Source organism: Chaetodon auriga, chromosome 19 (assembly GCF_051107435.1).
Source record: "Chaetodon auriga isolate fChaAug3 chromosome 19, fChaAug3.hap1, whole genome shotgun sequence".
In the NCBI taxonomy this organism is placed as follows: domain Eukaryota; kingdom Metazoa; phylum Chordata; class Actinopteri; order Chaetodontiformes; family Chaetodontidae; genus Chaetodon; species Chaetodon auriga.
In genome coordinates, this window is record NC_135092.1 from 17,503,794 (window position 1) to 17,792,151 (window position 288,358).

Sequence of the window (288,358 nt, forward strand, 5' to 3'; positions counted from 1 at the left end):
GGACAAGCTACAAGTCATCACAGGCATCATACCAACGAGGACATCTAGTGGTCAACATGAGGTAAAGCAACCTACTTCCTGTGGAGCCATGCCACATACAGGGTACAGTGTAGTTTAGTGTTGAGCTCATGAGGAAAACTCACATAATTGCTTTGCATGTTCAATGAACATGTCACTGGGTCCAACACTGGATGCGGGGTATATACATACATCCCCCTATAAAATTTGTAAAATTTACTGGAATCAGTCAATCAATAAACAGGGAATAGTTGCAGGAATGTTTTCAGTGCTTTAGACATTAACATAAATGTGTGCCAGCTGTTTTTTTTGGAGAAGTAACACTTGCATATCAATCTGTTTTAGTGTGACTGGAAGGCGGGAGCTCTGGTAATGCAGGAAGTGAGTCTGTCTCACTTCCATTTTAGATTTCTAGCAATTTTACGTCCTTTAAATGCTGCTCAAGCTACCACTCTCTCCCTAAATTCCACAAAAGGAAAGTTTGGCCTTGATCCCAGCTGACCAAACAAAATGTTTGGGTGTTCTACAAACTCTTTCTCTTTTGTTTTACTGCCAGCGGTTCACACTGCAACTCTCTACTCCACCTTGGCCAGGTTCCATTGTGTCTGTAAAGCTTTCCCTGGCTGCCTGTCTCACCACATCAGGCCAAGGTATTCACAGAATAACATCTCAGCATGTCTATAATCATCCTGGCTGGGGACCAGTCATAGTAACAATTTGACTGGCATACCATCGGTGTGTACCCAGATCGCTCTCCGGGATGAATCTGGATTAGTTAGCGTCAACACCTTCCATCCAGGACTTCAGCGCCACATGATCCCTCACCTCTCACCTTTCTACCTGGTCTCTCTGTCGGTCTACTGCTAAACAACTGAACCCATGATGCTTTAGTTTTACACTGTTGTCATTTTATGGTCACTGCCATCCTACTTGTGCCACATTTTCCTGTGAAGCATCCAAACAATAACAGGTCTCACCTGGATACTCTGCTGGGGAGTGATATCTGTTACAGTTTTTTAGGCCTTTATGCTGGTGATGGATGGCTGACAGTGAATAAAAACCATTATGGAAACATCAAAGCATGTGAGGAAATTGTTTTTTACCCTCTTGCTGAGAGTTTATCAAGGAGATCGACACCACTCTCATATTTGTCTGTTCACTGTAAAGCTATAACCAGGAGATGGTTAGCTTAGCTTAGCTTAGCATATGGGAGCTGGGGGAAACAGCTAGACTGGCTCTGTCAGTGGGAACCATTGGAGAGTCCAGAAAGTCCCAGTGCCCGGCCAAGTATGAGTCCAGCACTTAACCCCTGTAGATTCCTATAAAATCAAACTCCAAACTTTACATTTCAGCTTTTAAGCAAACAAGATATAACATCAGGTCAGCTGTTTGCCTTGTTCCCAATTTTCATGCTAAGCTATGCTAAGATAACCATTTCTCGGCCCCATATTTAATGGTCAGATATGAGAGTGGTATTCTCTCCTCTCATTTGTGGCAAGAAAGCAGATTTTTTGAGATAAAGTCCAGAGCAGGGTCCAACTCTGGCCATATGCCCACGCTTACAAAAATATATACTCAAGACCAAAATCTCTAACGTGTTTATTTTCTTGCTACTGTGGAACTGAGAAAGTTGCCAAAAGCATTTGTGAGTGAAGTTATTCTTTATACAAAGTCATCAACATAACCTACTGGCTCAAAAACGCTGTCGAGGACTGGAAGGATTTTCCAAGAGAAAGTGGAAACCGGGTCCGCAGAGCGGGAAAGCCATCCGACCCACTAAACCACATGTACACTTCAACACGTGCACGCACGCACACACGTACACACACACTCATAACACAGCCTGCAGAGATTGTTAATGTGAGGTCGAGGGGTCGGTAAACTGCATGTGGGTGGTGCAGGGCTCTAATGAAAGCCTCCCCTCAGAGGGGTGCATCTCTGCAGAGAGGGTCTCATCAAACCAGAGAAACGCTGTTTCATTTGCTCTGCTTTCACTGAAGAAACAGGTCTGGGGCTCTGCTGCCACGGCCGCTGATTTGAGGAGAGGGTCAGTGGGAGTTAATGTCTCAACTGATGAAAGAAATAATTGTGTGCCATTTTAATTTAGTATGTTTGTACACATGTGTCATTCGTGAGAACATACAGTGTGCGTTTTTATACAATCCCTCCAGATTTTCGAGAGTTTTCTGTTCAGATCAGAGGCTCAGTGTTCATGTGGCCGTACAGCCCACGTTCATTTACGTAGAAGCAGTAACCTCAAGGATAAACCCTCTTTTTTGACGACATCTGTGGTTTCTTCTCCTTTCCCTTTTTATAAACTCCATAATCTTTCCTTTGAGGTTTTGGTAACTTTGCCAAGCCAGTAGGTTTTTTTTTTCTTTTTTTTTTTTGCCTCTCATACAGTGTACTTTCTTTTGACTTCTTGTGTTTTAATTATACATTCTATAGCTTTTGGCTGTTCTTACAGAAAGTTTTTTTTTTTTCCCCAAATCTACTCCATCTGGATGAAATTAAGTACATTAAACACACAATGTTTCAGTACAGTTCTTTATGTAACAGGTCTGAGGGGAAACACAAGTACAGCTGAGGACTTCTAAAAGTATTTAACGTCTCTGTTAACAATTAACAAGGTTCTTATTTTAGGTGACATTAACATTTATTAAAAAGTTCTGGCAAGACACTGCTGAACAGGAAATACAGCAAACTCCAAGTCCAAATGACGGCAGAACCCAACCTTTTTAAGAAATTTGTCAAGTCATCACCCAAACTTTGTAAAAGTTTCTGATTACCGAAAATAAATCACAAAACTTCCCATTTATTTATACATGGTGTTATATCCTCCGTAAATTTTATCTCCCTGCATTATTGCCTGATGCCAGGTATTTAATTCTGGTGAAGAGTACTATATTAATTCCTCTATGGTTTAATGTGTCACCTTTGGTGCTTAAACAGCCTTGCTAGCTGCTCGGTGAAGCTGTGTTTAGGACCAGCATCGCTTCAAGCTAAATGCAAACATTAGCATGCTAACACACTCACCATGCTAGCATGCTGATGCTAAGCAGTATAATGTTCATCATCTTAGTTTAGCATGTTAGCAAGCTAACATTTGCTAATTGCTCAATATTGAGTGCTGCTGGGGCTGATGGGAATGTCATTGGGTTTTTCGGTCAAATTTTCAAATACTGACCTGATGGTGGCGCTAGAATAAAAGTTAAGGGATCACTGAAGTCATTAAGATCCATGTCTGCACAAAATGTCATGTCATGGCGGTCCATACAGTAGTTGTTGTTGAGATATTTCAGTCTGGACTGACTGCCAGGCCAGTGTTACCAAAGAGCCACAACACTCGCATGCCAGAACCAAATTTAAAAACAAAACAAACAAAACATGTAATACATAATATGGGTGAGATTACTATTGTTAGCGATGTTCCTGCCATCTCCTTCTTCTGTCTTTGCTTGGCTGCTTTTTGGGCAGCAGCAACGTTTGGGCATGAGTGGGCCCTTCATTCAAAATGATGAAATCTTCTGGTGATTGCCTCTGGTACCCCGATGGGCCGGCCTGTCAGTGCTCTGACTGATTTATCAAAGGGATCCTCAGTCGCTGCTGTCAGGTTCAGTGGTGGGTGGAGACTCGGCCTGTAATCGAGTATATCAGATCACATGTTATTAGAGGCTTGTACTGTATATGTTGATGGGCTCTGGTGTGGCTATGTGGTATCTTCCCTTCTACTTTGTCTCGTGTGCTCACTGCCAGATGATCAAGATATCTGCTAACACTCTCATGCTCCACGGCTCTCGTTCAGCTTTACAAAGTTTTTGTCTTCCAGCTGTTTTTGGGTTGTGCGTTAGTTTCAAAAGCATTCAAATCCAGTGAAGTTTGTTTAATCAGACATTAAGACGACTTTACAATGTTATAGGTCAGACAGAATAAAACTGATATTCTAACTCAATGAAAAATAAGATACTTTTAACTTATTTGTAACTTATTGTTAATTGGATCCCCATTAGTTAATAAAGCAGATTTGTTTTTAGAACTGGTCATTGTTTTATCTTATGAAAGTAGTAGCTTTTTTTTAAACCTCTTTTTTTTAGAGATTTTTGGGTAACACTTGAACCACCTCTAATTAGCATTTATTAGCATCTTATAAACAGTTAATTAACAGTTTGTACCAGAATGCCAGAGTGTAGTTTTACATAGATATGCTTGTCCATAACTGGCTTATAAACAGTTAATGAATGGATGATAACATATAAAACATCTTTATACATATATAATAATATTATAACGTGGCTGTGATATTTAACGACACATGATTTCACACATTAACAAATAATTCACCATTTTAACTGTATAAACACATGCACAAATAATTCACAGGCAGGTTTACAGATGTTTAGAAATGTCTGAAAAAACTCATACGCTCAGCTTCTGAAATCAAAGTCCACTTACTAGATTTATTCAAGGGCTTTCAGACAGTTCTCATGACCTTCATCAGAGTCCATCTCAGCTGTCGCGAGAGTGAAGAATTTAGAAACACTTCAATAAATATAGTGATGAATAACTGAATAAATAAATACATTTAATTCACATTTATATGACAAGTGATATATAAATGTATGTACGTGTGTATATATATGTATTTACAGTTACATTATAGTGTTATAAACTATATATTAATATTAATTGTAAATACTGCCCATAAATGCTTGCTACACATTGTAATGTTCTGCAACATTAAAACACTTTTCCAACAGAACGGTCGAACAGCTGCTGTGTTGTAATCGCCGTAGTCCAGCTGGATAGGAAAGAGTCAAAGAGCGAGCGAGAGCATACGTGTGTGCAAGTGTTTTACAGGAAGGGTTGACTTGTAATAATAGTAATTATAAAGCTGGGTTGCCCAATAAAACCACCTCGTCATGCCACACATCTCATTACAGCTTCCCGGTCAGTGACTCCACGGGAACTGATGGGTTATCAGTGTTCAAGATCCATGACAAAGATGGGGACAGCTGTCTTTAAGCACGTACATAACATCTGTGAACAAAGCCTAACTTTTGTGGTTATGGCTGAGGTTTAGAGATACAATAGAGTACACCAAGCACGGATTTATACTATTCTTACATGACTATAGAACTTGGTGTGACTATAAGACTGTGTAACTATAGCTAAATGCATCTTACAGCCGTGTCCTTATATAACATTGCTGTAATTCTCAGCCGTTCGTGTGCACGCTGCTGCCTCAGTGTCACTGTGGCCAAAACCTCACATAAAACATGCCTCAAGCGAAGTGTTCGCGTCTCACCCCACTGCCAGCCAGCACGATGTTGGTTCCCTCAGCATGGCATCTACATTTCTAATTTATGGTGTTTTTATCTTCTATCTAAGTCTGTTTTCATGTCCACATTTATGTCGGTTTCCTTATTTCTTGTGTTTGTTTCTTACTTACATTTGGTTGTAGATCCTGAAGGAAGTAAAAGCAAAAGTTTGACATTTTTTGAGGTAATCTTTTTTGTTATTCAGGTGAGAGTTCGTTATGATGCTATTATGAAGCTACAGGCAGCATCTGGTTAGCTTAACTGAGCACAAAGATGATAAACAGGGGCAAACTGATGAGTTATATCTTGTTTGTTTAACCTGGAGTCCCTGCTGGTTGCTTGAGTGCTCAGAGCCATGAAATAATCCAGAACATAATGCACCATAACATGATGAATTGTTGCTTTTCTGTGTTTTAAACAGCTGAGATACGACGTGTTAATTAGTGAGCATTAGAGGAGCTGGTAGGCAGATTTTGTAACCCTTGGGGTGAGCCAGGCTAGCAGTTTCCCCCTGTTACCAGTCTTTGTGCTAAGCTAAGCTAACTGGTTGCTGGCTATAGCTTTATATTTGATATTGGTGCCAATCAATCAACAAGTTCTGTGTCAGAAAGCAAATGAGAAATATTTCCAAAAAAGTCAAATTATTCCTTTAAACAGCTGAAAAGTCATGCAGAGCATCTTAGCTGTGCTCAGCTGGGATGCATCTGGTCCTCTTGGATGCCCATAAAAAGCTGTTTTTATGTCACAGTCATTCTCCAATTTTATATGTATAATCAAAAAAGTGTTTCACAGTCAGTTTAACTGATACGATTAGTGGAACTGGATCTGTTGGACTCCCTACATTACCAAAAATGCCTGTGGATTGAAGATTTACCTTAAGTGTCTGTGGGCTGACTCTGTCTTGGGTTGCTTTCTAGCAACAGCAGTCGTCTGGAAGAAAGTCTATCTCAGGCTAAGGTCAGTGAAGCAATCTTCTCTATTTCTGCTGGCCCCAGATCAGTGGTCCCATTGTCCTCCCTCAGAATGTGATCTTAATCTGACCTGAATAGAGTTTTGTTTCAGAGAGGACTTTCAACCAGCCAGACGTGAGACACACTACAGTAAGCTGCTTTTCCACTGTGAGGGCTGCAGGCAGAGGTTTCACAGCACTGAGCCTCACAGCTTCCGCAGGTCAACGGGTTTTACTGGTGTCTTTTATCTGTGCATTATATCACAGGGCATCTTATAATACTTTTTATTGGTCTTGCTGCCAGAGCTTTATCTTGTGTTTGTAATTTTCTTTTACTGAGATTCCTTTTCAGCTTTCAGTGGATGCTAACAGCTTGAGAAAAACATGTCTGTGCTAAAATGGAACCAGTCCATTGTCTCTTATTGGGAAAGAGAAGCAACTATTCTGTAATGATAGCTCTGACTTGGTGTGCTCAGTTATGCGAGCTCTATACTTGTACCACATTATTCTGTCTGTTGGATCAGGTGCCAGTGAACTGGTTTTAGGATTATTGTATCTTGCTAACCCTCTTATTTTGTCCCTGTTTTCTTCCTCTTTTAATCCTCGAAGATGCTTCCTCATTTTCACTGCTGTCTTTCTCACAGTCTTTTGCATGTCTGCATCCAACACACCCAGACATGCCATGAATGAAAGAGAAGCTGACAGATGAATGGACAGACCGGTTTCCAAGTACCAGCGTGATGCTGGCACTATGAGCAGAGCCCTTTGGCTCCAGGGATGTGTTCGGGTCCGGTTTGATGTTGAAGCCCGGTCCACTCCTCGCTGGTCAGCTGCTATGTAAAGAATGCTGGGTGTGCATCTCTATTGTCTGGTCAAAGGGTCTTCACTCATCTCATCTGGCTCTCATCCGTAACAGCATAGCCACTGCTGGGAGAGCAGTTGTTTCTTAAAGCGGTACACCATCTATTTTAAACATGAAAATCAGCTTACTGGTCCTGAGGAGTATTATCCAGCCTATAAAATGCCTTCTGTGGCTCTGGAGGCCACAGAAGGCAATAATCCTGGATGAGCCCTGATGATGTCATTAGGGTTATCATGGTTTGGGCGTGGAGACTTTCAATTTGAAAAAAGAAAGTGTTAAAAACTGAAGGCATAAAATTTGAAAGGTGTGGACGTTTACCCGTCAGAAAAAGCAGGATTCAGCGCCAGTTTATTATTTATTTTTCCACCAGTGTGGCTCAAAATTGCTGTGAGCTGGAATGAGCTAGAAACATGAAACTTGGCCCCAGAAGTGGAAATGATGCGCAAGTGCAAGTACAGGACTGAGATGAACATCGGTCAAAAAAACATGGCAAAGGGTGGGGTATCTCATGCATCATCATCATCACGGCCTGAAGATGCTCAGGCCCGCCCAAACAGGCCTGATCCTTGGGGGGAGCCACAATCACCAATAATATGTACCTAGAAAGCCAGCAGACACGAAAAGAAAATACACTGCTGGCAGGGGAATTCACTAATACGCCAATTCTTCATATCATCAAGATTTTCCTTTGTTTTAATCCACAGGAAGGACGGGCAGTCCAGCGGGCATCTTCAGGGTTACCAGCGCAGGGTCCTTAAACAAAGAACTAAAGTCAGCAAGAAAATTCTTTCCCTTCAGAGTTTCTGAGTGTGAAAGAGTCATCTTATCCTCAATACACTCTTTCAGCCTTCGTGTCTTTACGCTAACCATGAAGCTGGCCAAGGATGTACAATAACGTTTGGAAACTGTATGAGTAATGGAGTTTTCTGTGGTTTCATCCACAAACTGTTAGCTCAGTTTAGGGGCATGGTCCGGAAATACAACTGAATGCAGGTTCTCAGAGGTTCCCTCTGTGTGTGTGTGTGTGTGTGTGTGTGTGTGTGTGTGTGTGTGTGTGTGTGTGTGTGTGTGTGACAAAATGCAGGTCCTCATAATGTAAATCTTTAATTTTAGGATGAAGACTGGGGTTAACCTTATGGTAAGGTTATGTGATGAATATTATTGAATATAAAAGTCAGGTTGCACCAGTTCAGTGCTGGCTGTGTGTGTGTGAGCCGTGTTGTCTTCTATAGCAGGGGGTGTGATATTTTGCTTCAGGGGTGCCACTTCCTTTGATGCATGTTTGCAGTTTATGTTATACATACAGTGTGGACACACCAGACGCCGCCACATGCATTCCTTCGTCCCCTGTGGCAGCCTGAATATAGTCTTTTAATGGCAGGAAGAGCTCCACCCTTTTAAGTACAAAGTTCTAGATTTTCTGAATATGTTGGATGCTCTACTTGTTTCAGTTAAAGAGTCTTAATTTTATGCGAAGTGTGTCATGATTGCGCTGTTTCTGTAGGTAACATCCTTCTCCCCTGAAGCGCTACGATCTTGCTGTGCCAAAATATTTCCGCATGGCAACTTGTTACTTGCAACATCTTTCCAAGGAAAACACAAAAACCTGGAAACTGAGCTGTTCCCAGCACTGCAAAAGCTACATGATCAACATACCAAAAAGCAGTATTTCAGAGTTAGCTTTTAATCTAAAAATTCAGGGTGGCAGTGATGACTGTGGAAAGTAAAGGGTATTGAGTTTTGAAAGTGGAATTTAATTCTAACACAAGACTATTGTGAGATTAGTGAAAAGACTCTGGATTAACCTAATCTCATGTCCACAACTGATTGACACCTTGTGGACTCCTCGTGCACCCAAATTATCCTAAACAATATTATTGTGAGCTGTGAAATTGCCATAGGATAGCAGAGGGGATTTGGATAATTAGATGACAATCTAATCTACCTCTATTTTCATGTGTGTATTCATGAAAATAGAGGTGGAATAGGTTGTCATCTTTATTATCTAAATCATCTCTGCAGGCGTGAGAGATGGAGCGTGACCTCACTGAATGTGAGAGTAAATGCTATCTTTAGTTCGCATACATGGACTCTAAAGGACGAAACACGTGGAGCAGCTGTGACACTGACCTGCAGTCTTCTTGAAGTGGTTTAAAAGATGAATAATGATGAATGGACTGCATTTGTACAACGCTTTTATCAAAAGCACTTCTCAATTCACCTCTCAGGTGCACATTCATACACTCACACATGTACTTCTATCCTTGTGAGGACCCTCATTGACATAATACATTCCCTGGCCCCTGACCATAACCTTAATCATCACAAGTAAATACCTAACCCTAATCATTACCTAAACCTGATCTAACCTAACCCTTTAAAACAAGTCCTTTGAAGTACCTTCCAAAAATGTCCTCGCTCTGTTGGCTAAAAAGTAACCTTAACCCAAGTCTTCACCTCAGAATTTAATCATTTACATCAGGCGGACTTGTGTTTGTCCTCATAAGGAAGGCGAGTCACCACAATGTGAGTAACGCATACACAGAGCAGCGGCAGTGAGCTGCCTTCAAGGTACTGGCCTAACCACTGGAAGAAACTGGGATTCAGTGTCTTGCTCAAGGACACTTTGACATCTGAGACACAGGGGATCAAACGGCCGTTGCTGCAAGTATATTCAATAATATCAGTTTACATATAACGTGAATACATGTTTGGGATTGAAGAGGAGGCCTCTCTGTGGCAGCTCTATCATGACCCTGTCTTTTCCTTTACTGTCTATTAACACATTAATGACAGAAACATTTTCTTATCAAATTTCTTGAGAATACATACAATATGTACATATTTAAGGTCTTCAGCAGCATTGAGGTTGAGACATGTTTTGCCCCTTTTCGCTTTTCTTACCGTTCAATCAGGAGAGACAAGAGAATGAAGTAAAGATCATTGTTTATTATGACAGATAAATGTATTAATTAAGTTTTATCAGAAAGTCTTGGGCTTGGGCTTTGTAATTGAGGTGCATCGCCCTGAGCAGCAGCAAGATAAAGCAAGATAAATCCTTCCATGGCGTCCAGACACTGGTGGTGGTGGTGGTGTTGGTGGTGGTGGTGGTGGCGGTTGGTGATGACTCTGATGACTGATCCCATCACTTGATCTTCAGCTTCATCATTTCATCATCCTCACAACAGCTGCATGAAAGAACTACGGCGGAGAGAGAATCGTATTTAAAGAGACAGCAGCGAGGCGAGAATGATGAAAGTGTGTCGCTGTGTTTTGGATAGACGTGACCAGCTGATGATAGCTTAATTGACAGCCCCAGACAATGACAACACAGAATTATGAGCGAGCATGCCTGAGGGAGGTGAATGCAGGGTGTTAAGAGAAAATAAGCTACAGGCCTAAGCATGCAAAATAACAGCCTCTGCTGGAGCTTCATTTTCACGATAGGTACCTTAGGAGAGTTTGACATGATAACGCTTCTCACATGCACACTATTGTTTTTGCTGATATGATACTGCACACATGCTAACACATAGAGTATCAACAATCTGCCCAGGAATTGAAGTTGCTGTGCATATGACCAAGAGTGATGTTCATGTTTGCTACATATGAACAAGCATGTTCCCGTAGTGAGGAGTACCCTGTGCAGAACAGTGCAGGCATTTGATCCAGTGTGGACGCCATGTTTTTTCATCATGTATGTAGCAAGGACTTCATGCAGACTATCACTAATCATGCAGGGAAGGAGCCTCCGATACAAGAGGTGCTTTCGATGTTTATGTGTCGGAACGTAAACAGATGAGAAAGTCAACAGGCCAGGCTTAGGGTAGAGGAAGGAGTTAAAAGGCTCATCTTTCATCTCTAGTTAAATGAAGCCTTTTGATGGATGTTTTCTGTGAAACGAGTCTCAGTGATGCCTTAGTGAGTGCCCTTCATAAGGCAGAGCCCTGGCCCTACACAGGCTTGCTGTTCTAGTGGGAGGCAAACATGAGGAATTCTCAAAAGTCCATCTGTCTCTTTCTGACCTGTTTGGATTTCTACAGGAAGTTCAGCTAGCGAATATAGGTGTGACTGTACTATGATATTAATGAGTTTTGTAGAAAGGCCCCATTCAAAATAGGCCCTGAAAAAAAGAGGAAAAAAACAGGGCCCCACCGGGATTTCAGTTTAGCTCGCATCCTGCCTGCCTCTGAAAGAAGGAAGGGGTGAAATCAAATTTTATAAATTGCACACTTATCTTCTATTTCAGTTGCTGGATCCAGAGGCAGCGCAGGACAAATGTCCGAGTGCCAGTTTTTTTACGGCTGAAATAACATTTTCTCCCAGAACCGGAAGCAAAATCCAGGAATATAGAAGAAAAGCGCGCATGAACACAGAACAGAAGATATAGGAAATAGACATAGACAAATAGAAGTGCCCAGAGGCATTTTTACAGACTCCAGCTTTAGACAAGCCTGTCATTAAGGTTTGGTTTACTGGGACAAGTGTGGCGGTTTAAGCCAGGAGGCTTCATATGAGACAAGGCTGCATAAGACTTGAGTCCTTGTTGGGAAATGACAGTGGCCTCCGCCTGGTTGCACGCACCAAAAATACACAGCTGGGGATGGCTAAGCATTGGGTTTGGGAACGTATATATAAAGTTAATTATTGTATATGCTCAAAGAAAAATATAGTAGACTGTAGCTAGCTACTAATTTTCTTTCTGTCTCTTGACTATTAGACTTTCTGTAACAAGCCCTCTCCATGTTCGGGGGGATTATGTGATTGGATTTGTTTAGTCGCTTTGTGTTGTGGAAATATCAACGTTTTGTTCCCTCTCTGTGTTTAAGGTCACATATATTCTGTTCAGCTGAATGATTATTGTCTTTCCAGGAATCACTTTGTCATAAATAGTGTTCTGTCTTAAGTTGTACAAATCCAGAGCTTTTTCTAATATCTTAACCTAAAAATGACTGATTCTGCAGCATGCATGTGCACATGCAACCACCAGAGGTAGCATTGTTCCTCTAGGGGTCCATCACTCTCAAGCATTATATGAACATTTGCAGTCTGATCTGTGTTTTTAGTCATAGCAGAAAGACATGTACGCTTTGCAAAATCTATTTCAAAAGACAAACCTTTGCTGCAATATTTCCTTCTTTGATATCCTCGTTGTTAAAGTTTTCCTGAGTAAAACAGAAGAAGAAGAAAGGGAGATTCGTGTCCAAGTGTGGTTTCTAAGTTTGAAACTCCGGTTATGATGCTTTGGGTGTGTTGGTCAACAAAAGACACACATCTTATTCCTCCTACACTCCCACCTCTACCTCAGGGTTTGTGCATTTTATGTTGTGGTGCGGGCAGCCAGCAGCCACAGTCACCAAACTCCCTCTCAGAGCCTTCATTTACCTGCATCCAGGAAAAATGGGAGACAGAAAGAAAGGGTGTTGCGCTAAAAATGAAAAGACAGGAAAGGAGGAGTGCAACAGCATTGACAAAATTGGTATGAATGAAAGGAGGGAGCCATATAAAATGAAAGATAAGAAATTCATTTAATTAGAAAGGAAGCCAGTGAGAGATTAGAGGGGCAAGGATAACGATGCAAGGAGATAGCTACATAACATAGTCATATAAAAGTGACAAAGAGCACATGAGAGGCAGCACTGTGCCCTTCTTCTCCTCCTCTAGACCTTGGAGCAACTAACCATGAATCCAGCTTTTGTGATGTAACAGTGTATTGACCCTTGGAGGGGCCCCAGACCAAAAGAGGGTGTTTACTCGAACACGCAAGGAGCTCTAAGCGTTTCACAGCCTCCTGTTCTGCGAACGGGCCAGCGTTCGTTGACTGCCACTGGAAATGGCACTGGAATTGCCCGTCTCTTTGGCTCCCTCCCTCCCACAGAAATAACAGAGGAACATAGAGACTGTATTCAATGTAAGTATAAGTCACTCCAGCTACAGTCAGTCACATGTGCCAGAGCCGCAGATTAACATGGCTCCATGTACAGTGGGAGTCCAGTCCAAGACAAAGCAAGTCATGAGCTCTGAGGGATTGTTTGTTTGGAGGAGAATCATGCTGTCTGTCATTAGCATGGACACTGCTTTTCCATTAAGACCAATTCCCTCTTTACATGTTGGTAGTGTACAATCAGCACACAGAGGAGAGGATCACGATGGCAGCTGATGCCATGTCTTGAAATATCCCAGAAATTAGACAAGCCTCAGATCAGGAGGTTAAACATCCCCGTACAGACTGCGAAAACTGGGTGAAGAAACGTAGAATGAAAGGGAAGCGCTTTGACTTTCATCAAATGATATATCCTATTCTTTAGGGAAAAGAACTCTGTTGAACCAGTGTCAGATTATGCTTCTGCACGTAGATGCAGGATGGTGGGTCCATGAAATCCAACCCGTGAATCCATTAACCCTGACGGGGAAGTCAAGGAAGTCCCATTGAAATAAATCTCTTTTACAAGAGAGACCAGGTCAAGTTAGCAGGTGTACACGGTCACGACATATTAAAATGTGATATGATATACAAAAAACACCACATTAAATCAGGGGAACAGATTTTGAAACACGGTGGTTGATCTGTAAGGTGGCATAACAGGTAACAGTGGTATATCATATTTGGCTCTTTACTGCAGTGAATCCAGTTTCATTGTCACTGTACTAATTCATTCTTATCTTTAAATGTTTTATGATGTTGCTAGAGGAAGAGTAAGGGGATCAGTTTGGTCATGAGGGTACATCACCTGGGAACTATGAGTGTCTGTACCAAACGTAATGATCCATCCTATACTTGTCAAGACATTTCACTACAAGTCAAAGTGTCAGCTTGAAGAAGTGAAGATAAAACTGGAGTTATTCCAGCCAGGAGGCGTAGAGTTAACTTCATATGTTTGTTTGAATGTTTGGGAAGTCCTGGATTCTCATTTCCAGAAAGGTGACTCACAGAAAAACCTTCCTTCCAGAAAACTGGAATTACTTGAAGTGTCTGTCACTGAGGTAATTTATGCTCTATTCTTCTATGTCTCCATTTAACCTGACCATAACGTGACCGCAGTATACACAACTGTGACTATTACAATCCTCCTATAAGGCTGAAATAGCTTTTTATCTGATTGCAGTATGCTATAAAGGCCAACAGTGAGACCAAAAAAAAAAAGTTAACTAATGAATAAATATAAAGATCAGCATCTTGTTGCAGTGCTTAAAGGTCACCATACATCAAATTCAGATTAACCCTGCCTGTTATGAGGACCCACGCAAATCTTCTCATGTGTCATTCCCTGGATGAGAAAGTGGAAACCAGCGAAACTCACAATGTAGACAATGTGAGGCAAGATGGTGGAAATGTGCAATAAAAGCAGTTACAGTTACAGTGATGTTATGGAACAAGCTGCTTTTTACTGTCCAAGAGAGGCTGTTATTCATACTGTGTTGTAATTATTTCCTACATCGTTTGATGATGTACTACTCGTCTCTCCAAGCTTGCATCTGTTTTAATGCTGAGTTTTAAAATGACCATTTCCAGATTCTAACACTTATTGAGTCATAAAACCATTCAACAATGTTTTACAAGAAGGAAATTATGCAGATTTAAATTACTGACTGCAGGCATATACAAACAGTCTTTGTGTCTTTAATATCATAATGTTTTCAGCTGGAACAAAAACAATCTGCCTGCCGACATTACCTTTTTGGTTATCAGGGAGGGGGTGACGCAATATTTGGAATAGATGCTATTGGAACAGCAACACAAAAAAAGCTGCAAAACATCTTCAACAAATTAGAGCAATTACGGTGCTTTTAATCAACTAAAATATTTTATCAGTGTCCAATCCAACAGCCTTCAGTCCTGCACAGATGTCTGTTGTGGGCACATCATGCTGGGCTTCTCCTCCACACCCAGCATTTCTCCATTCGTTCTCACAGAGTCTCTACATGCTAAAGGTTGAATTCTGCTGTATCATTATCATTTATACGCACATTCCTCCGTGCATTCCACTGGCAACATGGAAATACTTCCCTGATTTTACAACAAAAGCACAAAAAACAGCTTAAAGGATAGAGGAATGATGGGTCTAAAAAGAAGAAAGAGAGACACGTTGAAACCGTTTAGTGTTGTCCAGGAATGTACTGGAGGTTCTCAGAAACAGCACTATAATAAGACCAAGAGTTAACAGCCAAGCTAGTGGCTTCGTGAGGCCTGAGCTGGGCACAGGGATGCTTTCAGCTAAAGGCTAACATCAACATGCAAACATCTCTCATAGTGACAACACTAACACGCTCACGTCCAGCGGGTAATATTTACAAGGTGTGTAATGAGTTCACCACAGCCATGAGGATACATCATCTTAACCATGAATGTCTGCAAAGCCTTGTGCCAATCTATCTGACTGAAGCCATTTCACTTCACTGAATCAGTGAAAAGCAATGTTGCCGCTGAGGCACCAAAGTCTTCAGGATTCATCATCAAGGGACTTTGGATATTTGAAGGAAAAGTCAGAAGATCACCAAAATCACCAAGATACAGTCTCTGGGAACAATAAAGGTGTCTGTGAGATTTCAGGGCAGTCCACTCTGCGGTTTTTGAGATATTCCAATCTGGACCAAAGTGGTGGAAAAAAAGAAAAATGTGACGTAATCACTGCCTCCGGGGACACGGAGGCCATGTAACAAAACAATCAGACCTTGGAGATGGGCGCAGAAAGCAGCTAAGGGCAAAGTGCAGCTCTCAGATTAGAAACTTTAGGAATTAAGGGGTGAGAGCAGCAATGGGTGCTTATTTGTCCAGAGGAAAATAAGCATACAGCCTGATGGAAACATTATATTCGCCTTGTCCTCCACCCATCACACAGTTTAGCCGGAGCATGGAAGATGTCTATCTTTCATACCTAAATACACTGCAGGTATACGCAGCGAACCTAAGTATTATCATTACTAGTATTTATTTTGGCTAGGGAGGTGTAACAACAACATAATCATCAGTCTGGCACGAGGAGAAGAGCGTGAAGGGTCCCTGTGTCGGTCCAGCCTGAGAGGAGGCAGAGCATTCATATAGGACCTGCTCTGCTTTATTAAAGTGCTATTAAATTAATGACTGAATGACGCTGACTTGAGCACACACATGATCCTCAAAAAATGTCCAGTGTCAAACTCAATTTTCTCCATACTGACACCTCACTTTGGGCTACCGCATTTACTTGGAACTCCCTCTTTGGTGCATCTCGTGCACCACCCACTCTTACACCATGTCGACCTCAGAGGGCACAAAATGGTAAATGAGCGGGCAAAGGCTGCCAAATGCCAAACATTTGACAGTCTGGAAATTACCAGCTTGTCGTAGAATTGCAGGCGAACATCTTTGCACAGTCATGAAAAATCATGATAGCTGACAAAGGTAGCTTTGTTCGACTTTTTCCCATGTTTTTCTGGCTTTTGATTCAATCACTGCTCTCCCCATAGCTTTGATTTTGATGGGAAAATACCTTGGGTTTTTTTTATATATGCTCCAAAGTTACAATTTAGGGTCATTAAGTTCAACTAGAGGCATGTTTATGGGATGGGGTGGCTTCCTTAATATTTTTTAAACATGGAGGGAGGATCTTGGTGTCAAGATGATGGAAGATGAATGGGGAAAAAGCACAGAGTAAGGTTTCTCTCACCAAGTTCTTCAAAGTGCCCAAAGGCCCTTCTAAAAGGATAGATTTATATATTCCCACCACTATGGGATGTGTGGTTTGGCTGGGCTCTGTACAGAAGTCAAAAACTTACAATATCCCAAAAAAAACCTCATCTGCCAACCAAGCTCTTTAATAGCAGTTAATAATAGTTAAAAGGTGGTTTGTAAAAAGGTCTTTTGAAACAGTTTTGACAAAAGATTCAACATTTCAAGCATGTTCAAAATATCAGATGAAACTACTGCAGCTGGTCAAGAAAGGTTTTTCTAAAGGTGACTGACAAATTTTTTATGACTGGATTGAAGAGGTCTGATGGAAAGAGCTTTTTACTGCTTTTAGTTTAATTGTACACTAACAGTCAATTCTGTCACCAGCACATTCCTCGTGTGATTCTTTCTGGGCCCGTCTCTATGAATAAAACATGTCCTTTTTTATTTACTCTATTTAAAACAAAGCAGTTCTATCCCTCTGCAATAAGATAACTAAATGTCCCTCAGAATGAAAAGCCTCTTCATACACTGATCCGGCCCTTCAACTAGAGGAATGAACCTGGCATGAGAAACACAGAATGACAAGCATTTTTCAGTCACTATTTCTGCTCTTTTACATCATATAAGCCTTCCTATTGCTTGCCAGAGGAAATGAAATGTTTATTATATAGCCCTGAGGGCTTTTGCAGAGAGAGTTTTGGTGGACTTAAAGAAAGGATAAGCTTTTCCTCTCTCCCCTCCAAACTTGGCTTCCTCTCGTGGCATATGAGAGGCAGGAGGTAGAGGTACGGTCACAGAAATAGTAAGAGGGAACCAGCATCAGGAATGAAAGAGCAGGAAAGAGGGGGCAAAGGAGTAAAGACTGGCAGCAAAGTCAGAGCTCCTGCATGGACCTTGGCCTGCATGATCCACTGGATGCAACCATGCTGAGTGCAAGGACAACTGCACAGAATCAGGCCTTGCGCTCACCTGGGAGAGCTCTGCAGCATGTAAAAGGCGCATGACCTTCCAGCTTGGATGCTTTGATTTGGATGGATGGATCCTAAATCTGTTCAATCTCTCGCTTATCCTACAGAGGTTTTGATAGATGGAGGCCAAGCTGATAGATTTGGAAGTAAATGCATTTAAAGGGAGTGGACGGTTTACCTAAGGGCTTGTTTAGCTACAGGAAAGCCAATTTATTTTTCTCAATAGCAGATTTGAAAAAAATTGTAGTCTTCTTATCTGTAAACTTATGAGATATGCTAGAGATGTCATTAATGGAAAGCCCTGTGCTTCAGGCTAAGAGAGGTACAGTAAGCCACATTTTGCTGTGTAAGGACTCCTGACTCCAAGTTAGGGTCTCTTTAATAAGAAGAAACATTCAGCTTGGCCATTCTAATGCTGATGGCTTGTGTCACCGTCCGGAAGAGGAAGTTATCTCACTGGTGTGGACAGGACGAAGGGTCGTATGGCCCCATGACTTGTGTCTATAGGAAAAAAAAAATCTCCAATTTCCTGCAGTGACTGCGGCCACAGCGAGTCGGATAATATCCCACTATCAGAACCACCTGAAAGTGATTCCCAGGCACAGCCAGTGCCCGGGAACACACACACAAAGTTTTTGTGTACATTGTGGTTGCACATAAAAACACACAACCAGTGCATATGCCAGTGTAGTGTGTACCCAAAGCAGCAGCATTTACCTGCAGCAAACCTGGTCTCCAGTCCTTTGGCTCAGTTCTAGCCAACATCCACTTAGACATTATCAAAAGCTCACCTTAAGCTCACTCTAGCTAATCACACAAATCATTATCATGTAAATATGAATGAGTTGTGTTCAGAAAAGATGCTAAGTATTGGGATAACGACAAACATAGTCTCTGCTGGAAGTTATTCAAAAAAATAATTAGCTGTGTAAGGAATGAAAAAAGGGTAGAGAGAGTAGTTCAACTCTGCTTTTCCCAAACATCAGGCCTATTGTTGTGAGAAAGTGGGTCTGAGTGATTGTTGGGAAGTTACAGAACTGAACCCTCCCTTTAAAATCCACAGCAGCACCTATAGAGGCTACATCAAAGACACAGAGCCTCCCTCCTCATGAAGGGGAAACAGTTCAGGTTGGAAAAAAGATGGCTTTAGCTGGTCATTGGTGGAATCTGGGATAGTTGTGTGTGTGTGTGTGTGTGTGTGTGTGTGTGTGTGTGTGTGTGTGTGTGGGAGAGGAAGGTGGGAGTGAGGGTAGAGAGGGGAGTACTGGAGCCGTAGAGAAATCTGAGTGAAAGACCATCTGTTTGGAGGGAGCTGGGGGTCCGAGGGAGTGACACTTCCTGACCACTTCTGAATTATGTCAGAATGATGAAGACAGAGGGGCTTCGGCGTAATTCAAAAAGTTGAGGGGAGTTCTTCCTCCAAGTGCCCCCCTAATGTTCAATACCAGTGTTCTCTAATTATCAAAAACATAGATGTTCTACATGTATTTTATGATTCCCTGGTGGTCTTTAACGCGCCCATAATGTGGGAAAAAAATATTTCTTGCAGGATCTACTTTTCCTTTCTTTCCATTTGGCTCGTGTCAGGAAGAGACAGAGAGACTGATGGGGGACGAGGGTGAGCCATCTCTAGGATGCAGAAACACTGGGCCTGGTGTAGGACCTGGTTCCACGGGGGGAGTGGATACAGCATCATAATGACCAAGCCAAATATTTGTCTAGTCCATATTCTGAGAGCATAATGAAGTCCTTTTACAGAGGGCATCACTGGAATCTGGACACTGATTTTATGCCAGAGAGAGCAGGTTTCAGTAGGCCCTGCTGTTTCCACTTAGGCTACCCAGGTCTCTGGTGGCCCAATCCAAATTCAATACAGTGCCTTGTGTCCGGAATAAGAATGAATTGTGGCTCTGTCTGACAGATGATAAGTGGTAAATCGGAAATTGCAGTTGGATTTAATCAGGAGATGAATTGCACAGTGAGGTGGGATTTCATTATGCTGTGAACTGAATAAAAACTTGCCTGGAATTCAAAATAAGGGTTTCTCCTACTGTACATGCTGTCAGGGTCCACTGTTTATGGAGGGAGGAGCTTGAAAGGTGGAATTTCACAGCACCCAATCCGCCCAGTTTCTCTCTCACATGCACATCTAAGACCCTGCATACCTGTGCACACACCTACAGTATGTCTATACAGTGCATCCTCTATGCTTATACTCACACAGGTGCGGACTAACTTCCTAGTGTATTGCACCTTTCTGATGGTGCCAAGTTGGTCCTGTGTCAATATTCTCTCTGACTGCCAAAAGATGTGTCAGGAATGAAAAGAAGTTAAAGCTGTACTGCCCAGGACCCTTCTGCTGCACTTTCACATAATGCAAGGTATCTCTTTCACCTGGCACCTGTGTGTATTCACAAAGTGTCTCCTAAAAGGACAGTGTGAGGAACTGTATGGAAATTATCATGATGTGGAGCTATGCCCACCTCCAGTGTTATTTATATTTTATTTGGACTTCACACAGTTGAGCATTTAGCTGCTGAAGTACCAGATATTTCCCTCATGAGTTGCTCGAGATCAAAAACAGAGTTAAAACAGAATGAATATTGGACTCAGCTCGCCAAGTGGCCACAGGACTCCAGATGAATTAGAATATTGCTCCATAACTTGTGGATGTGTAAATAACCAACTGTTTGCTAACAAGTTCCCCATATTAACTTAAAAGGTGATGATATGTCAATGTTGTGTTCACAACTTGTTTCTGCAGCCCCAAGAGCCCAAAAAATCCATTATTGTCGCCTTAAAGATGTTGCACTCTTTACATAAACCTGAAGAATTTTCACACCAAATTGCCTAGAAGAAGTGGAATTAGCAATGATAAAACTGAGACATAAATAACGTGTCCTGCTTCCTGCATATTCTTTATCATTGGAGCTGTCACTAGCCGTGTCTCCGTCAAGGTATTTTTATGCGCATTTTGAAATAAAGCTTGAAAAATTCAAAAAGAAATTCCTCAATTTTGTAATTTAGTTCTTGAGCTCGCTTTGGGTGTTTTAATGCACTAACTGGGAGATGGAAAGGCTTTTATTGTAAGTTTCAACATTCTTCTTCTTCTACTGTGTTTATTAAAGCCGTGCACACCGTAGCTTTTACCGCCACCTTCTGATGAAACTATGCTTCGCGTTTATTCATTCCAAACCAGCTTATGGAGACACAATAATCATTTGTTTTTATTTGTTTTTTCTTTTTTTGACCTTTCACTTAAAGTTCCTTTGACATTAGATGGAAACACGGCTTTTAGTCACTTTATATGACATGTTTACATTTTTTTGACACATTTCACTTCACTGTGCTTTCTGTTCAGGTGCAGAATAAAGTGAAGGTGGGAGCTACCGCCGAGTAGTAAAAAGATGATGTGTTCCCTGGAGAGATAAAACACAATCACTCCCTTAGTCTCCTAAATAATTTACTACCCTCCCTTCAGCAAGAAGAAAAAATACATAACCTCCTCACCTGATAATTTTTGTACAGTCCCTAAACAGAGAGTAAGGTGTGAAAGGCGTTCTGTTATGCTCACAGTGAGTGTGCATCATTTTAGCACCTTACAACAACATCGCAACCCTGAACACAAAAATACAGCAAGAAAACAGCAAACACTGCAGAAATCAATCTAAAAACAGCACGTAGTGGGGAAGCTCAACTCCATATTTCACACTTCAACAAGTGCACGTCTGTGAGGTGTTGACACTTTCAATCCAGGGAAGCCAGGTCTGAGAGCCTGCCCCCAAAAGAGCTTGTCTCCCCCAGCAGGTTATTCTGGTGTTATTATGAGAACTCAACATGCTCATTATGGTTGTGGCACTGCTTTCGGGGTGGCTGTCTGCTCCAGTGTGCCAGCAGTGGAAATGCTTGTGGTGAAGGAATGACAGGGAGAGAGTGAGAGATGAAGGAGATTGAAGGAAACAGGGAGAGATGGAGAGGATTTAGCAAACAAAAGTGAAGAAGATAAAAGAGTTTAGGTGGAATAGGGAGTGACAGATAAAAGGGGAAGGAAAAAGAGAAATAGAAATAGAAAAGAGAAAGACCGCAATGTGGAACTGAACGTGACAAAAAGCACGGCGGACAGGAGCTTGTTTGACCGCTTTCCACCCCCGAGTGCATCACCAAACCATCCCTGCACAGGAAGGAGACAGAAGCAGGAACACAAACAAGTGGACACAACCACCTGTAAAGGGAAAAACACAAGCCACAGACTCACTCCACATATACACACATGTGCGTCCACACACTCGCGTCCACACACATTCCTGGTATGAACAGTCCTCTTGTGTGCGCTGGAGCTGAGAGAGACAGCACTGTCTGGTTCACCGTCACCACCTCCATAAGCTCTGCCACTGCCCAGCGTGAAAACACACCTACACAGAGGTGACTCTCTTTACGGCCTATTTATTTGTTGGGTGACATGAGGCTATTTTACGTCCACATGCTCAAAAAACACCTCTGCTTACGGTACTTAGCATCTTGCCAGAGGTGTTTTGAATTGTCAAAATTACACAGACAGTATAATTTTTGTATTTTTCTGCAGAATTTCAGTCCTTTTTAGTGGCTTACTACTAAGCTTAGTACTACTACTACCAGCTACTACTACTACTATTGCCTTTTAACTTTTACTTAAGGTCACCTGGAAACAATTCTAAACATGCTACTTATGTAAAACAGCAGTGACACCCAGATAAATATAAACCATGAGAAACATGTGAACACCCAATCAAGCCCAGCACCCAATTTTCATCGCTTTTGGTCTACAAAACACAGTATTGGCTGTGTATGTGTATGTACAGTACACAGCTCACTGTAAACATTGATATCCAAACAGCTTGTGTTGCTGTTACTCTTGCATTGCATCAAAGAACAGTCTTGTGTCCTCACTAGGCCCAGGCTGCAATTTGGGCTCAAGGCGTGGCCCAGCACCCATAGGGCTGTGTCCGCCCTGCGTACCAGTAATGACCCCTTCCCTATGGGGAGCGTTTGATCTGGGCTGCCTGTGTGCTTCAGCAGGGCCTATTTCTGGAGCGTGGGGGGGATAAAGGGAGCTTTCAGACTTGGTGCCAATGACCATAATTAAGCAGCTTTAAGGGGTGGCAGTGAGCGCGCTAGCGAGCGCAGAGTTTGTAATTTGGAAGAAGGGGGCAGAGTCGCTCTGGCTCATTGGAAGTACATGGGAGGGTCGGGTGGCACCAAGTGCTGAAACACAAGGCAGAGTGTGTGAAGGGGATTGTAAAGAGGATGTTAATGACTTGCATCCATTAGCACCCACCCCTGAGGCTGGCTGACCATCGGCCTTAGCCTGAAATGAGGAGAGATCGCCATGGCTGACACACGCAGCCTGCCCCGCCCTAATAGAGTGTCATTCAAGGCGACCTTTTAGCGCTTCAGGCCTCTGGCCGGTCAGCTCAAAGAGCGAGCGCTAATGGACCAAAGTCACTAACACCCTTATTCTGTAGCCTCCTCAGCTGGTTGTTTGTTCACTCATGTTGCTGCAAGAACAAGCAGTTTGCAGTTCATGGGCTAATTTGAATCAGATTCAGAGAGTTTAAGGTGGAGTTTAGTCGATAAGATCCCCATATCTTAAAAATTATCCAATTATTCACTTCAAATTGATTTAATTACAATTAAAGCCCTACTTAGAATAGTATCTGAGAGACGGTGGGCTGAGGCCCAAGCAGGTGTGTTTTTCTCAGCAACGCCCAAGGCAGTTAGTTTAGCTGGTGTGGGAGTTGTTGCTCATTTGTCCGGTCAATTAAAGGATCTCTTCAACCAAATTACAAAACAAACAAACAAACAAACACAGATTTTCACCCGTCTACTAACGTCTAGTGTCTACTGTCACCTAGTAATGCTAATAATTTTGGTTTTACTCACCCAGATTTCTGTCTCTGAGATTTTTGGCTCCACCCCAATAAGATGGAGGTGGATTAAAAATTTCTGTGGTGCTCCCAGCACTGAAAAATGACATTTAAGAAATTTAACAGCTACGCCTCTCTGGAAAAACACCCTTCCCATGTCTCTGGAGAATCCAAAGACCTTGCTGTGAGTAATTTTCATCTGAAAAATTGCGAATATTTTTTATGGAAACTGTTTGCTCCCCCGTTTGTAACTCAACACTCATTTTTTTAAGAAAGACAAGATGTCTTATCCCCCTGTGAAGCTCACGCATTCATTAAACATCTCAAACAGATGTCAGGTGGTAATTACTGGCTCTTTTGGCTGTGTGGAGGTCTTTGGTGGGTCTTATCCTGCACCAGGCCGTGACCCCTCTTAAGGTAATGGGAGCTGATCCAGGTGCTGCTCTTGCTCCATTAACACTTCTCCAACACAAAAATGGATGTCAACGCTGATGTGGCATGCTGGGAAATGTTGCAAAATAATGATGAACTGAACTAAATTATGCCAAAATAAAACTGAGATCTTTCCAGAAAATGACTTCAAGCTCGCGTTGCAGTGGCTTTACTCATACCTTTTTCAAAACTCCCTTCTTATTTTCCAGCATTTTCACTCCAAGGTGAGACGATGGAGACACGTTTCATAAATTCTCCTTTGCTGCCAAGTTCTCACACATCATCTCTGGCTTGAGTGATCATCACTCAAGGCCATCATGGCTGATTAGGCCTGGACGCATTATCTAGGGATAATAAGGCGGATACACACAGGAGAGTCTCGGGAGTAGCGGGAGGCGTCCCTGTTCGACAGCTTCAGCCTGTGAAGCGCTGCCCACCGTGTGTCACCGTGGTTCATTCATATGGTTTACCGGTGCATGGGGCTTTGGGTAAGATCCATGTGGCCACCCCTCGGAGAAGGCGTGTAGTTGCTCGATGCAACCGCTGGGTTTGTAACTTGACACCTGGCCGTGCGGTGCATTTGCCATCGCTTTACCCACAGAAAGCCTATTTAAAAAGGAAAGGGATGAGTCCAACGCTCCTGACTCCGTAACCCCCCTCCAAGAGAACCCAGCTTTCTCTCCGGCTGCGCGTCCCTCAATCTGGATCGGCATAAATGAATGAAACACAGGGGAATATCGACAGACAATCGCACAGGAAAACTCTCTGTCAAACCAGCCTGCCAGAAGGAATTTATGTCGGGCTTGACAGGCAAATCAACATGAGTTTTTCCATCTGGAACTTCATCTCAAGCTTGTCAAATGTGTAAAACGGCGACCGGTGTCTTCTGCCCCCCTTGCAAAGGAGTCACGCTGTGATTAACGGTCAGGTTTTTGACTGCCAGGACAAATGAATACAAATGAATTTAGGCACCCGAAGGAGAGATTGCAGAACCTCTCATCTAGACACAAAGTGAGTACCATTTCTTTTCTTTCCTTTCATTGTGTCTGTGCGCTCTGATGAGAGGATGTTGGAAGGGGCTGAGGTGAGATGACTTACGGGGACTGAGTTACAATTTCAGGATCAGTTTGCCTCCATGTGCGGACCTGTGATGTGCCGGTTGGCTCGGGTCCAGCTCACCATGCAGGAGCGGTGTCCGCTGGGGACTGTTGAGGCTCTGGATGGGGTCTGTTTGGACCACGGTTGTCATATTTGTGACATTTGCCATAACTTCGCCAAAATGAGTCAATTTATCCAAACATTTGTTTACCCTAGTTCCTCTTCTCTTTTTATTTTCGCTGAACTGCACAAAAAAAGAATAATCTCTAGGCTCATTTGGAAGTAATTTATGTGGTCTAAACTTAATATCCCCTCGTGTTTGTATGTTTTTGTGCAAAGACAGATTTTTTTCATGTATTTCTCATAGAAATATAAAGTTAATATATAAAGTTAGTGTCTGAGTTTTGTGGCAAACATACAATGGGTGCATGCAGGAACTTTGCCTCATAGTGTTCACTAAACTGAGACACCTGATGGAGGAAGCAAAACAGGCAATTATTCAGACCTATAAAGTTTCATGGGAGGCTCATCAGCATCCATCGGAACGTTTGCTGGATTCTGTCGGAATGCTTTCCATGTTTTCCCTTTTACGCATTCAGTCCGGAGCCACATTTACGCAGCATAATTAAAATGAGATCTTTTCGAGGAGGGACTCAGCATTAAAGAAAATGCTGTTACAGTTAGTCAGCTGCATCAGCTTTTGCAATAATTCCCCCGACGACATGCACTTATCAACTTATTCAAGAAAACATCTGCCGCTGGCGTGAGTTTTAGTTCTCTGTGACATAAAATGCAGATGTTGCAGTGTGCTTGTGTTTACAGCACAGGTTTTCACAGAGAAACTCATTATTGTAAGAAATGGACAGAAATATCTGCTCTCGACTTTGCTTCAGTGTTAACATCCAACTGTTGAACATTTCATTTTGGAACGTTATGCTTCCATTCATTTACGCTTTCATTCATTTACGCACGCACGCGGCATTCTTACTGTAGATTGACATTTGGTTTTATTGCGCCGTGAACATCTGGTTTCGTTAATGGAACAGTGGCGAGATAGCGGGATGCAGTCATCAAGGGAGTAGGAAATTCTGGAGATGTGAGCCACAGAAATGGCCAAAAGTTATCAGCTTTATTTATTACACTTTCGTGTTTTACAGTAACAAAAGCCATTCGTGAAGAAATAGTGGGGGGAGGAAGAGCTTTGGAGGTTTCGTCACAAATTTAGCAACATTTACTGCTACTGCATTATTAATTTAAGATGGGCACGGATTGAGGCATAGAACAGATAGTCTACCTGCGAGGTGTTAGCCGCACGAAGCAACATTCACCACATGTCCACATGGTGTCGCCCTTTATGTCCCACTCCTGGCTTCACACATGCAATTATTGTTGGATAATTTATTGGTATATTTTGCGTTTTATACTGAAAAAAACAGCAACCATAGAGTTATGTTTTTCAATATAATATTTAGCCACACAGACACTTCTTCTTCAGTCACTCTTGCTCTAACTTGTGTAATTGGCTTCAGTTGACACTAAATCAGAGCAGAGAGGTGTATCACAATGAGTCACATACTGTTTTCTGCTCTTAGGCAGAACAATAGTTGGAACAAGACTGATGTCAGTCATTCTATAAGAAGACATTAGTCAGGAGGTAAACAGTCTGAAGTGAGCGATGACTTGACTGCAGAGAGCCCAGATTATGGACATACAAATATACCACAGGTCTTATGAGATGTCAGTCACCCTCTCTTCCTCATCAGCCTCTGTTAGTGTCGGGTCATCCATAGGAATTTTCCACTGTGTGTGTGTGTGTGTGTGTGTGTGTGTGTGTGTGCATGTCTCCTCAGGGGGCAGGATCGCCTTTGGGAAATCCTTTCAGGGAATCACTGAGTAGTCCAAAGTTGAGAAAAGAAACGGAAGCTCTACAGGCTTCTCAGTGTTTTTTTCTCAACCTTTGACTGCTTGCTGGCCTGCAGACGGGCGGCTGTTTGAGAGTGTGTGAAGAGGGGGTCATTAGTTTTTTGGGGGGGGTCAAGAGGTTAGAAACAGAGTTTGGCATGAGTTTAAACTTTAGGAAAAGAGACAGCAATGCCAGGAAGTGGAGAGAAAATTGGCTTTGAGGAAATATCATCTGTAGATTATTGCTGCAGATTGTACAATGTGGCACCAGATCTCTTTGTCAATTAGACTGAATTACTTTGGCACTTACTTTGCAAACATTGAAAACCAACATCCAGATCCTCAGACTCACTGTCCATCAATTTATCAGTCTCACCACTTTGTTGATCCCTGTGCATGTCCACAATATCTTTTTTACCATCAGCTTTTTGATAGCAAAGGAGATGAGCAGAAGTTCAATGAGCAGAGAAAGGTCACATCAGCAGCACAGAGCAGCCTTCTTCCCCTTTCTGTCTTTGAAATGTGAGTTCAGTGGCTCACAGCACAACATATATAGGTTAGGCTGGTTTAATGAATGAGTCTACAGGAGGTATTGTTCTTCTGGTCTGTATTTTGTCCACTCAGCTTAGCCGAGAATTCCCTCAGGGAGTCCTGTCATAGCTCACTGCAGCAGACTGAAAACCACACCAGACAGGGTCAGTGTGCAAATGTCAGCCCCACTGGTTTAAATGTCCACCGTGCACAAATCCGTCTGAATGCGAATGCTCCACCGAAGAAAAATCCCAACCTGTCACTAACGCCTCAAACGCACCGTAATGAAAATCTAAACGTGCTACTGAGAACTTCTAATATGAAAAGCTGAACAGTTTCCCAGGAAACATGGTCCAGTTTGCACAGATGTAAACAGCCTGAGGAACAGAATGACTGCAGTTTTTTTTCTGCAGTAAAAACTCTCAGCATTCATGACTCATTTTCAGAAAGCTGATCTCTCCTCAGCTGATAAGACACTGAATGAGACTGTAACCAGCTGGGAGTCTGGAGGATGCATTCACACACACACACACACACACACACACACACACACACACACACACAAACACACGCTAAGCATCCTGAATAACCACAACCAGCTGTGTGTGGGGTTGATTGTGATGACGCTTTATTAGCAACCAGGAACTGGGAGGGGGGCGGACATAGACGCCACAAACACACATGTAAGCACGCCGCTGAGATATGTACACACTCCCTGATTATAATCATTGCAGGGGAAGCGTGCGCTGGTGAGTGCAGGGGTTGTTTGCAGAAATATTTCTAAGGACAGACACTTCATTGCCTCTGATGGTGCAGGTAAATACTGCCTGTTTGTGCAACAGTTACCGTCGTTTCCCACATTTATGTATTTGGAGCCCGTTGGCCCACGCCCCCGTCTGCCTGCTCCACTCTAACCCTCCAGCCACAGCTGCTATACACATTTCCTCCTCCAATGTGTGTGTGTGACCATGTGTGTCTGGATGACCTCCAGCGGTAAACAGTGGCTCCCCTGCCTGTCACCAGATCTCGATCCCCCACTGAGCTCTCAGTCCACTTGCCAATCAGTCTCCTCAGCTCTGCTGCACACCTGGGTGTAGTGAGGGTGCTTGAAAAAAACTTTTTTTGTTTTGTTTTGTGTGTGTGTGTGTGTGTGTGTGTGTGTGTGTGTGTGTGTGTGTGTGTGTGGGTGTGCGCATGTTGGTTTTGGAAGGAGAGTTGATGGATAAGTCTACTATAGTATTTCTGTCTTACAAACCACAACTTGAAGCTGTGTGTGTGTGTGTGTGTGTGTGTGTGTGTGTGTGTGTGTGTGTGTGTGTTTTGGAGCTCGTCTTTGCTCTGAGTTGTAAGTGCTTTTGCAGAATCCCGTTCCCATTTGTTGTTCACATCGTATCAGTGGCTGAAATACAAAGCATGTGTTGTTTGAATCTGTGTTTTGGTGGGATGTGAAAACAATGATTACACATTATTATCCTATCATTTCATGTTTCCTGGTCTCAGTCTATTTCAAGATTTTGAGGTCCAGTGAGATGCGTGCCATAGATTTCCTTCCAGCAGCAGTTTTGTCTGTATTAAAATAAATCTTGAGATGTTCCTCTTGTTTGCCAAATGCAAGCAATTCCAATTACTGCTACCGTTTTCCATTATAAAGGCATGAAAGCGAATGGTTTTATTAATCATTTACGAATGCTTTATAGATCGGTTACAAGCAACTTTTCCACATCGAATGTGAAAAATCTCTTCAACTTGTTGGACTGTCAGACTGCCTGGACCAGTTTGTTGCACTTGGTGATTAAAACACTTAATTAATGATTCATTAACATCAATACCTGCGCAGTTGACGGGTTGAACCCTGTGAACTTTTACTAATGGATTACCCATGCTTATAACTGTATTATAGGATTTTAACAACCCAAAATTTGCTCCTATAATTGGCTTATTCGTAAATGATACCAGATTATTTTTGAAAGTTGAACATTGTATGATTGTGTGACTGTGTCTCCTTTCTAACGTCCTCTCTTCTCTTCCCTCAGGAGAGCCCTATTGCTCTGTACAGTTTTATATTGTACTTGTTACCTGGGACTTACACAAGTACACTCTGAAGGTAAGACATGACTTAATGTCATCAGCTCAGTCACTTCACTTTCTCACCTCCTTCCTCTTCACTTAAAGTTTACTAGTGGAAAAATCTACGAAAGTTATTGGAGCACTGGGGGGGATTTTGGAGTTATTCTTTTTCCTGTTTGGTCATTGACCAAAACACGTAAACACATTGCTGTGAGAATTGGGCCAGCCGTTGCCATGACGACGGGTGTTGAGTAAGCTGGGTGAGCGATCAGATCATAGATTCAAAGCTGAGCATTATAGAGAAAAAGTGCTCTCAATGTGAAAACACTGTGAGAGTGTGATACGAGTCGGTACAGAGAATTATCACCCGATCATCTGCTTCGTGGATTCAGCCCAGCAGCTGTTCAGATTCATTCTCACCGCTCTCATGGCATCGTTTTGGGCTGCGGCAAGCAGCTGTTTTTAGCTAAAAAACTCTAAAAACCCGCGGGACACTACCTGCTCGGGACCAGACCCTGACAGACACAGTTAGAGACTAGCTGTTAGAGAATTTAGCAGCTAAAGAACCAGATAATTCCCTCAGGAGTTAGTGGAGACCAAAAACAGAGCTAAAATACGGTATCCACCCGATTTGGGCCTCTTGTGATCATTTGAGCTACTTTTTGTCCCATTTGGCGGTTTCCTGTGATTAAAAATTATAGATCCAGTCGAGTGAATCTGCCCCCTCTCTACTCCGCTTATTATGATTGAGACTGACAGGGCGCAGAGTTCAATAGGTCCGACACGCAGTCACTGAAACCAAATGTCATGGCAGTTTATCACAACAAGGCTAAAACCTGTTTTTACAGTTCAAATTATCATTAGGTTACAAACTGCTCTGTAACGAAACCTTTTTTAAAGTTTACAGCGTTATCTGAACACTTGTGGATCATTTCTCAAAGCTCTAACCGTGATTTTGGGTGTAGCTGAATCTGCATGCAGGTATTTGCAACCAGGCCCTGTTAGTGTGCTATTTTAAAATATCCTCACACAGCCTGATCGTGTCAAACTTTAAAAAAAATAATCCCAATTTTCTGGATGTAAAGCTGGTTTCAGGCTCTGATTGAGCTACTGCATCAGTCAAATTTGGCAAAACTGCGAATGGCCAGCATCACTGTTGCAGAGTGGCTGAACTCACTGCTGTCTGTCTATAAGAGGAGAGCCATGTGAACCAGCAGCAGTGGCGGACTCAGAATCAGTCAGTACGGCTATAAGCCTGTCAGTAGTTTCCTTCGGAGTCTCTGCAGTCATATATTTCTCCCTGCATGAGACAGAAACTTCCGCTGCAGTCATCAAGGTCAAGGATGGTGAATAATGAGATTCTGTCAGCTGAAGTTGTTGCCTATCTTAACATGAATGGGAACTCCACAGATTTTACATATCAAAGATGTGAAAAAAGTTGTATAAAGCCTTTTGTGGCTTTGATGACTACAAGTTTTAAAATAAAAAAAGTCCAGGGATGTGGAGTTGGGAGGAAATAAGCTTACTAGACCTCTGTAGTCCACTCCTCATCTCTGCTTTAGGCTAGTAGCTCAAGCCTCTATAAGCTGCTGGCTGGTGGTTGAGCTGTTTAGTGGGTACTGTAGGAAGAACCAGGAAGAAGAATGCATGTAAAAAAAAAAAAAAAAGACGTTATCCCTGGCTCTGCTGCATCAATTTTGATCCCCTGTCTGACAATATTATAGGAGCGCAATGTTAAATTGGTGGAGTACTCGTTTAAAGATTTTTCCTGTGCCAGCTTCTGAAACAGTAGCTGTGCTTTCCATGCTACCACCTCTGCCAAGCACAGCGGGTATTATGGAGAATCAGAAGACGAGGCCAAGACTCAGTCAGATCACCCTGTAATGAAGCAGTGCATGCCATAGCATCAGTCTCAGGGCCCTGATCCACTTTTAGGACGGTAATTTGTATCTCCAGATCATTTTATTTGGGAAAATGGACAGTGTTAGGGGAAGCTTTAACGTGGTTCATAACAGCACCAGAAGAAAAATGTAACGTGCATGTCACACCTCTATCTGGCCTTGTTTCGGCCTTGTCTTTCTCTACACTGCCTTGTCCCTTATTTAAATCATCAATCACAAATCCTGATTCCAGCTCAGATATTGTGGGAATACATTCAATGTATTGCTGTGGGGATGATTTTTCCGCCCAGAGATATCATAAATGGCTCACTGTAGACCAGCATCGGCCAGCCAATGAGAGATCTTTGGAGTGTGCTCGAATGAATCAGTGACTTCATCCTCTACAAGGAATAACATTACAGATTGAAGAGCCTTGGACTTTCTCTCTGTCCTACTTGGGTGACTTGGCACAGAGCGAGGCTATGAACTCCAGCCATGTGTTAAACACAAGTCTGTCTCTTTGTGTGTGTGTTCACATCCATACAGTATGCTGTGTACGTAAAACCACATGTTTAATATGTGCCCCAGTTATTGTACAAGTGGTATTTAAATAAAGAAGTCTGGAGACAGGACTCTATGTACGATACATGTAATGCACCCTCTGCCTCATTGCCAAGTTCTGTTGTCTTTTACTGCAGAAGAGACCACACAGAGCGGAAAATTCCTTGTGTGGATGGGTATACATTATACCCCATGAAGGTCTCGTCTCGTCAGGCTATTTTATAAAGCCTGAATGCTTTGAGCCAAGGGAAAGTCTTACAACCGTATACAGAACATGGAAAGAATATCAAGAACTGGCTATATAGGAGAGGCACGTCTACATTTGCATTACCTTTAAAAAAATATTGTTTTAAACGTGATTGAGTAAGTTTTTGTTTGCCGTCGTACATGTTAAAACTCAGCAAAAGACTTTTCAGAAAGAGTTCTGAGCCGCTTCCTCCCTCAGGTCTAATTTCTTGATAACCACCAGGATTACTGTGGATCAAATTCCCTCTCAATTTTTTTTTTTAAACTTTCCATGCAATTATATATTTCCAAAGGCTGAGCCCCCTCCCCAGTCAGCGGTCTAATGAAGCAAGCCTTGTGTTATAGAAAGACAAGCATCTCATTGAAGTCCTTGATTTCTATGGCTTACCACTACAGCAACTGTTAGGACATCCCATCTGTCTTTCCCCTCATCTTTCCCACTTTCTGTCATCTCATCAACATTGCTTTCCCACTTTTCTGTCTTTTCACAAGCAGGGCTTCTGTACACATGTCCCCATTAGACAAGGCCCAGTGACCACAGGTCAGAGTGAGCCCGGAGACAATAAAGATGTTGAGGGGCCTGGGTCTGAGATCACAGGTCATACACAGAATGAGCGCCGGGACCCCTGAGACTGAAGCGCTGAACAGCGAGTCAAGTTGGCTGAATGGCTGGAAAGTGTATTCTGCCTGCGGGCAGGGAGATGCTGTACTCACTTGTGGTTACAGTGGTCATGTTCTAAATTTCCAAACTGACTCTATTGATGAGAGGAGAAAGGAAAAAGGTTGTCTGATGATGCCGATGTCCTTTTGGCTCATTAACCTCTTGTAGCCTTAAAACAAAGAGGCCATGCCTTGACATCGGTCAATACTTCGACATACAGTACAGCAAGCACTCGTGTACTAATTGGTGGAGAAGTTACATAATTTCACCAACAAATCTACATTTAGAACCTGAACTCTGTCCCTTGTGCCTCAAAATTCACAAACACATATTGTTAGCTTTATACAGTATCAGTCCCTCATTCCCTTGTTGTGGACTGTGTTGGCCAGATGGTTAATAGGGGAGGATTAGGTCCTTTAGCCTGATTGTGCGTTCCTGGTACTGGCAGCTTTGGCCTTGACTGAGCTGCCTTCACAATTACCTCCACCGACCGTCATGTTTCCATCAAAACCAATGACAGAGTCTTGTCTTGCTCCTTGCCTCACATGACCATGGGGGTGAAGGGGCTGGTTAGTGGCAGTGGACTTCTTACAAAGATTATGGTGATATGGTGAAGGAATTTGTATATTTTAGTGAATTTATACTATGTGATCAACATCACAAGATGGTTATTCTTGTTTGTATGTGCATCACTTTGCATGTTTCAAGCACAATTCAGAGTTGTCCATTAAAGGAATGGTCGTATTTCATTTATTTCCTGCTCCATATAAACCAAAAATTCATTTGAAGTTTACAAGACATTCATTTATGGCACTTTCTATAGCAAAATCCAATGCAACGACCAAAGACAGGAAGGCCAAATTAGGTAAAGATGATTCATGTGGAACCACAGTGCTTTGGTTTGGCTTTCAAACCTCAGATGATTTTTGTTAGCCTTTGGAGCCGTTAAAATATGGCCACATTAGACTTACATTTTGTGGTGAGCAGCTCCTTTAAGAATTTGCAGGCCTGTATGGCAGTAAACATGCTATATTCTCAGGCCATTTGTTGTGGGTACATGTGCTTAAAGCTGTTTTACGCTTCACAACAGTCATGTGGTCAAACCGATGCCTCAACTTGCCATGTTGGCGAGAAGCGTGAGGCTGCAAACCACTGACATTTGAAACAAAGGCTACCACAGCACCGCTGTGCAGCGTCTGCCCACTCAGAGAGCATGAACTGACCAACCAAGGTCGCTTCATACTCCCCTATCATCAGTTTTATATCTGTTGGGAACTATATTTAGCCATTTGTTTTGGCCTAACATTGCAGTAGACAGTACAGCCTACAGAAGCAGTTTGGTGACCTCAAACCCTGTAAGTTTATTGTTTTTTTTGTATTTCATTTTTGCCATCTCTTCCCCCTGTGGTGTTTTGAGCTCCATTACTTTGTGAGCTGCTGTTCTGTGTTGGCTGAAAGGAGGAGGAAGTTAATGGAAAATTGGCTCATAACCCAGTGTAGTCAATCCAACCGCCACTGGCAAAGACAGCTAAAATATTTTGCTGCGCCTCACTTTGTTTCAGGAAGAGCAAATTCTCACAATGAGTCCACAACGTCCTATTAATAATTTTAAGATGTTGGACAGTTTCGCTCTCATCCATATCTGCAAACCATTGTCGTGTGTGCAAGTGTTGCTCAAGTGGCCATGTTTCCAAGAGTTACTACATCAACAAATTCTGTCCATTTTCCCCTGTATTTCACCCTCAGTTAGGATTGATGATTTCCACAGAAGTGTGATGAGTGTTGTGTTTTGGAACAGCACAGTTTGGGCAAACACAGTAGCAAAAGTGTCTTATCATTCCAGATGCTTTTGCTCTCCTCTGTCCTTAAAATCGTCCTGCTGTTGTCCTGCTTGTTTTAATACTAAGCTTCAACTTGGCATTCATTTATTTGGGAATTTTTCTTTTTCATAGAGGCAAATATGAAAGGATGCACGTTTTTCCTGATGATATATTTATAGGCTCCTGATTATGTCAGGAAATGTTGTCATCTCTGTATAGTTTGTGTTTTTCATTAGTTTTTATTTCTTTTTTCAATTTTAGCTTTCAGTTTCTAGAGTGGGTTTGCCTGTTTCAACTTAGCTTTTTATGGTTGAAAAATGATTACTTTTAGTTGAGTTTTTATTAAATTTTTTTTTTTTTTTATTGTAATATGGGGAGTATTTGCCAGGGGAAAGATTTCAGAAAAGGTATAACAATACAAACACAACATTTTGTGAGCACACTTGACTCAGACATCCCAGCCTCAGTAAACAAATTCCTCCTCATGCTTGTAGTGTTGACAGCTTTTACCAACTGAAAGACATTTCCTGCATGTTTTTATTTTATTTGACCTTCTTCTATAAGTACTCAATATTCTTTCAGTTACTTTTCAGGGTTTTTATTTTCTCAGTTAACTACATTGTTTTTTAACATTAACAACAACAATTATTTGCACTTCTAACACAATTCTTCTTCTATCCAGATGTGGACATCCTCCAAAAGTTGGGGCTCAAGGGAGAGAAGCCGTCACGTTTGGTGCCAGCAGGGGTCATTCCATTCAGATCGGGGATCATCCTCAACCAGCGGGCGCACATCGAAACGCCACTGCGCTCAGTCATCCCAGCGGCCATCTGGCCCAACCTGGCACTGGTCCTGAGTGTGCGCTCACACCGTGTCAACAGTGCTTTCCTCTTCACCCTGCTCTCAGGCCGTGGGAAGCTCCTTCTCGGTCTGCAGCTTGCACCGGGCAATCTGGTCCTCCACACAGGTCCAAACACCTCGGTGGCATTGCCCTATGAGCCCCATGATGGTCAGTGGCACCAGCTGGCGGTGGGAATTAATGGACAGAGAGTGACTCTATATGCCTCCTGCGGAGAGCAGAGTGTTCATGCAGACTTTGGGTGGGACAGTGAGGAGGGACTGGCTCCAGAGCTCCAGGGCTCCTTCTTGCTGGGGCGGGCAAGCCAGCAGCAAGCCTCAGCACTCTTTGAGGGAGCCATCTGCCAGTTTGACCTGGTCCCTTCTGCACAGGCAGCTCACAATTACTGCAGGTACATTAAGAAACAGTGCAGGGAAGCTGACACATACAGGCCTAACCTTCCTCCCTTGTTGCCTATCCTACCACGAGAAACAAACATCACAGCTACGGCTGCTACCCCTAAACGCGGTGGCCCGGAAACAGCCAAGAAGACCACGCAGCTGAGCCTTGCCAGGAGTGTTGCCGCTGCTGCCTCGGCTGTCCGATATGTGGCCCCCACCCAAACGATAAAGCCCAGCCCTGGGACCATCCCTACACCCCTGCTGGGAACTGTGATGCCAGTCACGGTCCACCTTGGTTTGGTCTCCCCGCCTCCCAAGGCCAGGACTGAAACTGTCACAGCACCACTCAGGACAAGAGCACCGCCAACAAAACCACCAAACCCAAGACCCTCCACCTCTAAAGCTTCAAATCAGAAACCCTCTAAACCCACTCCTACAAAGCCCACTCCGCAGAACAGCTCCAAAAAGATGATTGCAGGTACAGACAACAAGAAGAAGCCTATTATTCCAGCCACTACCAACACCAAACCCACGAAGACAAAGCCTGACTCTGCCCTATCAGACAAAGGTGTAGTCCCAAAGAAACCACAACCCACCACAACCAAGAAAACATCTCCCAAGCCTAAAGTCATGCCATCCAAAGCCACTCCGTCCAAGCCCAAAACAAATTCTGTCAAAGCTGTCCCAGCTAAACCAGCAATATCCAAAGTCAACCCCTCAAAATCAACAATCTCCAAAACTACAACTGCTAAAACCTCCAAGCCAGTCTCCAAACAGCCCATCAAACCAACAAAGCAAGCCAAAACCACCAAGGCTACAGTCACCCCGCGACCAACCAGATCTTCATACAACACAGTAACACCACCAGCTACTGATGGCTTCCAGAGCTGGGAGGTGCCACCTACTCAGTTCTCCCTGCTGGCTGGACCTATAGGACAGAAAGGAGAACCAGGCCCAGCGGTAAGCACCTCTTGTCTGTGAGGTTGGTTAGTGAGTGTGTTTGTGTGCCACAAAAATGTATAACACATCCATAAAAATGCGCTCAATGGACTGTTGGGGAACTCCAAAGTATAGCAGTTATAAAACGGGTTGTTCCAGCCTAGAAGGCAAGATCCTGGTCACCTGCCAGGCTGTGGCATTTTGTACTAGCTGAAGGAAAGACAGAGACGAGAGAGAGTACCCACTCTTTGTGGGCGGTGAGTTCGATGGTTTGCATTAGAAAAGTGATGAAAGTGCACTCCAGCAGGGACATCTCAGTCTGTGCTCGTCTTTGTCACCAGTGAAAGACAGGGTTTGATTCTCCTGCTCTGGGGCTGGAAATAAGAGCCCACAGAGATATGTAGGTTAATGTGGCACTATCTTCTTTCCCACACATGTTAGAAATCCTACTTTTCCTCCCGCCTTTCCTCCTTCGCCCTCCAGGCTGGGTGTGACGTGTCAGGTCTGACGCCTTGCCGTCTCTGCACCAGATTCCTCTGTCGTGGAGTGCTGGTGGAGGTCTCATGGCCCTCTTTCAAAGCTAGGTCAAGGGTCAAAGCAGTCAGTAAACACCATCATTCAGCCTCCCAATGCAGGCGCAAAGGTAGACTTGGCCTTATAGTATATATAGAGGAGTGGGAACTCAGGCAGATGTTCAGTTACATCTTGACTAACCACATGAGATCAAATTTAGGTTATTTTACTCTGTGTAAACTGTGGCTTCCTCTTAACAGACATATTTGTTAAGAAATGATTTTGTAAAAACTACTTGCAGTGGTGGAATGTAACTAAGTAAATTTACTCAAGCACTGTACTTAATACAAGTTTGAGGTACTTGGACTTTACTTGAGTATTTCCATATTATGAAACTTTATACTTCATCTCCACCACACATTTGGGAGATACAAGGTTCTCATGAATGAGTATGAGTACTTTTACTTTTGATACTTCAAAAGTCCATTTAGTTGATAATAGTTATACTTGTATTTACCAGTTTGAATGCAGGACTTTTACTTGTAGTGCTCTACACTGCAGACTCCTCGGTAGCAGATATGGAGTTCAGGATTTTGTCCAAGTTGTTTGGAGTGGACAACTCAACTGTGTTTGGGAGTTTCATCCTGTTATGAGCTATGCATAACTGTCTGCACAGCTCCTGACCCACAAACATGGCCTGAGCATTCAGACCTCAGTGTCTCATCGGCACATTCTGGGTGTGTTTGCACTTAAATCTGTCCTTGTGATTGAGTCATTTTAGTGCAAAGTGTGAGCACGGCCTGTGCTTTTGATACGTGTGCCTCGCTTGTTCTTTGTCGTGGTCTGTAATTTGCCGCTGTGGATTGCAGAGTGCGGCATGTCAAGGGTTGGCTAATTTACATCTGTATTGATGTCAGCACCACGCTTGACTGTCATTGCAGCCGACCAAATTACTGCTATTTAGAAACTACCTGCAATCTCAATATGGAGTGCTGTAATCTCCTAAAGAGAAGAGGATGATGAAGGGACATTATGAGGTCATTTAGTGAAGGACTGTCTGACACGAGTGCTGGTATGATGCTGAGGCCAAGAAACGTCAGTCATGTTCTGCCAAATATATGCTAAATTACACCAATCTGAGAGCAGCAGTGCTTTCAAGTCAAAACTGTACCTGAAAATTCAACCATAGGAAGCTTTAGCTTGTCCTCCAGTTATGGCTCAGGGGGATTCAGAATCAGTCTAAATGCTCCAAGTGTTACATTACATGTCTGTAAAACATGTGTTTTGTCTGAATTTTGATTTAAATGCAGTCATTTTGATTTAAATGCAGCGACAGGATCACATATTTAGACTCACGTGGATTGTTTAGCCTGCGAATATATCAGGGATTAAACAGGTGCTTCCTGTCAAAGTGTGTGTGGCTGCATGCATGCATGTGAGCGTATGTCTCTGTGTTGCCATGCAGTGCCTTGGATCCCAGATGAACCCAGTCGTGCTTCCTTTTCAGCATGGTGTGGATTTCATAAACAGATATGCCATGTGCATACTGTCTCTCACTCCTCACAACACAGTCTTATACACACACACACACACACACACACACACACACACACACACACACACTGTCTGTCATATACATACACACATTTTATGCAAACACATTAACAAACATGAAAGTCAGCCAGTTAAAAGGCATTGCATTCATGGAGGTTTCAGCCACTAGCTTTGTCATTCATCGCTCTTGCTGCCTAAAGCATTAAGACTCTTCTGCTGAAAGACACAATGAAACCATGACCTGGACTTGTGTTTCCACCGTGCAGATTCTGCACTCTGCTGCCAGGAGAAACATCCAGTGCAGGCACAGATATGGCAACAGCTCCCGTCTGAAGCACCTCTGGCTCCTCAGTGCTGCTTTGAAAACGACTTCCTCTGAGATCTTTTCCATTGCAGACCTGACTGAGATTTATATGTTCTGAATTTGCATGTAACGCTGAAAGTAAGAGCAGGATTTAATTGGATTAGTTTTTAATTGGAGCTGTACTGGCTGTGAGTTTGACTTTAATTTAAACCTGGACTCTCTCATATCCAGGCATCTGTATTCAGTTAAATTGTACCTGGAAGCTCCCTGAGTCCTTAAACGTAGCCACAATTAGATGTTTTTTTAGCAGTTCAGTTTGAAGTTATGGCAAAAAAAAAAGATTATGGGGGAGTTTGCAAATTTGCACCGTGTGGTGCAGCAGTTTTGTTCTTTGAATCGTTTAATGAAAGTCAAACAAGTGAAATCAAGTAATAGTTTTTAAACTGTGAAACTACCGCTTTAGCAGATTCCAGCCCAACTCTGGATGAATAATTCAGATGCAGTTGTCAGGTGGTACAAATCATGCCCTAATTTCCTCACAGGCGCAGTCAGCAAGATGAAAGCTCATAACAGAAACCAGCCTTTGCCATCAGAGTGTGTTTGAAATGTGGTGATTGGGAAATGCTTACTGATGTGGGAATTTCTTGAGACTGCTACCTTCCTGGCTAGACAGCAGTCAACAAACACTGGAGAGAAAGAAGCACGTTAAAGATGGACAGGTGCAAAGAGGGAAAGACAGTAGGAATAAACAAACAAGTGTAAGGAAGGAGGGCCAGAGCAGGGGGTGGAAGTGTGAAGATGGACAGGGGTGTGTGTCGAGGCTGACAGGTCCTTAGGCCACCATAGAGCACACCACCTGTAACAACTGGGGGTGGTCTCCTCCATGGAGGTCATCCTGGAAGAGATGGTGGGGGGCCAATTATAATCTTCAGAGCGATATAAACCATCGCAGACAGACACGCTGCATGCAGGCGGCGGCTACCATCACAATAACCTTTAGACGTTGTTTTGAACTTGAAAGTGGTGCTTTGTCTCTTAAAGTTCATAGCCCTGTGAAAACTGAGATGAGGAAACGACCGACAAGGTACAACTTTCACACTTCAGTAACTGCACTTTATGGCAGATGCTGCTGCTCTTTTTACTAGATCTTCATATCGGAGTTATCTCAGGCATTGAATTTAACAGCATAGTAAAAGGACTGTAATGCATTTACGGTGAAGAAAACATTTTAAAAATGCTTTAACACAAGGATCCAGAGGCCTACAGGTAACTGTTGTCAGCCACAGAAACCGCAGGCGCTCTGTTTTTCCTCACTGCTCCTTTTCCTCTTTTTTGATTAAAAGTAAACGAATGAGCACAAGGCTGATAAAGCCACACAGGGGCATTGAGTGGTGCAGGAAATGACCTGTTATTTCTAGTGTTTCTACGGTTTCCTGCCACACAGGCTCAGAGCTTCCTGATGGATAAGGCTGAACTCTCATCACCTTGAGATGGAATTACTTCAGCGGGAAAAGGTGTCATTTTTCTAGCCTGCAGCCACTGTGCAGCCTGTCTGTGGAAACACATGTATGAGTATGATAGAAGAAGGCTGCTGATCTGTATGGTTTATGTCAGCATGCAACACTGACTGAATGCTCTCTCTCTCTCTCTCCAGGGACTGCCAGGACCTCCAGGGAAGTCAGGCCTGCCAGGCAAGAGGGGTCCTCGGGTAAGTCTCCTTGGTCGCTCTCAAACACCTCCAGCCACATAAGACATACTTCCGTTTGTAACCTTCAGAAATGATTTAATTATCTGGTTTTTGAGATTTATTCTTATGGAACCATTTCAATAAGCACGTCTTTATTCTGGTTTATTCTGGGCATCTCTCTGCGTTTGTGTTTGTTTGTGTTTTTGCTGCTGCCGCTGATGTGCATGTTGACTGAAAGCTCAAACACAAACAGTCAGTAAATAACCTTCTTGGCAGGAGGTGACTCAGAAAGACAGACAGACAAACAGACAAGGACAGAGAGGACCGTGTGTTCCAGCCTAGAAGGCAAGGTCCTGGACCATTTTCTGAAGTTACAATAATAACCTGCCAAGCCAGGCTCCCACATCACTTTAAATCCCTCCCAGCACCCAGCTGACACACACACACACACACGTACTCACACACAAAGTTTTCCTACGCAGGCAGGTTGACCATATTCAGCACGGGGCTGCGAGTGCTGACCTCCCACCCCTAAGCATAAACAGGAAAGCTCCTATAAAGACGGCCTTTCAAAAGGCTGCCTGTGCCACAGGATGCCTAATAAAAGCACTGTAAACAGACAGGGAACACATGGCTCCACTGGACTTTCTTCTCCTCACTGAGCTGTTGCAGCAGGCTTCACCCACACTTCATAGGAATCCCATTCTGGACTAATGAAAGGCCTCTTTCTCCAAGGCAGTTAAATAGATATAGTCTCATCCGTGGGTCTTCTTTGAGTAATTCTTCTTCTACTTCCTCTGTTTCTCTCTGATGTATAGATGCAGCGTGACTCTAGGTCAGTTGGCCAATCCACCACTTGGGTCCAAACTGAAATTATGTAATTTCTGCAGCTATTGGATGCGTTTCTCTGAACTTTTGTACATTCATGGGCCCCAGAAGATGAATCCTGGTAACTTTGGTATTGTTCTGTAATGCTCTAAACTAAATAACATGGTGAGATTATACCTGCTATATGTTAGTATGTTAGTGTCATAATTGTGCACATTTTAGCATGCTAGCATTAGCAGCTAAGCAAAGTGTCACAGAGCTAGCTTGCAAGCGTGGCTGTAGACTGTTAGTCTTGTTTTCATGTATCACTGTCACTGCCTCTGTCTCCTCAAAAATTTTAATTTATGGACAAACACCACAAACAAGCAACTCAGTCAGTCCACACAATAGAATGCATCTAAATGCATCAGTCAGTGATTGATGTTTTATGTCCATGCATGCAATATACTTATATGCTCTGTCTCTAGTGTCTTTTTTAGTGTGCTTTTTTAATTATTAGTTGCTGTTTGTGTCTCGGAGACTCTTAGGCTAAAGTCTCTGTGATCCCCTACCACTGTGGATGTATAAGGAAGTCTTTGTCTGGCTCTAATTAAAGCTATTTAAGCCCCGGCAGCACCTCCCATCCCGGCTCTAGTCGCAGTTCCACAGCTTCAGCCCCACTTAGGTGGATTTCTCATGGTTCAAATCAAACGTACCTGGAATAAAACTTTAATTGTGCTTAAAAAGTTTAAGCGCGGAGCTGCATGAACTTGGTAGAGCCAAGGATAATATGACTCTGAGTGGAACTATTTTTGTTTGACCAAGCAGCAGCTTCTCTCAAAATATGCACCGTATTTAACTTGAGGGACTTGCGAGTAATGAATCAAATTTCCCCACAACAGAAGAATAGTTGCAGAACTGTACTGCTGTGGAATTCCTCCACCTTAAGTTGGCTTTGGACACCCAGTTTCGACTCACACTTGTCCTGGTTAAAGCCCCCATGCCAGCCTCAAACCTCATTCATCAGCAGTATGTATCGACCGATCACCTCATACTGATTTACATCCTGGTGGCTTAGTCGTGGCCTTTGTCAACCACAGCAAACCAGCTGTTGAACTGCCTGTGGCATTGTCAGTGGAAGTGGTTGGTTTGCAAAGCACAAACTATGAAAACAAGCCTCGTCAATAAAAAAGCACTTGTAAAGAAAGACCTTTGGTTTTGATGCCGCTTTAACGGGGGTCACTCGCAAACACACCGCCAGTGTCTGACTCTGACCTCACAGTCATTTTGTTTAACGCACACACAAGCACACATCAGCGCTCACACAGAAGTTTAGACATGCTGCAGCACTAATCCCACGGCATGTCGCGCAGACATATGTGGCTGCGTTTATGACCTGCCTATATAAAGAGTGAGACAGATTATGGCGCTTTCCTGTAAACAAAAGCATTTATCAAGTTTAATTGCTGCTGCCATGTGCGTGTGCAAACACTGAGATGCATATACACATACTTACACACTCCCTAGCAGGCACTCATAAACACATGTTGTTTAAATTCTCCCCTCCTGGCCAGATAAGAGTGTGGTTTCAATTTGGGAAAAAAAAAGTTCACTCGTTGATCGCTGGAATAATTAACTCCGAATCTGAATTCACGCCGCAGGTTGCTTAAATTCTGCAGGGTCACAGGTGGAATGGCATGATTCGCTCATAAACATCATCTCTTTACGTGAAAGACGAAATTCCAGTCACAGGCTTTTGCTGCAGGGGGAGATGCTCGCAGCTTTTTGCATGCCTTTCCGTAACCTCGGATTACTGGAAGTCTGTATGATGACACACAGAGCACCATTGAGCCCGCCGAGCACCACCCATGAACCTTGACCTCTGATCCCACACATGGGAGTGTGAGACGCCGTCTCCGTGGCAACGGCTGTCAGCACAGAAGCCCTCACTAGGTGTCCGCGAATAGCCGGGGTGAGCTCTTTCGAGTCTGTCTGTAGGTGTACAATGACGACGGTGGTAGAAGGGTGCGAGAGGAAGCGTGCGGTGGATGCGTCGCGGGTGCACAGGCCCGTATCTCTCTGAAGGCTGGCTGCATGCATTCATCTGGAGCCTGCTGGGTCAAAAGGGTCTTTGTCTGCGTGGAGAAAAAAAAAATCTCTGTCGCCCATCTTTCCTCATGCTTCCCGTCCGAACCACCCCCCTGCCAAGAACTGAAACTCCCCCCGCCTTGCCTCACCTGCACGTAAAGCTAATTCAGATCCCAGATGCACATTTCATATAGAAACCTGGAAAGCTTTGACTATAAAGAACTTTCAAATGAATAAAAGTGTTGAGCTCTGCTTAGTGGGGCTGTTTTGGTAACACCAGGTGACAGATGAGCTTTTTAAGGGTCTGTATAATCCCCAGTGTAAGCTGTATATATGGATCTCTCCTCTGGAACATTACTGTAATAAGCTCCAGGACAGTAAAAATCACTGCTTCAATTCATTATTTCTGCAGTCTCCCTTTGGGCACTTTAATAAATTTTTCACTACCAGGTTTTAGATGTTTGGCATACAAGTAGCTCTAACTTTCCCTCATAATATTCAAGCTTGTTATGGCCATTATGAGCTATTACTGTTATTGTTGTAAATGACTAAATAATACTTTGCATTACTTACTATTTCCTTTTTTATACACTCTGGTCACTGCATGATGTATTCAGCTCTAAAAACTTTGGCTTTTGAAGCAAATAAATTTATATGGTTGGCTTTTTACCAGCGCAGCTTAATTCATTCGCCCTGTCTGCTTCTGTTACTATGAAGTTTTACTGTAACTTAAATGACACCGAGCTGCTCTTTTCGCTCTGCATGGCATGCTGTTACGAAATATTCCCCTGAATCTTCAGAGGCAGAGTTTCTACTGTGTGTGGATCTTTAATTAAGGAGACATCCAGTGGTTTCACAGGCTCTTGATCTAATGTTAGTTTATCAGACATTGCCCCTTTGGCTCTCATTTGGCACGGCATCATACAGGATCCCTTTTATCTTTAATACGGCGACTGTATATACATTTAAAACTGTCTTTTACAAGCTTGTGTTTAAAGTCAGACTGTGTTTACAGCACAGCCCATTAAATGGGCTTGTCTAACAATTTCTGTGTGGGAATGTAACCGTGGGAGTGATGTCATGCATCCAGATTTAAGATCCACAAGCACATATACAGTATTTCTTCACTTTTAGTGGCACATATGGTGCTGATATTGAACTTTCTAGATTCAAGGTCAGATATTTATATATCTCAGAGCGGGCAGCACGCATGTTACCGTAACATGAAACATTAGGAACTACCATTCCTTTAGATTTTGACCATTTTGTCTGAACTTAAAATGCACAGAGCTAGCAGCCTTATTACCACAGGAACCACAGTACCGCCCTGCATCGCTGTTCAGAGGTTGGTGGTTTTACATTTGATAGCCCTCAGCTTGTGAGTGCCCCACCCTGGTCTTCTCTAATTAGACACCTGTTGTGCGAGAAGGGGACACGACATGGAGGCAAGAGCACAGCGCCAAATGTTGGTGCCAGCCCGTGCCTACCAGTGTTCTGCCCAAACTGTGGTGAACCACAGAGTTAATTTTGAAGCATGTAATTCAAACATGTCTAGTTTGTTTAAGTTTATTTAGGGCACAACAGCGTTCCGTTAACGCTGTCTGGACACACGAACTCTCGAGGGAGACGCCAGCTGAACACAAACCGAAAATGAAAGGGGAGGAGAGTACGGGAGGCAAAAGAGGCAAGATCTTTAAAAGATGAGAGTCCTTCGAATGCATATATCTTAAAATTGTTTGGATTCTTTCACTTGAGAGATAACAACACCTTTACACACACACTTAGCAATGCCCTGTTCATTCATGAGAAGCTCTGTTTCTAGTGAATCAGACATGAAGGCCATCAAAGCGCCCTTTGACAGGAAGAGCAGTTACAGCAGAAGCCGTTTATGTTGTCATGTCTGCGCCCGACCAGTATGTCTGTTTTTGAACTTTGCTCAAAGGGCTTTTTGTTGAGCTGTATAACCCAGCCCAAACCCCAGATTACTTTTTCTTCTCTGTGGGATTACTGAGAGCTGCCTGTCTGGACGTCGCTAGATGTTGTTTTTTGATGCTGCAGACCAGATCGCTAACATAATGGCTTCCTGATTTGTTTTCACTCACCTCGGGGAAACTTGCTGACCCGACTCATAAAGCACTTTTTCCGCCCTCTCTGACTCGCTCGACCCTTGACCCGCTACAGGGGTAGGTTAGGGGCCCAAGGGTGCCACCACCACGTGGAGGGCAGGCGCGAGGTCAGAGATCCACAGGAAAAAGTCACTCAGAGGAAGAGGGAGCCAGACAGACGGATGGATGGATGGCGGAGACATAGCAACAACCCCTGTGCTTCTGTCTGACAGCTGCTGTTTAAACCAAAGAAAAATTGGTGGAGATGCATTCTCTGGCTTCCAAAGGTTTTCTGCTAAACCATCCCATGGGGGCTTCTGGACGGGGCGAGATGGTTCACATTACCAATATGCTGCTACTGTAGAACTCGCTTTGTTTGCTTTCAGACGCAGTTGTGTTCATTTCCTCGGCTACAGCCGACGCGGCCAGAAACACACACCAGCGGAGGAATTCAAACTGTTGTGATACGAGATGATCTGCATTACTCATTAGGATGCTTGGCAAATGTGTGTTTGTGTGCGTCTGGAGGGGGGTTGGCGGTGCTGTGGTGTGTGAGGCAACAGGGCGCAGGAAAACCACATCCATATGGTGAAGCAGCTCCACAGACCCCCATTTTCCATAAGCTTCTACCCCCAACACCAACCCCAAATACCTCACCACCCAACTCACACACACACACAGCTGATGTATCGGAAAATAGGCTGAAGTAGCATGAAGGCTGAGGTTCTCCAGACAGATTTTGCACCCCCCGCCATCCACCCCAACCACCCTCTCCAGTCTCATTCACAGTAGCAAAGCCCCAGTCTGCATCAGCTCCATCGAGATACGAAGACTGATTGAGATCTCGATCTCTGCTTGATTATGTTTTCCTCTCTCTGGCTTTTCCACAGGGTGCCCCTGGTCCCCATGGAAACCCTGGCCGACCTGGTCCACCCGGGCTCAAGGTATCTGACACACTCTTACACTAACTCGTGATCACAAGTGAGCCTTTCTCTTTTTTTTTGCCATGAGCCCAGCAGCCACATGGATATTTCCACATGAAACATTACGTGATTATGTACCTCTGCAACTCATTTAGTAAGAAGTTTCTGATCTTTTTTTGCCTCCAGCATGAATGATAATCCTATGAGGATGTGTTAGATTTTCAGTTTTTCTATATCAGCTGGAATCCATAAAGTGCAACAAGGGTAATGGAGCTTTATGGCTGAAGAATCAGGGCCACCTAAGTTCACGGCAGTGCAGCCACACCTGGCAGTTTGAGACACCGCAGCACTTAATACTGAGGAGCTGGATCACTTTAACATGTGTGCCGCAGAGGTGATTGTCAGGACTTCCAGCTATATTTAAAGGTTTTCTCAGATTCTTGGAGATCTGCTCGATTTAAGCTCCAAGTAATGTATGTATGTTTATGCATTTATGTGCTGTTTCTGTGTGAAATGAATTCAAGTCTATGTGCTACCACTGCAAATCTAGTGGAGGGATAATAAGTAAATGGACAGCAGGGGAGTTAGAGTGATTTATCAGAGCTCCAGGGAAAGACATTACGGGTCAGAAAGTGAGAAGTTCAAATAAATCTGTCTAATTTTAACTTGTGAACAGGAGATGACCCTGCCCAGGACAAATTCTCTGCATCCCTCCTCTGATTGTCTGGACTTGACATATGCCTTAGCAAACACCCATGACTGTGTGCTCAGAGTACATAGCGAGGAGCGCTACCTGTATTTAAAGTGCATTATAAAAATGCCTTGCAAAAATGGCAACTGCGCAACTGGAAGTGGTCACACACCCATCACCAGAGCCCTGACCTCCCCAGGTCACCCAGAAGGACTGTGTTTGTCCTTGTCTCCCTGATGTAATTTATATTAGTCCTGGTTGCATTCTTCACCTCTTCCCATCCTTATGTAACTAATTGTCATTCCCGTCTGTTATCTGCTTGTCTCTTAGTTTTATCTCTTGGAAAATACATGTATTTACTTTGTTGCTTGCATAAGAAGATTGATGCCACTCTCTAAACTGGCATAAAGGCTGTGTAGGCTGTTTCTTTATGCTAAGCTAAGCTAACGGTTTGCCAGCTGTATATTCACATTAGTCATACAGACAGGAGAGCGGTATCTTCTCATCTATCTGTCAGCAAGAAAGCAAGATTTTAACTGCTCCTTTAAAAGTAAGCTTTATAGGCTCCGTTAAGTGACTTTTGTTTTCGATTTTGTTAGTATTCTGCTAAAAGGTTGAACTGTTCCTTTAAGACACACATAACCATATGAAAGTCCCTGGTTCGGTTTTGGATGAAAACATTGTAGATATAGGCAGATATTTGAGACTCCGTCCGAGTGAATGAACACTTAAGTAAATTCTTAGCAGAGTAGAGCCGAGCTGGCTTCTTCTACCTGGCAGGTGTGTTGAGAGAGTGATTTCTGAAGTGTTTGAAGTGTCGGGGTTCGCTGCAATCTCTGCTCTTTCATCGTTAATAAATGAAACAAAGTTGTAAATAGCAGGGGTCCATGGGGAGAGAAGGAGTCAGCACTTAGGGTAATTTCCGATCCATAGCTTTGATGTGCTGAAGCCCCATTATTGTTACCTGCTGACAATGAAGCTTGATGTGTGTGTGTGTGTGTGTGTGACTCAAGGGGCACTGAGACCACATAACCCACTGTGGCTAAGAAAAGCATCTGTGCTGGTTTTTCTATGTGAATTTATGTGTTATTATCTAGTGCAGGCTTTATAGAGGCAAGCTTTTGTAACCTTAACCTTTTCCCCCGTCCAAATGAAAGGTGTTGGCCGGTGAAATTATTTTGTTAAAGGGATTATTGTTAGACACTTTAAAAGATTGAAATCACTGAAGTGCAGTTTGGTCATTTTCACCTATACAAAGTCCTCCTTTGTGCTTTTCTTTCTTATCAGGGGAGAAAAGGAGACCCTGGCATCTCACCTGGGCCAGCACCTAAAGGAGAGAAGGTATTGTGTCCCTCCTTTTCCTCTTTCATGCTACATTAATTTATAACAGCGCTCTGTTTGGCACATTTATGATTGCTATTTGTGCAACCGCTCATTGTTGCATTACCACCTTTGACGTTCTCCCTTTGCTTTTTAGGGAGACTCAGGGATTATTGGCCCGGTTGGACTGTCTGGCCAAGAGGGTCGGAAGGTAAGACACGAAGACATGACATGAAATAGAAAGTTTGTAAGTAACCATAAGAGCTCCCATCTACCAGCTGTTGTTGTTGTTGTGAGAGAACAGAGTGCTCACATCTGCAAACTTTGGATAGTGAGTCCCTTGAAACATTTGGGAAAGCCCGAGAAAGAAAGTTTGCATGAGTCATTGTCACCATTTCATAACCCTTGTGTTTTTGTAATGTGTCTGTTGTGAGTGTGTGTGCGTGCGTGTGTGCGTGCGTGTGTGTGTAAACCCACTCATCTTTCTCTTTTTGTGCTGCGCTCACCATTTCTTCCATCTGTGTTCGCTGGATCCAGCACAGAGGGGTCTTAATGTTGGCAGGAAGGATGTCATGAGGGCTGAAGGGGGAGGTTTTTGTCACCAGAGAAATGAGGATGGGGATCATGCACTCAAACTCAAAATCACCAGCGTCTTAGATGTGACTTATGTCCCGATGGAGTGATTCAGGAGTGTAGCGGAGAAAAAGTGGGACAGAGCCTCTAGTCGACAGGAGTGGAACAAGCACAAACCACGAGCAAGTTCAGAGAGCTGTGTGTGTGTTTATGTTCACAGTTATGTACATGCGTTCCAGCGTGCCTGCGTCACTTAGATACAATACAGCAGTGATTTGCAAACAGGGGTATCTGTACCCCAGGACACGGTAGATTGAGGTGTAGCTAGAAATAAACACTAAGACGTTTGTCTGCGCGTTTGCTAACTGGTTCATTAGCAGTCTAGCAGAGGAGTCAGCTACAGTAATGCTTTAATGGTTGAAATAGTAAGATAAAGTAATGGATAAAGAGTTTAAATAGTTGGGTAAAGCTAAAAGTCGCAGATCAATGGCTGAAATGTTCAGCATTAACAACATGAGACTATTGCTTTATATAAAAGTGTTAAATAACACCCAGTTGAAACGGACGTATTTGGAACAGACAGATGGTGTTGATGAAGGGGTATTTGAGTTCATCTGACAGGGCTTTGGGGGTACGTCAGCCAAAAACGGTCGGGAAGCGCTGCAGCGTAGGACACAATCACCACAACTGTCTCAGTGCACGGTGAGTCTTCACTGAAAATAATCTGTTTCACCTTTTCTTAAACAATCAGATGGAAACCCGTGTCTCATTGTGGCAGAGGAAGATCTCGTAACCTGCTTTCAGGTACATTATGTATCAAGCAGAATTTCAAACAAAGTGCCAGAATTAGCTGAGTAATTGGATGTAGAAGGACGGCTGTATGCATTTCAGCAGAGGTGTAAAGAGCCTCTGCACGTATTCACTGTCTTCCAGAGCCACAGCGCTCTGCAATAGAGCGTGGAGCTCTAGTTGGATGGCTGCCTCAAGCTTAACATATGGCTTTTGTTAGGAGTCTGTTTTTTTCTGTGTGTATCTCTGTGTCCAAGTTGTACGTCTCTGCCTCTCTCTTTCACAAACTCTCAGTCAGAATGGAAAATGTAAAGCTGGTGGAAAACATTCACGGAGCTCTTTCAAACCAAATGAGTTTTGGCATATCAGTAAATCAGACGCTGACGTCTGAATTAGGGCTGCAGGTGAGAGTGCACACGGCTGATTGATCTCTTATGACGCTGAGATTAGCCACAAATTATTGTTTAGGCGAGATCACAGGTAAGATCACCTGGCAGGGATGGAAAATGACAGGACATACCTTCACTCCCTACCTGCGTACAATCAGATGAGCTGTGCAGATGCTCAGTAAATGAAGCCCGAGGGTGCTTTCTAGCTGTTTAGAAGTGCATCAGAATGACATCACATCCTCACGTCTGGGAAGTTGTTGCCAGGGCAACTTCTCCAATACACACCGACATCGTGACAGCATGCCTCAGGTATTGGTCAATGAACCACAGACACGATGACTGTAGAGGAAACTCGTTAAATTAACTGCAAGGAGTCAGCTTCTTTTCCGTACACAAACACAGAGCGGCTAATTAACCCCTTTTCGTCCGACACTAAACAATGTACAATAGCTCCTCGCAGGTCTCAGCTGTGGCTCGCTCTGCTGATCCGACATGCCTACACATTACAGTGAATGACGGGGGAGTGAGTCAGTGTCCGAACTGTTCTGTGGTAGCGCAGACGGTCTAGAAACAGGCTCTTTGTTCTGTCGTGTTCCCTTTCGGTCAGCTCAGGTGGAAAGTCCCAGGCGTGTCCTGCCCTGATGCAGGTCTCTCCGCTGAGGCCTGCTGCAGGTCAATACAACAGTGAAAAGCAATGATGACTTTGGTTTAATTGCATCGCAGCAGTGGGCCACCCTGAAACACCCATGTGCTGTTTCTTCCTCTTCATACCTCGAGCTGTTTGACTCGCTCTGTCTCGCTTGCTTGGCTCGTCACACTGAAGCTGTGGTTTAGGAAAACGGGACAACGGCAGCTTTTCCTCTGTTCTCTTCTGTATTTTTCCCTTCTGCCTTCTCTGTCTCTCTCACACACACCCGAATACACACACATTCACGCTCTTTATCGGCCTTAGCTTGACGCTTCAACCGGGAATTTTGGAATTTGGCTGCTGGTTTTCCATGGAAAAACCTTAATGGACAAAGCAGGGGTGCTTTGAACGTGTGATGGGAGAGTGCGATTTTACACCGTCAGACAAGCCAAGCATGTTCCGCTCTGTACAACATTTGTTCTACCAAGCAGACTGTGAATGGCTTTTCAGTATGGCAGGCAGGGTCAGGGAGAGGGGACACACACAGGGCCAAACCTCAACTACAAGGCCACATTGGAAGCCACACGTCTTACCTTACTGCCTCTCTTCTATGTCTATTCCCACTGCTAGTTGATCTGCCTCTTCTCTTTGTCAGCCTTTTCTACATCTGTCTTTCACACTACGGCTGCTTTTTCTCCCTTAAAGCCAAGTTATGCAGCACGGTAGCATGGAAACGTCCAACTACTCATGTGTAGCTAATCTTATTATGTCGGTATGCTTTGGTAGATGTTTTCCTGCATGTTTTTATAATATTTTTATAATAATTTGACATTTAGGAAAACACACTTATTCTCTTTCTTGCTAAGAGTTTTGATGAGATCGATGAAGTACAGAGCTAGAGATTCAGTTAGCGTTGCTTAGCATAAAGAAGTTACTGGATTTTCACACCTACAGTTCATTTGCTCTGGTCCGAATCTTTGATGAGTTGCTGAATTTGTCATGTCATGCAGAGAAAAATCCAAGCAATCCAAAATTCAGCACTACAAACCGTGTCAGGAAGTTCACTTCACTCATTGCTCAGATGTGTCTGGGGCAGGTTAGGTGTGAACGCATCTTAAATGTGCTGGTGGGCATATTTTCCATGCTAGCTGTTTCCCTTTGCTTCTAGTCTTTATGCTAAGCTAAGAGAATTGCTTCCTGCCTCGAGCTCCATGCTTAACAAACAGACATGGCAATGGTATCGATCCTCTCGCCTAAATTTTGTAAAAAATTTCTGTTTGTATTGGGCAACCTTTGTTTGATGTTGACATACATACAGCCACATATGTGTTGTGTGCTATAGCTTTGTTTCTGACATTGAATATATGTTCCTGGCTTCCAAAAACATCATAACATCATTTTCTGGCTGTTTTGATCATGTTCTGGCTGTAGTTCCCTAGCAGCAGCTGCAGCTGCTCAGCATGGTACAATATCATGTCATCAGTATAGAGTGAAAGGTAACACTAGTAAATCAATCACATTGAAAACATATCTATCATAACCATGTCTATGACTTGTTTGAGACACATTTTGTTGAGCCCTTATTCATTAGAGGTGCTTGCATGTGCATGTGCTTTTCAAGACCAAACCAAAGTTCAGTATAACGTATAAGGACATACTGTAATTTCCCTACAGGGGCTGCACAGTGTATTAAACTTACTCATTTCCTTCATATATGCAAAACGGTTTATTGTATGACATTAATCTGTCTGAAGGCCCCCAAGACCTGTTCCAAACCAAACTCTCTCTGTTTAGCTCCTGCCCACTGTTCAAACTAACAAATCCACATGCTCACCATCATTGTAATTATGGTAGAATTCAAATCAACCATCATTTTCTTTGCATGTCTCACAAGAAGAACAACAAATCATTGTTCTGTCTTCCACCATGCTTGTAGTTTCACAGTGATACTGCATGCAAGCTGCTGAAGTTGCGGTTCAGACAGAGATGAGATGAGGGATGTTTTTCTGCCGGGTAGATTTCAAACAAATTGTCCGCTTAGGTTCATGCAGTTGTTTGTTACATCTGTCCCCGCCAGACATCCGTGAGGTGGGTTTACGTTCTGCTGTACATGCAGCACATGCACGGAGCCAGACGATTGCTTTGAGCAATCGTCTGGCTCCACGCTGTAAGGGGAATTTGGAGAGAGAGAGGTGGAAAGATGAAAGCAGAGATTAATGAGGTGAGTGGTACATTTCTGCTACCAGGGCACCGTCCAGAGGAGGCAGACCGTAGAAGACACATATTCATCATTTGTGGTGTACAACTGTTAACAGACATGAGGCCTGTGCTCATTTGAACACCCACAAAGTTGAGTCTGCAGAGGGTGGGTTGGTAACCAGTCAGAGGAATGACATGTCATCTGCTGACACAATGTGTCTTTTATTTTATTTCTGCCAAAATGCGCTTAAAGCACTCCTCAGCTTAGTGGGGTAGGATAGGGGGTAAAAGTACTTACAGGGTGCTACTGGGGAGCTGCTGTAAATGAAAAGCATTCTGGTGGGTTTATCTGATTGAACACACATGCTCATTAAGCGAGTGGCATTGTAAACACAGGCGGGCCAGTGGGAATGGTCGCTCTCATTAGCAAGCTCATAATGAGTGAGATAAGGATCTGAGATGGTCTAGCTGGGGTTGGGAGGCTATGGTTAATACCCAGGACCCCCAGCATGTGTGTGTGTGTGTGTGTGTCTGTGGCTCATGGACCTCACAGCACAGCTTGGGAACATAAGCCGCTACACATGTTTGTACTATAAGTAAGCCATGTAATAAGATGACGGTGTACATATATCCATGCATGTGAATGTATGTGTCTTTGCCTCCATGCACATACGTGGATAAACATACCGACTGAGACGCGAGTAGGCGAGTCAGACAAACACAAATTCATCAACAGTTATAATAACAGTTATAATACTTGATAGACAAGTGGAAATTTTCAGAAGGTCACACACAGGCGCCATGTGTCTGCAAGGGCGTCCATCCCTGTCCTCTCCACAACACTGCTTACCAATAGAGCTTTCACAAAAATATGGAAACACACACGTTTCTGCTTGTGTTGCTGTGTTACGGCAGCGGTCTGTCAGCACCTGGTGACATCTCTGTTTATTTGATGTGTGTTGTTGCTCATGTGTTTTTATCCCAGCTCCAAGCATCTCCTCCTAGTGGTCCTTCGGTGATGTGCAACAGAGAAGGTCTCAAAAACAAAAGCTTGGATATGTTTTAAATAGAGACAGAATAGGATAATGCTTATGGATGAGTTGTATGATATAAAAAGTCATCTAAACATCTATTTATTTTATTCTAACTATAATATAGCAAAACAAATGTGTTGTTTACTCAGTTGCGAGGTATAATGCTGACGCTGACACTGGCAGTGGAACGTGCTGGTATGAAGGTGTAAGCCAGTGAGAGTGATCATGTTACATAATGAGAAGCGGGATGCTGCGTCCTCTTCCCCTGCTGCTGTCAGATGACAGGACTAAAGGATGGTTTACAGGAACTCAGGGAGTCTTGGCTTAGTCCTCTGGATCTGTGGTTTAGGAAAACGGGACATCAGGAGTCTTGCTTTGCCCCTCTGTTTTTATTTTGTTTTTTCCACCCTCTCTCCTTTCCTTTCTCTACTGCTCTGTCACTCTATCAAACTGTGGTCTGGAAAGGCATGTCTTCCCACCTTTGATTTAGTTTTTCCCCACTCTTTGTTGGGGGTCTGTGTTACTTGAGTCAGCAGAACTGTAGAAAAGCACTGTCAGGCTGTCTTCAGTGTTGCAGTCTGCTCTGCAGGCAGAGGGAAGGGCCTGCTATCTGACTCAAACAGGAAGGCATTTATATCCTCAACATGCCATGATCCTGGCACAGCCTCCCCCAGCACCAGCTCTCCATGAACACAGCCAGTGGAAAGTCTGATCCCTTGACAGGAGGGCAGATGGATTCCTTGCATATGGCACTGAACTCGTCTGCAGGGGCTGTTAGCGTTAGCATGCATATTTTACTTTGGACAAAACGCCACCTGTCATTCCTACGCCGAGCGAGAAGCTCTCCTGCGCTTGTCGTGTTTTTCCTTGTCTGCGAACACTTTCAGAATGTGTGTGTTTTCTTTCTCCTCTGATTATTTTATGCTTCAAGTCATTTCTCATGTCTCGTGTTTGTCTCTTTAGGGACAGAAAGGTTTCCCCGGTCCACCTGGACTCCCCGGAGAGCCTGTAAGTATCTTTCTCCATTTCACTGATGTCACCTCCCAGGCTTCGGCTGTTCTTCACTCTGTTAATCCCACACTTGAAAAAAGTCCAACATTCCTGTATGTTGCATCTCATGCCAAAATGACATAATATTGTTCTATATTATTCAGTACATTTTAAAATTCCTCTCAGCTCCTGATGCACAACCCATGACCTGCACATTTCCGTTCATGAGTGTCTTAATCAGTTTTTGCTCTGATGTCAAGCACTCTCAAGGTACTTATTGATGACTAATTCCTCATATTCTCACGTCTCACCTCATTCTTTAAAATCTCAGTCATCATCCACGCAGTCTGTCCCTGTGTATGTGTGTGTGTGTTTGTGTGCACGCAACAAGCATGCCTGCAGGGTTGCCAGATTAGATTAGCCTGTTATGAAGCACTGGTGAGGACAGACATCTGGCCAAAGTGCTGTGCTGCAGCAATGCTCTCCAGGATATCAGAAAGCGATGCCAAAGAGAGAGAAAATAGAGAGAAGAGAAACAAGCCAAGTAGGCCAACAGTGACACGCTCACGGCTGTTACACTGCAGCTTTGGAGAAAGTCTTCTTTTGTCTGACTTTCGTTCCCTGTAGCTTGTCGTTCAATGTTCCCTCCTGCAGCATTTTACCGTGATGCTATCTTAATCTCAGACGTGTATTTCATTTCTCTTACTTCCACCTCAGTCTTTCTTTAAACTGGGGAAAATTAACTCTTTTTACTTGCTACTACAAGTGGGAGGAGTCTGCCTGTTTAGCCCAACAGCACTATTTTAAGTATTGGAGCATCCAGCCTCGTGTCCGGAGCTATTTTCAGTCGGCCCGGGTCATACTACTTACTGCTGGTATTAAGGAAAGGCCTTAGTCATGGAAAGCAGAGTGAAACGTTCTCCTCTTTGTCACACAGTTTTAGGTAAGTCCCCATTCTCGGGGTGACGTCACCAGCACAGGGAGTTCCCACACTACTCATCATGGAGGAGTACTTTTTCTCTCTCACCGTCATGTCCTTCCACTCTGTCCATCCTCGAACGCCCCCCTCTTTCCCACAGAGCTGCTGTTGCTGATGTTGATCACGGCTCCAGCTTTGAGTCTGAATCACCAGATCACCACTGACAGGATAATAAGCACAACTGTTTGGCACTATGGATGCTGTGGCTATTGAGAACAAAGGCCAGCTGGTGCTCATGAAAGTGTTGATGACTCTTTGTTACTGTAATGCACCGTGAGGCCGTGCTCAGAGCCCCTCCTCGCTGGTGGCCGGTTAAAGATCCAAACCTCACTCAGCCAAATTCTTGCCTGCGTTTAACTGGCTGCATTATGCACTATATTTATCCAAGAGAGGGAATGGCAAGCAGTACACACGGCTGCACGTCCGGAGTGTGTCAAAGGAAGTTATACATGAACACTTGGACACAACCTGCTTCTGTGTATGCGTGTTATGCCTACACACACACACACACACACACACACACACACACAAACAAACTCCTAATTAGCACCTATGGTCTTTACACAGACCACATCTGAAAAGAACTTTTAGCATTAACTATGACTCCTGGCATCCAACATCCTTGGTAGGAATTGGTGATATGCAGTGGTGGAATGTAACTAAGAAAATGTACGCAAGCACAATACTTTAGTACTAATTTGAGTCTCAGTATTTTCATTTCATGCCACTTTAAACTTACTCAACCAGAATAAAAGGCAAATATTTCATCCTTTGCTCAACTAAATTCAGCTATAGTTAACATTTATTTTACAAATTAAGGTTTTATATCCAAAAACCTATCATCTTATAGAATATGCTTCACTGTTAGAAATTAAAGTACCCGACAGTATAAAAAGTACTTGAAAGTAACTCCACCTTGACAAACTTCTTTAAACAAAACACTATAACATTCCCCAAGCCATTTAGTAATTTCACTTTTGATACTTTTGAGTTCATTTTGTTGATAGTATTGACGTACTTTTACTGAAGTAACATTTCCAATGAAGACCTTTTACTTGAGTATTTTTACAGTGTGGCATTGCTGTCTGTCTGCTACTGTGCAGCTACTGTGTGTTTGTATTACTGTAATTTTGACCCTTCCCTCTCTCTCTCTCTCTCTCTCTCTCTCTCTCTCTCTCTCTCTCTCTCTCTCTCTCTCCTCCCTGCAGGGAGTGCAAGGTCCAATCGGAAGCCCAGGTGCCAAAGGTTATCCTGGCAGGCAGGTGCAGTAAATCCTCTGCTGTGACTGGTACAGTTGTAGTCAGGGCCATAGTAAAGGCATGGGGCCAAGTGGAATTAGGTTATGTTGAACAGCTGACTTGGAGGAAAATATTTGGGTAAATACTGTATAGAGGAGTTGGAATTTTTTAAAAGTGGTCCAACATCACAAGCTACAGCCTCAGAAACTGGTGCCTCAGATGAATGGGTATATTTACTGCACAACTACTTGTACAGGAGTACTTGTTGTTAACTGTTGTCCATCACCTCCACAGCATGTGGACTAATAATTTGGGCAATCTGGTGGCATTTTAAAAGTGTTTGCAAGCCATGTGGATGTATTGCATCATCTTATTTTAATGACTGTCAGTTGAAGGCTGGCCTGCCACACATCATAATGACAAACACATTCACGGTGTATTTGGGTTACTGCAGGTGTATACAAGTAAAAGTGTTGAGCGGCTGACATAAAGTTCCTCTCTTTGTTTTTCAGGGTTTACCGGGGCCTATAGGACCATTAGGGCCTAAAGGCGTTCGGGTAAGTGATCTCATCTTCCTCCATTCAAGTGTGCTGCTCAAGTTTGTGTTTATCAGTCTGAAGTACTAACATTGCTGCTTTGACAGGACCAGTGAGTATGTTTACAGGCAAGCCGGTCAGCCTGACAGCTTTCTGACACTTTTTATTATGCAATATTTATAGAAGGAGCCTGCAAATCTAAGTTGAAGTGTGCGGAAAGTTGTTTAATGAAAGGCTGCAAACTATTGGTATTTTGTGCTGTAAACTTGCATGAGAGCAGGTACGCAGAAGCAACAACATCCAGGTGCATGCATGCACATAGGTGCACCAGCATCCACCTCTGCACACATGAACACATTCATACACACTCATTCAACCAGTGTGCGCCACTATTAATAGTGTTCTAAACTTAGGAGCCTTTACTTGTAATGTAAACATTGTAATACTGTATACAGGCACATACTGAAAGGCTGGCTGTTGATAAGCCTCCACATACAAACACACACCCTTTAAGTACACAAACAAAGAAACACACACTCATAGACACAAACAGTGATTTTTATGTTGCGTTCCAATAAAGGTTCTTTATCAGCTCCCTTTGGCTGCTCCAAAGCCTCCCCTGCCCCCACTGGCTGGAATTTCCTGTTTAAGCTCCGTATGAGGCCCTGCTGTCTTAAGGAGGCATTCTAGTCCTCTCTCTCTCTCACTGAGCCACCTTTCCAAATATTCTGCACTCTCTTTTGAAGCGTACTCCATATTGTGCACGCTCGGCTCGGACTTGCCTGAAACTAGCATTAACCATTCCTCCAGTGTTCAAACTGTTGTGGTGTTTGTGCTTGTTTTCCTCTGTGTGTGTCTCACCCTGTACCGACAGCTCAGTCTGATGTCCTGGCTATCTACAGAGATCCCTGGCGTGAGGGTATGTGCCCTTGGACTACATCGTGGAAGCCAGCACCATGCAGTCCATGGGCATATACACTTGCCTCATGGCTTGGTTCTTCATGGAATCCCACCCTATCCATGCTGGACCGTCGGCCCCTGAAACTCTGCCCTAGAACCAATCGGAGTTGCTCTTCCTCCTGCTGCTTTTACGGCGTCCAGACACTCACATCCCGTATTCCTCCTCTCTCCTCCTTCTTCCTTTCGTCCTCTCTCCTCCCCTCTCCTGTCCTGCAGGGTTTCATCGGAATCCCGGGCCTTTTTGGCCTTCCTGGGCCTGACGGCGAAAGAGTGAGTTCTTGTCAAATTAGTATTTTCTCTCAAGCACAGCCAATAATTGCAAAAATGCACGATGACCAACTGAACACAGCTAATCGCCCAATGGGATGACAACAGTGCATCTCCTGCCATTTCATTCAGCTGCCTTGTTGTTGTTATAATGCGGGAAACAGTCCCCAGCTGTCCGACATGCTGCTCTACAAGGCTGCGTGGGAGTTTTGATGACTCATATGATAAAAGCCCCATCTCTGAGTGTCTGAACTGCCTGAACTCATCAATTCCTCCTCCGTCTGTAGAGCCTCTAAAACATGAAGCAATTAGCCCACTTATGACATGCTTCAGAGGGTTGCGTCAGGGCATGTTGGAGGCCGTAATCAGGTTCTATCCAGGCAGCAAGCCAGCAAGATGGCTCACACCTTAGCTGAACACAATAAACGAGGTCTGCTTGTCTTCTCCCAGAAGAAACTGTTTTTATTTAACATCTGTATATATGAGATGGAGACCTACATCCCTCACAATAGGCTGGGGAAATGTTGGATAGGCTGCCATCAGCTGTTCCTCACATCTGTTGAAGCAGGAGTTGAGAGAAGCTGACTTTTAATTGTGTGTTCTGAGCTTTAATGGGTTATGCCTTTTACATAATGTCTGTCTCTCTCTTTCTTCTTTCTTTTTTCTGACTTCCTTGAACCCTTTCCTTTCCCCCTTCTGCTTGGGTTTCTATTCCACCTCTACTCTCTCTTGTGTTGATTTTCAGGGCATTCCCGGCGAACCAGGGAAGAGGGGCAAGATGGGTAGGCCGGTAAAGTTTTGTCTCAACATACTTTACAGATAATCTTTCCAAAGTGTGATGAATTTTGCTGGGAGTGTTTGACTGTGAATGTACACTATCGGCTGTTATTAATGGCTTTTGAATGATAAGAGTTTGGAAGATGTTGACAGATATCAACAACATTCAAATCGATATTTGACTTCATTATTTTGGTTCAAGTTCTTAATGCTGCATGCAGACAATTCCACTCACATGAGGCAATGATATAAATTAGCATTACAATGAATGTTTTGAATTCATTTTTCTATTTGGGTCGTGTTGAGAGCGTTTGGTGCAAAGACTCCAACACCTACACATGTGAAAATTTATAAGGTCTGCATTTACGTCATTGTTTGAGCCAGCTCACTGTTTCCATGGCTGTTGGAAGGGTTAACTGCAGCCTGAATGCTGTAGAGTCCCACCAGCCACACGTCGGGGTCTTGGACGCAACAAGAAAAAGGCTTTTGTTACAATAAAGGGCTTTGGTCCCCCCCACCCCCACCCCAGCATGGAGCCAAGCCATTTGGAGGAAGCCGTTGGTTCTGTTGTGTGTGTCAGATAGTGTTCAAAGTCAGTTTGACAGAGTGTTTCAGAAAGAGTGTGTAACCCTAAAACACACTGCTGAGATCATTCTGCAGCTGTTGCTTATTGGCTTTTCAGTAAATAAGGCATTTATAGACCAAAACGTCTGAACACACGCAAGCCAGTGTCCACTTAGTGTGAGGTTTTGTAGAATTTCAACTTATTCTGTAATTAGAGAAATGTTTAGGAAGTAGCTGTGGATGCATGCTCGCCTCAGATGCGACAGGCTTTTTTTGACACACGTGTGTGTTCTCTCTGCTTGAATAGATCTGCATCATAAGAGTCATGAGAAGATTCAGTCTTCGAGACACTTTTCTGCAACCAAGGCCTCGTTACTGCCATTTCACAGTTTTGGCACAGATCATGCAAAGCTAAAAGTATTCATATGGAAGTGCTGCCAATCACAGCTTGGTCTGCTCAAAGCACATTCTGGATGATTTTATGACAACAGCAGCACTGCTCGAGGCAGCAAAGAAAATAATGGCAATGCATCACAGCCTATGACATTGTTTATGCATATTCAGAAACAAACAGCTTTATCTTGAGGAGAGGAGCAGAGGAGTCCTGTAATTTTGATCATTTCAGATTCTGTAGAAGTTCATTTTAGCGGCTGCAGGCCCTTACAAGTGACCTGTAAATGAAACTGGGGTCGTCGCATGGAAAATGGAAAGCTAGGACACTTACAAGATGATCCCAGGGAGATCATACCGGAGGAGAAAGAACAGAAGAAGCACCTGAGCCAGACATTTTAATGGCCACAGCCACAGCGCTTACGCTCTGTCGAGGAAACACACACACGGACACACACTACCAAGGACCAATGAGGGAATAGATATATCTAAAACAGTGGAGCACATTAAAAGGTTTTCCGAAGTGCATCGCCAACAGCTCTGCATTTAACTGTAAAGCTTTTTTTTGCATTTAACTGTTTAGGGTTTGGCTTTTTGAGATTGTCTTCAGTCACAGTTCTTTCACATCCCCTCAGTATCTGCCAGTGAGCTCAGCTACTGTGTCTTACTATTTAATCTTGAAGCTGAGGAACAGGGGTCTCTGGCGTCTTGTAAAAGCAGAGATACACCAAAGGACCATGTGACTCTCCTCAAAAGCTTTTCTTAAGTGCTGTTCTTGGCAAAGCTGCATTTCCCACATTTGTCCTTAGTCTGTATGGCAGCGGTGACAGCTTGTATGATTCATCCTTTGGGTCACTGTCATGCTTCATAGATTCCTCTTGCACTTGTGCTTCCCCCTGTGTGCATGATTTCTTAGTACCATAAAGCAGTTCCATGCAGTCCTCCAACAGCCTGGTAGGAACAGAAAAGAGCTTTTTCATACAATTACAGCATTTAGTGCAGTTATGATCGCGTCATTGACCTGACGAGATGTGCCAGTAGACTGAAGGGTAGCTCAACATTTGCATACCATCAGTCTCAAGTTTGATTATTGTTTGAATCTGAAGTCTAAATGTCAAAATGATCCCAGGCGGGTCTATTTCAAGGGCAATTCAGAAGTCAAAATAAATATACATGTTGTGTATCTGAAACATCTCTACTGTTACAAAAATAACTGACTTTTTCTGGAGGTATCTACAGTAATTAGGATTTTGAAAACAATGTGTGGAGGCCACGATAGCAGAACGTGTCCATTATGAGTGTTTTTGAATGGTCAGGGTTTAAGACGCATTGGCAGTGGCTTTCTGTAGATATGGTTTCCTCTTTGCAGCACCACTGGCTGTTAGCATAGCTCAGATTAGCATCACATTTACTGCTAAATGGGCAGAGTAATTACTTGGCAGCTGTTTTCCCTTGTTGCATTTAGGAAGAGTACTCAGCCTAAGCAGAACAGTTGGCTGCTGACGCCCTACAGCTGATAGATTTCATGCGTGTAATGTGCCGATTATGCTCTTATTTTGTACATATTTCAGTAATAAGTGCTGTGCAGTTACAGTAGCAGCACTCTTGCATGTGTAATAGTCAGTGTTATTTGTGAAAACATGGTCTGCAAATTTGGTTAAAGACATAATAATTTACACGCCCTCCTCCAATGAAAAGCATTTTTTATCCTATTTTACAATGAATTTCTTTAATTCTGTAATTCAGGAAAGCATTTTTTAATGATTGTAGCAATTTTTGCACAATCAATGCAATTAACATTGCATTTAACTATGTTTGCTGTACAGTAAAACAGCTTTAACCAAATTATCTTTATCTTATCTTAGGTAAAATTGCTACCTGACATAGTTGTTGTTTCATTTTTAGATGCAGTGGGGCAGCAATTTTAATGAAAAAGCTCTCAAAAAACCAACAGTATGTTAGCTGTTGAGTACCAAACAACAGACAAAGTTAGCAGCTAGCTAATGTTGCTCCATATCTGCAACATTTGTGAATTAGCAACTATTAGCTAACAAGTTCAGCTTAGTGATAATAAATGTATTTTATTTTTATATTCAGAGCTTGTTTCTGCTGTTCTAACGTGGCCAAAAAAAAGCAGACAGGCCTGTTTAAATGTATTGGATGTCTGATTTTGATTGTCGCTGTTTGAGAAGAAGCAGAACATAAAAGCTGCTCTCTCTGTCCTCAGGGGTTTCCAGGGGACTTTGGGGAGAGAGGACCACCTGGACCAGATGGAGAGCCAGTATGTCACAAGCTCACAGTCACACACCTGAATACAGAACCGATCCACATCCTCAGGCACACAAACACACAGCCCTCCCACATACACCCACACAAACTGAGAGCAGTGGTTTCACACACACCCCCACCCCCCTGGTGTTTTAGTACTGACATTTTGGCAGTGCTGGTGGGTAAATCATCTGGCAGTCCAGCAGTTTGCCTGTTTTTCTGTTTTATTTGAAGTTAGGTTTTTTTTTTTTTTGCTCTGGACAAGGCTTTACTGACGTATTTAATTTCACCCCATGCCTTCCTCTGTTGCAGATAATTTTTCTTGGCACTTGTATTAAAAAACCTGCAACTCTAAAGGGGGGGAGCAGTACGCCGGCCTGTCTTTCAAATGCAACTTTTTCCATTCACCAATGTAAACCAGCCACCGACTCACACATAGTATTCTTTGGAGCCGATATCCAAGAATAGTAAATGATGTAATAGAGTGTCGTTCTGAGTAATTGTTCCCAATTAAGTAGCGACTGGTCAGCAAAGCCTGTTTGCATGTTTGTGTCCATATGGAAAGCATCAAATGATTTGATCTTGGCATATTCACTATTTCTGGATATTTCCTGTCATTCTGACAAATCTCACACTTCATCAATCAGAATGGAAAGCTCTGAAATAAAACATAAACACATCAGCAGGTTGCTCTTTAACAAACTCTGAAATACATAATTAACATACAGCACATTCATATTTGAAGAAACACTTTGCTCACACATCCCTGATTTTTCCAGTGGTTCAGTCTTGTAGATCAGACAACTAAACTGCTAGTAAATCCTCGCTTAGCCCTGCAGCTTTTCTTTCCCTGAATTATGCATCAGATGTTAGCATATATTTCATATAATTTGAACATTAGCTTTGTGAAATCCAAGGGAATATATTTCACATATTTCCACTGTCACTGTTTTATGTCCCTTCATTTTTTTATTAGGAAATGAAAAAGGAAGAAAATCTTTGTGTTATGTTAAATGCTAATCAGACTAGCCTTTGCTAGCTAGCTGAACTTAGCACAGTGATGCTTTCAGCTAACATCAACATGATAACATGCTCATAATGGCAATGCTAACAGATGTGTAGCAGGTATGATATTTACCAAGTTCGCTTTCTGAGATTGGCATGCTAGCATGCTAATATTTGTTAATTAGCACCAAACACAAAATACAGCTGAGGATGATGGGAAAGTCATTAATTTTGCAGGCATTTGGTTAATTAATGGATGAAATGATGAAACCATGGATGTTTGCAACAATTCATCTGGTAGATGTTGAGATATTCACAGGTTAAGTGAAAACTCCGACCTGCTGGTGGTGCTAAAGGAAGAGTCAGGGGATCAGCACAGTCATTAGGATTCATCCTCTGACGGTCACGAATGTCTGCACAAAGTTGTGTCTCTCTCATTCCTGGAGGGAGAATGAACCTGCAGATTTACAAAAAAAAAAAAAAAAAGCCACAGTGGGACGAAGGGCTCACATCCCCCTCCACCTTCACCTCAGACACACACACACACACACACACACACACACACACACACACACATACACACACATGCACACAGCCCCCTCTCATAAGCTGTGATGAACACTGGGCCACTCTTCTGAGCATGTTTGTTTAAAAAAGAGCCAATAACCCCAGAAACTTGCTCCTTCTCCCTCTCCCTTCATCTCACTTACTCTCTCTCCTCCTCTCTGACTAGGGTGAGATGGGAGCCCCCGGTCCAAACGGAGTTCTTGGACTTATTGTGAGTAGCAGTTTGTGTGTGTTTCCTGTGTGCTCTCGTCAGCTTAAACATCCTATTTTCCCAGACACTTATTCCATAAATAAAAAACTGTAAAGGACTGTATTTAAATGAAACAGAATATGCCTCCTTAATTGAAAAAATGCTTTCAATTAGCTCTCATCATTTACACTGCCAGCTGCTCTCGTGGGAAACTAACCACTCTCTGTAGGTTCTTCACCACTGTAAACATATTTAAAATAGAGAAAGTGGATAGTCTTTGGAATCCAAGACACAAAGTTATTTTGACTGTAAAGCCTGAATTATGCAGTTTGTACCTCCCACTTCCTCCCAGGACAAACATGACATGATGCACTGTTTGATCAATCAAGCAGACCTTAACAAAGCATGTTGTTTTCCTCTTGAATCTCTCTCTTATTAACTATTTTGGAACAGGAACTCCCCCCTCGCCCACCCATCACCTTGCCCTCCACGCCTGCCCGGCCCGACAGCCACATAATTGTGTCTGATTATAATGTCTCCCTGGTTTCTCTTGTCGTGTCCCGTCTTCACCCGTCGCTGCTGCTCCTCCCGGTCTATTCTAGGCCACCGGTGGTGGTAGTAGGCCTGTAATTGGAGGACTCTCTGATTACAGCTCTGGTCTGAGCTCTGTGTCCTCTGCATTCATCTGACCCAACAGTGCGCTGTACAGTACAGCACTGAGCTGCACTTCAAAGATATAAATATCCAAACACCCTTCTCAGGGGACAGCAGGCGTCAGCTTAGAGTGAGGGCAGGCCACTGCTGAAGAAGGGAAAGTGCTGGCATGTAGAGGCTTCCTGAATTTTTCTGTCTTTGTTTCTATCTTTCTTAACATCTTTCTCTCCAGACTTTTTTCAACAGTGTAAAAATTTTTTTTTTTTCAAAGGACATGTGCACACACCTTCTTCCTCTCATCCTACTTTGATAGGATGGAGGTTGAAAGGGTAGTTTTACTGCTCAGGAATTGAACCTGGGCGCCCCCTGTGGCGTGCATTGGTAATAAACCTGGAAATCTGAATTCAATTAAAAACATTATATAGTATAATATATTGCATTTCTTCATGCGTTTCTGCAGTTTGGACAGCTAAACAGGAAATATGTGGTTGATAGGGACGGTTAAGGGCCCTCTAGAGGCCTGATGCTCTGAAGTCATGGAACAGATACTGTTGTTTTTTAAGCATCAAAGCACTCAAGTTGAATCCTGACTAAAACTTCTTACAACACATTCGATTTTTTCCATCTGAAGAACCTTTTTAATCTCTCAACATCCAATTAAGTGATTTGTTGTGAGAGACATTTTTGCAGTGTGTAATTCAATAACATCCTCCGTCACACAGGCAGATACTACAGTATTCACAGAGAGACAAATATTTAGTACACTGAGCCAAGGCCACCCTGTCGGTCTTTACAAGCAGAAAGTTCAGAGCAACAGAGAGTGAAAATAAGATAAGTAGTAGCAGCCCGTGATGCATCTCTGTGGAGAGGACATGTTTTACGAACACGGCTGCAATATCGTCTCTCTCCCTCTCACACACTGACAAGTAAACAGATAATCCATGCAAGTCTTTAATCGCTCTCATTAATTGGTCCTTACTGAATGAAGTAAAACCCAGTTCTCCTTTGCCATTGTGACTGCAATCTTGCTCTGTCTTTCTTCTGCTCTGGAATGTAAATCCAGCTACTGGTTCCTTTTCCAATGACGGAGCCTAAGACTGTGTAAAAGTGGTCATAGCCACCGTGAAGTCAACCATTGTTTGTAGATTGACATCTTGAAGCCTCAATTCTGGCATTTTTCCCGTCGCCATCTTGTTTATTGGAACCAGAAGTCACAATATCTGGGTGAGAGGGTGTATCTGAGAGAACCCAATGACGCTATGCACAGCTATCACTAACACAGGTTACCAGAGGCCAGGTACCATTAGCATAGCAAATGTTAAATTGTCAGCTAACTTGGTTAGCAAGGTGCATCCGTAATTCATCTTAACTTAACTGTCTCGTCATCTTAATTGGGATGCCCAAAAGCTGATTCCTTAAAGTGTCTTTGAACACATAGAACAAGACACTCGTAGGTGACCAAAACCAAAACAAGTTCAGGGCTATTTAAATGTACAGAGTGTCCAACACCACAATGGATAGCATTGCTACTCCTGCAATCTGATTTACAGGTCGACATGGTAGCGACTTGTCAATCATAAAGTAGCCACATCGTAAAGCTGCTGTATCGTCCATTTGACTCTAAATCAGACAATAATTGAGTTGAAACTAGCGACTGAGACGCTAAACTAATTAGGAAAATGTGTGGTAAGTGTGGTAATTTTCTCATAGACTTCCACACAATCATACTTTTTTTGCAATCAGTGGAGTCGCCCCCTGCTGGACATTAGAAAGAAAACAAGTTTCAGGCACTTCTGGCTTCCCTTTTCAGACTGGGAGGCTACGTCCACCTCTTTAACGCAGATGTTCTGTCAAGCATTAATTTATTACTTTCACATCATTTGATTCAGGCTTCAGATGAAACACAGTTTTGGCAGCAGACTGCAAAGTCTATTCCCTTATCTCTAGAATTTGGCCATATATTATTCATCCATTCTTTTGTGCAATGTGATGGTGGATAATCTGGCAGCTGGACAATAAAGCTTATTGTTATGTTCAATGAATGCCAAAGTCAACCGAAGTGCACTTGTGTATGAGAGCTTGTTGAATGAAAGGCAGGGGTCTGAGCCATGTGTTTATCTGTACTTCATGCATATGATATCACTGAATATGGATGTGTTTCTTATTTGTCCCCTCTTCTGGCATCAGGGTGATATGGGACCTCCGGGGGAGATGGGCCTTCCAGGACCTAATGGATTGAAGGTAATCTCAGATGCACAGATGAAATCAGTTACCTTCACTATCTTATTTTGTATTTTCTTCTTTGGACTGCCATGGGTTGAGAGACATCTGAAGAAGCTTATGAAGGACAAATTTGCTGGTGATTCACCTGCTCGGTTACGTGCAAAATAGTGTTAAGTATGTTCCCATGAGGGTGGATAATAGGTGAGGTTGGGTTTTGGGGGTCCCTTTCTAACCCAACTGTTGGTGCTTGTTCCAGGGGGTGCCTGGAAACCCAGGAGAACCAGGACTGAAAGGTGATAAGGTGATCTGAATATTCCTGTTATTGGCCTGTGTTTGAGCAGCATGTGATGGATATGTTTTCCTTTGCATCTTACTGTAGTTGTCTCTGTCCAACCATTGGACATAGAGCATGTTTTCATAAGGTCCCACCTTCAGCCACACTCATACTCATATGAAGCATGATATTTGATAGGTTTCTCTAATTTCCACTAATATGAGTCCTTTCTATGTCATTTCTGTGAAATCCATTGAGTGACATGTTAAAGGAACCTTCACTACCCTGGGAAATGCATTTATTTGATTTCTTGCTGAGAGTTAGAAGAAAACTTTTGTATCTTTGTTCTGTATGAAGCTTGAGCCGGGAGTTAGCTTAGCTTAGCATAAAAGCTGAAAATGGGGGAAACAGCTAGCCTGCCTCTGTGTGAAGGTAATCAAACCCCTAAAGCTTCCCAATTAACACATTATATCTATTAAATAAGAATTAAAAACAAATATCTGTTCCCCTTTGTTTCCAGCTTTCAAGCTAAGCTAAGCTAACCAGCCGCTGGCTTGTGCTCTATATGTACCGTCATGACATGAGTGGTTTCAATCTTCTCATCGAACACTCTGCAAGAAACTAAATGAGAGTACTTCATAAAATCTAAAACTATTCCTTTATGAACAATGTCACAAAATGTTACTGCATTAAGATGTTGGTAACCAAATAGATGGAAACTGAAGTGAAATATTCAAACGATAGTTGGAAAGAATTTCAAAGAATTAGGACAATACCAGAAGATAGGAACAGAAGATTTGAAATAGATTCATATTTCCATTGCACTCTGGCAGCGGGGATTCACAGCTTTTGAGCCTGTACAGCCCGTTCAACCTTGACGAGGCTGATGAGAACTGCTTGACAGGCTCTGAAACTGAATCTCATGAAAAGATCAGGCCCATAGATATAATCACAGATTGAAGCCAAGGCCAGCAGTAAAATCTAAAATCATACCCAATTAGCTGTAGTCAGTTGATGTTTCTCCACCCAAGACCGGAAAAATGTACATTTACAGTTGAGCCTGCAGGAGGAAAAGCAGAAATCACCTCTCGATGGTGTGCCATTGTTGATTGATTGCGCCACAGAGTTAGAATAATTAATCATTTGTAATTATTAATCTGTCAAACACTGGCTTACTCTCTAAGACATGTGGGTGAAAAGAGTCGAGTAATTGTTATCAATGCCTTTCATAAGACAGATTGACACCACATGAAGAACTTGGCTAATGCAATGAACGAGGCTGATTGTGTGTGAATGTTCATAATGCACAGACCGCTAATTAGTACTGTCTGTCGAAAAAGCTTAATGTGACTGATGAAGGAGAATGTTACCGTTCCCCCCTAATGTTCTTCATTTGTCTTTCTTTCCGTCCGTACCTTCCATCTTCCTGCGTCAGGGTGAAATTGGGATTCCCGGAGAGCAAGGGGAGATCGGGTACAAAGGAGACAAGGTAGATCACTGCAGCACATATGTCACGGTATCAATGTTCTAACCCCCCATTCTCTCCTCAGCCTCAAACACACACATCCAGACTTACACAGTGTTCTTTACAGAACTGTGCCTTTGCAAAATGACTTTGCCAGATGTGTGCTGTCCAGCTTGTGGAAATTCTTATGTAAACCCTCCTCATTTGTCTGTGTGTGTGTAAGCAAAATCTAACCCTTTTTGCATCATAGAACAGAGGGGTCCCAAGAGATAACAGAAATACTGAGCAGAGTCATGCATGTCTAATGTCTGGTTCCCTAGAAAAGAGATCAGGGTTCTGTTTTTTTGCTTCTGAACAATGTCCGACTGTCTTCTTATTTTTGATGTGTTGCGTTTGTGTTGGACAGGGCATCCAGGGGGCTCCAGGATTACCAGGCATCCGTGGGAAACCAGGACCACAGGTTAGCTCTGGCTGTAATGATCAGAAATACATAAAAATGCTAAGATATGGACACTTTTCATCAATAGGATTGACATTTTGGGAAAGATTTCGATCAGATGGTCAACAGTGTTGACATATCTGTCCGTTTAATGTAAGGCTACAGCCAGCAACCAGTTAGCATAGCCTAGCATAAAAACTGGAATCGAGGTTAAACGGGGTAATGATCTTTTCATCTACGTCTCAACAAGAAACTGAATGAGCTTTTTTCCCAATTTTCACTGAGACATTTGTTCTCATTTGTCTTTGCTGCAGGGCAAGCTAGGAGAGAGAGGCCCTGATGGTGCACCTGGACCGCCAGGCCCTGAGGTTCGTAATCACATTACTGCATTTAATATGAGAGTCTGTATTTCAGACACACAATAGAAATCTTTTTTTTTTTAAATTAATCATGACAGGGTTTTCCTGGTGACATGGGACCACCGGGAGAGAACGGCCTGGAAGGACCAAAGGTGAGTAAACCATCATCTTGGCTGAGTAGTCTATCGAATGGCGTATGTTTAAAAACATGAAACAGAACACTTACCGTGGTGCAGCTGTGCTTTGAGCTACATGCTAATGTCAACATGCTAACATGCTCAGAAAGATAAAGCTAACAGGCTGATATTAATCAGATATAGTGTTTACCATGCTGACCTATTAGTGTGAGCATGCTAACATTTGCTAATTGGCACTAATAGCAAAGTATATCGTTTTGCAGGTATTTGGTCATAAACAAAAATACTGAAGAAATGACAAATTTTACATGATGATTTTGTTAAAGGGAAAAGTCAGACCATCATCAAAGTCTGACTGTCTGTACAAAATGTTATACCAATCCATCCAAGAGTTCAGATATTTCAGTCTGGACCAAAGTGGTAGACCAACTGACCCACAGACGTTCCCTTGAGCCACACCACTCGTGGCTAAAAACATATGTGTAAATACTACATTTACCTTTACACGTTAGCATTCATTTGATGACTGGTTTTCACCCATCCAGGGAAAACCAGGGGCCAGAGGTTTACCGGGTCCACGAGGGATGCCTGGCTTGGAGGTAAGACTGTCAGACACCGCCCACATCAGAACGACCCCAATGCGCCAAAAGGCATTAAAAGTTTTACGGCACAAGGCTTCTCTTTGCTGAGGGCGGCTTTATGTCCCCAAACATAATTCATGCTAAAATCAATATCATGTGTTTCCAGGGAGATGAGGGCCCAATCGGACCACCGGGCCCAACAGGACTCGAGGTGAGTTATTAGATTAACACCTGGTGTTGCCTGGCTGGTGGAAAGGAAGGAGAGAGAGCTGATAACAGACATGACTGTTCTGAGTGTAGTGTGAAAACGTAACAGTCATGTGTACACTTATGTAAGTTTGCATGTTTATTTAAACTGTTTCCCAAGAAGGACGATCAAACCATCTATCATGCGCATCGCTGTGGTTTGATTCCTTATCCTTTGTATGTCTGTGGTAAGCAAATCAAAGAGAGCGAGATGAAGGGATAGAAATATGACGAAGTCTGTGCAAACCCAGCTGCAGTGTGAAGCTAAATCTGTCTGCATTCTTTGCAGTTCAGTACAACAAAGAAATTCCCAGTCTTGTGGATTGCAGACCAATGAAATCCTTGCATGGTGTTTGCTTCCTGTTCTGCAGTGAAAGCCCACTAATGTAAATCTACATGAGCAGGCACTGGATGTGTGATCTAAGCTTACTTTGGTGAATACATCCTTTACTCTAAATCATGTGTAACTCCCTTTTTGTCTCAGCCGCCTACACAGAATGCAGTATAATTTAATTGCTCGGTTTTAATTATGCATCCCAAAGTTTGGTGCACCACAGTGGGAGTTAATCTGAAATTTATTTGAGATCATAAAGTAGGTCATGATTGTGGATTTTTCACGGTTTGCTTAGAAATAGGAGATATGTGAGATTGGAGTTTAATAGAGTTTGTTATGTCTGGGTTCTGGATGATAGTCATATCACAACAAACTGCTGCATGCAATCCATATTTTTGGCCACCAGGGGGGGATAACTGCCATCACCATGTTTACAGGTGACAAGATTTATTGCTGCTATGAAATGCGAGGTGATGTTAATGGGCCACTGCAGAAATATGAGATTTGTTGACTTTATTTCTGAAATGCTTTACTGAATTACAAAGAAAACTGACCATAACTCCTCTTATTTTTTTACTTATCCTGTTTTTTTTTCATTATCCCAGATGCTACTTGTTTTCTCTTCATCAGTTTATCTTTTTGTTCTTCTCTCCTCGCGGTCACCCTGTACTTTCTTTGACTCCAGCCCCCTCCACATCCCCCCCGCCCCGTCGTCCACCCCCTCACTTGTCTCATTCTCTATCCCCCTCTCTCCTCCATCTGAGGGGAAGTGGTGTATGACTCCTTCAGGAGCTGTGATTGATCTCTGGCCAGGTGCCACAGGTCCTCCTACTGCTCCACCTCATCCACCAGCTGTCTTTTAGCTTCCCTGCTCACCTCAGAATGACACCCTCTCTTTACCTCTTCCTTTTTTTTTATCATCTCCCGCACCTTCTCAGTTGCTCTTCATCCCCCTCTTTCTCTATTTCTTCCTTCCTTTGGTTAATGCGGTCAGCCGCAGACATAAATCTAAATCAGGTGATAAGAAGTCCTGCACAGCTCATATTAATTCTCATGTTACTACAAGAATCTGCTTTTACTGTGTGCTTCTGAGTGAAATACAGTGTTAGCCTGTGCTGTCTTATGAAAGCTGCCAACCTTTCTGGAGTAAAACTTTGGAATTGTTGAGTCATTCAGTCTTTAGGAGTTTGGCATCAACATTTGTGACCTGGAGTTATTGCTGGTAAAAGAGCACTTAGCCCCCCTCTTAACCCCGGGAATTACTGTCTCTGCAAGAGGAACATTACAGTCATTGAGCCAAAATGCACCGTCAGCATTACCTGTATGCGTCATTGCATACTTCGGCGGCATGTACCATGAGCTGCAACAGCTGTGGCCAACTTGCCAGCACCCTCTTCAAACTGTCATCTCACAGGAAGCAGGTCCTTTATATTCAACGAGAGTTTGTCATGAATGTTAATGATGTGTTAACTGGCAAGTGTATCTCTGTAATTCACTATTCATTATTCTGTTCTGTGTCCTTTTTCAGGGTAGAATGGGCAGAAAAGGATTTCCTGGGAAGGTTGGGCCAGAGGGACTTAAGGTGAATAAAGCCAGAACTCAAATGATTTCTTCTCTTTTCTCAGTATATATTAAAAAAGTGTATTTAATTATTATAAACAAATGACAAGTTATGGATTTGTCTCTACAGGGAGAGCCCGGTGTCGCAGGAAATGTTGGGCTGATGGGAGAAAGAGTAAGAAACCCTGACATGACCACCGCCATTTCTTCCAAATGTCTATCCATTCATCCATTAACACTGAGTGTGTGCATTTCAGGGCTTGCTGGGTTTCATCGGACCTGTGGGAGAGGCAGGACTGGCAGGAGAGAAGGTAAAACACCTCGTTTTTCCCTTTTGAATTCATTGTTAGATGTTACGTAGTCCTCCCAAGGTGACTTTTGAAGACTGAATGTTGTGTTCTCGTATGCTTAGGGGGATCGAGGGGAGATGGGCCTTCCCGGACCACCTGGAGAAAAGGGATCGACGGTAAGACGCAACGCACAAGGCAGAGTGGAGGGATTTGATAAATAATGACATTTGAGCGTGCTTAAATGTCAGCTTTCCGGGTGCGGTTAGAAAATCCAGAGAAATGGTCGTCTTGAACTAAACTGTGTGTGTTATTCCCATGGGAATATTCTGAAGTGTGGGATTAGGTCAGTACCACAAGAATATACCAGACGGGAAAGGAGGCACATTACCCCCCGTGGACGATTTAGGGCCATGTTTCCTAAGCAGCGGTTTGGCACCTGGCAGGAGGCCTTTAGCTGGAAAAAGTCTTAACATTGATTTAAACAAAGGAGGATATAGTTCCAGCGGATCACTTCCAATGATTTACCTCCCTGACGGTGTTTTATGGCGAAAGGAAGTGCTGACTTCTCATTCTGAAATGCTTCTGGGATTTGCTCAAAAGAATAAAGAACCCAAGAACAAGGACGATCCATTGTCAGACATCCATGCGGATTTTGTCTCCAGTCTGCAGGACACCCACGTGCCCCCAAAGGTCTTGCGTTTCATGGACTTTACTCTTCTGCTGTCACATAAGTGGCTGCTCTGTCATGTTTTGTCTTTATCTGATATGGACCGTCTAATGTATGTATGACCGGCTGGAGTGTGTAAGAATTTAGTCATCATTCTTGCTGAAACAGAGAGAAGTTTCCTGCTGGCTGACAGCCAGCTGGATTTCTCTCAGGACTTAACCACACACACACACACACACACACACACACACACACACACTTACACACTTATATGGGAGTTCTCTGTTGTCCCACTCTCTCAGCTGCAAAACAGAAACAGACCCTCTGGAAAAGACTGCATCATACAAATGAAGGCTGCTGACCACCGCTAACAGAGAGCTCTCACTCTGGGCATTTATGATTTATTCCCATGGACGCATGAGATCAGAGCTGCCTACTGTACTCTGGGTTTGCATACTGGATAGACTTTATTGCACTCAGCTGATCTGAGAGGTCTGACTGAAAATACTCCCCATTTCATAGTTATGCTTTTACAAATGGTCCAGTGAAAAAGTGAAGTCCAATAAAGGAGGAAGAAAAGCAGCCAAACGTCGTATGTTTTCAGATATAAAATCATCTCCTCAGGCTTTCTGTTTTCCTCTTTTCCCCACTGTCTCTTATTGTTGCAGTGGATGTGGTTTCCAGTGAGCAAAGCATTTCTGCAGATGTATGTTTGCACTTAACCTAGTGTGTATGTGTGTGTGTGTGTGTGTGTGTGTGTGTGTGTGTGTGTGTGTTTGTTGCCTCAAACAAATTCAAATTGAATGTATGCTGATGTCAGAATGTAAAGTGAGTTTGTGTCTTTGTATTGGAGTTAATGCGCATAATACCCCGTTTTGTGTCAGTTGTAGTCTGTGTACTGAGTGTGTGTTTGTGTCTGTGTGCATATGAAAGGGTCACCCAGGGACACCAGGTGAAACCGGGCCTACAGGACCACCAGGAAGACCAGTAAGTCACCATTCTTCTGCTCCTTTTGCATCTCCTCCCTTCCTTCCACTTGATAGCGTTTGCAGATGATCGTGTATTGTGTGGTTATTAACATCAGAGGCTCCATCTAGGTTTAGTCTGAGGCTTGGGGCAGCACGTATGGTTGTATCAGAGAACAGACAAACAATAATAGCTAAAAGGCAAACAGATGCACAAAGATGCCTTTAACAGTTTCTGTGTACAAAAAGTAGTTCTAGATGACAGTAGTGTGGATTGTTAATAACCCACAGGCTGCAGCAAAGGTTTCTCTGAGCGTGATGAGAGCTGGCAGCCTCCTGCTGAACCTGCATTACCCTCCTGTCAGTCAAAAACCCAACACCTATAACCAATTAGAAGCCGCCCCTGCCCCTCGTTTCCCCTTGCTGTGTCCTTGCCACAGCCAGACTGAGCGCTGGTTAAAGGCGGGGGCCACTGAGCCACCAAAACAAACATAAATACGGGGCTCTGGGGTGCAGCAGGACAGGATTCCAGAGTAGGCCCTTTAATTGGTGTGAGTGACAGATCTAACAACAAACCCCATAGTGTGTTCGCGAGGTCAGGCTGCCCCCCCTTCAGGGTCAACAACCAGGGGGCTCTGTGCTCTGTCAGTGTAAACCTTTGTTTTATCTCTCCTTCCCTTTTTCCTTCCCTCCCACCCCCCCTTTTCCTCTTCATCCCCCTTTCCTTTGTTCATCAGGGCCCTTCTGGAGCGACTGGGCCAGCCGGTACCAGAGGACCCAAAGGCTTACGGGTAAGTTTGCAGCTTCACACCTGTTCCCTGGGCCCTCTGCGGTCAGTGTATCACAGTTCTCAGCCCGGAGAACAGATCACAAACTTTGCAAAAGAGTGTGCAGTAGAGACATGCTGTGTGCTACCGCTGCTGTTGAGCCGCTGGAAAAACTTAAGAGGGTGAACATAATGAAGCGATATGGAACTGCCTCTGAACTGAGGTCATGTGTGTTTAATGGACTTGCATAACACAATCTCAGGTTCGGAGTCAAAGCGTGAGTCCGTTTCATCCTTCCCTGAAGTCAGCGCTCATTATAACTGCTGGAGGGGCTCCAGTGATGTAAAACAAAAAGCTCAGTTTTTAACTCCATATAAATGGAACAATGGCTGTTGGAAAGACCTGCCGTCAATCCAGCTACATGCTATGTGTCGAGGAAAATGTGACCTGGCTTTTGTGGCTATTCTGGAGGTCACTTTGCAGATAAATTTAGTAAACTGGGAAAGCATGATTTATGGGGGGGATTAGCAGTTTATCAGCTTTTTCCCCCCAAGTTTTTCAGTCGTTCTGGGTTAGCAGAAAGTTCAAGCATTCACAAAACCCACAATAGCGGCTTTCTGGCCTGTAACCTTTTTAGAATCAGCTATGGAAACGCGACTCAGAAATACAAGCCTCCAGTGTGCAAGTCTTTCACATTAGCATTTCACTGGAAACACTAAATACACTGTGCACGCTCTGCACATCTCCACATGCTACAGTTTCAGAGCTAATATGACAGATGACATGATAATTAAATGAGCCTGCAGAAATTATTGCAGATATTTCCAGTTGTCAATCAACTAGTAGCATTCATTATAGCTGCATTCCATTTAATTGATTCCCTAGACTTCGTATTTTCATTGGAGCAATCAGTGTTATTAGATACACCTGTGCTTTTCCTGTTAAATCACATTGGAAAGTATGCTGTGAGGAAAAAAAACTGACATTTAAAATACGACAAGAACGTTCAACAAAAACAAAATGAGCATTTACATGTGTCAAATTACATCTCTGCAATCTCAATAAAAGTGAAATCGGCTGGAATCTTACCCAGAAATTTAATACCACATAAATAATGTTCCTAAGATTTGACCTCTGGAGCAACATACAGCGAATAAATTCTTGTCCATCAAATGCACTCCAGCGGAACCAAGTGGCAGTGATGCAGAACACAGCAAATTGATGTTTTTGGGGTCAGTTTTGCTTGACGGTGTCGGACACGCCTCAGCTTCTGCTGGCCTTTCTGCGCTGCTCTCTCGTGGAGTTCAGACACCGTCGCCGACCTTTTTCAAAGGTTTTATCGCTATGGTCCACTGAGCCAGCTGGATGAAAGCATGGGATGAAATAGCCTTGAGCTTCTCTATCTGAGGCATCCATGGGAGACAGGCATCACTGTGGTCGGCCTGGAGACACTCTCATGTCTCAAGCTGTGTTTTCAATTAATACTAATGTCAGCAGCTTCCACTGCCAGCAAGTCTGCCTGCTGCTTCATGACTTACGTTGGGTAATCCAAGCTCAGAAACCTGAGTGTTGCAAGCCAGAAGGCATAGAGGTGGTTCTTCTCACAGACGTGCAACCACAGACGCTCGTGCACCGAGTCGTCTTACCCACTCCAGAAGAAATGCGACAGCTATCAGAATTTAAGATTTCACGCATCCTTTCTTCATCATTTAAGAGATGCTACAAATAAAAGCCAAAAAAAAAGATGTCTTATGACATCTCTTTCGATGAGAGACGTTTTGACTGTCATTCAAAAGGTGGCTTCAGCTCTGAACAGCATCTCAGTGCTAAATAAGACTGTAGACAACTCTTGCACAGACTTTAACACCATATGTCTTTTATATGTCAGCCACTTGGCTTGGGACACAAGGCCTCAATGTTGACAGCTCTGTAACATCTGGCCTCACTCTCAGAAACATTGGCACCAGACTGTTTTCGAACATGGAAATATCGTGGAACTAGAGACATAAAACTGCACCAAAACTGCATGCTGGCATCAGAGCAGCTTGGAAGCTAATACCGCTATCATCTCTCTGTTTTTCTGTCTTTTATTTGCATGTATTAAACCTATTTGAAGTTGTGGACTCTGATTTGTGGATGTCAGCCATGAGGAATCACCAGTGTGACTAATCATGCTTTGTGTCTAAAAACTCCTCAGGACGTCTGACCTACAAATCCTCAGCTAATGTTTTCCATATTGAAGAGCACATTAATCTCATCATCCTTCCCTCTTGGCCGGTGGTTCTTGTTGAGCTAGTTTAAATAGATTTTTTTCATTGTTTTCTGCCTTTCTTTGACACTTGTCAAATTAATCTAACGCTGACTAATTAATTACCTTTGAAGCATAATATCTGAGTGAACCCATTTTTCCAGCAGGCCTGATAAGGTGGAATATTTTCCCTACACATCGGCTAATCCAGCTATGTAAACGCAAGCAGTGGGTAGCAGGTACCCCAGACAGGAATGTTAATGAGCGCTGCTTATCCAGCTCTATGTATAATAGGCTTATAGCACTTCAGCTAACGGCGTTCTCCACAGACCAAACTCCCGCTGTGCTCAGTCATCAACCACTCACACTCCTGTGTGGCTGTGTCATGTTATATTTGCTTTCTGCTTTGAAATAATTAATAATCCTGAGAAAATCACTCCCCACCCCTTGTCATCTACAGTCACTTTTACCTAAACTGACCCATATAGTCAGATCATATCATCAACCACTGAGGACCTGCGCATGGCGGTGAGCCTGCATCTGCCACAGCATACATGAGAAGAGTTGTGCAGGGGTGCAGGTGCACAGCAGATGGACTGAATTGGTCAGCTGCCTGGCTCCCATTTATTATCACTGCTTACTGGACGAGCAGGCCTTTAAGCATTTTAGACTGATTTTGTTTGACAGCTGCACCCATGTAATCTAAACAGTCAGCATGCTCTGACAGTATGTGTGTGGTTTTAGTGTGAACAGTATGTATCTGCTGAGACTTTCTGCCCAAATTCTAGTGTTAAAATAAAACACAAATACAATCCTTTAGAGAGACCTGAAGCTATTTCTACACTTTTCCTCGATGCACAAATACACACATTCACCTTTACGCACAACCTGCTTCCTTATTCACCCTGAAAAGTGTTGTTTACAGGCACAGGTACGTTGCCTCTGACATGGGGGTATTATTGGCATCAGTGCACTACACAGTGATGTTTATTTACAGTATGTTGCTGGCTGTGCTACAGTGACCTCTGTTGGTGAAGTGACAGCTGTCTCGTGTTTCAGGGAGCGATAGGGCCTGACGGTCCAACAGGAGAGATGGGGTTAGAGGGCAAGGAGGTAAGAAATCTGCGTTGATTCAGTGTATTTACTGGGATTTCCTTGTTGATAAATTCACAAAGCCAAATGGTACAGACACAAGAGTAATGACCATAAATTAGTGTTCAGTTGTGTAGAAAATCTATTTACCTGCATAAAAATTGGATTCTTAAGAGGGAAAATAGATCTTGTGAACCAAAAATAGCAAGCTGCACATCCTCTCCATCCACTCAGCAGACAGGGAATATACAGTAAACTGTCATGACCCAACCCGCGGCTCTCTCTCATCCTCTCATCTCATTCCCTCTCTCCACAGGGTTCTGATGGTCCTCCAGGAAAAATAGGTTTCCCTGGACCACAGGTAAAGCACTGGACAACTTTTCGACTTTTCCACTCCTTCCTCACATTCATTTTTTGGTGCTTATGTTCCTCCAGAGAGGCGAGGCGTCAGAATGATTAAAAGACCTGCATGCAACCAGCAGTGTGGAGGCCCACAGTGTGATACAGCTTACTGCTTACCCATCTAATTTATCCTGTTTTACATATTCTTCTTTTTATTGTGTCCCTACAGGGGAAGATCGGAGAGCCAGGAGAAACTGGGCCTAAAGGTTTTCCTGTGAGTTCACTGTGCTCATACATAGAAATAGAACACATACACTGCCAAAGACACTGCAGATGGACCCAAAACAACAAGCTTTACAATACTGTATGTCAATACAGTATAGTCATGTTATTTTGTTCTAGGTGGGTTCTATCTGTGAGCTGATGTTTTGGTATGAACCTGTACTCTTAACTCACTTAACTTTCTGTCTCCAGGGTGTCCAAGGGCCCTCAGGACCTCCAGGGGACAAGGGAATAGCAGGCGAGCCGGTATGATCCTCCAGCCGTCTCTCCATCTTTTTAAACATGTCTCTCCCGTTTTCCTCATCATCTCTGCACCTTTACGCCTCCCGTGACATATCATGGTATCTTCGTCTTCCTCAGCTTCTTTCCTTGTCCTGCTTTCTATTTTCTCTGTTAAAAATAGAATCTTTTGCAGTATTCTTTCTTTAGCCCATCAAACTTTGCCTGTCCATTTTTCATTGCCATATTTAGTAGTTTTATTAGATTTTCTTTGGCAATAAACATCATCTTGGTCCTCTCCTCCCAGCCCCGAAAGCTCAAAAATATCATAGCCTTGAGGAAGTTTATGAGACGTATTTTGGTATTTATTGAAAATATATTCGTCTGTATTAAATATTTCCTCCAGAGGAGCCAGACAATTGTCTCATCCTTCACACATCTGCTCTGTAGTGGCGGGAGAGTGAACTGCGAGCATGCTGGGTGACTGACTGAAATAGGTTTTCGGGGGAAAAAAAACAGATTATTAATAGAAGAACTGAATTGCTGAACTCGCAGGGAAAATTCATGTGATTGTTGCCATGATGCATGAAATCTTTCCAAATCTTGTAAAAGATTTGCTGTCCTTCTTGTGGTTTTTATTTTATGCACACTAAAAGAGGCAGAACAGAGAAGGACGGATTACAAAATGCAGTAGTTTGCGTGCATGCTGGATTTAGCTCAGCGATATTATAGTGCTTCGGTTGGATCTGAACAAGCTATGATCGTTTCATAATAAAATAAAGATTCAATCACAGTAGGAGTTTCCCTGCAATCATCAATAAATATGAATCCCCTCTTGTACACATTGTTCAAAATCACCTTTTTCCCTCCCATTCAGTGTCCATCATCTCATCTCTTGTGGCGCACAGCTGCTTTCAGTAATAGACAATACATTTCTGAGCCCTGCTGTTAAGTTTATCTGCTACTAATGAATCATATTTTTTGTGCTTTTCAAATATCCCTTGTTGGTTTTTAGTACTTGTGTTGTTATCCACAGGGACCACCTGGGCCACCAGGGACTGTGGGACTGTTGGGAGAAATTGGCCAAAAGGTGAGAGTTCTCTCATGAGAACATGTAACAGAACACACCTCTGACATAACATTAATACTTAATGCCAACGAGTCCAAGGTCATTCATCATTTTCCTTTCTTCATCCCCCTTGTGTTTCTAAAGGGTCCTCCGGGGAAGGTGGGGGAACCGGGACTACCAGGCGAGCCAGGGGAGAAGGTGAGAAAATATATTGATGAAGTTTTTACTTTCACTTTAAAGTTTGAAAAAATGATTGATCACACTAGACTGATTAATCTAAACAAAAAAAAAATACACGAAAAAGAAAGAATATGTCCGTGCCCTGATGTGTTTGTATCTGTGTGTGTCAGGGAGCCATTGGACCTGTTGGGAACATCGGGGAGCAGGGACTAATAGGACAGCGGGTACGTTTATCAGCATTAAACCATCAAATAGTTTGCATCCAACAGATGGAGCTGTTCATTTCATTAACCTTTGTATGTTTGTGATAACAGGGAGAGCCAGGCCTAGAGGGAGAAGCTGGTCCAGCTGGTCCTGATGGAGCCAAGGTGACGTGTTTTTCCAATATGTCCTTGACGTTGTTGTTAATGGAATGTGGAGACGCCAAACTCCAACAACAGAGTCCTCTCCTGCACCAATCATCTTAATCTGCCCTCTTGTTGTGTTTTAGCTTTAAAGACACTTAATGGCATGTTTTTATGTGCATATTCTCAGGGTGAAAAGGGCGACATGGGTCAGGAGGGCGACAAAGGAGAAAAAGGTGAAACTGGGCAAAAGGGAAAGGAGGGCCCACCTGGAAGTCCTGGACTCAATGGCGTCAGAGTAAGCGGACTATCTTTCCGGTGCCACTTTCATTTTGCACACTGACTTTCACAGACTCTCAAATCCCAGCTTCAACGGTTTCTTAATTTTGTTTTCTCTCTGAAGGGTCCAGAGGGGAAACCTGGCAAAATTGGGGAAAGAGGCAAACAAGGGTTGAAGGTATTACCATCAAATCAGCTCTGATGATAATCCTTCAGAAAACAGAGGGATTCACATGCAGTGGCACAGAAACGCTGGGTGGTCTGCTGTTCTGTAACTTGTCGTTTATGTATGTTTAGGGGGCCAAAGGTCATCAAGGTCACCTTGGGGAGACTGGGACAGTGGGGAAGACTGGACCACCAGGTTTTGTTGGGCAGAAGGGGTCCAGAGGAACAATCGGACACGTGGTAAAGTGGAACAGTGATGATATAGATATTTATCATCCTTTGCTTAATAAGTTTGAATGTCATCTGAAGACACATTTGTTCTCTTTAGGGAGCTCCTGGTCGGATGGGTCAGCAGGGGGAACCTGGTCTTGCAGGTTATGAGGTAAGATTATTATAACTTTCTGCATGTGGATGGACGTTAAACTTTAAGCCTATTATGGTTTTTTTGAATTTGATGTATGACTTAATGATATAATGTCATTTCTTGTATCTGTCTTTGCAGGGCCATCAGGGATCACAGGGCCCGATGGGGTCTCCAGGACCAAAAGGTGAAAAGGTACACCTCGTTCACTTTATGTGTAACACTGAGCTCTTGTTCCTCCTCTTTATCTTCAGTATCTCAGTCTCAGCCCAGTACCAGTTTGGAAATGGCCACCTGAAAGTGGATCACTCACACCAAATGTTTTTCATGGAGACACGAAACAAACCTCCCAAAATGCACCTCTCTGTCTAAGCAGCTTGTACTGATCAACCCTGCTTTGATACCTCAGTGCCTTGATCAAAGGCGGCACATTGTTAATATGCCATGGCTTTTATTTGACACAAAGGCAGAGAGAACTGATTTTACACACATGGGATGGTTGTTGCTGCAGCATATTATAGTCAGTCATGCAAGTGCATCTAAAAGAGGGCTTTCCAAACTTTGTAACATTTTAGGAGATGTTTCAAACTAGATAGCGTGTACTGAAACATCCGGGATGCGTGTTTTATATAAATCATCTAACGTCACTATTTTCATCTGCAGGGTGAGCAGGGAGATGATGGGAAAGTAGAGGGTCCTCCTGGTCCTCCAGGTGACATAGTAAGTCACACCTGACTTACTTTTCTCCCTCCTTCTACTCTTTGTCCGCTATAAGGTTGCACAGATTGAATTATTTCAAGTTTACTCACATACTTCTTGTTTTATCAGGGTCCTCCGGGTGACAGAGGAGAGAGAGGGGAACCAGGAGATCCGGGTTACAAAGTATGTACCATCACTACAGGTGATTTTCTAATGATTTATTTGGGTATTTGGGTTCATGAGGTCAATATTCTGTAATTCTTTCTCAGGGTCAGGTTGGCGTGGATGGAGAGAGAGGCAGACCTGGAGCTCCTGGACAACCTGTGAGTGTCAAAACTTGTGACTTCCACACACAGTTCTGTCATTAAGTCTGCATAAACAACCAGCAGGCGCGCTCACACAGGTCGTCTTTATATGCTTCCATTAACATAATTTCAGGGACAGCCTGGACCTCGTGGGCAACAAGGACCCAAAGGGGCTAAAGGAGATCAAGTAAGGATGTCAAATCAAAAACATTTTGTCTGTTTGCTGTGTGTGGTTGAGGGTGGTTTTGCCTCTGCATTGCATGTTTGAAGAGCTATAGTTTATATACAATTGTCTGTATATATATGTTGTCTGTAGTGTGTAAGCTTTAGTCCAAACCCTCAATGTTCCTGTTGTTCAGTCATTCATGAGAGCTTTAGATCCAGTATGTTCTGAGCTTTACATGGTGTATGTAACTTAGGGGCTGCGACAACATCAATACCTTTCTGGAAATGAGAGAAAGTTAGCTAACATTGCAAAGATCAGCATGAAAGTACTGAAATATTGCAGTAGTACTGTATGGTCCTTTGGTACCTGGTTACTGTAGGCACTGATGAACAATGACCAGCAGATGTGGGACAGTAATAATCAATAATAATCACTTTTAAATCATTTTCTTTCTCTCAAGGGTCAGAAAGGCAAAAAGGGTCAGTCAGGACAAAAAGGAACCAGAGGACCGGAGGTAAGTCAACACCTGTTTGTTGACTCTCAGCCTCAGAAATTTGTATTCATGACTAGGACATTTAGAAAAGAGGCATAAATTCAAGTCATGAACAGATGAAGCTAGAAAGGAGTAAACTGACTAATTCGCTCAAGCAATGACAGATGAAAAGAAACCAGTAACATAGATTTCTGATAAGTCATCTCTTCTCCTCAGGGTGGAGGTGGTCCGCCTGGTCCCAGAGGTGTGGTGGGCCGAGAGGGGCAGGAGGGGGTGCCCGGTGTGGATGGAGTCCCGGGAAAGGATGGCAGCAAAGGCATGCCGGTGAGACAAACTAAAAAAACCTCTTGTTCATTAACCTTATTAATCCTATTTGCCCAAAGTGGAAAGGTCTCATCCTCTGGAGAACATGAATGTCCTGTAAATACCATGATCTGCACTAAAGTAGTGAACAGATTATGAAGGCTCCAGCACCAGGAGGCCAAGAGTTTGTTTACTGCATGTGTTAGGGGTGATTCTAATCAATCTTGCTTTCATGATATCAAGGGAGAGCATGGTGATGATGGGGAGGCTGGACTTCCTGGCAAAGCTGGCTCACGTGGTAAAGCTGGCGTTACCGGACTCCCAGGGGATCAGGGAAACATTGGACCAAAGGTAAGGGGGAAATGTAGAATGCATTCAGGTTAACAATGCATGAGTAACTGTAATGAAATGGTTGTGAGTGAGCGAGCTATAATGTTAGATATAAGGTGCTGAACGTTGGTGTGATCTACACTCAGTTATTTGATCATTTATTCATCCTTCCAGGGTGAGCAGGGTCTTCGAGGCCAGAATGGACCTCCAGGAAAAAGAGGCTTCAGAGGTGGAATGGGACTACCGGGGCCACAGGGAGACCAAGGACCTAAAGGACAACCTGTGAGTGTCAGCCACAGATCCTTACACTTATACATATCTAATACAGGCAATGACTTACCAAGGATTTGCCTGATGTTATTGGATAACTTTTTGGAGATTCTGTGTTTCTGATTATTGACTAAATTCTTGCTCAGGGTGATACTGGAGAACCAGGATTTCCAGGAATTCTTGGAGTTTTTGGACCAAGGGTATGTTCAGCACATAACAGCAACCTCTGCAATCACACACGTTTCAGACTCAGCCTTTATTTTGATCATAACTCTTCATCTTTTACAGTAGCACCTAATACAACAGCAAAGCACAGTTAAAGACCAATACAGCTATTTTACTGCAATATCCCCACACTGAGCCCCATAAATCACACATCTTTTTAAAGAGCGGGCTTTTTTGACCTTTGTTTAGAGTGACAGATGAAGAGGCAGACAGGAAACAGGGAGAGAGAGGAGTATGACAAGCAATAAAGATCATTGGCTGGAATCACACCAGTGACAGGTGTAACCATTCAGCCAGGCAGCATGCACTGCAACCATTCAGCTACCACTCCATAAATCACATGTTTAATCAAACAAATCATTTCCAAAAAGTTAGGATGCTGTGGAAAAGATAAATACAACAGAGTGAGGTCATTTTCTCATCCTTTTTCACATGTACTCAATTGAAAACAGTACTAAGACGAGATATTTAACGTGTGACCTCATCAGCTTCATTGATTTTGGTAAATTCACAAGAACAAGAAGTCGTTCACAAGCAAGGATGGAGCGAGGTTCAGCGCTTTGTGAACACATGATTGTATAAAGGATGTTACTACGTTGGCTCAGGAACACTTTGTAAAACTGTTGTTCATTTGCAAATGACTGCATTCTGTTTTTATTAAGATTTTATGCAGCGTTCCAGCTGTTTTGGAATCAGGGTTGTATCTGTTACTGAGGGACTTTTAAATGTTTAATGAGCCACTGAAATCTGTTTTGGTGTATCTTGAGAAGTGGCTTTGTTAGAATAAGCCCTTTTTGGATGAGCAGTTGTGTTGATTTCTAAACAGTTTACTTTATCACTGCCCCCTTAGCAATTAAACCTGGGGCGTCTTTCCAGGAAGTGGATTAGTCTGTAAATAGAGGACCTCTGCAAACATGGCTTGTTTGGGGATTCAGGTGTAGTCTGGACGTTGCAACACCTGGCCTTGGCAAGGTGGAGCTGGCCACAGTGGCAATAATTACGTGTTTCCTTGCACATGTGTATGTATTCTTCAAGTTCTTAGCAGATCCCATTTACAAACAGCACACTTTGAAGCAAGCCAACGGATTTTCTCCTCACTTCCTGCCCCATGACCTGTTTGTGTTGCTCCTTTGTGGAACAATCCCACAAGCACCGGTTTTAAGAGCGTGTTTGCTTGTATGTAATTTTGTATGGTTTTAAACAATAACAACAATTGGGAGTGTGAAGCAAAGTTTCCATCCTGCACCGTAAACACATTCCAAATGTGTCTGGTCGAGTGGCTGTAAAAAATCTGTTCTATTGTATTGGAATGACTACACAGAGCCCAAAGCCAACGTCTGTTAGGACAGCTGGAAACACTGTCTTCAATATGGAAACTGCTAGTGGATTCAAGATGGTCTGTGATGAGATGTAGATCCAGTTAGAGATACAGTAGGATCTGGTGTTAAAAGGCATTTTGCAAAACTGACATCAAGTATTACAGTTTTAAACAGGTGTGTGATGAGTGTGAATAAACATGTGTCACTGCTGTTTTCAGGGGCCTCCAGGAGACTTCGGGCCAAAGGGCATAAGGGGACCAAAGGGGCCACAGGGCACAATGGTAAGTAGACCAGCGATCTAGCTTACTCTGATGAACCGTGCTGAGCCTCTTGTTTCATTCTCTTTCTCCTGTTTCTCTCCGTCAGGGCAAAGGAGGAGTTGTTGGCCCTATGGGAATTATCGGTCCCAGTGGAAGCGCAGTATGTATTACACTGAGATTAAGCTTCAACATTTCTCCCTGCTGTCATTCTACAGACAACTGACTGTGTGCATGTCTTCACAGGGACCTAGAGGAGAGAAGGGCAATCGAGGAGAAACTGTAAGTTCTGACCACATCTGTTCTTTTCACACTACGTTTAAATGCCTCTGTAAGAGAAGTGGATGTGATGACGATGTCCACGCTGAAAATACGTCTCTTCTCTCTCTGAACAGGGATTGCAAGGCCCAAGGGTATGTTTGCAGAGCATGGTCCTTTTCTCTTCTTCTGTGATGAGCCATGAGTGTACTTTACTGTGGACACTTGATTGACAGCATATAAACTCATTCAGCATGTATGTTTTTCATTTTATTAGGGATCTCCTGGACCTCGTGGGCCCCCTGGACTACCAGTAAGTTTTCCACTTTTGAAGGTTTAACCAAAACATATAAAGGCTTTGTCAGTCAAACAGACACAATGTCAGATTTGGGTTGCATGAGTCATTGTTTAAACAACTTTTTTTCTTCTTAGGGTCGCCCGGGTGTCCCCCTGTCATTTGTAAGTCACGCTATATTTGATGATTTTTTTTACATCCAATAAGTGGTTCAAATATTCTATGTGTACAGTGACTCTGATTAATTAAGATTTTGTTTTTTTTCTGCAGAAAGAGGATGGTCTTTTGTTTATGGATTCACACACCCCACTCAGGACTGAGGTTTGTGGAATAATGGCATCGACGTTTCTCTCTTTTATGTCTTTTTGTCTGTTGCAAACACCACATTTTTTTGTCTTTCCTCCAGAATAAGCCAGTGATGGACCTGCCGATGTTGGACCAGGGTGCAGAGATCTTTAAGACCCTCCACTACCTCAGTAACCTGATCCAGAGCCTGAAGAACCCACTGGGCACTCGGGACAACCCCGCCCGCATCTGCAGGGACCTGCACAGCTGTGAACAGAAGTTAAACGATGGTGAGGGTGTGTGTGTGTGTTGGAGCCAGAAACATAAAGCAATTTCATCTTTAGATAGATAACAACCATATGTGTTTTATATTCTTAGGCACTTATTGGATTGACCCCAACCTGGGCTGCTCGTCAGATACAATAGAAGTCTCCTGCAACTTTACTGGAGGTGGACAGACTTGCCTAAAACCAATAACGGCATCCAAGGTATTTCAGACACAATAGCAGCCTCAGTGTCTTCAGCAAAGTCTTTAAGATTATGAGCTTTAAAGAACGGTACCAGACTTCCTACCAGACTTCTTAAACAGCACCTGTTTTGATTGTTTGAGCAGCCAACAATCATCGTCGGCCGTGTCCAGCTGAACTTCCTGCACCTGCTGAGCTCAGAGGCAGTGCAGCACATTGTCATCCACTGCCTGAACGTCTCGGTTTGGAGGTCAGCTGAGGATGAGCCTGCCGCCCAGCAGTCTGTGAGATTCAAGGCCTGGAGTGGGGAGGAGTTCGAGGCGGGAGGCGAGCTCGAGCCAGAAGTCCTAGAAGACTCCTGCTGGGTAACGACATGATGTCATCTGGCTTTGAGCCATTTAGTTGACATCATTCTTGACTTTAAAACTCACCGCCCTTCGTGTTGTGTTCATGCTGAAAAATATCTTGTGTATCTGGGTTTCAGATAAAAGATGGCCGCTGGCACCAGACCCATTTTGTGTTCCACTCCCTGGACCCCACCCTGCTCCCTGTGGTTGACATCTTCAACCTCCCTAGTACTTCTCCTGGCTCACATTACCACCTAGAAGTAGGCCCCGTTTGCTTCCTGTGAGGGTTGCGGTGTAAGTCGTCTGACCAGGGAGGGATGGATCATCACCCTTAGGTGACACCCTCTTGCAGGCGTGGAGATCGGAGCAGTCTCCTCCAATCCACGGCAAAACAATCCGAGTACAAGCCTCCCTCCATACAGATCCTGCCAAACTCCCAGTGGACTGCAGGCACAGAGGGAGGGAGCACGGGGAGCTGGGGGGGACACAGAAGAGCTGAGGAGGAGCAGGGGAGTTCTTGCACTAATAGCTTCTCCAGGCGGCAAAAGCTTCTTCACGCTCTTCAAGAAGGATCTCCATATGTACGCCTGCGTGGAGACAAGAAGGCTCTATGCCACACAATCTCTCTGGAACATTGCTAAGTGAAGGGAGACCAAGGCCAAGTTAATCAGTGGACTTAGAGTAACTTATTTTTTTAACTGTATACATTCTGTATACTGTGTGTACTTTTTTGGAAATACCAGGAATTCAATTTTGTTAGAAGAGAAGAGAAGAATTGAAGTAATTGGGATCAGTTAAATGTACATATATATATGTATGCTTATTATTAACTTTTATACATGTATATCTTATGTAAAGAAATAATCTTCAAGTGCAATAGAAAAAGAGAAGATAATTTGATATTTTAAACTTATATGGAAGGATTTTTCAGGGGTGCCATTTTATTTGCCTTTGGTGCTCATCTCCTTGTGATCTTGTGAATTAATCCAGAGGCAGGCTCGTTTGTTTGAACTGAGCAGGAATCACATCTATTTACTGGTACACGAATTTCAGTGTCCTCCCTGACGCGGGAAAACCAGTGGCACCCAGTCAGCTCTCAGTAATAACGTCTGAAGCCACACACTGATGCACACAAGCCGTCCACGTGGAGAGTCGGTGCATTGAATAGTCATTGCTATACTTGTTACTCTCACATTATTGAACCGGATGCCACTGATGATTAAGGGGAAGATCTGCGGTTGTGGAGATTAGAGGTCAGAGGAATAAAAGAGTATGGAGCTCTAGTTCTCAATAGTGTTTTATTAAGTTCTCTACAACTGTGGAGTGTCGAATCAGGCGTATCAGCTCCTTGCTTCCTTATGTATGATAAAAGATAGGAGGGTAATAGTTGTTATTTACTCAGCGCCACATGGGACCAGAAGTCTCTTCTTCTACTCCACGTACAGTAGACAGACTACAGGTACAGGCATTCTTTAGAGGAGAACTGAGCCACAGGAGGGAGGACAATGGGTCCAGGAATCAAGATAAAACCCCCCATCTTCTATCCCGTCCTCTCTCTAATGCATGGTGCTAAGTAAATTATCTAAGGTGCTAACCATAGTGCTGTAATTACACCACTTTGCTTAAATACTCTGATGTTTATAGTGCATGCTTGCTCAGAAGTCCATATAATATGTTGCCATAGCTTCCATAATGCACTATAATGGTAATATCCCATCTCATCCCAATTACATAGTCAAACTGTTCTTTACTCAAAACTGTTTTTGTTTAATGCTGCATTTTACAGAGATGCTTATTCTGATTGAAAATATTTTAGAGATAACTATAAAAACTAAAAACAGACTTCTCCTTTCATATCCAGTATAAATCACAGGGTTTGAAGTATTTTTGAAGAATAAACTTTTCTTTTTCTCTGTACAAATCCCCCACAGCTGTATGTAATATTTTTAGAAACACGACTAGTGGAGATAGTTTTAATTAAATAAAAGTTTCTTTGTTGTAGCTGGACACAAGTGTGTATAATTGTGCAAACCTTGCTGTATACAGTGGATCCCCTCTTGCTAATTTAATGTTATTTAATGTTGTTAACGTGGTTGCAGACTGAGCAAATTTCTGTTGGTTGAAGCAATACTACTCTTTCTGACAACTTTATATATCAGTTTGCCCAACTGGTCTTGGAGTTTATAGATTTTTTTATGTGTAAATTTGGGGCTCCAGAGAACAAATTTATTGCAATGTTAATTATCTTTTATTTTTTTAATTTTTGTTATTTTGCTTTATGTTGTTTTTCCTCTATGCTAACCAACCATGTACTGTACCAGGACTCTGTGCTATACTATAACTTGTGTTTTAAAGAATTATGCAAAGTATGTGAAAATTGTTTCTTCTTTTTGTAAATCTGTTGTAGACATTAAAACGAGCTAAGAATACCTCACAATTGTACACATGACTTGGAGCAAAGATTTTCTGTTGCCTTTATAAGTAAAGTCTGTTTGGAAATATCAGCCAAATACAGTAAGTCATCAAACTCTGAACGAGAGCATTTCTGGTGCCAACATCCTTTATCTGTCTACTGTTTATTCATTGTTCAATGTCCATTTGTTCAATAAATACTTTCAATTTGTGTGTGGATTAATACTTTACAGAAGTATTTAAAGACAGGTGAAGACAGATGCAAGGATCTCTTGATATTTACGAACCTATTAATTTTCTAAAGGTGCAATTAACAACTGCACCCCTGTGACATATTTTCACATTGTTGCTCACTCAGGATCTTAATGGTTAAAGGTCTGCAAATTGGGTGCAAGTGTTTCTACACATACAGCCAGTGCTTTTATAATGGTACCAGATGCAAAGAGTTGTAGTGATGGCCAATGGCTGTGCAACAAAACTATAGTATGTGTACTTTCATACAGATGCATTAATTTATCGTGGCTGGATTGTGTGGTTGCAGACAGGTGTAACTTTCCCTCAGGGTGACATTTAAAAAGCATCTCCAGTTGATTGATAGCCGTCACAACAGAAAGCTCATGTCCCAGTGTGCTTCATCAACAGTAGGCAAGTTAAAGGAGGATTAGCTTGTCAGGGGTTGAGGATGTGCTGAGCCCATAAACAGATTAACATGTCAGGGGGGGCTAGGGCAAAAATATGCTGCTGGACACCCACTGACTCTCCATCTACTTTTCTGTCTGCAGTGTACGTACCCTACCGCTTCCAAGTTTCCACTAAGTCCAGTGCAACCAGCACTTTTATGCTGGTATGATACTTATTAAAAATATGTACCATGTGAGCACAATATAAACAAAAAAATGTTACTTTAACTTTAACTAGACGGAGCCATGAAATGAACCAATAATGCAGGACCCTCCATTGAGGAAATTCTACTCTACTGGTGCATCTGAGGCTTTTGTGGCCCCATGCAGTCTGGGGTTGGTAATCCTGTTTTAATTGAGGCAGTTATAAATGAAAAGGAGTGGTGTGTTTCAGAGAAACTCATCATGATAGTCATCTGGTGTGCTTGCCTTGAACACCAGTGTGGCACGTGTGTGTGTATGTGTGTATATACAACAAACACGCACGTACAATATTTGCCATAGCGCACATCAGATTGATTGATGCAAAACTCACATGCTGTGAGGGAAGAGCAAATATAACAGCAGGGTTACATGTGATCATTGGCATCACACCACAAGTTCATGTCTTACAATAACAGAGGGCCCATCTAATGCCCTTGTGTGAAACTGTACTCTTGCTGGGCTGAAATTAAGAGCTACACCGCTTGATGTCGCTGTTGTTGTCTGGATAAATTTCATGCGGGGCTGAACCAGCTGTTTACACCAAGGAAGTTCTAGATGTCTCAGGCCTTTCCCGCACGGCTAAATGGGTGATAAAACACCCAGACAGTAGTCGTTACCGTAGACTGCATTTCAACTAAATGTTATAATTAGCTCCCCGCCACCACACCCAACACACATGCGAATTATGCTTAAGCAAACTCTTTGATGAATACATCACACACACCAACACACACAGGCACACAAATTAACATTGACACTTTTTCAGCTTCGGTCAGAAAATGGTCTATAGACTTGATTCAAATCTTATTTATTTACTTATATTTTCTAAAGAATACATGACATACACGTGGCACAAAATATCCCCGTATTCCAAGCAATATTGGTTTTAGTTTAGGTCGGCCTATTATTTACTATGTTCCTCTGTCTGATCGTGGTGTTCATTGCATGTCGAGTCATGAAGATAAGGGCCCACTTAATAAAAACACGTCACTTTCTCTTGAAAGTAGGTTGTCAGAGGCGGTAACATGACTACATGGTTGGATACGAAACAGAAAATTCTTCATTCACAGCGTCTTTATTTTTGAGCTTCTACGTACCTCCCCAAAGTGTTTGTTTTGGCCAATCGCTTTGTCGCAGTATCCACCCAGTTTCATGCTGCCTTTCGGCTGCTCGAATATTCTTAATTTGGAATTCGTAAACAATAAACTTCAATTTAAGCATTATCGTGAACAAATACTTAGAGAGAACTTACAATAATTATAGAATAAAGCCTGTGTTTTTGTAACTTTATTTCGTAATATCAAACTTTTCAAGGCATTCATTTTTGGGTTTCAGTCGTACATTAAAATATTTCCTACACACCCTGAAAGTATCACCAGTTTCCAACGTGCACAATGGTGACGTTTACCATATCATGATGGCGGTAGCCTGGACTATTTTGAATTCCGTCCCGCTTTTCGAAGTTTACAGTACGTGTAGTCTGTAAAATGTTTTATAGTAACGGAGAGAACACAAAATAACTCAACCGTTATCATGGACTCCGTCGTGGGGGACGATGTGACGCTCCCCGTTGACATCAACGGAAGGTAAACCGAGCAGCGATTGCTAGCAAGCTAACGCTAGCATGTACGTTATAGCTAACACGCTTAATCCGAAAGCAGTAACTAGTTAACGATGAATGGGCCCTGGCTATTAACTGGAACAACGAACAAGTATTCAAATTGTTCCTTGATATAACGTTAACGCTGTATAGAATTAGCTACGTTAGGTGTACCACCAATATTAAGCTGAAGTTTTAACAATCTTAGGTCTAATAAGAAATTAACTACGGTTAGCTGTTAGTCTTGTTTATGTTTCTAGTTGCAAGTTAGTAGGTCATCTGACATTTGGATGATCACATATCTCAAATTTATCTGCTAAATTTCAGATGTAACATTATGATTAAATAGCTAACTAGCTAGCTGTGATATCGGTTTCAACAGAGCTATTGATATGGAAGAAAACTAAGTTAACATTATTCTTGTTAGCTTGCAATAAGTTAGTAAGTTAGCAACATAGACAATGATTTTCTAGTTTAAGTTGTTATTGTGTTTGAAGTAACATATTTAACCATGTATATGCTGTTAACTAGCTAGCTGAATGGAAATCAGTAGTCTTACTAATGTCCGGAATGTAGCGTTTAACGTTTACCACACAATTAGTGTTTGTGTCAAAATCAGTAAAATCTCCACATAAAACAGAAGAACATTTTCACTCAACCCAAAATCGCAGACCAAATTAAGAAAACCAAAATGACTCATCCTTCAGCGATACACCAAAAGTGCAGCAAGTAAATTGGAAACACTGGTGCAGGAAGCCTGTCATGCTAACATTACCAGTAGTTATTACCGTTATAAATCATATTCAGCTCAGTGGATGTTGCTGCGATGAGTAGGTCGGCTTGTTGACCTGTCATTGAGAGAGTGACAGAAAGCGGAAATAATCGGAGCCAGTTTTCAGCGGGGTTCAGACTGAAGCAGCGACGTCTCCCTGCACTCTTTTTGTACAAAATGTGGAGTTAACGTGTCATATTTGCTTTTTTTCTCCTCCGTGTGCTCTCCATGACACGAGAGAAGAGTGTGACTGTGGTAGGTGAACTGTGCATTATTAGCTCTGCTCTCGCCGGGTAGCGTTTGCTGAATATAGCCAGTCAATAGCTCCTTCTGCTCCTCTTAAAAGCTAGTTTTAGCACCTCTGTGTTCAACTTTGTAGTGTCCAGCTTCGCCTCCTTTGAAATGCCCTAACCCTGCTGCCCTGCGTAAAGGCGGTCATCCAGGTGGTAAGCGTGCCTCAGTAACCCAAGACGTTAGCCGATATGTGCGGTGTGAATTACTTATTCGGTAATTTTGAAACCTGATTCACTTGACTCTTTTAATTTAATAAACATGGCTTTGCATACTGTTAGTCGCGTCAGGTAATGTTGTTTTTTCAGTGGTATTCTTGTGAGCTGAGCTACTTTCATGTGAGTCACTCGCAGCTGAACAAAATGAGAAAAGAGGAAGTCACTGTTTACAGGCTCTTACATTGTTTCCACTGGGTGCTGTTCAGGTTACTACAAGTGCAACACTGACAAAACTGTATCGGTAACACTGACATTGACCTGTTTTAATGCCATCTGTTCTTTATGAGAGAAGTGCATTTGGGGCAGTGTCTGTGTTTGTATTTATATGTTTATGCTCGGTGTTGTTACGTTATCAGGCTCTTGCCATAGGGTGCTTCCTCTCCGTTAACACAGGAAGGGGTTGCGTGGCATGTGAAATCTCAGTGATGCAGCAATGTCAACACATTTTTATTGACCTTCGGCGTTTTGTCAAGGATTACTGTGCTTCTGCTGCTCATATTCTTCATGTTCTATTTTTCACATTGTGTCATTGGCAGCATAGGGCCACTTTGACATTAAGGGCTATTTGATTTGCTGAGCGCTGTCAAAAAACGTGTAATTACATTCACTGTGATTCAGTGTCGTGAACGTCCAAGGTGGCTGAGCAGTTTCAGTTGGCATTGTGTCTTCTTTTCTCCACTGTGATGTACTGTGTTATGCTCCTTCATTTTGGTTTACTTTGCACCCTGGCACCATGGAAGCTATAAATTAGTGTATTTCTAACACAGACATTCATATACGTGGTTCCCAGAGTCTCAAACAGCCTGGAAAAGGAAAGGAAGTGGACAAAAGGGTTTAAGAGTCATGATTGCATGATCCATCTGATTTTCTATAGAAATACAAAATGTCAAATAGTGATGTTCAGGTCTTAAAAAGAATGTCATTTGCACAGACATCTTCACAATATTATTTTTATTTAATAGTTTTACATTTTGTATTCTTTTGACTCTAAGCTAAAGCACAATCGGTAGGGTTATATATGTTGTCAATATAATAACATATAACAGAAATCACACTGTGTTTGTAGATGTTTGCTGTGGAGTATACCAGAGAAGCAGCCAAGCAGCTGTGATTTCAGTGCCAGGGGAGGTATGGGAGGAAGTTATTCAATGCTCGATGTTATATTATTAGACACAAAGGTCGTGGTTGGAAACATGAGCTTGAACCCAAGTACTTCATGTTTTTGTTTATGCCAGTAGAGCATCCCTCTTAAAACCGGATTTGTCTGGAGAATTTGTCACACTAACCCTTCATAAAAGGCATTACTGCATACGCAAGTGATGCATTTGTGTTGTGGTGGTACAACCCGAGTTCCTATCGTGTCATTGTGATCCAGATGTGTGTTGCTGTTGTTTGGTGCATTGTGCCGTGTCTGTGAGTGCTGCCGCTGTCCCATCACTGTGTGATGCTTAGCCGATCAGAGTCACAGTAGTCTACTTGTCCACCAAAGAAAGCCTTCTCCGTCCACTGGAGTCTCTGTTTGCTCTCCTTCTGTCTGTCTGAACATGAGAGCTAGGCTGCCACTGGCACATGGTCTCACACACACACACACACACACACACACACACACACACACACACACACACATACACACACACACACACACACACACACACACACACAGAAGGGGTTTCTGCCAGAGTGGATGTAAATGAGGCAGCGAGTCATTCTTAAGCTATTTATGGAGCGTTCTTCGGGCTCAGTGGAACTGGCCAGCGTGAGTAATACATAAACACAGCGCATTTGTGTTGTTTGAAGACCATAATAATCAGAGTATGTGTACTATGAGCAAGGACAGAGAGCAGAGCTTGCTTTGGTTGCTGATTTTCCAAAATCTTTGTTGGATGTGTTAAAAATCTAACAGTGATCCCTTTGTCATATATTCAGAGTGGCTAATAAAATGATTCTGTCTCCAGCTGCAGACTGCCTGATTCCATAAATGCTGGAGAATACTCCACAGACAGCATGACAGGTACAGTAAGACCTTCTTTTGTTCTTTCTTTTTGTTTTTTCTTGCTCAGGTTGCATCTCCCCCTGTGTATTAATTAATACTGCTGTTGAATCGTTGCTGTGACCTCCCACAGTTGTTTCTTCAAAGCTGTGGTAAGGGATTAGCTGGATGATGTTAATTAGCTAATCCTTTTTCTAATTTATTGTCAAGCTCTTGTAGTGTGCCAACAATCTGCTCAGGGCTGGAACAATACATGCAAGCCAGTAAACAACTAATTTATAGATATAGGTCAGCATCTGTGGCTTCTCGTGTGGTCAGATATACACAGAGACATCCAGGCAAAACACATGAAACAGGCGATGAAAATGCTTGGAAATTAACCAGAATTATGACTTAATCATATAAATTGGATCAAACTGTATGCTTTCATTCCCATCCATGGCAGGAGGCATCCTTTCATCTCCAGCTGATGTCTCACAACCTTTTGCTTGTTCTTTGTTTCTGATCAGCTGTGCCCTCAGTAGTTTTGCCAGATATCCAGGAAATAAGGGAGCAATGAACGAAGGGTAATGAATACCATCTGTAAAGATCTAGATTCATGTTTATGCTGAAGACATTAGCATACGCTGAAGGCAACAGGGATAAAAGCAACAGCTCTTTGATTTCAAAATAAAATGTCCTTTAAAAAGACAGCCGATACAAGTGTGAGGGGTGATGGAGCTCTTCCCGCCAGGCTGTCAAACTGTGAATCTGGAGTTAGTGTTGTGAAATGTGTTGTTGACTACGAGTGTTACATGATCAGCTGTGGGCTGCTCTCAGCTGGTCTAAACAGGACAGCTCTCCAGAAGCTGCCTCACCTCTGATGCCTCTGCAGCACTAAACATTTCTGCTTTCTCTTTCTTTCCTCTTCTCTGACTCTCTAACATAAACACATTCCTGACAGCTGAGAGTTAGTCGTGTTAATGGGGAAGAGTCTCAATGCTATAGACACCACAGAGCAGTTGGGACTCAAATGAATTAAAGTGTATCACTCTGTTGTTTTACAGCGCCATCCTTCCCTGACAAGATGTCCCCAATCAAAGCTCTTACCATGAAGGACTATGAGAACGTGAGTGATTTGTATCAAGTGGCATCATGTTTTTTTAAATTGCAGCCGCGTTGTAGTGAAACAGTGTCTCTTGGATCATCCAAAGCCATTTTATATGATAATGACTCATACTGTGATTTGTTTAATGCTAATAATTGTAAATTCATTGAAACACTGAGCTCGTCAGTTTGAGGTTATGCAGTCAGATTTACTCCACCACAACAAACAGAGTATTATGATTTATTAAACCTGATTCTCAGTCTGAGTAAAACCAAGCCTCACTGACCATTTATGGAGATTTAGTAATGAAGTGTGTGTGTGGGAGTAGGATTGAGGTGGGCTGAAGCCTATATTTCAGAGTTAAAGTGGAATGCATGCTCAGATTTTTGGCTTGTGCCTGCCTGGCTGGCTGCATGAGCCGGGCTTTATAGAGGGGTTCAGACTTCTACCTCCTCCATTCGACAGTCTACCCAACCCCCATTACCAGATGTATGATGTCCCGAGCCTGCAGCACAATGATGCACAGTCCACTTCACACACATTCCCACTCAAACACTCACACAAGCATGAAGGCCTCCCTTCATTTTAACAATAACCATGCACATGGGCCTTTTCTGCCATGCAGACATGCTGTCCCGCTTTCCTCCACAGATAAAGTGCTTAAGCGTACAATATGTTACATTTGACTGTTAAAATGTCAAATACAACTAGATCTATGTTATGTATTTTGAATTGTGTACTTACATTATCACAAATATTTCTAAGCTCAGGATCACTGAAGCTGTGATGCATCAGAAGAACGTGAATAAAGCTTTAATACTTTACCTCTTTGTGAACAGTTTCGCGTCACGCCAGATAAGTTTTCAATGTTTAACAATAGACAACAACTCCCATGACCGCACACTAATTCGCAGCATTATCAAACGTCTTTCAGTGTTTTCATTGAACGACCCCAAGCAGCAGAAATTGCTAACCTTTCTTTCTACTCTAATCTAAGAAAAGTAAATCTGGAGTTCATTTTGGCTGACAGAGACAAAAACATTTTAATACAGATTTTTCAACAAAATGTTATTTCTTGTTCAGTCGTTTTTCTGTATAATAAAACGTTTTTTTTTTTTGCATCACCTGCAGCAAATCACAGCTCTGAAGAAAGAAAACTTTAACCTGAAGCTGCGCATTTACTTCATGGAGGAGCGCATGCAGCAGAAATGTGACGACTCCACTGAGGACATATTCAAAACGGTATTGTATTTACTTTAGTATGTAAGATGTGTATTGGCTTCAGGTAGGGCTGAACGATATGCAATGAAAAAAGAATCACTGCTGATGATGATAAAATCTGTACCAAGTAAGCATGTTGCCTTATGTCTGGAGAACATGATTTGTAGGCCGGGCATCTCTGCAGCACCACAGTCATTCATTTATGTACGATGAGTCTTGTGACACATTTTATGAAGAAACTGCACCGTCTACAATTTTGCACTTAGCCATGTTGCAGTTTCCACAATATCTCCATTAATTGTTCAGCCCTACCTCTAAGTCTTTGTCATGCTTTCATGTGGCCCCTCAGGGCCTTCATGTTTCATGTGACTCAGCGTCTCCTACTGGGATTAATTGAGATCACAACTTCAGCCCCAACAACAGCTGGATTTTGTTCAACCAAAATCCCCCATTTTACTGCTGCCTCCTCTTTTCATTGTGTTAGTGAGATGTAAGCACATTGGAATCCCCTGGTCTCATGAGGGCTACTTGTGTTTCCTTTTTTTTTTTTTAAATTTGAGAAGTGAAGTGTCATGTATAAATGTTATCTGTATGTACACACTCCAAGAGAAACAATGAGATTTATTAGTTTGGTTGTATTAACAATGCAGTTGTCAGGGAGAAGGATGTCTAAGAACGCCTGGAAGACTTTTCAGCTGTTTGTGCCAGTGTTTTTGTGATGACTCCAGATGTGCAGTTTGTGCTGTAATGGCCTGCGTGTTGTCGGTTTGTAGAACATTGAGCTGAAGGTGGAGTTGGAGTCTATGAAGAGAGAGCTGGCAGAGAAACAGGAGCTGCTCGTGTCTGCTTCGTGAGTATCGTTCCCTGTACAGTGCTTCTATGCTGACAAAAACAAGATCTCCATCAGCAGGAAGATGTCTTGGAGGCCCAGTGGCAGAAACATATATGAGCCCTAACCTAATCTCCCTGAATGTTTTCCAGGAAAGCGTTGGAGAGTCTGGCTGGTCGAGAGTCTGGAGAACCCCATCGTTTGAGAGAGCAAGCTCAGAGAGACATGGATGCACTTCGGGACGCATTCAACAAGAGGATAGCTGACTTAGAACAGGTGAGCCAAAAATGATTTCACCTGTTGAACATTAGAGTTGATGTTATGAAGTCACTTTTCAAATGCTTACTTGCCACAGGTAATATATTGCTTTACTGTGCTTATTAGAGTCATTAGATGTCACTGGAGTGAATGGTTTTATTAGCCAAATTGCACTTTTGTCCATTGTTAGTTTCACTTGCTTTTATTCCTCCTTCACTCACTCTTGGTGAGCATAATTTGCAGCCGAAAGATTTGTCCAAACTGTTGTGATGTAAGACCCTTGTTATCCAGTTTGCAGCACAGTAAAAAAACTACGCCGTGCTGAACAGACCTAATCAGCATTGGTAGTTGTCTCACTTGGTGTCTTTTCCTCATGTCAGTGTCTGCGAACGGCAGAGGAAGAGGTTGAGAAGATGGCAGCCATCGCTGAGCAGGAGAAGCTTAAGAATATTAACATGGAAAAGCAGCTCCAAGCCACAGTTCCATCGAGCACCTTCACCTCTGTCCCCAGCCCAGACCAAGACCTGCAGCAGGTCCTGCACGAGAAAGACAAGTAGGGACACGAGAGATAAGCACAGACATGTTAATATGTTTTTCTGTATTAAGGCCTAAGTGTTTCCATTGTTTTTTGTGCTCACACCAGTATCATTGAGCAGCTCAGGGTCACATTAAAGAACCAGGAAGCTGCGATCCATCAGAAGAAAAGTGTAGGCCAACAGACAGATGCACCATCAGTTGACGGTGTTAAACAGCTGTCTGATGTCATCGCCAAGAAAGATCAGGAACTTGAGGTATGATTTTCATATGCTGCTAAAGATATTTCTGTGGTCATTCAACAGTTACTAAATGTTTGAACTGATTTGTTTCCTTGTTTTGAGAGTGCGTACAGTACATCCAGAGGGGTTGCCGCTCTTTCCAAACAAAGAATAACTGAAATGTAGTTTCAGCACTACTTTCACAATATATGAAAAGACCTTTGAGTGACCTTTTGACTGTCTGTTTCAGGCACTGAGGGACGAGCTGCATAGAAAGAAGGACCAAACACCAGACCATCAGGTTGGTGCCATGAGAAGTTCCTCACTAAATCTTGTTGTGGTGTGCCATAAAATAATTACTGCACAGTGTTCCATCTACCCATCTTTTTGTTATCTCTTCTTGTTGTTTTTGTCTTCCCCACCGACCTTTTGTGTCATTCATTGCTACGTCATTCTTTCATATCCTATTTCTTGCATCAGTTTTGCCTCAAACCAAAACTGTGGATTAATGTGTCGAGTCATTCAAACCCAAACGCTCACAGACAAACAGATACACACAGACTATGGTGTTTGCTGCGAGCACAAAGCAACCGCTGTTAACTTCAGAGGACTGTCTGTGTTGTTCTGCTGAACCACAGAAAATGTTCTTTGGCATGTTTTATGACTTGCTTTTTTCCTGTGTTCCTCCTGGTGCTGTTTTATTTTTGTTCCCTGCTCCAGTGAGGAGACTGAGTCTTCTTGTTTGTTGTGGTAATCTTGGGGCATTAATGGATTGTCTCAATGTTGGTGTCACAGTAGGAAGCTTACAACATTAAAACTACTTGACGAAGGAGGGAGTTTGGAATAGTCACTACAGGTGCTCCTTGATCATCCCTTGTTTTGCCTGATGTTAGATTGATGTTTGTAACCTATGGAGTAATCTCTCTGTTTCCAATAATCCTTTAAATGACAGTAATTTGAGGATTTTCTTAGGAATACTCTCTAAACAAGCCAGATGGTTTTACATTCTGTGGTTTGGGGGCTGAATAGTGACACACAGTGTGTGTGTGACATCAAATGTGAACCTGTTAAATGAGATGATGTGATGTATTTTGATGATTGCTGGATGGTCGTTAAATGTTAAGTCTGCATCTAGTTTGTCACTTAGAAAGCTTTAGAAATGTCCGTCTTTTAGAGGCAATGCAGTGCCGTTTGAAAGTGGTCCTCACAACATTATGCAGCCTCTCGGTGAAAGTGCTCTGCTGTTGACATTCAGAGTCAAAAGCTGTTAGTTGGATGGTGTCCATGGTTACTTCATCAGGCACTGACGTCTGGACTCAGGTCATGGTGTTAACACTGGATTACCATGCTGTCTGGAGGCAATTCCTCTGAGTTATTTATATCCATTCCTCTTTATTGATAGAGAAAAAATGGTACAACCTGTCAGTGTTTTGTCAGATCTGGGTAAACAGTGTGCTACATGTGTTGCAAAGGATTTAAAAAATTGGGGACAATGTATCTACCAGGGATGCTTTGACAGGACTTGGCGTGGCCTCCCCAGCATAGAGGTGTAATGGAATGTGCCATAGTGGTGATTGCCAGAAAACACCTCCGCTAATCTTAAAGCGGATTTTTAGATGTCCTACCCAGGTAGAATGGACTCTACAGGTGTAAGTGGCTGCTGCCATTTTCACCAGTCCCATTAAGAAGCACTTCTATGGGGATGACATTTATACCTGATGCCCCTATCAGGACATCTGGGAGGAGGTTTTCTAGAGATGGTCTGGCACCAGCCATAACACAGATCACTGCAGCAGTCCTAGAGGATTTGATCTGATTGAATGTGTGGGGGAGAGTGAAATAGAGGCGGGAGCAGGGATTATCAAAGGCTTAGGGCTTATAGTGCTCTGCACTCAGCCATTCTCCTCTGTGCCACTCTCGCTGATGCAGTGAGAGAAAATGATAGATGGCTATTCCATGGTTGGCAATCTGGTGACTTTAAAGCCACGAGACAGTTTGTGTGTGCGAGAGGCTTTTTGGACTCATTTAAAGTGGACGAGTCTGGAATCTTAAGATCTAAGTTGCCATGAAGGACCCATGTCGTATATGTGGTGTTCGGGTGGTGGGAAGCCAATGTCGCTGGATCTTCAGCTCAGCAGCGAAGATGAAGCTACAAGTCATCTTGTCCCATGTGCTGGGCTGGGAGGTGACTCGTGATGGTCGTGGAGAGTTCCTCTGTGGGAAATGTGTGTTCCAGTTGGAGAAGGTGGTAGAATGTGATGTCAACATCAGCCAGCTGCAGGATGAACACAGCAGTCAGATCCAGAAGCTGCAGGCGGAGAAAGATCACCTGATCCAGTGCATCGTGCACGTCTACAAAAAAAACAACCCAAGCCTGGACAGGAGTGATGGAGAGAGCACCAGCTGGAAGACTCCACTCAGGTCCTGTGGCGTGGGCAGTCCTGATGATGAGGCTGTTTGTGAGCTGGCCTCTGAAGGACAGCAATTCAGGGAGAGTGGAAGTGGTTATGTGGAGAATCGCATGAAAAGGTGTGTGAGTCTGGATCAAATTGCTAGTAAAGGGGCATTGCCTGGGCGCTCAGGCCTCAGGAGCAGCAGGCTGGGATCAGCAGCAGGACTCGATTGCTCTATGAAGAGTTTTGGTCTCCGAGGCGCACGCCACCGTTCGCAGAGCATGTACCTGGACCTGGTCCACCGTAAGGGCATGCTGCCTAGATCTGGATTCAAAGGTCGCTCCACATCCCTGCAGTCCCTCAATAGAGACTTTTCCTCAGACACCCCTCCAGACCCTCCACCCAAACTTAAACTCAGAGAGCCCAAGGTGTTCGTTGCCAGACGTGGTGCCGCTGATGACCCAGGAGGAAAGGTTCAGGCCAAAGCACTGCTCCACAGCTCCTCGAGTCAGCCCTCTGTCATCTCTGACCTGATCCAGCTCCTGCGCTGCATCTCCAAGCAGAAGGTCTCTGCTCCTGCAGGGAGCCACATCCCTGTCCTGAAGACAACAAATACTGGCCCTCACAACCCCCAGGCCAAGCGCAGACACAGAGAGGCAGAATGGAAGTCTCTGCATGATCTAACAGAGGAATTTGATGATGAATACACTCCTGTGAGAGTGAAGGTAGTTCTTCTTAGTAATCCCAGCTGGGCAACACACTGAAGCAATGGTAACACGCTGTAACAGACAACAGTGTTGCTGTTTAACTTTGCTGTTATTAATACATTTTTTTCCCTTTCCTGTTTTGTGTGTTCTCTGGATTTGCTTAGAAGCAGAGTGAGGTTGGCCGACTCGAGTCCTGCAATAAGCTGCTGACTGAAGAGCTCACCCAGACAAAAAGCACCAATGAGAACCTGACTAAAACACTGGAGGATACTCAGAATCAAAACAAGGTACATGGAGATGACATTTTGCTCTGTTAAAGGTTTTTAATTAGTTTGAGAGTTTTTTTTGTGTAAGATCACTTCTTTATGTAAACAGAACCTGTTGGGGAAGTTGGAGGAGAAGGAGAATGAACTCGGCTCTGAGAAGAAAAACGCTCTGAAGCGAGACAAAACAATCCAAGGCCTCACTCAGGTCCTCAGAGAAAAGGAAAAGGAGGTAAGGTTCATATTTTATTTTCATCTTTTATTTATTGTGGGCATCATAACAGTTGTTGTTAACTGTGACAAGTCTTCACCTTTCTTTGCTCTCGCTATTCTGTATTATGCAATGCTCTAACACCAACCTTTCTGTCTGTGTGTTGAATAGATTGCAGAGCTTTGTCATGAGATTGAGGACAGGGATGACGCTTTGGCCAAGGCTAGAGAGGCAGCACATAAAGCCCAACTGCAGAAATACCAGGCATGTACTGCACATTTTATAGAAAGTCAAACATTTGAGAAACAGGAAAGTGAAGAGAGTATTTTTATCTCTAACTAGTTAACGAATACACATTGCAGCCACTGTAAAAGTAAACATAGTTTGCATATATCCTTCAGGGAGTGGAGGAGCACCAAAATGTATTAATGGAAAAGCAAACAGAGCTGGCCCAACTCCAGGGGGAACACCATGCCAAGGTGCTTGAAGCCCAAAAGCTACAGCGTGCCCTGGACAGGAAGGAGCAAGAGCTTGCTGACTTACAGCAGACAAAGGAACAGCTGGAGGTGGAACTGGAGGACCTGCAACAGCAGAAGAAGAAGGGAGACAAGGCCCAGAATGTAAGACTGCTGGAGGACGGTGGTTGTCTAATAAATGTTTTCAGATACAACTATATTATTGTCTCCAGAGCAAAGCCATCTGTCACCATTCAGTCATCAGCTTTTGTGCAACAATATTTTCATTTTCTCCCTCCAGGATCTGGCCAATCAGCTCAAAAAGCTGAGTGGTGAGATCGGGGACAGGGAGACTGCTCTGGAGCAGCAGTACCAGGAGCTGCTGGATCAGACCAAAAGAAAACTGCAGGCACATGAGGTGACCATCCAGCGGCTCACGTCCACTCTGGCTGATAAGGAGCAGCAGCTACAGGTGACGCAACAACATTGAACACGTACAGACAGAATGTAGAGATAAAACATTTTTGTGTGTATTAAATGTTTTTATCAAATCATCCATTGGCTATTTGTATAGAGCTGACTTTCTACCTTGTTTTCCATCAGGAGTACATAAACATGGTGAGAGACTTTGAGCAAAGCAAAAGCCCAGGAGGAAACGACAGTGTGCTTTCTAAGCTGCGGCAAAGGCTGAAAGAAAAGGAGAGGGCTCTGGAGGTGCGCATTCCTTCTGTGTGATCTCACCACAGTGGCTCTAATCTGAGTCTGACAGTCTTCTGTTTGCTCTCTCACAGCAAGCGCTGGATGAGAAGTTTGCTGCCATTGAGGAGAAAGACAATGAGATACACCAGCTGCAGCTGTCTCTGAGGGAGAAAGAAAGGGACCTTGATAGGCTCAATAACTTGCTCTCACACAACGAGGAAACCATCAATGTAAGCCACTATGACCATGTTTGATTGGGAATTAATATCAGAAAGAGGCCACAAATTTGAGAGATTGTGTTTCAATCTGATGCATCTGTGTGCTCGTTCCTGTTCTTCCAGAGTTTTGACAGTCTGATCAAGGAGAAAGATGTGGAGCTGCAGCATCTTGCAAACACACTAAAGAACCTACAGAGGGCCAAGCAAGATGTGGAGGATAACTTGAACAGATCACTGAGGGAGAAGGATTCCATCATCAGCCAGCTACAGCTCTCTTTGGAGGGCAAGACAAAGGATATGGAGGTTAGTTAACAAAGAGCGGCCCCTCCACACACCCTCTGCTGTATGTTCAACCATTTTTTAAAATCATTTTCACTCCAGAAGTTTCCATACGTTCAAGTACTTTATCCTTGGACATGTCTGACTTTTCTAACTCTGTCATTCTTGTTTGTAGGAAATGGCCGAATCAGTGCTGAGCCAGTCGCAGACTCATGCACGTGACCTTGCTGAACAGATGGGACAGAGGTTAAAGGTCACAGAGGCTATGTTGGCTGAGGCTGTGAAGGCAAGGGAAAGGCTGGTCGCTGACAATGAGAGTGCTGTGGAAGGACTGCTGGCTACAATCAGCAGCAAGGACCAGCTCCTCAAGGTCAATATTTAATTAAGAAAACATTTTCACTGGTTTCAGTGGGATTACCAGACGGAAACTTTGTCTTTGTAGTGACAAATAGAACATAGCAAAGACAACATAATAGCAGTAAAAATAAAGTAACATGCAGATGAGAGAACAGATCGATTAAAATGTATTTTAAAACATGAATTACAGCATTCATGTAGGGTATGCGCACTTGAAATGAACAAAAATGTGATTTGTGCAGCAAATTAAAATGACATTCTACAAAAATGAATTCACAAAACGATACAGACATAAAACATGCATTGTATTTACACTGACAGATCTACAAAAAGTCATTCATACGTACAGAATGTGTGCAAACACCACTAACTCTCATTACTTAAATCTGTTCTTTCGTTTCCCCCAGGAGTCTGCAGAGCACTACAACCGCATGCTGTCTGAGCGCACTCAAGAGATTCAGGAACTGAGGAAGCAGCTGTCTGATAGGCAGCAGCAGCTTGCCACTGCCGAGAAGCAAAGCTCCACAACAGCCCAGGAGGGTTATTTAGAGACCGCAGAGCTCCGAGCCCTGCTTGCTGAAAAAGACAGCATCATCAACGTAAGTTCCTCCGGGATACAACACAGTTGCTCAACCGTAAAATTTGCTTGGATTAGAAGCCTAACAAGGAGAGGAAATCAAATCTCCCAAGGGGGATAACAAGAATAATATGCCTCTCCTTCACTCTGGCTTCAAATGACTTGATAGCCTATTTGAAAATCTTTGATTTCTGGACAGATTTCATCGTTTATACACGGCTGTGCTGCTGTGTTTGTAATTTTGCAGAAGCTGCTGCAGTGTGGTCAGGAGAGGGACCAGTTTCTGGCAGAGATGAGGCAGAAGGAGGAGCCGGATCGCGTGTTGGAGCTCAGACAAACTATCCAGATCATGCAAGAGAAGCTGGACGAGAGGGAAGGTGAGACATTTTAGACCTTTAGACCCTCTCGCTGGATATTTATAAGTCAGAGTGAATGTCGGCCCTATGTTTGATTCTATTTTGTCTCGACTGAAGCTGAACTATCCAGGAGGAACAGCGAGGATAACGTGGAGAACATTCCTCTCTCCAAGAAGTCTGTCGTCATCCTGAAAAAGGAGCTAGCACAGAAAACTGAGGCACTGAACAAAGCACTGAAGAGGGAGAATGAACTGAAGGTCAGTCGGCTATAAGCATTGTAGTCAGCCCATAACCAGGACTCTTGCTAACAAGTGGCTTTTATTTTCTTTGTATTCAGATTTCTTTAGCAGAGCTACAGTCATTGCTTTCTGAGCTGGAGGGTCGCAACGAAGGTCAGGCTGCTAATATTGAGTCCCTGACTGCCACTCTGCAGACTAAGGATGAGATTATCAATGTAAGGATTCCTCCATTCACAGAGTCAAACTCTTGTGACGCAATGAAACACCCAGCAGCTTTGAATAAGGAGCTTTGCATTTGAACTCAGCGCCCTCGCCTCCACCGTTTCTCATGTTTTGTTTATGTCTCTGAGCAGGTTCTCCACCAGCGCCTCAGTCAGAGAGGGGACAGTCGGGTTGATCATACCCTGGATCACGTTATTGGCTCTGGCATAGAGAGATCACTGCCTGGGCTCCCCCAGAGAGAGAGAACCATGATTGGTGGAGACAGCCAGCAAGAAGTAAACTTTACCAACCTCTACCCAAATGAAACCAGAAAACAACCTATTTTACACTAAATGCCTTGGCATTAAGACCATTGTCCTTTCGTTTTCTGTCTCCCGTAAGGCTTTGCCCAACCTCATAGCCTTGCAACAGGAGCATGACGCTCTGAACAAAGCGCTGAGAGCCGAACAGCAGCTCTACTCCAGCCTGGTCAGGACCGTAAAGGAGCAGGACAGGTAGGGATAATGGGCACGGTAACAAAGAAATCCCTGCAATTAGTGAAAATGAAAAGATGATTTTGACGAGGTTAACATATATTAAGGCTAAACCTCATTCTGTTTATGTGCGTTTTTTGCAGTGCCCAGCGCCTCCATGCTCTGCAGCTGGAGCTGACAGCAGTGCAGCTCCTCAGGCAGCAGCTCGAGCACAGCATCAAAACTAATGAGGAGCTAAGGGACGACTTGGAGAGAGAGATACACAGAGCCAAACTCAGAGAAGGTGCAGTGCAAACACACTGGGTGGTAAATGACGATGGGAATGACTGAAAGAAAAGAGGAAAGGACGTGTTTATCACTCAAGTTCTTAGAAGAGTTAGGAAACTGTAGCTGGGGACTCACAGCTCCAAGCGAAAACACACACATACACAAGCACACCTGTTGTCTTTGTCTTGTGTTTCTCTCTCCTGCTGACAAGCTCACATCCCCTTTTTATCTGTCACTTTATGTAGCATGCACACCTGGCCCCTCCACTCCATCTTTGTGCACCTTTATGCTTGCTGTTCTTTCTATCATCACTTCCTCATCTGCATGTTTTGTCCATCACAGAGTTGCTACCTGTTTTCTTTGTCACTCTTTAAATGTTTCTCTGCCCTTTCTAAAAAAAAAAAACAACTGAATAAAGGCTGCTGTTGGCTGGTCTTCCCGTCTCACTCTTAACATGCTGTCTGCTTGTTGTTTGTTGATTTCATCACCTTTCTATCACCCCTCTGGTTTTTAATCCAACCCATCCAACCATCTGTCACATGAATTAGATTTCATTGCACAAGCATGTCATTATATAACAACTTAAAAGGTATTAAAAGAGGCATTAAACGTTGTTATACTGCAACACAATCATAAGGTGTCCTACTGCAGAGAAGCTAACCTGAAATGGCCAACAAAAAAAATGTCTAATAATAAATTTCTTATCTAACAACATCACATGGTTAATGTAATTTAGCACAGGTAATGCCTCAGATGTAGTTTGATTGGTGTGCCGCCTTGAGAGTCTCTTAAGCCAAACTACTTCAGTGCCTGTCCACATGCATGTCTGCTCACCTATACGTGCACGCTCATCCCCCCGCCCCTGTCTGAAGAGAGCCGGGTGTATAAATAGGTCAGCTGTAAGTAACAGGCTCACATTCACTCTGAATCCAAGATAGATGTTGCTACAGTAACTACCACTGATTCAATTTCCACATTTCATGCTCTCCTTATATAACATAATAAACATTCCATATATTATGTGCATGTCCAATGTACACAGATATTGTTGACATATGGTATTTGTCAGCAAGTATAACTTCTCGTATGAGAGGAGGACAGGAGTCAAGTTGCCAACTACATTAATAAACATTTGCGTCTGCTTACAACCTTGTTATAGAGTATAGAAACATTTAATTATCGCCTTATAACAGTTAATAAATGCTAAATCTGAGGGGTAAAGAAAAGTGTTGCCTTATACGTCTCTATATTTTCCATTGTGTATTTTTCTGTGGCTTCAAATCCCCAAACTGCTCTTTAAACACAGCTGCAGCTTTTTGCTAAATTCCACCACCAGCTTACCTGATGCAGCATTGAATTTCAGTTGCACTGAGCAAGATGCATGAAATGCATCACAAAAAAAAATTATTTTTTATCAGGAAAGAATATCAGCTGTATTTATAAGGCACAGGTGTACAGTAGAATTATGCGACTTTGGTATTTGCACCAGTTTTTACTTTCTGACAATAAATACTTTGCCATTTATGAAATTTAACACAGATACATACCATAAACTTTGATCTCCATTTTTCTCCATGTCTTCCTATGTAAAATATGCCCTTTTTGGCTCGCCTTTGCATATATACGTCACCAGTGATTTTATAGTTGTGAAAAACAGTTGCAGTATACAGCAGCTTAATCACCTCTTTCACATAAGTTCACACAAAGTCTTAACTATGTCACAGCTGGTGAAGCGATGTTAAATTAGAAACATTCTGACAGTAGAACATTTAACCTATGCAGAAATCTACCGTCTGTATGTCTGTTCAGGTATGGACCTGATTGATCCTAAAGAACTGGAGAGCATGAGACACCAGCTGGAAGATGCACAGCGCTGGAATGCCTCTCTGCAGGCTCGCTTAGGGGCCATACAGAACCGTGGGGGAGGGGTCGGTGGGGCCAATGATGCTGGTAAGTGGAGAAAATGTTCATTTAATATCTTTATCCAGGGTTCTGGTAAATGGTTGGTGTTTTGTTTACATTTGATTCACATGTTTTCAGGTGACACGTTGAGTTTCATCGGCGATCAGACTTCTTACATGAGCATCTGTGTGGGGGAGGGGCAGGATGACAGCTTGTCCCTACTCTCTGCACAGGAGCTCAGACAGAAGGTGAATAATGTGTTTGGATCAAAGTCTTGTCTTTCTTCTTATGTATATAAGAGTAGACTTCAATTAGTTGGCAAGACGTCATCAAAATATGTATAACAAGAAGGCAGTCATGCAAATGGATAAACGTGAGTAATTCTGGGCCTCAGGTGCTGGAGCTGCAGGATTGCGTCAGCAAACTGCAGACTTTGAACAACGAGCTGCAGAACCGGCTGTCAGCATTGGAGAAGTCAGACCATGATGCTTATGACCAGGGAGACAAAGACATGGCCAGCAGTAGCCCCTGGAAACAGGTTAGAGGCCGCAAGAGACAGCTGCAAAGTTGTGCTTGAAGTTGAGACGCCTAAGTTTATATCGTAAACCTTCCTGTCATTTATCAGTAAATGTTTGTACAGTTTGTCCACATTTAGCAAATACTTGATAAATCATGTCCGAGTCACTGTCTAACATCCGCCTTTAGTAGCTCCTTTCTAACCTGTGAACCTACATCTTAACCTCTGCTCTGTCTAGCCTGTTATTAATGTCTCTTTACTCTGTTAGCTACCGTACGTTTTACTTTTCTAACAAGTGTGTTTCTTGTCTGTAGTAGCAGATACCCTCTTTTTCTCCTTCACCTTTCCTAATCACTCCCTGTTTTTTTTTTTTTTATCTCTGTGTCCCATGAAATGGTCTCTCTTCGCCATGCCACATTAGACACGTCATACCATTCTGCTGTTGCTGTGCAGTGTTTTATGGATTCTGTTCCCGCATTAAGTTTTCTTTTACCGAGCCACGTGTGTCATACTCGCCTCCCATCCCATTACTCTAGCAGCTCGAAAAGATGCAGGAGATGCAGCCCGTGGCTCACAGTAAGAGGACGCATCAGTCTGACAAAGAGAGTCAGACAGACATCAAAATAGGACAGGTATGAAGGAGATGATTTATTAAGTTCATGTAAATGTAATATAAATACTATGAGGAATTCCTGTTTTTATGTATCTAAACTATCCCTTTTTAGATGGTGTCTGGAAAGCTGTTGGTTGATACGAGTGTGGACAGTGGCCTTGGCCAGAGTAGAGAGCATGCTCAGTCTGGCAACGACACCTTGGACACTGGAGAGAAAGATTCAAGAGAGAGGAACATGGATACAATGGCACTTAAATCCCTGCTGACCGATTGTGGGGCCACTTCAGTTTTGCATCTTAGGTGGGTCTTCAACCACATCCTACTACTTATTTTCACTCTAACTAACTAAAGAATCAGTAAAATAATCACATCTATTATTGCAGAGAGATGCTGCTCAGACTTGGATCAGAAAATGCGGAGCTTCGGGGTCTCCTGAAGGAACAGAAATCTGCTGAGTGTAAAGAGAAGGAGAGCACGGATGCCTCGGGGAACAGCAGTGATGGACAGGCTGAATGGAGAAAGAGTGTGGAAGCACTGAAGGCTGAGTCAGAAGGTCACGCTATGGGCATCAGTCCGTCAAAGGAGTTGTCAGATGAGGAGAACCCTGTCACCACTGAGCTAATTATCAGCACCACAGGGGAGATGGAGAGTCCACAGTCACACCCCAAGAGTGCAAAGCAGCATGTCTCAAGGCATGGGGTAAGTTTGGTGTAGGTTTACAAGTATAAAGAAGCACCACGTTGCCTTCTCCCTCAAGGCAGGTGTTAATATCTGTTCTGTTTGTTTCAATTGTAGGCTGGAGTCAGATCTCGCCTCCCGGTCCCCGTGAGGCTGAGAGTGGAGGCTAGCAGCAGCAAGCAGTCTGACCACCTGAGAACTGAAGCACTTCAGCACCCCCATTTGAATGATGTCTATGGGTCTGACCAGCAACTGCACGCAGACTCCGACTCCCTCACGTCACCCCAACACAGCACTTCCCCTTCTTCCACACTCAGAGACCCACACCGCAGCTGCAGTCCAGTCGGGTCGGACAAGGTCTCTGAAGCCACAACAGCGGTGGATCACACCCAGACCGATTCTGCTCTTTTCACTCAGCTGGAGCTTCTCCACCAGGAGTGTCAGGAGAAGGAGGCCCTGATCAACAAGCTAAGCGAGCAGCTAGCTGACTGGGAAGAGCTTCATGCTCAGCTCCAGGAGAAGGACCGCCTCAATCACCAGTACGTGGAAGCCTTGCAGGCAGCAGAATCCACCATCGCTTACCTGACCGCCTGCAGTCTGGACGGCCAGGGAGGATTTGGGTCGCATGCCAGTTCGTGCACAGGTCCCGGCTCTGTGGGTTCAGATGCTGCCCTCCACAGCAGATGCGCAGAGCTGCAAAAAGCCCTACAGGAGAAGGAGGAGCTGAACAACCAGCTTATAGAGCTTCTTAACATGGCAGAGAAAGCCATCACCTCCCTGGACAGCCAAGAAAAGAATCCAGAAAACAGTGATTTATGTTTGAAGATAGAGATGGCCTTGCAGCAGGTGGATGCATCTTCAAATAGACAGAGCCCAAGAGGTGGTTTTGGAAGCACTGGGGACTCGATGCAGGAGTTGCAACGACATGCAGACTCTTTGCAGGAGGCTCTGTGGGAGCAGAACAGGCTTAATGCTGAGCTGCAGGAAAAACTGAGAGCTGCAGATGCTGCTGCTCAACATGGCTACAACAGTAACAGTGCTGACCAGAATGATAAATGTTCAAAGCAGATAACGGCAGAGCCGCTCAAGGGAAATGAATCAAAGGAGCACCAAATGGAAACAGGAAGTTCTGATAATGTCACTTTACATCAGGAACTGACCAAAGTCCTACTGAACTGTCTCAATGCAGCAGAGTCTGCCGTCGCCTCTCTGGCAGCACACTGTACAAATACCAGCTCCTTGGCTTCTGGTAGATCATCACAAACCAGCTCTGACCTGCAGATGAATCTAGACAAACTTCAGAGGGCCCTGCAGGAGAGGAAGGAACTGGGAGAACCTGCCCAGCCAACCACCAAATCCAGTGGCAATCAGTCTGCTGCTTCATCTGGAACAAAGGGACAAGATCACCAAGAGCTCCATAACAATCTCTGCCGCCTCTACAAGGCCTTCAGTGATCACTATCAGAGAATCTCTGAGCTCCAGGCCTCCCTACAAGAGAAGGGCCATAGAGAGGAGGGCAAGGAGCACAGGATGGTGCAGGATGCCAAGGGATTACCGCCGAGTGTTCAGGTCCAACTGGAGACTCTCCATAAGGCACTGAGGGAGAAGAAGAAGGCATATAAAAGCCTGGAGGAGAAACTGGCCACTGCTCTTACCAACACACCCTCCCCTGAAACTGCACGAATGGGTAAGATTACACATGCTGACCTGTTTGCTACTAATTGATCCTCAAACACCATTATTGGGGAGAGACGACATGCTGTACACGTGAAATGATTTCTTCCTAACCCAACACATATTGCCTCCAATGCCAGCTCTGGAGCAGGATGACAAAGGCGTGCAGGTGGATTTGCAGGACCTGGGTTACGAAACCAGTGGCAAGAGTGAGAACGATAGGGAAGAGAGCAGTAGCACAGGTAGACAGCCGGACAGACAGTGCATGTCTGTCTGCTGAATGGACACTAATCTCAATGTGGATAGATCTTTCTATACTATGTCTGCATGAGGAGTGAACAAAGGCAATTGTAACACACTGTCTCTTACCTTGAGGAATGTTTTCTCTTTGGGTCTCATAACCTCACACTGTCTACTGGTTTTACTTTGGTTATCTCTCTGCACTATTCCCAAATTCGAATGGGCTGTCAATATACTGCATTGACGAATTCTTGCATGTTTCCACTCTGAAGTTTGGGAATGTCTTTCGAGCACTCATTAACCTTTCACTTTTATTTCTTGTCTTATTTCACAGTCCAGCTGTATCTCAAATGATTTGTTTCCTCTCATGGCACTATCAACCTTTGTTTTCCACAACTTGTAATGTTTTCCTCTTCCCTAGTTGATTGTGTGTGTGTCCCTTGTGTTGTCAGATCTAGAGGTCGGTGTGAAACCTAGCTGCAGTGCCTCTAGCCTGCCTTCCCTGCTGAAACATGAGCAGACCACATTCTCCTCTACCGAAAACCTGGACTCAACGTCCAGCACCCCGTACCCTAGTTCCCCAGCTCTCAGCTCAGCCAAGGTATTCAACTTACTTTCGCTAAACCACTCTGTTGAACAAGATGTAACTAGACACAGTGAGTCTGTCAAGCTTTGGATTTCTCCTCAGGTTGAGCAGCTCTGCATTTAATGAGTTTGGATGGTGGATCTCTTTTTATTTAAGCCTGTACTAAACCAAAAACACAGGGAGTGTAGGAAATGCATTAAATAGCGTTTGTCTACTTTAATGTACGCTGCAAACATTAGCATGTTTGGCTAACAAGCTTACCGCCGACAGTAGTAGCCAAGTGCTACTTCCAAGGCCAAGGAACACATTAGTTTACAGTTCAGGACTATCACATCCACTGTGTAGTATTTCACCACTGCCCTGGATGTCACTAATGTGTGAGAGTGTTGGCTAACGTTAGCAGCTCTGCACTTTGTTGCAATTTTCCATATCATACTTGTAATACAGGGACGAACCAGCTTTACTCTGCAATAATATTCCAGGAACAATGCTCTTTCTTTATTTCCCCCTCTACTTGCTAGAAAAATCAAAAATTCAGCTTATCAAATCTGTCAGCTTTACATTTCGGCCTGCAAAAATGGCGGTTGCTGGCAAACCCATTTCAGTTTTAGTTTCAAAACTTATTCAGTTTGCTGCTGTAAAAAACCCAAAATATCAGTAGACACTGATAATAGAATGTTATTAACCGTCTTCTGTCTGTTTTCAGGTCAGTTTGAAAAGCCTGCAGGTCTACGACGAGTACGGCGTTTCTGAGGACCCACTACAGCTCCAGGGACAAGTCAGAGAGCTGAAGGTCCAGCTGGAAAACCAGACCAAACTCATCCTCCAAATGCAAAGTCTTCTGCGGAGGAACTCTCTCTCCTGTGACCTAGTTGCCAACACTTCTGATCCCTCATCCGTCAGGGATCTAGAGAGGACACAGAGAGAGGACCACAGCCGAGATCCGAGCTTCAGAAGTGGACAGATAAGGGAGAAGAAGGAGGGGGAGAACCAGGCGATGAAGGATAAAACCAGCCGTCTGAATATGGAACTGGAAAGAGAGAGGTCGCTGAACAGAAGCATGAATGAACAGCTGCAGCAGGCCCGCAGCCGCTCTGCATCACCTGCGAGGTCAGCAGCCTTTATCACCGCATTATCAATATCATAACACTGAGTGAAAGCTGCACAGTCATTCTGAGAACCAAATCTTGACTCTAGCTGTTGACCCCCCCCCCCCCCGCTTGCCCTCATTCTGTCCTCTCCCCAGGCTGGACACCCTGGTGCAGTCACAGGCCAGGGAGCTGTCACAACTGAGGCAGCAGATCAAGGAGAGCCGCAGGCTGGGAGCCCTGCAGCGTCGGCAGCTGGAGGAGCTGAGGACCGCCTTCAAGGAGCTGCTGCAGGCCAGCGAAGTCGACTACTACATGGGGGAGGTGGTCAAAGAGCAGCTGGACAAGAGCCTGGGCATCCTGGACAGGCTGGAGGGACGGCTGGACAAAGGTAGCTGCTGCCTTGATTGTAATTGCACCTTTTGAGAAATGGTGTTAATCAGAACCACACTGCACAAACACAGTTGATCAATGGATATCATTTGATTCATGATGCAGGACTGTGCCAGAACACACAAAACTCCAGCCAACACGCATGCATAAAGCATGAAGTTTGGCTCTTTAATTTAACAATTAATCTCAATTTGTAACAGAGCTAAAGGCAGGTACCAGCTGTGTTTGAGTCATATGAACACAGAACTCACCTATTGTGCTTGAAGCCAAGAGAGAGAGAGAGAGAGAGGAACACAGACGAGCAGCCAGTCGTAACTGATTTCTACAGACAGGTCCTTGACAGCATCTTTTCCTCTCTCTGCTAGGAGACTGTCATCCAGATAATGAGGATGTGGCAGCTCTGGAACTGTCTCGCAGGTACGTCTCAAACTGTCACACTGCGTTTGCTTTTTTGTCGACGTCTTCACTCATTTGCTTGCATTCAGTTCATCGCCTGCTCATTCGTGGTGGAAAACGAGCATCTGTAATATTTAGAATTGTCCAATCCATCTTAATGTTGGGTTAGTTGTCCTGATACTTTAATGACGGTCAAAGGAATAGTTGGACAGTTTGGAAAATACGCCTGGTCGCTCTTTGGCGGAGAGTTTGATGAGAAGATTGATACCACTGTCATGTAAATATAAGACCGGAGCCAGCAGCCACAGCGGGAAACAGTCAGCCTGGCTCGGTCCAGTGGTATCAAAAAAAAACAAAAAACAAAAAACTGTACTTTGGTATTTCTGTCAATGCTGTGAATACTTCACTAGTTTTGTCTTTCTTTTGAGTAGCTCTGTATTTGTTTCAGGTCATATCGCACATGTTACCGTTTGAGATTTGAGAGTCGATAGCCGAGCTATTTTGATGTTTGTCTCGTGACCCCTTTAAAGACCCCCCCCCCACTTCCACCCAGCTAATTGCCTCATGACCCTGGGCGGTGCGTGTTTTGTTGGTTTTGAATAGCGTCCTGCTGTTGACCTAATTTTTTCTGTGACAACCAAAACATTAAGGTTACAGTGCCCCGAACTGGGTCACTGGTGTTTCTGAGGAATTAGAGGGGAACACACACACACACACACACACACACACACACACACACACACACACACACACTACATGTCAATATTCATCCTTGTATGTCCCTCACAGTTCAAATAATATCAACTGGAAAACTAATTAATTCTAATTATGTATTATTAAGCTTTACATAAAAAACCAAGATAACTATACACTATGTTGAGTTCGACCCTCTGGACAAAACCTGGAACACGTCTTAACACTTATCCAGCCATTGGCAGGACGTTAATGATCAGAGAACGTCCAGAGCAGTTTTCCTTTATGTTTGCTTTGGAATAATTGTAGCATTTAGGGAATAATCGCTGTTTTATTTAGATTCATTTACAGTAACGTTGACTTTGCCGTCGACCTGACCGGTGAATGTTCCACCAGCACTCTTGTATCATTAGATTAGAAATGAAAGCTGCTCACATTTACACACATTATTACTGATGTGGGCAGTCTCGGGGAGCCTCAGCGGGGGTCACAGTCACTGCTGTCCTGTGAGGAGAGCACGACAGATCCTCCTGACAGCCCGGCTAGAATCCAGCAGGAGATAGATAACCTGCGCGTGGAGCTAGAGGGCGAGAGAGAGCTGCTGCAGCAGCACGTCGGCCTTCTCGTCCGGCAAAACCTCAGCCTGGCTGAGTGCACCAGGGAGCAGCTGGACCTGTGAGTGGGTTTGGTCCAGACAGACAGTGTGACGTTTGCTGTGAACTCCCCTCTTATGTTTTCCAGCTGTGTGTTTCTGCTCTGGTTTGGAATGTGGTTTTTTTTTTTTTTGACATCTTTTTGGGTGCTCTTCCTCGCATCGCGCCCTTATCTTCCCTGATTTACGTTGTTTTGCTCTCCAACTCTCAGCGAGATGATGTGATGGATAAATCGAGCTGTTGGGTCCTCCGTGAGACCGAGTATTAACACCTCCTCTTCCTCCTCCTCCCAGGTTGGCTAAAGAGCTGCAGGAGAAGAACCGTGTCATCCAGAGCCTGCAGAGCCAGCTGAGAGGCCAAACTCCCAGCAGCCACCACAGCTCTCACTCTGATCTGCACCACTCAGACAGGACCTCCTCCTCCTGCTACAGCAGCCCGGGCACACACGGCGGCAGTCGAGCCCACAGTAAGCACAGAGGCATGCTCACAGATGCTGCAGATATCTTGATGTGATACTTAACAGTGGAATTTATTTGCAATTGGGTGTGAAAGCCAAGTCAAATTATAGTCTTAAGTGTCACAGACGCTGGGCCTTGCCAAGTATAGTGTGTCCTAGACTGCACTGGGATTAACTCCGTTTGCTCCATTAAAAATGCATATTTTTCCCTTTTCTTGCTTTGGTGGTGTATCATTGAGATTACCTGAGTCCTTGTCCGGGCCCCAGCCAGCCTGGACGCAGCCTGTAATGGCACTTATTTTCCACTCAGATCCTTTCTGTGGCAGCGAGGCGTCACGCGGGACAAAGCATGCCGGCCAAGGGCAGAGCAGGTGTCCGGTTTCAAGCCACCTCCACTTAAAGCTGCATTATTCAGTGGCTACTATCCGGTTCAGCCTTCAAATTGTGTTTCCTTTGGGAAAAGAGATAGTGAAGGCTATGACAGAGATAAGTGAAGCATGTGGATACATGAGAGGTCCTGCAGAGGGGTCCGCAGACCCTAACTCACATTTCCATTACTGCTACAACACTGTATGGTTGCTGACCCCTAACCTGGTTGGCTCCTCTGCGTTGCAGTGGGTCATCTTGTTGTGTTACTTCCTGTGTTAGACGATGACATTTTGGTTTACCAATTTCAAATGTAGAAGGTGGAGAATGCCCTAATTTAGGATTTGAATAATGAGTGATGAGGGCGAACAGACCGGTCTGATGTTTTTTACCTTAACCTATTAACCCGTTGTTGTCGCTTGTACATCTTTAGACCAACGACACCATCCTGATTGGACGGGAGCAGCTGTCCCTCCCACAGGAGGAGCTCAGGAGGAAGGTGTGTCTGGTGGCAGCAGACTGCAGGGCCTGCAGAGGGAGAACGGGTGGCTGCAGGAGCAGCTGAGGAGCAGCGAGGAGCTCAACGCCACCCTGCGCAGTGAACTGGACCTGCATTGCTCAATCATGGCCCAGACCAGCTCCCACCATCAGGAACAGGGTCACAACCAGGACGGATCAGGGCCTCAGACGGACGCAGGAAAAGGAGACGGAGACTTTGGCTCACAGAAGAACGCAGCTGAACAGCCTCGGGCGATGACTTCAGGTAAATACGTGTCTTTTGTGGCTCTGCAGGAGGTTTTCAAAGTCTTGGACAAAAACCCTGATGATGTCGTAGTGATGTCATCTTAAAGGGCCCCTTTAATTTTGCTTTGTGCGTGTGTGTGTGTCAGACCTGCTGGGGGAGCATCTTCAGGAGATTCGAGCTTTGCGGCAGCGGCTGGAGGAGAGCATCCGCACCAACGACCGTCTCAGGGAGCAGCTGGAGAAGAGACTAGCCGAGGTGGAGAAAGACCCAGGTACACCCCTGACAACATCCGCCTGCATCTCCTTCTCCCTGTCAGTGGGATTATTAGAGTATTTGTGCCATTATTTGTTGACTTGAAGAGTGTGTGTATTTGCCCACATTCAGCAGCCACCAACATCTTCGTCCATGGCAACGAGGAGCAGGGTCAGCTGGCCAATGAGGTGCGATTCCTCTGGGGACAAAACCAAATCCTGAAGGAGCAGCTCAACGTGGGGTCGAGAGGTAAAACATTTGTGTACAAGCTCACTTAAACCTCTAATCAGGAACACGTGCACGCTTTCTCAGCCAGTAGATCAATAGAGGCGGAGAGAATATTTTTCCAGATTCGCATGTGCCAAGTCTCTCACTGATGAGGCGCTCAGCACTGACTTGCAGATGTTTTGTTTTTTATTGCATCCAGACAAGCAGAAGGAGAACGAGAAGCTGCGGGAGACTCTGGCCAGGCGGACGGCCAAACTGGAGCAGAGCAGGAAGGAGAGTGAAGCTCTGAGGCAGGAGAACAGCCGCCTGCAGGAGAGGCTGGAGCACAGCAGCCAGGAGAACTCCCAGCTGCAGGATTCACTGCAGTACAGCAAGGAGGAGCTGCACAGGTACACACACACACACACACACACACGCTATCATCACTATTCCTGCTCATGCAACCTGAAACTACACTAGGCCACTAATTACCACACTAACGAGTCATTACTGTTACTATCATTTCATACTATTAGCACACATAGACACACGATAGTGATCATTTTGGGCTCGTCCGTGAACACACGTGCGTACCTACCTCCACGATGTGACCTCTTGCTCCGGGTCCCACTGACACAGCTGAGTGAGGCTGACACCTGATACCTGGACTCAGTTTGCTTTCAGATCACTTCTCCACTCCCTTCACTTATCTCTCCTCCTGAGTGTGTGTTGTTTTGTGTACTTATGTTCTAGATAAACAAGGCTCATTCTAATTGGTTTGTAGTTTCTTTTTTTGAAGAGCAGAATGATTTAATGCAGCTTTTTCACCCAGTTCTTACACTCAGTTGCTAGTTTTTGAAGTACAGTTGATTTAAGCTAATAAATGGTGGAGGTGTTGATTCACTTTGGAGGCTGCAGTTTGTGGTGCCGCCGAATTACGTTGCATCATTCCGGGATGTATTTTTAATGTTTAGAGTATCTGCATTAATGTAAATGGACCACAGACTGTTTAGAAAACTCCTCGGGTTAAGTGGAAAATGAAAAGGTTATAGGAAAGAAAAATTGGAGCAGAAGAGAGAGATCTTCAAAATGCAATGATGGTTAACACAGCTTGAGCTGCACCAGAACGTCCCAACAAATGAGACTTTTTATCCCACTGTCACCCTTTGATAGACATGAATCTTCACTTTTTTTTTGTTTGTTTTAAACCTGTCTTATCATTGAAATTTGATATGTATTTTGTGTGTGTGTGTGTGTGTGTGTGTGTGTGTGTGTGTGTGTGTGTGTGTTTCCAGGCTGCAGTGTGAGGTGAAGCTCCAGAGGCAGCAGCTGTCTGACTCCCAGCATCTTCTCCAGTCACTGCGGGTGGAGCTGCAAGTTTATGAAAAGATCAAGACCGAAGCCCAGAAACCAAACGGTGCTTTTTTTTTTTTTTTTTTTTCATTGTGTTACATAGTCTGAATAACAAGAGCGTGAGACGAGACTGTGTGAGTAAGCAGCAGCCATGAATCATCTCAGTTTTACAGTGTTTGAGTTATCATTTTTCCAGCCTGTTTCAGTCACTGTGGCCAAAGTCAGGCTTTCTTTTTATGTCTGTCTTGGACTTGGTCTTTGTTTTTTGGTTTTTTTTGGTTTTTTTAACCTTCCCGCTGTGTGTATAATATTGCTGTTGGGTTATTTGACAGAGTCACGGTGGTTTTATGATTCTGTAAAAGCATCACGCAGAGTAAAAAGCCCTGCACTCTTTGTTTGGGGTACAGACATTAAACACAGATCAGCATGACTGCATTTAATGTTTTGTATTGAGAGTCTGCAGAAAGCAAAGAGGAGGAAGGAAAACGAGACCAGCGTTCACCTTCTGCCTCCATTTTACTATTAAAGTATTTAGCTCAGGACACTCTGCTCTGCTCTGCTTCTGTTCTGAACCTCCATTCTGTAACACTAACGAGGCGTTTCCCTCTCAGCAGAATCCACCGAGGCAACCCAGGGGCCCCCCGCTGCCCCCCCCTCCAGCTCTGTGGACCTGTCCGAGCTGCTGTCGGAGATCAGACACCTGCGACTGCAGCTGGAGAGGAGCATCCAGACCAACACGGCGCTGCGACAGAGGCTGGAGGAGCAGCTGCTCAGAGGACCCAACCGCTCTGAAACCATCAACATCAACTACCTGCTGTCCTCACCGGGTAAACACAAGGCACATGCTAAGCACCTGGGACAGATACACAGCGGCACATAAGCACACACACAGGTGTGTCAGAGTCTGCCTGCTCATGTCTCTGTTGGTTCTGCATTTATCTTAGATGAAGGAGGCAGGTCACCGGGCCGCGAAGGCTGCGATCCTCTCCGTCACTCATTTCAGAGTCACAACGACTACACCAGCACCCAGCACGGTAAGAAGGCCTTATCAGAAGTGGCATGACGTTTTGTTATAGCAGCTAAATACAAGCCCTCATTCATGTTGGCGTCCAGTGCTGCGCAGTTGAAAAACTCCTGGACTTAAATCTTTTCAGAGGAGAAACGCCGCGCTCACTTGGAGGTGGATGGTAGCTCAGTCACCAGCAGCTCCAGCGACAGCGTCTCTGGCGCTCCTTCCCGCCTGGTGCCGGGCCACCGGATGTGGGCCAGCCGCAACGGCCGGCATATTTTGGGTCTGATTGAGGACTACAACGCCCTCCGTAAACAAATCTCGGAGGGCCGGAAGCTGTCGCGCAGCATGGACACACAACTGCAGGAGTGTCTGCACGCATTCAGACACCAGAGCTCCGACAACAAGGTACTGACCATAACCACGTTTCCACTGCAGACACCTCTGTGCCACCAGCCTACACAGCTTATCCAGTTTAAGATGCTTTTATTTGCAGTTTTGTGTTCGTTGATCGATAATATTGTGATCTTTGCAGGTGATGGAGCAGCAGCATCTGAAGAGTTTGTCCGGCAGCGTGAGCACCATGCAGCACGTGTTGGAGGAGGCCGGTCGACTGCTCAAACTGGTGTGGAGAGTCTCTTTGCCGGCTGGCGGCACAGCAGGGGACGGCGGCAACAACCAGCAGGTGGACGAGCACAAACACACACTCTGTCCACCTGATTCAATGACACGTCCACGCAAACCAAAACTTAATCTTTTTATCCTCCGTATCAGGATGAGCTGCTGAAAAATGAGATAGCCAGACTGAAGAGCAGGCTGTCACAGCAGGAGAGGATGCTGAGCGGAGCCGTGAAGCGCCTCCGAACGACCAATCAGCTCAAAGAGGGAATGGAGAGAGTCATCATCGATCAGCGTAAGATCGTCTTGTTTCACTCAGTTTATTCTGTGTAACGCAGCAGAGACGAGCAGTCTACAAGGATAATTCATTTTTAAGGTCGTTTGTCATTTATGAAGCCAAAGTGTTTATTATTGCCTGTTTTTAGCTCCTCTAATGGATTAGCTACTTTTTTTTGTTTTATATGATTGTAAATTTAATATATTTGTCTTTTTCACTGTTGGTCCGAATCCGAAAATTATTTTATTGACTAGATCGGAAAAATATTCATCACTTTTCAGCTCTTCTGTATACCTGTATGTAAATAAATGAAGATAACTGACTTCAGATTATTTTTCCTGTCTGTCTAGTGTGTCTAACCCACGGAGTCTTGAAGAAGGCCAGGGGGAATTTAGAGGTGAGTTAAAAGAAAAAAAGACATGTCCCAGCTCTGAAATGTCAAACTCAATGTTCTCGTCTGTAGTGGTAAATTGTCCTTCAGTGAATCTTCTTTTCCTTCTCATCCTCTGTGAACTATTGGTAGACAAATTACAGTGCCCTGTATAGCCTGAAAGGCCCGTCTGGAGGACCAGGCGAAGGTTAGTGCGCCTGAAGTTCAGGCTTCGAGTGATCTGATGCATGAGATCCTTCAGACTGTTCGTTTGGTTTGGTGCACGAAGACAATACCAAAACATTGGAACACAGGGCTGCCAGTTTATTGGGTTGTTTTAGCCAAATCTAGTCATTGAATAAATCCTACCAGTGTGTCTGTTTTGGACATTTTTGTGAGGGTTTAGCTAGCTGTACCTAATAAACTGGACATGTATCATATTGTGTTGGAGTGACTGTGTGGAAGAATCTGCTTTTATGATGCATGATAAGCCTTTAAAGGAATATTCAGGGAAATACGCTTATTGGCTTTCTTACAGAGAGTTACACTCTTACAGCAGACCGTTAGCTTAGCATACAGACTGGGAACAGCTAGCTGGCTCTGTCCACCAGTAAAAAGTCCACCTCTACAGACCACTAATTAACATGTGTTAACACATGTTTGTTAATTTGTACAAAAACCAAAGTGTGAAAAGATTTGATGTAATGGTGACACCACGACCCCGTAAAGGCTAACACTAAGCCTTCTACCTTTGGACAGAGCCAGGCTAGCTGTCTGCCTGCTGTACGTAGAGATGTGCGTGATCAGTTGACTGGACGATTAAACGTTGCAGAACTCGTTAGTTAAACCTCATATTACATTATGGGATAATGTGCAGTGTTCATTATGTTTCTGTTATCCTGTTATTGAAGAATGTGATTAAGGGTTTCAAGTGACTCTTACATGCAGTATTTTTTCAGACAGTGATTAACCTTATAGGTTAAATTGTGCTAACTTTTGACTTTCTGAGTGGTTTCTTACTTTTAGTCTGGTTGGTTATTCTAAGTTTAAATTTCCATTTAAACGTCAGGGAAACAAGCTGCTGTCACATCCCTTGTTTTCAGTCTCCTGGCTCTGTCTTCATATTGAACAGACAGATGTGAGTGGTCTCGACCTTCTCATCTAACTCTCTGTGAGGAAGCAAAGCAGCGTGATTTCCCAAAATGTTGAACTGTTCCTTTTTAAGCAGATGTCAGATGCATGCAGGCAGTTAAAGTATTTTTTTCCAGCACCACCTGGTTTTATCCTGCATGTCTGAGGCCAAAGATGTAAAGTGACTGTTACTGTTTGCAGGCTGATGTTACAGTTTGCTGTCACCTTGTGTTTTGTTTCAGGAGGTCCCAGTCAATGGCCAGTAGAGGACACTACAGACCCTCAGCAGACCGCAGGCAGACGCTCAGAATCTGCAGAGGATCACAACAGTGCTGCCTCTTTACACTGCAGCTAAACTAAATCTGCTGCTGTACTGCTTTTGGTAACGTAGCGACCTAATGTCGACAGGCCTTATCCCGCCTTTGTCCTGCTGTTAAACTGTCACCTTATTCTCCAGATATCAAAGCCTTTTTGTACTTATATTGCACATGACCAGCCTATAATTTGATTTTAGGTACTGAAGTTGTAAAAGTTTCTTGCCTTTGTAAATAGTAATTCCTGCAATTTAAATATTTTTTCCTTTAATCTTTTTATATGATGCATATAAGAACATGAGGATGTATTTTATTACTGGTATTTGTACCTGTTGTTTTCATCTGTTGGTTACTGTATAGGATGGTTCAGGGCTACAGTTTGTTCAAGGAATTATGTGCGAATGCAGTAAAGGAAAGTTCAACGATGAAACCTGACTGTGGTACAAAAGTCCCTTTATTAGCATATACATTTTTTAAAGTACAAATCTTGGCAGCCACTTCAAAACGTGCGCATGAATAAGAGGTAAGAAAATAGCAAAGTTCAGGTCAGGATTTAGTCAAAATGAAGCGAATTAGAAAAAGTATAGTGCTGCTTTCCTACTGCGTTTAGTCACTACACATGAGAAGATGATAGTTGAGAGGTCTAATTTCTTAAGTAGCACTTGAAATATGTCTGGTCATCATGAATCATCAAAGTGACCTATAAAACTAGGTCTTGGAAAGATAAACCACAGTCAGTGACTGATGTTTAGTAGCACCAAGATCTCTGCTCTCTTCAGGCAGCCTCTCATCGGCTTCAACGCTTTGGTTGTCGTCATGTCAGATTTAGTTAGAACAGCAGTTTTGGCAGAATGAAATGTTCAACAACCTATGGCTCCAGACATAGTTTTAGAATAAACACACTCACTCCAGGTCAGAGTTGAGCTAATTTAACTACTGCAATAACTGTACATAAAAACAAGGCGTATGACCAGAAGTCGTTTTTTCTGATTTCACTACTGGAGGTACAAAAACGGCGTTGGCTTTGTGAAACAACAGCATGTTTGGGATCCGTCTCTCTCTGGAAATGTACCTCTATCTCTGCACGAGTCTGACAAAGGCCTGAACGAGCTGGATGAACGGCTCCTGGCCTTCGTGGCTCGCCTTGGAGCCCGGCGTGGGCGGTTTGGACTGGGTGGAGGGGAGGATGCCGCTGGCCGGAGACGATGGCGAGCCCCTGCGGAAGTGGCGGGACAGGCTGGAGAGAAGAGTGCTCTGCAGGCGAAGAAAAGAGAAAAATAAGTTAGACTCTATCCTGTGAGTATATTATGAGGATGAGGATGACGTTATTTTGGATTTCTAACAAATGGCTTTGGCTACATTTCATGGGATGTTGACAAGAAAATTACAGAACATCATCCTTTAAAAGCATTCAGAGTCTGAACAAAGACGGGTTGGGAGGGAGGTGACGTCTCACCAGTTCAGAGCTCAGCTCCTGTTTGAGCCTCTGCTTGTCTCGAGGTAGGATGGAGGGATCTTTGAGACACCGAACAGCCTGAGAGATCAGCACGTAGAAACAGTTCTCCATGGTGAACATCAGCAAAGACCTGAAGAGAAGAAGAACAAGTTCATCTCAATTTAATGTGTTAAAGCAAAACATAAGTAAAATGGAAAGTTTGACATTTTGGGACACATGGTTTTCACTTTTAAAGATCGTTACCACTCCCACACCTGTATATATGAAGCTATAGCCAGTTAGCTTAGCTTAGCATAGAAATGGCTAGCCTGGCTCTCAAGGTAAAAACGAGGCGTAATGTGTTAACTGGTGGGTTCAGATGTGGTGGCCGTCAGATTCTGATTACAGTCTATGCTAAGCTAACTATCTGCTGGCTGTGGCTTCATATTTGGTGACAGAGTGATATTGATCTTCTGGTTTAACTCTTTACAAGAACGTAAATAAGTTTATTTACTCACTTCAGAGCTTGGATCTCCTCCGATGAGGCCACTGAGGCAATGTTCAAGGAAACTGGCTCCTTCTTCTTCTCCATCTGTGGATATAAAGCACAAAAACGATCAGGGCTCCGTTGTCGGCTGGCTGTAGCTCGTGCTAATCGATATGACGAACATCTACCTCGCTCAACATGCTCAGGGCCACGTTTATGGTGGCCAGCAGGGTTCCAAACGAAGGGGCCACATCGGGGTCAAACGCCGGCGTTGTGAAGCTGAGCACAAACAGGGTTCGATACTCGGCCAAATCCATACTCTGACGGACAGGCGGAGACACAAATCAGCATTTTATCCTGCGTCACCTTTGCATGAATATTCGCTGGAATATTCAGCATCAGAACTAATAAGTAGCTTAATTTTGGAGACGAAGCTGCTTGTTAGAGCAGAGTTAGCAGGCTGACCTGGTCCAGGAGTATCTGGCAGCAGTCTGGAGTGAAGTGCTGCAGAGTTGCCAGGGTTTTGCTGAGGATCTTCAGAAGGCTGCACTGCACAGCCAGCAGGGCCTTCTGCTCGGCTTCCTCTCTCTCCCCTCCACCTGCTGCCTCTTTAGACGGGGTCTGGGGGGGCCGCTGTGTCCTCGGAAGAGGTCCGGGGGGCAACGCCTCACCGTTTTTAGCCTAAAGAAATCGAAAACGAACATCTTAAAACCTTTTACTGGATCCTTGTGGCAGCCAAGTTTTCTTGGCTGACACACACACATTAGACGTGAGGATGGTTATAATGTAATGATGTAATTATCAGATGATATGAAACGTCCGTGTGACCTGGAGGTAGTGATGAAGCATCTTCTTGCTGTGGAGCAGATACGTGCAGGTCTGGCACAGATAACACAGGTTTACCTGCAGAGGAGACGGAGAGAGGAGTGCTGAATGCTGAGGTGTGGCTGCAGCGGTGGAGCTGCGGTGATGAGGACACTGGTCCTGGACTTACCTGGACGTCTCGGAGCAGTTTGGGCAGGTGAAACTGCCACTCCTTACAGAAGCTGGAGAGCTGCAGCAGGAAGCCGACCGTGTGATCCGCCTCGTCCAAACACGCCAGGCTCTGCACTGTTCGCACTGCGTTCAGACACTGAGCAGCAGAGAACAAACAAACAGGAAGTCCGGTATTTGAACTGATCGACTAATTTGATAGATAAATGAGATTTAGGAGCATTTTTCACTATTATTTGACATTTTACGAAGAAATTGATCAAGCAAATAACGTGCAGACTAACTGAAGATGACAGTAATCTTCGCTCCTGCCCAAACACAATTAAAGGCAGACTGCTCACAGAAGTGTTCGTGTCTGAGGCTGCAGGTTCAGAGTCCATCACATTTCATTTCATGATCACTTCTCTGTTAATGCAATAAGACGACTTTCATGCCATCGCTGTCATACCTGTAGTATACGTTCTTGATGCACTCCGACAAAGTCCAGGGCCTCGTTGATAAAGTTGTAACGCAGAGTCTTGAGCAGACTCTCCATTAAAGACATGCAGAGGCGGTACACCCCCGGCCAGCAGGCGGAGTCCTGGGACTTTCGGGAGAAACTCTGCTCGGAGACACGGACGTGCTGTGTTATTATGTCATGCTGATGCACAGATTTGTCTGTGACGTTAAGCAACGCTACGTAAGTACGGGCTAAAATGTTCATTCTGATTACCTGTGATGCTCCATTTGAAGACCCCTCATAGACACTGAGAAGAGGGAGGCAGATTGTCTGGATGACTCCTGCTCCAGCAACAGCTGCTGCCCCCTGGAGGACAAATGAAGACATCATCAACATTTAACATCTTAAACCGATGCAAAGGATTTCTTTACAAACATTTAAGGATGAGGCTGGTGGTATTTTTATCCTGCTAGCAAGAATTGTCTGCGTATCCAAAGGCTGATACAGCTCTGACCTCAGACCTCCACCGCTGTCCAGCTGAAATAAGTCCCCAACAAACTGAACTATCTGCAGACTGTGGAGGGATGTCAGAAATATTTCTATTGTTCTGTAAGTATCTGTTCTGTAAGCATGGAAAAACACCAGCCGTATCCTTTAAATGTCACAGCAGAAAAGTGTGTTTTTGTGTTTACCTGAGGCGTGCGGGCCAGCGTGAGCAGCAGGTGAAGCGCAGCCTCGGTGAAGTAGAGGTTGTGTTTGGATCGGAGGCTGAACTCGACGGCGCTGAGCACCGAGGGCAGGACTGGAACCTTCCTCATCACCGAGACCCAGTGCTCACCATCCTCATCGGTGCGGCACAGCTCCTTCGCTAAGTGCAGCGCCAGCACACATACCTCATGAAAAGAAAGCAGATTAAAATGAGCTATATTTCCCTCACAGACCAGAATCAGAGGGAACAGAGAGCAAATACTGTGTAAGTCCAGTGGACTCCTGTAGCTGCTGGATGTTTAAATAAGCAATTATTTGCCAACAAGTTCTCCAAAAAGATTAATTGTGTTCACAACTTGTTTCTGAAAGTATTGATAAAAGATAAATTAATTGATATCCAAAGCTTTTCTGCCTCAACAACAACAACAAAGCCGTCTGTCCATCAGTCCAGTCCGGCTCACCCCGTCTCTCTGGTCCTTCTGCGGGCCGCGAGGAGAGTCCGTCTCCATGCTTTCCTCGTCCTCCGCCGCCTCCCCCGTCTGGCTCATGTGTCGAGTATTGTCAATGAGCGCCAGTGCTTCGTCTTTCACCGTCTCACACACAGACAGCAACAGCTGGGGCAGCTGGGAAATATCTGCACCTAGTTGACAAAGAAATTAAATCAATGCTGATTGAACTCCAGACTGCAGCATCATTAGATTCAGACGCACACACGCCTCTCACCGTTCAGTCCCTGAATCTGCAGCACGGAGATGAGGGCGGAGAAGATTTTGGCTTTGGTCCTCTCCATCAGCTGCTGGTCAGCTTGCAGGACACTCTCCAGGATCAGGGAGAGGGGAGACAGGATGTCAGGAGCTGTCGCCACCACACTGGAGACACAAAGAGAGCAGCGACAGAGTTTTTAAAAAGAGTTCAGAGAGGTGTGCACTGCTGACTTCAACATTAAGGAAACTTTCTGTTAAACATGTGACTTCACACCTTCTCCACTGTTTGAGGAGGATGAGGAGCAGAGTGGCCATCATGGATCCAAGACGAAGACAAGACACAGACATGGGTGTAGTCAGCTGAAAGAGACGAAGAGTGAGTAAGAAAAACAGCAGTAAAAGAGAGAAATACAAAAACAGGAAAGTCTGTTCGGTCATGACGACTTACAGCAGCTTTGGTCCCGTCCAAGACGTCCATGAAAAGCTTCAGTTTGGTCGAGTCTTCTGTTAGCTGCATCACATCGGACTGAAAACAGAAAATATAACAATCATCACGTTTCTGTGTGGTCCACCTGCATGTGAGGCTCTGAGCAGAAACACAGTGAACGTCTCAGGCCACTCAATCAAAAACACATCGTTTGCCACAGCGCTACAAGTCTCTTCCAGGAAAGATTATCTGAACTGACTGTCCTGATCGAGTAGACCCCAGCAGTCCTTACATCAACACCTACAACACTATAACCATGATTGTGTTCGTGCTAACGTACGTGGCTAGTGGACAGAATGAGCAGCATCCGCCAGGCAGAGATCAGCATCTGGGTCTCGGGGAAGTAACACATGCCTTCCTCCTCCATCTCCGCCACGTGGCACACAAGAGACTTGACGTACTGGGACCAGTACTCGTATCGTCGTGCATTGGAAAACTTCTGGAGCCCGTCCTTCAGAGACTGCTCCAAGGAACCACTGGAGCAACACAGACGTAGTCAACATCAGTTATGTGAGACTGGAGCTGTCGTCCGTAAATCGGCGACAAATATGAGACCATTTATTATATATAAGAGATATTGAGAGATTACCTGACGACGTAGTAGATCTCCAGGCCGATGATCTTCATGACGAGAGCACACGTCTCCAGAACACAAGGCTGAGGGTAAAATATAACGCTGAGTTGACATACTTGACATCCATTTGATCATAAAATCATTACAGCAGTGGAAAAAAAAATGTTTTAAGTACCTCTGTGGTGTCTGAAGGTGGGGTGAGGGTTCCAAAGAGAGGCGTCGTCAAATTCTCCCAAAACCTTTCTCTGTGTAAAAAAAAAAAAAAAGCATTCATCATCCTCTGCTCAGACTTTCTAAACATCCAGCTGAACTTATGTTTCCAGGTAAAAGTTAGGGGAGTGTGACATGCTTACTTTTTCCGTAAGACGGAGATGGCGCTGTCTCGGCGATCCTGCCAGAGGGCGAGCAGGAAGGCCAGGGCCGCTCGGTGGAGCAGCGGGGGACACCAGTATTTGCCCTGCTGTTTGGAGTCGATCAGGTCCAACACCACGTGAAGACAGCTCCACTCACCAAGCAGAAACTCCTACAGGTCCAAAATAAAAGCACACACAGATGTTTTCAGTCCAGATGCAGCACTGCTGAAAGTAAAACAAATGCACTTCTTTTTAATCACTGCAGTCACACCTTTGACCCCTCGCTGCCATCTTTGACTTCCAGGTTGAGGAAAAGCTCGATGAGGCCGGGCTGCGTTTCCACTGCGACGGTGAGGAACTCGAGGATCATGACCTTGATCCTCATGTCTTCTGTCTTGCTCTGCAGCCGAGTGAGGAACGCATCCCGGATGGCCGCTGCGTCGTTACCAAGGCAAGCGTAAACTGACATGGGAGCCACCTGCAGACCAAACATCAGCCCAGCATCAACACTGACTGTTGTACAAATTCACATAAAACATACTGTATGTTTAGAACGAAGCCCTTACTGTGGCGAGCCTCTTCAGCAGCTGGATGGCCAGGCGAGGCAGCGCTGGGTCGTGTTTGTGGTAAATATACTTGGCCAAGACAACTATGAGATTATTGCCATGGCCACCGTGCTGAGTCAGCGCCTGCTCCAGAGGGGACACGACGTCAGACGGCGGCTTCAGACGGATGACGTTGTTGGTGACAGAGAAGGCCAGTTTGACTGTCTGGATGAGGATCTGACCGGGACCCTCAGAGCCACAGCTGGACCGCGTCAGAGAGGGGAGAAACACAATCAGTGTGACAAGAACACGGAAGGTTTTCAGAGCATCATATGAAAACATAACAGGGTAAACTGGGGATCAACACGTCAGTTCACCTGCTGGGCTGTGCAGCCAGGACCACGTCGATGGTGTCCACGCCAACCCCCATGATATTGACGACCGCCTGTCCGGCCTCGGTGTTTGCCAGGCTGTAGATACACAGAGACTGCAGGGTGGGGGTGCTGCGCCAAGGAAGAAAAGAGCAAATCAACTTTACAAATACAATGACAGGCAAATCTGTCAAACTATTTATCAGGGCAGCAACCGACAATAATTTTCATTACTGATTCATCATCAAAATATCAGAAAAATGTTGGAAAAAGTCGACACATTCAAATATCTTGTTGTGTCCAACCAAGAGTTCAAAGGCCAAAGACGCTGTACTCACTTTGCTGTCATAGATAATTAATCACTGTTGACCAACTCATTGATTAATGAGCAAATTGTTCCAGCTCAAGAATAAAAAATGAACATTTTAATACACGTGTATGTAAGTCTGGAGCTGTTTTGTATGAAAAAGTCAAGGATGAACCTTCAAGCTCAATTTTAACACTGATTAACACCTTACCTGCCCTGATCCTCTCCCTCTGGGCTCAGATTGAGGATGGCGTGGATCAACTCCAAAATCAGACATCCTGCAGCAACAAAGAGAGCGTTTGTTCAGTTTTTACTTCCATTTCCAGTCTGGAGGAAAGAAACTTGCCACCGCTGTCGTGTCAGACATGAGCCCTTTACCTATCCTCTCCCTGACTCCATAGGTGTTGTAGCGCCACTTGTGGTAGGTGGGCAGCATCTCCTTTAACACCAGCAGCACACAGGGGATCAGGCCTTTGTTCTGAGTGCTGCCAAGCTGACCCTGAAATGAACCATCAGAGAGAGAAGAGGTGAATTAAAGCAGAACATCACATTCATAGATCAATTTTATAGAAAACATCATCGTTCAGCTGCTGCTACACGACGTCTCATCTGGTAAAAACCGTTGTTACCTTAACCAGGGTTGTAATGAGACGGAGGAAGGCGATGGTCACGGCGTACTCCCCCCTCGGCTGCTCAATCTGGACCAGCAGGTTGCCATAGTTACCTGCTTTCATCCCTTCAGCACTAGAAAAATAAGTAGCTTTGTTCAATACTTTATATTTCCCCAAAGAATAAAGTGAAATTTGTCCAATTAAACATTAGGCAGCACAGAGTTTGAGCTTTTTCCTTTACCTCACACACTGAGCCATGCTGGTCAAAGGGTTGGAGGCAAAGGGGAGGAAACCAGTGTGGTGCAGACTGGACCACACCTGAAGGTTAAAAAAAGATAGAGGAGGTGTGTGAGAAGGGACTTTAAATCCTTAATGTGACTTCCTGTTCACAGTGGAAGTACCCACCTTCCCGGGCATCCTTGCAGCCAGAACGGAGAGGCAGTTCACACAGGAGGCGATCACGTCCACGGGAGGGTTGATGACTGATGTCAACCTAACAGACGGTGAACACACAAACAGCAAGTCAAAAGACCGGTCAAATGACAAAAATACTTTGTTGATAGGTTTCTCAGTAAAGCGAGTTCACCTCTGCAGCAGCATGTAGATGCGTGAAGTCAGAGGCAACAGACAATCCGACACAGTCCAGTCTGTGCTTATGATCTTATGGACCAGATCCAGGATGGGCTTCACACGTGCACAGTGGGCGATAACATCTGGCACAAGGAAAGGCACAGACACACGGACAAGTTCATCAAGCTGACATCATTCAATCAGCTGACATAATGGAAAAAACAAGAGGTATAGAGACAAACTGTGGGTTTTGGTCTTTTTGTTGACAATAACAAAAATCAGAATATCAACAGCTTTATCTAAAAGATTTCCCAGCTGGTGAGAACATATGAACACCCAGTTGTGTACCTGCAGTTGAAACCACGTGAAGCAGCATCTCCACCTCACAAGTGAAGAGAGTCCAGGAGCTGTAGGAGTAATCCCAGCGGACCACGTAGGCCTGCTCGCCTCCAATCATCACCTGGCCCAGCACTCCCTGTGGCATCCACAGGTTAGTCTGCCCTGTGCCTGACGGGTGAGGTGAAAATGTCAGAGTTGAGGCATGTCATGAAAAACCTTACATCAAATATGCATCCAAAATTCAACAGATCCTCTGAAGTTTCCAGTATTTAAATCTGAGAGTAACAACCAAACTGACCGAGAGGGTAGAGGAGTTTTGGTGTTTGTCTCCTCCACAGCGTCTCATCGTCCTTGGAGATGATATCATTGGGCTTATGTTTGTAAACTTGTGTATAGAAGGACATTTTATCCAAAAAGTTGTACACCTGTCACATAAGAAAATACAGCGTTAAACAAGGTATATGAGGGAAGGCTGAGTGCGTACATCTCTGTGCATGTGTCAGCTCTACCTTTTTAACAGTCGACTTGTTTGACAGCAGAGCGGTCAGAAGCTGTAACAGTGGTCCGATCTTATGAGGGAACATCCCGACTGCACTGTCCAGGATCATTCCCAGTCCCATGTTTGGCTTCTGGATTAAAAATTCAACAAAAGAGGAGAGATTGTCAACAGCTGTCCCAATTTTATCCTGAAGAACCTCCTCGTCTTTGTTTTTTTCTCACCATTTCCCAAAACACTTCAGCCAGATTGGGAGCAGAGAGGACCTCACAGGCAGCATCGATCAGGTGGGAGCACTGTGTCGCCACGCCGCCAGTCTGTCACATGCGTCACGAGGCCAGTTATCAACACAGGTTACAAATAATGAATCCAAGTACAAAACCTTTAACATGCTCACACGTGTAAAATCTGACTTTATACCTGTAGGCTTTCCTCTTCAAAGGAGGTTATCACGAATGAGAGGAGGCCGTAGATACACATCTTTACAGTTCCTGCTGTGCACTGGAGAGAAGGAAGGAAAACTGAATGCAGTCACAGTCACTGCATCATCAGGAGAAAAGTTCTCGATGTAAAGAATGTGATGGTGAAAGTTGTTATTTTCAGTGGTCGGCTTAGCAAAGCTGTAGACTTCAGTATCTTCACTTCAGTGTCTGGTTATATAAACCACAGCTTGAGGGGCACGATTATAAAACTGATTTAGCTCACATTCTGGCTATAAAACTAATCCAGAGTACAACATGTTTTGCTATTGCCAGCTGGTTTTCATTCGAGCTGTCTCATTAGAGACTGATTTAGGTCTGAGGCCCCATGTGATTACATTTAACTACCTGGTAGAGAAAACCAGAAGCACTCTGAACCCTGAGGACAGGATTTGAGACCCATGGCTCTACAGCCTTTGATTAAAGTGTGGGTTTAGACCTTGTGAAAGGACTTTCTTAACTTGCAGGATATCACTCAAGCAGTTTTTGGTAATGGGAGCAGGCAGAGAGGTAAGGTCGTTCAAAACTGTGAAACTGCTTTAGTCACTACAACAAGACAATAACCATTAAAGTTACACCATTACAAATAGTTTTCCACCTTCTTAAGTGTGTATCTATGTTCTCTTACATTATTCCCTGAGACTCCGAGGCCTTTCACCATGGTTGAAATGTACTTGAACACCCCCAGCTGCAGGGCGGTGTTGCCTATCCTCCTGATCACGGGGCTGGTCTCGTCTGGTCGCAGGGTGTGTCTCAGCAGCACCCAGGCCAGCAGCACCGGCCCGTGATGAGGGATGTCACCAAAAGTCAGCAGCAGCTGATCCATCTCCTGGAACAAACAGAGGAAACACGGAGGTTCAGATGTCTGTATGGTTTGTTCTTGGTGCCTAGGGATCTGTTGAGGTCATGTAGAAACATTAAGCAGTCTGGTACATCCAACTCTCTCTTAAAACGTAGATGTGTTTTCCCAGAAAAGCTGGGCCCAACTTTGAGCCTCATTGAGTTCACTGTTCTGTCGCATCAGGCTGTTCATACAGTGTATGGTTGAGTATTGATGTCTGCTGCATGTAAAGACAAACCTTGATGACATCTGGAGCACCGGAGAACTGATGCTGTTCTGTACAGTCTTCCAGGGCACACTTATGGAGGAAGTCTATGTCCATTCCCTCAACCAGGATGAGAGAGCTGAAATATCTACAGGACAGAGAAACACAGACGATACAAACTTTAAAGATACAAGCAATGAAATATTATCTATCCTGTGCTGAGGCATCAGCTCATTCACCTCCCAGGACTCCTTGTTGAAGCAGGAACAAAGTAGAAATATAAGGATAGAGATTCCAGTGTTTCACATTGTGGCTCATGAAGCAAACCTGCCCGCTCATAGATTTCTGAATATATAGTTATGAACTAATAAATTAAGACATCTAGATGTTGCTGGTATGCACTGAAATGTCTGCTCTTATCATGGGCTGGATGGTGTCAAATGTGTTTGATCGCAATTTTAGCAGCTGAGCGTTTGGCTGTGATTCACCAATAGTACACCTTTAGTCTTTAATCAAAGTCAAATACCACAAACAGACATCTTATTTACACTTCCTGGAGAACAGCTCACTTTAAACGTACTGTACGAATGGCCCACACTCACAAACACACACACACACTCACACACACACACTATGTGCTGCTCTTACCCGATGCGGTCAACCAGTGCGTCCATGCTCTTGTCTACTAGGTGTCTGTTGGTCTGCCGCAAACCGAAGCCTTCTTCTTTGAACATTTTGGTGAAGTTCAGCAGGTCAGACGGGCTCATCTCAAAGTAGGCGTAATACAGAAAGATGATCTCCAGCAACAGAGACTGTTCCCTCAGACACTGCAGGAACCACAGTGACACCTGCCTCTCAGTCTTAAAAAACAAACAAAAAAAGATGTCAGATGTCACTTTCAGTTATGACCTTTGAATAAAATAGAAAAGAATGTGAATAATGTGTGATATTTGCATTTATCTAGGTTATAATATACAGCATTGACCAATTATGAACCAAATCATCACCATGAGGTTTCCGTGAGTTTCCCATGTTGGTGCTTCTGCTTTGAAGAGCTTCTCAAACTGTGACTGGTAGTTGCTCACCAGGTCCTTCTCCAGTTTATTGACACAGTTAGCGTACTCAGCCTGGACAAAAACAGACCCACCCAGAGTGGTGTTACAGAAACAACAGCAAATAAACTTTTTTCAGTGAGACATATGAAAATAAGATATGTTCTTTAAATTTTCTGATCTGAAATCCAGCTGCTTCTCACCCTGTAGGGATGTCGCTCATCCTGAAAGTATGTCAGCAAGAGCAGGACACATCTGAGCAGGCACGTGCGCTCATCGTAGTAATAGTCGGCTATCTGTGAAGACACACACAGTCATACTTATTGCATTAAATATGGAAATGTAACAGTGCTGCTAATCAAGTGTAATTGTACAGCAAATGTAAGCAGATGCAGATCTCTGTACTGACCTTCAGCAGCAGTGCCTGGCTTTGTCGCTCATCCTTGAGAACAACCTGCATGGAAGACTCTGTTAGCCACCATGTGAATATCTTACATAATAACATCTTCTTACAGTCTTTGAGTTCTTGTTCCTCATGAAAAATGGTGACCTTAATTTGAGTAATTGCAGCACTGAATGCTAAATACAATCATCGAAACCTAAAAACTGGGTGAAATATTTATTAATATTGTAATTTTTCTTTAAAAATATGCATGAGTACTGCAACATTCAGACACAAATAACAACTAAAGAAATCTCTGTGGACACCTTTAATGAGTCCCGGGTTCCTCTGTAGTCCTCCTGTAGGTAGCACTGTAAAAGCTGCACACTCTGCTGCTCATCAAGACCCTGTAACATTATTAAAGGATTACAAACTTATCAAATTCTCATGAAATTAACCAACAAATGAAGACAGTGAACCCACATCTTTTACGCAAAACAGACATTTTTAACTCTTACCAACAGTTTACTGATCCTCAAACCAAAATCCTTCAATGGTTGTGCAACATCTTTGTCTTCCTTCACTTTCCCAGCAGAGGATGAGCTGGAACAAGCGATGCTGACAATTAGCCTTTCTGCTGTAATGAATAATTTGTATTCATATTTGATGTAAGAATCGAACTGTGACATACCTGGGTGGCTTGTAGTAAGTGAGTCCTTGATGCAGTCTGTCCCAGTGTCTGTCAAGCTCGGCCTCTATCTGAGCCTGTGTCCGTCAAATGTTTCATAATAGGAGGAGAGAAAATCAGCTGTGTCATTGGGGCGATCTAAATGCAAATATGCTGTGCCTTCACGACAATCCTATCTTAACTTCTGACTGAACCTCCACACAGTTGTGGTAACGGTACACTCTTGCAAGTAATAGTACATAAAAACACGTGGCAGGAAGACATACCGGCTCTCGCAACGCAGATCTTCCTAGCAGTATGGTCCATAACTCTCGACAGCTCCTAAGAGAATAATGGGTGTATTTGAGAGAAGCAATAATTGACATTAATGTGCAATACATGGGAACGAGCAGTCAGTTCATCTGAATTTAAGAGCACAACTTCATGTTTCATGTTGCTTTTCCATACAATTTATACAGTGGTGGCTGTTCTATAAACAGTTTCCCAATTTTAAGAAAATGTAATAAATCATTTTACCAATGTGTACCAATATTGTGTCAAATAATTGCGTATACTGTGATAAAAGATAAAAATCCCCCACCCCTGAGCCAGTCCCACGTACCAGCTGTGACACACTTCTTGTAAATGTTGATACAGACAGTTGGTACAGTGTAGGTGTTACATCTCCAAAGCTAATGGAAAAATGTGATGAATACATACAAACACATGCGTTGAAGCCCTGAATAAGCCTGTTTTTGTATTGCTGTGCACGTTTTAACCCATACAACGTAAAGCTCTTGGACGCATTAAATTTCCTCCTTTAATCTTCCTGAATATGAAACCCGTCGGTTCATATTAATTGACTGTAAAATGCAGTTTGATTTATTAACGTGTCGAAGGCTTGGGGACTTTTAGTGGCGGCTGTGGGTCCATTTTCAAACTGTACAAATGCGAAGGGAAATGTTTTCCATTTAAATAATACAACGTTAAACTAACGGACAACGTCAAATCAGATCCTTTTGGTGCCCAAACACTATAGTTAGCCTCTTCTCCTTGGTCACAACTAACCAGCATCTGTTAATGCAGATGACCGATAACGTGGGCATTTCATCTAGAGACATAAGCGTCGGTTTCCAGTCTAGTTAAACAATCAGAGTTATGTTTTAAGACTTAACATGCTGTTGTTGACTCTTGTTGACAGTCATGCGGCTGACACACCGCGTTGCTGAAAAGCCATTCAAATGTTCAACCGCTAGCACTTGCTAAGCTAAATTAGCGTGGTGCTAACACCTCAAAAGACACAGTCAAATAAAAGTGTTACTGCTGATAGGACTTAATAAACAGCCAAGTTGCGTAGAAACGTTTACCAACTGATAAATACTTCAAAGTATTTAAAAAAGGTAGACGATAACTAAAGTTTGCGGCTGTCTGCTTACCTTAGACTCATCTCCGATTCCGCCATCTTCGTTCCTGGCATGTGATTGGCTGTTGTGCCGTGTCGTCATTACCGTCATAGACACTTTCTTCTTCGTCGTCGACGCCTCTTGTTTCAGAAGACGACTGCCATCTTCAGGAAGGAAATAATTACCGCCAAAACTTTCAATAAATACTTCTTCCAGAACCGCATTCTAAGGAAACATGGAGACATCACTTTTTGCATTTCCTTCTACAACTACAATCCAATATGAGTATGTTTCTGTTTTTATGCTAATGTGTGTGATTAATGTTTTATACTGAACTTGCTATGATGCAAATAAAATTATAACTATTAGTTTTAAAGTTAAGGCTTTCTGAATGATAAAGTAACCTAGCAACTAATGTAATATTTCAAAATACATTAAAAAGAAAGAAGACCACGCCTTTAAGAGATATTTTTTACGGTTGTACCACGTGACCCGGCTGTCAAATATGGCCCCCTCCTGCTGCGTGTGAGAGAAGGGACAGCTGACAAAGGAAAGAAACCTGTCAAAAAGAACGGCACCTGTTCGTATCTCAACGCGCCTTCGTCCAGATAACACTGCGCTGATGTGGTACGTACGCTTGTCTCAGTCAACCTGCATTTGATTTCCATTCCGCCAGCAGTTTCGTGCTCTGTGCCGTTATGCTAACTCGCTAGTCAGCTGTATTTTGCCGTTAGCTTGATGCTGTCCGAGGTTGCTGCATCCTTGGCTTGCAGAGGGACGCGTTTCTCACTTCAGTGAGGTTTAGCTGCCCCCGCTCGACTTTATTAGCACGGACGTAACAAATAACTGGAGTTTTGTTTTTTTTGTTTTTTTTTTTTCAATCTTTTCACCATATCCGTCAGATGTGATGGCCATGTGTTAACAGCCTCCCCAGCTGATTCAGCCCATTAGAAAGTCAGTGCAACGTCCACCCCCCACAGGAACAAAAGGTTCCAGCTGATGTAGAAAGAGCTTTCATTTCTCCTGGGGTCGCGTTCACGTGCTTGGAGAGCTGTGTGGATTTCCCAGTCACTCGGTCAATGTTCATTGTGGCCATAGTTCATGACGGGCAGCAGATTAAAAAGCATGAGCAAGGTTCACCGTTAATATGAGCTAACATGGCTCATGGTCTCAGTGCATCCACTTTCTCAACTACTGGATTCAGCAATGCTTATAAATATTTTGATTATTCTATTTTCTATTGATCTTCCTCACTGATTTAATTTTTCATTTTTTTTGTCGCAGACATCCTTAGCAAATGGAAAATGCCTGCCAAATGATGAAGTGCGCCAGAGAGAGGAAGTGACAGAAGAAGGCCTTCATTGTTGCAGACCATCTGTTCAGATCAACCCTCCTCCCTCCCTGCGAGCCTCCACCCTGCAGTCATGCAGATCAATCCAGTGTTTGTGGAGTCCTCTGTCGTTTTGGCTGTGGTGCTCTGTGTCCACATGGCGGTGTGGAACCAGCACTCGTGGTGCAGCATAGCCCTCTTCATCCAGGCCTTCTATGTACAGCACAAATGGGACCGCCTCCTCAGGACGGGGGGAGCCGTGTTCCAGTTCCGTCCTGCATCGAACAGCGGCATCGTCCCGGCCTCCATGGTGATGCCTTTGCTGGGCCTGGCACTGAGAGAAAAGTGCTCCGCCTCAGGGAATGTCTACTTTGAGCGCTTCTCCATGGTGATCACCATCACAGGCATGATGCTGGCGCTGTTTCTCTCCCTGATTGCGCTGGGCATCACGAGACCCGTACCCACCAACACGTGCGTGATCGCAGGCATGGCCGGCAGTGCGATTCTCTACACGACCAAACAGACGCTGACGGTGTCCGAGGTCATCGAGGTCTTAGAGGTGCTGTTGATCTTCGTTTATCTCAGCCTGATTGTGCTTTACCTGCTGCCACGCTGCTTCACACCCGGAGAGGCGCTCCTCATCGTCGGTGGAATCAGTTTCATCGTCAACCAGCTCATCAAGCGCTCCCTGAACCTGGCAGAGGTCAAAGGTGATCCAGTGAACTATTTCCTGCCAGTCGTAGTGGTGGGCTCACTGTTGCTGGGTGTTTTCTTCACCCTGCTCTTCTGCTTCATGGAGTCCGAGACCTGGGTGTCATCGCTTTTCTTTCACATGATGACAGCCGTTCTGGCCCTGGGGATCCTCATGCCGTGGCTCTCCCTGTTCATTGGCCGACACCCCATCATGTGGCTGCTGGACTTTGTCACGTTAAATGACAGGAGACTCTGTCTGCTGGGGTACTGGGTGTTTCTGGCTGTGGTGGCCACTTGTGTTGTGTTACACCAGAACTACCAGCGCCACTCAGGGTCCAAGAAGCACCAGGCCTCCACTGTTGTCAGGAAGTACTTCCATCTGATTGTAGTGGCCACATACGTTCCAGGGCTGATATACGACAGGCAGCTGCTCCACGTGGCGTCTGTGGGTTGCTTGGCGGTTTTCTTGTTCCTGGAGTATGTGCGTTACTTCCGGATCAAGCCGCTGGGTCAGCTGCTCAGGCAGGTGCTCACCTTGTTCCTGGATGAGCGGGACTCCGGGCCTCTTATCTTGACCCACATCTACCTGCTGCTGGGAATGTCTCTGCCCATATGGCTCTTCCCTGGGCCCTGCGCCCCCAAGGGGATACTCCCTGGTGCAGGCGGCTTGGTGCCATATGCAGGTGTGCTGGCCGTGGGGGTCGGAGACACTGTGGCGTCCGTGTTCGGTAGCACCATGGGAGAGATCCGCTGGCCCGGCACGAAGAAAACCATGGAGGGGACGGCAACATCTGTGTTCGCCCAGATCATCGCTGTGGCCATGTTTCTCATCTTTGATGGGAGTATCAATCTGAACTCCACCTACTCATGGATTGTTGGCTCCGTCACTCTGGTGGCCATGCTGGAAGCCTACACCTCCCAAATAGACAACCTCTTCCTCCCACTCTACCTCTTCATCCTGCTGTTGCTTTGACTGGACAGATGGCACAAACAAAAACAGATCCCTCCCGCCGTCCTTAGCTCTTTCTGGGGGAAAGAAACTACAGTAAATCTGGGGGGGAAAGTGTAAAAAATATGACAGTAGTAGTAATAAAAGTCCCTGTAGTGGGAGTCGTCTTCACTAGCACAAGAAAGGAATAGCTCAAAGCTTACAGCGTAATCAAGCTGGGTAATTGTTATGGCAGCAGACATGATGTTAGCATGACGTTAAGAGTCTGTCGCCTTCAGATCACAAGTCATTTCAGTATCAGTTACTTTCAGGAACGAGACGATCACTTGCAAAAGAGTTATGAAATATTCTTTGTCTGTAGTGACAGCGACGGTGTACGGTTTCCCCCGCTGACCACGAGGTACTCGACTGCTGACACCAACAACTCCTGAATTATGCAACGGGAGACAGTCTAGCAAAGGGGAAAAATGTCCTTAAAACACTTACAGAGTTCTGGACATTACTGACGCTGCTAAATGGCACATTTTGATCCTGTCCTGTCCCAAACGGATACATGCCTTTGTATTGCCTTTGAAGAACATTATTTAAAGTTAGCTTATTGATATGTCTTTTTCTTAATCAACGTTTTTGTTATTAGATTATTTTGCCTCCCCGATGGCAATATGAAGTACTTACTGCTGAAAATATTTGCCTTAAGAAGTATATTTTCTATCACTCATTACCTACAATTGTAGACACTGTAGATAAAAGCATGGCAGCCCCTCTCAACTCTTCAAAAGGGCTGATTTATACTTCAGTAAGGCAAAAACTCACTATGCTCCTGCATGACACTAATGTGAAATTCAGTACTGTAACACGTACACAGGTATCCTACACTTAATTCTTTTTTTTTGGTAAATTGACTTAATATTTTTGAGGTTTGATGGGACCCCTTAAAAGTAACCTTAATGTATACATTTCCTTGTGATACTGAGCCTACAAACCCTGCAAAGTTTTGGAGTCTGTAGATAAGCTTTGGGCCAAAACGATGAACATAGGCCCTTTATTTTCAGCAACTTTTTTTGCCAATAGTTTGTTCATATTTTTTGAATATCTGCTTTATAGAAATGTCCTGAACCATCATCTAGTTTGACCTCATCGTTCTTGGATGAGGATGTTACCCTTTCTGACCTGAGACTTGTTTTCAGCATGAACTGATTAACAACCTTTGGTTTTATGTTCACCTGTAAAAATTCTTTGGTGTTTTTTATGTTGTAACAGTTTATTAGCATGATCCTGACAGTATGTTGTTTTTGCCATCATCCTGACATTGAAAAATGTAAAACTGCATGTTGAGTGCATCAGAGAAGATGGAGAACATTGATATGCCTCATATTTTAGTCCATGCGTTTAATCTTCACTTGATGATTGAGAACAGGACTTGTGTGACTGACTCACAGTTAAGAAGCAGTTGGGACTCTGTGTGAAACATGAATAAAAACAGAATGCAAAGTGTTCCTGAGCTCATGTAATAACGTCCTTTATCCAATCATGTGTTCACAAAGTGGTGAACCTCGCTCCATCCTCACTTGTGATTGACTGAGCCTTTCCAGGATGCCCCTTTCAGACCCAATCATGATACTATCACCTGTTACCAGTGAATCTGTTTACCTGTGGAATGTTCCAAACGGGTGTTTTTGGAGCATCCCACATCTTTCCCAGCGTTTTGATGCACCTCTCCCAACTTATTTGAAACACGCTGCTACATTAAATTCAGAATAAGCAGATATTTACAAAAATCAATGAAGCTGATGAGGTCAAACATTAAAGAATTTAACATTAAACATACTGTTTTATTTACGTTTTGCACAGCGTCCCCACTTCTTTGGAGATGGACTTATACAGCATGAACGTTGACACAGGAGGTCTGGATGTTGTGGTAAATAATCATTCATACATAAATTCTGATTGTTTTTCATGTAAGTTCTGTCTTAAAATGAACATACTTGAAAATAGAAATCTTACTGTGGTCTATAAAAATAGGAATCTGCCATCTGGTTTTGACACAGAGGTGAAAAAATGACCTTGAACAATAATTATGTTGGCTGGTAATGATGTCGAGGAGGAGTTGCTGAATAAAGGTATATCTAAATATCACTTGCGTTGTGTGTGTAAAGTTCATCAGAAAGTTTAAAAATATTTCATCAAATCAATTTTCCAGTCTATTAAAAATTCTCTCTTAAAAACATTCATCAAAAATGTCAGTTCATCTCCACTAATCCAGTACCGACTTGGCTGAAATAAGTTTGCATCAGGCTACGTACCGGTCTAGATGTGGCTCAAACGATGTCATATAGGATACAAAACAAGCCGTGAGATTGGTTAAAACAGTCCATACATGTTGGTCCTTCATCAGGAAAGAAAGGATTGTGTATCTGTCTGCAAACTGCAGCAACAAAAGCCAAAAAACCTCTTTCATTTGGTGTAGAGGGGCGGGAAAGGGAGCTCTTCAGTGGGTTGCAACCTTGAAGGACCAAAGAGGTGGAAAGTGGGACTATTTGAGTCATTTTTAAAAGGAGACATAACACAATCTTTCAAATGAAGAGTTGAATGGATACAATTCAACAAAGGCTGCTGCAGCTGTGCTTGGTCAGCTATGACCAGGAGCTTATGGGGCTAATGTTAGCTAACATTAGCTAACCTTTATTACTCTATAACAGACATGGCTAAACTCTCACCAGTTGTCAGGGCTCCAGCGGGTGTCCTGGGACTCCATGATGTGGAAGGTGTAGACGTGGCGAGAGTCTTCGGAGGTGTTTTCAGCGCTGCGATGCACCACCTCCCCGTGGATCAGGACTACACCACCTAAACACACAGCGGTCGATGGATGTACTCGAAATGTGCAACTGACCATCTCTCACTGCTTTGTTTGGTGCCACACAGCACTCAGGCTGTTCTCGTTAACAATTAATCGTTCAGTATATAAAATGTCAGCAGCTGGTTAGCTTAGCTTAACACACTAATTCCTCAATCACCTCATCAACCCCCATTGAAATTAATGAACAAGAGAATTACCTTTTTTAACAGGCGCAAGGACAAACTTCTCATCGTCGTGGGCCTGCTCTTGACCGATGAAGTCTGTCAGGGGGAAGGTGCCCGGTGGGGTGCGCACCATACGCCGAGAAATACCACCTGGGAAAAGGTGTGGAATATAGAATAACATGAATACAATAAAAAAAAAACAACCTGACCTACTAAATCATACAGCAAACAGTGCATGGTTAGTTATACTGCGAGCTTACTGTTGTGCGACCCCGGGATAAACCAGAGGCAGCCATTGTTAACAGTGGCATCTTCCAGAGCGATCCACAGCCCCATAACTCTGCCCAGGGGCTCCGTGTACAGGAACGTGGCGTCTTGATGCGCCGTCACTAAGAAACACACAAAAACCTGCTGCAAGGACTATTTCACAGACACAATGTTTATTGCTCGAGTTTTTAAATCAATACTGTCTTTTTTTACCTTCCCCACCGATCCCCGGTTGCTGAAGGAGAGATAAAGAAAAATGATATCCTGAGCTACTCATCATCTGACACGACGAGGCATCTCACAGACAGACTGTAATGCTTTACCTTAAAAATGAACATGCTTTGCAGTATCACAGGATGCACGAGGCCCAGCTTCTTCGCTATGCCCTGAGAGAACGACCCTTAGCGTGAGTGCTGGTTATTCTGTGACTCAGTACATCGTTCTCTGGTATCGCTCAACAGCCCACTCACCTGAATTCTGGGTGAATGTGTAACCTTTTTGTATAATGGTTCATAGGCATGCAGGGCTAAAAGAGGGAAAACTGGGGTTAGTTATGGCCGTTTGGAAAGCCCGTTGTGCATGATGAAAAATGTGATAAAAAAAATCTCACCATGCCCAACTTTATTTAGTGAACGCTGCTTTGGTACGATGAATTCTCCTGCAGGACATGAAATGCTTCACTCGTCTGATTTGGCTTTTTCATCATATAAACAAACAGGCTACAGAGAATTTCTTTACCTTTGTCGTCAAAAACTCCTTTCTCAAAGAAAAAGCGGATCTTATCTCCACTGGTGATGAAATAGTCTGCATTTCCCTGCAGGTCAAAAGATCAACATCAGTCAGCTGATCCAACAGGAAATGCTGCATTACTGGTGTTCAAAAGTTTGGAGTCGCCTGCCCAAAAAGCTTGATTCAGTACAGAACTACTCCATATTTTGCTCTTTCATGCTTTTAGGTTGTAGAAAATCAGTTACATGCATGAAAGGTTAGCAAAAGAAAGTAACCTTTTGTACATGGAGGTCACATGATGTACAACAGTTGAACCACGCTGACACTTAAAAGGTCAGAATGAGACAAATAAACCTCTGAGCAACAGTTAAATAAGACTTTAAGAAATCACAAGTCTCAGGTGAAAGAAAATGGAAACTTAGCATCAAAATCTGTGCAGATTTAACCTTCACTATCGGAGTTGAGTCACAGAATATCAGCCAACTGAGAAATCACAGTTTAAAGCCTGTTCAATCCAACCACTGAGCAGCCTGCAGAGAGCCCACAGAAAATCTGGTTTCCAAAATATTTAAAGCCCAGTTGCACCACTGTGGTTCAACAATGATTTATGGTCACTTACACTTACAAAATCAAAGAGTTTTTGAGGGAGAAATGGTTGCAGCAGCATTCACTCCTGTTTTTCAACACTGTGGGAATATTGACTAAAGTTTTAACCACTTAATTATAATTATTTCAATGTAAATACTACACTTAGTGTCTTGACTAATGTTTTTTTAATATATGCTGAAAAGCCATTGTTGAAGGAGGGAAGAAACACATCGATATAACAGGTGATTCCAAACTTTGAACCTTAATGTACACCCACTGACACTGACCGGACTGTTGACACAAGAGTTTGCTATTAGCCTGAGGGGAGGGGCGCTCAGGGTGGAGGCAAACACTGAATCAGCAGAGGGGTAATGGACCTACAGACTATGTGAGCATGATGGCTTCCTGTAGTTCACGCACATCAGTATGAACCTTACCTGCATCTTTATGGTGACATGATGGAAGCATGTGGAAAAAATATCGTGGGAGAAAACTGAGTCAGTGTCACTGTTCAGACTCATCGCACAGCGCACTGCGCATTAGGTCACCTGTGTTTTCAGCTGCTCGTCGTGGTAGGTGGAGAAGGTGGTGCGGCAGTGCTGCGGGACGTCCATCTGGTCCACGATCTCGGCCATCCTTTGCCTCAGCTCGTCGCACTCCTGGGAGGTCAGCAGCCCGTCCAGAACCACATATCCGTCCTCCAGGTACTATGGAGAGGCAGGAGAGAGTGCTGAGGAGATCACTGAGGAGTCCGGACGAGGCCTCAGGAGTTTCCTCTCATGTATATTTCCACTTTTTCACACAATGTGCAAGTCTTTGAAGCATTTACACTCTCAATGAATAATAAACTCAGTGTAAATCATATACCATCAATTAAGGGCTGAGACAAGCTGATTTTTCATGACTGGCTCAACTTTCATGTGCAATTCATCTGGTGGAAGAATCTTTTTTCCTTGTATTTAAGTCCAGTCTGAGGTAAAATGTGCACTAATAGTATGAAAAGTCTGACACAAAGCAGAAAATTATGCTGCAGACCAGGAGACACAACAGGCTGAAACACAGCTAACCTCTTTACCACCTACACATGAATCATATTTAACATGCTTCATTGAAAATTTGACAAAGGTTAGAAATAAAAGAATAATCAAACATGAGTAAATGCCTTTAATTGGTTGAGTATATAATTCAAAACTTACCAAGAAACAGACATTTTATTGTAATGTTACATATTTGTTCATTGAATTCATAGAAATTGTTACATTGTGATTTGTATCGTTATCTCGACGTGAAATGATGTAAATCAAAATGTGAGACACTGATCGTAACGCACAGCTCTACACTACACACAGTCCAATATTTAGCAGTATTTTATGAACGCTGCTTTATTTTCTAGTGTTATGAAACACTTTGTGACGTGTGTTCTTGAAAGGTAGGCCTAAATCTAATAAATAAATAAATAATAATCATCATAAACTGAAAGGAATGAACAAACGGGGCGCATTTACTCTTAAAGGATGGCTCTGGTGCTTTTCATACGCATTTGTTCGTGCAGACCCCCTTTGACAGCCCACTTGTGGCAGCAGGGTGTTACGTAATGAGCCTGAAATATGCTTTAAACTACATGGAGACAAATCCTGCAGGAATGTGACACAAAACACGAAAAAAAAGTCTCTAAACAGCTACAGACATCTTTGAATTTAGTGCAGTTAAGGTTTTATTCTAGCAACAAGCGCAGGGTATTAGCTCTTTGCTTTTATTTTAACATAAACGTGAAGCTCACCTTCTGCACGTCCTGATCTGACATAAAATCCATAGTTGTTTGCTCGGAGGAGTGCAGCTCGTGGGACATGTACGATGTGTACGATGTGTGTCATCCGGGTCATCTCGAGCCCGCAGGCGCTGATTTCCGACCACGTGACCTGTCTTTATCAATTAAAGTGTAACTTCGTCGTCCCTGTAATAGGATTTTGGAATTTAACTCTTTCGTTGCGGCACGCAGATCCAGGTGTCGATGCTGTAGTAGCCCAGGATGACCTCTAGATGTCGCTCGTGTCGTCGCTTTAACGTGGGGAAAAAAAACGAGCTACAGCACCACCTTGTGGCGACTTTGGTTTCGGATTTTTTTTTAAGACTCCATTAATTTCACAGCTTTAGTGACTAAAAGATTAAGATTTTAAAAGCAAGAACAGAAATATCCATTAAAATACCCATCAGAGCATAAAATAAACACTACAGCAGTAAAATGCTATTTAGAAATCATCAGTAATGACTACAATATCACTCATAGGGTGCATTTTTCTGCATTACGAGTACTTTTACTTTTGACACTATAAATACAATTTACTAATTATACTCACATACGTTTACTATGTGACATTTTCAATATAGACTTTTATTGGTAATGGAGTACCTCCATATGGCAACATTGGTACTTCATTGAAATACAGAATACCTCTTCCAGCACTGCCTAGATGTACTTAGTGCTGTTTAGGGATAATTATGTTGTTACCAGAGTAAAAAAAGGAATAATAGTATAAAAATAATAAAAAAGTAATTTTATTATTAAATAGAAAGAAGTATAATCTTAAAATGAGGTATGGATGAACCGTTTCCCTGCTGATCAGATCATTAACGCAGATGATTAACAGGACCATTAACATTACAGTTAATTCAACAACCTGACAGTGAGAACAGTCACTGTTCATTGAGCTGGTGCTGAAACGCCCCGAGGACACAGACAAACTGTGATGAGGGGTCACAGGAGTAATTGTGTGCACCCTCAGAATAAGTTGTCCTCCTCTCAGCTGATGAGGGAGCACGCTGAGCGGGTGAAAAGGAGAAACTGAGGAGGAGCAGCGTCATCAATATCCCCTGTGAGAGAGAAATAACGCTCAATAACATTTCTACAGCAGATATTCTGACGGATCGCAGCATTCAGAGCTCAGGTGTAGTTAAAAACATCAGGACATGATTCAATGTCAGAGGCTCACTGGGACCCCTGATAGTACCAAGGGGGTCCATCAGCCGACTTAAAAGACATTTCTCGGCAAAGCGTTCAGGACTTTCTCCTGAAAGAAGACCCATCACGCACCAGATGAGGAATTAACAGTCTCTGCCACAGGATTTAGTGTTAAGTGTTTATTATCATGTGTCAGAATGGTACAAAAGTAGGGTCTGAACATTAGGAAATCAAAGATCAGTTGTCCATTGTTACAGACGTCCCGCTTAAAAAGTCAATGTTCAGTCCACTTGGCAACAATTCACTAATAAAGGCCTTGTGACGTGTGATACAGACGGCGCTGACTGAAACAAGTCCGTCCATCCAGCTTACAGTTCATGTTCGACGATGATTGTAGTTGGGGGGGGCGGCTTTCCGTATGGCTATAATGCACACAAGTTCAGCATCGACCAACTCATGCTGCAAGAAGTGATGGATGTGAACCCCCGAAAAGAACCAAAAACCAGCAGGTTTCAGATATCCCTGATCTACAGGCATCAGAATACAGAGATGAAGTACTCTTATACAGTAAATACAATCATGTATTTAAAGTAAAGTTGTATACATAGGTAGATATTAGATGTCGGTGCAATCATGGCAGTTTTTTTTTCTTCCAATAATGCAGGTTGAAATGGTACGTGACCGTCTGAAAACGTACACACCTCAGAAATATTACAATGATGTGCACTGTTAGACTCAATGCCCACACTGGAGGGTGAGCTCACCTCCGTTTACAGTTTGATAGATTGTTAAGAGTTGTTTCTGTTCAGTCGTGAGGAGGGGGGGGCGGGGGTGGGGGGGCAGGAGCTGTGTCCAAAGAAAGTAAACTCAGTCTGCTGTAAAAGCCCCCGTGCTGCCCTCACACAAAGCACGCTGATTAAGGCATACGTAAAGTAAAAACATAAGACCATTTTTGATAGTTTGTACTCGTTCAGGAGAGAAAACGCAAAAATTCAACGGAAAATCATTTTTGCATTTGCACAGAAAAAGCTTTTAAATGTTTCGATTGAGGTTATTTAAGTGACGATGGGACGTTTCTAGCGTGATGCTAATTAAAGTGCTAGCATAAGAGATTTCACGTACGCAAGGGGAATTTTATTAGTCATGAAAACTTCATCCTGTGCGCCGCAAATGGCTGACTGACCTCATCTCAGTCATTCGCTGACGCTGGCATGCAGGAAAGGGAGTGAGGCGGCGGGTTCAATGTGCTCATCTCGTGAGTCAACGGGAAGTGACTTTCAAGGCCGCAGTCAGGGCTCTGGAGGTCAGAAGAAAAAAAACGGCTGAGGCGATTCCTGGCCAAAATATTTGGCTGACTGCAGATGTGTCACGCTGCTGACGTAGCCTGACCGTGATAAAGCAGAAATGGGAGGCCAGATGGCAAAATTAGCAAATCCAAGGAGTGAATGACTTCCCAGTGACGCCCTGAGAGGTTTCTATGGCACTCTTCATCCTCAAGAGTAAAACAGACCAGAACTCACTTGCGTCCCGAGTTATTGTTAATAAATTGATAATGGGGGTGGGGCCATGTTGGCCTCTGTGTGACAGAAAAAAGTTTGAGAACCACTGGATGAATCCAACCACTGACCACCAGGTTGAAGCCAAACCGCACTTGACACAATAACTGACAGGATTTGTCTGAGCGTCCTAATCTGACACTGTGTGGTGCACTGCAGGAGGGAGATTTTTAGTGTCAGCAGCACTGACAGCTGCACTGCACCACCGCCATGAGCCGTGCGACCATATCAGATTTACTTTGGAGTGAAGTCATCCTATGGTTTGTCCCTTTATCTACAGCCTGCTGCTGCACTACAGGACATACATTTTGGCATTTTAATGTGCTCGTACTTCATTTGCTCGCCTATTTGCATTTAGTGTTTGACATCCAACAGGTCACTTTCTGCAGAAAGCAGTGAAAAACATGTTTTTGCTCCTAGTTGGCACCACAAAAATCAAACCAGAGCTAACGCACACCACTTAGAACAATCTTTGTTTACAAATGTTACATAAGCTGAGATTGATTAGCGCCGTTCTCGTCTTTTTCTTTTTGCTGTCACCTTCGCTTCCAACTTTAAAACCGGTTGTGAGTCAACACATTCATGTCTGAGGCTCTTCTTTCGGAGCAGGACTGCGTATGGAGCACTTTACTAATGACCCCTAGAAGGGCATCTGGATTCTCCAAGGCCCCAGTAAAACAAAATCCACAGTGAACAAAGGTGCAATTGTATTATTACAGTGAAACTTCCCTTAAATCTCTTAAAAAGCTGAAATCAAAAAGTAACAGCTGGTAACAATAAGACCACATACCATATGACTGATATGTATGAAACAAAAGACGCTAAACATTTCAACTTAAAACACACGAAAAAAACAAGTCGTGAACACGATGTTTGTGATCATTAACGGGGCATACAGCTTGTAAAAGATAAGGCCATATTAGCAACGAGATGCCTGGCTGGAGTAAACATAGCAGGGTTACTCCAAATGATGCTATTAAATCCAAGGTCTTAACAAGAAAAGTGTTTCAAGCAGACAAAGCACGTTGCACTAATTTGGACCATGGATGTGGAAATCACATATTCGGCATACTCTCTGCGAATGAATGTTTCCCTTGTGTAGGTCGGTCAAAAGCAGCTTCCTTCACTCTGCAATTTCCTGTTTGTCCTCGTTTCGGATAAACAAAGTGCTGACAAATGTCCGGTTTTTCCCTCGAGTAAACTGCGCATGATAAATAGAAGGGCGAGCACACAAACAACTGTGCACTCGAATCACCAACACGAACGCTCTGCTTGTGGTGACTGGCTGTACCTGGCAGCCGGTTAAGACTCTCCTGTCACATCTGCAGAGCTCATCCACTTGGAGGTGCCACACAATCGCCTCATAATTCAAAGTCATACTGAGCATAAAAAAGTACCTTGATTCTTGATTTATTGGTCGTCTAATTGCTGCATGATTCACACTGTGCAAGCTTGCATATGTTTTGATTCAGTAAAGACAAAGAAATCAGCTGGGGGGGGGGGGGGGGGGGGGGGGGGGGGGGCGAATGTCTGTGACCCTGCAGCTTTAACACAGGGACAGCAAACACAGGGTGTACAATCCAGTCAGTGAAGCAACATATGTTAGCCTTCAATTGAACAAAGGTCACTTAAGATCTTTGACTAAGGGTATACGTTCCCTAAGAAGCTTAAAATAAATCATTAAACAAGCAACGATTCAGCGGCTGTGCGGCATTCAGTCAAGCATTACTTGCATGTTGAATCACAATACAGCCTGTTTCACACGTGCCACCGTGACACCGCTGTGTCGTAGCATTAGAAAGTATCAAATGATGCCAAAATAAATTATTGACCTTGTTTCTACAGGCCAATCACAGTCAATCTCATGTACAACCCTGATTCCAAAAAAAGCTGGGACGCTGTGTAAAACATAACACAAACAGAATTCAGCCATTTGCAAACAAACTGTGTTTACTGACAACAGTTTTACGAAGTGTTCCTGAGCCCATGCAGTAACATCCTTCATAGGATCATGTGTTCACAAAGTGGTGAACCTCGCTCCATCCTCGCTTGTGAACGACTAAGTCTTCCCAGGATGCCCCTTTCATACCCAATCATGATACTATCACCTGTTACCAGTGAACGTTTACCTGTGGAATGATCCAAACAGGTATTTTTTCAGTCTTTTGTTGCTCCTGTCCCAACTTATTTGAAATGTGTTGCTGTATCAAATTCAGAATAAGCAGATATTTACAAAAATCAATGAAGCTGATGAGGTCAAACATTAAATATACTGTCTTTGTCTTGTTTTCAGTGGAGTGCATGTCAAAAAGCATTAAATCAAATCATCACTTTCTGATTTATTTATGTTTCACACAGCGTCCACCTTCTCTGGAATCAGGACTGTGCCTTAATAAGACACACCAGTAATGTGCGCGATGTTCAGTCATGCAAAATAAGGTAAATCCTGTTTCACTTATCTAAATAAGACATGATGTTCAGTGAAGCGAAACAAAGAAGAATGTCGCATCCCTCCACCACAGCTCCCCGACAGCCAAGCAAACCAACGACTGTGGGGTATTTAGACACTGTACTGTAGAGTTTGTTCCCATTTGCTTCTGCTGAATATTTGACAGCTTCTCTTTGATGCTGTTTCGTCAGTCCTCCGAGTTAAGGCCTATGCTGTGAGATCAGCTGTGGGATGATCTGTTGATCTTCATCACAGAGTCTTTTTGTTCACGTAAAAAGATGCCTCCAAGCACGTTGAGCGTACAGAGCGCCTGGAGAAAACAGCGGGACCAAACCTTCATGCCTCAACAAATTGGCTGTCAGTGGCACGATAATTTATTTACTAACATCTGCCAGTATTCTGAGCCGCACCGCAACCGCAACCGCAACCACAAACGCAACTGCAAAAAATGTCAGGAATAAAATTTTGAGTCTCAAGGCCAAAGGACGGCCAGGCAAACGCTGCTTTGAGCATGTTGAATTTGTGCAGGTATCACATGATCAGCAAAGAAGTGATCATGAGCACATTTAGCTCACTGCAAGGCTGAGTCGTGCAAAGTTTTTCCTGTTTTTTTTTGGTTCTCTGTAATAAACAGGTTTGCTTTAGCAAGGTCCTACTGTGGCATGCATATTCAACATCACCTGCTTGCATCCCTGCAGCTTTATATTCAGGATGACAGTACAGAAAATCCACATTACTGCAGAACCTTTCATCACTCAGCTTGTCCATAAAAGTTTTCCTTGGCGACCATGAAACTAGTGATTTCCAAAAAGACATTCTTGGTGGTCTTGAAATTTGCACAACATCTGTGCTTTTGCAGGTCCTGCCAGGGAAGCCACAAGCACCAACCAAACAAGACACGACCTTTCCGAGGCCGCGTGGCCAACGCTGCTTCAAACTCCTCAAGGTTGGCCTGCCTTCATAAACAAAACCACGGCTCATTTACTCCTCCAATCATCCTTCTCTGCTCTGCAGCTCTCTGCTGAGGTTTGGCTCAAGCTTGCTCCTTATCGGCCCTCCAAAGCTGCTCTTTGACCTCTGAAGGCAGCGTGTTGAACAGGTCCTCCTCCACCACCAGTCCGCTCCTCTTCAGCAGCCGACACTCACTGAGCTCCACTGGGAGACACTCAAGACGGTTCCCTCTCAGCTCCAGCTGGGTCAAGCCGGTGAGTTCTCCGAAGCGTGACGGCAGCGTCTGCAGGCAGTTGTTACCCAGATTCAGCGTACGCAGCTTCTTGCACTTGAACAGCTCTGGGGGCAAAGTCTCGATCTGCAGTGGAGAGGATAAGATGAAGAATAATGAGGGGTGTAAGTTAACAGTGATGAGAACAGCTGAGCTGTTCAGTTTTTAATCCATATGCCTTGAGCCCTTTGCTCACATCTGCCTCACTGCAGTGACTAGAGAAAAGTTCGGCTCTAGTTCCCGTTTATTTCAGATATTATCAAACTTTAAAAAAGCATAACACAACTCAGACCTCAGTGCAGGAAACACATAAAAAAAACAAGATTAAAGGGAAATCAAAATTTGCCGTCAGACCACGTACAAATTTCATAGACTGGAAAATTCCATGAACGCAGGAAAAATGGCTTCACAGGTGTCAAGAAATCCTTTAAAACCAACAACTAGTCATGTGCTCTTATACCCTTTGTGTGGTTATGTTCCATTAACCAGGTTTGTCTAAACACAACATCTGAATCTACCTACACGGACACAGTTACACAGCTCATTTGAATTAATAATATGTGACACTGTTAAGAGGATTTAGATAAGAGTGGCCTTAAAAACACAAGAGACACCAGAAGGGTCCCATCTAACGGAGCTATTTTTGGCTGCACGCAAACCTGCTGGAACCTATTTCAGAGCACAAGCAAACACAGTAAAACAGCAGTAAGAGTAGCCTTTACTGAAAACACATGATCCTGTACACATCTGAGTGAAAAATAGCTTTTCAGGAGAATGCCGTTTTTCTAATTTCTCGCATGGCGAACAAAATGAAAGTCATACATCGCAAATCGAATAAACAACATTTCACCCAAAGCCTAATGGACTAACCCAGCCGTGACTAAAACAGCAGGATTTAGCACAGCATTAACCCTTTGCGACTGAAACAAACAACATCCTAACTGAAGCCCTCCAGATGAAGTGAGCTGGATCGAAGAATCATAATGTGAACAATTGTGTTGTAACACCATAAATGTGACTAAACTTCGAAATCCCTCATTATCTCTACTTAGTGGCCCGACAGAAGGAGAAAACTCAATTGGCAGTGAAGAGTTTATTGATAATACTGCCAAAGCCACAGTCGTGCAGTTATCTTTAAAGCCATAACTCCCAACCTGTCTATGAGCATCTCAGCATTTATAAGTGCTGACCTTTGTAAACTTTATCTGGCCTTTGAGCTTATCTTATTCACACGTGATAAAGAAAACTAGAGGGGTGGAGACGGACCACCTTTTTTAGAACATGGGAAATGAGACAAGTTTTCACTAAAATCAAAACATGGTTTGGACAAATTTAAGGGAAATTTTGCCTCTCACCCTGTTTGCGGTCACAGCGAAGTACTGCAGGTTCTGGAGGAAGCCTACATCAGCGTGGATGCTGGTCAGATTGTTGTGACTCAGGTCTAAGAAGCGCAGCTTGCGACAGAAGAAAAGCTGGCTGGGGATTTTCTCTATCTTGTTCCTGTTCAGATACAGCCTCTCCAGGTTGGTGAGCGTTCCGATCTGAATGGGGATGTAGGCGATCTGGTTGTACCACAGCTTCAGGCACACGAGCCGGTGCAGGTGCTGGAAGCTGATGATCTCCTCTATTGTCTTCAGGTTGTTGTCCTTCAGGTCAATCTCCTGCAGGTTGTGCAAACTAAAGATGGAGTGTGGAATGCGCTCAAGATCGCAGCGAACGAGCTCAAGCTCGGTCAGGTTGACCATTTTCTTCAGGCTGTTGAGCACCATCAGCTTGGTGCCTTCGTTATTGATGGAGAGCTTCTGGAGGTGCACGCCCACGTCCGTCACCACCTGCGGCAGCTTGGTCAGGTTGCTTTTCAGACGCAGCACTTTGAGCCTTTTGAGCTCCCGAAGCCCATCGATGACGATGTACCGATTGTTCTCAGCGCTCAGGTTCCCGGTGAGGTGCAGCTCACTGAGGTTCTTCAGGCTGTAGATCCACAGTGGGATCTCCTTGATGTCCGTGAACTTGATGTGAAGAGACTTCAGGTTCTCTCTCAGGAAAGCAAGAGCTGGAGCCTCGATTTTAGCTGGTGTGTGATAGAGCCACATCTCCCTCAGGTTGGAGAGCTGGGCGATGATTGGCGGGATAGTGACATCGGGGATAAGCTCCAGCTTGAGCACCTCCAGCTCGATCAGATCAAACACTGTGTCCGGGATCCCGCTGAGCATGAACAGATGCAGCTCCAGCTTCTCCTGGGAGTTCTTGGTGATGCGCTGCCTCAGCTTCTCCAACGTCCACTCATTGTTCAGGTTCAGCTGCCTCAGCTTGTTCTCGCTCACCTCTGACAGAAACACAGCAAAGCGCTTGGAGTAGAGAGGGTCATACTGATCTATCATGTGGAGCATGAAGGCAAAGTCGTTCTTCAGGTCGGGGATGTCGCTGTAGCTGCTCTCCTCGCGGATTGATTCAAAGGAGTATCGTTTGAGGGAGCGGCTGAGCATCCAACAGAGAGTGTACATGCAGATAAGACCATAAACCACCACCAAGCTGATGTAGAAACAGGCCAGAATCTTGAAAAGAGTTGCTAATGGATGAGCACAATAGAACATGCTGTACCCTGTTAGTTTCTGAATGTTCACTGAACACACCACACTGAACCTGATGTACTGCACATAATAGGCTGTGTAGCTAATTATTAGTATAAATTTGATTACTTTGATGATGGTCTGACGTATGTAAAGACGGTACACTATATCGCCCTCCTCTACGTGAATCCTGAACTTCTTCACCTTCTCAAAGAGAGCCTTGGCCTGCTCCCCTTCCTTCTTATCTAAAACCCCGGTTTCAGAGCGATCTACGATTCCTTGCTCAATCCTGGACTTTGTTCGTTGGAGCATGGGCACGCTCGCCTCAACATCCTCGCTCACAAACGAGGCCTTCTTATCCATCGAGCCGTTCATCTTTCCCAGAGGCTTGGGGTCGCTCTCCTCCACCACAGTCTCAGACAAAGCTCTTGTTGTCCACGGGGAGTCAAAGCACTTGAGGAGGATGGAGACAAAGTGCTCCAGCTTAGAGCTTGTGCGGGGGAACTTGAACCAGAAGTTGCTGCAGGCCAGGAAGATAAGGGTGTGGAGTAGCACCAGATACGGGAAATATTTGGCAAACCAGTGCAGTTTGTTCTCGTAGCAAACAGCGTCGACATAGTTATACTGATGGCGGTCGAGGTCGTACTGAATGCCTTTGGGTTCCGGTGCATAGGCGGCACTCACATTCGGGATGGGCATGGTCTCGCACGACTTGTTGACCACCCACTTGCAAGGCAGGCAGATCATCTTGTCCTGCGTGACCTGCAGCGTACCACCGAACACCGCAATCATCAGCATGACGATTGAGATGTAGTCGGTGAAAACGTCCCACCATGGCTTCAGGATACGGTACGCTGGCTGGGTGTCAGCAAAGTACCGGAGCTCTGTGATGGGAATCATGATGGTTTATCTGAAAAGAGAGAGAAAACCGGGAATTAGTTGTTGACGTGAAGTTCAAAACATAACAGACTGGATTTTAGAAACTTTTATGTGTTAGACGAAATCTTAGCAGCACATTACTCAACAGTGTAACTGAGTAATTTTCAAGCAAAGATGCCAAAATTTCTCTGATTCTGGCTCTTCAAATGTAATTTGTTTTTCTATTTCTTTTTCTCCTTAGTGATAGTAAACTGGATATCTTTGGGTTTGGATTGCCGGCCTGGACAAAACAAGCAAATTAAAGATTTATGCAGGTACTTTAGTTTCTTTTAATGATCAGGCTTGAAAATTTACTGTATTAAGCTATTAATCAATTATCAAAATTTATTTTCCTATACTTTTTTAAGTATCTTATGGGCATTTCTGCTTTATTCAGTTGATAGTGACGGCTGAAGAGAGACAGGAAAGACATGGGAGAGAGAAAGACATGCAGCAAAGGGCCCAGGCTGGAAGTGAACCTGGGCTGTGGCATTCAGCCGTCATACATGGTTTGCGCTCTAACAGGTGATGATGGATAAATTGACACCCAAAACCCTCGTATATCACCAGCCTCTTTATGTACAGAGCAATGTTGCACGACTACACCACTTCATGTCAAAGCAGAGAGGCAGACCCCTTTCTGGTATTTTTCCATCTCATCCAGTGGAGTTAGCGGAAGCCTAGTTTAACTTAGCTGTGACAGAATCACAAGCAGACCTTTCGAGCTCAGGCAAGTCAATAAATCCTATACAAATCCACTTCAGTTACCACACGTACAGCCCAGTCAGCATGTTTAAGGCCAAGTGTGGAGGCTACCAGACTGGGAGCACACAAAGAGTCACAGTCATTATATTTGCTGGATATTTACTGTGCATCAGGGATATCCTGAGCATCCTGGCAGAGCGAGCCAGAGGGAAAAGGACCACAGATCCTGACACAGCACATATACTCACACAAGTCATTGTTTCTTCATCTCAAAATAAACCCACAAACATGAACCACTGCATTTTTTCTGATGAGCTTTGTCAAACGTGTTGTTTTCACTTCTTAAAGCACACAGAACGAACGAGTGGGAGCACAGAGGCAAAGTCAAGATCAACAACTTGAACTTTGACTTGAAAAGAGTCTCTGCAAAATGGAAGCGATACAGAGCGAGATCAGGCTGCTGACCACATAACGACTAAAGCCCCAAACCAAAAAGCGTCTCCCAGGCGTCCATTTATGCTTGGGTGCATCTGCCAAATCACGACTAGGCAACTTCCTCACACAGTAAATGTGAGTAATGCAATAAATACAGCAATCCAAGCAGTTTTTCTCATATTCAAGTCATTTCAAAACGTTATCATAGACTCAGCTGTTAGATGGAATAAATTCAATCATTATCACTTCTGCTTCTTATTTCAACACAGAGATGGGAGGAGTTGATTAAAAAAAAGGATCCCTGCCCCTCTGACTTACAGGAAAAGGATGAAAGAGGATAGCTGGTCAAGTGGGCACAAAAAAAGCCTTGTTTGATCCAGTTCAAACCAGAATGGCAGTACAGTCGCTGTGGGCCTGCTGCTTTACGCCTGCCAAAACATCTCTAAATGTGATATTTCCCTTGGCATTAAAAGCAATACGATTTCCACTCCGCCTTATGGCAACAGATCAATCACACATCCAAACCCAGAGCAGCACATTAAATGTTTGGGCTGACAGTGAAGAATTATGGGTGTTCCCTAATTCAAACTGTAGATAAAGACCCACATGACGGCACTGATAAGACCAAGTAAACTGTAATAACAAAGATTTGTGTGGTATCTTTAAACAAAAAGCTTCAAGCGTTTGGAGAGGTTCACTCCAGATCCAGTAAGCTCACAGCGTGACATAATCACGGTCACTGACATCTTTAGTTTAAAAGAACATCCACGATTTGTTTCACATCATCCTCCCACAGGAAAATAAACAATAGCCTGTGAGCACCTTATCTTGTCTATGCATCATCCAGTCCGACTTCCCAAAACAAGCCTCCAGAATTTATTCTAAGGTCTTCTCCTTTGAGTAACTGAAGCTATCTGACCCCTCTCACCTGCCACAATAAACAGGACCAGAGGAATATGATGCTCTAATCAAAACTAGATGAAAAAAGGTCAAGATGATATGGAGACTCTGCTCTGCTCAGCTTCCTGTTTGCAGCCTCGCCCCGGTCCATTTCTCCTGAGTTTGTTCCCTGAACAGAGCTGCTTTTGTGTCGCAGCCTGTGTCAGTGAGCCTCTGACACATGGGCTGAGGGAGCTGCAGGTGTACCTGGCTGCTGTGAGAGCATTACACATTACAGAGCCAGCTATAATTTCCCTCAAGGACACCAATGTCTCTCGACTGAAGCTACAGTCAAACAGAACAATAGAGAAAAAAATGCCAGCTGATACGTCTCTTTGCAGTTTAAACTGAATCTCCCTCTGAATGTCACAGTGATTAATCACTCACAACTGACAGCCAATGCTGACAAACTGAATCTAAAAATGATAAAATAAATCAACCACAGGCTAACTGCACCCCCAGGCTGCGAATGTGACAACCAGCTGAGACCTTCCTGTGCCGAGTCTGCGATTTTTCTTCATGTGCTTTGGGCCTTATGACACGCAGGTGAGGTAGATTTAAAACTCACGTTTAGCCAAGCTAGCATCATGGCTCTTGGGATGACAATGTGGCTCCACCACTTTAATACAGACTGACAAACCACCTGTGAAACAAATTACATTCCCACCAGCTCCTGTCGGACTTTGGCAAATGTTAGCATGCTAACACACTAAACTAACACCCACTAAACATCAAGAATGTTGGGATTCTCATGTTGAACATGTTAGCATTTAGCTTAAGCTGCCAGCATGCCTTCTCAGAACCTCTTGTTGGATAGGTGATAGCATCGGAAACCCCTCCACCCAACACCTTGCTGACGTCGGGATTGGGGTCTCTGCAACTATATGAAACCAACAATCCAACATGCACAGCTACTTCCCACACTGAGGAGCTGTGCGGTGAGACAGGTGAGTCACCATTTGAACGTCTACGGTATTTCTAGCTCTCTTTACTCATGCTTACATTATTAATCCCAACCTAGCGCAACACTATGAACGCCTTCCAGGAGAGATTGTGCGAAGTTATCCCCATATTTAAATTGTACTGCGTCTCCACAACACTTGGCTTTTCAGTCCGGCTTTGAGTGAGGCTGATTGGAGCAAGTATAAACACTTTTGATTTAAGACAAGTTTGGACAACATGTCGTACCATCTGCTTCTTCTCAAGTATTACCCAACCCTAAGTCTGTGTTTGTTAGACTGGCAACCTGTCCAGGGTGTACATCACCTCTCGCCAAATCCATGTGTGAAGGAATTTTCTATCACAGGCCTTCGGTACAGTTAAGAGCCCAAAGGTCTCAAGGTTGGACAACCAGACACCTCAGACAGACACGTTAACATAATATTTAGGGACCATTCTAGCAGATAGGTAACCTCTCCCACTGTTCTTACTACGGAGGTAGCCAAGGTCTTTTAGATAAACTGTACAGACAAAGACCAGATCAATTCAAGGAGGATTGCTCAAGTTCACAATTTAATAGGGAATTAGGTCAAAGTGTCCTCAGTTACAGGGTCGGAGGTCAGGGCATACGTAAGTGCGGTAGGAGCTATTGTTTGGTTTTGACTATCCAACAGAGTACCACAAATGTAGAAGGTAGATATAGAAAATCTGTAATACGGAATAGTTCAAGGAGTAGAACGGAAAAACATGTGACATTGGGGGTATTAATACACCCCATCAGAAGGGACATCTTCAGGATTTGGTGTGGCACTACCTTGGTTCACTTGTGGACGCTGTGTTGCTCATCAACTTCTCCTTGATGCATCAAGCCTGCAATAAATACTTCTGCATAAGACATCTGAAGTCTCCTGGGAACTCCCTCCTTCAGCTCACAAGAATTTCCTCCACACCATGCTGGGATATGCTCCAGACCCCTTGCTGAAGAGGATAAGTGGTTTAGAAAATAGATGGATGGAAAGACAGACGAATGCCAACATTACCATCGCTAATAGTTGGCATGAACTTTTATTACATTCCATTAGATTAATATGTGCATTTTGTGTTTGGTATATCTCTAAATATTCTCCCTGAAATAACTTCCCATCTAAGGGCATGAAAACACCCACAGGACCTTCAAAGTCCTACAGAGAGCCTCACACCTTTACCGACTTCTCTGTCCTAATGCAACACTGCAACCCATGATACAGCATGGATGGGTAATCAATATGGGACGGTACATTTGAGGGTTCTTTCACCAGTTTTAGTTGTCAGAACCATTAAATCCAGATCCCAGTGTTGTGGTTGTTGCTTAACCCATACTGGACTGGATGTAAGGGAAAATTCAACCAGTGTCAGACCAGTTTCAGACCATCTCCCAGTGACAGCGAGGGTACACAACAGAGATAACACACTTGATTAACACAAAATTAATCTCCAACTATTTCGCCGCTTCATCACCAATCGTGAAGATTTACCATTTTTATATCATCGTAAATTGAATGTCTTTGCATTTGGACTGTTAGCTGGACAAGTCATTTGAAGACTTCACATTGGGTTTTAAGAACCAATAATTGGCATTTTCACTAGTTTCTGACATTCTGGATCCTGACGTTGACGAAGAAACTATTTTGGGTCAATACCTTGATGAGGTCATTACTGGCCTCTGTATAGATCTGGTGAATGAAAGCATCCCAAAAACTCTGTTATGGATTTTGGTCTCTGCATAAATAACGTTTGCACTAGTGGTCGACCAATATGGGTTTTTCCATGGAAGATGTCAATATTTAGAGGGGAGGGCGGCCAATACATAATGCCTATATCGTGTTTTATGCATCTGATAAATACAATTTAATAATAACATATGGTGAACACAGCTGCTGAACTTCACTTAACATTTATTTACCACTAATATATTATTGACTTGAACACATAAAATATTTGAAAATAAAAACTGTGGATTGTCCATCATCTCCGCCAAGTGAGTGCAGGCATCAGCCAATGGCAATTATATTAAAATGCCACACATGTGACGATTGTCGCGACTTCCCACAAATACGATGTATTAGATGAACGTGCAGCATCATTCAGATTTTTTTTCACCTGCCTGTTGCTGTGTTTAGCTAAATCCTGACTAGGTGTATTTTATAAAGTCTGTACTGTAGGTAGGAAGGGTTCAGGATCACATTCTCAGCAGCTGATAAGGAGATATCAGACAGCCACAGATTCTTCCAAAGCATGAGATTTCTTCCTGTTCCTCCAAACAGTTTCACAAACAGAGTATCACAGCTTCTGTTCTCAACCCATCTGCCCAACCCTGGCAATGGCAGACTTGCGACATCAAAACATGGAGCAGACAGGGCAGTGATTTCAGTCTTAACCAGGTCTAACTGGTTCTGGCTCACAAAAAGCAACTTTCCTTTTCATAAAGTCACTAGTGCGGTCACACTCACACACAGACACATGCTCACAATGCACATTCAAGACAAGGCCCATTCAAAGCCACTTTGTTAAAGCATGTTGATCATGTAATTTGAATAACGTGACTTGCTGTTTAGGCAATATTGGAGGGCCAGATTTGCCCCTTATCAGACAGGACAACAATAATGCCATAAAAGATCTTCCACAGACATAATAAACGTATCACACCAACCATATAAGCTCTCGTGTGTATGTTACAGCGACACTGGATGTTCAGAATTATTGCAATGTTCATGTCATAATGAAGGCAACGTGAGGGAAGATTAATTCACTATAAACTCAAAAACACAGCAATTCACAATGGAAATACTACATATAAAACAACAGAGCTGTTGTTTTTCGGGACTTACAGATTGAGCCATAAATCATAGTTTAGAATTAAAATTCATTGTTTTCCTCTGTGTTTTATCGGAAATATCATAATACCGGAGTAGCGTTACCCCGCTGGCCTTCAACTGTGGACGGAGCGTCACTGATGTGATCGATGATATTTCATTAGCAGCTCATCTGAGATTAATAATGTACTCTGATAAAATATCTTGTAACCGAACCCGGAGAGCGACCTTTCATTCGGCGGGCTGCTCCTCGACAAAAGTCAGCCGAGTGGCGACGGGCAGACGATGTCTCATGCCGATGCCCGGTGAGGAAACTGCGGCAGTGAAATGCCTCTGACCCGCGCAGCTAGCTCGTCACACACGTAAGAAAAAGACCCACCTGTTTTATTAAAGATGGTGTCTCTCGCCACCTCCGCACACGGGTGACACATTTCTCAAACGTTTCTCGGCAGCTGCGGCTGGTCGGACACCGGGCCGGGGCCCCGCACGACGGCCACGGACGGAAAAAACACTCGAATGCACGAGCCGAGCGGATTCGTCGGCTTTCGCGACGCCACTGCACGAGACTGGCGGAAGCACCGACACTCAGCGGCTATCAAGATAAAAGCACGACATGATAAACTGTCACACAAAACAATAATAAGAAATCTATTAAAAATGATCTAAAATGGATATCTGGAAGGGACCCTCACCTGTTGTGTTTCTATGATGTAAATTTAGGAGGGATATGGGGCACAGATTTTTGTATAATTGCTTAATTATTATGGGCAAACAATATATTCATAAATTGGTTTAATCAGTGATATTAGACCTGTCTGTGTTGGCGATATCATGGAGTGACTCCAGCCAAAGAGTCAGGGAAAGGACTTAATTCCAGATATCACTGTGGGTTGTATTTTCAATCTCTCTGTGTGTACCTAGTTTTGGAAAGAGGACTTTTTTTGGCCGGTCCAGGGGCTGTTTGAAGGTTAAGACTTGGTTAGGTTAGAATTAGGTTTAGGTTCGAGGTAAGCATTTAGTTGCGATGGTTAAGGTGAGGGTGAAGGACCAAGGAATGTATTATGTCAATGAGGGTCCTCACAAGGACACAAGTACAACTATGTTTGTGTGACCATGTATTAAATCTCTGTATATCTATCTAGATATCTGATCCAATATCTATATACACACATAGATATATAACATCAAGTAAGAACTATTAGTAGTAAAGAAATATTGTAACATAAAAATTAACTCAAGTACTCATAACAGTCAATATGATTAGTCAACATTATTATTAGCCTGAGCACAAGAGACATCACTGTCCTTGTGGCCAACTACTTGACATTAAACACATTAAATTTGCTATATTGACATAACCATAATTAAAGACAGATCTGAAATCCCTGTATATATTATGGAGATAGCTGAGACTGTGTAGTGAAATATTGCCAAACTTTAACTCCCCAGCTATGCACAAAACATTTCAAATCATTGTCTTCCTCATGACAAAAAGCAAATGTGCTCGACTTAACTTCTAATCTCATACACACTTCTGAACTGATGCATTTTATAGGCCTCTGATCAAACTTTCAGAGAGGGCTGTTCCCACTGAATAATAAATGCTGGCTTAAAATAAGGCCTTATGAATAAGGAATGAACACTTCCTGTAAAAATTAATTGTGCAGAATATCAGATAGCATATAGTGTGATATTAATCCAGCAGCATATGGGGATCATGTTTATTTTGTCCTGGTTTATCATGAGTGATACATGTAAGCCTTATGCTGGCATCCCCTTCTTGATCAGGTTGTATCGATTAGTTTACAATCAGTAACAACAAAGCAATACACAAAAGTGCATGTGGACTCACCACAGAAGCAATGCCAGCACTGGGAGGGCTCCCAGTTTCAGACTGACAGCAGTTTCTGCTAAACAAGTTCCCACCACCTCTCTGAGCAGGATTAAGCAACACACCCTTCAGTCACCACCAGTTCACTACATTTATCATTTGTGCTGATTGTCCCCCTCAACCCACACTTTGTACTCCTCCCATCTGGTTGCTGTTACACATCACTGGCATAGAAGAAAGTGGAGTTCATCAGGAGTTTTGTCCCTCTGCCATAACAGAACTTAATAGAGCATCCAGACTGCAATGTGCCTGAGTTTGTGTGTTTGTGCATGTAAAGTTTGAGAATGCTGGTAGTCGGTGGCATTTTATTAGTCCAGCTTGATGTATTCTGTCCACTTTGATGTATTCGTGTATTATTGAGGCTGTACAGAAGGTGGAGACTATTCTCCTTGAAAAAGGACAGATAAATCTAAATCTAATCTTGTCATCCAGCTCAGCTGTTCACTTGTGCAGCTGCTTTGGCCATAACCAGTTGGGACAACTACAATAATAGTATTATTATAAATGCACAATCTACGCTTCTCCTCTTCCTTCTAAAAAACTGGTAAACAATGAGGTGATGATAACATTACAATAATAATATACTGCAGGATGCTGGTCGCACTGGCCATTCCAGACAGAGTTTTGAGATTGTAAGGAAAATCTGAATCTGAGAGGCGATATCGGTGTCTTATGTCACCCTCTGGTGGTTGTGTTTTGTCTTTGAATATAACACTACATCATCTTTATTGGTGAAAATAAACTCCAAGAATTATTACATTATTCTTTTCTTAAGACTGCATTCACATGCACACCAGGGGCAGGCAGAAATATTACAATGGCCAATGAGGATGAACAAGGCTGTCACTCATGACTGCACAGTTACATATTAAAATAAACAGCACTTCTTAAAATAGCTTTGCAGAATTCATGCTTTAACATCCATTGATCCAATCCAGAGGCAGCAGTCCCCTTGAATTGACCAATCACAGGGCCCTACCTGTTTATCCTCATTGTACACACACACACACACACACACGCACACACACACACACACACACACACACACACACACACACACACACACACACACACACACACACACACACACACACTGATTTTCATGCGTTGTGTCATGTTTGGCTTCGATTCATTTAGTACCTCTGGTGGAGCTCGTGTTATTATCTTTTACCTTGTCTCTGTGTGAGTTTTACTTTTACATACGTATTCTCAGTAAAATAAACTGAAAGCCTTAAAATTAAAAGTACCTGCCTAGTTACATTCTTTTGTTTGTTTGAAATTATACTAGTTTTGTACAAATAATTTGCCATTACCCCGCCTGTAGTGTCCTGCCAATGCTGATCCTGTTGTATTTGTACAATTTGTCAATAAAGATTATTTTTGAAACGACCCATCGATGTGATGTCATCATGCCGCGACAAACCACACGCTGATGAAATCGTTAGCAATGTTTACGTCCTTAAATACATAAACGTCACCCGTCATGTTAGTTTTACGTCAAAGTTTTGTTACTTTACGTTCACCGGATTCCTCGAGGACGATGCTGACTGTCCGCCGGTTGTTTCGGTGTTTTTATCACAGTCGTTCAACACTGTCAGGACGCCGCACGGCGGTTTCTTGTCCTCCAGGACCACCGACGACCACAGCCAAGACGGGGCTTCTCTCCTCACAGGACCGGCGCACTGTTCATGCGTTGTTACCTGCCGACAGGTGTGAAGCTAATCTTTGCAGTTGCAGAGGATTTTCAACTTCACCGAGTATCAGAAGTGACGCTGTAGGAAAGATCCAGTCAACACATTACCAGCTCGTTTACACGTGCAAGGTACCAGCAGCAGCTAGCAGTGCTGGGACATTGCTTTGCTTCATTCAATGAACATTTTTGGTGTGTTTGCCTTTTTTTGTGTTGTGACCTGTGTCCGAGTCCTAAGGTGTTGTGCCTGACATGTAGGCTCTATCATTTGTGCAGGTTTGCTCTACCAGGTCCATGCAGAAGATATCGAAGCAGGCTTATCACAAAGGTGTTGTGATAGTGACATGTCCAGGATGTAAGAATCACCACATCATCGCTGATAACCTCAGCTGGTTCTCTGACCTGGAAGGCAAGAGGTTGGTGGTGCTTTTGACCTCTGAACCGGAACCAGAATGTGTCGTCGATTGATAACAGCATCCAACCTGGAAAGGGTTGGGAAGGGTTGTCCAACCTGTACAACTGAGAAGGGTGTGGTTGCACTGATGCTGGTCCTGCGCATGTTCACTGATAATTAATATTTAATGGATCCATCCATCCAACAGTATTTGGGTGGCATGTGATTAGAGGCAGACCTAAGGATGTTTTTTTATGCTGATACTGATATCAGTATTTGAGTTAAAAAAGAGAAATTAAAAAGAGAGAAATCTTGGGCATTCAGGAGACACAGTTGTTGGAGCAGCACACATGTACCATCACACTACAGTTAACATGCAGTACACACTGTTGACATGGCAGCAACATCTCTTTTAAAAGAAGTCATCCTGAATAACTGATGAAATGAACAAACTACATATCTGCAACCCTTTAAACATGTTTTAAGAGCACAGGCTTTTCAGAGTGCACTGCAGAAACAGTGTGTGCAGTATGTTTCTGAGTGATTCGTGTCTTGTGCTTCTTTACACTTCAGAAACATCGAGGAAATCCTCGCTGCCAAAGGAGAGACTGTGAAGAGGGTTGAAGGAAGCGCAGCTTTGGAGATAGTGGTGGACGAATCGAGGAAAGACGAGTCACAACGTGGTGAAGACACAGAGAAATCAGACAATGACCCAGAAAAACAATGATGCTGTGTTTATACTGTGTATATGTATATTGTAAGATGTTTATATTTGATTTCATAATAAAAACAAATTAATTGCTGATGTAATTGTTGTCACGGATTCTGAGCAAGGAATAGGGAAATGAGCGAGACTGGCAGCAGGGGCACGAACTATAAGCTCAGATGCAGATGAGATAGTAAAAGGCATGTAAATACTGAATGGGACTCTGCCCCAAGCTATCCTGTGTTTACAGTTTCGATTGAGAGCGGTAGTTCTCGCGAGATCCGGTCGCACGTTGTTGTTGCGACGGATAGCCAAGCTAGCGCTCAGCCAAGCTATCTAGATTCCTGCAGTCTTTTCCACTTCTTGGACTGCAATGGATGCCCTCGGAGCTCTAGACGAGGCAGAGAAGCCACGGCATCGTCCTTTCCTAATAGGGGTCAGCGGAGGAACCGCTAGTGGCAAGGTCAGTCCTTTTTTGGCAAGAGGATCTCCTGATAAAGGAAATTAGCATCCCGAATAGCTTAGCTTAGTTTGCTAGCAGCGCCAGAGTTAGCATTAAGCGAACTGTCAAACCTGCTGGCCCCGCCGTCGCTCAGTTACTGTTTTCCTTAAATTAATTAACACGCTGGAACAGTCATTGTATTTTTGCTCCCTGTTAAGTTTTAGTGCCACCACTTCTTTTGGACCTTTTAGCACCGAAGGGCTTCATACAGCTAACTAGCCGCTGTAATAAATTTGTCAATTTCCCTCGCAATGCCAGACCCAGAGTCAGCTGAGAAACACTACATTGAGAAGGTCACTGATAGTACACCTCATTTCACACTTAAGGTCTTTTGTCCCTTGCTATTCTTCAGGGCAACACCATAGACTTGCTATTTTGACTAAATGAAAGCATTACGACATGTCATAAATAGCGATAGTTGCATAATCTAAGTTTTCTGCCACAGTCAACAGTTTGCGCCAAGATAATGGAGCTCCTGGGCCAGAACAAGGTGGACCACCGCCAGAGGAAGGTGGCTATTATAAGCCAGGACAGCTTCTACAAGGTCCTGACTCCAGACCAAAAGGCCAAAGCGCTGAAGGGCCAGTACAACTTTGATCACCCAGGTAGGACCAGGGTACAGACTGCTCTTTTCTCCGTCCAGAGTCCTCCCTGCAGCGGGTCAAAAGGCACACCAACAAAACATTATTGGACTGTTGTTGGACCAGACAATCTTTTACTTTCCCAGTTTTTACCCCTCATTAGTGTTAACCCATAACCGTGATCCTTACTAATACTGGATGTTTGCAAATGATATATCTGATAATTATAAAGGTCAATATTTTTCGTTTGTGAATCCACAATCTGCAAATGAATAGTTTTAAGTACAGTCTGTGGTATGTAGTCAAGCTGTCGCATATTTTTAGCAAGTAACCTGCAATTATGGTTGTCAAGTTGCAGTGACAAAGATGTCTGACAACAACAGGGAACGGACTGCTCTCAGTGTTACTCTCACTGCACACATGCTGCAAAGATTTGTTAACACTGGGGCTTCTGGGGCAGTTTGCAGGATGCTGGGATATGTGATAATACTTTTTCCAAATTACGTAATTATGAGCACTTTCTGTTTGTCTTGCAGAGGCATTCGACAATGATTTAATGTACAAAACCATCAAGGACATCGTAGAGGGACGGGTGGTTGAAGTGCCAACGTACGACTTTGTCACTCATTCCAGGTAGGAAGGAAGCGTTTCACCTCTTTTTTTCAGCTTTTCACAGAGTTACTACTTCTCATCACCAGTGCCTCTGCATGAAAAACTTTGTGCTTTTTTCCAGGTTGGAAGACAGGATCACAGTTTACCCAGCAGACGTGGTCCTCTTCGAGGGGATCCTGGTCTTCTACCCCCAGAAAGTTCGGGATATGTTTCACATGAAGCTCTTCGTGGACACGGATTCGGACGTCAGACTGTCTCGCAGAGGTATCGATGTTTCCCTCGTGCACTGTAATCCAGATGTTTCTGCAGTATATCAATGTTTTGACCTGATTTTCTCTGTAGTTCTGCGAGACATGAAGAGAGGGAGAGACCTGGAGCAGATTCTCACTCAGTACACGACATTTGTCAAGCCTGCTTTTGAGGAGTTTTGTTTGCCTGTAAGTATGCTGGTTATCACTGACTGAGTCTTATTGTCTTATTCTGTCTGACCCTTTTCTTATTTCTAAAGACATTTCTTTCTCTCTCAGACGAAGAAGTACGTAGATGTCATCATTCCAAGGGGAGTTGACAATATGGGTAAGTGTTTCTTTTTTAAATAAATGTTTTTCTGCTAGTTTCTCCAGAGTGAATGCTTTACAAATCATCCCTCTCTCTCCAGTGGCCATCAACCTCATCGTTCAGCACATCCAGGACATACTGAACGGTGACATCTGCAAATGGCAGCGCGGGTCCATTAACGGGCGGACCTTAAAACGGGCCATCTCTGAGCAGAGTGACCTGCAGAACGGAGCCGCTAACCCTTCAGGAAAGAGGGTCCTGCTGGAGCCCAGCTGTCGGCCTCACTGAGACTGTGAAGGGGTGCATCTGGACTGTATAATATGAGCTTTGAGTTGGGATTGCTGCTACTGATTTGTGCTGGATGGGTCAGCAACGGTGATGCCAATCTCACCCTCTTCAGCATTTAAAAAAAAAAGATTATCCACAATCCCACAGTGCAAGCGTTCAGTGCTGCAGCCTCCCTGTCATTTTATAGAAATTCCTGGTGAACTACCAATACGCTCACAAATTACGCTTTTCATGTGTAACAGTCTTCCATGTTATGGTTGGATTTTTCAGTGTTGACTGTGGTAAGGTGACCTGTTACTGATGTGGAAGGCAATGCAGTTGAGAGTAGGAAGCGTTATTTAAATGTTTATTTTCAGTCAAGCTTTTGCACTTTGACCTTGTATTTATACCTGCTTCTTTGTTGCTTTAATGGAGATTACTATATGTAAATTATATTAATACTCATCCGTTGTCTTGTTGCTTTCCTTGTTTGTTTTAAGTTATTTAAATCAAATTTGGCGACGTGGCTGTGTGCTTTGGTTTTGTCACGCCTAGATTGAGTGCTTCCTTTTTAATTATTTACAGCTGACTACATGCCTTAAATTTTTTTAACTTCATTTTCCACTGACCACACTGTACATCAATAAATGGAAATTCTGTGATAAAGTTTTAAAGTCTTGTTTGAATTTTGTCGCTGAAAATGAAGCTTCTGACCAACGCAGCGTGTATAGAAACAGAGCTGTTTGTTTTATTGGAGTTTGATAGCACAGTGTGATGTGTTGGTTTTGACCATTATCCCAAAAAGGAATCAAAATGATTTACTACAGCACATTTTGGAATGACAAACACACAAGTCACCGAGGACTTCAGTCGCACGCAAACACTCGTTCACACACCGACATGACTGGGATGTGATTGTGACTGCCTGATGGTTCTCTACACCTGAACACGGCACACAATGATTCAGTATGACATACATAGATCACAGCATCTTTAGTAATTTATCTTTTTGTGTTTTTGCTTTGCTTTTTTTAGTGCACACACGTATGGCACTTTGGGAGAAGCTAAGCTCTTCTCATAAGCATAAACATCCTTTTTAAGAACAAAAGGAGCACTGTATATAATACATTTCATAACCATACATGATTCTTACACAAAATGTTTCAAAACAAACTCAGTCTCTTAACAGTCATCCTCTCTTCAAGTTCTGATCCCCTCAAGCCCCCCACCCCACCCCCAGCAGTTTCTCGGGTCTGCGGCCTGCGTGTTGACGTCACAGTTGAGGGAAGGCAGCGCTCGAGCTTCTGCTGCTTGAGGGGAACTCGTGAGTCCAGCGGGGAGGGTTGCAGAAGATGACCAACAAATGGCACATACATAAAGGAAGAGGAAGGAGCGACTTGGAGAGTAATGGACCATTCAGCTTAATCTCACGCACACGCAACAGCTCCACTCTAAAACAGAGAGCCCAGGGAGCAGACTTTGGTTATTTCCGTAGCGTCTCCCTGTCCGCTCCGTGTGACTCTTCGCTCCTCCTTGGCACCGGGCTTCCTCCCCTCTCCCCCCGTCTAAACGCCAGAGCCACAGTAATCCCAATTATAATCTCCCAGAGCAGAGGAGCTCTTTGTAAACCTCGGCCACGCTTCAGATGTCTGTAGTTTGTTCTGCATTCCCCACGATGAAGTCTCCCATTAGCTCCAGCGGATAGCTTCCATTCGTCTTTCTCTCAGTCTGTAGTAAAGTGGAGTTAGTGTCATGAAGCACAGTTGGAGGTCAGTCTCGGAAGGCCCACGGGCCCTAGGTCTTCTCCTCGCGGTCCGTCTTGCGCCTGGTGATGTTCCTGGGCTTGATCTTCAGCGACAGCTCCCACAGGGCCTCCTCTGCCAGGTGGTCGCTGAAGTCGTTGAAGAATGAGACGATGTCCTCGTTGCGCTTCAGCTCGTAATGCCTGCGATGAGGAGAGGTCCAGGTTTGATGAATGCAGCAATTCATTAGCGAGAAAACAAACAGCAGGCGTGTAGATGACAGCGACGTTTTATGATATTAAAATTTAATGAAAACCAAAGTAGACATGCATTGTGTTTCCTGGCACTGGCAAACAAATGATGACATTTATTACGGTGACTGATGTTTACAAAGCTCTCTCATAATATATCAAGATTACGTGCATCTTTTCATCACGCTTTAATTTCATCCCAGTGGACTTACACTTGCTGGAAGCGCCGCATGCTGTCCAGGATGTTGAACTGCTGCCAGCGTTTGGAGAAGTTCACCTTCCCGTCAATGAGGTCAGGGTTCCCCAGGTGGACGAAGGTCAAGTCCTGCAGAATGAGACCCCTGGAAGAAGGCGAGGTCGTGTCAAGCTGTGGCTCTCGCATCCAAAGAATGATTTCGGACACGCATAGAAACATTCATTCACACTTACAGGTACGGGATGCACGGAGGCTCCACTTCAGCCAGAGCAGCTCTGTATGCTCTGAAGGAGGAGGAGCTGTCAATCAATGTGCAATATTCCTCCAATCCCTGAGAGGAGAATGAGGAGGAAGAGAGAGAAAAAAATGAACGTAATCATGATACTTCTCTATGATCAATAACAGCAGATGTGTCGATTCAGTGACGGAGATCACGGTCCTCTCACCTCTGAGGTCTGTTTCTGCCACTCCAGTCTCCTGATGGGGGCAGAGTCCAGGGCGGACAGTATTGCCAGGTAGGAGTTGAAATTATTCAACTTTCGTAAGTGCTGTAATAAGAAATTTGTAGAAACGTTGCAGCGTTAACGAGGAAATGACACAACAATTAGGATGCTGAAGTCTGAGGTTCTGACTCACCTTCATTATCTTGATGAACTTGAGAAGCAGCTTCTCTCTGTCTTGGGCTTTCTCCTGCTGGATTATCAGAGAGCGGACCCTGCAGGAGAAAGAGGAACAAACAGTGCGCTGTCAGCATTTATGAAGGCAAGATGGCGTATGAGGGAAGGCAGGAACGCCGCTGACAGACAGCGAGATGTGAAGTGTGTGCTCGTACCAATAGCTCATGTTGTTAAAGTGCTCTGTGAACTGAGTCAGGTTCGGACTCTTCTCCTCATTCTGCTCCTTGGCCCAAAGCAGCACCTCTGGGATCTGAAGGAAAGCACGAAGAGGAAATGTTGAGGCTGACTGACGGCGGAGCTCAGTGTCAAAACATAATCGATGCCGACAAATACCATGACACAAAGAAGCCGCTTGTACCTCAATTTTATAGAAGAGCTCAGCATCGAGGAGCGTGAGCTGATCGGCGATCTCGTGACTGCGGAAGTCGTGGAGAGTTCCAGGCCTGGCAGGACACACAAACTGTCAGTCTTCAGCAGCATTGCATATTAGGCACTGACCATAAGAATGAGTCACGTTTCACTACACGAATCATCAACACATCCCATCCCAGACAAAGCTGAGCCTTGACCCCCCACAGTACCTTGCAGAGACCCCTCTGGCAGTGAGCGGCTTGAGGGAGTTAGTGTAGCGCAGCAGCTTCTTCTGCTCCACCTTATCCAGGATGTTCTTGCGGAGCACGCGGGCGAGGCTGAGCTCGCCATTGCACACCAGCGTGAACACCAGGTCCATCAGCTGTTTCAAGATGTCCTCCGTCAGCTCCACCAAGCTGGAGGACAGAGGAAGGGAAGCAGGAAATTAGCAAATTTGTGATGGGGTAAACAGAAGGAGGAAGAAATAATTTAATTGCTTGTTGATGCAACGTTAATTAAAGGGAGACTTGGAACAAAGAGGGAACTCTCCGGATGCTTTTACAGACATAGGCACATAATTCTGGTCATAGCCGTCAGCTGAACAATAAAGTAAAGCTCTTAGGATGATTGAGTTCAAATAAACATTATACAAGGCTGCAATTCGTTGTTAGTGAGGTGATACGACTGAAGAATTACTTTAATCCATGTTCCAGCATCAAATCAATCAGGCATGAGTCTGCATGATGCAGCCTGCCGACAGGTGTCGATACCCAGCATCTCAGTCCCATTTAAATCACTAGCAGTTCACTGAAACACCCTCCCTGTCCACAAGTCACAGCTGCTTGGAAGCAGGTTTCTCTGAGGAGGTGCAGCATGTGGTCTGAAAAGGTCTTTAGGGCGAGAACACGGAGTCCTACTTACCACAGCTCATCCACCACACGGACCAGCACAAAGAACGTGTTCTTGCTGACTCGCTTCTTGAAGGTGTCCGGACTGTGGCAGAAACTAGTGTATGTGCTTTGTGGTCAAGGGCAATGAAAACAATACTGTACGAGAATTACAAAATACAACATCGTGCTGAACAAAGAGTTTACAAGCTCTTGCACTTTATGATGAGACAGGATGTGTAAGGTTTGTGGTTTTAAAAAACTGTGCATCCCTCCAGGATAAAAAGCAGTCATTGTTTGGCTCTTAGCCCACACAGTGTTCCAGTCTGCCGACATTATAACAACAAATTGAAAGTTTAGGATATAAAATAAACTCACATTTAGGAAAAACTGTTATGGCACAAAAACTGTGGTTTCCTTTAAGCAAGCTCGTTCTCTCCCAGCCTCACTGCATGCAAACATACATCTTTACATGGCAAAGAGTCTGCAGCCATGCTAGCTGCTCTGTGAGGATGGACCTGAGCTGTGCTTTGTGCTAACATGCTCAATGTTGTTATTATGGGCATGTTAGCTTGCTGATGTTTAGCAGGTATACTCTTTATCATGTTCACCATCTTGGTTTAGCATACTGCCATGCTAACAGTTGCTGGATCATTTTTATTCTAAAGGTTTTGACCTCATGATGAAGCTCGATGAAAAGTCACCACAATTCATCCTGATGGGAATGTCTGTACCAAATGTCATGGTCATCCATCTAGTAATTGACAAACTAACACAGACATTTCTGGAGGCCTGCCGCTAGCATGGTTTAAAACAGTGACAAAACATTACACACAGAAGAGAGATACTGCAGAGACAGCTTTCTAGATCACAGCAGGGACAATCTTAGAGGGAGGAGTTCATGATACTTGCTCTCTTGAGGTGCCATTCAGCATGGCACACAATCACAGACTCACCCAATAGTTTATTTTCAGTCATAATTAAGACTTCAGAATCCATCAGCAGAGGATTACAGCTGTTCTGGTGGCCTTCACATATGAATGCTTGTAATTGACAGAGCTGAGTGAGAGCAAACAAGATAAAGAAGTCTTTCCTTGGTAAATAAGGATTTTAAAAAAGAAATAACTAAACAAGAAAAACAGCCTTCAGCGAACAAAACGGGTAAGCTCAGTGACACTTTGAGCGATTTGAAAAGGATATCTGTAGTGTAGCTTCTTAATGAGGTCCTCGGGGGTTATAAAAGTCCTATATGTTGTCAGAAAGGCTTCACAGTACAAAACAAGATCTGTCGGGCAAAAACAGAGGAAAAAAGCAGCATATTTCAGTTGAAGTGCAGCCAAGGTTCCCAATTAACTAACTAAAGCTGAAGGCACACCATCAAACTGAAAGCTACATACCCAGACTGACACATCGCAAATAACTGAGGCAGAGAGAGAGACTGAGGCTATCTAAAACGCTCCTCAGATGACGAGATTAGAAAGTAATAACATATCACTCAAACTAAAGAAGCACACTTTACAAATACAAATACAGCCATTCTTTATACACAGTATCACTGCAGGTCTGTCAAGCTTGCAAAACAAGGCTGTTCCAGTGACCCCGAAGCCCAGTAACACACTGTGCTGCATGTCTCAAACACATGGGGGGAGCACCAGCCTCGACGTGTTCTGTACTGTACCTTTGCGGTCTGTTTCTGTAGCGTGGACTAATAGAATATCTCCTGATCCAGCACGGACGTCAGGCCCATCATCATTCTGGGGAAATTAAGGAGAGCGAGCGAGGTGCAAAGAATTAAGAGAAAATGAACGACAGACAGGAGGGTGGAGAGAGGTGGATGAGATGGAGAGCGAGAGAGGAAAAGAGTGGTTAGACTTGATGTGGAGTGATGCAGGCTAGCCCAAAATGTAGCTTGCACCTTCCCTTCTTCTGCCTGTTTTTTTTTTTTTTTTTTTTTTTTTGCTTCCGCCCCCTCTGAAAGGCCCCCACCTCCCCCTGTCCTGCACCAGCTCCTCTGATGACGAAGAAAAAGTCAGACTTGTGTATGATAAAGGCACCACCACTGCAATATCTCTTCTGTAACAGCTCTGGATGGCATCACAGGCTGTAAATCTTTCCTCCCTCCACTTCTGATTCTCCCTATCTCCTTCTGTAAATCAGTGCTGTCACATTGCCCCTAACCTTGCAGAGTGGCGAGCAGCATTTTCACACATCTGTCCATCAGACTGCACCACACAGGACAAAGAAGGAGGAGGCGGAGGAGGAGGGCGGTTTCTCAATCTCAGCTCTGCAGTTTCAGAGCGTTAACTCCAGAGGGCAGCACGGCTATCAGTGGTGAATCTCAGGATCTGATTTCACATCTGAGTGACTCACAGTGACCTTTAGCCTGCGCTGGACTAACATGATAAAATGTGCTTTGTATGCTGGTGCAGCACAGTTCTGTCACAGCACATTTCGAAAAACAGAGCACAGCAGCAGCGATGGCGGCTGTCTTACTTCTTGTTTTAGTGTTATCCTGCTCATGATCTCCTTGTGGTCTATGAGGGAGAGCTCGTCCACGTCTTCCTCGTCGCTCCCAGCCGACTCTGTCGACTTCTGCCTCCTGCAACAAACGCACAAAGAAGTGCCATCAGCACAGAAACACTCACTGCTGTCTGAGGCACCATCTTTGAGTTTTGGACTGGTTGCAAAACAAATTATTTGAATTCATCATCTTGAGCTCTTGAAAAAAACATTATATAGACAATAAATGATAAAATAACTGAGAAAATAACAGAAAAGTTACAGTTAGTTGCAGTATAAGTTATATGTTACCACTGGATGTTAACACTGTGACCCGTACCTTTCCTTGTCCAAACCCTCTTTGCTATTGGAGGATGGCATCTGAGGGGTGGGGTCTTGAAGTACATCGTCAGCTGTGATCGTTTCCTAATCAATGGAGGGAAAAGCAATAATCAGCATCTGTACTGTAGGTTACATGGAACATCACTGGTGAATGGTTCCATGCAGTGACAGAGAGACGGCTGCTGATGAGGTCGCAGGAACCACCGGGGCATGCTACACTTTAGGTGGAGAGGAGGATGGATGCTATGTACAGTGTATATATCACTATGTGTACAGAGGATGTTATTCCTATTAGTGTGGACTTTGATCAGGTTTAAAGGTGATGGTGAAATGCAGCTTTTCCTCAGTAACCCAACAGATGAGAGCCAAAACAGAAGGACACCATACACACTGAAACTGCACCGAATGTAAAACTACAATCACACATCCATAGGTCGTCTCTTCCGCTCTCGATCTCACTTACAGTTACACACACCACAACCCAAACATGCCTAAAATACACCCACGAAACGCACTCGCTGGCCCAAGGGAATACAAACACAAGCGCACACAAACACACGCTGTCACACATGCACAAGTGCACATAAGCTGTTACGGGGAATGTTATTGGAAAATTGAAAACTGGTGAACCATTGAGAATCCCTTTTGGAGCAGCCACGTGTCAGGTGTTAGATTGGAACAAGGTTAAATGCTTGTTACAGCAGAAGCGCAGCCAGAGAGACAGCAATAACCTCGCCAGGCAGACACAACAACATACAGATGGACATCTTTCTCCACAGACACCAACCACAGCATGGAAGTCACTTGCAGGCAAACCCGAGAACCTGAAGTCATGCTCAGTCAGGTTTGGCTGCATTCACATTCCATTTCTGCGTCATCAGTTCACGAGGTGAATCAATAAGAGCAGCTCTGCGCAACAGATGAGTGAAGCGAGTGATACCTGCCAGTCAAACCTTGCTTCAAACCCCTCGCCGCATTTCAAATTGATTCATATCCTGAAGCGAGACACGTTGATGGAATTGACCTTTCACCCATGGCGGTCAGCTACTTACTCTGAGGGAGAGAGGCAGCTCCCCATTGGCCTGGCTGGATGAGTACAAGTTGACGTACTCCCCCTCCCCGCCCTCGTCATTCGCGCTCTCGCTCTACGGGAAGAGAGGAGGGACACAAACCCAGGCGTAAGGGCGCGGAGAGGGGCACAGTGCTAACAGACGTCAAGTGTGATGTGTGGCTAAGGAGGAGAGATAGCGGCTAGCTGAGGTTTGGTCCAGTGAGCAGTGTGTTTCCCAGCTCAGTGTTCTCAAGACCACCAGGTGGCACTGGAGTGCATCATTTGTAAAGGTAATAGTATTTACTTGCAAAAAGAACATGCAGTGCAACGTGCTCTACTGGGATTCTTTTAAGACCAATAATCAGACAGCAGACAGTTTGTGGGCAGTGATAATGACACCAAGATGCCACTAAGTGAATGAGTCACTATATTATCATCTGAGCAACAATAGTGAACTCCGAACTGTTGTAATCTAACACCAATCCACCAGGAGAAGAGGTCCCGTGTCACATTTTATCATCTGCCGTCGAGGGCTGGTTCATGTGCCCTGCTTGTGCTTCCAACATCTATCCTTTGTAAGCTCACCGCTGAGGTGTGGAGAGAGTCAGTGAGAGAAGACTCAGAAGGAAGACAGACAGCCACAGAGCCCACTGAGCCAGCCAGGGAACCGTTGGGCCCGCCCCCGCTGCCATCCAGAATGGTGGCATTGGTCAAGGCAACCTGGTCCAAGCTCTGCGATTGGTGGAAAGAAGGAAAGCAGGAAAGAAAAAAAAAGAATAAAATAAAAAGACAGGACTAAAGGATCAGAGAGGTGAAGACAGAGCAGGTAGAAAGAGAAGCTGAGCAGAGGAGGGGAATAAGTGTTCACCTCATTCTCCAACACCTCCGTTAAGCCTGGACTATGTGAGTGATGTGCCTGAACATGAAATGTACACACACACACACACACACACACGCACACCCAATAAATGCGAACTGGAACCAGTGGCAACAAAAACATCTCCAGTGAGTGTGATGGCAAGACGGAAATGTGTAACAAGGACAGAGATAAGCTAGCATCAGCTCTGAATACGTATGTGTGTATGTGTAAGACAAAAGATGTGTGTGTGTGTGTGTGTGTGTGTGTGTGTGTGGCCAGCTGAGAGGATGCCTGTCTGGAGGGGAGGTAGTGGTAACCTGTTTCGACACGTTACACATATCAGCCCTGTTTCAGCATACCAGCATGGAGCGGCACATACACAGATCGCTGATAAACACGGCACACACTTGGCTGACACATACACACCAATGCATGCATGCGTTCATGCACAGACACGTCGGCTGGGCTGGAAATGAAACCCCCCCGCCCTCATTCACCCATTTTCTTAGCAGCGGTCTTAAAAACGTGCTGATAAAGTTGGGACATCCTGTCTATGCTAACAGCAGCAACACACGGGAGGAGAGATACTTCCACGCAAAAATGAACTGCTGAATATTCCTCTTTCCACTCATCATATGCAATGCAGCTTCCTGGCATGCCTTCCCCCCAAAACATCATAGCCCAATGAGCTGAGGAATGCAAACATTCCACAGAAACAGACAAACGGGAGGTGTGGATGCGTGTGTGCATTTTGTAGGGGGGCGAGGAGGCTACAGCATGGCGAAAGGAGAAACGGAGACAAGACAGATAGGAGAAAGTGGAGAGTGGACAAGAGACGCTGGAGGACGAAAAAGACGAGGAGGAGAGGAGGGAAGAGGAGCAGAAACAGGAGGAATGTGTTTTCCATCAGGTCCATCTGGTGCTGCATTCCACTGGAGATATCCTGAGGGAGATCCACAATGTCTCTTTGGGGTGCCTCGCACACCATGGGGTCATCATGGGTCAACCCCTCCCAAAACACTGACAAACCACTGTAACACATAGCCAAGTCCGCTATGTGGTCAGGCCCCAAGTAAGTGGAATATAGCACTGATTAACCAGTTCCAGTTACTCCAACAAAGGGATATTTTGTGATTTCTGATCTCCAACCAAAGGCCTGACAGACCTGTGATATTTGGATGAGCCGCTGCAGCCGCACAATTCACAACCTCTTTTCAGTTAACCCTGGGGCAAACTGAAAAGAGGGGGTCAAATAATTACCTGTCATCTGGAGGAATGCTTCAGCGCGACACACAAGCTTGGCTGCACTGAACCACAACAAATAACTGCACACACTCAAAGCACACATTAATAACACCGTATCTAATGCCTCAGCAAAAGGAAGAAAAACACACGACAAAGCAACAAATTCACACTGTCAAAACAAAGGCACACATGGGTGGGTGGATGAACAAAACCAAGGACCACACAGCAACCAAACCACGACCCCTGAGGGATGGCCCCATGACAAACCTCAGAGGGCCAGGGGCAGAAAAACAGACTGTATCACATATGGAGCACACACAGGTCAAGCTGCTCCTGGACCAGTCCAGGACCACACAGCACCCACACGGGCGTGGAGGAATGGAGGTGGAGGAATGGGGTTTAAGCAGGGGCGGGCAGGGGAACTCACCGTGGGCGTGGTCAAGGACGCTTGGCCAATCAGGTAGGAGTTAGAAACGGACATGCTGAGGCCCAGCCCAGAGCCCGCCTCCTCCATGGCCGCTACAGACGGCTGGAGGTGGCAGGAGAGAGAGGAGGAAGAGGAGGAAGAGGGGGAGGAAGAGTGGGAGGCCTGAGATAGAAACAAAGAAGAAGAAAGAAAGGTAGAAAAGATAGAAAAGAAAGGGGGTGAGAGGAATAGGGGTTAAGAAAAGGCAAGGAGGGAAAACAGGGCGTTAAGGGAGGAAAAAAGAAGAAAAAAGGGGACAGTTGATTACACTAGTAAGCAAGACTGAATTAGAGCAGATTTAATCAAAGTTCAGCAGCAGAGTGGTGAAGTCAAAGTGGTGAAAGCTGAGGAGGATTCTGGTCGTTCAGCTTACAGGCAGCGGACAAATACTGAGCAGAACCACTGCTGTTTTAGTGTTACTGAATATGAGTTCTTCCTAGAAAGCCCTAATTGCTAGAGGGTCATGTGATGCAAACAGGTTACATTTACATCTACCGTTACAGCGCAATAAACTCTCCTTTAACGTGCTGAACCTTACAGAAACCAGGCCAACACGTTCTAAACCGGGCCAATATTATCCGCTCTGTTTTTTTCACCCGTGTCCTTATCCACACAGCAGCTGAACTGACTTTTTTTTTTTTTTGCAAAGCCATGTAAAGTCGCCAAAGCGTGTAAGCCTGGAACATGGGTTTATGGAGGAGGCAAACAGGCTTATTCCACTGGGCCACGAGCTCATCAAGTCCAAAACATGAGGCCAGATTAGGCCTTGCGGCGGGAGCGGAGATGAGTGCAGCTCGACTGTGTGCTCAGACAAAAGAATGATAAAAATAAAAGCCGGGCACAGGACTCCAAATACACAGTTGTGGTGGCAGAGAGAGGACAATGGACAAAGCGAAAGAAGAAAGACTCTCGGAGGTGGCCCGGGTAGACTGCCACTCAGCCACAAAGTCTATTTTCTTCACTGGGCTGTGATACTGTACATCCAGTTATACCCTGGAGAGAAGCGTCATCTGTTTATTGTCCGCAAACGTACCGTCCTCGTTACTTCAAAGCTTTAGGCCAACTGCAGATCAATTTGTCACTTTCAAATATGTGCAGCATGCATAAGTAAGGAGGAATAGACGAGTGTTTTTTGTGTCTTATGATCAACCACTGAACGTGCAATGCTTTGCTGGTTTTGGAGCTCTCCAGAGGTGATCATTAAAGGGAATTCTAGCACATTTCAGCCTGGCAAAGAAACTTTCTTATAAACTTTCAAATGTAAGTATTTCTCCATAAAATTAGATATTCATAATGACATAAATGACAATCATAAGGTAGAATTTATGAACACCTTAACACTCAAAAACTCAGGTAATCTGCTTCGTTAGGGTTGTGTGGGTATGGTCTGAACATATTTGATTGAAACTGACCAATTAACCAATCAACTGTCCTCAGATTCCAATCTGCGTGCTGCTAAATTGTGATTGTAGAGACATCACATTTTTGTAACTGAGCCCCTGCCACTTAAAACCAGTGAGAATTAAGAAATGCACACAAATCTAATGGAAAATAACAATAACCCAAACTGTTCTTGTCTGACTCTGTAATAAAGGTTTCAAAGTCACATGGCTCATCACGGTGTGCCCTCCCCCGCTATGACCTGTCCTATCGTGTCTCTTCCTCTCTCTCCTCACTGAATCTCTGTCAGACAGTTGTCTCAATTAACCCAGACACCGACCCAGATTAAGATAAGCAGACTGGATCTGATAAAGGCCGGTCTTATCTCCCACTAACAACCAAACACCTCGTCTGCCCACAGAAATCTGCTGTGGTTACTAAAACGGCAAAGGGGGGGGGGTAGAAAGAATAAGGAGGAGGGACTGAAGAGGTGAGAGAGATAACAAGATAGGAGGAGGCTTGAGAGAAAATTGATGAGGATTACCACAGGAATGTACTTTAGCCCCAGAATGCAATCTGCATTCCTTCCCAGCCAGCATGAAGCATGAAGACATTGGGCCGAGCTCTGATGCAGAGAGTTTTTTACATTGTTCCCATGTGCCAGCAGCCCTGTCCTCACAACACTCTCCGTCACATGATTCTAGGTATAGTCTCACAAATCAATAGTGCAATCAATGAAGGCTCCACAGCCTCAACGTTTTGGTCTAAATTTGAGGATGATCAACTGAACAATTTCAGGAATGTAAATTACAGCTTTGCTGACACCGTTCAAATGAGTTTACCCAACTGTTTCTTGCAAAAGACACTTATTTGCTTCTACCCTGGAAGGAGGAGAAATTGTACACTATCAAAGATCTTCAGAAGGGCATGCAGAGAGGGTTCGTACCAGTTGCCTTTGTTTCGGGGGCAGCGCTGGAGGCTGCAGCGGCTCGTGGACTGAATCGGTGCTGCTGAAGGAGTCGTTGAAGCCGCACACCTCCTGGAAGCGCTTATTACGCTGCTCATAGATGCTCTCGCTCTGTGGCATCTGGTAGAACACGGAGGGCTGCGGCTCAGAGTAGTCTTCCACAAACTGCATGTACTGGAGGACTGGAGGAGGGAGACGGATTAGATCATGAAGCATTTATCGTTTTTTTTGCTTTGAGTTATGACTTTAAACTCCACTCAAGTCAAGAATGGATTTTTTCAACAGTCAATTTCATCCTCTCAACGTTCATATTTTGGATCATGTATTGCTCCCACAATGTCCTACATTTCCCATGATGCATTAAGCATCTGTCATTAGACCCTTCCTGTGCTGTACAAACATCTTTACCATGACATCATCAGTTATTGTCTCAGAAGAGTTTGTTTGCATATGATGTCACGTCACTCTTTTGTTGCAGTGCAAACTACAGATGGAGGGCAGGAAGTGATTAACAGCTTGATCTCCTGTTAAATCGGCGTTCACAGGCTGTGTAGCATTCACTTGTACACCATGCCCAATCTGTGACATGCCTCTTTAAACCGACTTCAAGACAGTTGTCCACTCAAGTGTTTCAGCTAACAGGAAGTGGTGACTGTATGGAATGACATAATACAGTAGCTTGAGAGGAAGTGATGTAGCAGGTGTGTCAGGAAATGACCAAATGTTGCCCTCTGTGCCCCTGGAGCCGGACCCATTGTAGCACATCCTGGTATTCACTTCCTGCCTCTATTCACAGCGGAATATTTCCTTGACATAAGCTATGCTTCAATGAACTGATGACAAGTGCAGCCAATGTCCCACTGTCCCTTCCTAAATCGACCTCATCCCTTCCTTTATTCTTGCCTGCATTACACTGTTTGTCCCTCCCTTTGTTTCCGTGCCCTCTGCTCAGTCACCTCATTTAAATGTCTTTCTTCTTCCTTTCCTTCATCGCTCTCTCATTATGTCCCCCATCCCCTCCTTTACCCTCACTTACTGTGTCTGCTTTTCTTTTCTGGCAGTGGCGGTGGGCTGGCGGGGACGTCTGCATTCTCGCTGGCTATGTACTGGGCTGCGAAGACGCCCCCATTTGTCTGGGGCATGGGTGAGATAGGTGTGAAAAGGGGGAATGGAGGTGTCGGGTGCCGCTCCTCTTCTGACAAGTTGTCATACTGGGAGGGGTAGCGCTCGTACAGCACCCTGGATCCTGCGTCTGGGAAGGGCGATGTCTGGGTGCTGCGTCGCTTCTTCTGTGGCAGGGCGGGGGGCGCGCTGATGCGGGAGGACTGTAAGGGATTGGTTTGATTGGGCTGTGGGGTCCAGTATTCTGGCGACTGCTGGGGTGGAGGAGCGCTGAAGCGGGGATGTGAGGGATGCTGTCCGGGGACTGGGGAAGAGGACTCGCTGTGAGACTCAGGCAGGGGGCTCAAGCACCCTCCTACCGGTATTGGGGGCAGGTTATCCCCAGCTGACAAATCCTGGTGGAGGAAGTCATAATCCGGGTCGTATGTCTCTGTGTTGTCTGAAAAGATAAAGAAAAGGTACAAATTACATCTTGATTCACCATACACTCAGACTGTCGCACAAACTTCATGACAGGTGAGATGAAACATTTTAATGAATCAGTGCACATTAGCAAAGGTTTGTCAAGGGTTGGTTCTGATAGTTGGTTCCATTTTAGACTCCCTGTCCTGTTTATCTCTCCTCCCTGCTTTTTATTAACAAAGAGCCGTACTGAAAATATTTAGGTAACACAAGCAGGCTTCTCATTTATATCCATCACAGAATACCACATTTAAAATCACACCAGCAGCAGACTACATTAGCTGCAGCTAACTAGCGCTAATTCTGTTATGGTTACAGTAAACGGAAACTTTTGGCTGTTGTCTGGTCAGTGTGTTCTTTCCCAGCCGGTGTCTGTGTGTGGTTTGAGAGTGAAGAGAAACATCACTCTGTAATGCTACTCTATGACCGCAAATGGTCTGTGTTTTTGTAGTTCAACGAGTTCAGCAGAGTGACGACTCCTCTTGAGAGAAATCATCGGCTGATGATGTCAAATGCAAGAGATTCTCTTAATTTAATGCCCAATATTCTAAACTTAAATGGTTATGCATTTGGGATCTTTAATATTTCTAAAAGTAAGTAGGGTACACCTGTAATTAGGCTACTAATAAAGGAGTAGTTTGTCTGGCTTCTCAGTTAACAAAAGCTGATTACAGATCTATTCTGAATCCTTGATATTAGCCATTTACATCTTTAATTAATAGTGGATGATGAAAGCTCAGATTTATTAAGATAAGAGGATTCTGTTCTAGATTCCATTCTGATGAAATGATATCAAACCTAAACCCTCCGTTTGACTTTATAGTCTTACCAAGCGTCTCGCAGCTGGTGTTACGAGAACACTGACCGCTGTCCTGCTCCATAGAGGAGAGCTGCTCGTCAGACTTGCTAAGTTTCCCCATGCTGCTGCACGGAGACAGACGTGGAGAGTCGCCCCCATAGGACTGGCTCCCCCCAGAGAAACGTCTCTGAAGGAACTCCTGTTCGTAGTCCTGCTGCTGAACAGACAAAGAAAGACCATTAGCACTCCGTTTTCTTAATGGTTAGCTTTGCATTATGTTAAAATGGTCTTAAACTGAGACTGAACTATACTGGACCACAATCCCTCACCTGTCTGTGGACGCTGCAGGGCAGGCTGGAGCCGCGGCTCATTGGGGCAACCACTGCAACCCGTGTCGGTGAAGGGGCCGACTGACGCTTCTTAGGGGGAAGAGCTGGTGGAGGGCTATTGACAGAAAAAGACGAACAGCAGGATGAAATAACAGGGATGTCGAATGCTTTCGTCCCAGAGGCAAAGTCAGTATGGACAATCAGGCAAGCACGCAAAACACAGCTTTCTCTGCCATGTATGCACACACAGATCTGTGTATGAATACATGAACACACACATCCCTCCCGTGGAATGGTGAGATGACATTAAGGGTGTTTCATGTTAGCCTCTCTCAGCTATGACATGAAGCTGTCCTGCTTGTCAATCCTAAATTCTCTTAGTGAGTTAATACCAGGTCAAAATGGGGATGAAGAGCGGAACATGAGGCATCACGGTATGGAGGACCAGCGTAAAAGACAATGCATAAGTCAGTCACACACTCATGCACTGGACGGTCTTCTGATTGGATGATGAATTCTTCAGGGGAGGCCCAAGACGAAACAAATTTTGGGATAATGCAACCATGCAAGTCAAAAAAAACTTTCATCCAATCCAGAAGCTTAAAGGGGTCTGGGGTGGGATGTTATAATGGAGACAGATGATCCTATGGGCTAACATACTTCTCCTTCTGAGAGGGTCTCCTTTGGCCGGCGTCAGCACTCAACTGTGCTCTGTTCTCAGAATCCAAAGGGAAACCAAAGATGAAACAAATTGAGAGAGACAGCAGAAAGGGTGAGAGAGGAAGAGACAGAGAAACAAACAAACCAAAGTGCACTATATTTAAATGCTCAAGCGTGAAAGTGATGAAAGATTGTGAGGAGTTTGGAATGTTGAGCATCTGGATCAACGGTTTTGCAGCTAGATCGCATGGGAGAGGACTATTGAACTACATCAGAAAATACACTATGCACCAAAATGCTTTGGATTTGCTAACTCAGAAAGGTTTAAATCAGTGAGAATGAGAGAAATACACAGAAATCCCCCGTACGTAGCCACATCCTAAAAGCCTTCTTTATTCCTCATTTGATATGTGTGAAACGTTTCACAAATGTTTAAAAATAAGTTAGACAAACAATACAGAACGGTCACTTCTGCTTTTGTGTCAACAGTGCAAAAGGTCACGTTTCTGTGGTCCTTTCATCACCAAGCCTCATCTATGCTTCGCTTTGGATGGAGACAAAAACGGGGGAAAAAAGAAATCTTGAACTGAAAAGAATCTCACATTCAGTCTCGCGAAGATCTTAAGCCTTTAAGACTCTTGGATGACAACAAAAAAGCTACATGAAGTACCAGCAGCACAGTTTGGCTGAAATGGAAGTGTCAGCGAGAACTGCTGGCTGAGAAATTCCTGCAGAATTGTTATTTCAACCTTTCATTAACTAACACCTGAATTTCAGAGCTGGAGCTGCGAAAAAAGCCTCTCTATGTAGAGAGGATACTGAATATCACAGCTGCAGTTGTAGTGTGTGTCGTCCTCACCTGAGCTCTGCCATTTTGGCTTCAGGAAGGGGGGGTTTGGGAGGGGCTACGTCCTCATCTGGTATGTCAGAGGCAGCCTCTGCAGGGGTAGCTGGCGGAGTCGTCTTATTCGAGACCTCCTGCTCCCGATCTATCAAGGGCATCTCCGATGACACGCTGCTGCACAGATAAAAGCTGTCTCAGTGAATGAACTGCTTGTAGTGTCTAAATGAGCGTGTTTGTATTCCGGAAAGCACACTCACCTCTCTGCTGTGGTAGTAGCAGGTGGGGCTGGTTTGTTGGGGGTGGTGGGTGACGGCTGCTCCTGTTTCTCGATGGTCAGCTTCACCAATTCCTGTTCGTAGAAAGAGAACACAGGCGGCTTCAGTGGAACCACAGGAGGACGGAGAAAACACTAACCACAGCATTCCCTCTGTCACCACAGGGTTACCTTGACTCCATCCAACACCGCTTTGATGACACTGGTGACAGACGCCACATTTTCCTTGTCTTCCAAGTCGATGCCATCCAGCATCACCTGGTCCGCCCAGCGAATAAGGTTGGCCAGACTCTGATACACACGGTTATGGCAGGAAGACAGCGCCGAACTGTTGAAAGGGTGTGAGAATAGGGTTGGCAGGCATGAGGAATACACGGGGAGAAAAAGAAAAGTGCCATATGGAACAGATAAAGGAGATGATACAGAAAGCAGAGGTGCAGAAAAGAGAATGATTCAAGACGACAGAGGGGTGTGAAAAGAAGCAATGGGACAGCACATTAGACTGGAGGTGACAAGAATCACACAGAATCAAGAACACATGATACACCTCCTTCTATCTATTAAACTCCACATTTCTGGAGGAATTTGTTGAGGAAGTGCAGGTATGCCCGATTACAAGCTTGGAGGCTGGAATAAGCTCGCTAGTGCAGACTGAAGAATGTGTGACCACACAGGGAAAGCGGGTGTTGTTTCTGCCTGTAGTGAACGGTGCATTCAGACCCAACACTAAGGTGTGGCACAGGCCTGTACCAACACGCTGCAGCTCAATCACACTGCTGGAATATCCCTCCACTGTGTATGCACAGCTTAGCCTTACAGTGAGTAGGAGACGGCTGTAGCTACGGGGGTTAAAAGAAGGATTTGAGGGATGGTGAAGCAATTGGAATTGGGTGGAGAGGTTTGACCCAGAAAGACTACGCAGTCTAAGGGCTATAGGTTCATATGACTGACCAGTCAATATTAGTAAACTTTGCAGACCTGAGATTGATATGCTAACCTTTTAGCACACAAGCACTTTAATCAACTTAGCAGTGTGTGCCAAGAGAGTGGGTAGGAGTTACACCCACTACTGACCTAATTATTTGACCAATATTGATTTAAATAACTGCTGAGAATCTAAAACTGTTGTACACTATGGATGTTTAGCACATGGCAAAACTAACTAATCCAAGCATTATTACCTGAGAGGGTAAAACTCTTCTTCCAATGCTTGTCACACAGTAGTAACTTGATGTACAGCAGCTTATTTGAAGAAAAATAAAACTGTAAACTTGTGCTGTGATCTATTGGAGTTTCACTCCATCAGACGGAGGTCAAATCCCCAGAGGTAGCTGCTTCTCAATGTTGCCGCAGCAATCCATCAATCGCCTCTAAACACAGGGCTGTGAGATACAAAATCTGTCACCTCTGACCTCCATGGCTTCGTCTGCGCTGACGAATGAGGAAAGGCACTAAGACAGAGAAGTTCTAACATGTCTTGACAGTCCAAACAGCAGCTGCAGGTTTCTTCCACAGAAAGGGTTTACGCTATCCAGCGGAAGTTGAGCAAACAGACTCATTCTATTGGGTAAGATATCTAGAAGGTGAAATGAATGTTTCATTAAACATTACAGGTAACATTTCCGATAATGGGACACATAAAAAAGGGGTGATACATGAATGTAATTTTAAAGGCTTCAGGCGTCAAGTGCAGGAAGCCTTGAGGTGCGGGATGTTGTTTCTCACAACATATCATCAAGCTTCACAAGCTGCTCGGCGAGTGGTAGTCAAAATCATGCTAGTTCGAACATGTCCAGCATGCATACCAGCTACGTTATGAGTTACGTCAAGAGGTAAGAATGGTGAGAAAGAATCAACGAATGGTACATAGTGAACTATTACATCAACTGCGGGAGAAAGACGAGCAAAGGCAGCAATCAGAGAGCACGAATTTAATGACTATTTTCAAAGGTTTTGGAAAGCAAAAGCAAAACGGTTCAGTCTATGCAGAAGACATATATATGCATCAATAAAGAAGAATAAATCTCTAATTTGTGCTGTAAATCATGAATTCTCTAAAACAAACCTGAATTTTCTTTCTAGCCTTTTATAGAAATGTGTCTCTCACCTGTGCTGTATCCGGGCCTCCACCTGAACCAGAGGCAGGATGGCTTCAAGCACTTTGCTGGCCGAGCCTGGAAGCATCTCCAGCACCTTCTTCTCCACGACCATTTTGTCCACGATTGTTTTGAAGTAGCGCAGGGCGCTGACCACCTCCTTCTCGTGCTCTTCCAGCCGACTGACCTTCTAGAAAAACAAAGCAAAACCACAGAGCAGCATCTTAGAATCACACTACGAAACTACTTTTCACTGTGACAAACATTTCACGAGCTTTTTAAACACCATGAACGCTGTGAAATATTTCTCACTAAATAACCCAGTTAGTATTTGGACCATCATAACACTTTGGACTCTCTGCTGTGGTTGTATTATTCCCATGATTTGCTTGCAGTTCAAAGCACCATCTATCAAGTGATATGGCTTGGAGCCATCTTGGTAGTACAGCAACGGTCTCTCTCAACGTCTCTAGTCTTTCAGAAAAAGGCTGCTGGGGAATATACTCATTACACCAAAAGCCTTAAGAGGGAGCGGAGGAGTTCATTCAGGAAGCGGCCCAGTTCCATTCATGTCTTTATAGGTTTAGACACCTGCTGTAGTGCAGCCAGCCACCACAGCGACTGGGAGGCTGTGGGAACCAGCAGGGAAACTCGCACACACACAGACACAATGGAGCATAGGGAGCACAAAACATGAGACAGGAAAGCAATCGTCTCACAAATAGGCAAACAAACACACAGAATAGGTGGGAGAGAGGTGGATTTCCCACAATACACACATATGTTACTGGCACATGACCGCACACACACCTTGTTAGCAGGTTTCTCAGTACTCTTCGCTGCTGGCTCGGGCTGCAGTTGCTTGCCCTTCTTAGATGGAGTCCTCTTGATCTTGGGAGAGTGGAACTTGTCCATCAGCTTCATGGTGAAAGAGGACAGATGGGACCGTTGCGAGTCTACGGATGGAGGCAAAACAGAGAAAGTTGAGTGGTCAGTCGAGAAGGGGAGAGATTCTCAGGGGGGAAATAGAAATTAGATAAAACCAGATGGCACAAGCACACTGAAGTGTTGAAGTCACTAACACACAATGCTACTCATCTGACACGATGCTCAACACCGGCAAGAGGAGCAAGTCTGGTATTTTTAAGGCAAGGAGAACATTAGAGATTTATTTGTATTTTTATTTTTAAGCATTTGTAACATCCGCATTTCAATTGCTATTTTTGCTCCCAGCGATAAATCTGCAGGACAGGCACAGTCACAGAGCCTCCTCCAGCAGTCCATTATGTGCCCAGATGTGTGAGTGCACACACATGTCAGTGCACAAAGCGAGACAAGGACAGAGCAGAAGAGTGTGTTATAATAAAATACTCTGGTTAGTGCTGAGATGAAAATTGCTTTATGGTACATAATTGAGAGAGGCTTCATAATAGCAGAGTAATTTAGCAGAATCCCTCTTGTTCACTGCAGAGTGTGCTGATTGTATCTGGGGAGAGTCCCCTACACCGTTAATCCCGGGACAACTGCCTGCTCACTTGCCTTCCACCCCCTCCCCCCTTATCTCCACACCAAAATGAATCAGGAGGTACTGTAAATACTAATAACAGTGTTGGGAGTTGTCAGGAAGCGTGGGTGTTATCAGCGACAAAATTACACCTCTATCTGGTCTAATCTCCCCTCGGCTCGATGACAGCGGGATCAGACATTCCACGGTCATCAGCGTAAAAACACTGAATGCTGAATAGCAATCACCGGCAGGAACACGGCACAAACTAGACGTCCAGCCGGACGGCGCTTTCATCTGCACCATCGATCCACATGCCACGCGCAGATCCACCCTACTGTTCTTTCTCTCCATCCCTAATCCTCATCATCCCTCACTCGGAGCAAAAGCCAAAGTTTGCTGAGGCAGCCAAGGACGACTGTGTGTCTCATTAAAAATGTTGATGAGAACGCTTCCAGTGGAGTTTCCTGCCGACACAAACGCATGTGATGAAGCCTGCGTGACCCCTCAGGCGCTTGTTTTGCAGCATTTTCTAAAAACCTTATCTCAGAGTTGTGCAAAACTAAACTGCTCTGTAGGTTACTGACTGCGCGTGGCTGATTCAAGCTGAACGCTGTGTTACTGGAAATGTATCTCATGACTGTTGTGTCACCTCTAATCTGCATTTGACCCAGTTCCTCACATCCAAACAGGTCAAATCACTCACATGTACACGACAGGGCAATTTGCTTTGCTAAAAATGCAACAAAACTCTCATGTTTTAAGACTAAATTTCATTAGTAGCCCAGCCTCATCATGGCAGTGTTATAAACTGCCTGTTTCTTCTGCTTCACACAATCAGTGTAGTAAACAGTTGGGCAACTCTGGAAAAAACTGACATTGTAATCTTTTTTCCTGTGATTTGTATTACAATATCATAAAATATGGGAAATTACACCACACACATGCAATGTCTTCTCACATCAACCCTGCCTCTAGTATCCAGGAGACATAATTTGTGACCGTAGCTGTGTCATGTGCATGTTTACAGGCAGGTGATATGTAGGCTCTGCATGCACAGCCATGCTCCGGTGAAGGGGAGGACTGCCAGGCAGGACTGAGGGAGAGAGCAGGAAGACAAAGAGTTCATCAGAGTCAGACTAGTGGCTCGACACAGTGAAGACTCTGCGACAACCTGCTCATCTACACAGCTGTCTGGATCAATACTGTAGCTTAGCCACAGGGGATGCTGTGCTGCTTCAGTGCACCTAAATAGAGTGTGAATAGCACAGCTAGGTCTGACAGTGTGAGAGGATATCTTTTTGTACCCTGAGGCTATACATACCTGTGTTAGCCAGTTTTGCCGCAAGCCAGGGTGCTATCGTGGCAAGTTTTCACTTCTAGGCAATGTGTGGAGAGGACTGTATGCTTTTGATTGCACAGCAGCCTCCATATGAGTTTTAGCCTCACATCAATTCCTATCTGTTTGACCTTGTTTCCCCCATATTCCTTGCACAAGTGCCTCTGGCTATCATCAAAATATGCTGGAAGCTCTCACTCAATCCCAGCTTGAACAGGCCCAGAAGGACTATGCGTGAGTTTACAGCTGCAACCCCGAGTCCCAGAGCTGAGAAGCAGTGACATCAGCACAATGAGTCACTGCTATGATCGATACAGCTGGTCCCTCAGACACCACTGCAGCCCCCGTGGCTCAGCTGTTTACCGTGCACGCAGGGCTGGTTCCCCGTCTCCTCTGCTCCCTGTTCAGTTCTCCGCCACCTTCTCCCCTCCCTCTCTCTTCACTTCTGAGAACAGAGAGCCACCCCCACCCCCTCTAGAGTTCGCTGGAAGTCTGGCTCAGCATGGAAATGACATCACCAGAAGAAGAAATGAACAGGGTGAAAAAGAGAGAGGGACAGAGAATACAGTGAAGCACTCTGTTATAGTCATGTATGCCTCTCAGCGTCCACCCTCCTTCAGAGACGGGCCGGCCATCCCCCCCGCTCTCCCCAGCTGCCCGCCTGCTGCCGTCCAGAGTTATGAGGTGGTGATGTCATTGGTTGTAATGTCTCTTACACTGAATCTGACTAGTCATGGACTCAGTTTACGGCTGAAAGAAACCTCAGAGTGAAAACATTTTTTTCCCTTTATTTTTTTCAGCAGCCCATGTCACGACACGCCTTTATGCTGGTGTGCCTCCTAAACTCTGTGCGCTCTAGTGCACCTGCGAATTACGTTCATGCACATTTTTTAAGTGTTTGTAGCCAATATTTGGATTTTTACTGCCTTTTTGCTGACTTTTAGTGATGTAGTGAACGGAGATAACACTTTTTTACTTGTTGATTCCTGCTAGTGCTTCCTAATTTTCGCCACTGCTCCCTTTAAAATGCAGTGCACTGCAGCAGCAGAGGCAGCCTGATGAACAGCAAAGTGTGGTTACACTTCCTTAAAGGGTGAGGCTTGTCTCCACTGTTGTAAACTGCAACAGTCCCGCAGAGATCATCTGAACACACACACAACTCCCCTGTGCCTCACTATGCTGCACTGCAACCTCACACTCGCTCCCAGAGTACAGTGCGATGAGCTTACTGTTCTGCTATATCATAACTATGTTCATGTTTGTTTTTCTTTCTGGTTTTGCTGATTTTTTCATGACACTATGAGGGATGTATGAAAAAGACAACGAATCAGAGAATCACTAAAATCACATTGTTAAGCATAAATAGTAAAGGATTTAGCAAGTAAATATCTTTCTGAGGCATTTAAATTTAAATTGCTTAAACACTTTGCTGCTTTGAAAGGCCTTGGGGACATTTAAAACAAACACTCCAGTCTGAACGACTCTTGAACAAAGCCTGGGAGAGTTCTCACACAACTCTGTGGTATAGAAGAGTCCCCGGGAGCTCTCTACTTGCTGGATTGTTTCGAAGCTTAATTACACAATAAGCAAATACAAACACAGACACACACCATGGGTGCAAATTTATGAGTGCTTTTGGCAAAAAAACACTGTTAAATGTATGCAATACACCTTAAATTGATTTTGTGTGTATATTTCATTGTGCTCACACATTTTCTCATTTGCTGAGTAAATGTTGAGCCCTCTTAGACATCCATATTTCACTTTTTTGCGAAATTATATATAGATACCGGCCATCCAGATACATCTAGTATCAGTCAAAGGGTTTCTTCTACCACAACACAGATACACCAGCTCACAAGCCTCATTACAGTTCTACATCAGTATGTCTACATCTAAAAACAACTATCAGCTCATTACGTTCTAAACATGAAAAAGGATTTCCGTGCATATCTGTTCTTTAGCTCGGCTGCCAAACAAAATGAAAACAGCCAAAATCCTACTGTTACATGTGGGATTTGCTTTAAATGATTTGTTTCAGGATATCCTTAAACAATAAAATGAAGAACACATTTAGATTAATACAGCAGGTACTCTGTCCAACCAGACTTCTGGACAGAGGACATGCAGTAAAACATTCAGCAGGAAATCCCAGGATCACAGTTGTTGGTCGTGATCCCTGCAACACAACTGATGGCCGGTGACATATGAGCTTGTCCAGATCTGACTGAGGAACTGACAGGCTGACAGATTGATCTGGTTCTTGTTCAGTACAGGTGTGATCTATACAGGACAGCTGGCCGGCCCCTCACTGGCCTCCCACTCCCCCACTCTAGGAATAGGATGAAAACGAGGATACAGGGGAAGCTGTGCCTAAGGTTTCACACACAGCTGTCACCTCCTGCTGAACTCCCCTCAGTGGGAACTGCTCAATGAAAGTGTGTGAGCCCTGCATATATGGACTTCTTGAGCCTGCTAAAAGACTGAAGCAAGAGTCAGAAAGGTCATCGCGCCAGCTGTTGAAAAGTGAGCAAGGCAAGGGGAAAAACTCATCTGAAGGTGTGTGTACAGCTTCAGATGAGTTTATGGCTGAAAGAATCTTCTCAATAAAGCAGGAAAGGACAGTTAACATTAATGGAAATGATGTGTGGAGAATAACATTTTGTAATCTCCTCCTGCTCTCTACTGGCTGATTGGAAAATTAAATCTATGTCCACACACACACACACACACACACTACTGGATTTACATTTAGCACTTTCATAATAATCATTGATTTTAACTTGCGTTTCTTTATTGTATCTTATTACAGCACTCTGCTCTAAATGGCTATACAAGTAAAAGTAACCAAGAGTCTTCAGCCATGCTAGCAGCTCCGTGTAAGTAGGCAAAGCTAAATGCTAACAAAAGCATGTTTTAATTTTTATGTATTTGGTCATAAACCAAAGTACTGGACAATTTAAAAATTTGATCTGATGACAATGCAAGCTTATACAACTCGTTCTGAGGGACACATGAAAATCTGCACAAAATGTTCCATCTAGTGGATAAAATATTTGACTGGAAAAGTGAAAAGTTTTGACTTGCTGGTAATGTGGAATGAGAAGTCACAGAGCGATGAAAGTTACGAGGGCGCCATGGATATCCGTACCAAATTTCACCGCAATCCATCCAATGGTTGATACATTTCAGTCTGGACCAACATATAGACATGCCAACATTGCCATTGCTAAAGCTACACCGCTAGCTTGACTATAAAATGAATTTGACCCTCTTAACTCAGACATAGCAGATGTGGAAAAGAAGCTACTGTTCTAAATGGCTGCAGATTAATTCCAACTCAGGTATAAGCATCTGCTATCACTGATGTTACATATTATTTACTGTCGTGTACACAGAACGCATTCCTCTTGAAACACTTGAGACATGAGACACCCCACCCCGAGATAAACATGTACAAATACATAGTGCATTGTTTATATGCAACTTCGCCTGCAACGAGGCCTTATTTGTCTATAAAAATGATGACACAGCGAGTGACTTACTGTCTACTAGACTGTAAAACAAAAAACACGTCACATCTCCACAGGCAAGACCTGCTGTGTGGAATGTGAGGCCGAGGCACGTGAGATGAACAGCTGGGAGAAAAATGGGAGAGGAAAGAGAGGAAAATTCAACAGGAAATAGTTAAGTGCTTAGTGAATTATTTATTCTCTCCATTGTAGTGGTTGGCTTCCTGCCGGTTGTGTTCAATTTTCAATAGGAATCCTTTTTATGTCCTCTGTTACCAACAAGCAACAATATAGGTGTGTGTGTATTGCAAGTCTAGCTACAGCCTGAGGATGGCAGGGAAGGGAGGAAGCCCACATATGGAATGTGGCCCTGGTTAATGGCTGATTTCAGAAGTAATGGACGAAGAAGTCCAGTGGTGGGTTTTACAGTTTTCCAGCTGTGCAGTTTGAGTATGCTGTTCAACAAGGAGCCCCAGGAAGACTGAGAGCATCCAGTCCACTTAACCGAGTAAGTAAATGACATACAGTGGATGCTAAGTGCTCAGTCCACTTCCCATCTATTGTATATCATTTTACAAATGAGCAAATGAGACACAGAAGAGATGGCTTCCATGTGGACAATCAGATTATCAATGCAAACTGAGACAACCAAATACTGGGTTTCTTCAGCCACTCACTTCCTAATGACTTCTGAAATCCTAAAAAAAAACACCAAAGAGGGACATCACGTCAGCTTGGCATCTGAACCAATGGATCAGGGATTACAATAAACTATAAGCCATTTCTAACTAATAAATGAGCCACTTTCAATACAATTATGATCAAAATGAACACTTCACTGGTATAATAAAAAATAGCTGACTCTAAAATGATTTACATAATAACATGCAATTACTTTTCAAAAGTAGAAACTCATTTGTTTTTCAAACAGTGAAGTTTGTAGATTATTGTAGAATTTTACTATCATTTCACTTCTCATCTGGAGGAAAATGCTGCATGCCTTTTGTTTGTGAGACAGAGATCAACATCGGCCAATATTTTAGGCTATTAATAACTTACACAAACATGCCCCTCAGTATGTCAATGACTAGTAAAGCAGACCCACTATCCATGGGTCAATGGCCACAAGCAAATATCAATGTGGTGATGGAGGCGCTCTGCATGCTGGGTTGCATGGGAACAGACAGCATGGACAACCATGGCTAACAGAGCGTGGCCACACAACACAAGGCGATCTATAACGCAGATCCATAATACAAAAGAGCAAACCGGATCCATAACTGCTTAGAAAGATCGTGTTTGGTCACCCACGTTCAGCTTGAAAGCAACAGTAAACAGAAGCAGTCTCTTGCATGTGTTGGTGCCATCTGCTCTCAAATCAGACAGACAAACCACAGAGGTGACACAATAGACTGAGCCGCCGATGATTGAGAATACATCTATACTGGGAAACTCCTGCTCAGTGAACGAGACGTCATTATGCCTATGAGTCATGAGATACCACTCTGAGATAAGAAGAATATCAAAAAGTACCCTCATCCACTTTCTTACTGGTTTGTCATTTTTGATGGGTTATTTTAGCCTGGAAAGCTTAGAAAAGGGGAAGATATATGTAGATAAACGTAGACATGCAAATGTGATCTGATTCCCGACTGATTAAACAGTCTGGTACAAATCTCCTCATTCAACGCTGTGACGCATCTACAAAGTGAACTGAAACTAGAATTATCGGTGGGGATGAAAATATGTTGCATTAAACCATAATAAGCAACAAGCAGCATGTAGAGGCACATAACAACAAAATCCAGCCTAATCTCTTGGTGACACACCTTGAATTCTTGAGTCTGTTTATTTGTATGAGCTTGTGTTCTTATTACTCAGGATGAATGGCTGAAGTCGGACAACATGACATCGCATCCAAATATTTCCATCCCATCTAGAGTGGAGTATAATGAGACAAATCCATCATCCATTTACACCAAAACGTTTTATTCATGCTAGGAATACCAACTACACTGCCCTGCATTTCTGCTCTGATGCATGCTTGACACATTTTGTTTCTATAGAAGTCAGCATTGCATTGGGTGCAGTAGGTGGGTCACCAACATCTGAGGTCATGCATGTTTTTTGGCTTCAGCTTTAAGGCAATGAAGTGCTCATTTTCACGGCCTTGTGAAACACATCCATCATCTCAATCTTCTGTCACGTTCAGCAACACAACTGTGGCTTGTTTTGCAACAGCATTCACACGCAAAGTCATACGGTTATGCTTCTGTAGCACAATGACAGAAAAATAGGGCTTGATGCAGAGCAGAGGGGAAACAAACATAATGTTTTATAGTCGTAACATAGCTCAAAATAAACTACTATACTTGTACTCAAGGCTACTGAGGTTAGAACAGACTATTCACGGTTCCATAATTACACAGCTTGCAGATGAGATGTGGTGGATGATGTGTAGACACTGGGGGTAGTGGGTCAGCATGAGGCTTTGAAGTATTTGTTGTTGACTCTCAGAGTTAAGTTGTCTAAATGACAGGAGTTTCACTGACATTTTAACTTTTCCAGCAGGAGGAACGATGTCTCTTGACAAGGAAAAGTGCTGGTATGCTGCTACTGACTGCTGAGTTTATGAAAAGAGTGCTTTTCAATTCTGGAAAATTCTTGCATATATATGTGATTAATCAACCACGAGCTAATGTTGCTGTGTGGATATATAAATGTTATTTGCAAAGTGAGCACACTGAAATAGTAGACAGCTTAACAACTGATGCATGGGCAACAGAATTAAACAGTATATCCTGACAGGGACTTCCTGCAATACCACACAGGGGAAGCTGAGGTTGCTGTGGTTCTGTTCGAGGCTCACGAAGAGAAGATCTGTCTTTACAATAGGGACTTTGAAATATTATCACACTATTAATCCAAAGCTAGCCGTGAGAAATTTCTTGAAGGCTCTCTAATGTGTCAAATGTAGTCTGGAAGGTGGTGTTCTGGAAGAGGGTGGGACCATTAGGCCTGTGTATTGTGAGGTGGCATAAACATTGAGAAGTCTCTAGCCTCAATGCCTCCTCTGTTTAATTGTGAAGCCAACAAAACTCCTTTCAAAGCTCTCTCTGATCAGAGTTAACAACATCTTTTCTCCCGTTTGTATATCCCTGTGCCCCTCTGTGCCTTTCTTACCGCTGCTACTGCTGCCCCAGCTGGTGGTTCACTCTTACTGGTACCAATGCTGGTAGTTAGCCCACGTATTTCCTCTTTTCTAGTTAGTGTGATGACGGTGAAGACCGCATTGTTTGTCCACATTTGTGGGTTTGAGGAAGAAAAAATAAGCTTATCCAAATACATGGTAGGGACTGCTGGTGGCTGGGTTGCCATGTTAACCCCCACCCCCAGGCGACTTTTATTACTATTACTCATTCATTCCTCTGCATCGCTGCTTTTGATGGCCACCCTTTCACAGCTTCCCTTTTATGTTAGCATGTGTGTAGTTGAAAGTAAATTAACTGTGATATATTAATGATCCCGCATGTGGGAATGTTAGTGTTACAATGAACACATACGTTGACTGTGGGCTGACCTCAGTCATCCTCATTCTCTGGTAGTAACTCTTTTCATCATGGGTTAAGGTCTCACAGTGGGCCCTGGACGAGCTAATGGAACTAGTTAATGGGAGCAGTTGGCACAGCAGTTCAGTGGGGTTGCACTGAAAGCTATGGAGGGAGCCCTGAGGCCTAGGTCACTCAATTGTCCTATGTACAACAGACACACACATGTACACAATGTACATCCACATCCCCAGACAGAAACAAATGAGCACACAAAGAGTCCCTCTAAACTATTCAACCACAAGCAAAAGGTTGCAGAGGGCATGCCACAGGGTCTGGTTTTCAACAGAATCTGCGATAAATAAAACATGGTCTACAGAACATGAGCAGGACAGCGTTGGATGAACCAGTTGTAAAATTAAAAAAATAAATAAAAATACAAAGCAGCAGACATTATTTGGCACAGTGACAAAAGGCTTGAGTAAATAAACTGAAGTAGGAAAGGTGTGTTTCGCTGCAGGAAGGAAAGACAAACTGTGGAATTACTCGATATCAAATAATGCTCACATCTTCTACATGTTCAAATGGGCTCATTTACTTTACCTACTTCAAAATTAATTTACCTGAACAATAAGTATCCTTGTTGTTGGGATGATAATAAAATGGAAACTGTTACAATTACCCAGTCCCAACTTTTCAGAAGTGATAATTCATTGCTTTTCTGTGTGTTATAAACTGCATATCTTTAAGTGTTTGTTGGACAAAAATGTATAATTTGATGACATCATTGAGGAATTTTTCACTATTTCCAGACATTGTTTAGACCAAGCGACCAAATCAAGCAACTGAAAAAATAATTGGCAGATTAATCAATGATGAAAATAACTGGTGGTTGTAGCCCTAATTCTGATATTGATTGCATGTCATGTTACTGAGGCACACATGTAATCCAGGGTGGTGACAGCTCATGATTCCACTGATGTGACATGAGCAATGGGTGAGGCGACAGACAGTGACACAGTTGCGCCATTTCACTGGAGGGCAGGGCAAGCACATGTGAGGTAGAGGGCTGAAAGCGGGAAATCACACAGCACACACACGCGTACATACACGTACACACCATCCTGGGTACCCCTCCTGTTCCTTCCCCCCTGACGCCGAAGCCACTGGCACGATTTCCTGTCCCTTGTTTCCCTCATTGAGAGCCGCTCCCTCTTTTCTGAACAAACTTCACAGTCCAGAGCAGCCTTGACTCCGAACCTCTGCTTCTACAGCTCCCCTCTATTACGATTAGCCTCATCTAAACAGGCAAGGCCTAATGGCACAGTGCACACATACCGAGACAAAGACAAACAAGCTCACTGCGACACACAACCGCCCGACAGAAACATGCTCAAAGCAGTTTGATCCTTCAAGTGACCTTCTGGTTACAGCGGTTGACTGCATTTTCTAGCATTCCATTTAAAGCTTGCTTTCTGAATCCAGTGTTTCGGCAGAATGAGAGCAGACTGGCTGGCAGGCAGCAGGTTCACCTTGGGTGAAACCAATAGACTAAAGAACCACAAAGTGCTATAAATACTCATCTTGTCAGTATCTGTAACATCAAGCAGCACCAGAACAGAGACACTGCGACAGCTAAAAACCCTGTGATCTACTGAGATGAATTCAGAGTTCTCAGTGAACGGCAGCTGTTTGGCAAGACAGCAAGAGGCAAACAGGCACTATAAAGCACTCGAGATAGGAGACTGATCCTACACATAGACAAACCGCCACAAGAGAACCAATCACTTCACGGCCTGAGTGCAAGACAGAGGCAGATACAGAGAGACAGAGAAGCATAAGCAACAGCGTTCTTGTGAGTAAATGGCCTCAAGCAGCGAGGAGTGGTACCACTCTCCCTGTGTTGGAGCGCTGCACAAAGCTGATCTTGTCTGTGGAGCGGGCTACTTGTCATCCTCTTGACACTTAGAGCACACACTGCACTGGACAAAACTGACAGACAGATGCCAAATAACACAACTTGTCACGCAGTTCAAATGCACTGCGGTGAACCAAACTCTTCGCATTCAGATTGTTTCACAGCTCCTTAAAAATAGGCTTAGATGACAGATGTGTCCGCCACAAAGAGCAAGGCTCGCCCTCGCACAGTCGCTTATAATTAGACAGCGGTTGTTTAAACTATGTCAGCGATGAATAATCCAACACTCACTAAAATAACTTTACTGTTTCTTTTTCAATTCTTTTAATTATCATGCACGCAAACAAAACAATGAACGTGCTTCACTCCCTCTGTGCTGCTGTAGAAAGTACATGCCTGTCATTTCACATGAATACGCCCAAGAGCTTTCCATTCTCCCGTTTTGGGATTTAAAATGTGCATCGTAAATTTCTTTCATTGAAAACTTGTGTTCGTGTGCTCCTCTTTAAAAAGCTCTGCATTTATAGTATTCATGCAAAACACTGATCTTTCTCTTCTGAGATGAGTCTATTGTGGTGTTGTGTATCTTTTTGAAAAGGGTCACATAAAAATGTTTTCAGATAGCAAGTTTGTGGTTTGACATTTTTTTGACGTGAAGCAGCGTGTCGGGGCAGGACATGAAATGTGGAGGTGAGACAAAGACCACAAGAGGTCCATTACTGAGGATCAGGTTTTAATAGTCAGTCTTTAAAACAAACCAACTTAAATGTAAAATAAAGCGTAAATGTCGAAAAATATAGATGTCTGATTTGTTTACCAGTTTTATTAAATCATCAAATTAAATTAATGGCATCTGATGTATTTTTGCTGTCTCAACAATGATATCTAAAAAGGCCACATCCATTACATTATGCAGCAGTCCTACTGTGAAAAACGAATGAAAAAAGTGGCGTCTGCATGACTGCATATCATCTCCCAGTGACTTTATTGATCGGCTGATGTTCTGTCCTCTGGCCTTCCTGTGCATGCAGGCACAGCAGACATACACAACACGAGGTGGACCCAGCAGAATCAGCTTTTTAATCACAGCTGCACAAAGTAAAATCAAACACGTGCATTTCAATTTACGCTAAAAGCAATCCAAAAAAAAAAAAAAAAAGTAGAGAAAACAGCGGGCACTTTAAAACACATCTGGTGCCATAAAATCATCCATTCAGTGTATTCAAGTTGCCTTACATCTATGTTTTAAAGGAGACAAAGTCAGATTGTGCATGATGTGGCTGAAAGCAACAATGCGTCTCTGCTCGCAGTGTAACTGAATGTAGTTGATCTTTGACCTGTCTAAAAAGAAAAGCATGCTGATGATGAGATAATTGCAACATCCTATCCACATCTTTGCTCCAGCTCCAGCTGTAAGTTGCTGCCGGGGATCAATTTCAACAGGAGTTTATCTCTTATGGATTTAGTGCAGCTAAAAAGCTCATTCTCACACGGTGGAAGCTGGAGTTCCTCCACTTAAAAAGTGGCTAGCAGAAGTGACCAATACTCTGGTTTAAAAAAAAAAAAAAAATCAGATATACTTTGGAAGATAAATAGGACAGCTTTGCTGAAACTTGGTATCCCTTCCTCAAATAACTGGAAAGAGATCAAACTGTTCTTGTTAGTCTTGGCACAGTCATGAAGTGCCTGATTTTTAGCAGCTCTAATGAAGGTTTGAGGGGAGGAGCAGGTTTTCCTTTATTACTATGGTTCTTGTTTTTGTTTTGTCTCGCTTGTTTCGGTGTATTTTTCCTTTTCTACATTTGTTTCACTTATGTTGCGATGCTTATTACAATGACTTTGCTTGGACAAACTAGATGTCCCATATGTGTTGCCTCACAACTGTAACAATAAAACTATTGAGACAATAATGAAACACAAGGATCTGTTTATGAATGAAAGGTTTGTGGTTCTGGTCAAAGCTCACATTTGTTACTATTAGTTGAAGACTTAAGAGCAAAATTCTTTCATTCTACTAGCACAGAAGATACGCTATGAAGAGCATGTCCAACCGTGTGCTGAATGAAACCTTGAGAGATATGTTTTCTGTTTCACCTCCTCAGACCACAGTTCACTGATTGCAGGAGCAAACTTAATTGACTCTCGCAAAGCCTTTTACAATTTCCTTAGAAGCTCATAAATCCGCAGGGTTGCATGTTTTATTGCCATTTCAAAAACATATTCTCGCATTCAGGTTGCATGAGGAAGAACATCCAAGAGGAAGTGGGTCAGTGAAGGCAGACAAACATGAAGTCCACTCTGCCTACGGGGCTACAGGCTCGATCACCGTCACAGACAGAATAAACATTGGGCATGTCTGCATTGAAGTATGTCATACGGTTTACGTATGGCAAAAAGATATCAAACTAAAGATTTATGTACCCGGACTAACACCCACATTTACACACAAAGACACACCCACATCTTCCTTGACAACAACGCTGACTTTTTTGCAAGCCATGTCAACTTCTCTGTCCATTCCTGATTTAGACTGGCATCGGAAACTGGCAGCAACTGTGGGACATCCCCTTCATTGTGTGCCAGCTCCCTGACCCAGCCATGCCACCCTGGGGTCTGCATGATTTGACACACTCAACACAGCAAACACACTGGCACGTCTTGACATGAAGCCCTTTCTCAGGATCTCCACACTTTCCCTCAGCCATTGAGATCGTTGCTCTCAGTCGCACCAAGGCCACACACTATTTTTGACTCTCTCCCTGCTGCTCACTTTGACTGCGTAGAAACTCGCAGGCATAGAGGCATTTCTTTTCTTCATTCATAATGGTGGCTGTCACTCCTTCTGTAAAGCATACATGGTAGTCAGCAAGTGCAGTAAACAGTTTCATAATGCACTAGGTTTCTTTGCTCAAATCAACATGCGGCAACGCACACTACCAATATTCCGTCTTCTTTTGGACAAAACACGTTGCCAATAACTGGTTCTGGTTTAAAATTGACATACATATATCAATATCTTAGAGATCTGTAAGAAATCTTTGGAAAATATAAATCTCAGCAAGCAGAAACATGAACTCAATTGGATTCTCACTGCAAAACAAGAACTGAGAGAAGAGCCCATAGGGCACATTTGAAGTTTCAGTCCTGTTTCTCAGTTCTGCTTGTTTGAGTTCGAGCATCGTATCAAGAATACTTTACACGTGTACTTCCAACTGCATTCAATTGAAGCAATGACTTGCAGGATGCAAACACAGAAACACCCTAAGCGTAGGGATCTATGATTTCCACGATACAGAAAACAAAGGAATTTGATGTTGAAAACAGAATATACCGTAAAACATAGAATATCTCGAAAATTGCCACGATCAGTTTGATCAGATTCCCTGATATACATTAAATGTTGAATATTTTCCTATTGAATTGTTGAAATTTTATTCATTCACATGATTAGACACCATTTCTAAGGAAAAAATGTGCTGAAAACACACGGTATCAGCTGCCTGGATTCTGCCTTTATGAGGTTGGGAAGTGAAATCATCTTCTTGATGATCCTTACTGTGGTTCTTGAATGCAGTCAAGCCAACTGTGGTATGAGACTATTTACAGTAGTTCAAAACATCAGGAGCAACTCGGCTGTGACTGAACTGAGACCTCCTCGTCTGTACTACATTGCAGTCTGTTTGAAACAAATCGCTCAATCTGCCAGTCCCCAGTGAGGTCCATCACAGCCACAGAGACTGCACAGGTTGGGGTAGACAGACATGACACACACACCCATACAAATACTCCAGTCTTACAGCCCGCTGGGCTGAAATGCACAGATTTATTAGGCAGAGTGTACCACAGACTGCGTGTTTTCAAAACAAGGTATTATGGCACTCGGCACTGTGCAATTACACAATGATGGACTCAACTACCTTAATTATGGAGCCTCAATGTGCTACCAGCTCGCCAGGGTGGATCTGTCCACACAGCTTAACGGGAGAAGCACAAACTCTCTACAAACATTAATAAATCAAACAGTGTAAGCCCCAACATGCCCCATGGTGAAGCAAGGCAGGCAGGTTGGATGTGAAGATTACAGACCCACAGAGTAACCAATACTAATTTTTTGTATTGTGTAACTGGATTAAGATGACAGCAGTCTGACAGATCTTCACCCGATGAGCCCTGATTAGAGAAGCTATGGCTTCTGTCTACACACTGTGGAGGTGATAAGGCAGAGGCAGCATGTGATGGAAGGCTGTGGCCCTGCAGAGCAGCCTCTTTGGGCTGGGTCCACCCAAGACTTCAGCGGGGCAAATGAGCACCTTCTATAAAGCCACACGACACAAAAAGCACACAGAGGAATGTCCCCTGCATTTCATTCTGCCAGAGAGCCGTTTTTACATTAAAGCTCCAAAACTGGCGACAGCTCGCAACAGCAGCTTTAAACAAAGAAGTGCACGTCCCCCCCAAAAAACCTTATGCAAGTATGCATTTGTTTCACAAAAAAAAACTGTTGAATAAATGCATAGTTTGCCTGAAACGTCTGTGACCGGCTACTGTAGCCGTGCAAGTCAAAGTGAACCCTGTGCTTTAGAATATTTTTTCAGCAGCAGTCTGTATTCTGGCATGTTCATTTACATCTCAAATAATGCCTGCTCTTCTTGTTTAGGCTCTATGCTAAGAACATCAACAAGCTCTATCAAGTGTCTTCATTGCTATTATCATTAAAACACCCAAAATTAAATGCAAAAGATTTAACCACTTTGGAGGAAATCACTATCCTGTTTCCCCAGAGCTCCAATCCTGTTTATTCTACAGCAATATACGAATGACACCATCAATGAGGCAACAGCAAGTGTAGCATTGAGCTCATGTTCCACCATGCATGCATCAGTAGAAGAACTGCACATATTTGTGTGTCTTTACCTGTGTCCTCATCTAGATCCCCCTGTAGAGAAGAATCTGTGTCCTCTGAGGAGGCCTGGCTCCTCCAGCTTATATTGCCCATCCAAGAGGCCTGAGTCCACACAGCTACTGGTCCAGGAGTGATATGGATCGTTATAGGTTTTGTACACTGAAAACTTGCTGGTCAAGCCTGCATTTTCACAGCTATCACTCAATTGCACAGCTGAGAGTTAGTCACCAACTATCTGGTCCGCGTGATCATTCTTTCTTGAGTCAGTCACACTACATGGCAATTCAGAGGAAAGATCCACAAATAGCACTGAGGGAAGGCAAGAGGAATTGAAAAGTGATGTGCTTTTGCCGAGTCGACTGTTTATTAAATCATCTGTCTTGTAAATATGGCTAAAATCACATAATCCTGCACAGAGCGTCTGAGTGAAGCTGTCTAAGCTGCCATCAGTGGTCCTGGAGAGGGTCCAACCCACGGTTATCTGGTGGGGATGTTCTGAACAGATATACAGACCTGCGCAGGCCACCTGCGGGAATAAATGACCCGCTCTCTGGCAGAAGAGTAACCAAGGGAGGCATCATCTCAAAAGACAAGCCTTTGAGAAAGAAGTCTCAAGAGCGCAGATGGAAGTGGAGAGATGAATACGACTTGTAAATCAAAGTCGTACTGAATTACACATCAATCTCATCAAAACGATCTTGACGGTCGTCTTTAGCTCCTTGGAAGATGTTGAAGATGTTGAAGATGCTGAATGCAGAAGGGCCTTGAAAATATTCATGTTACAAAGACCTGATTGCCTTCACAGTCCTCCCATTGCTCATCGATAGCCTCGGTCCAGTCATTACCCAACATGTGATCCAATCATTTCTCTCCCTGATTCCCTCTCTGTGCAAGGACTCGATTTCCATCAATGCTCTACCTTTCTCCTCCCTCTTTCTCTCCCTAAGCTCTATTCCCTCCTCTTTTTGCTTTCCCATACACAGCGCACACAAAAAAACTAATTACAACACAGCTGAACCTATATGGGAACAGCAAGCCTCTCATTCTGCGGGAGAGGGAGGGTGAAATGCTTTCCATCAAACCTCAAAATTGCAGCATGTCAAACCAAGACCCATAGCTTGCCCTGTGCAACACTTGGATCACTCATCAGCAATGAGCGTAAACCTAATCATCCGGGGAACCCTTTTGTAATCCTGACTTCTTCAGCTCTTGCTCAGAGTTTTGGTGACTAAGGCATGTGGGGCTTGCTATTTCTGTACACCAGACAAGAAGATATTTCAGTCTGAAGTGATGCAGTAACCACTTAGCAAACTCAAAGCCATCAAAATGACTTACACTTCAGTGTTAACTTTAGGAATGCCCGAGAGTCAACTCTCTGCATTACAGCTAAACCCTGTCAAAGGCAAATACACAAATACGCACTCCCACACTATGCAAGGGGGCAGGGAGCCTAAAATAAGGAAGTGATAGATCAGCTCTGCTGTGACTGGCTACTACCATTGACTGTCCAGTGAGACAGAAGTCTACAGGCTAATAATAAAACACTGCTACTCCCACAACTTTGTTACCAACACTGACATGCCAAAAGTGTTGTGTCACAATCCTAGTCTCTGTGGGGAAACTGAAGGCACATGAATATTTCAACAAAAAAAAGGAAAAACACATACAAAGAAGTCCAAATTAAGGTTTCTTTGCTTTAGTCAGAGGGGTGTATGTACATGCATTTCTTGCTGTAAGGTCTGATACAAAAATAACATTCAAAGATGTACTTCTTTGATGGAAATGTAAGTTATCAGCAATACAAGTTTCCTACTGTACCAAGTGACAAATATGTGCTCTAGATCCAGCCATAAGCACAAATACGTCTTTTTATAGTTATTCCATTACTGCCTTTTTTAACGCTGCATGGAAAAAGGCAGCACCTATGAGCTGTAAAGCATCTACTTAAAAAAGTGCACATATTTTGGCAACAATTACAATTATTAAAATATATTTGTTATAAGTTGTAGTCAAGCCATTACATTTCAGAAACTTGTGTGAATGAAGATTTCATACACAGGGTGACACCCTTGTCTCAGCCAAAAAAAATGTTAAGTCACACCAGATGTGCATCTCCAGTGTATTTTTTTACAAGAACGTTTGCCTGAAAAGTCGATATAGGGTTTATTCTGCAATGTGAAGCTAAAGGTGTTCAGCTTGCTTAGAGTCAGTCTAAATTATCCAAAGAATCTGACCATCTCAACAATTGATGTCTGTTGCATTCAATGTGGCAACATATTTCAAATAAGTTGGGAGAGGTGCATCAAAACGCTGGGAAAGTTTTGGAACACTCCAAAATCACCTGTTTGGAACATTCCACAGGTAAACAGGTTCATTGGCAACAGTATCATGATTGGGTATGAAAGGGGCATCCTGGAAAGGCTAAGTTCATTTGTAAGTGATCGCATTCTATCTTTATTTACATTTTATACAGCATCCCAACTTTTTAAGAATCTGGGTTGTATAACTGCAACAGTGGATTCATTCCAGGGCATCTAAGTAGGCCATTAAAAGCATTACAATAGAGAAATACACATGCTAAACATTCAATGAGCAGTTTTAGTAATTTCAGTAAGCTTTCACAAACCTGCTGAAGTACAAAGCCTGTCAACACAGTCAACTGAATGGCTCAGTGGGAGAGGCACATTACAGCACAGTAAACAGCTAAACTAAGTCTCTGCACTAAAATTTGGTATATCAGAGATAATAAGCAGTAGGTGTTTTTATTTTCTATACAAAATAAGCGTGCTCAACCCTTTCAATATCACTCATCATTAGCTGGTTTTGCACTGATGAGAAAAAAAACTATTTTCTGGGTACATTTAAACAAGTCCAACACAGTGCACGAAGTGCCAACTCACAAATAAAAACAACACTCCCACATTTTCAGTCTTCTCCATCCAGTTCATTTTCTCTGATTCTGGCACTGGGATGAGTTTGGCTGTCTGCTGCTGTTGGCTTATGGGCAATGCCATCACAGACACTGAATCTGTTTATGGATTACAGTCTGGGCTGCCTGAGTGATGAAGTCATGTGGGTGCGTATACAGAGAATGGGGTTCAGTGTTGAAACTGACACAAGAACCACCCACGTGATTCCCTCGGAGGTGACATCCTCGCTAAGCTCTGCACATCTGGGTGCGGGGGCGAATCTGAACAGGTAACAGCCCCCCTCAAGAGAAGACAAGTCAGTGACAGCAGGACACAGTATCCACGGTGATTGGGGAGTCTGTCGATGCAGCGAGTGACTCCGGAAGAAATGCTGGCTATAAGTCTCCAGCTGGAGCTCGGTGTCTATGTGTGCACTGATTGTCCTACTTGTCCTACGCGCTATGATAACCATTGTACATCTTGGCAGAAACACATCACTATTTAAACCTTCACCTGTGACTATATCCATGTGCAGGAATCCCTACTTACAGGCCTGAACTTTATTTCTCCAAATCTTTTCCCTTTTAAATTGCTCCTCGAGGCACCAGTGAATTAATCTCCTTCTGTCAAAGTCTAAAACGGTCCCTTTTCTGTAGAGTCTCCACAGCCTAAGCCCACACAGACAACAGGCTTCTTTTAACACCGGCTATTCCTCCAATCCTTACCCACATTCTCTCTCGCTCTCTCTGAGGAGAAGGCTTAACAGGCTGACACTGACAACTACGTCTGCTGCACAGCTTTTCACTCCTACCCTGAGTCCCCAGCTTTGCCCCCTCATTCCATTTTACCAGCATCCAGCATAGCGCGTCCCCTGGGTTCACATTTGGGATGGATGGGTACATGTGGAAGAGGGCAAAGACAGCGAGGCCAACAAGTGATCCGGTAAACACCACCAGGAAGCGGATCCACATGAGACAATGGATGCAAGAGAGGAGTGATGGATTGAGTGTTCGCAGCGACTATTATCCACACACACTGGAGCATTTATTTACTTTTAACTTATTGAACCAGAATAAAAAAATACACTGCCTCTCAGTTTTCACTTAGCTGTGACCATATGTAGTCATCTGTCTGCAAGACACGAAAGGAATCGGAAACTTTTACGCCTATGAAGAATGACTGAGCTGGTGGTGGATGACACTCCCTCCCCGCCTGTTACTGGGAGCTGTGCGTGTGTGTGCTGGTGTGTGTGTGTCCATTTACTGCAGGCATCACCGGACTGGACTGTATGTGGAGCGAAGCAGGGAGACAGCTGCTGGAGTGGGATGCAACTGTGGCTGGCGGGTATAAAGTTTCCTTCCAAAAGGCATATCCGAGACCACCCTGTTTCCCCCTCATACCCGCTCTGCTGTGCTTTATCCGCATTTGGAGCTGCACACAAAACGAACGGCAAATAGACGCAACGAGGGTCGAAGCGAGGAAAAATGCCACGTGCACAACGTTGAAATCAACACAACACAAACACACACGGTCGTCTTGGGCGTGAACGCGTTACAACTCCAGTGTACCAGGCAACAACGTAGCTAGCATTAGCTCTTGAAAAGCTAGCCTTTAGCTGCTGCTAGCTACCGTTACAAACCCATCTTAAATGCGAGTTAACGGCCAACTGTGAAGCAGAAAAATAATTTCAAACGCCACATGCTCATTTATTCAATGAGTTTTTTTAAATGTTTCTTCCCGGGTGAAAAGTACAGATTTGTTCTTGAATGTTAGCGATGCTCTCAAACAATTAAACCGTGGTATATTTACGAGCTGAGCTTAGGGTGAATGGTGAAACGCCGGTGAAGTACCATATAAGCTACAGACTGATCGCACATTTAAACGGTATACGGTTCTTTAAGCTAGCCGGACCCACGACATCTATCCTTTTGAACTGCCGAAGTAGTAACACGTTATTCATTTACTGCTCAGTTAACAGTTATCCAGCTATCTCTACCGTTAGTCAGCATGAAGGCTGAAAAAGCACAGAAAAGCCATTTAGTCCAGCGAGTAACATTAGCTAAACCAAGCTAGCTCACACGGCGACGCTTTATTTTAACTGGATAGCCGAGAAAAGAAGAATCCGTAAGGCCCAATTAAACCACCATTTACACTGGACATATTCGTCCAACGTTCTTTGGAGACCCCTTTATTATTGCTCCATAGACCCCACATTTGATATACCAGTGCCCCGTGTGAGGAATACCGTTATACAGTATCCCGAGGTGGAGCAGTGTGGTTGAGTCTAGCCGGGCAGGACTTACCTTGCTTGCTCTCTATTTTTCCCGACATTTTCGTAGCCAGCAGCTGTGATCCCACTCGCAGTTCAACAAAACGTTAGCTACAGTCGAGCCTCGCCGTCTGTCTCCTCCGATTATTCCCTCATTTTCGATAAACTGTTGTGTCCATGAGATGATTCCACCGGGGTTAATAGAATATATTTATAGGCTACACACATTGGTACGGTCAGAAACTGTCTCAGTCCGTCTCCGGGTAATTTTCACTGGATACACACACGCGCGCACACTCACACACACCGCACACACGTTAATGTGTTGAACCTCGGCTCGGGCTGAGACCTCATCCAGGGTAACAGCGCCCCCTCGCGTGAGGAATTAGCTACGGCAATCTGTCAACAAGGGGATGGGCGTGTTTCAATTTCAATTGTGACAAACCAGTGTTTGCCTGTTTCCAGGGCTGGACGCGAGTGTGGTGCGTTTGTGGGGAGCATGAATGATTCACGCAGAGCTACCAAGTGTTGCACAGGGAGTCATAAACTAAACCCTCCGTCTTTTGCATGCATACAACGACACTGTGCAAATTCACCAATTATTAAAATTGAGTGGTTTGTGCAGAATGTAGCTCCGACATTGGCAGTGGCGAAAGATGTACTTACCTAAATAAAAGAAGTAGAAATACCTCCAAAATATACTTAAAGTACAGAAAATAAAAGCACTAATTGTATAGAATGGCCCGTTTCAAAGTCATGTATTTTACATTATTTGATTATAGCTATTGGTGCATTAATGTGTGTCCCAGTTAAATGTTGCAGCTGGTAAAGGTAATTTTAAATACTTCATATACTGCTGGGTAACTCTGTAAATTATTTGTACTTAGTTACTTATCACCACCGCACATAGACATCTGCAAAGATGTAAAATCTTTGTATCTATCTATGCGAATATGAACTTGAAAGAATGACTTGAAAAGGCCAGCTGAGCATGTCTGAAGCCAAACAACCATCAGAAGCCAAAAGAGATAAGTGACATTAAAAATACAGATTAAAGTGATGCTCAGCAACACTGGTTTGTCAACTTTCAACAATAAGCTTCACAATAAATTTAAAAGATGTCATTCTCCAGGCTACATTCGCTATGAATGCGATGTTAATTAGGATACACTGGTTATATTAATGTGTCTCTGCTTCCCCAATTTCCTCATGAAACAAAATATGTCTCCCCGTGGCAGATTCTACGAAGCAATGTATTCCTCTCATTGTTTAAGAACAGCCTCATTTTAAAGCTTTTTGCTTGTCATCTGTGTCTTGGTTGTCATTTGTTATTTCTCTAAAAGCCTTGTGCAGTTTGTTCCTGGTAATTTAAGAGTATTTTTTTCATCCATACAGTTTTTTCTTGACCCAGATCCAGGCCCTTCATAGCTCTCCAGTGCCTTCCACATGTTACCACCAAGGCTGGTCTTCTTTTGTGCATGTCTGCTGGGTAAGGTTAAGGAATGTCCTCATACGACAGCACAGACTCTCAGACATTTCAGATTTCAATCTTCAGTGTGTGCACAGCATCTCCCTCAGGAAGTTATTTAGCTGACGTGGTCAGCCAACCAGATCTTGGATTGTATCTCATTTTGTGATCAGTTTAGATAGTAGCTGACTGTCTGAGGTCATTAAATATATGTTATGAACTCTGTGAAATAAAACAAAGTTTTCATACAGACATAAATGTTTTGTTTGTTTAAAGTGTTCTTATTGTTATGAAGCTAGCAGAGGTGGTCTTTGTCCCAGGTGAGGTGGTCCACCTCTGTTTTAAAACACTGTTAGAAATCTTGATGTTTGTCTTCGGCGTCCTCACTGGCCATATCGGCGAGGGCATCAGCTCCAACTGTTACATGTAAAAGCAGAAGTCAGTGTATTTATGTTCCTCTATATGTTCCGCACTTCACTTTAACAAATGAACCAAAAAAATACATTTACAGTCTGTTGGTGTCTGTACAATGAGCTCAGGTGTGTAGCCATCACATTTTGTAACTTGCAATTAAGAAGTTAGTTGAAAATATTCATATTTTAATGAAATATAATCCTGTCCAGTGACAAAATGGTTAATTTCTAAGTTTAATTTGACTTTGACTTGTAGTTGAAAAGTGTGTCTGGCCATATGCAGCTTGAATGGAAGCACAGAGCCCCCTGTTGGGCAGACTAAGACCATGACTTGATGCACAGCAGCTTTCTTTCTTTCTTTCTTTCTTTTATTTTTTTTTTTTAGTTTTTCTCCCATCATTCCTGTACTACAATGTGTTCTTATGGCAGGAAAACAAATGGAGTAAGGCAGAAGAGAGCGGAGCGGATGACTTCAAATTTAACTCTGATTTCAGTAAACTGCTGACTATGGCTTTTGCCTATTTAGTACTGCACATTATCCATTAAGGAGCAAGCTTCAAGATTATGTCTCTGGCACATCAAGACGAACCAAGTGCACCCTGTCATCTTTTTTATGAATAATTGATCTGACTGTCTACATCCTCTGAGTGATCTGGGTCAGCCTGTATGCTTGCAATGCACTCGTGGAAGCAGAGGCACGTATTAAAATACTGACATAGGGGGTTCGTTACATATTGTTAGAGGCTTTGTGCAGCTTACCTCATCATCAACTGCATTTAATCAGCTTTCAAACTGGGGCCTCGAGAGTCAAGGGTTCGTATTTACACTGGCTGTCATTATGCCTGCTCCCTTGTGCTCTTGCTTGCACAGCAGAAACCACACCCATATAACAAGTGCGAAGTGCTTTCTGTATGACTGTGTGTACTAGTGGGAATGTGTGGGTGTGTGTGGAGGAGGGGAAGGAGTGGAATACCTTCCCTGAGGCTATGATAAAGTCACAAAGGGAAGACAATGAACTCCTCAGCAGTGGCAGACTTGTCAGGGCAGGATAGGCCTGCGGTGCAATCAGAGCGGGCCTGTTCTGCATGTCTTAGCTTTTCCTTGACAGGCTGCATTCAGTGTGTCAGTGGTGTAATTTGAATCAGGAGCTGTCTAACTCAAAGGTCGTTTACACAGTTTGACTTTAAAATATTGGCTTCACAAGCCAGTGCTGGCCTCGCTGTCATGAAGACAAACGCTTGTTAGCTCTTATGAGGATGTGGGATGGAGGGATGAGAGGTTTTGTGCTGGTGGATATCTGCCACGTGTGACAGCAGGCAGGTGACTGACATCCACCAGTTTTCAGGTCATGTTTCATTTTGTCATTCAGGTCACACAGGTATCATGACCATGCACTGTGGCTCTTTGCTGCTATCTGTTGGCCGCGGAGCACATTGCAAACCAGACACTGCCATTACACTTTCCGCCACAAGGTGGTGCTCATGAACTACTGATCGTTCCTGCACGCTGCAGCTCAGCTATAGGCACCCCGTGGTGGTTTATTTGTGGAAATGTATGTGCAGGTAGGTAGTGCTGATGGAATGTAATTTGAGAGGGATTAGCTTAACGTAACCGAATCTGGCTTTACAAGGATGAAATTGCTGTTTTCTTGATGAGAGTCACTGAAATGATAAAGTGGAGCTGAAAGCAGAATTTAGATGAGACTGACATGACCTACGAGGAAAGTCAATAATAAATGCGTGAGTTAAATCCTTATATGGTTAATAAGATGTCATATACTTTATACCGACTTCACACTGCTGCCTAAGTGATAACTATTCTAAACTGGGGCACATTATCGAAACAGGCATCAATCAATCAACACGCTTAAATATTCAGGGTCGAAATGTGTAATGAATGTGGGAAGGTTCATACTGGTTCACACTGGGAAGCCTCACACTGGGCTTAGAGTCTGATCAGGTCTGCTGCGGGCTGGAGACGGTTCACGGCAGACAGGGCAAAGAAAGGAGAAGCGAGACGGTTTTGTTAGCCGTGAGTTGTCAGTGGGAGCTGGGAGAAGAACGGCGTTTGATCTCGGCGGCGGTGGGCGTGTGATGCAGAGCTCAAACACAGTTTAAGGCTCTGTTAACCTTGGCCAGCGGTCAGGCCCCTCCGTCTGTCTCACATCTGAGAGTTGGGGAAAGAGGGAGGGGATCAGTGAGGCTTAAATGACTGAATACATTTAACTGAGAAGGAGGGGGAAAGCACCTCCACAGCAATCGGGGTCCTCTGTCTTTGGCCCTTTTGTTAACATACAGTGCAGTGATTTTTCAAGTGAGCTTTTCATGGTGGAATTAAAATGGATGGTTAGAGCTATCAATACGGGGGTTAGACACAAGTCAGTGGAGATTGAGGACAGAGAGGCGTTGGATGAAGAGGACAAGATGTCTAGGTCATAACCTACTCAATACTGCATGAGATAAGAGCACTCTGTCAGTGCCACAAACAAACACATGGAGATACACGTTGACAAGGTCGGGAAAATTAGATGGAGGGTCGTTGACAGGAGCTATGGAAGAACAAACAGGGCTGCACGCTCTTTCCAGTGCACACATAAAACGAAAAGTACATATTAACACAAATCGTAAAACACACAAGTTTTCCCACAGTAAACTTTATATAGGACAGGACACACACACACACACACACACGTACTGTAACTGTGTGCGCACATTTGTGGATGCATACACACTCTAACACGGAGGAATTATTTATGTGCTGAGACAGGCATTGTTGCGCTGCTCTTTGGAGCGCTACAGGGCGGCGGCCCAGGCTTTTGGAAAGCACAGCTGCTTGCCTTTCAAGAACGCTCCGTCCTATCACCATGACAGTGAAGGTCTCACTCTCTCACCACCCCCCTCTCTTCTACTGTCTCCCTCCTCTCCATTTCTCTCGGTGCTTTCAAACGGCAGGTCCGGGCCGGCCTTCGTGGTGGGAGCCTCCGCTCCACTGTGCCGGTCCTCCCGGTGCTCCTGACTGACATTTAACTCCGAGGCCAGGGTAAAGAGGGCCAAAGAGCATGAAATGAGACCGGCCGCAGGGGTGCACAGTGAGACTTGACCACTCCCTATTTCACACCTCCAGCTCCATTAGCTGCTGAGTCCCTGGGGTCTGCAGGTGCCCTCAGCTGGAGAGGTGAGCTGGTGTAAAAGCACAAAGCGCAGGAGTGTATAGGCCAACCGTGTGATGTAGTGACACAGACAACAATTACACTTCCTTAGATTGTCATCGTCGCAGTGAGCTTCCTTTCCACCTCCTTCTTCCCACTTTGGAGGCCTAAATGTCAGCGTTCGTCCTTTCCTTTATTGTGCTCAGCAGGTCTGAGGCATTTAAAGGGTGTTTGAGGATATTACTTCACTGACACTAATCATTCTTTTCTATCGCACACATCTTGTCTAATATCACTCCTGTGTTTACCCTCCTTTAGGTACCTCCCTGCACTGGATTTCATGCTTAAGATTTAGTGTTTTAGTGACATTTAAACTGCATCACGCACCTTTTTTTGTGGGTCTCTGTAAAATCTGCCCTCTGCCTCCTCGCACAACTCATCGCACTATTTTAGTGTGTAATCGTGGCCAGCGGCTCTGGTAGGTGTTATGAGTGGATGTGGCAGTTGACCAGGATGCGTCACTGTCTATTCACACTAGTCCAGCCCAGTTTTGACAGGAGCATGTTATTATGAACTAGGTGTGGAGTGAGACAGTCTGGTCCGTGGGTGTTACACTTAAGTTCATGCCAGCTCCTGGGTGAGGGGGGGTCACTGTACGGCTGGCCTGAAAAGTCCTGCAACATGGCTCGGCTGCCCAGCTATCCAACGTACAATCCACACAAGGGCCATTTAACAGGATCAGTGATTAAGGCTGTGAGTAATTGAATTAGGATTGTGCGGCCCGGAGCTAAAGCTGCCTAACAGAGACTTGGACGGAATAAGATGAGGAAGTTTGTGGGTAAAGTAAAAGAGGTGAGACGAGCCCACACGTTATTTAACCCGTAACTAATGATTACAGATTTGAGTCATTAATCGAACAGTCACACAGCATAAAGTGATGGAAACTTTTAATGAAGTCAAAAGTCACATTTACAGTTCTTTGGAGTACTGAATTTGCCTGTGTATATGCTCATTCATAAATAAATTCCACAATAAACACTGAAAGCAGGACCTTTTCTTTGCATTGTTTCATTATTTCCAACTGGCTGCATTTATATTGGAAAAATGACAGAATTACACTCAGTTGGTCAGTAAGCATGTCCACCTTTGAGACCCTCAACAGTCCAACACTCACACAGGTTACATCTTTAAAATCTCTTCTTAAAGCTGAAAAATGAATGAATATTTAATATGTTTGCTGGATTTTATCCCCCCCCCCCACCATGTCACAGTTTAAAGTTTATCTTATTCCCCTGTGTTTTAATGTTGTTTGCATTGTTTTGTTCCTTATTACAGTTTTCTTCTGTAAAGCACTTTGTAACCTTGTTGAGAAAAATGCCATGCAAATAAAATATATAAATAAAATAACATAAATTCACTTGAATATTGAGCATCATGTCGGTGAAGGATCCACTCGCAGCAGGAAGCACATAAATTCTCCATAGTGATGAGACAGCTCCATGAGTATTAAACACAGTTCAATATTAAATGTTTGGGGAAAAAAAAAACATTTTTGCTTTCTCTTTGTTAAATTTTCAAAAGTGGCAGCAGTGTTCAAAAAGGTTTGTATCACTGTTCGTACAAAACAGCAAAGTGCATGAATTTCTTTAACATTTACTGCCAAAGCTGTATGAAGTTTGGTACATGGAGAAAATTGTGTAAATAGTGTGGAAGTGGCACACATTTTAAGTCGGGTCTAATCGCTCGCGCTGCCTCGAAAAAATACACTGTGACAGGCCATTATTAATGTAGAACTGCCCTACTTACCTACACACACACACAAACACACACGTGCTTGCAGTGGATCACACACCGGCAACATTTCACCAAATTACTTTGACACAAATTTTGTTTTTCAGGACAAAAAAGAAAAAAAAAATGGTGCTGTCTGCTCTCACTTATTTCTTTCCAGGCTAATAATAAGTGGAAGGGGTGGATCCTGCACTAGCACACACTCTGCAGAAGGCAGGGAAAGCCATGGACATGCTGCCCGTCTACCACAGAGCTAACACAGATTGACAGATAAACACACACACTTCCATTGGTTCCTGTGGGAAATTTAGAGTCTCTAATCCACCTGATTGTATGTGGCTGTGGGAAGAAGCCCGGGTGTCTAGAAGAAACCCATATGTACAGATGGAGAACAAACAGAGTGCGCTTGTGGCTGCGCATCAAACCTGAGACCTTGTAGCAGAGAGGTGAAAGTGTCCTGCTCTGCCATTGATTCCTGGGGGTTAAATCACCTTTTCACTTAGCCTCTTGTAACCTCTGGCTGGAGCACATCAATCTGAGTTTTAATCTATAATTTATATGCCTATTTCTATGCCAGTCACCCATTAAGGACACACGGACGTAAGATTTATTTTTAATTAGAAAGGCTGGATGAAGAGTATGGCTAGTTTTTACATAGGACATCCAAATGTTTCCAGCATCACACCAAAGGAACAACTTAAATATTTTCTCAAGAAACAGTTCCTACAGTGTTTTCATTGTGTGTCCATTAATCCTTCTCCATGCTTGTAACTTGTAGAGATGCATCTTTCTGTACAATGTATTCACTGTTTGTGAATTGTACAATTACTATTTTCTATGTCTATATGTCCAGCACTATTCTATGTCTGTGTATTTTTTATGTAAGTACAGCATATATTTATATCACCTATGTATTTATTTTATTATATACATACTGAGCATGTTGGCACAGTCATCAGTCATTCCCAGTCATCAAACTGGCCTCTGTCGGTCTCAGAGGTGTTCAGTCTTCATCCAGCCTGCTGAGCCCAGTAGCACTGCCTGCAATGTAAGCACCAACACTCCCCTTATGCTCCGAGCTCTTGGTCTGGGCAGTCTCCAGTCAGTCGGCCTCTAGCTGGACTTTTCAGTGATAAAACTCTGATAAACTCACTGTATGCAGCAAGCTAGTGAACATAGTGGAGCAGTTAGCTGCTACTAAAGAGCCAGATTTTTAACTCAAGAGTTGGTGGAGGCCAAACCAGAGCTAAAAGGACAGCGAGTATTCAACATAAATACACTGAGTGGACAGAAACATGATCTCAAATGAATGCTAATGTTGCTCTGTGTGTGTGCATTTGTAAATAAGCCACATTTTGCTAACATGTTAGCCATACAAGCTTTAAAAATTGATGTGAATGTGTCAGCGTTGTGCTTGCAGCCTGCTCTGCCGCCACTAAGTGGTGATGATGATATTAATACTGCTTTAAGAAAGTATTTAAACTTCAAACACAGTGTTAAGATTAGAGTGTTTTTTAAATTCAAATTTCATGGATAAACCCCCTGAAATTAGTCTTCAACAGAGTCCTTGAAAATAGATAAAAAGGAGTTTCTTCCTGTAAAATTGTGAATGCTGTCATGAAATAAAGGTGCATCAAAAGCCTCTTATATAACGTTTAGACACATTCGCTACACGAACACGCTGTACAGTAATTCTGTGAGGTACGAATGTGTGTGGCGAAGCAAAAGGAGGACGTGGACGTGGGGGCAAAAAGAAAGAACACCCTACTCATTATCTCTCACAGTCAGTCAGAAAACACTAAACAGCGAAGCAAAGAGAAAAAAGGCGACTATAACAGACAAGAAGCAGAGAAGTAGCAGTTCTGGCAGAGCTGTGTTGACAACTTTCCAGGAGCTGATTTTGCGAAGGAAGCTACATCTGTTGAGCTCCAACGACAGCCATTGGGGCGTTCGGGCTGCTTTAGCTCTGATGTGCTGCAATCAACTTCTTTATGTACACGGAGTAACCTAGTTTGCTCTGCACACCGCGAAGATAGCAACCTGGAACCCCGGAGACCCTCAGCTCAGGCATTGTGACGGATACTGGTGCCTGTTTAATTGGCAAAAAACAAATCCTGCATTGAAACATCTCGCTCTCCCGCAGTAAAGCGCACAAGCGGCTGATGTACACACCAAATCACACAGACACACTCCCGTTTCCCTCTCCCTTCTCTCTCTCTCTCTCTCTCTCTCCCACTCACTCTCAGTCTCTCTGAAGTATAAATCAGTAGCTGGAGTGTTGCTTTTTAAAGAAGCCAGGTACCACGCGAAGGCGGAAAACACTGAGACAGGCCTTCAAAAGCAGAAATGTTTGGACAGCTTGTGAGAGCAAAAACGCTTGCTCCAGGGAACGGGTCACTGCACTGTTCTGGTATGTTTATGACACGAATAAGGGGACATGTAGGAAAGGCTGGATATGCATGTGGAGTGCAGGTGTGTCATGTATAATGTATTATATGTGTAGAGAGGTCACTACAGTGTGACGCTGTCTGTCACACACTGTCCCCTATGGCTCATCCGTCACAGACCGGCTTCTGTTAAACTCTTTGTACATTTCCTCACACTCCCGCTCTAGTCCTGTGTGATACGGACACTATAAGCCCAAGGAGTAGAAAGGTTTTAAAGGTTATAAATTTTGCATGTCCCTGCGTTCCCCAGTCTGTGCATTGAGGGAGAGCTGAGTTGCCCTGAATGAGATCCACAGCTCACCTGCCTTCACAGTATTGTTCACCTTGGTTGTTCAATGTCATCATTAAACAAACAGCAGAGAGACAGTTCACCCGCTCGTCACCTGCTCTGGGCTGAAACCCACATATGCTCGCAGGTGAGTTTGCCTGTAGGCTGTAAAAGCAGAGAAAAGGTTGAGGCAGGAAGTGCATTGTTAGTCCTGCCCTCTTCATCCTCAGCTGATTAAGTTCCCACTTGGCATCTGGTCTGAGGTCAAAGCGAGCTGGCACCCACGCAGCAGCTCCAGGTGAAAAGGCAAACAGGAAACACAACCACACGGTCTGCATTAAAGGGGAACTTAACACCGGTTTGAAATGTTGTTTACTAGTTACCAGCCAGTGGAAACAGTTGTATAATATGTTATGCGGCTCTGGAGGGGCCTTTTCAGGTCTCAAAAAATAACTCTGGCAATGTCATCAGGGCCAGACTGCAAATTTTTTAACAAAAAACCTGTGTTGCCACCTGGGGTGTAGTAAGGATCCAGTATTTTTGGAGCTTGACCCACAGTCTGAATAAAAGTCAGGGTATTGTGACTCGACCTGCTTCAATTTTGACCAACTTATAAAAATACAATACTGAACACTAAATCCCTGTCCAAAATCCTGTAGTCTTTGAATATACATGTCAATTCTAAAAGCTACTGTAACGCATATTTACATGTATAAATATCCAAACACGTTTTAATATCACATAATGTTGCATAAGCAGATACACATGGTAAGAAAACACAAGTTTACAGCTACAATGTAAATGCATAATAATCTGTAAATGAAGGAATAATCCTCATGTAATTTCAACATGCTGACAATATCTGGAAGTGCAAGACATATCTGTCACAAAACATTTCAATGTCCATTCAACTTTAACTTCGGTGAAATTAGCACAGCCTCGACATTTTCGTCTAACACGGACGAGGGTGAAGCTGCTGGTTTCTTCAACTTGTGAGTAAGCTTTTCATGTGCAGGCCAGCGTTTGTTGGAAAGAGGCATTCATTTCAGAAAGCTCTTAGCGCATGGCCGCTGATGGATGTCACCAAAATGGCAGGATTACAGAGGAAAGTTGTGGTGCGATCTGGATGCAGATCACCTCCAGTGAGAGCCAAAATAGCCGTATGAGTGATAAATAGATGGAAATAGCCCACAGTGTCCAGTTCACAGGCCGGCTGCCCCACTCTTTGATCTCCGGTCCTAATGAGCTTTCAGAACAGAGCCAGAGATGAGAAGACGGGCTTTTTCAAAAGGACCCTTGATTCTGGGGGAAACCTGGGGTAAGAACTGCTATAAGCAGGCCTAAGATGTTGCCTCAACTAACATTAGTATTCCCTTAAGTATTCCCAGCTGCATTAGTAAAACCTGCCCACCCAACTCTCCAGAGCAAGGTCACTTTCATCATTATAAGCTAAGTTATAGCCTACAGAGGCCTTATAGGGATTGGAACCATACATTTGTTTATGATACAAAATGCTTTTCTACGGTAAACAGATTAATAATGTCAATAATTCCCTTTGTAGAGATGGCAGCTCTCCGCCCACCCATGGGTGAATCTAGTAGTTGAATTTGTTGCGAAGGATTAAGTACTAAACCACCGGTGGGCTGAGACATTGCCAGGGGAAAAATATTTGTTAAACTGCAAAGTGCTTGTGTACAGCACATTCAGTTAAAAGCAAAATCCCTCTGTGAGAATATGCAGCTGGATATGCAATCAAAAAGAATATTTAATGTCTTCCCCCTCGTTCAAATTCAGCATGCGGTGCACTCTGGAATGCTCATGCTCTCCTTTTCGCTGGTGACAGGCACACATTAGCTCTCCACATATTAGCCTCACATCACTGACATACGACGGATAGCTGCACATCATTACGGACCACATAGCGGACGTTGCCGCGATGAAGCAGCTCCAAAACAATGCTAAAAGCTGTAATGGGGCTAATCACAGGCAGGTTACTTATGGACAAATAACTGAATAAAAGTTGATGATTGAAGTCCCCAGTTAGAGGCGAGGCAGGCTCCTTTTTATTGATGATGAAAAACTTGAGGGATCCAGTCATCTTTCTACGTGGGGCTCATTGGAAGTGCTTAATGATACCCAAGCCCTCTAAGAAGTAGCAGGACATCAAAGAGCGGTTGACAGACATGCAGATTCTGAGTTGCATGTTAAAAGGCCATTCCTCTTTAAAATGAAAATAAAACTGAAATGCAGCCACACACACACACACACACACACACACACACACACACACACACACGTATCACCCCCCCACGAAAAGATCCCATCATCCTCCTCATCTCTCACTGGTGAAATACTACATCCACCTGAAGACATACACGTTGCTACATCCATCTTTCTTCAAACCTTTTCATTTCATTTTTTTTCCCCCCATACTCTTCAAACGGCTTGCGCGCAGGCATAGCCAGGCATGTTTTTGCATCATTAGAGCTAGTGGGTGTATTTGAAGACAGACTAATGACAGCTCAGCTTTCCGGCTCAAGCGGGAGCCATTGCTCATTTACCAGAACAGATACATAGATAGATGGGGGGGTTGTAATGATGTAGCCTTATCAAATATTCTCCAACACAAGCCAAATGACATGACATCAGACTTGAGCCATTTAAATTACAGTCACGGATTCAGTATGTGACAACTGTTAGGCATGTTAATGCCTATTTTTCAGAACAGTAAATCAATTGGACATCACCGTGTACATGCTGCTGTCTCACAGGATGAATGGTTGGAATGATCAAGAGCGGCAATGAAATAGAATGAGGAGTGTTGTATGCTGTGATGTGATAAATTTACTGGCGTTCGTGATGCACAATGGACGGCCTCAGAGATACGCCGTCCTCCCAAGGCTTGAGATTCTGGCATGGTCCTTTGCGATCCATCTTTCTCTCCATTTATCTCTCCCCAATCTGCCTCCCTATCTGCCTCTGTTCTCCATCCAAATTCTGATACAGTTCGCACACCAACGCAAACTTGCTAACACACTCCATGAGCGCATCGATGTGGACCCGCACATGGCCCTCTGCCAGCAATCAGCTCTTCTTCTTCCTCTGCTTTACCTGCTTCTCACTGCGTCACCGAATCTTCCCCCCTGCAGCCGCCCCCTGCCCTCAGGTCACATCCTATTTAGTTGTCCAGTCAAAGCAGCCATATAATGTGTTGCTTTGTTAAGCGTTTGGGAGTCGACGCCGCAGTGTCTGCGCTGACCCGGCCTGTTATAGAGTATTAACAACCAGATGCAGTGGCCCTGTTTCTCTGGGCCGGCTCCAGTTGAAATCACAACTTGTTGACACTTCATAAGGTCCCCCTAAACCCTGCGACTGCGGCAGCCCAGGGCGATACAGATTACACTGTAATATGGATCGATCCCTGCTCCCTCTCCCTCCCACCTCTCATCTTCACACGTACTGGATGTGTGTGTGGGTGTGCGTATGTGTGTGCGCACATATACTGTGTGCTGCAGAATTTGTGTACAATTTGTGAGCGGCCCCCAGCTGCCCCCACATCCACCAAACACACGGCTTGTTTCCACACCCTCCCCAACCTTCTTTTTTACTTTGCCCCCCCCCAACACACACACTTTTTTTATGCTGGGTCTTTCTGCGAGATTAATTCGTCTCTTCCCATCTTTGGGCTGTCAGCTCAGGGTATGGAGTCATTTTTTAAAGGCCGCCGTTCCCGAGGACGGGAGACTGATTGAGTTGTGGCCTTTTTCTGAGTGGGTAAAGAACAGGATTAATGTGTAACTCCTGAAACGAACACATTGGAAAAAAGCTAAAAAAAAAAAAAAAAAAAAAGTGAGAAAATGTGCTAAATAATGAAAGTTTATGAACAAGAGTATTATGGACTATATTAGACTTTCTTTATGAAAGTCACGTGACCTGATCATGTGAACGCAAGTGCCTGAAAAGAGCTGTTTAACGACCTTTTAAATCAAAATTAGAGCACAAAACAATACCTGTGCGGCTGATTGGTCACTAAACCCCTGAACACTGATAATCCAATCATAGCTTAGAAACTAGCAAGCTGTGGATATCGCTACATGCCAAGTGGTGCGCATTTGTGGTATGGTGTATTTTTTTTTTTTAGCCTTTCCATTTCCGTTCATTGAGAGATAAATATATTGTAGTTTGTACAAGATTTACAAGAGACATGATGATCACAAATATGATGCACCAATCTATCACAACCAAACGAGCTGACTAATTAATAATAATAATAATAATAATAATAATGACAACAATATAATGTAGCCAGGAATATTAATAATAGCAATAATGATAACAATAAACAATAGTATGGAAAATAAAAATGAAGAGAGGCATTAAATTGATTAAAAGTAGGGAGAAAGAAATATAAATAAATAAAATACAGAAAGCAGATTACTGAGCCCAAAGTTATTGACACAGAGTTAAAGACAGATTTCCAGAAAGCAATCAGTCATCGGCAAAACCAGAACATATGAGGCAGTGACATGTAAAGTCCACATCTGGCTTAATCTTTGCCAGTCTGACTGTGGTCCAATATACGTGTTGTATATATTAGAACTGAATGAGACTGTGACAGACGCATGTGGAACAGGAATGAATCCTGCTTGAGGCTTCTTCTCACTCCTCATCCTTAAACCTGATGTCTCAGTCAACCTCCCAGTCTTTCCTGTTAGTGATAGCGGATGAGGGAGAGAGTCTCGCAGTAGAGTTATAAAGTGCACACACAGCATCTTCGTTGTTGACATTAATTTCTAGAATGGTGCCGAAGTGCATTTGAGGACAGAGTCATGGAAACTATGAGGACATTTTTAGGAAATATCTAAAAAGATCAAAGACGGTTAAACTTTAAAGACAACTGGGAGAAGGAAGCCGAAGTCCAACCTACGCACAGGTCTTTAAATGATGTAATTCCCCCTTTAACCCAGATCTTAAAGACGTTATCGTTCAATAATGAGGTAAATGCCGAGCTTTTTATTGCAGGTAGAGGACAATGGACACGACTGAAGTCCAGAACAGCTTTGGACACATGGATGGTCCCGAGGATTCAGTTGTATCAGCTTGCAGAGCCTACTGGAAGTCCCATAATATTTCATCTGTGTGCACTGAACAACTACAAATCATGGCCTCACCCTCCTTTAAACAGGAGATCCCCATGTTATTTTCCAGAGGAGCGAAGAAGCGGAGCTGCTCATTCAGAAAGCCAACAACGCAGCGGCTGCTCTGCTTTCTGGAGGAAAGTAAATCTGCATTCACCGAGGGGTTCCTGAGAGCCAATGTTCTCAACAAAGGGAGTGAATCAGAGGTTGGGCCTGCACTTTCTCATGAACTCCTCCCAACAGTCCCTCACCGCTCCCTCTGCTCCCCTCCTCTATCCTTCCCGTGGCCACTCGGAGCTGAATAGCTGATTAAGCACACATTGATTAGCGCTGGCTCATTAGCATCCTGTTTGCGTTGACCCCCCACTCCACCATTTCCAACCAGCAGCAGCAGCAGCAGCACACACACACACACACACACACACACACACACACACACACACACACACACACACACACACACACACACACACTGAGGCAAACACAACGACTCTGTGCCTCTTTCACTGAGCCCCGTTGCTGCTCTGACTCAAATGGATTAACAAGCACAATATTTCTGCCAGGGACAGGAAATCACTGAACACTTGTCAGGAGGCCTGCGATCGATAGAATTCACATCATTGACCCCCTCTCACCGCATACGCCCCCTAACCCACCCCTGCCGCCCATGTCCGCGACCTTTCCACGCAGCCTGCGGCAGCTCTTCCTCGGCTGCGAGCCTGCGCCAGCATCCTATCACTGATTTTATATTTGCATTTCTTTACATATCTAATCAGGCGGATGTCAAGCTCCAGCAGAACCTCCTCGCGCACACACACACACGAACACCTGCACACATTCAGGCACACACACACAGACAGACGTCAAAAAATGATCTCACTCTCTCTCTGAAGTTAAACTCTAGTTGTTAGCGCGTCTTTTCTCCTTCAGTCTTCTCATTCCCTGCAGAGTTTAAGGCATCGCTGCCAGCCCTAGCTGAAGCACCATAGGGTGTCTCCAAGGTTAACTTAATACATTACAAGCCGTAAAGCACAGAGCACTGAGGCTGCTTATGTCTGTACTTTTTGTGCGCGAGCGGTGATTATGCATAACATATGCACGTTTGCATATTTTTTGTTTACACAAAAAGAAAATCCTAAAAAACTGTTGTTGGTGAAAAGCGGCTTATTCCCAAAGGCACACATATTCAGTTCACTGGATGATGTAAGATGAAAATATCTCTACTGGAACAGAATCAATATATACTAAAATATGTGTGTTCCGGTAGCCATCCAATTATGACACAGTTTTGTTAAAATAAAGGACAGAGAAAATAAACGTGTTGCTGATTTCTCCATCTGCCATCTGTTGCTGGAAGATTCACACAGAGTGAGGGAGGAGGGGAGGGCTGCTTTGACTATAGAGCTCAATGCATTTTGCACCTGTTTTTGATTGTGCAAATCTCAATTGGATTCTGAGTGAATAGCCACATTTCATTTGGGTTTTCAGTACTCATGAAAGACAACTATGAATATGAGCTAGTGTGCTGGGAGTCCAGGAGCATTTTGTAAAAGAAAGGGAACATTAGAGACTTACCTCAGGCTATACAAATTATACTAAAAGACACAAAACAGGAACAATAAAGCAACATGATTCCAGTGTTCTAGCTACTAAAAGGTGGTGCATTTTTTTTCTTACCGGCTTAAGAGAATACACTCTGCACTGTGTAAGCTCTCGCCCTTTCATGGAGGTTTCTTTTCTGGCTGCTGTGAGCTTTCTGGAGTGTGACAAATAACCCAGCAGGCCTGGAGCCCACAGCTCAGTAAGCATTCCAACAATGCCATATTACTGCATTAATATTTAAGGTCTAATGTTTCCCTAACTGGCGTTCAGACAGCTGGCTAAGAGCCTCTCTCTAAAAGCATGTCAACCCCAGCGCTCAGTGGAATGTCATATATGTTGTTGGTGTGTTAAACGTTGTGTAAGAAAAGCAAGAATTTCTCGATTGTGGGGAATTTTTAATGACTTTTAAAGTATTTCCTTTCTAAATGCCATGGCTTATACGTATGAGGCTACTCAAAGATTGAACTGACATGCACAGAAATGAAAGGTTACTTTAAACTGGATTAAATGTTGTTGCTAAATGTTCATTTGTTTTGAATTAATGTACCATTTATCAAGAATAAGGCTTGAAAAATTTACTTATAAACAATATAACGCACCTTTGTGCACCACTATTTCGATGCGCTCGACTCCAAAAAAGTCAAAATTTGCTCTACATTAGGATGGAAACCTACTTAGATACACATTTGAGTCCAGTGAGAAACATGCTGTATTGACTTGAATACAATACTTCAAATATGGATGTTGCTGCAAAGAAGCTACAAATTGTATCTTCAACCCAGCAGCACAGACGATCTCTATAATCAGCGAATTTTCGAGGTGGACACCCAAGATTAGTACCATCAGTTCAGTATCTGACCAAATGTGGAATACAGTCACCATCTGCCCTTCTGTTCCTGAGTTATGCTGCTAAATAATGGGCAGAGAAGTGCTTCTGCAGAACATTATGATGTCATAGTGAAGCTGACCTTTGACCTTTTGAATATGAAATGCCAAATTTTGAAGAAAAATTTGAAGAAAGCGTAACGCCTCTGGTCACAGCTGTTTAAATTCAATGTGCCATTACCATGCAGCTGGCATGCAAAGCTAACATATCTAATTTTAATATCTGGGCAGATATAGAGTAGGTTTAGGTGTGATTACAGGTGGTAACTGGCAGCAAAGATGGACTTCAGGTGCAGCTTGCCTCCTGTGTGAGAACTCAAATATGGAACTTATAATATTTTTAGTTACATTAGCAGTGAAAAATAGTCCAGACAGCAAAATTACAGGTTGTTTCTTCCCATTTTACTTGCTCTGGTTTTCTTCCACAGTTCAAAGACATGGACTCCCAAAAATATGTATGACCACGACCGGAAGTGACTGTGTGTTTTTGGTGAGCCTGTAATACTGTGACAATCTGTTCAGGGGTGTTTCCCTGCCGTCCACACAGTGTAATCTGAAATAGGAAGAACCAGAGGAAGACAATGAACACATGACTAACCGCTTACAGCATCAGCATTTTTCATCTCAGTGACAAAAACGTTTCAATGCATGTTGTACATTTGATGATCACAAGCACTCAAGGTCGCAAGAAGAAAAAAAAACACCTAGTACTCAGCTTCCGCCTCACCTTGACTCACCAACAGCCTTTTGACCGTGACTCTGATGTCACCTTCCCATTCAAGTCATTAGCGCTCTGAGTGCTGCATGTGTGTTAGCACGTTTATTACCAGACTGATTATGAAAACATTTATGATTTGAGAAAAAAAATTCTTCAGAGACATGCATCAGTCACAGAAACACATCATCCTCCAGCATACATTACAGACCTTATGGCAACATGTTTTTCTGCTGTTTACAACCTCGCCAGTTTTTTTTTTTTTTCCCTTCTGGCTTCTGTCTCTCAATCTGTGGATTTATACCTGCTTTTCTCTGCCCTTATACCCCCACAGGTGACAAAAGAGCAATTACGTCGCTGGTGCCAGGATTACTTTACAGCAAAGGTTGCGGCCATCGACAAGTATGTGTGGGAGTAGTCTAATATTATGTAGGATTACACAAACGGTCGAGCAGGAGAGCTTAAGCGTTTCAGTAAGAGACAGAGCCAGTGCGACACGAATGGGAGCGGAAGCTGGTGGGATCTCTCAAACCTGGAGGCTAATTTTGTGCGATGGGGAGGAGGAATGTTGGGGGAAGAGCTGCTGGTGCACTGTAAGTGAACCCAAAGCTGCATATTAGCAGGGGGCAGTCTCTGACGTATGTGTGTGTATGCGAACGCCTGTGTATATTTTTGTGTGCATACATGTGTGTACAGGAACGTTTGCCATAGCTGCGATGGAAGGAACAGATGGGCGGGGGAAGTGGACTCCTGTGCCTGAGGACTACTGTGGCGCTTAGGATCAGAGTGCCGCCTACGTTCCACCCTGGGCCCCAGTTACCCACTACAGCACATGGAGCCCGTCCAGCACCAGCCCATCATGGACCAGCCCCCCGCGCCATCTGTCTCCTAGGACAGACAACCCCCCTCCTTCCTCCTCCTTCTCAGCGCTGTGTCCTCGCCAGCCCCGCTCCGCCGCCACGCCACCCCCATCCACAAAACCAAGAAAACAGGCCCAACAGTTACACGGGCATTACGTGTTGCTTTTTGGAGCTCTGGGAAGACAGAAGGAATTTGGAGAGATGACTCAAAGAGGAGACGCAGAGCCAAGTGCATTTAAACCCATACATCAAGAAGGATGGAGCGCTGATTTATTTATGACAAGCCTACTTCTACACAATTTGCTTTGGATAATTTGGTCTTAGAGCATCTTTGGAACAGTTTGCAGGTGGCACAGAAGGGGAGAAAGACAGAATTTGAACAAGTTAACATAATCTGAGGCAAGCCACTTTTCATGCTCAATAACCACAGGTTATTACAAAATCAAGTTACATATTATGAATAGTTTCATTTCAGATTTTTTCCCAGTGCACCTGGCTGTTACATTGCCTCTTGGTGTCACCTCAGCACCATCTGTTAATATGAAATGCACCTCATGAATTTATTCAGCGTCATTTGATACAAGCCAAATCCTAAATTTGCATCTAAACTTGGTCCGCCAGCGTGACCTCGACTTGGAACCTTTTCGTTGGTTGGTTAGTTGTCATGTAGAAATATTTTACTGATGTATAATATATGAATATAATGTCGAAGCAAAGCCATTTGTGTGGAGGCAGGAGCTTTGAAACAATCAGAAATGACAGAAAGGAAAGAGCCTGCAAATCAACTAAATACAGCCTTTCTGGTAAAACACTGGAGCTACTCTTCACAGGAGGTTATGAAGTAAATCCAATCAAGCACCACATCTATCTCCACTTTTTCCATCTTTTGCTTCATCGTCCTCGTTTGTGTCCTTTGTGTCTTTGGTAACAGAACGTTCAGACAGTGTGACCTAATTTGACTTGACTTGAGCAAACCCAGAGGAAAAACAAAGAAAATATATATTTAGCTTCTCCAGTTTGTGTTTTTTTTTCTTAGAAATTTTGCTTTGAAGCATGAACAACTGTTCCCCTCGCGCGCTAATTCTTCACTCATTTTATGCTCATGATAAGGTGCAGATGAGCGTTTGCTGATGACAAATAAGAACCAGGATGGACGAGCGAAAAAGGGGACAGTTAAGCGTCTGCTTTAGCTGCACCGATGCGGCCAGATAAAACCTTTGGCCTGTCTTAATCACCTGTCAGCTCTGTCAGTTGCCCCCAGCCCTCTAACCGAGGGGGAGTGTCTGATGTCCTTTAATGCCCTGCCTCTCTGGTGTCTGTGGAGATAATGAGACAATACTGTACTGAAGCTATGACACCATGCTGGGTGGGAAGGTTGGTTGGGGTGCAGTAAGGACCGATAATGAGGGACAAACTCTTGCAGGCATGGGGGTAGCGGCGGTGGGTGGACGGTGTTTGGAGGCTACCGCAGCAGGAGGTTCAACATGAGCCGGGAGGGAGGTGGAGGAAAGGGAGACGTAGAGAACGAGGGGAACAAAGACCGGCAACAAAATGTCGCGGACAAGTAAAAGAAAAAGGCAGCTCACAACAGATTAATGAAGACACAGAACAGCTGGACAACTGGTACACTGTAAATGTGCGTGCGTGCGTGTGTGTGTGTGTGTGTGTGTGTGTGTGTGTGTGTGTGTGTGTGCATCTCAGGCTTACTCTTACAGCAAAGGACAGACAGTGCAAAAGAAACCTCAAACTCTGCACCTCACTAACAACTCTATAGTCTGCTAATTTATTTGAAGGGAGTGAACCCAGCTCATTAAGTGGAAGGAGAAACATTGACATAAACACTCTTCAGGCTCTTCACCCTCCTCCTGTAATGACAAGACTATTATGATGGTAAGGGGGTGTTAATTTAGCCCAAGACAAACAAAGCTTCTCTAACTACCCCCTCTGTGTTATATTAATATAGCTGTGAACACTCTCCCTTAGGAGTCACCGACTGAGCTCTGCGCTTCCCCCCGCCGCCTGTACCGAATCTCCCACACACTGCCTTCATTTGTGCTTCTGATACTTTCTCTACTTGTCTAATTTCTTGAGCTTTTCCCTTTTTTCCACTTCAGTCCTCATTTCCCATGCATTTTTTAATTTTTGCTGTTTTCCTTTCTTCCTCTCTGATTTGTCTCAGGTGAGGAGAAAGCATCTCGTCTTCCTTTTTTAACATACAGAACGGCCAGATTTTCACTTTTTTGACATTCAAAAAGGCCCCTTGTAGCTGTATGTGTGCTGCAACAAACACATGCACAGGCACACCGGGCAGCAGGGTTACATTAATTCCTTGGCCCTCGGGAGGATAGTGTATTGATTGGGCCTCGGTGTGGTTTGTCACAGGTGATCACAGTGACTGGGACACTGCTCAAGCGTTATCCACCTCTGCCCTGGAGGAAAGTACCGTAAGGACTTGAACAGCACAAACTGACTGGCACTAATGGAGAGCACCACTTTTATTATATGAGTCACTTGTGTGCACTGTCAAGCGGAGCGAGAAAATGACTGACACACAGAGAAACAGCATATCAACAGAGTGGATTGTGGACAGTGAGTAGTTGTGTCAGTTGGGACAGATAACAGGTGAAATCTGTGCTTTTAAGTGCAAGACCTTGGCTTGGCGTGAAAGTGAAAGTCTGTGCTCAAAGCCTTTTGTCTGCACAGTAGTGGAGGGTTTGCTTTCCCTCAGTGCTCACCGACATTGTGCGACCCAGTCCCTGCCTTCCTGACATCCTTAACCTCTAGTCACGAGACCTTCAGGTATGAATCCTACAGGACTAACACCCACAACACTCCCCGCTTTTTTTTCCATCAATCACACTCACAAAATAAATCCATTCCATGTCCATTCTCGCCTCTCTCAAACCATGTCCTTGTTCACATATCAACCCTCAAGATGCCTGTTTCACTCCCTCAACAGGGGCATATTGTACTGGTGGTTTTGCATGTTTCCACCCTCTTACTTAAAATCCTCTATAATCTCTTTTAACTTTTTTTCAAAGCATAATACATTTCCTACCTGATTTGAGACTTGAACTATTTCAGCTGGTGTGTTCAGGGACACTACAATATGAAAGATTTCAGAGTCAAAGTAACTCCTGTAAAATGACCAAAATTTGCATGTATGCAGGGCCGACGCAACCATTGAGGCCAGTGAGGTCACGTCCTCCATATTTCTCCAGGGAATTTTGAGTTTTCAGCATCCTATGGGGAATACATTTTATAATTTTGCAATATCCCACGGTGGGTGTTTTATAGCCTATATCTCTAGACAAGGCAATTAAATGTAGTGTTCGTGTTTTGTATTTAATGGTCTAAAACTGTGATTCCAAAGTAGAGGTAGCCTATTTTCACCACAGGCCATGCTTCATTTGCCAGGCGTTACGTGAAAAGATTGTAGAGTAGCTCACATAATTTGATAAAATAGAAATTAGGACTTGATTAAAAATGTATTCACCTGAACAGTTTGCTGTGATTGAAAGTATGTGAAAAGCCTGAGCTAAAAGCTATGGATAAATGGCTGAAATATTTGCTAAATGTATTAAATAACAGTTCAAATACTTAGCTAAAACTAAATTGTTGAAATAGTTAACTGAAGGTAAGAATACGAGTGCAGATAATTAGCTAAAATTAATAGATGAATAGATAGCTTAAAATATGGGATAACATTTCAAATTGTAAGCTAAAAACAATGGATAAATGGTTGAAATAGCTAAAAGTAATGGATAAAGAGTTGAAATAGTTGGCAAAAAGTGGTAGAAAAGTACAGCTATGAAGAGCATTTTAAGTTTTATGGGTAAAAGTAGTGGATTAAACTGTTTAAATGGTTAGCTAAAAGCAGGCTAACTGATGAAACAGCTATAAGAAATGGATAACATTTCAAATTGCTAGCTAAAAGTAATGAATTCATGGTTTAAATAATTTGCTAAAAGTAATAGGCAAACAGTTAAAATGGTTGGATAAAAGTAGGCTAACTGATGAAATAGCTATAAAAATGGATTACATGTCAGACTGCTAGCTAAAAATAATGGATAAACGTAAATAGTTAGCTAAAAGTAAGCTAACTGATAAAATAGCTAAAAGAAATGGATGAATGGTTGAAACATCCAGCTTCTGCAAGTCTAAATGTTAGTCATGGAAATACAAACTCCACAAAATCACCTCAACATTGATAACTCATTTGTATGAAAACATTATTGTAACATTATTGATATAAGCCTTAGTGTTAATAAAATCCGGTTTAAATGAATTCAAATGAACACATGCATGGTGTTGATGACTTGAGATTTTTGGTACATCTGACAAAAAAGTTCGCGAAGCATTAATTTCTTGCCATCTGAAGCAAAATGAGAGCAAGAAAAAAGTGAAAACATCACGGCTGGTATACCAGAGGTCTTAAATATATTTACATGCATTACTTGAAGGAGAGGGGAAAAGAGTCTCTCCTCTGGATTAACACCTAAAAATAACCAAAGATGCTCATCAGTTGCTAGAATAGGATGAGACTGCAGATTCTTTGCCCAGTGGTCACAATTAACGCTGAACCCTCAATATTGCCAGGCGTCCTCCAGAGATCTATTAGAATTACCATAAGCAAATTGGTCAACAACTAGACATATTCCACATAAGGGTGTTAGCAAAGTATGATCCCAGTCTCTCTGCTGACTGACACTATTCCCTCTCGACCTTTGGCACAGTCAGCTGATCGAACACGGCACCTTAGAGCTGGAGTAAGCATTGTATAAGGGCGGGAAAAACCCCCCCCCGCCGTCTGCATTACATCAAACATTCATAACCTGACCTGGCATGAGAGCGGAAACTCTTAAAAACCCTTGAAACTGTACTAGAGGGTACACATTAATGTAAGGTGGGCGGAAAAGGTAACAGCTTTAAAATATTAACCTCTTTATAACAGTTTGATGGCTTAATCGCCAATCAATACCATTGTGCAGCGGCAGTGGCTGGTTGGGAACAGGATGGTGGTGATGAAAAATGCATGAGGCTGGGGCTGAGGCGGGGGGCCAGAAAATTAAACCCTGGCCGCCACATTTGCTGAGTTGCAGCGGTGGAGCTGGGATAAGTTTGAGTAGGGAGGTTTGTGTGTGTGTGTGTGTGTGTGTATGTGCATGTAAGGGAGTGGTATCCCTGTGGTGTGTTTTGCACCTGAGTGAAACAAATAAAAACACTCAGGCGACGGAGAATGTGACAAACAAACCACACACAACCGCGCCGGTGTTCCTCTGATCGCTATTGTTTTTCCCCTGCAAAGTTTAAAGTGAGGCCATTTTAGGCTTAACTCCTGTTATATTTCAGCCATCTAGCCCATAAAGACATAACAATTCTCCACAGAAAAAATACCCAACCATCACTGGGGAAGGGTGATAAAACTAGGATGGGAGATGCTGTGACTCCTCTGCTCCGTCGATGAGCTGAAACTTGGTCACTGCACTGTAGGGCTCCTGCTGGCAAACAAATGTTAGCGATGACCCTAAAATCCAGTCTATTTTTAGTGTACCCTTAATTCCTATCTTGTTGGGACCAGAAGGCCTCAGCTTCCCCTGGGTTATGAAAGATTAAAGACCCCTTCTGTACAAATTAAACCGACAAAATCATATTTACACTGAAAAACAGCTTGTACCTCGTGTGATGTCTTGTTTTTACAGGAATATATAAAACAAGAATGCTAATTTATTAATTTTAGAGGTTTGTACTCTAAATGGCATACTGTCCCACCCAGGATGGTTCAAACTCATTACATGACTCCCACTTATTCTATGGTATGGTTCATGCTTGTGTTGTGAGAGTGCACCTTTAATGAAAGTCATTATCTTTTATTAAAACTAAATGAACTCCTTCTGAAAAGTGACTCCAGTGTCTCTTTGACCCATAACGCGCAGCCTGCCCAGATGAAAGGAGTGGTCAGACCTTATCATTCCTCTCCAGCAGAAAGGCTCCAGTCAGTCCAGCCTTGTAACCCATGAGATGTTTCACTATTAACCGTCTTGCAGAGCAGACATAGCCGCTACACCCACATGCTTCTCGCCTCTCTGTCGGGTGCTGTGCCCCGCCACGAGGCTGTGATCTCACCTGTCAGAGTGAATTTAGCGGCAGGTGAGCTCAGCCGGTGGCTACCTGCAGACTACAGCCTTGTTTTACGCTCCAGTTGGCTGTCTCCTGCTGAACATGATGCTGGAGAAAAATGGACAATGACCCTTCCGCACCCGCCCGCCAGTTCCAAGTCAGCGCAGGAGAAAGTCTGTGCCGGAGGGGGGTCACGGGTGGAGAGAGACTGAGGAAAGAGTAGAGAGGGAAAAGAGGAGGCGCATGTTACGCTTTAGCTGCATCTCGTGGAAGTGTTTTTATAAACTAGCACAACAGTGGGTGGCATGTTGTAATCTGACAGTGATGTAATTGTCCCTGCTGGTAATGTGTGTGACACAGAGCATGCGAAATCTCTCAAAATTAATTCACTATCAACACTTTCAGAATAGGAGACTATTCATGGGCGAGAAAGGGAGGAGCTGCCGAAGCTCTGTGTGGCCTTGAACGGTCCATCAGCCGAGCTTTTTTCCTCTCATCCCGCCTGAAGTAAACTGGGCCCTGCCCTCGACACAAAAAATAGCTTTGCCATTGATCAGAATGCATCCTGGCAAAGAGGCATAACCGAAATAGCGTCGCCATTGATCTTGAACGGAAGCCTAATCAATCTTTATTAGTTCTGAGCAAAGGGCTTGAAACAGCAACAGAAATGCAGCCACACCAGCATCGGATGGGGAGGCTTCCAGAAAGCGCTCTCGTCACATTCGTACTGTACACGCTCGCAGCTCAGACAGAGGGCCCGTGTAACCTCTTCACACACACGTTGAGCCTGCGAGAGCACAGTCAGACAAGCAGACAGAAGCATGCAGGGAAGTGTTTCAGTCAGCAGGAACCGGCTGTGTTGAACAGCGGCACCTGGCTTAAAGGATAACACTTCCCCTGATCCTCTGTAGCTACAGGGCCAGACCAGCTGAATACACCATCTCATAACCACGGATGGGGGTTAGCTACGGCAACAGCAGCCGGCATCATTTCTCTGAAAGTGGATGGCACAAAAAAAAACATCAATACTTTCCATGATATAAACTGCCCTCATCGAGGGATTGGGGACCCATCTGCATCTGATTACAAGCTGTAAATCTGTCCAGCCTTTTTTTTTTTACTGTCTGCACATATAGCTCAGCATGTTTATCGATCTTAGTGGACACTGCGATACCTTGTGCAAACACCCATAAAAAATGCCGCCACGACTGTTCGTCACTGATGTGAGAAGTTTATATGAGGAACTTCTTTGCACTTGAAACCCATCACTGGGAGGAGAAGATAATTATTGAAAAAAAAAAAGAAGATATATTTGTCAAGTGACTGTTGAGATGCAAAGCACGGAGGAATTCCAAAAAATCATGTCTCCTTCATTATACATACAGGGAAACAATTATCTAAAAAAGCTCAAAACAGAAAAACAAAGCAGTCTGGGAGAATGCATGACACCCTGAGGGCGAGGAGAAGAGCTGGGAAGTGACAAAGAGGCGGAGAGAGACATGAAGGGGGAGGAGGGCGCTGCATTTAGGCTGATTCCCATCTAATGTATGGGAAGTTTTGGCGGCAGAAATAAAAGAGAGAGAGGGAGAGAAGGAGGGAAGGAGAGAAAGTGAGAGGGGGAGTTTAAGGGGGTAAACAGAAACGTCTTTGATCCTGGCAGACAGATGTTGAAGAGAAGCTGTCTTTTCTGTGTAAAGCCCCACCTGAGCTGGCAGGTAGCCGTGCCCAGATGGCTCTTTGTTCCAAACCCAGCACTAATGAGCAGATAGAGAGACAGAAAGGGAGGGGAGGGACTCTGGCAGGGGCAACGAGGAGGGGCGAGAGATTTGATGGTAGCATGATGGGATGTGTTTTTCAGCTGGCACGGATACAGGAGTGTTAGTACTGATGTACTGATTACATCTCATTTACAAGCCTCCGGCGTCCTGACTGGACAGCAGGAACCGAACACCTGTGACTCGGAGATGATCTCATCGATAGCCAATCGCTCGGATGTGCAGCAGCGCGCTGCAGTTTTGCATATTCATTACTCAATCCCATGCATCGATAGATCAATGGAGAGGCACGTTTCCATATGCATACAAACCACGGTGGTGTACGACGCATCAATCACCCTGCAGAATAATCAAATACCACAATCCTCCCCCGGGTCAGCGAATACTGTGGATGCGGGGCAAGACGACAACGACAGCGCAGGTGTTATCTACTTACATCCACTTTGATGTGCAGCTGTGCGCTTGTGTGTGTGTGTGTGTGTGTGTGTGTGTGTGTGTGTGTGTGTGTGTGTGAACATGTGCAGGTAGAAATAAAGGTAAGAATCTGTGCAGTTGTTTCAGCTAGCAGATTAAAATGTTTGCTCGAATTCACATAAGAGATTCTTCAGGGACTTTCAGTGACCAAGCAAGGTTCACATGAACAATACTAACAAATGAGTTCCTCTGATGGACTTTAAAGTTGTGTGTGTGATGGCTGCTTTGTAAGACTAGATTTTCTTGTTGTGATGATCTCAATGAGACTTCTACTGACTAACTTAAATCTCAGAAAAGACTTTAACACCAGGTGTGAGTGTATCTCCTGCAGGGCTGTGCACAGGCCTGATGTTCCCCCCGACACAAAGCATGCTTCACGCTGCATGCAAGAGAAAAGAAAGCTATCTCAAATTTAGTGACAAACTTTTTTCATTTCACACTCACTTTGGCCTCCATTTAAACATGATGAGCGTAGAGATCAAAATGTTTTTTTCCAAGACAGATCTGGACAAAGCGGCAGCATAAATACGTCACACAAATCAAAACAGAATCAACATATAAAGCAGGAAAACGAGTGAGCAAAAGAGGAGTAAGGGGATTACACCTAAAAAAAAAAACACTTTCCACATTTTGCTCCTTAAGATGTCGATAACTTCGAGTTTAAGATAATTTAAATTTGTTTGTAGTTCAGCCCAAGCAGATGGAGCTGCCCACATAAAAGCCCTTTCACCAAGCTCTGCATGTAGCCTTGGTAAAGACACGAGCAGGGAGCCCTGAGAGCGCAGGCTGTAGTTTGACATTGATGCTGTCAGTAAATACGAGGACAGATATAATAAAACCTGTTAAGGGACGGCCTTATAAATTAGGGAGTACCCAGAGATGTATGCACATAGAAAGAAAACGTAATCAGTCAAACAAGTGTGTCAAATCCAAACCAAAACAAATGAACCAGAGTACCCACTCTGCAATGGGACCATGTCCAGACGTGCTCCACACAGTATGTCAGAATTCATGTCGGGATCCTGCTGTGAAAAGGTGCAGTGCCCTGCTGCTCCCACTCTCACAACCTCCTCTGGGAGTTGTCTCAACACGTCTGGGGGTCATTGATCACGTTCAAATATGCTTGATATGCTCATTTTGTGCGCAACGGTCCGAGATGTTGTCCAGAAAAGACTAAGGCCTTTATGACAGGACAAAAAGTCTGTCAGTGTGTGATGTTGGATGTTTACTGTCTTAAGAGAAGCTGACTTGTCTGTCTTTGGACAGGCTGGAGCAAAATGTGAAAGTGGGTCAAACCGAGTATCTTCTAATGTACGTCAGGTGCAAATGATGGATTATAAAATGTAGCTGTGCTTTTTACATTTTACTCCACTACTCAAATACTGGCAGCTTTAGTTACTAATTACCTTACAGATTAAACTGAATGATTAAGCACTGCTTTATGGATTTACAAAGTTCACCTACTTCTTAGCGTAAGCTATTAGCTATTAGCTGGAAAATGCATTGTCACAAAGCTGAAAGCAGGCTGTTCTTCCCATGAAAAGTTAACTTTTTAGAGATACATGGTTCCCACAGGACAGCGGCACTACAAACATATGATGATCTTACAGATGTGATGTGATGCACTGCTGTAAATTAAACTACCCAAAAGTATATCAAGTATTTAAAAAGAGCTCAACATTAAACATCTACAGCAAAACATCAGATACAGTAAAACACTGTCAGGGAGCATTTTGCTGCACAATTAGTACTTTTTTTTGATACTTTACATACATTTTGCTGATATACTTTTACTTAAGTTGTGAATTCAGGACTTTTACTTGCAGTGGAATATTTTCACAGTGTGGTATTAGTACATTTACTTAAGTAAGAGATCTTTACAGTGCACCAAAACCCTCCAAACTGCAAGCGTGGATCCACTCCCTGAAAACTTCCTAAAAGTGTTGAAATATGCAAAACTGCAGCTGTGAACTACCCTGATAGAAATGCTATTCTGACAGCCCCAGAGAGCTCCCTCTTCCCCTCTTCACCTGCGTGTGGTAGGTATCAAAATGTTCCTCCCTGCTGCTCACTATCAGCTCTGCATGATCAGAAAAATCTCCTGAGACATTTCAAATTTTATTTCTTTATTTATCCTGAAGACCTTCTACATTTTATCTTAAATATAAGCACACTGAAATGTCTCTTTAAAGCAGTCACCTGTGATCGAAGTGAATTAGAACTGTTGAGTCACGTCATACTGAGCCACATTGCATCAGCACTCTAATCAAACTGACTTATTGGATGCTTAAAATGTTTTTTTTAGGTGCATCGAGTTGTTGATGGCGCAGTGAGGCGTACGCAGAAAGGGCCACGACAAAGAGTCAGACAAGGAGTCAGACAGAGAGACTCCTAATCAATAGCTCCTTAATGGTCATCTTTATAGCCGGACAGTTGTCCCACCAGCCTGGCGCTCCCTGCTCTCGTCTCCTGCACTCGGGGTACGGCGGTAGTCAGCCTGCCTCTCTGAAGGACGTCCGAAGAGTTTCAAAGGCGATAACAAATCAAACTGTTCCCTGAATCTAATATCAAACAGGCCTGGTGTCAGCATTTATTAGAGAAATCAGATTCTCCCCCTCCTCCATCTCTCTCCTCCCCCCCCTCACTCTCCCACTTGCAGTATTCCAACACACAGCGGCCCTTTGAAGTCGAAAGAATGCAGGATCGCAAATTACCCAGGAGACGCAGCTGATAGTCTTTGAAGCCCTCCTTTGATAGTGTTGTTTTTTTGTGCTCCCCCTGCATCTCTCTCCCTCCATCTCTCACTTGCTTTTTCCCTTCTTTCCACACACAATGCAGCTTGCAAACACTAATCTGCACAATGGTGAGATCACACACACACACACACACACACACACACATTCACACACACACACAACAACGCTTACATTCAGTCAGAGCAGTAACAGTGACCTGCTGGACGTTTTAAAGGGAAACTGAAGGGGATACAGGAATCCTGATCCCTAAATCTCCCCTGTGTGGATTTAGTTATTTATTTCATTTCAGGATAAAAGCGTTGGACTACTCGCCTTAGGTTTCCTTTTTGTTTAAACAGAGAAGACGAGGAGAGTTTTTTGATCCACCTGCCAGCATGAGGATGCTGTAACTCAAATTCTGGGCCTGTAGCGTAGTTAGCTCCCCAAAGAATGACAGATGGAAAGTCCATGGGCATGATGTAATTTTCCCTCAGCAATAGTCTATTCACATCCTCCTTCAGCATCCTTCAGCGCACATATTGTATAAGTTGTCACGGAGCATTTCTGTTTACTCTGGTCTCTCCTCACTACATCTTAGGGGAATAAATGTAAAGGCACTCAGAAGCTATTTCTTTATATCAGACAGCCTGACAGCTAATGCAAGGACGTATCTGCTTAGGAAAACTGACAACAAACTCCCACTTGCTAAATGCCTGTTATTCGGTTTAGGGCTGACAGAGAGAAAGCAACATTTTTGATTTTCCACAGACAAGCAGGAGAGAACCCTATGTGTAAGCTGGAAAACCGAGGAGAAAATTTTGTTCAACAGATAACCAATAAAATCAGCTGTCTGTTGTCTGAGAGAGGACCGGAGGTGGGAGGCATCGGTGTGAGGTTTCATCTGTTTGTTTGAGCTTCATGCAGTACTTTATCTGTCCACTTTCAAGTGTTTTTCTGCTGTCTTTATTAAAATATGTTATCTACAAAACATCTGCTTGTCTGACCAAATACAGCTTTTAGGTAAAAAATGATGTGGGTTAAGTAGTGCTGCACATGCCACTGTCACTTTCTGCAAAAGCCCATTATAGATTCTAAAACCAGTTAAAGGACCAGTTTGATATTTTGGGAAATTGGCTGTATTTAGTGAGAGTTGGAGTCGGAACAACATCTTGGAAAGTCAGTGAAAATACTGGTGCAGGACTTTCCAACTCTGACATCATACACCCAAAAACATTGCAGACAAAATAAAAAACTTGGTCTATGATAAGGAACTTTTTATTAATTCACGTATTGCATATGAATTTTGTGCTCACGTGTAATTTGTGACATGGTATGAGACTGTAACAGGTAAATTTACAGACACAAGTATCTATAAAGTATCTGAAAACGAGAAGAGAATACAACTTCCAATCAAGAAAAACTAGAAATAGAAATACCAAGGAGGAGAGAAGAAGTAAAAAAAAAAAACATGGTTATACAATAGCATATATTTGCACTGCTTTCATAGAGTGTTATCATACCTCATTTACATAATACTGTACTCCTTCAAGAGAAATGGCTTCAGACAGTTTTTACAAATCAGAATTGAGGAGTGACTGAAGCAGAAAAGCTGTTCCATATGACCGGACCCCTGCACCTAATTGAAAACTGTCAAGTTCTGTAGAACTGACTCTATAGAAGATGAGCACATCTGGTGTGATAACAGTGGATCTGAGACAGCCTGAAAGGAAGGAAGGAAGGAAGGAAGGAAGGAAGGAAGGAAAGGAGAATTGTTAATAAACTGAAATAGTACCTTTAAATTAACTTATTCATGAACTGTCTAGAGGACTTAAAGTGGTTTGGATCGAGGGACACAGGGGAACCAGTTGCCCTCTGACCTCTGAGGGCAACTGGTGTTAACGTTGCTGCCTTGGCAATGCAAGTCGATGAATTTGGGGGGGCTGTAATGTGATCATCGAAGGGAGGGGCGTCTTAAATAAAATTGCTCGGCCTCTAACGTACAGCAGGCATCATGTTACAGGGAGAGCACCTCCAACAATGACAAACCGAATACGCATCAACAGCTAAAAGATAAAATGCAACAGACAAACGAGAGCACGGGCAGACGTCGACACGTGTTTCACAAAGCCAGCCGATATGTTGATAGTACAAATGAAGCCGCGCACAAGTTGCTGCGTTCATGTTCAAAACAGGCCATTATTTCTGATGTTATTGACAGATTCCCTCTCATGAGTAACAGTGGGATTAGCTCTGCTGTCTATCAGTCACATGCTGTAATCCAGTCAATACTTCCAAGGACACTTTGACCATGTATGTTCTGATCTCTGGCTGACGAGACTGTCATGACTCACTAACACACAACACTGACTCATTATGCAAATGAGCGCCGGACTGAGGACACTTTTAAAGTTAACGCGAAGAACTTTTTTTTTCTTCCTTTGGTAAATGACAAATTTCTTTCAAGTTTTCTCCCTTTTCATGTCACAAGATCTGAAAGTTTGGTAATAGTTCTGAGCACATATAAAACTGATACCGCACTCCTCCTGTTCCTCACTTTTAATCACCAGGGGATTCAACGCATCGTCTCCACACTCCAAGCACAGATAATTTCCTAAAAGGTGATGCAACCATTCTGAATTCAAGTGTAATGACAGTCCATTGTAGTTGGGATGTAAAACTCCTTTCATAAATCTTAAATGGCCTCTGCTTCATTAAAGACATGTTACTCAAGAGCTCCTTAGTGTGCATTTGTGCTTGACAGGTTCGCCTCGGCTTCGCTTTTGAATGATGTTCAGGAAAATGATCGCCTTCCTCCGAGCATGACGAACACTTGAAGGGCAATGTGTCGTATGGCGATGATGGCGACGCACAAACACGCAAGTGCACCCACACAAAGTGTCTGGCGCTGGTTTGAAAGCACATATGCACAGACCCTCCCTGATGCAGAGCGCGAGCTGCATCGCTCTGGTGGTTTGGGAGCCTCACGTCCACTTAGATAATTAACAGTGATCAAGGGTCGTCCTGCCTGTCACAGTTGCCTCATGTTACTGCCTGTTCAAAAGGACTCAAACTCACTGGCCTGAGCTGAAAGGAAAGCTACACACACGCTCGTGTTCACATCCAATCCCCAGTGAAAATGTGAGTATAGGTTTTTGAGGTGGGGGCTGGAATATGACTTATTTAATATTAACAAGGGAAGATCAAGCGCCTTCCACCCACATCCATGGAAGGCTTTGAAAAGGGACCCAAATTATGAAACATGCCTGAACTGTGCCATTCATTACAGCATTACTTAAACCCTGTTTGAGATGAAGAGATTTCTACATTTATTTGTTTGGTTTTTATTAACAGATTCAAACACATGCACCAAAAAAAAACAACCCCACCAAGACCCTCACCAGCTGCTTATTTTGGAGAGTTACTCTCTACCACAGTGGAAGTGGGACGCATCAACACCACAGCGGCTTTTAGCACCTCTCCGCTGATTCTCCAAGGAGACAAAAACAAACTGGAGAAAGAAAGTGAGGAAGGAAAGAGGTTCGAGGGGGCAAAGAAGGGTCTGTCTGCCACCGTTCTGCCAGCCCCATCAGATGAGCTCAAATATCTAATCAACACCAACCGTCAATGTTCCTCTGGATGGATGAAAAACAGGACGCTATTCAACACTAATACGTATTTGTTGTTGGTAAAATGGAAGCTATCGCTATATTGACACGTACGATTCCAGTGAATAATTTCCAGTGAGAAACATGCTGTCTTCACTTAGAGAGGACTGATGGAGAGCTTCATCACACGGTGCAACGACGATCACCTGAAGCTCAGTATCAGCACAACCAATCAGCTTGTGGTGGACGACAATGCTTCAAATATGGATGTTGCTGCAAAGAAGCTATAAACTGAAAAACGTGGATGCTTCACACACATCTTCAACCCGACAGCACGGATGATCTCTACAATCAGCACAGTTTCAGGATGGACACCCAAGATTAGTGTCAGCAATTCAGTATCTGACCAAATGTGAAATATGGTCGATCTGCCTTTCTGCTCCTGAGCTATGGAGTTAATAATGGCCAGAAAAGTGTTTCTGTAGAGCATTATGACATCATAGTGAAGCTGACCTTTGACCTTTAGGATATAAAATGTCATTGTTTTGTCCTATGAGACATTTGTGTGAAACTGTGTCTGAATTCTTGAGTTATGGCCTAAAATGTGTTGCGTGAGGTCACAGTGACCTTTGACCTTTGATCACCAAAATCTCATCAGTCCATCATTGAGTCCGAGTCAACGTTCGTCCCTCAAGGCGCTCTTGAGACATCACATTCATGAGAACGAGACGGACAGATGTACGGCCTGAAAACATAACGCCTCTGTTCACAGCTGTCGTCAGCGCGGACATGAAGAACAGGATGAGGTGGACTAAATATAACAAAAACTAACCAGGACGTTTGACACAGGACTGCAACTATATAAAAATAATTAACTCTAGTTCACAGCAGCAAAAGGACCCTTTGGTGTGCATGTAAACCTGACTGGGAATCAGTGCTTCCTCTGGTCTTGCTGGATTGGTTCAGAGGCCCCAGACCACATTCATCATGGCTGAACGCTATGTGCCTGAAGCCACTGAGCCGCTGGGACACCCTGTCTTTCTGACAGTTTGTAGAGGGATGGGGTATTTTGTATGGACAGGCTGTAATGCCACACGTGTGTTGGGGCACTTGATGGTGTCGGCGGGCTCTTTTCTGCTTCGCTAAAGGGTTGTTTAAATGAAGCCACACGTGTGCCTGGTGGCACCCTGAACGCCTCGTACCCTTCACACAGCCGATGAAAAGCCACTGTGGCGTTAGTTTTTTTTAAATGTACATTTTATGGAGAAATGTTTTAGAGCTGAAAGAATTAGTCAATTAATCAATTAGGCCATCAGCAGAAAATTAATCAGAAACAAGATTTGCTGCTTTTCTTTATCGTGGGTGATAACAAGCTGAATATCTTCAGTTTGGACTATTTCACCTTGGGATTTTTAGGAACAATTGATGAAATCAGCCTAAAATTTTTATTTACTTCGGATCGTCAAAGACGAGATTTTGATCTCATGAGATATTGAAAGGTCAAGTAAAGAATGAAATGACAAAATATGTAGATTAGTGAACAGCAGTAATCCAATCATCCACAAAGACTGACACGCCATTCATTAATTCAGCCGCTCGTCCCTGTTGTCAGTCACTCACTGTTCTAAGGGAAACAAAAGCGTTCTCCCCTGGCTGGACTAAAAACGCTCGCTCCCCTCCACAAAGCCGGTTAAAACAATGCCACAAGCACGGCTGCGTGTCTCTCAAGGCTTCAGCGGTTCAGTAATGCACACTGTAAGCTCACAGAAAACAGCAGAGCGCACACACAGGGGTGCGGCGTCTTTTCATCTCCACATTATCGGTGCGAGACTGCTAATGAGAGCTGTTGTGTGTGCCTGTAACCCCATCAGTTTCATCCTATTGAGCCCAGCGAGCTCGCAGCCAGTTCGCCGCTACTATGGGACTTGCGCGTGTGTGGGTGTGAGTGTGCAATTAGGGTTGAAGAAGAGGGACGGAGGGGTTAAACTGAACACCACGGAGAACCACGGCATCTGGGGGAACGGATGAGGGGAGGCTGCTCTCGCTGCACAGCGATGCGGAGAAACAGAGGCTGGATTCTTTCTCTTTGCGCCTTTCTTTGGCATTTCATCACCCTTTCAGTGTTTTAGGCCGGGGAGGGAGGGAGGGGAGGACCCTCTGTGGGGACGAAAGGAATCTAATCTCAAGATTGAGGGGGTGGAATTAATATACATTAGAAATGGGGAATAGAGAAGGAAAACAAAGAAAGTTAATTGTCTGGTGACCTTGTTTGCCTTTAGTTCACTTGTGTGGAGGAAGTGTTTAAAGACGGACTCGGGGTGGTTACTTTACTCCGAAACTTCTGTGTTACTGTGTCGGCGTGCGTCTAAAAAACACTGTTGTTCTACATTAGTTTTAATGTGGCCTCTTGTAGACACGCCCAAAGCTCCTGAAAGCAGCAGGATGTTTGAGATCTACTTTAGTTCATTGATCATCCAGGTGAAAAAAAAAAAGTCAGACTTAAATTACACTTCTTAAGTACACTTTGTGCTATTCTTGTTTATTTTACTTAAGCGTACTCAAGCGGTCCTTGAGTACCACTTGAGTAATACTTGAGTTTACTTGAAGTTTAAGTCATTGCTCAATTGGCACAACTTGTTACAAACTTTCAGGAAACTTTCAGTGAAAATCAGGATTCATGAGCGTTCAAAACACACTTGCAGTACAATTGTACTATATCACCAATGTGTTGGAAATATGAAAATAAGTATACTTTTCATAAGTACACTTTATTACTATTAAAAGTATTTGTAATTTAGTGCACTTTATAAAAGTACTTTGAAATGCCACTTTGAGTATTGCAGAATTAGTCAATTCATTTTTAATACATTTAAGCAGAATTTAATGACATCTAGTTAAAAGTACACTTTTTAAAAGTATGTGTCAAACATACTTTAATTTAAGCACAAAAAGTGAAAGTGTACTTGTAATGACTTTTCTATACTTACACTATATTTCTAACACATTAAAGTACACTATTTTGTGACCCGGGTAGCTATTTTATTACCCGATAAACAACAGGATCAATACTGGTGCTTCCTCTATGTGATGCCATCCTCTCACTTGGGTTCGTACATCGTTTTCTGAGCTGTGAGAGTCGGCTTTACTTCTGTGGTTTGCACACTCGGTTTGAACTGCAGAGCGCCCTGGAAATATTTTCAACTTGTTGTGTTTTCTTGTATTAATGTTTCCGCTGCTCTCTAGATTCCCCTGAAAAAGCGACGCCTCCTTTGGTGCATTTCTGAACTGCTGAATAAATATTCAGTCAACAAAAGGTTCTGCTGAATGGAGCCACGCTGCCAGCAGGACAGTGAGACGTTATGCATTATGACTGTTGTTCTTGTCAACAGTGTGCATAACTAACGCTTATCATCTGGAGAAATTACAACAAACTGAACACTGACAGAAAGAGCAGTGGTGGGGTTTGGAGAAGGGGTAAACATTAAGTTATTACAGGTCCGCGTGGGAAATTGTCTCGCAGTGCTGCAATCTAAAACCTTATCCATATTAGATAAGGCTCCATTTTTCAATAACTCATCTTTTAAAGCTACAAACGTGATTATCATATGTTACAAAACTTAGCAGATTAGATGAATGGATTCTGCATCCAAAGGTGGATTCACAGAACAATTTCACAAAGCTGATGTCAAATATTGGTTTCCTTTTTTCCAAATCCAGCCTAATGTGGAATAATACTTAAATTTACACATTAATGTTTATTTGTCACAGAGAGTAATACTCAGCCTGTGAACGGCTTAATGTCCTCTGTGGCTCTGGAGACGCTTCGTCAAGTCTGAGGAAAAAACCCTGATTATGTCATCGAGCCGGGGCTTACGGCACGTTCGCGTCATATGGGATGGATGGTACAGAAGGGGAAGATTCTCATGTTCACGACGTCGGAGCGTTCATCAAGACAACTGTACAACCCCGCTTCACTTTAAAGTTTGGATACTGTGTAAAATGTAAATTAAAAACAAAATGCAATCATTTGCATTTGAGTTTACAGACAACAATTTCACCAAGTGTTCCTGAGCCCATGTAGTAATATCCTTTACCCAATCACGTGTTCACAAAGTGGTGAATGACTGACGCTAGCCAGGCTGCCTTTTCGTTAGCTTAGAATGAACCCTACCGAGGGAGCGAGTCCTCTTCCATGGAGTCCACCTCCATGTTTCTACAGCAGCCCAGAATGAACAAACCAAACACTGGCTTTCATGTTTTTACATTACCTGAAGGGCACCGTAGGTTCTCCTACATGCTTGGAAAGGGAGGATTGTAACCTGCAGCTTCACCTCTAGATGTCACTAAATCCCAAACACTGGTCCTTTAAGTGTCCCTTTAACTGCACGGCGACAGATGGGATCTGAAATTGGTTATCAACAGTGTAGTACCTCCTGTTGTTTGTTGTGTTTGTTTGCCTGTTCATGTGTTTTAAGTGATCCAGAGAAAGTGGTGTAGGAGGTATTCAGATCCTTTACTGATGTAAAAGTACTAATTTTACTACAGATACTATGGTACTAATTTTACTGCTGTAGATGTTTAAGCTTGAGCTAATTTAACTACGTTATATATTATTGGTTAGTTTCATCTACAGTGATGCATCATATTCTGTAAGGTCGTCATATGTTTGCAGTGTGGTTGTCCTGTAAGAACCATTTATCTCTAAAAATTCAACTTTTCATGAGCTCAGAAAACACCAGCCCAGTTTTCAGCTCCGTGATGATGCATTTTGCAGCAGGAAGGGTATGAACATTTTTTAAGCTGAAAAGCAATGAGTAACTAAAGCTGTCAGACAAAGAGTGGAGTACAGAGTCAGCTAATACTCTGTTTACACATACAAGAAAAAACTTCTTTGGATCGATTAACAAGCAGACTGAAGCTTTGCGATGAGTACAATCTCATCATCTGAATTACCTCACTTTAGTTTGTAGGCTCTCAAACTGAGGCAAAGTGTGTGACATCAATTTAAAGAGATAAGTCACTTAGTATTGGTGACTGCCTGCTCATGCAGCTGCACCGAGGGATGCATGCTAAAAATCCTCCACCAAAGACAAAAAATACCGCTTTAAGTTAAGATATGACACAGCCGATTAAAACTCTTTGCAGCTGAGTTTGACAAGTTGAAGAGAGATATCTATATACGGTACAACATCGCCTCTCACAAGACTGCTGGACTGTGCATCCTGTTCTGAGCCGAGCAGGGGAATTGCAAACCAGAGACGATATCAAGCCCGCTGAAGACGATGCAGAAACAGTCATTCATATTTCATAAGCGGAGCCCTATGCATACCCCCCCCCCCCCCAACCCCCCCACCTTTAACGTTTGCTTATTAAATTCGCAGCTGTCAAAGCATACCTCAAAGCCTTAGCGCGCACACACAAGCATGCACACAAACACATGCAATTATTCTCAAAATCCTGGGTGTGCAGTAACACGCTCACACAAGGTGCAGGAGGCACACACACACACACACACACACACACACACACACACACAGTCTCTGTTTCTATTTCCTCCCTGCGACAGGTACCCTGACTTTCAACTCATTACTTTAGACAAGGTTTTTAATGGAGGCTTGAGCCAGGCGCACAAAGGCACAGAAATGAATGAAATGGGGACAGAGAGAAGGAAAGGAGTGAGGCGAGAGTAAACTTTTCTTCTTAGTTCACACCACACTTGACCATAGAGCTGATTCTTGTGAGGAGGTGAAGGGACGGACCTTTAAACCACAACAAGATGGCTGAGGAGAGCCTGGAGGCTGCAGACTGCACGCAGCCTAACTCAGATCCTTCCTCTCCAGTCTGGTTTTTCCACTTCATGTAAATCAAGCTTTGGTGGAGCGACCGGTGCTTCAGTAACATTCGCCACCAGGGAGTCATTGAGCAGCATCGACGCCTGGGGTGTCATAACGACAATATTGCACCGGCAAAGCTCTAAATGACAGTGAGCTCACAGGCACGGTGGTAGTGGCCGAGATGCACTGATCAATGAGCAATCGATAAGACCCTGCCAGGTAATCAAAAACCACGGTGATTAACAGCATCCAATCAATTGCTATTAACCCCTGCATGTAGCACTTAAGCAGACAATCAGCGTCAATGTGTGTGATGAACGCCAGAAATTATTGGAGGTTCTTTAACATCCCTCTGTCTCTGTAAATGTCACCAGGCAGAAAGCTTAGGTCAGTGATTCACTGTATTTAACCAGCCTCACTAATGTTGGCGCCACACAAAACTTTGTCAAGTATTAAAAAAAAAACAAAACTGGATTTTTGCTTGAAAAAGTCACCTCGTTGAGCTTGTTTTTGCACATATTTCCAAAGAGATGATTGAACAGAGTTCCACAGATTGACAAGCATAAAGGAAGCAGCCGATTTTGAGTTTGTGTTGAGTTGCTGTTTCTTCCTTCACACCCTCACACTCCCAAACAGGCTTGCGAGCACACACCCACACACGGACACACACAGCCGCTCGATCACTCACACTCGCGGGTGTGACACAGCTACATACAACACACTAACCCTGTGTTTCACATGTAATCCAACAGAATTAATATGTTCAAAATGAAATCAACAGCACCTTTCTCAAAGTACAGCTGAGATATTCTTCTCAGATAAGAGATTTTTAGGTATCTCTGAACCGTTTCCTGCAATCAAAGTCATCAACGGCTTTCGTCTGGTTCGGTGTCGAAAAGCAAAAATCACTCTGACAGCTGTTGTTAGCAGGCAAAGTGATGGATGAGAGTGTTCAGACGCAAGCAATTTGTAAAAATCTGACTTTCAGTCCAACTAATGAGGAATGAAAACACTTAATAGAGCTGGTCTCTGGGTGCATTACATGTTTTGCACCAGAAGAGGGAGCTGCTAGTGGGGAAGCTGGGGCCAAGCAGCATCCAAACTCCTTAAAAAATAGGTCAGAGAAGTCTTCTTCTCCCTCACACCTGCACTCTTCCTCTTCACTTCCCAGTAACACAGTAACACCCTTTGCTTTCTCTTTTCCCTCTTTATCCTCTTCACCCCCCACCGCTCCATCACACTGGCCTCACCCAGCACTTTGGATCTGCCCGAAATAACAGCTACATGTACTGTGCAGAAGAATGGGTTAATTTTCTGCATCTGGAAAAATAAATCATTTAAAAAAACATCAGTTTAGATAAAAAAATTGAGGTGAATCCTTCTGCACTTTTGTCCTCACATGATTAACTCTCATTAGCAGAAACTGCATTGCTTCAGTCTTGTAATATAGGTCAAAAGGAAATATAAGAAACTCCTATTAAGGACAATTTGAGAGTCTTGGTTAGCCAATACAAACCATACGTGATGAGATGCAAAATGAATTATATTTGCCAAACCTAATGCACAGAATGGTTGGGTTGGGGGGTTAGGAGGGGTGGGCTCAGTGTAGTAACAATAGACTGACGGTGAATGAAGCCCCTTCTTCTTCTCTTACTCACTCTCCATCTTCCCCTTCCTCCACCTTCTTCTTCCTCTTGTCTCCTCCGCCGGCCTTTATTGCACGGCTCAGCACAACTCCCCAACTTCAGCCATCACAGAACTCTGACAAATATTCCACACCACGAAGCACTCTGACTCGCTGCTTACTTTGCTGCTACGCTAACCTTGAGCTTGTGAAGGATGCATAAGGCAGGATGGATGCGTGTGTGTCTCCCCGTGTGTAAGTGTGTGTGTGTGCGTGCTTCATCAAATGAAGATCAATATCACTGCAAGGTCACTTTAAAATTCAATTAATAAGAAAGTGAACATCCCACGGGCCGTCGCCACCCCTGGGGGGCAAAACCCAACATGACCCAATCCCAGGGCACACAAGTGAGGAAGCAGAGGAGAGGAGATATGGATAAATTCATATCTGTATTATTAAGCACAAAGCCTTGTTTGGAGATGGGTTTGTCTGGAATGAATGTCTCACCAACTCCATGTTTTATTAACGGTCGTGGAGCAAGCCAGCAATAGCATATTGTGTCTTGCGCCACCATCTGTGTGTATTTTTCTTTGCATGTGTTTGTGTGCGACCAAATGTGTGTTTATGCGTGCGAGCGCCCATTCCTGTCATGCGCAGTGCGCTCGCTCATTAAGGTCAGGCAGGTGCGCGCGATCTGACCGGTTCAGATCATGACAATGGAGTTGGGAGAGTGAAAGTTTTGGCCGCGTCGGATGACCACCGAAGTGCCACTTCTTGCATCCACACAAGGGCTGCATTTAAATATGCATGTTGAGCCGCCGCTCAGTCTTAATATTTAAACCAGCCTGGAGGTGAGGCCCACTCTAACACAGCCTGACAGACCGTGTGTACAAAACACTGGCTGCCTCCCATATAAACTCGCTTACCGCGCGCACACACGTGCAGCAGAGCGGTGCTGAAGCGGCGACAAACAGACAAACACAAGAAAATAAACACAAGCTGGTTTAGACAGAGCCATAGATAAATGTATAAAATGTGCGCCCCATATGGAAGGAAGGCTTTTATTAGCTAAGTCTGAGCCACAGGGGCTGCTTGGAGGTCTGGACCGCGGGGATGTGACTGGCGCTTGTTTGTGGCGAGGCGTGGATGTGGAGTGGCGGAGAGGAGGGAATGTGACCCGCAGAGACGCAGGTGATCCGAGCGTTAATTACCGTCTGCTAATTACGAGAGAGACGCATCATTAAGCAGAGTGAGCCACCGGAGGGCTCGAGGACTCCCTGTCTCTCCTCTGCTCCTCTTCCCTTCTCCTTCTTTCTTCCTGACCCCGATCTTCTGTCCCAATTAGCACTGCCCTGCTCCCCCCCACACACACCTCCTCCTCCCTCCTCCTCCCTCCCCCTGTGTGTTTCCATCAACATTGCTGCAGCCGCTGTCTAAACACAGGCAGCATTGGCGGGACGCACCATAGGCTGCGGGCACCGCACCTCCTCGAGCGCGCGCGCACACACACACACACACACACGCGGCCATTAGAGGAGACAGTGCTAAAGAGGCCGCGTAGACACCTCTGTCTTCTTGCACAATGACTAATGTGGCGTCACAAGCTGTCATCCATGCCTCGCTGACTCTTCCTTTCCACTCTCCCTCCCTCATTGTCTTGAATCTCTCACATTTCTGTCTGTAATATGATACGTCTGTTTTTTTATTTCCCCAACTCCCTCCCTCTACTATTCAAGCCAGTTTTTTTTTTTTTTTTTGTTACACAGCACTTGAGTGATAGCAAAGTGTGTGTGCTTGTGCTTCAAACAACTCTGAAGTGCAGGCACTTTGAAAGAAACAGCCTCAGACTGTTTGAGGAGGAGATGCGGTAAATGACAAGTTCAGCCGTTATGCAATTCTCCCCCAGCCCCCCGGTCTCTCTCCTGTCCTCTGCCTCTCATCTTGCTTGAGGAACGTGTTCCCTCCCGGACCCCCTGGGGTTTGAGGTAGGACGGGATCAGCTGCCGAGGGGTCAGTTCTGAACCTTACGCCAGCCAGACCATCTGGAACCCCACGACCACTAGGTCTGGGCCGCGGCTCCACCACCGGGAAGGCAGCGAGGAAATGTAGGCAGAGAGCGAAAGATGCAGATGAGAGAGAGCGAAGCGGCGAGGAGGGAGGGGGATAATGAAGACGAGGCAAAGAGAAAAGTGAGAGAGAAAGATGGTAATAGATGAGAAATGATGGAGATGAAGGGAAATAAGGGAGGGACGACTTTCTGAGACAAAGCTGAGAGCACGCTTTGTTGTGACATGAAGGAGATGGTTTTTGACTAAGCACTGACGAGCGACTTCACTGCAAATTATTTGGTGTGAATATTTGTGCGTGTAATTCTACGTTGCTCACAATTTAGGCATCCATTATTTAGTGCTAATCTTCATATCTCCAAGAACTTCTGAGAGGAGCAGCCATGTAGAATACAACCTGGGGTGTTGGGAGCATGCAGATAAAACATTTAACACTAACCTCAATCATAGACAACACAGAAACATAGGAATCTCTTCGATAATTTAACAACATTGTAGATTGCATTTTAAACCAGCTTTTCTTGCTGACAAAGTTTTTTTTCGATCAGTCTGACATGTGGAAAGAAAACCCATCGACCTCTTAAGCCATTACACGCACAAAATTGGAAATTCAAAGTCTGAATATTTTGTTGATGCAGTCAAGAGCAAAAGACCCAACGACTGCGGATGAACTGACCTTAAATGGATTCAAATTGCTAAAATTATCCAGTGCCTATGAGCTCCATTAATAAAGCAGGTAATCTAACAGTTGTCTTGCAGTTTGTTGGCTCCACCATACATATGGTATAATGTCTAATTAGTGTATCCCATGAAATGTTATTATCTTGGCGACCCACCAAGGTACAGGCTCCTTCACACAGGTGAATGCATGTCATAGTGAGATATGCAAATTACTCAACATGGCCTCATGCCTAAACAGCTGAATAGGTTGGCTGCCAATGACTCCCAAAATGGCACATATGACTGCTGGAGAGTACCAGCGACAGGTGTACCAGACCTTCATCGTGATGTGGTTAATGTTATGAAATGGTGGCAGTTTCTTAGATTTAGGCAACAAAACTACTTGGTAGGTTTTGGAAAAGTCGACATGCACAGACAACCAATATGGCCATTTTTTCTGTTGATGACAAGATGAAATTATGCATCTGTGACTGGGACCAGTATGGTCAAACAACCAGTAACATGTCACCAAGCAAAGAAACACCTCTCTGTGCAGTGTTTTACTGAAGCACTTGTCATACAATCTGCAGTTCCAGACATTCAAAACAGCTTCAAGTAGCTGAACTCTAATTTAATCAAACATTACTCCTCCATTTTTTAATATAATAGCTCTGGCAGGTTGTTATTTATCTGCGCTCAGTCAAGTCCTTTTGTTTTCCTCTGTAATAAAAAAATCATCAGCTCACCATGAGAATTGAGAAGCTTCCCAAAGAGATATTACAGCATTTTGTGTGTGTGTGTGTGTGTGTGTATGCGTCTGTGTGCATGCATGTGTGTGTGTTTGTGTGCGTGCGTGTGTGTGTGCGTGCGTGTGTGTGTGTGTGCGCAAGCTGCCAAATAAGATGAACACACTGGTCAACACTATGCAATGCTAAAATGGCTTACTGTTACACAGACATCACTGCAAAATATATACAGTGTAAATGAATCGTTGAAAAATTACTCATGGACTTGCGTGGTGTCCATTTGTCACACGGAGGAGAGGAAGACTGAAAGTGAGCAAAGAGCAGAGACAGAAATAGAAGTGACTGGTGTCCCTATCACAGCTGTGACATCTGTCTAAAACGAGCCAGGGATCTGTTGACTGCAGAATCTGCTGGAGATGCGAAGACCTCAGTTCATATGACGATGCCTTTTATTTTCATGCATTATGAGATGCTGAAATTTGTGTTCCAAATGCACCAGAAAAAAACATGTTTGTGCTTGTGGAGGTATAAAAGAAACATCCACTCAAACGTCTCTGAATGACACCTGTGCACATTCTCTTCGGTGCAGCCACAGTGTGCTCATGCCTGTCAACACTGGGATTTCAAAATAAGGGAAATTTTCCAGCACCCTGCCCCGGGCCGTCCCACCACCCTTACCACTGTCCACATACCCCTTACATTTAGATAAGAGTACACACAGTGAATACATGCATTACACGTAACCATGACTGAAACACAAACACCTGCAGCTAGCTAAAAACATTAGATTTCAGTGTGCCAAAGTATTAAAGCACCTTATGTCCAGAGAGGAAAGGGTATATTAATAAGCCAGGAGCACAAACGATCCAAGTGGCGTCACTGACCTTGACAATTTTACAGAACAAAGATGAAGACCAGGCCTTGCATAGCTTAGTTAGCTAAATTAGCAATTCTAGCTTATTTGACAAAACAGCTGCTGAATATGTTGGCATAGTGTCAGGTTGTCTTCTTGCTCTCTCATCTTATTCCCTGTATCAACTTCTGTCTTCCTAAAGGCTCGGTTTTCAGCAGCTTGTAAAGCCTCGGCTCTCGGCTCTGTTGGGGGTGCATCCCACCACGGTGCAGCTTTTGGGCACTTTTCTGTTGTTTCTAGCAGGTGGAAGTGACAAGGAGGCACCTTCATGAAATACAAAGTCAATGAAGATCAATGAATTGTTTTCTGCTCTGGGTGTTGGCAGAACTTAATTGCGCTCTGAGAGTCTTTGCTCCTCTGCTCCCATCTCTGGTCCAACCTCCCATTAAGGCAGTTCTAAAAGGTTGTTGCCATAGTGACTACTGACGACTTAGCCATCTACTGTAGCTGCTGAGCTTGCTGCTAATACGCTGGCCCACTGGAAACATGCAAGCACTAGTCAGTCACAATAGCTCCCAGCTAGCAAGCTTGTTCAATGTCAGCTAACAAGCTGGTTCACTGGGTCACTGATGGGACATTAAGTTGGCACAATTTATTCAACAGACAAGTTTGTAACTGATGAAAAAGCTCAGCTAATGAGCTCAGAGCTTCTCCTGTTTTTGACTCTTTGGCTTCCATTCTCTTGAAGGTCATCACCATCAAGATGGTTTGCATCAAAGCTCACAGATGTTGTTTGCTCCTGCAAGCAAATCTACAAATTTAGCCATTTTAAATGCTGTTGTTCATGGGCCAAACAACTAAACATCACTCATTACGGCTCTGCCCTCTGCTGGCATGCACTTCAGACTGTGGTAAAGGATTTGGAGTGCTGCAGTGACCCCTCCTCGGCATTCAGCATCAGTAGTGTTGGTGCAGGGAATTCCCCTCAGAGATGATGAGGCACCGTGGAGAGCACAGTATGGCTGCTCCTCCTGCTGCAATTCATCTATGTTGTTGCCTATGTTGTTGTTTGCAGTATGTGCTTTCGTTGCAGTTTTACCGCAGTGAATCTTCAATAAATATCCAGAAGAAGTTATTCCATGTGTGTACTGGAGGACGTCACACAGTTTAAGGACTCCTCATTGCGAGGACAAGTTTGAGCCAAACCTCAAACTTGAGTAACATGGAGGAGAGAAGAAAATGAACTGTTTTGTAAATTATCAGCATCTTATGCACACAGAGCATTTCAATTTTGCACCATCTGCACAGTAAAATGTGCGATGGGGTGAATTTCACAGATCTATGATGGTAAGATATTTATTTTATTGATTCACGTGGACGATGCCAAACTTTCACTGACAGGTCACTTTTAGCAGAGGACAGAAACTCGCAGAACGAGTGGGGGAATTGGAGCAGCGGTGGGGCAGCACTGACCTGTTTGCCTTGTGCTGCCCATATTTTTGTTTTTAAATGCATGAGCATCATATTAGAATGCCATTTGCAAAACAATGCTACATCCCTGTTCTAAGTCACAGGCAGGACGATGCAGATTCATCCTCGTATAAATCAATTTTTCTCAAGATGTATAGGACTGTGTTCCAGATCCTATGCTAATGTTTGTTCTGTAAATTGCATGCCGATGCATAAATTAGACTACAGCTCATGTTGATCAGGCTGAATCTGGGCTACACAGGAGCGAGGCGAGGAGTTGGTCTGTTCATACTGCAGAGGCAGTACAGGTCAGTCAAGGATGGCTCGATAGCAGGCTTAATATTGCAACAGAGAACATGAATAAAACAAACCTGATACCGACAGTACCACTCCCTCCATCCATTACTTACAACAGCAGGATACCAGAGCAGTATTCTGGCCTGGGAAACCAGACACCCTTACAGTTGAGGCACTCGTTAGTCCGTGGAAGTTAGGATGCATGTCATGTAAACACAATGACTTGATGTAGATCTAAGTTAAACAGAGCTGTCAATCAGTGGCAGTCCTTGACCCTGGTTGGCTGATGAGGGTTCTCTTGAGGCCGGGCTACCGTAGCTGTCCCGGTCTGGTTCGGACAGTTGGCTGTCAGAGTTACGCTCATCAACAATGCAGCACCATTACAACCAGAGAACAGCTGGAACATCAGGAGAATGACACTGACAGATTAATGTGTGGAGGGGCATTTACAAGTAGCCGCAATTACATCCAGATCAACTGTCAAAATAGTCAAAAGAGAGTCAGAAGAGAGACGAGGAGGCTTAAGTTCCTGCAAAGCTCCATCGGTTATCATATACTCTATCTGTGTGTCGTGTGTGTGGGCAGACGGGTGGGAGCGCACGCACAGGCCTGATGATATTTAAATGTTGACAGCATGCCTAGCACTCGTGTCCTCCGTCACTCTGTCTTCATTTCATCTCACTCCTCCAAACACACTGCATGAAATAAATGTGCATCAAGCCTCCTCATGCTAAATGACACAGCCGTGCACCGGCATTATAATTTCTCTAATTCTCATTTGTGTAATTACGGAGTTCATCAGTACTCTGTAATCATATTTTATTGAGATGCAAAAGAAGTGGCTAAATAACTGATCTGCACTTCAGTAATATGTGTTTCAGGTTTAGCTAACTGAAATCCACAGACCAGAGTTCTATAATCAAACCGTTATGTCACAGTTTATCCCCTTACTTGTCCTCTCACCTGACTCGCTTCCTTTCAATATGCAACTCCCCTTGTCACCAATGTCCTTGTTGGTGGGTGTATGCGTGTGTGTGTGTGTGTGTGTGTGTGTGTGTGTGTGTGTGTGTGAGTGAGGTGTCAGCATTTTATCAGGAATCGTTCAGCTGATGGCCTGTCACCCCACCTTAAGGACGTGGCGGGGAGAGGCGAGGCTCACCTTTGCCACGGCTGACATTTTAATTTGTCACTGCTGGCCGTCCTGTTTCCGTCAATAGTACATCAATGCATCAGAACAAACGCCATGGGACACAGGGGGATTTCTGGGTTCGATATTATTGATACGCACCTCTGATTAAGGCTTCACTGCTGCAGCGGCAGAGGTAGCCGGCCCGGGCCTATAGGTGTGCCAGGACAGGAGAGGAGAACAGGACGAGGGAGATCACACCAGAGGAGATCATAGAAAGGTCAAATTTTCAAACATATGAATCTCCATTAAAGGAAATGTATGTGAGGCCATTAAGAGGCCAGCAAGAGAATTATAACCGTTTCCCAAAGCAATACTTCATTTTAGTGGAACATTTTTATATTTCAGCATGCATATGAATTCATGGACAGTTAACCAATGTCAGCGCTGCATATATCTCCTGCAGTGACTCACCTGCAGCCATCTAACACACAGCTCAAAAAGGCAAAGTTCAAATAATTTACCCTGATGGCACAATTGAGCGAATATTTCTGTGTCATGTGAGATTAAGTTTGCAGGATTGTTTTTGACGCTACACTAAAAAAAAACACTAAAACGACTGTCTGCACAGTAAGAGCAAGTTTCGATCATGAGCGACCTGGTTAAGAATTCAATGTCAAATATCTGATTTAGATAATGTGAGTGTTCCTCAACATGACGAAGTGTTTACAGCCAGAGCGGTGATCTGAGCTAATGCTAACATGAGCACTCACAGTGACAATGCTAACAGTCTGCTAATAGCAGAGTTTGGTTTAATGTGTGCTGACATTTGCTAATGAGTACTAAACACAAAGTATAGCTGAGGTGTCATCAATGCAAGTATTTAAACCAAAGTACTTGATAAATGAAGTAAAAACCCAAAGAAAATGAAATGACAAATATCAGCTCTATGGTGTCATTAGATAGCAATGCATCCACCCAGAGAGCCACGCTGCGACAGTGGAAGCACCTAATGATGAAACAATGAGTTGCTTAATCTATTAATAGTTTTTTTTTTTAACTGGTTAATTGCCATTTGTCCAGCAAAGATGGGAAAACCTTTGCTGTTTACAGGCTCTTAAATGTGAGGATTTGCTGATTTTCTCTGTTTTATTTCACTGTAAATTGAATATATTTGCGTTTTGTACTGTTGGGGACAAAACAAGCTGTCGCATTGAACTCTGGGAAATTCAGATGGGCATTTTTCACCATTTTCTAACATTTTATAGACAGAAAAATAATCAACACATAGAGATAGAGATGGATAGAGGAAGTAATGGTTTGTTGCAGCCCAATAATCACCTGAAGTGCATTTTCCAAATGTAGCATCATGCAGGTATCTATATCTGCTGGACAAAGTGTTGTTAAAAAGTCCTCAATCACTTCTCCAACTCTCTACTTCACACACTGATACACACACACACTTATGCACCTTTTCCCTGGCTGGGACGGTCATTAAGCCCTCATAGTGGCGTCCGTCAGTGCGGCCGAGACACCTCTCCCAGACGTCAATACAGGTTTGGCACACCTTGGCCCACGTTGCCCTCTGAGACCCCACCACTGTCCTGCACGTGTCAGCAGAAACAGAAGCCACTGTGTCAGGCTGCTGTTCCCTCCATCGCTCCCTCCCTCTAAACCCCTCCATCCATCCCTCGCTCCGTCCGGTCCCAGGGGCGGCAGGTCAATCCTAATTGTATGCTAATCAGGGCATTGCGCGCGTCTCTCTAACTGCTGACAATCGATGGGTGACATCAAGGTATTGTAGCCAATGCAAAAGAGAGCCTCCGGAGTAAACAAGGAGGACAGGATGTGGATGCAGAAGAAGTGCCTGTCAGCCTGCCCGAATGGCCGTCGCTCTGTGGGCTATACTCACATTTTCGTTACTGGCAGATGTCTCATTTTGTGGTCATATATGCATGAAGATGTCTTTTCTTTTTTTTAACAGATCAATTTACTACATACAACAGAAAGAGAACATGTTCAAGAGCCAGTATTATGAATTGACTCTTACTCATCGTCAATACAGTGACTGTGGCATGATGCGGCACTTGCGAGTGAGTGATGCTGCAGACTCAAGGTCTCCATCCCCTACTACTCCGGTGTCTCTCCATTTGCCTGTGTTCTCTCTCTGTCCAGACACATTACAATGACTCTCCTCCATAGCTCCGATAAATCTGTTCTGACTTCCAGTTAAACCAAAACTGGCAGTTCAAAATGAATGAAACATGGATAAGCAGAGATGACACAGAATCTGATGATTAAATCCCTCAATATGGGATGTGGGTTTGTAATAAGCCACTCTGTATGGGCGTATGTGTTTGTGTGTGCATGACAGTGTCTGTGCATGTGTTACTGCTTACGTGAGACCATGAAAGTGTGAATGTATTTTTCCATGTGTCGGTGACGAGAGCACGCACAAGTTCACCAACTGCAGTGTGACTCTGAATCTGAATTGTTAATGCATTGTAAAGGTAAAACCTATTTATGGAAAAAGATCAACAGGGAAATATAATGGAGGAGATAAACATGACAAATCAGTGAATGTTGGTGAGCATCTTTACCTCTAGCTTTTGCTATCATATCTATCATTGATGATGGCACTGAACTCAGCGAAGTAACTGACCCTTCGGCCCACCACTGCAGTTACTGCCTTTGAATATATCACACCACATGTGCAGTTTACAGGGATAAAGGCGGTAGAGTTATCACCTGAAACACTGATATATTTTCTAAATAATACGACATCTGTCGATGATTTTATTAGCTTTCTGCTAGCACGCCAGCTAGCTAATCAAGCTAATGTTAACTTGGTTGAAAACTTTCTCTACCTGACTCATTTGAAATGCAAACCCTGTAAAGATGTCATGAATGTGCACTTGATGGCTACATACATCACATCATGCGAAAAGACTGAAGCTAATGCTATGCCCTCCATAAAGTAGTAATATCCTCATTGGTTGATGAACTACATAGACGTGGCATAAATAACAAGTAATGAGTTTAAACACATATTACACATCCAGTAAAGGGCAGGACAGAGGTGCTAATGCTTTCGCTAACATCATCTGTAACCCAAGAAGAGGAAGCTAAGTTACAGCACTGTAAGTAGTGAGGTAATTAGCCAGACATGCTAACATTTGCATCTTATGTTAGAGAAGACAAACACAGGGTTTAATCCGTTCTTTACATTTCTGTTTTTGGTAGAACTAAAAGCAGACACAGTTGAAATGTTGCATTACACAGGAAAAAAATGTGAGTAATATTAGTTTGCCTTAGATTTTTCTTTCAACTAAGTTTGGCTAACCTGGGGATTTATGTATGATCGTCTGATTTTCCTTGCCCCATGTGAATTTTCTACTTGATGTGAACATGGTGAGTATAATCTCATTATTACCTTTGAAAGGACGGCCAAGACTATCATCCTTCAGCTTTCTGAGTGCCACACCTCTCAAAAAACACTTTCTGTCCTTTCATCTACCCTTTTCATGCCCCCACCCAGTGAAATCTTTTCCTCTGTTACCCCACCATCTTTTCTATTCCTCACACATCTCTGATCCCACACAATTATCTCCCAAATCCCTTCCCAACTCCCCCTCTTCTCTGCTCTTCCCTTCCATCTCTCGCGTCATTTATCCACCCTCATCTACCTCGACTGGTCCCATGGTTCTCCCCCTCCACCGCCTCCCTTACTGCACCTCTTTACCCTCATCCCGTCCCAGAGGCCTCCCGTTAACGGGGTCAGTGTAATCCCGCCATACGTAATCTCCAGCTTAATCCCTTCAATCTCCCACGATTAAACACAAAAAGATGTCCGAACAAGAGCTGGAAAAATTACGGCCCATTGCGCAACAGGCTCTGTGGCTCTCTGAGAGGAGAGCGGAGGGGTGAGGAAGAGGGGAGAAAGGTGACAAAACCGAACAAGGAGGGGGTTAATTTGGACATCTGTACATCAGCGTGGCTGCTCTAACCTTTGTGTAAACACCTCTGCTTGTCTCCACCATTACTGGAGACTATATGACCATTGTTGGGGCAACAGAAGGGCAGCTGAGGTAATGGGACTGAGTGTGAAGCAGCACGTCTGTATTCAAGTGGAGGAGAACAGGGTGCCGTGAGCTTAACAATGCAGAGATCTTCACCATCACTCACTAGTCTTTCATCTCTCTATCCCTTTAACCCACCCTCCCTGCTTAAGGAGGCAGCGCGAAAATCAGCTCTTCATGACACTCTCTGTTCAACATCTTCATAATTCTTTGTATAAAAGACCTCTGTGTTGTTAAAACAACATCCATAGGTGCACAGACGCCATGAAGATCTTGTCCAAACTCAAATATTGCCCTTGAAGAATAAAAGGGGTAAACTTTTTGTTGCAAGTGGTGACAGTAAAGCTCCCCAATGTGAGGGCCTTCTGTCATCCCACAGCTACAAACAAGGTCATAAACTTCATCTGCATGAATACACACACTCTGTCACACACAGTCAGACTCAGCTTCTGTGGTCATGTGTGTGCCGCCGCTGTAGAGGTGGCAGCGGGCCAGACCACATGTGTTCTGGAGCTGGGTGGATCTGGACCCTGAAGGGGAGCCGGGGCCATGTGACGTGCTCCTGTTAGGAACGCCTGGATTCCCTGCTGACAGGGGCGCAGCAGAACCGACCCGACAATGCCACTCCGGATCGATCCCGCAAGGACAAAGCAGCTGCTTTGAGAGAGAGAGGTGAGAGAGGCCCGGTGATTGGCCCACTGGTGACCTCTCACCACACCACTGGGGAGGAAGTGACCTCTTTGGCTCTGATTTCTCTAAAATTTCTGCCTCCAACCCAAGACGGTGGAGGTCAATTTGTGCTCACAGCTTTGAAAACTTACAATTAAAGGATAAGGGTGGTGATATTCTATATTTTCGTGCTGTCACCAAAACCAGCAATGAATTGCGAGCAAGTATTGCTTCCAGAGACAAGCACTGCTGTTATCAAGCACACATAAATGAGCCACAGCACTGCACCCTGTCACGTGTTTCTTTATTATAATGGACATGTGATTTGAACAAATGATGCATTTGTTGGTCGGCCTACAAAAAACTACAGCTCCCGCTAGACTGCTGGTTTCTACCTTATTCACACACAGCAGTGCTTTGAGCTAAATGGTAACTTCATGATGCTAACATGCTCATAATGATGCTAAGCTTTGATGTTTAGCACGTACAGTATTTACCATGTTCATCATCTTAGCTTTGTGTGTTAGCATGCTAACACTTGCTAACTGGCACTAAACACAAAGTACAGCTGAGGCTGATGAGGATGCTGTTTATTTTGTAGCAATCCATCCAAAATTTGTTCATATAATCAGGACAAAGTGGTTAGCATGGCTAGAAATTCAGCCCTCCCTGTGTTGTTACACCCATGTGTGGACAAACCACAGACACTCAACTGGCCTCTTTCATCAAACAGGTGATATTGCATATTTACATACACAAAGCTGACTTGACTTGTGGAGTCTGTTAATGGCTGCTAAAAGCGAAAACACTATTAGATTGTTTTTTTAAAAAGTTGGCATCCCAGTCGGGACAAACTGAAAGAACTTCACAAAGTACGTCTGAGAAAGCTTGTGTTTCAAAGCCGGATCACTACAAATGTTTATGTGATTCTAAATGAGTGTTTTCTTACTGGAAGTTCCTCTCGCTCTCTACTGAGAGAGACGCGCAAACACACTGTTGGTTCTGGTCTTTTTACTGACAATAATAAAACATATTACACAGAATACTGCCAGGCTTACACTTTGAAAAATTATAAACAGCAACATGTTTTTCCAAAAACCGAAGAATCCCTGAATAATCCACACAAGCGTGAGTGTGAACAGTTCTCTCAGGGACTACTTCTTTGAAGAAAGTGGATCCATGACAATCACTCACAGTGTAGATGTCCTTGTTATGCTGCAGATTATCCAGACTAACAGGGACATTGTTTGTGGAAAGAGATATTTCTGTTGGATCTTTTAAAATGTATTTTTTCAATGCTGCAAAGGGTTAACCAGCCCTTTATAGAAACATGTACTGTAGCTGATAGCTAAGGCGTTGGTGTAAAAATCTAATTTCTCTCACCTTCTCTGTCACCACGCTGATAGAAATACACACCACCTTCCTCGCAAACAAACAAACATTGCACAATTTGATGGCCGTGGATCACCGTGACATTTGTCACAGGCGTCTTTAATCGGGAAACTTGAGTCGCGGGGGCAGATGACAAACTGCAAGACTTCCGCTTCTCTTCTTTCACACACTTATGAGAATCCGATACGACTGGAGCAGCACTGGCCCTCTTCCCGTCCTCTGCTCAGCACTCCATCCACAGCGATGAAGTGAGCAGAAATACAGTGAGATGGTGAGGGAGCGAAGATGAGTGTGTGTGTGTGTGTGTGTGTGTGTGTGTGTGTGTGTGTGTGTGTGTGTGTGTGTGCGCGTGCAACATCAAGACAAAGATAAAGAGATGGAAAAAGGGTTAGTGGGTGCAGCAGAGAGCAGAAAAGGAGAAGCGTGGGGAGCCCGGGGGGGCAGCACGCAGGAGCGAGGAGGGAGACTTGCAGTTTTTTTGGGAGACGTGATTTAAAGTGAAAAAGATAGAAATGTTTGAGATGAGAAGATGAGTTTAAAAGAGTGAAAGAGAGAGTGGAGGAAAGTCAGAGGAGAAATAGAAAACAGCTGGCTTAGAGGAATGCGGCGGCGAAGGAGAAAAACCCCCTCATGTGAAGACGAACCTGCATAATTCATGTTCTGCTCCTTTTAGAAACAGCAGCTTCATCAGGACAGGGCCGCTTGACTGTAGCAATGCAGTGTGTGTGTGTGTGTGTGTGTGTGTGTGTGTGTGTGTGTGTGTATGAAAGTATGTGTTGCACTGAATTCTGCTTGTAGTGGCATGTTTGTTAGTTGTGCTCCTTCTCTGTGGTCGTACTTTTCACAGTGCTGGCGTACAATGGGGTCTAAGCACAAAGATGTTCGCTTCACGTGCATGTATGTGTGTGTGTGTGTGTGTGTGTGTGTGTGTGTGTGTGTGTGTGTTTGTGTGTGTGTAACTGGAAGTGGAGCTGTGTGCCTTCACCTTGCTCTGCTCTTCACCCTCACTCTCCCTGACTGCACTCTACAAGGCCATTAGAGCTCCCTGAGGCCCGCGGAGGCTGCTCTTCTCTGTGTCTGCTTTCATGTGTCAGTGAGTGGGCTCAAGTGTGCGTGTGTGTGTGTGTGTGTGTGTGTGTGTGTGTGTGTGTGTGTGTGTGTGTGTGAACCACACAAAGGGCATGGTAAAGCCGGACCATAGTATGTTTTTTTTAACCACTATGAATGGACGCATGTGGGTGTGCAGGCTGTGTGTACTTTCGTGCTCCTGCTTTCATTATCAGAGTCTGGACAATGACATTTTTGTGTTCTAGTATGAGAAATGTTAATGCGCAGGTGTGTGTGCGAGCGTGTGTGAAAGCATACAGTATGAATCCCCGTGTGTGAGCGACTTCTCCAGCAGCAGCAGCAGCCTGTGCATACAGTGTGTGCAGCTGCAAACAAGCCTCGGCAGGGTTGCGAAAGGACTCAGCAGGCAGCGCTGGTCTGATCAAAAGATCCCCGGGTCTCTGAAATACACAGCTCGGGCTTTACCACTGTTGACTGCTAGATTAGCATGCCGAGAACAAACATCACCATACAAATACATGGATAAAAAAACATTCTTAAGAAGAGTCGGCGCTCCCACCCACTCTCCTCACAACCAATATGTTGAAATGGGACAATGTTGTTACAGCTCTGCACAGAGAGACAAAAGGGAGAAAAAGCAAAGGAGAGAAACAGAGGGAGAGAAAAAGAGACATCTTTTCTGCTGGAGAGAGCATTAGTCACAGTAGTTATCTCAGATACACAACAAATATCATCAGAGGGAATATTGGGCAAGTGTTTCCAGTTTTATGAACTGATTACAGCAGCGTAACATCCACTAATCTGGACAAGACCCGTAATACACACACAGTGCAATGTGTTTGTGCTGCACTGTGAATGAAATTCCAGCCATCTGATGCATTAAAATCAGTTTACTAGTCAAGGTTAGTACTACCCGGGCTGTAAAAACTGTTGCATAAGGTCTTCAGTGGCTCTGGAGGAGCTTTGCCAATGCTAAGAAAAAAACCATACAGTAATAACAGTGATATCATCAGAGTTAGCTCAGTTTGGGACGTACAAATGAGCTGTTGATCACAACATGGGAGCTTCATTCATGTTTAGGACTGAAATCAGGATAAGTTTGACCTCTGCTGCTTCGATTTTGACAATTGTTTTCAACATCTGTCTCTTGTGAGTCTCCCAGCTTTCTGGAATTACAATAAAAAATTGTGCACACTTTGACGAGTCAGCTAAATGCTAAAAAGACATAAGAAGTTATGCTGGGGGACAAATCAGCTAAAGATTTCACAATTTGGCAACATAAAAATTGTGCTTACAAATCATTAGGTGGCTTCACTTCCCTCATTAACTGCCTCAGTCAGGAATTCACGTGTTAAGAAATGTCACATTTTTTCAAGTCCCACATGCCCGTTGTGTATGTACACTGCTTGGTGTAAAAATTCCTCTGTGACTCCATGATGATCCATCCTCCACACTGGCTGTGAGAGGATCCTTTCCTGGTGGGGCTCCAGTGTAAAAGATGGGGGGAAAAAACCCACAGCACTTCTTCTGTGAAAAAGCAGGTTCTAAAGTTCAGCTGAAGCTAAAAAGAATTAGTCAAATCAAGTGGGTATCTACCATAGTTAATCATTTTAGTGCAAAACTCGCTCTTTGTGCTTCCCTGGACAGTGTTTTCTCGGTGAGCTGCTGTGGAGGGATAGTAGCGCCAAAAGTCTTTGAAAACTTTGTTAGATTTTCACCTGGTTTGACCAACTCTGACTGCTGAAGCTGCATTTAGCTGCATCAGGGCGGCACGCCTTCATGGCCGGTGATGGTAACTCCATCAGTCTACATGTGAGCGCAGACAAACTGGAGAAATGTGAACTTGTCCACAGAGACCACAGTCATATCATCAGAGATCGTACATTAGTGTGGATACACTTTCTATTAGACTACCGACTGTTGGCCTGGCCATGCGCAGAAGCTCACCCCAGGGTTTTAAATATGTATTTTGAAGGTTGTTTGGGTTTTAATGTTATTCAACACAGTGACTTGATGAGCGGAGTGTTTGTGGGATCCCTTCCTATTACTCCGGATTATGGCTGGTCCAAATGCTTTCATTAGGCTGGACCTTTGAGTTTTGATCTGAACATGGATTATAGGATATTTACCACTGTTGCCCTCTAACCTGTGCAACATCCCCACCTGCTTTCATGCTGGAATGAGTGCAGCAGAGGTCATGGGAGAACACAGGGAGGCCCTCCTCTGAGTGAGCATGCAACGCCCATAAAAATGAACTTAAATCCGCCACTAAACAAGCAGCTTTTTGATTCTCACTAATTATGAAATGGTTAAACATTCTACGCGTGTTTCTCTCCTGCGCTTGAGTAGAGCCGCCGTGCAGCCGCAGTCTTCCACCGGCCCTCAGATGAGGCTCGTCAATTAGTGCACAGGCCGAAGCGCGGCATGTTAATTCGCGGTAAAATATTCCTCCTCCAGCGCTAATTAGGTGCTAGCTGTGGTCGAGGAGCGCCGTTCACTGAGCGAGAGCAGTCTGTGCTGCATAGCAGTCCCCCGGTATCGTTTGGCTGACCAAAGCAGCCGCGATAACAGGGAATTATTTTAATTAACCGGTGCCGCCTTCTGCAGCTAATGAGCCTGGTTAAAACGAACCTGACATCTTGCTGCAGCATGCATGTTCCCGGCTCCAGAACCGTGGATCATGCACTCAAAAAACAAAATGTGCAGATAAATAAATTACAAGGTGAATAAATAAGAAGAGTGCATGCATAGATAAACAACTACTTTGAATATGATGTGCGCAGCGGTCACTCCGGCACTGATGCGTACAAGGCATCGCCGTCTCAGGGGAATGTCAAACAGTGTGAGGGAGCACATGTGTGTGTTTGTGTGTGAGCGAGTGAATAGAGGGAAGGGTTGAAGATGATGGCCATGACATGCCGGGAGTGACAGCACGCTGAACACAGGAGACATCAGTCTTTCACTCCTGGAATCTTTTAGTCCACATACAGAAAACAGAATGATGAATTTCCTGTGTGAATGTGGGAGAAGGACACTTTTTTCTCTCCTCTCTCCTTCCGACTGAGTCAGAGTGAGAAAAGAGGAGGCTTTGAAACTCTGCCCAGTCTCCTGCACAGAGCAGCAGAGGAGGGAAAAAAAAAATCGAGTTGGCCCTCATCGCGGTTATTACTCTTCAGTTGTGTAACAGCGACATTTGCCCCAGTCTGAAGAACATTCATCTCTCCAATCCGAACCACCTGCATTCTCAGAACTGCTGGCTACAGATATCGCGTCTTCACCTACAAAAATATCTCAGTCACACGCAGGTGACACTCGTTTTATTAGCGGGATGTGCTGCATATGGATAGGGGAGCTAGCGTAGTACAGCACGCAAAGATGTTAACAAAGCTGCTGAGCTGGCAGGAGCAGAGACCTGCAGTATCGCACTGTGACAGCATTCGGCGAGGTGACAGCACGTGCGAACGTCGCGTCGCTTTGTAATACCATATGTCTGGGGGATGAGGCCTGTGCATTCTGGGAGCTGTTGCAGGAGGCCAGGCGGAGGTAATCACCGTCAGGACCTGAGCGTGGTGAGCTTCACCGCTAACTAACAGCACTGAGACAACCTGCACCACCCTTACATCCTCACAGACACACTGCAGATGTCTAAGCTCAAATCAGCGACTCTGGCCTGTAGTGGAGGGCTGCTCGAAGTGTGCAGCGACTCTCATTACCTTTACGTGGGAGCTGAACTTTAAATTAGTCAGCATGGCACATTCATTAGCCTGCTTGAATTTACTTCTTGGAAGCGGCTAATGTGCAGCACTATAGTTGGACATCTACACATCACACATCTTACCATCATACTTAGCCTCTCATCTAAAAACCAAGCCATGCCGGCGGCAGCAGTCAAGGTCATTTGATGAGAGCTGGAGGTGTATGTGATGTGAATTCACTCGCCGGATTGATCCCTCCTGCACGTCCTAATGATCAAACCCTGGCGGATTTAGAGGATAGTCAGGCCCCTTCATGAGAGTGTGGAGCATACTGGTGCACAGGGAAATGAGATACTGTAGGTACACACTGTTACAGTAGAGAGGCCCAAATGAGAGGCTGTTTCATGGTTTGAGCTGCAGATCATGTTCACAGCGAGAGAGGAGAAACCCAGCTCATCTTATTAATATGAATTTGACAAGCCCGCAGCAGAATGTCTACAGTAGCTTTATGTTTTTAAGACGCTGCATGTGTTGCATAAGTGTTTTCGGCATTGAAGATTTTGGCGAGGAATTCCTGCATACTTAAAATGAAAGGAAATGTTGGGGAAACAAACAAAAAATACTACTGTTACTGTACAACTACTTCAACACCCAGCCATGTAAAATAAAAACAAAGGATGAAGGTGCACCAGGTTCACTGAAATTACGAAAAAAACACATTTTCTCAGCTTGGCTATGAACACTTTTCATTGGAATTACTGTACTTTCTACAGAAGAAATAGTCCCTAAGTGAAAACTGTTCTGTGGATCGCCCACTTTTTTGACTTGTGACACATTAAAATGAAGAAATGCCTACTTGTGTCACAGTATGGACTTGAAGTGACTGTGAACATGAGTTGTGAGCCATCTGATCAAAAAAGGGATGTTTCTTCTCAACAAAGAAAGTCAGAAAAACATTTTCCTGTAACTGATGTTTTTCCTTAAAATCATCTGGAGGCCCTCAGGTTATGTAAGTAAGTGAGGAAAATATTGTTTTTATTTATGTTTTGGTAATTTGGATGAACCTGCCCTTGAAAACTGAACGATCGGTCTGATTTTTTCACCCAGATGTGATGAAGATGAAGTCAAAGAAGACGGAAAGAAGTTGTTCAAATAACAGAAAAAGAGTGGGGAATAGAGAGAAGGACGAAGGAGAGGGCGAAATAAACAAACAATCTTCAAACATAACAAAATTAGGGCAGTGAGATGGAGGTCTGTGGTATTTCCTGGGTCACACCCTCCCATAAATCAGGCTGTGGAGCCAGAAACTCATTTTGGATTTAAACAGGTCTTTGCTCGCTATGATTGAGCAAGTGGACGCGTATGTGTGACAGTACAACGCGGCACTAATGAGATCACAAACCAGCGCCAAGGGACGCTGGAATCTGTGCCTTTCACACCGCCAACCCCACCTCCACCAAACAGCCCCCTAATTCCCCCAACCCTTCGACTGGCTTTATTAAAACCTGGACACGAGGCGGAATTGAAAAATGAGCTGAACTCAATCTCGGCTTTAGAGGAACGCGGTCCGTGTACCGCGCTCTGGAGGATCGAAGGGAAATGACCTATGAAATACAGCCTTCTCTTTAAATACAATGCAGCCCTTGTTACACACATGTAGAGTTAGAGTGTGGGCTGCGCACACATACACACACTTCATCCTACGCACACAAACATGCAACCGCCAAGCATCGGAGCAATTACGTGAGCAGTATTTCATGGAAGAGATGGAAGTGGACAGGGTGCTGTTCAGTAACGAAGTCTTCGCTTGAAACAAAGCCTGGGCAGCGCCGAACGCTCTGATTCACCAGATTACGACAAAGCAAACAGTCAGCCACGCAAAACAACAGTGAAGGAGGTATGAAAATGATAGATTTCAAATAAGGTAAATCAACACAATCTCTCAGTGTCTGCAGCCAACTCACGCAGTGGGCCTACCAGATGACGGCGCTTAGAGAAGTAAAGCAAACACTGTGCTGCTTCTTATCAAAGGGCCCCTGCTGCCTCCGACCGCTTTTAATGAGGAATTAGCTGCAAAAGATAAACAAATTCTGATTTTACTATTCGCTCTAGTCTTGCAGTGGTCTGCCGCTCTCCTTGCCCCCCCCCACCACCACCACCACCACCACCACAGACCCCCAATGCCCATCAAAGCCCGGAGCAGATCTGAGTGATGGCAGCTTTCTTCGCCCGACGCCAGAGCTGTGAAATCTCATTGGCTCGTTGCAGCTCGTGCTTTGCTGTTGTTCTCATTGATTTCTTTCGTGTTTTTAAAGGGGTTACAATACTTTTTGCGTTTGACTGACCAACTTATTAGTTGTGGCTCACAGAACAGCAGGGAGTGTGTGTTCCTTGTCATTAAGGTGCTTTGCTGGGTCATTAGCAGAGGAGCAGGACTGCAGCACAAGGGGGACCACTGCATAAAGAGACACACACATGAACACACACACACACACACACACACACACACACACACACACGGAATGAGCGTGGGAGGGTCGCTGCTGACTTCTGCCCGTGGCCTCGCTCTACAGATGATTAAAGCCAGTGGTGACAGCGAGAAACGTGTGCGTGTGCGTGTGCACGCCCGAATGCAGAAACAAACATACAAGTGAGCGCACACACACACACACACACATACACACGAAGATGAAATCTGCACAGCGGTGCCGCAACGCAGACACACACAGGCGAATAAACAGCTTTTGATCAGCTTTCAGGAGAAAGCTGGTCCACAAAAAAAAGCCTGACAAACAGCGACAGTGGCAGAACATGCTCTGCTGCTTAGTAACACACAAGGATCATTGGTACTCTGCCACAAACCGCACAACGCAGAGTTCAACTTTAGACAACAGATTAACATTTTAAATCGAAAATCTGAAGCTAATCCGCCGGCTGCTTTTTTCCGCCTTGCCCCCCTCTCCCTGTCTTTCTCTTTCTCTCTCATTAGTTGGGCACATTAGCTTTCCTGCAACTCTTAGAGCCAAAGAAAGGAAAAGACAGCCTGCGGCAAAGTGACCTTCTGGGGATGGAGGGAGGCCAGGGGAATTCTCTGACACCGCTGATCTCCACCGAGTTCAGTCTCAGCTCAGACAAAACTCTGATCTGATGCAGCCATCGGTGATTGACGGGGGGGTGGAGTGAATTTTAAGCACCGTTTCTGTGCAAGCGAGATCATTTGACTACAGGACTGACACGTCTGGTGATGGCTGTTGGCAAATTAACCCTTGAAGAAATGTCAGGAGGAGAGATCTGAGGTGAAGGAAGATCTTACGTTTGATTAAAGATCCAGGATGCACACAGGAGAAGGCTGATCAAACCTCGGCTTCTCGCTCCTCGCAGAATTAACCTGATAAATGAACTCCTCAAAGTCTTGTGTACAAAATGATGAGATTTACTGACCTCGAGACTCCACTCCGGGCCAGCATAATTATAGGTTTGTGTTTTTCCTCGTTCTCGCCACTGCAGCTATATCAAATTATGTGGCCATAGCTCTCGGCGACACTTGAGAGACCTCCAGCACCCCGGTATTACCTCCAGACCCTGTCACTGTCAGCGCTTCTGCACAGAGCTCTGCTCAGCATGTCACATAACCTGCAGTTCACCAAATTTTGTCTGCACACCAAAAATACATAAAGATAAGAGCAGATGGACAGACGTGTAAAGGCAAAAGAAAAAAAAAGATAACACTATTTCAGATGGAGTGAAAGTTAAAATAGTTCTTTATTTTAATAAGATGGGATATGATATAAGCAGTATTACCCCCTGCACATACATTATGGTAATTTTGTGCACTGGGAATGTAAATTCTAAGTTATAGCACCTTTAACAGCATAAAGCAAAGTGAAACTCTCCCCAGAACAGAGCTAGAATAGCTAACGAGACTCTCCGAATTAAAGGAACAGTTCATCATTTTGGGATTTGAGCCTGCTCATTTTCTTACATTCAGATTGAGCCAGATAGCAGACCGACAACGCGCTCATGTCTGTGCATTAACTACGAAGCAGCAGCCGGTAAGCTTAGCTTGGCATAACACCTGGAAACAGGAGGAAACAGCGAGCCTGACTCTGTCCAAAGGCAAGAACATCCGCCTGCCAGCACCTCTGAAGTTTGCTAATTACATGGAGACTCAACAACACTGTACCTTGTTTGTTTACATGGAATCTACACGCTGTACCTCTTTCTCTCTTGGCCTCTGCACCCACAGAAAAACTGTTACAGCACATAACTCCCTGTAAAGCCACAATTTATGGATTAAACAAGAAGGATAAAACATGTTAATTAGTGAGCTCAAAGGTGCTGGTAGGTGTGCTTTTGACCTTCATACAGAGGCGTGTCAGCTGTTTTCCCCTCCTTTCAGCTTTCATGCTCTGCTAAGCTAAACTGATCGACTTAATTAACTTCAAATTTAACTTCGCACCTTGCTGTAATAATGTTGACAAGTGTGTCGGCACGCCACGACCTGGGTGTGGTGAAACGACCAACCAGAGAGGGCACTGACAAACGGCTTTTCAGCTGGATGTTCAGACGCTCTTTGAGGTACAGTGGTACAAATCTTCACCTTTTAACTGCCAGCTAAAAAAGGAGAGCCCGCATATTTTCCAAAATGTTCAACTACCGTCAATAACACTGTTCACCCAGATTCCTGCGTCAGTACTTTTAATATCTTTGACTCCTAACAAATGTAATGAAGTTCCAGGTCTGTTCATGGAAAGAACTTACAGCCCCATTACAGAGATCTAATAAAATGACATAAACGGTGATGGTACTATACATAATGACTTAAACGAAGCCTTTATTCATGTCTCCCTGAAGTCCTGCAGTTTTAAATTGCATGCCCATAAAGGTACAAACCTCTGCATTCCATCTATTTTTTGCAGCCCAGGCACCAGATGCTACCACAGCCTCAGTGGCCTTGCAAGACAATAAGGCCAAACCTGAGGGTCAGAAGACTTCTGAAGTCTGCCCAGCAGGTGATTAGCTGAATGAATGTGAGGAAAAGTGAAAGTCTTGGTTCAAACAATCATGATGGTATTAAATTAAAAAAAAAAAAAAAAGTACTGTATATAAAGAAAAGGATGTGAAAATTTACTACAGTAGAAGTGTATTAATGTCAAATGTCAAAAATGAAATATGTGATTAGTGTGCACAATACATGCTTCCATCCAGGCAGCCTGCCGACAAAGAAAAAACAAAAACACAACTGTGTGTCCTGACTGCCACAATACGTCTTGATAAACATGTTTTTACATAAATCATTTCATGTACCTCAAGCTGGGAGAGCTTCCTTGGAGGACAGTGTAACCGCAGTGAAAGTCAGCCTCACACATGTAAACAAATTGGTGTTCCTGGATGAATATGGATGTAAGGACACGCCAGATCTACGCAGCTGCTGAACTCAAAGACGAGCATTTGAAATGATTCATGTGAAAAGCATGTTTATTTGGAAAGCTGTAGGAGGCTTGTTCAGCTTGCCACAATATACGTTTTGCACATTTTAAGTGAATCTCTTACAGCAGAGGTGTCGGCAACCAGTGGCTGCATTTATGGGAAACACACCAGGTTGAAATATGGCAGAAGTTGGCTTTAAACACAGGTTTGACAGGAATACTTGTGCTAAAATCACCCAATAAACAACAGATATTTTTGGTCTTCAAGCTAACCAATCAGCCAAAAGAGGCATTCATATGACTTCAGTGAGCACCGACTGTGGTGAGCAAAAGAAGTTTTAGACTTGGATGACATATTTTTCAGCACATTTGAGCTGACCTGTGATTCGTTTTCTTCACAGCTGTGGGTGAGTTGCATTGTGGGTAACGTAGGCGCCAGGTTTTGACAGGGGAAGATGAATTGCTGGAATAATATCTCTGCTGCTGCTGCTGCTGCTGCTGCTGCATATTTTACTCTTCAGGAAAACTATCATGTGTCATGAACTGGCTCAGGGAACAAGACTAACGTCCATGTGAGAACTTCACTTAAAGACAAAAATGAACAATTGAGGGTGTAAATCAGCAATGAAAGCAGTGCACGGATGTGTGGTTAATGTGCTACGGCACACCAAAAGACCTTGATAACGACTCATACAGAGGTCAAACACCTGGGACTCCCCACCAGTCAGCTAGAACTGAAGGGTCCCTGGATCAGAGGGAAAAAAATGTTTCCAAGCATCGACAACCAAGTCCAGCTGCCCTACATTCAACCCTCCTTGGATAACCATGACCTGGATGACTGAGGATCTTCACAGAAACCAGAAGACAATGATCAAGCGTGGATGTAAGCTGAAGGTAGGGAGAGGCAGCACATGAGTAAGCTTTTATAGCCCAGGGCCCAGGTGAGCTTAACAACTGCCCGCTGAGGTTGCCGAGGATGGCCTCCACGAAGGCGGGAGGGGCGTCACACACGTTAAAAGACTCAAACCTGTCATAAAAACTGCTGATTATCTGGGTGGTCTGGCATCTGCAGACTGTCGTGGTTTCTAATCTGTCAGGGCTCAGTGACTCACCAAACACTCTCTTATTTGATCACCTTCACGTGAGTAAGTCACACCAGGACCAGGAGTATGAAAGCAATTATCGCGGCCTGGATTTTCTCTTGTGCCAGCGTTTATTATTAGGGAATATACATTTCATAGCTGTTGCACGAGAGAGGGACACAGAAGGCAATACAGAATGTTACCCTTTCAGCTAAGATGGCCATATGCAAAGAAGAAATAAACACACAACAGATATGACACAAAGTGCCCTGAAAATATAATTAATACCAAATTTTACGTGCTGCAAAATTAAAGACAAGCTGCTAGTCAGCACCAACATCAGCACTGGATGCACTGCACAACACCCCCATCTCCCACCCAGCTCCCCTTCTTCTTACTCTGCTTTCTTTTCGCTTGGTGCGAGGCATCCCTACAGGAGTTCTGTTTTTGTCTCAGCTTGTTTTGTTTGATTCAAACTCTCATTCCTTAAAACACACTGCCAGACTCCACAAGGCAAGCCAAAAGATTCAGGCGCTGTGATCTGAAGTCTGCCGGTCGGGTCCAAGGACCAGTGGCAGACAGAGCCGGAACAGAGTTGACCATAGATCTAAGCAGTGGTGCATTTGAGGTGGTACAACAGTTCCGTTCCAGCGCAGCTCGGCCAGCAGTGGGGGTCGTGTCTGGGAAGATGGAGCAGACGCAGGTCCAGTATGGTCCTCTTGGCTGGCTGAGATTCAGCTTGGAAATACACCGCTCAGACACAGAGCTCAGTGTGTATATTTGTGTATATGTATGCGAGCGTGTGAAGAAGAGGGGGGAGAGGCGGATGGGTGGGTGGGAGGGGGGTTGCAGGGGTGAGCTTGATGTCTTTATTCTGTCGTCTCACTGGGGGGGAATAAAGCAGGTGCTTACACGGCTCAGCACTTCCCTATGACTGCGCCAGCGCCGGGAGCAAGCACACATCCAGTGTTAATCACCATGTTCCCTGCCATTTCATTCACAAGCATGCCTGTACACGCACACGCACACACATGCACACACACACACAGATACGCATACACAATGAAAAAGAGAGACACACTTGGGGCACCCCAACCGCCTGCAGGGAAATAGGGGGCTAATCCGACAGTGATCTAGTGACTCTGGAGAGCAACCGCATGCACAGAAGAATGTCACTGGCTTAATAAGGGGAGTGTGTGTGTGTGTGTGTGTGTGTGTGTGTGTGTGTGTGAGTGTGTGTATTTCTGTGTTATACTGCAATTGGGGACAAAGTTTGGACTTGAAACCAGCTGATTTGGGAAAGCTCTTCTCACTGACCACAAAACGATGCCCCAAATTTGGTTTCAGTTCGTTTAGCTGCAGTTAAAATGGTTTGTGTCCTTGCTGGGGTTATGGTGTTAGGCATGTTTGACGGCAGCTCTGTGGCCCCTGAACTCCACCATCGCCACCGGCATGGCGAGTTCCGAGCTAATCGCGGCCGTTCTGCACAATGCTTGTGATTGGGGTTTCGTGTCAGAAGCGTCAAGCTGCACAGAGCAGATCAAGCCAGGCAGGAAGTCAGACACAGGAAAGGCATAATTTTCTAAACAAAACACGCTGTGCAGACTTTCAGTCGTATATTAACAACACAATTAAAATGGATAAAAAATAAATAAACTGTTTAACTATGTAGCCTACTTTCCCATGATAGAAACACAAAGATCGAGGCAAAATAACCAAATCAGCTGAATCTGAGCAAGTCAACAAAATCAGGCAGGCAAAATGCTAACATGCTGATGGTGACAATGCTAAAATGCTAGTATATAGTAGGCAACAGTTTCCGGGTCTGCTATCCTAGTTTAGCATATTAGCATGCTGGCTTTTGCTGATTAACACTAAATACAAATTAAATGTTGAGCTGATCAAAGTATCATCAAGCAATCATGAAGTTGTTAGGAAACATCGCGTGATGGACGGATTACCATGAAATTTTGTAAGGCAATCGTGTCTCTCAAAGCGGCGGATGGACTAACCAACACACAAATCGCCCCTTAGCCACGCTGTTACTGTGGCCAAAATTATTCCTGGTTTCAGCTTTTTCAGCCACATGCAAGTTATCCAGGAAGGCAGGCATGTAATAACACTTATTTCAACACTTCTTCATAAAAGCAGCCCTGTGTGATGCGTGAGCATGTCAACGCTCATTATTTTGCTGGTGTGGGTGTGTTTCTGTGCACCCTCCACTCACATGATTACAGGCAAACTGTAATAACAGGAGGTGGAAGGAGAGTCGAGAGACGAGGGAAAAAAGAAAAATCAAACAAAATAGAAATAGACAAAGATTATAGCGATTAACCAGATAAAGAAAAATAAGAAGGCTGGCATGGGTGAGAAAAGAATGGCAAGGAGGATGAAGCAGATAGATGGAGAGAGTTGAAGCAAACAAACGTTTGGCCTCTCCTGGGAAGGATCTGTTCATCCCACACATATCGAGGGATGAAGGAGAACAAATGTTCCCGGGCCCACAAGTCACATAACAAAGATCGGACCGTGCCACAGCTCCATCAGATTCCTCTGAGCTTCTATTGTTAGAGCACAATCCCCACAAGACGCCATGAGAAGGAGCGCGGATAAGCAGCTCAACCTTTAGAAAACATGCCTCCTGTTTCTCAGACTAGAGCTCGCAGGCTGCGGCGGGATGCTGGGACGCTCTGCTCGCACCGAGGGTGAGATTTGACTGCAGTCCAGACGTTTACAGACAGGTGACATTTTGACTTATTTGTTCGAGTCAGCCATGCCAATGAGCCAGCATGGATAATACAGCGGCCTTGGAAGAGTCAAAATTAACTGGGATGCATCCCGATAAAGTTATTAATCTGTTGGTTTCAGTGCTGCTGAAAGTAACTTGCAGAAACTTCACTTTGATATTCATGCTGTCTTCGACGGTGATGCTCAGCAGGGTCAGCTAGGACTGACAAACTTTAGTCCAAGATATTTTTAAAGGGGTCATCTCACCTTGAGAAGCTCAAACATGCACTACACACCCAGTATTACAGACACGTGGGATAGGTCAGGCTTTTACAGCACAGTTTCTTTTGCGCAAGGACATAAAAACTTAGACAAACTAATGTCATAACGTACATAAATCAGGTAGAAGCTGTAAGACATGAGCCTGTTTCCTTGTAGTGTTGTGTTTGGGGCTGCAGGAGTTCAGAACTATAAAGCCGAATCAGGTTCAAATAAACGACCTACATTGCCTTTATTTCCACCACTGGTGCTGCTGTTGTGTTTAAAGGCCCTGCATGTCCACACAGGTGGTCTCACTGGTCCATGCTGAAGTAGGTTTAATAAATTCGTCAAAGGTGAAAGTCGTCCCACCAAAACAGCTATAAGAAAACTAAGAGAAGAGCCCCAGAAATGTCAATAAATGTCATGATCTCCGCAAAGGACTGTGTACAGTACACACACACACACACACACACACACACACACACACACACACACACACACACATCTAGACACAGTCCAGCAGGAGCACTCAAAAACTCTACTGGGAGTTTCTCTTTTCTCTTTCTGAAATGATCAGTTTGCTCATTGTTCATCTTCTTGGTTTGAGGCTCACCAACAGGCCATTTTCACAGCTGACGTTTCCACATGTCCGCAGAAAGAGCGCAGCTGTAATTAATAACATTAATGATGGCTGCGTTCCAGGCAGCCTAATTTTGCATATGCATGCATGCTCGCTGGACCGGCTTACTGGGACGATTAAATGAAGTGGAGCCATAATTACTGTTGATACTTATTCTTGGATTTCAATGGACCCCCAAATGCTTGACTAACATAGTTCCAGCTGGCAATAATGTACATAAATAAATAAAGAGGACAAAAAATTAACAAAAAATACAAATTTGTGCTTGTTTTAATTGATAAATAAGGCCAAATGGGTGAAAATTGACTATACAAATACCTTTTGTGGTGCAAACATTGATTTTCATTCTAGGGTATACCTGCAGCATAGATGACCTTTCCCACAGTGACCTGTCAAAACCAGCACAGACGTGACAAATAACATGAACAATGGCTCAGCTTCATTTAGGTGTGACTGTGACATTACAGTAAAAGCATGAAAGCAAGCAAACAGGTAGTCGTACCAGGGCCCTGCGGCGGCACATTTATTATTTACACCTGTGTTTGACGCCCTGACATGTCAGAGAAAGGTCTATTAGCTCTTCTGTCTGTGCTTTCTCCTAATTCCTCTTTTCAGGGGAAAAAAAAAAACGCAGACAAACGCATGACCTTTCCCTAACCTAACCAAGTGCTGCCAGTGCCAAACATTACCATAAGAAAGTTGAATAATGCTGCAGTTTCTGTAGAAAGTCTACGCAAGAGAGCAATGAAATACGTTGCCAGTAAACATACATGCCAGGTGCGTTAATGAACACCATTTCCTCATTATGGTTTGGTTGACATTACACTTCCCTCAAAATGTATTTTCTGCTGCAAATTAGTTGCATATAAACATGATATCGAGGTGATAAGGCTGCTCCTGGAGACTGAGCAGCCACAAAAACACACACAGGCACACCAACACACACACAAACACACACACACACACACACACACACACACACACACACACACACACACTGTGTGTACGTTGTAATCTTAAATTTGCATTGCAGTTAAGACAACACAAACACACACAAAAACTAACAAATTTACATATTTTGAGTTTCACTTCAGTCACTGCATGCAGACACAAACAAGCAGGTTGAGTGAAAGAAGGTGGACAGTGGAGGACAACAGGTAACACACATCAAGGGACAGATTTCTGGCAGGGCAGAGGCAACAGGAGGAATGGCTGGGACACTAATTGGAGACATGGAGCAGCTGGGGAGGTGGGCAGCAGATCACAGCTGATTAGGGCTGAGTCACAGGTGTGACGGACAGGGGAGCACACCGAGGGCATCTGGTGGACAGGTGAGGAACGGGCGAGACGGAAAAGCGCAGGAGACGGGAGACAAGATGGAGAGGACAGACCAGCTGTGACCGAGACAATCGTACAGATGCAGCTCATCTAACTTACCGCTCTGACTGCACTTTGACAGGACAAATCAGAAGAAAAGGAGTGAATTCCTTCAGTCTGTCGTTATTAAGTTGGCGTGTTGTTACTTCAGAGCAACAATAAGTGTACTCCAAAGCCTTCAGAGGTCATCTGAGAACAGACAGAATATTCATACTCGCATTCAGAAAGTGGCAAACTGAATGAAAAACAGCCAGTTTAACCTTGCTGAGAATTAAAGGTTCAAATATGCTCCAAACCTTCAAAGGCAGATTCTCTCTTGGCTAAAAAAAAAATATGCTGTGAACTTGAGTGCAGAGCGACAGAAGTGACACAACAGTGAAATGCTTATCAAATATGAATTGCAGTCTCCCTTGGCGACAGAAAACTACGCCATTAAAATGTGCAAAACTCATCTGGGTGAGAGGTTACCAGAACTGCATGCGAGTCAGAGGAAAGAAGAGCATCTGCAGGCTGAAAGGAAAATGAGAGAAAGAGGGAGAGGAAGAGAGGACAGGTGTCAAACGACGAGCTACAAAAGGAAAAAGGGACAATTTAGCTTTAGCATTTTAGCAATATTAGCGCCATGTAAGCGTCGGCTCACTTAATTAAGATCTCAGCTCCACAGTATGTTGTTGCATTTACTCCATATGTTTAGATAAGGTCGGCAATAATAATAATAATGATAATGATAATAAAAGATCTACTGTAGTTGTTATTCAATATTTCTGTTTGAAGTGGGCTTCACTCCCATTAGCCCCAAAAGAGGCAAACTGCAATATTTGCAATTAACTCTGTTTTTCAGCAATATTTTCATGGATTTGCTTTCTTGCTGACTTGCTTTGAATGTTATACATATATACTATATGTACATTCTTCAGCTACCTCATATTTATACACACATTTATGTCTACTCTTGGCTATTTTTGTGGATATCATCAAGGAGGATGGAGGAAACTAGCATGATTATCTAATTCCTTCTTTTGTGAGGGAAACGGGGGTGACTTCAGGAGAGGATGCAGAGCTCAGGCTCAGGCAAATCTGCGAGCTCAGGCTGTATTTGCTCTGGCAGGTGCGTCTGGTACCACGCCTGCTCAGAAAGGTTTCCATCTGGTCCGTGTCGGGCCAATCACGATTGTTTATCTCATATGGGGCGGGTTTGAAGCGAGACAACCAAGATGGCTGCAAGCAGCAGGACAGGCATCGGGGATGCAGCATGTAGAGCCAGAATATTTCACACCTTGTTGAACTGAGGGTTTAATTCTACCAAACTAGAGCCGGGGATTGTTGTAATGGTGGACAGATGAACTAAGATGGTTTTGGTGAGTTTTGTTTCTGTCTCATTTGAATGATTCATGATGATCTGTGAGGTAAAATTACTGTTTCTATGAATGGAGTCTGGTGGCTTTGAGGAGAGTGATTTATAACGGCTGTTTCTGGTTCAACAGAAAGGATCTTACTCTTTAACAAAAGGTCAATCTCTGTGAGGATACTTTCTATAATGTGTCACTCAGCTTAACACTCTGAGCCTGTCAGTGGCACAAACAAATTATTGATTATGTTGCAGCCATGGCGGCCTGGCTGAGGCGATCGACTGGACCAATTCCAAATCTTTTTGTCCCTTTTAGTCATTTAAACACCAAAATATGTAGCCATGTAAGTTCACAGACATATCGATGCTTCACCATCACAGCTCATCTCTCTGGCTGCGGTGTGTTCACTGTCACTCAGCGCTGCATCACACAATTCCATGCTCTGATTGGTTGTCAGTCTATGCTATTTTGGAAATCAAACATGAACTGAGAGGTTCCAGACTGAGTCACATTTGGGAAGCGGTCTGGTGAGTGATGCCAGGCTAATGGATATCATGGACATGGACAAACCCATGAAACGATGGCGTAGTGTAGTACTGTGTTGGTCAGTTGCAGCTTTTTTCTGTGCTCACAGAGTAATCCTTTAAATTTCAATCAGGATTTAGGTTTAAGACTAAAGAAATGCTAAATGAGAGTTACAGAAGCTAGTGGAACAGATGTTAGCCGTCATGACTGTGGGTCTGTATAGCTGAGCTGACTTAGCTTATGCATATCTTTATGAATGAGATTATATTCTTTAAGTTAACTAGTATTTGGAGACAAAAATCCTCCTGTTGACTTCACAGTTTGAGAGAGGATTTGTAAAGTTTTTTTCTCTTCACCTTAAAGCTGCATTTTCTTCAAACCAGCATCTTGCAGTCCTTAGGGGAAGTGGACTTCATGCGCTTCTGCAGTGCTTCAAAATTCAGCTACAGAGGTTTCTGCTTGGGAGCCAGGCAGGCGCTTAAAGGTGTTTATACAGAATAATTTAGACACCAAAAGTATACAATATAGTTCAGTTAGTAGAGAACAAAACAAGGACGTGGGGATGTGATGGGTTATGGAAAGGCAGTGAGAATGAGGCAAGATCCTGACCTCATGGCTCTCTGTTTCATTCCCTCCTTTTAGTTGTGCAGGTCTCACAACAAACATATTGATCGTGTTTACATTAACGGATACGCGGGGAGCTGCAGAGGAGAGGCCGGCCCAGCCTCTGCTGCAGTCCTGGGATCACTCAAACAGAGGAGGGCTAATCTCTGGCCAGACCTCCACCCACTGACTGCTTCATTCCTATCCTGAGTGGACAGGAGAGGTACTCCTACTAACACCCACTTCCTCTGCCCCATCACCCCGAGGTCTGCAAGCTGTGGGAAAATACTCCGATGCTTGTCCAAAAAATGCTGATCAAAGTACACACAGACTGTACTTATATAGATACAGAAAGTGAAGAAAGAGAAAAGTGACTTGCATACATATATGGTGTATGAAGGGGGGAAACACACACACACGCTCATTCATGCACAGGAAAGCAAATCGCACACTCTGGCAAGCCATGACCCCAGCAGACAGACTTAAAAGCACGAAGAAAATCATCCAGTTGTGTTGGAGCCGAAAAAATAATTGCGTGAGAATCAATGTTCTTTGTCTGGGTCTAATAAGGGAGAAATCAGAGAGTGGCAGGAGAAATGCTTTTAAATGCTGCCAACCTTTGGTCTGTGCTGAAGTCATACAGTGTGCAGCTACTGTAGGGTGCTGGGTGTGATGGTAATTAGCAGAGGTTCCATCACAGACAGTGACTGGTGGCACTGGGTCCTGATGAGCTGCTGTTGATGCATGTTCACAGAGACGTTTAAAGGCTTTTGATGCACAAGGAAAAAGAAAAGGCAGAAGGCCACAAACACTGCATGGTCAGGGCAGGGATTTATAAAACACAACATCCAACAAAGCACTTTGTGCATGAAGTCAAATGGAAAGTTGAGCAGAACATTGTTATTAATTTTCAGACTGCTAATGGTAAAACTCGATGAGTCAAATCATCAGCTCAGATTTTCCTCTTAAAGATCCAAATTGTTTATTAGTCCGTTTACACTTATTATTTATCTCATGTTTAAAGAGGAATCAGCTGCCTGTTAAGCCTGTTGAAGTTACTCGCTGACAATGCCATGAATTTATTTAAAACTTTCAGGGTCCTCTTTTTATTTTCATCTATACATAACTCCAACGGTTGATAAGAGTGAACCTAAATAGTGACACTGCAGGCTGGAAAACCACAAAATGAGCTGAAAGACACTAAAATGCAGAGCTGAGTGGTTATTTTCTATGCTTGTCACTATGACTGACATCTTTCACACGGTTGCTAATATAAAAGTATTTATCAGTGCGGAGAGCTCAAACATCAAGGGAGGACCCTCCCGTTGGTTCACCTGGTGATAAAATCCATGTTTGGTTGATGGGAGAACAGTGAATCATATTGCCAGTGTATTTGGTATTATTCGGCCTTTATGTTGGTAATTTCATGTTCGCCATCAGACAGCAGGGGAGGGGACGGTAAAACTGGCAGAAAGTGAAACTTTCGGAGCCATCAGAGCTGACGGAGTCAGACTTTAGAGGATCTGGGTGGAGAGAGAAACGGCAGAGAGACGAGTTGTTTACATCTCAGTTTGACGGGGGAATTATTGTTTGCTTTTCTTCTGCTTTTTTTCTTTGTCTAATTCTTCTTCTCCTTTGAAGGCACCATGAAGTCAGAGACAAGC

General features: G+C 43.8%; 9 protein-coding genes across 25 annotated transcripts; 5 read left to right on the plus strand and 4 right to left on the minus strand.

The window, feature by feature from the left end:
- The first annotated feature begins 24,765 nt into the window (after positions 1-24,765).
- Positions 24,766-91,517, plus strand: col27a1a (collagen, type XXVII, alpha 1a). Its single transcript, XM_076758759.1, has 61 exons — positions 24,766-25,113; positions 29,667-29,737; positions 35,551-37,067; positions 41,072-41,125; positions 46,995-47,048; positions 49,006-49,059; positions 49,196-49,249; positions 55,614-55,658; positions 57,828-57,881; positions 58,370-58,414; positions 59,570-59,623; positions 60,366-60,410; positions 63,579-63,632; positions 65,358-65,402; positions 68,223-68,276; positions 68,515-68,559; positions 69,968-70,021; positions 70,404-70,457; positions 70,751-70,804; positions 70,894-70,947; positions 71,478-71,531; positions 71,680-71,724; positions 73,622-73,675; positions 73,784-73,828; positions 73,911-73,964; positions 74,066-74,119; positions 75,544-75,597; positions 76,313-76,366; positions 79,650-79,703; positions 79,999-80,043; positions 80,254-80,298; positions 80,499-80,552; positions 81,562-81,615; positions 81,739-81,792; positions 81,945-81,998; positions 82,089-82,142; positions 82,309-82,416; positions 82,522-82,575; positions 82,695-82,802; positions 82,891-82,944; positions 83,065-83,118; positions 83,587-83,643; positions 83,752-83,805; positions 83,892-83,945; positions 84,061-84,114; positions 84,554-84,607; positions 84,803-84,910; positions 85,133-85,240; positions 85,394-85,501; positions 85,636-85,689; positions 87,252-87,314; positions 87,400-87,453; positions 87,537-87,572; positions 87,686-87,703; positions 87,826-87,861; positions 87,981-88,007; positions 88,114-88,164; positions 88,250-88,418; positions 88,507-88,616; positions 88,742-88,960; positions 89,080-91,517. The coding sequence occupies exons 1-61, from the start codon at positions 25,061-25,063 to the stop codon at positions 89,224-89,226; spliced, it is 5,301 nt and encodes a 1,766-aa protein (XP_076614874.1). The 5' UTR covers positions 24,766-25,060; the 3' UTR covers positions 89,227-91,517.
- A 2,095-nt stretch (positions 91,518-93,612) lies between these two features.
- On the plus strand, positions 93,613-125,937 carry cdk5rap2 (CDK5 regulatory subunit associated protein 2). 6 transcript variants are annotated; one of them, XM_076757371.1, is made up of 51 exons: positions 93,613-93,824; positions 97,075-97,130; positions 98,156-98,217; positions 99,328-99,438; positions 100,191-100,267; positions 100,399-100,522; positions 100,885-101,057; positions 101,148-101,295; positions 101,510-101,560; positions 104,524-104,646; positions 104,735-104,854; positions 105,005-105,097; positions 105,235-105,453; positions 105,590-105,760; positions 105,892-106,002; positions 106,080-106,217; positions 106,329-106,508; positions 106,660-106,854; positions 107,249-107,440; positions 107,666-107,795; positions 107,892-108,031; positions 108,112-108,228; positions 108,367-108,510; positions 108,617-108,729; positions 108,852-108,991; positions 110,785-110,925; positions 111,016-111,125; positions 111,272-111,415; positions 111,931-112,026; positions 112,120-112,307; positions 112,391-112,706; positions 112,803-114,372; positions 114,500-114,601; positions 115,052-115,200; positions 115,892-116,295; positions 116,432-116,664; positions 117,032-117,083; positions 118,702-118,874; positions 119,665-119,994; positions 120,122-120,247; positions 120,361-120,477; positions 120,656-120,845; positions 121,731-121,852; positions 122,400-122,615; positions 122,733-122,822; positions 122,943-123,205; positions 123,333-123,482; positions 123,572-123,710; positions 124,043-124,089; positions 124,216-124,270; positions 125,436-125,937. In XM_076757371.1, the coding sequence occupies exons 1-51, from the start codon at positions 93,772-93,774 to the stop codon at positions 125,546-125,548; spliced, it is 8,817 nt and encodes a 2,938-aa protein (XP_076613486.1). In that variant the 5' UTR covers positions 93,613-93,771; the 3' UTR covers positions 125,549-125,937. The 6 variants fall into 6 exon arrangements, with proteins under 6 accessions (XP_076613486.1, XP_076613485.1, XP_076613487.1 ...); XM_076757370.1 differs by having other exon boundaries at positions 93,616-93,824; positions 105,005-105,101; positions 105,239-105,453; XM_076757372.1 differs by having other exon boundaries at positions 93,667-93,824; positions 104,527-104,646; positions 105,005-105,101; positions 105,239-105,453.
- A 6-nt stretch (positions 125,938-125,943) lies between these two features.
- nup188 (nucleoporin 188) lies at positions 125,944-140,120 on the minus strand. Of its 2 annotated transcripts, none has more exons than XM_076757375.1 (43): positions 139,989-140,120; positions 138,840-138,894; positions 138,577-138,650; positions 138,404-138,488; positions 138,212-138,292; positions 137,913-137,957; positions 137,707-137,799; positions 137,459-137,578; positions 137,100-137,311; positions 136,485-136,599; positions 136,034-136,234; positions 135,347-135,427; positions 135,151-135,243; positions 134,940-135,059; positions 134,729-134,855; positions 134,440-134,598; positions 134,108-134,234; positions 133,927-134,014; positions 133,763-133,839; positions 133,540-133,654; positions 133,289-133,409; positions 133,122-133,188; positions 132,610-132,735; positions 132,254-132,494; positions 131,959-132,165; positions 131,688-131,857; positions 131,510-131,579; positions 131,350-131,417; positions 131,041-131,236; positions 130,722-130,799; positions 130,548-130,633; positions 130,293-130,438; positions 130,031-130,203; positions 129,554-129,754; positions 129,135-129,227; positions 128,871-129,023; positions 128,424-128,561; positions 128,258-128,332; positions 127,895-128,110; positions 127,618-127,749; positions 127,461-127,534; positions 126,964-127,093; positions 125,944-126,761 (listed from the first exon to the last, which is right to left on the minus strand). In XM_076757375.1, the coding sequence occupies exons 1-43, from the start codon at positions 140,027-140,029 to the stop codon at positions 126,582-126,584; spliced, it is 5,250 nt and encodes a 1,749-aa protein (XP_076613490.1). In that variant the 5' UTR covers positions 140,030-140,120; the 3' UTR covers positions 125,944-126,581. The 2 variants fall into 2 exon arrangements, with proteins under 2 accessions (XP_076613490.1, XP_076613489.1); XM_076757374.1 differs by having other exon boundaries at positions 130,031-130,209.
- A 329-nt stretch (positions 140,121-140,449) lies between these two features.
- Positions 140,450-145,063, plus strand: dolk (dolichol kinase). Its single transcript, XM_076758127.1, has 2 exons — positions 140,450-140,582; positions 141,240-145,063. Exon 2 carries the CDS (start codon positions 141,380-141,382, stop codon positions 142,949-142,951), a length of 1,572 nt encoding a protein of 523 aa, XP_076614242.1. The 5' UTR covers positions 140,450-140,582; positions 141,240-141,379; the 3' UTR covers positions 142,952-145,063.
- phyhd1 (phytanoyl-CoA dioxygenase domain containing 1) lies at positions 144,739-149,511 on the minus strand. 3 transcript variants are annotated; one of them, XM_076758128.1, is made up of 11 exons: positions 149,313-149,511; positions 148,081-148,239; positions 146,954-147,029; positions 146,826-146,873; positions 146,686-146,741; positions 146,539-146,601; positions 146,429-146,450; positions 146,209-146,337; positions 145,982-146,098; positions 145,645-145,771; positions 144,739-145,430 (listed from the first exon to the last, which is right to left on the minus strand). In XM_076758128.1, exons 1-11 carry the CDS (start codon positions 149,379-149,381, stop codon positions 145,382-145,384), a joined length of 915 nt encoding a protein of 304 aa, XP_076614243.1. In that variant the 5' UTR covers positions 149,382-149,511; the 3' UTR covers positions 144,739-145,381. The 3 variants fall into 3 exon arrangements, with proteins under 3 accessions (XP_076614243.1, XP_076614246.1, XP_076614244.1); XM_076758131.1 differs by having other exon boundaries at positions 147,970-148,239; positions 149,313-149,439; XM_076758129.1 differs by lacking the exon at positions 146,429-146,450 and having other exon boundaries at positions 146,209-146,359.
- A 1,152-nt stretch (positions 149,512-150,663) lies between these two features.
- Positions 150,664-165,622, minus strand: lrrc8aa (leucine rich repeat containing 8 VRAC subunit Aa). 2 transcript variants are annotated; one of them, XM_076757972.1, is made up of 4 exons: positions 165,456-165,622; positions 163,039-163,202; positions 157,074-159,198; positions 150,664-155,805 (listed from the first exon to the last, which is right to left on the minus strand). In XM_076757972.1, the coding sequence occupies exons 3-4, from the start codon at positions 159,186-159,188 to the stop codon at positions 155,530-155,532; spliced, it is 2,391 nt and encodes a 796-aa protein (XP_076614087.1). In that variant the 5' UTR covers positions 159,189-159,198; positions 163,039-163,202; positions 165,456-165,622; the 3' UTR covers positions 150,664-155,529. The 2 variants fall into 2 exon arrangements, with proteins under 2 accessions (XP_076614087.1, XP_076614086.1); XM_076757971.1 differs by lacking the exon at positions 163,039-163,202.
- Positions 165,623-168,390: 2,768 nt separating this feature from the next.
- Positions 168,391-169,914, plus strand: dnlz (DNL-type zinc finger). Its single transcript, XM_076757574.1, has 3 exons — positions 168,391-168,789; positions 168,934-169,073; positions 169,625-169,914. The coding sequence occupies exons 1-3, from the start codon at positions 168,451-168,453 to the stop codon at positions 169,776-169,778; spliced, it is 633 nt and encodes a 210-aa protein (XP_076613689.1). The 5' UTR covers positions 168,391-168,450; the 3' UTR covers positions 169,779-169,914.
- A 117-nt stretch (positions 169,915-170,031) lies between these two features.
- Positions 170,032-172,943, plus strand: uck1 (uridine-cytidine kinase 1). The gene is made up of 7 exons (XM_076757573.1): positions 170,032-170,220; positions 170,705-170,864; positions 171,377-171,473; positions 171,574-171,716; positions 171,795-171,889; positions 171,980-172,028; positions 172,111-172,943. The coding sequence occupies exons 1-7, from the start codon at positions 170,131-170,133 to the stop codon at positions 172,296-172,298; spliced, it is 822 nt and encodes a 273-aa protein (XP_076613688.1). The 5' UTR covers positions 170,032-170,130; the 3' UTR covers positions 172,299-172,943.
- A 60-nt stretch (positions 172,944-173,003) lies between these two features.
- On the minus strand, positions 173,004-214,034 carry rapgef1b (Rap guanine nucleotide exchange factor (GEF) 1b). 8 transcript variants are annotated; one of them, XM_076757576.1, is made up of 27 exons: positions 213,713-214,034; positions 192,587-192,732; positions 191,788-191,966; positions 189,852-190,008; positions 189,664-189,755; positions 189,422-189,580; positions 188,563-188,613; positions 187,903-188,017; positions 187,604-187,790; positions 186,227-186,751; positions 185,170-185,372; positions 182,805-182,966; positions 180,859-181,005; positions 180,275-180,367; positions 179,221-179,306; positions 178,875-178,980; positions 178,060-178,135; positions 177,582-177,666; positions 176,416-176,508; positions 175,725-175,910; positions 175,502-175,586; positions 175,299-175,393; positions 175,103-175,181; positions 174,913-175,014; positions 174,700-174,797; positions 174,483-174,611; positions 173,004-174,222 (listed from the first exon to the last, which is right to left on the minus strand). In XM_076757576.1, the coding sequence occupies exons 1-27, from the start codon at positions 213,738-213,740 to the stop codon at positions 174,072-174,074; spliced, it is 3,615 nt and encodes a 1,204-aa protein (XP_076613691.1). In that variant the 5' UTR covers positions 213,741-214,034; the 3' UTR covers positions 173,004-174,071. The 8 variants fall into 8 exon arrangements, with proteins under 8 accessions (XP_076613691.1, XP_076613693.1, XP_076613692.1 ...); XM_076757578.1 differs by having other exon boundaries at positions 187,604-187,787; positions 213,713-214,002; XM_076757577.1 differs by having other exon boundaries at positions 176,416-176,505; positions 177,579-177,666; positions 213,713-214,002.
- Positions 214,035-288,358: the final 74,324 nt, after the last annotated feature.

Bases quoted from the DNA above. Each gene is read 5' to 3' on its own strand.
- col27a1a (XM_076758759.1), top strand. From the start codon at position 25,061: ATGAATTTAGGCACCCGAAGGAGAGATTGCAGAACCTCTCATCTAGAC. The intron at 75,598-76,312 runs GTAAGTCACCAT...TTTGTTCATCAG, and splicing joins CAGGACCACCAGGAAGACCA to GGCCCTTCTGGAGCGACTGG. The intron at 87,862-87,980 runs GTAAGTTTTCCA...TTTTCTTCTTAG, and splicing joins GTGGGCCCCCTGGACTACCA to GGTCGCCCGGGTGTCCCCCT.
- cdk5rap2 (XM_076757367.1), top strand. From the start codon at position 103,325: ATGAAGGACCCATGTCGTATATGTGGTGTTCGGGTGGTGGGAAGCCAA. The intron at 104,855-105,004 runs GTAAGGTTCATA...TGTGTTGAATAG, and splicing joins TCAGAGAAAAGGAAAAGGAG to ATTGCAGAGCTTTGTCATGA. The intron at 111,416-111,930 runs GTTAGAGGCCGC...CCATTACTCTAG, and splicing joins GCAGTAGCCCCTGGAAACAG to CAGCTCGAAAAGATGCAGGA.
- nup188 (XM_076757374.1), bottom strand. From the start codon at position 140,029: ATGCCAGGAACGAAGATGGCGGAATCGGAGATGAGTCTAAG. The intron at 138,293-138,403 runs GTAAGAGTTAAA...ATAATGTTACAG, and splicing joins TGAGGATCAGTAAACTGTTG to GGTCTTGATGAGCAGCAGAG. The intron at 136,235-136,484 runs GTTTGTCTTTAC...TGTTTGTTCCAG, and splicing joins GTGCTCCAGATGTCATCAAG to GAGATGGATCAGCTGCTGCT.
- dolk (XM_076758127.1), top strand. From the start codon at position 141,380: ATGCAGATCAATCCAGTGTTTGTGGAGTCCTCTGTCGTTTTGGCTGTG.
- phyhd1 (XM_076758129.1), bottom strand. From the start codon at position 149,381: ATGTCCCACGAGCTGCACTCCTCCGAGCAAACAACTATGGATTTTATG. The intron at 146,099-146,208 runs GTAAGCTCGCAG...ACCTTTTCCCAG, and splicing joins TATCCCGGGGTCGCACAACA to GTGGTATTTCTCGGCGTATG. The intron at 145,772-145,981 runs GTAATTCTCTTG...CTGTGTGTTTAG, and splicing joins CCTTGCGCCTGTTAAAAAAG to GTGGTGTAGTCCTGATCCAC.
- lrrc8aa (XM_076757971.1), bottom strand. From the start codon at position 159,188: ATGATTCCCATCACAGAGCTCCGGTACTTTGCTGACACCCAGCCAGCG. The intron at 155,806-157,073 runs GTGAGAGGCAAA...TCTCCACTGCAG, and splicing joins TCGCTGTGACCGCAAACAGG to ATCGAGACTTTGCCCCCAGA.
- dnlz (XM_076757574.1), top strand. From the start codon at position 168,451: ATGTTAGTTTTACGTCAAAGTTTTGTTACTTTACGTTCACCGGATTCC. The intron at 168,790-168,933 runs GTACCAGCAGCA...TCATTTGTGCAG, and splicing joins AGCTCGTTTACACGTGCAAG to GTTTGCTCTACCAGGTCCAT. The intron at 169,074-169,624 runs GTTGGTGGTGCT...TTTACACTTCAG, and splicing joins TCTGACCTGGAAGGCAAGAG to AAACATCGAGGAAATCCTCG.
- uck1 (XM_076757573.1), top strand. From the start codon at position 170,131: ATGGATGCCCTCGGAGCTCTAGACGAGGCAGAGAAGCCACGGCATCGT. The intron at 171,474-171,573 runs GTAGGAAGGAAG...GCTTTTTTCCAG, and splicing joins GACTTTGTCACTCATTCCAG to GTTGGAAGACAGGATCACAG. The intron at 171,717-171,794 runs GTATCGATGTTT...TTTTCTCTGTAG, and splicing joins CGTCAGACTGTCTCGCAGAG to TTCTGCGAGACATGAAGAGA.
- rapgef1b (XM_076757576.1), bottom strand. From the start codon at position 213,740: ATGTCGGGAAAAATAGAGAGCAAGCAAG. The intron at 192,733-213,712 runs GTAAGTCCTGCC...CTCCATCCGTAG, and splicing joins AAAAATAGAGAGCAAGCAAG to ACTCGCAACGGTCCCATCTG. The intron at 175,394-175,501 runs GTACAAGCGGCT...GCTTTCCTTCAG, and splicing joins AGCTCTTCTATAAAATTGAG to ATCCCAGAGGTGCTGCTTTG.